The sequence below is a fragment of the Macaca fascicularis genome, chromosome 9, assembly GCF_037993035.2.
Source record: "Macaca fascicularis isolate 582-1 chromosome 9, T2T-MFA8v1.1".
Classification (NCBI taxonomy): Eukaryota; Metazoa; Chordata; class Mammalia; order Primates; family Cercopithecidae; genus Macaca; species Macaca fascicularis.
Genome location: NC_088383.1, coordinates 27,785,703 through 28,074,060, shown reverse-complemented (window position 1 = coordinate 28,074,060; position 288,358 = coordinate 27,785,703). Strand labels below are relative to the sequence as shown.

The 288,358-nt window shown below is 40.8% G+C and overlaps 4 protein-coding genes, 1 non-coding gene and 2 pseudogenes across 28 annotated transcripts; 6 read left to right on the top strand and 1 right to left on the bottom strand.

Annotated features, from left to right (window-relative positions):
• The first annotated feature begins 22,662 nt into the window (after positions 1-22,662).
• On the top strand, positions 22,663-40,738 carry PTCHD3 (patched domain containing 3). The gene is made up of 4 exons (XM_005564850.4): positions 22,663-23,851; positions 25,387-25,508; positions 34,894-35,039; positions 38,601-40,738. Exons 1-4 carry the CDS (start codon positions 22,760-22,762, stop codon positions 40,106-40,108), a joined length of 2,868 nt encoding a protein of 955 aa, XP_005564907.2. The 5' UTR covers positions 22,663-22,759; the 3' UTR covers positions 40,109-40,738.
• A 46,819-nt stretch (positions 40,739-87,557) lies between these two features.
• On the top strand, positions 87,558-88,141 carry LOC107130771 (protein FAM210B, mitochondrial pseudogene; annotated as a pseudogene).
• A 51,783-nt stretch (positions 88,142-139,924) lies between these two features.
• LOC102138203 (leucine-rich repeat-containing protein 37A3-like) lies at positions 139,925-145,871 on the top strand (annotated as a pseudogene).
• A 4,400-nt stretch (positions 145,872-150,271) lies between these two features.
• On the top strand, positions 150,272-198,833 carry ACBD5 (acyl-CoA binding domain containing 5). Of its 17 annotated transcripts, none has more exons than XM_045399745.2 (15): positions 150,272-150,324; positions 150,934-151,018; positions 151,928-152,083; positions 157,487-157,607; positions 160,847-160,919; positions 169,704-169,818; positions 169,918-169,950; positions 173,568-173,702; positions 175,221-175,421; positions 178,355-178,461; positions 183,200-183,467; positions 185,827-186,026; positions 189,008-189,058; positions 189,685-189,794; positions 196,616-198,833. In XM_045399745.2, the coding sequence occupies exons 3-15, from the start codon at positions 152,008-152,010 to the stop codon at positions 196,626-196,628; spliced, it is 1,503 nt and encodes a 500-aa protein (XP_045255680.2). In that variant the 5' UTR covers positions 150,272-150,324; positions 150,934-151,018; positions 151,928-152,007; the 3' UTR covers positions 196,629-198,833. The 17 variants fall into 17 exon arrangements, with proteins under 17 accessions (XP_045255680.2, XP_045255676.2, XP_045255675.2 ...); XM_065520439.2 differs by lacking the exon at positions 150,272-150,324 and adding an exon at positions 150,516-150,555; XM_045399741.2 differs by lacking the exon at positions 150,934-151,018.
• Positions 160,360-160,421, top strand: LOC123566978 (U7 small nuclear RNA). The gene has a single exon (XR_006689691.1). It is a non-coding gene; the product is annotated as a U7 small nuclear RNA (small nuclear RNA).
• Positions 198,834-199,522: 689 nt separating the features above from the next.
• MASTL (microtubule associated serine/threonine kinase like) lies at positions 199,523-233,400 on the bottom strand. 8 transcript variants are annotated; one of them, XM_045399734.2, is made up of 12 exons: positions 233,168-233,400; positions 226,887-227,024; positions 224,705-224,844; positions 223,290-223,378; positions 220,445-220,551; positions 219,773-219,923; positions 218,042-218,214; positions 214,346-215,485; positions 212,884-213,025; positions 205,073-205,186; positions 204,559-204,660; positions 199,523-199,969 (listed from the first exon to the last, which is right to left on the bottom strand). In XM_045399734.2, the coding sequence occupies exons 2-12, from the start codon at positions 227,004-227,006 to the stop codon at positions 199,812-199,814; spliced, it is 2,436 nt and encodes an 811-aa protein (XP_045255669.2). In that variant the 5' UTR covers positions 227,007-227,024; positions 233,168-233,400; the 3' UTR covers positions 199,523-199,811. The 8 variants fall into 8 exon arrangements, with proteins under 8 accessions (XP_045255669.2, XP_073857376.1, XP_065376510.1 ...); XM_074001275.1 differs by having other exon boundaries at positions 212,884-213,022; XM_065520438.1 differs by having other exon boundaries at positions 233,360-233,400.
• A 99-nt stretch (positions 233,401-233,499) lies between these two features.
• Positions 233,500-277,702, top strand: YME1L1 (YME1 like 1 ATPase). Its single transcript, XM_015455442.4, has 19 exons — positions 233,500-233,696; positions 239,438-239,572; positions 245,579-245,741; positions 247,047-247,148; positions 253,426-253,535; positions 254,735-254,885; positions 255,932-256,015; positions 257,806-257,888; positions 263,262-263,352; positions 266,128-266,280; positions 266,857-266,989; positions 268,380-268,442; positions 269,291-269,403; positions 270,402-270,557; positions 272,140-272,291; positions 273,501-273,627; positions 273,708-273,781; positions 275,245-275,331; positions 277,315-277,702. Exons 1-19 carry the CDS (start codon positions 233,664-233,666, stop codon positions 277,456-277,458), a joined length of 2,154 nt encoding a protein of 717 aa, XP_015310928.3. The 5' UTR covers positions 233,500-233,663; the 3' UTR covers positions 277,459-277,702.
• Positions 277,703-288,358: the final 10,656 nt, after the last annotated feature.

The following is a 288,358-nucleotide window of genomic DNA, read 5'->3' as shown; positions in this document are numbered from 1 at the left end:
TACTCATAGTTAATTGCTGGGATAAATGGTGCAAGCAAGTCCTCTAAACATGAATAGATAGATGCCTTTGTTTTATTCATAGATTCCCAATATCATTAAAAGAATGTATATATCAGTCCTCAAAAGTATGCTCTCTTAGCCAAAATTACCAACATGAGTATAGTAATTTACATATATGAATATAAAATACATTAAGATGAAAAAGGAAATACTGTTAACCAATATAGTCCTCTGAAATGAGAAAGAAAATAGCAAAATATATCCTTGTAACACCTGTAGACATATGCATGGCTTGCATGTGGAAGTTGTGGATGAGGACAGAGAATGACTTGGGTATAAGATTTTTCAAATACAATTTGACTAAATCAAACAGACCCAGGTTCTTTAGCTCTTGGACTCTGGGACTTGCCCCCGCGGCTTCTAGGGCAGTGTGGGAGGATGTTCCTCGGGCCTTCGGCCACAGACTGCAGACTGCACTGTTGATTTTCCTGGTTTTGAGGCTTTCAGATTTGGACTGAGCCACTACCAAGCTTTTCTCTGTCCCCAGCTTGCAGACAGCCTATCATAGTACTTCATCTTGCAATTCCATGAGCCAATTCTCCCTAATAAACCCCCTTTTAATTTTTTTGTTAATTTTATTTATTTATTTTTTTGAGACAGAGTCTCACTCTGTCACCCAAGCTGGAGTGCAGTGGCTCACTGCAACCTCCGCCTCCCGGGTTCAAGCGATTCTTCCGCATCAGCCTCCCAAGTAGCTGAGACTACAGGCCAGCACCACTACACCCAGCTAATTTTTGTATTTTTAGCAGAGAAGGGGTTTCACCATGTTGACCAGGCTGATGTCAAACTCCTGACCTCAAGCGATCCACCTGCCTCAGCCTCCCAAAGTGCTGGGATTTACAGGGATGATCCACCGCACCCAGCCCGTTTATCCTATTGTTTCTCTCCCTCTGGAGAACCCTAATAGAATAACCTATCCTTTGATCCAGTAACCTAGACTTACTCTTCTTGCCTCAGTTCAGTTATTACCTCACCTAAATTAGTTGAACATCTTCAGTTCTTGTACTAGGATCACCTTCAAATCTAAAGATAACACATGCAGTACAATCTCCATTGATGACTAAAAGCACTGCAACTCCAGCCAGTTGGTTAACTACTTATCAATAGGATTCCTTTCTCCTCATCGTTCTTTTTTTAATTATTTTTAATTTTAATTTCAATTTTATTTTTTGAGATGGAGTTTCGCCCTTATTGCCCAGGCGGGAGTGCAATGGTCACTGCAACCTCCACCTCCTGGGTTCAAGCGATTTTGCTGCCTCAGCCTCCCGAGTCACTGGGATTAAAGGCACCCGCCACCATGCCCAGCTAAATTTTGTATTTTTAGTAGAGATGGGGTTTCACCATGTTGGCTAGGCTGGTCTCAAACTCCTAATCTTAGGTGATCAGCCCGCCTTGGCCTCCCAAAGTGCTGGAATTACAGGCATGAGCCACTGTGCCCTGCTGAGTAAATTCTATTAATAGGAATTTTCAGAAAGAGGGAGGGAGAGGCTGGATGTGGTGGCTCATTCTGTAATTCCAGCACTTTGGGAACTGAGGTGGACGGATCATTTGAAGTCAGGACCAGCCTGGCCAACATGGCAAAACCCCGTCTCAAAAAAATAATAATAATACAGAAAGAGAGAGGGAGATTATATATATCGAAATAGAATGAGATTCATATCAGGCTTCCCATCAGCAATGCTAGAAGAAAACAATGCAAGAAGACAATAGAGTAGTATCTTTAAAGTTTTGATAGACAAAAATATTGACTCCCCAAATGTGATAACAGACAAATAATCATCCAAATGAACTACAAGATGCTACAGTGAGCTAAGTGATTAGGATATATTTTATTGCTTAAATAGGTTTGGTGTTTTTTTTTCATGGAAAAAACAATTTATAATTTTAAGGAATAATACCAATTTTCTCTTTTTCCCATGTTATTTTTTTATTGATGCATAATAGAAGTCCATAGTTTTGGGGTACATGTGATAATTTAATACATTCATATAATTTGTAAAGATCAAATCAGTATACTTGGGATATTTATCACCTAAAATATTTGTCATTTCTTTCTGCTGGAACCATTGAAATTCTTCTCTTCTAGCTATGTTGAAATATCCAATAGATTACCGTAAACTATAGTCACCCTACTGATCTATCTAATACTAGGTTTTATTTCTTCTTTTCTTTTTTCTTTTTTTCAGACAGAGTCTCACTCTGTCACCCAGGCTGGAGTGCAGTGGCGTAATCTCGGCTCACTGCAACCTAGGCCTCCCAGGTTCAAGCAATTCTCCTGCCTCAGCCTCCCAAGTAGTTGGGACTACAGGTGTGTGCCACCACACCCAACTAATTTTTGTATTTCTAGCAGAGACAGGGTTTCACCATGCTGGCCAGGCTGGTCTCGAACTCCTGACCTCAAGTGATTCACTCGCCTCGGCCTCCCAAAGTGCTGGGATTACAGGCGTGAGCCACCACGCCTGACCTAGGTTTTATTTCTTCTATCAAACCATACATTTGTACTCACTAAGCAACTTCTCTTCATCCCCTCTCCTGCTACCCTTCCCGGCTTTTGGTAACTACCAATCTATGAGAATTTTTTTTTTCTTAGTAGCAAAACTAGGAACACAAATCCCAGATATCATCAATATGGGCAGTAGTTGTAAAGGAAAAGGATGCTGGGGAAATGCAGAGGAGGAGTAAAGAGGTTTTTTGACTGTATTAGATTTCCTATCATATCAACTAGAGCACATACATACATTCCTGACATTGTTTCAAAAAGAGAACCTTAAGAATGTTTATAAAATCTAAGAGTCATAAATAGGCTGGGTGCAATGGTTCATGCCTGTAATCCCAACACTTTGGGAGGCCAAGGCAGGAGGATGGCTTGAGCCCAGGAGTTAGAGACCAGCCTGGTCAACATAGTGAACCCCCACATCTTGACTAAAAATTAAAATTAAAATAATAATAACAAAATAACAGAAAGAGTTACAAGTAGAATAACAAAAGTAGAATTATAATTTACAAACCATTAAAAGAAAACAATTGAACAAAGAAAACTGGCAGTCCCATCCCCTTGCCTTCACCTGGGTCTGGTGCTCCTGAGCCCAGGCATCCTTAGCTTGACTGCTACAAGGGAAGATATTGTTTCCTACTGGAATAGAGGACAAGCAGTCATCTGACTACAGAGGCTGTGGATGAGTAACCTGATGGTCTAATCTTTACACAGACTTTCGACCCATTCAGCGTTTAGGTTTCTACCTGGCACTGTTTTTCAGAGGTACCTGGTGCTTTCATTCCTGAGCCTTACCAGTTTCTGGCAGGATCATAGTTCACTGCAGCCTTGTGGCACAATCATAGCTCACAGCAGCTTTGAACTCCTGGGTTCGAGAGATTCTCTGTCCTCAGCCTCCCAAGTAGCTAGGACTACAGACACATGCCACCATGTTTGGCTAATTAAAAAAAAACGTTTTTTTGTAGAGACAAGGTCTCGCTATGTTGTCCAGGTTTGTCTGGAACTCTTGGCCTCAAGCTATCCTCCTGCCTCTGCCTCCCAAAGTGCTCGGATTATAGACAATATTTCTTATCTTTATCTGCTCTTCTAGGTCAGCTGCTACTGCTGATAGCTCTCATTTTCTGTTGTCTTCTCTTGCATTTCCTTATTCATATGGGTTTACACTTACATAGTTCCTGAAGGGAGATCATGGAGGCATGTATATATCTAACAGCCTTCTCTGTAGCTAGAGAGTATTTGCAGCCAATAATTCCCTGGGCTTATGTTTATCATTCCTAACCTCACTTTTGCTGAGTGAACCCATGCCAAAACGAACCCATGCCAAAAATGTCAACATTCTAGTGAACTTAGAGAAACTTCAAAGTCAGCCTTAAGGAAATATTAAATATAAACTGGAGAAAAGCAAAGATATATAAGTAATTAAAAAGATGATAATAGACACAGAAGATAATGTATGTAATTCAGCATTTCTGTAACTGAGGTTGCTAAAGAAAAGAATCTAATAAACATTTCTTTATCCAAGCCCTCAGAAAACCCTCAGGAAAGAATTCAAAAACAAAATTGGGAAAGAAAAGTTTATTAAATAAATGAAGACTTGAATATTCACATTGAAAAGGAGAAATTGATAAATGCACCATATGCTAATGAAGATACTGATTTTCAAACATAAATAAAGACTACTGTGGACAACCAGCCAATAAAAGGGTAGCGGGGAGTCACCTACAAAGGGAGATGACATCATACAAACAACATTGAAGGCCAGAAGACAGTGAAGCAATGTCTACAAAATTCTCTTAGAAAGTAAAAAAAGACCAGACACATATCTTCAAAGATACAAGATGCAAAGAGATGTAAGTCCTTATTTTTAAAAAACTAAAACTTCTTGGCAATTAAATCAGTTCAGCTAATAAATCAATCAAAATTAAGACCTCAGAAATTGGGAAGTCATGGTAAGGGAGCTTAAAGAAAATATTGAATCCATTAAAAATAGAGCTACAGATGTAAGCAGCTGCAAGAATTTTGGCTACAGAATAGAATGTAAGCTGAATAAATTATAACAATGTAAACAACAACAGCATATTTCACCAAACTCAGTGGTTGGTGGAGAAAGGGACAGAAAAGAAGAAAATTCTCTACTTTCAGGTTAGAAAGTCCAAAGTTGAAAAATCATGAAGTACGTGTTTAAGAATATCATTTAAAATTCATTAATTTTCAACAAATATTTATTGGGTACCTGATATGTCCAAGCTTTTTTTAGGTACTGAAGATACAAAATATAAACCACAATTAGAGACTTAAAACCAAACATAACTGAAATGTCAGTAAATATAAACAGAATAAATTATTAAAAGATAATCATTATTAGATTGAGTAAAAAGTGAATAATCTTCTATTAGTCGGGATAGGCTAGCTAATGGTAATGCTACAGGAAGAATAAAACAACAACATTTCAGCAACCTAACAAAAGTTCAATTCTTGCTCTATATAATATTTAGACTGACTTCTATGCAATGGCTAAGAATTCCAGGCTGCCTCTATCTTATAGCACCTCCACCTCAACATAAAGCATTAGATTAGGACACAGAGAATTAGAACAGTGGCTCTGAAGTGTGTTGGACTGAAAGTAATACACAAAGGTTTTCATTATAACTCATTAGTCAGAACTAATCACATGACACTAGAGATTGGGAAATAATATTTTTCTTGTGTTTAAAAGGGAAAAGACAAGTAGAAATGCTAGTAAGCACTAGTAATATTTATCCCACTCCTGTACGGTGTATACAAAAAGCATATCAGGAAAAAACAGATAAAAAAAGATTAAAGAAAATGTGGTCAAAAATAAACAAAGCAAATGAAAACCTAACGACATATGTATGTCTGTGTTTAAATACTGAATTAATTTCCTTTACAGTTATAGAACTATCAAAGTTTCTAATTTTTATTTGCATTGTTTTGTTAGGTTTTATATTTCCAGGTTGCTATTTCCCCAAAGTTTGGGCTTTTTAATTTAAGTCTTTAACTGATTAGGAATTTATCTGTATATGAAATATGATGTAAACTATTGTTTACCTATGTTAAATTGTTGTTATAATTAATGTTATTAATTTGTTATGTTATAATTAATGTATAATAATTGTTATGTGAACAGTTTAACATAAACAATAGTTTAACATTAGGAAAACTCATACCTATAATGTTAACTGTTGTCTAACATTATGTGCATTCTCAAATTGTTGGCGAAGAGTACTAGAAATGTCTAATAAGTCAAGTTTGTTAACTACATTGTTCAAATCTTTTATACCAGCAAGTATTTTCTGGCAGATATTAGAATTTTCCTATAAGTTGAACTATTTGTCATTATATAGTCATCTCTTTATCTCTAATAATTACTTTTTATTGCCTTTTATATACATTTTTCCTGAGAATAATCTACATACTTCAACTTTCTCTTGGTTAGTATTTATTCGTTAGATATTTTTCTACTTCTCTTCATTTTTTGATAGTTGATTGACAAAATATAGAAACACAATTGATGTTTTTTAATATTGATCTTGAATCCTGCAACACTGTTGAATTCATTTTTTGGTTCTAATTGTGTGTGTGTGTGTGTGTGTGTGTGTGTGTGTGTGTGTGTGTGTAAAATTCCTAGGATTTTCTACATATAAGATCATGTCATCTGCAAATAGAGATGCTTTTACTTTTTCTGTTCCAATCTGGATTCCTTTTGTTTCTTTTGCAATTTCTCTTCTTAATTCTGTCCACTTTTGCATTATGTATTTTTAGTCTCTTTGGTTAGTTACATAAAAGTTCAAAATTGTTCTAACTTTTTGCTATATGAATTTTGCAATATAAATTTTTAAATACTTCTTTTATTCTCATGCTTCTTAAATTATTAACATCTTTTATAATTATCTTTTAGCATACAATTTACTAATATGATATCTTGATTGGTCATAAGATTTTTCTAGCTTTCTTTTTTTACAAATTCATTAGGTCATCAAAATAGATACCTTTAGTAACTTCATTATCAAATGAGGTAATTGAAAGCAACATTTGCCAACATCTTAACAAATGCAATATCATAAACAATTTTAATGATTTTTAATCTTGAGAAAGATCTTAATGATGATATAAGTGTTGCCGGAGTTGCGAGGGGTATTTTATAGGTCATGACAACATTTGGATACATTTATCATAAATTGCTTTGAAATACAAGTTTTACTACAACTAGAACCAATGACTCTTGTAATTTTTCTTAAAATACTTACCTTTTAATACAAATCATTTCCATGTACATCTGAGTTTAATTTTAAATGTATACAATAGAATTTTAATGTTTCCTCTGCAATTTCCTGTAACTTATGGAGTTTTTGTAAAATACTGTCTTTTTGATTTGTATATATTTCAAAATATCTATGTACTCATTCTATCACTGTATCTTCAATTATAAGAAAAAATTAATTTCAATATTGTCCTAATTAATAATTGGTTTATCCAAAACTTCATTCAAAAATGCTGTTATTTCCTGTTGAACACAAAAATCTTCACGTCTAATTTCTGTTTCTAAGCCTGTGGAGATTCGAATTGTAATGTTGCGGCAGTATCAAAACCAGAGGTTCCAACTTAATTGAAGAATTCTACCTCCTTGATATGCTTTATTGAAATGTCTACGTGAGGACTTTTTTTTTTTTTTTTTTTTTTGAGACGGAGATTGGCTCTGACTCCCAGGCTGGAGTGCAGTGGTACAATCTTGGCTCACTGCATCTTCCACCTCCCGGGTTCAAGCGATTCTCCTGCCTCAGCCTCCTGAGTAGCTGGGATTACAAGCGTGCGCCACTAGGCCCAGCTAATTTTTGTGTTTTTAGTGGAGATGGGGTTTTGCCATGTTTGCCAGGCTGGTCTTGAACTCCTGACCTCAAATGATCTGCCTGCCTAGGCGTCCCAAAGTTGTTGGGATTACAGGTGTGAGCCACCGCGCCCGGCCTGAATGCTTGTATTTTGTAATAATTTACTGACAAAGGTTACTGCCTGAGCACCAGCAGTTTCTGCCTCCACACAGATTTGCAAGTAAATATATGCAGCTGTCACAGGAATACACTCCAGGGACACACTGGCAAGTCAGCTTCCTCCACAGTTGCTACTACTTCTACTGCTGTTGCTGCTGCCACCACGAATCTGCCCAGGTCCTGGTCCCAGCTGCTCCCTTGGGACCTTGTGGCATCCCTGACTCCCCTTGGCATGCATGTGTTCACCAGGCTCCCAAGTCTACAGTTTAGTACACATGCTGTTTCATACCAGCCATGCCCATGGAACTGAGCAGCACATGCACACACTGCTGTTGGATACATGTCCTGTGCTTCATTCACTCATTAGACTTCACTTTGAATATATAAGTTCAAAGATAAAAATATTCAGAATTTCAAGTCAGCAACAGCAGAGCATTAAGTAGAGGGTGGAGTCCACCTGAGAATGGGCCACCAAGCCCTCCCAGACCCCCAGAGTTGTCCCACATCGTTGTTTCTATTTGGTATTGCCAGTCTTTTTTATTTTAGCCATCTAGTGAAGGTGGACTGGTAACTCATTGTATTCTTAATTATTTCCCCGATGACTTTTTATGTGCTTTTTGATCATTAATTTATGATCGACTTTCTTTGTGAAGAGCTTTGTCAAAGTCCTTTGCTCATTTTTACTGAGTTGTTGGTAACTTTTTTTTTTTTTTTTTTTTTGAGAGAGAGAGGGTCTTCCTCTGTTGCTAATGCAATGGCACAATCATAGCTTACTGTAACCGGGGACTCCTAGGCTCGAGACCCTCCTGCCTCAGCCTCCAAGTACCAAGGACTACAGGCATGCACCACTATACAAGGAATACAGGCATGCACCACCATATGAGCTAATTTTTAATAATATTTATAGAGATAGGATCTTGCTATGTTGCCCAAACTAGTCTCAAACTCCTACCTTCAAGCAATCCTCCCACCTGGGCCTAACCATGCCTAGTTGTTTGTAATTTTCAAGATCTTTATATAACCTGAATACAAGGCTTTTTTCAAATATATGTATTAAAAATTATTTCTCCCACTCAGGAGCTTTCCTATGCATTTTTCTTAATGGTGCTTTTTGATGAGCAGAAATTTTTACAGTTTATAGAGTCCAATTCATTATTTTTTCCTTTTATGGTTAATGGTTTGTGTGTCCTACCTAAGAAACTGCTGCTTACTCCAAAGTGACCAAAAAACGAATCTATATTTTCATCTCAAAGCTTAAGAGTTTTAATTTTTACATTTGGGTCTATGATCCACCATGAATACATTTTTACATCCCCTGGAAAGTATGGATACAGGTTTATTTTCCTCATGAAATAGTTACTCAGTTGTTCCAGCATCATTTGTGGAAAGACTATCCTCTCGCCATAGGATTAAGTTGGCAACTTTGTCAAAAAATTCCATTGATCATTTATGTGTGCTTTTACTTCTATGCCGCTGACTTTTTTGCCCATTCTAAAGACAATATCACACTGCCTTGATTACTGAAATGTTATGTTAGTTTTCTTAAATTCAGTTGTGTAGATTGGTCAAAAATTACATTTTTTTCTTTTCCAAATTGTCTTGGTTATTCCAGGTCCTTTGTATTTACTTGCTAATTTTAGAATCACTTGTCAATACCTCCAAAGCCAGCTGGGATCTTGACTATGTTGTGATAAATCTACAGATCAATTTGCGGAAAATGGATATCTTAGCAATATTGAGTTTTCAAAACCATTAGCATCATTTGTCTCTCCATTTACTTGGGTGTTCTTTAATTTCTCTGAGATATATTGTGCTCTTCAGTAGACTTATTCTTGAATATTTTATTTTTGCACCATTGCAAATAACATTAATCTTAAATCCCTTTCCAACTTTTTTCTAGTACAAAAAAAAATTGGTTTTGGTATAACTACCTTACGTTGTGTAACCTCATTATTCTCATTTATTAGCTCTTACAAATTTTTATGATTTCTTTAGCACTTTAATTTACACAATTATAATCTTTATCTCTTGTCTTAATCTACTGACTAAAACATTCAATAAACTGTTTAAAAACAAAGAGCAAACATCATTGCCTTGTTCCCACCTTCAGAGGGAACATGTTCAACATTTCATCAGTAAGTAAAATGATTATTTAGAAGTTTTTTATAGAGGTCTCCTATCAGATTGAGGAAGCTCCTTTCTGGTCCTAGTTTGCTCAAATGTTGTATCATGAATGAGTACTGAATTTTGTCAAATGATTTCTGTTCATCTATTAGGATTGTTGTATCATTTTTCTCTTTTAGTTAATGTGGTAATTCAACCTAAATGGTCTTTCAATATTACACCAACCTTAAATTCCTTGAATAATGCACATTGGTAATGGGATATTATTTTCATATACTACTATCTTTCATTTGTTAATATTTTGTAAATTATATTTGTTCCTATGATCACAATGGATATTGGTCTGCAATTCCCTGTTCTTGTAATGTCTTTCTCAGATTTTGATATCAGGGTTATGCTACCCTCAGGAAATGAGCTGGTGCTACTCATCCTGTCTTCTAAAATAAATGATGTATGGTTTATATAATTTCTTCATCGTTTCTTCCTTAAATGCTTGGTAGAATTTAGCAATGAATCAATTTGGATCTGGAGTTTTCATTCTGGAATGATTTTTTTTTTCAAATTCATTTTCTTTAACAAATATGAGACTATTCAGATATTCTATTTCTTCTTGGGTCAGTTTTAGTATGTCTTCTCTCATAAGGAATTTACCAATTTCAGCTACGAGGTCAATTGATTATTTTCTTATTATAATTTTAATGTCTCTAGGTTCTCTGGTGGTATGCCCTCTTTAATTCTTGATGTTGCTAATTTGTATCATATCTCTTTTATTTTTATCAGTGCAGCCAGTGGCTTACAAAGTTTATTAAATTTTTCAAAGGATTAACTTTCAGTTTTATCAATTTTCTCTATTATTTTTCTATTTGCTAATTCACTGATTTCTCCTCTTATATTTATTTCTTCTCATTTTGTACTTAATTTGGGTTTAATTTTCACTTTTTTTTTTCCTTTTAGGATGGTAGCTTAATTGATTTTATATCTTTTTATTTTTCTAACATAATTTTCAAAGCTATGAATTTCCTTCTAAACACTCTTTAGCTTCATCCATAAATTTTGATATAGTCAGCATTCATTATCATTTATGACAAAATATGTTCTTTCCTTTGCTATATCTTTTTTGGCCTACGAGTCAAACAATGTTTATATTCTCTTCACTTTTTAAGGATAAATTTACTAGATATATAATTTCTAGATGGAAAGGTTTTTTTTTCTTTCTTTCAGCATTTTAAGATTTCATTGCAATTGTCTTCTTACTACAATATTTGAATAGAAGTCAGCCTTCATTCTTAGTTTGTTTTATCCAATGTAAAAATGTCTTTTTTTTCTCCTCTCTCTCTCTAGCTTACTTAAGACTTACCTTTTGTTTTCAGTCATTTGACTATGATGTGCCTAAGTATGATCCTCTTTGTATTTAAAATGCTTGGGTTTCTTGCAGCTTCTAGGATCTGTGGCTTGCTTTTTTCCCATCGCATTTGGAAATTTTTCAGCCTTTATTTCTTAAAATGTTTTTATGCCACTTTTCTCTCTTCTCTCTTTCAGGGACTCAACTACAAATATGACCTTGCATTTTTTTAGTTGGTTCATAAAATTATCCACAATTTTATTTAAATTTGTATCATATGGTAATTTGAATCTGTTGACACCTTCAGTGGAATCTTGTTTATGCAGCCTATTTTATTGAGAAAATACTCTCTCTAGAGACACTGAGATTCCTGGTGAACTCAAGAAAAATCTACTATGCGAATTTTGCTCTTTTTTTTAACTGAAATCTTGAAATACTTAAGTCCAGTTATTTTCATTATTCGTTATTTTCATTATTTCAGGGTTTGCCAGAGAAACAGAGCCAAGGTTCACCAGAGGAACAGAACAGTGTGTATACATAAACACACACACACACACACACACACACACACACACACACACACGGAGAGAGGAAGGGAGGGAGAAAAGGAGGAAAGGAAAGAAAGAGAGAGACTTGAAGGTACTGGCTTACACATTTGCAGGGGTTGTAAATCCAAAATGTATGTCAGATTGGCAGGCTGAAAACTCTTGGGCAGGAGCTGATGTTACTTACATGCAGTCTTGAGACAGTATTTTTTTCTTTTTCTGGGAAACATCGGTTTTGTTCTTAAGGCCTTTCAACTTATTTGATGAGGTCTACTTTCATTATAGGGGGTAACTCCTTTACTTAAAGTCAACTGATTGTAGGTGTTAATAACACCTACAAAATATCTTCAAAAATAAAATAAATATATAGAATATCTTCATAGCAACACCTAGATAATTGTTTTATTAAATTACTGGGTACTCCAAATTGACACAACAAACTAACCATCATAGTCCACTCCTTCATCAACTTGGCACCCATATACATTTCCTTAAACCATACATAATCTCCATATAAAAATAATTAAAAAGTTTTAATTCCACCTAACCTGACACAACTATCCTGAATGCAACTGAAAATGCACTCGCATTTTCCCTAGCAAAGTATACAAAGTACTTTGGTGATGTTCATGTTAATTCTTCTTTTTAAATACTGTGATGTAAAATTAACTATTATTAATATATCTTATCTTATAGGGGGATAAGAAAGGAAAAATATAAAAACTCCTAATAATTGCAGTCTTGGTTTCTGCAACTGGTCATATATTTGTAGGTAGTATTTATAACTACCTTCTTCCACTACCCATTCCATAGTTCCTGTGCCCAAAGCAAGCACCTCAGCTTGCTTGTGGTTCTTTGCACAGCAGAAAAACTCAAACCTTTATTGCTGAAGGGTCTAGGCCAGCTGTGTCCAACCCTTTGCACACAAGGACTTTTTTGCTTATCTGTGGTGGTGGATATCACGAAAATTATGCACCGACTTTTTTTTAAATAGCTCATCAGCTATTGTTAGTGTTAGCGTATGGCCCAAGACAATTCTTCTTCTTCCAATGTGGCCCAGGGAAGCCAAAAGGCTGGAGACCCGTGGTCTAAGTCATTAGTAGTCCTGCCTGAATTGGGTTGTTGTAGTTTTCCATTGACTTTAAACACAGGTATTATAATACTAACAGACATACTATAGGATCTTCTGCATTCCATACATACTCTTCCTTACCTCCATTATGTAGCAGCATTCCAATTTCTCCTTGGTAATCAGGATCAGTCCTTCCAGCCAGTACAGTAACTTCCTTGGCTGCCTGTTAATTCAGAAGCATCAGAAGTCTAAAGTGGCCAGGTGGAAGTCTGAACTTCCATCTCAATGAGATCATTGTTGTGCCTCCAGGTGGAAACATACCTTTATAATTGAGACTCTGGACCAGCAGAACATAAAGTTGTGCAGACAAGAAAAAAAAAATAGTGTGTATCAATAAGGGTAATAGTAATGACAAGTGACACTCCTATTTCCACCCTGTGATTCCTGGACCTATGAATCCTGGATATAAGAGAAAAGGTACCATATGTTGGATGCTGATTTAGAGTATATGCGGCATCCTGGAGCGCATTTCCCCAAATCTGCAATGTAGTGTCATCTAGCTGAAACTGAGACTTCACAAGTCGTTCCACTGTTCTATCAATCTACCTGCCTCAAGGTGACAGGAAACAGTTATTATAATTTGATGAGCATGGGGCCATTTCCACGCCTCATTTGCTGTGGAGTTCCTTGAGCAGAAGCAATGCTACGAGTAATATCATGACAGTGAAAAAGGCATTTTGCAAATCCACAGATGGTAGTTTTGCCAGAAGCATGCTGTGTAGGGAAGACAAATCCATATCTACAGTGTCTATTCCAGTAAGAATAAAAGTCCACCCCTTCCGTGATAAAAGCAGTCCAATGCAACCAAACTGACACCAAGCAGATAGTTGATCATCCCAGGGAATGGCTCCATATCAGGAACTCAGTGTTGGTCTCTGCTGCAGGACGACTGGGCACTCAGAAATAGCTGTAGCCATATCAGCCTTGGTAAGTGGAAGGCAGCTCAGCCTTGCTGAGCACATGCACAACCTCCATCTCTGCTACATAGCCACTTTGTTCATGAGCCCATTGGGGGATGATAGGGTGGGCTGAGGAGTAAAGTAAGCCGACTGCTATCCACAGAACAGGCCATCTTATCCACTTGATTTTTAAAATCCCCCTCTGTGCAGTTCACCCTTTGGTGAGCATTCACATGAAACACAAATACCTTCATTTCTTCCCACTCAGAAAGGCCTATCTTTCCACAAGACATGCCTCTTTCCCAGATCTCCTTGTCTCCAATTTTTTCACTTCGTTCCTCACAAGTACCTGACCATCCAGCCAAACCACTGGCCACAGTCCGTGAATCAATATATACTTATACCTCTAGCCATCTCTCCTTCAAGCAAAAGTAACAGCCAAATGCTCTCTGGGAGGACTTCCCTTTGCTGCTGTCCCTCAAGGATGTCCTAGAAAGGGACTGTAGTACTGTAGCTATCCACTTGTGGGTAGTGCTTGCACATAGTGCAGAACCACCTATAAACCAAGCCCTAGTTTTCTCTTCCTCAGTCAACTATCATAGGGAATCCCCCGTGAAATAATAAGGGTGGGCTGGGGCAGAGAAGGTAATGTAGCAGGAGCAAGGACGATGGGCAATTGGGCCACTTCATGTAATTTACTGTGCCTTCAGAGCCTCCTCAAGCCAGATCCTGTATATATCACTGCTGTATGATGATGGAGTATCGCTCTGCACACCCAAGTTTATGGTTTGTTGGCTCAAACAACACTTAGGTTGTAAGAGTCAGCTCAGGTCACATGGTAGCCCATGGTTAAGCATTCAGTTTCTAAGGCCCAGTAGATAGACAACAGCTGTTTCTCAAAAGGAGGATAGTTATCCACTGACTATGGCAGGGCTTACCTCCAGAATTCTAAGGTTCTGCACTGTGATTCACCTATAGAAGCCTTACAAAGGCTACAAATAGCATCTTTATATGCCAATGGTGCTCGGATCTCCTAGATCATATGGCTCAAGTGGCAGAACAGCTTGTATACCTGGACCTGTTGCAGAACCCTTCTCTTAAAACCAGCAGCCAGGCTGGGCTCAGTGGCTCACGCCTGTAATCCCAGCACTTTGGGAGGCCTAGGCAGGTGGATCACCTGAGGTCAGGAGTTCGAGAGCAGCTTGACCAACATGGCGAAACCCCGTCACTACTAAAAATACAAAATTAGCCAGGCATGGCAGTGTATGCCTGTAACCCAAGCTACTCGGGAGGCTGAGGCAGGAGAATCATTTGAACCCAGGAGGCAGAGGTTGCATTGAGCAAGATCGCGCCATTGCACTTCAGCCTGGGCAACAAGAGGGAAACTTCGTCTCAACAACAACAACAACAACAACAAACTAGCAGTTTTTCAGGTCACTTGGCAAATGTGCCAGAGTAGCATATCCAAATGAAGAATATGTTGCTTCCACCAGAGATGGCCAGTAGGCATTGTACCTGATTTTTAGCTATAGGAAGAGACAGATGCAATCATTTATCCACAGAAATTGGATACAGGGGCTGTGAAAGTCCCCTGTATTTTTGTGGGATCTATTTTCCATTCTCGTTGTTGTTGTTGTTGTTGTTGTTGTTGTTGTTGTTGTTGTTGTTTTGAGACGGAGTCTCGCTGTTGTCAGCCCGGGCTGGAGAGCAATGGCGCGATCTCGGCTCACTGCAACATCAGCCTCCCAGGTTCCAGTAATTCTCCTGCCTCAGCCTCCTAAGTAGCTGAGATTACAGGTGCCCACCAGCACACCCAGCTAATTTTTGCATTTTTAGTAGAGATGGGTTTCACCATGTTGGCCAGGCTGGTCTCGAACTCCTGACCTCAGCTGATCCAAATGCCTCGCTTCCCAAAGTGCTGGGATTATAGGTGTGAGCCACTGTGCCCAGCCCTCTTTGTTTTTAGATAGATGGGGTCTCACTATGTGGATCAGGCTGGTATTAAACTCCTCGCCATAAGCAATCCTCCCACCTTGACCTCCCAAATTGTTGGGATCACAGGCATGAGCCACCTTGCCCAGCCTATTTTCCACACTCTGACATACAAATGTCTTACCAATAACTTAAGAGTAGTTATTACTTTTTGCTCACTAAGTCCAGTCAGCATAATATCATCAATGTAATGAACCAGTGTGATGTCTTGTGGAATGGAAAGGCAAGCAAAGTCCACACAGACTCAATAATGATAAAAGGCAGGAAAGTTATATATCTATGAGGTAGGACAGTAAAGGTATACTGCTGGCATTGTCAGCTGAAGCAAAGCAACTTCTGGTGATATTTACTATAAAGTACTTGGGGGGTAAAAGCACTTGTTCAAGCAATAAAGTCACATCTGAAATAACAGCTGCAATTGGAATCACCACTGGCTAAGTTTACATCCTAAGTCCATGCAGTCCTGGTGGCTTCCACTTGGCCTTTCCCACCATAATAGCCCTCACTCCACAGGTCAGGGGACCAATGTGGGAAATCTGCCAGTTGCTGAGTATCTCGTCCAACTGTGCCTTCTGGAACAGGGGAAATAACAATATTGATCCAGAGACATGCTGGACACACTGTGAGATGTCTAAAACTCACCTGACCTCCATAAGACAAAACTCTGACTGGTGGATCACAGTGAAATTTTGGGTCCTGAAAATTTTGGATCCTGTCAGTTCAGAGATAGTGTCCATTACTCCCCACAAAATACAATTTTTTCCTTTTCTCAAATGCACAGTCACCTAGTAAATGGCTTTAGTCTCCTGTGGGAAAGATAAGAGAAAAATTAACAGCACAAATTTTTGGCAGTAAAATCTTTCATCAAGGAGACCCAGCCTCCCCTTCATCCAAAGGGTTCTGGGTCTACAAACTGAATCAAGTCTGGAAATTGATTGAGTGGCTGCAGCTCTCTATTTTGATGACTCAAGTTAAACTTCTGTATACTTGACCTAAAATTCTTCCACATATACAGTAAAATTTAATAAAATTTCATAGTCTGCCCATGTATTTCTCTTTTAGAGACACCATAATCAAGTAGCTAATGCTAGATGGTTGGGTCTCTGCAAGTTAGAATATTCTTATTACTGACTTGATTATGGTAACCACATCCACCCTGTCTCTGGCAATTAAGTGTCACCACTTGACTCCTGTCACCCTAGGACTCAATTATCCCCATTTCAGTGGCAGAAGTATCCACTGTAATTTCCAGCTTACAAAGAAAAGTGAACACAGAGTTCTTCAAGGATGCTGGGCCTTCTCGACAAATTCAATCCTCATAAATTTGGTGAAAGATGTGTCCTCTAGTCCTCTTGCTCTTGATGGATAAGCAAGTTTGACATAATGAATCCACCCTAACATTCCAATCCAGTATATATAACCTCATCTGCAATATATGAAGGCAGTGCTAGAATTTCCATTTCATTTAGTGTGGGCCAGTTTTTGGTTCATGTTTCAGCCAACCAGCCAATCAAACTATTAAAGCCCTTTCTAATACTTTGAGGTGCAACATTGAATCCAGAATCTCTGTTTAGTAAATCCATATCAGTAAATTCAGACTGACCCAACTGTATTTTCTTTCCATCATTATCTTACAGCTTTAATATCCATTGCCACACATATTCCCCAAATTTCTATCAGTATAAATTGGAAAAATCATGTGGTTCTTTTGGTGTGTAACATTACTCTTCATGGGTCACAGTTTGTACCCAACCCATTGGGAACAACTGGGACTTAATTAAGTCTATGTATATGCCTAAAATCAAAAAGGGGTATCTGGGATAAGTTTTGAGAATAATCAGCAGTATCTTGCAAGGAAATTACCTCCAGGAAAACCGTTACAGATTCCTTAGGAAAATCAGGCTTAACTTATTCAGACAGGGGTGGGAGGACTGCTTCTATTGGTGAGAAAGATTCAGCAGAATACAGGAGTTTGAAGACCCCAGCCAGCTTCATCAGCATCTTCCTATATACCCCTATTCGAATTTTCAGGATCCCATTCCTAACCAATCAATGCCCGCAATTTAACAGAAGACACTTTGCAAAGCTGCAAATTCAGTTTGCGTTGTAATTTAGCCACTCGCAAATTCAGTTTGCATTGTAATTTAGCCACTCGCAGAATGAAACTCTGGGTTTAGTTTTCAGAAATCTTAGTCCTACAGATACTGGAGATAAGGGTTTCCTTAAGGACAGACATTAAAACTTTCAGTTCCTTTAGGAAGGGCTTGAGCTGAGAATGTGAAGCTCTGAGATCATCCTTTTCTTTCCCCACTTTCTCCAGTGCAGTTAGGAGCAACTAGTCAACTGTATTATACTAGTTAAACTAATATGTTTTAAGGTATCAAATACATGGTCATGCAGGACATTGCCTTTCATAAGCATGTGTTTAAGAGTAACCAATGATAATATTTTACATATCTACTGCCACATCACAGCATGGTCTATTAGTACCCTCTTTACCACTGGAAATACAGTCATTTGTTCCTTTAAATATAATCAGATTAGAGAACCATTCCAAAAAACTCAAACTCAATTAATAAAACTCAATCTTAAGACTCTATTTCTCTGGAATAACTCTTGCTACCAAAATATATATAGGTCAGAGTCCTACAGGGAAACAGAACCAGTAGGATGGTGCGTTTTCTCTCTAACATCTAACTGTCTATCTGGCATATTTCAAGGAATTGGCTGCTAGAATTGTGGGGGCTGACAAGACCAACATCTGTATGGCAGGCCAGTAAGCTAGAAACTCTCGGGCAGGAGCTCATGTCACAGTTTTGAGATAGAACTTTTTCTTTTGGGGGGAAATCCTGTGTTTGCTGTTAAGGCAATTCAACTGCTTGGATGAGACTCATCCACATTACAAAGGATAACTACTTTATTTAAAGTGAACTGATTGCAAATGTTAATAATCTTCACAAGTTATCTTCACAGCAACATCTAGATGAGCACTTGATTAAATGATTGGGTATTGTAGTCCAGACAAATGGACATGACAAATTAACCATCACACATGGATACTGTCTTCTTTACTTCATTCAGAGTATCATTCTTAAGAAACACTTTATAAAGCAAAACTAATAAAATAAGTAATCTCTAGTTCTAATTATCTTGAATGTTTTGTCAAACCAAATAAGATGCTACAAAATAGGCATTTTCAATATTCCATTCATTACAGAATATAAATTTGTCCAAATAAAAACAGAAGCTCATCAAAATAGATATACATATATTTGAGACAATTTCACTCTTGTTGCCCAGGCTGGAGGACAGTGGTATGATCTCAGCTAGCTGCAACCTCCGCCTCCCAGATTCAAGCAATTTTCCTGCTTCAGCCTCCCAAGTACCTGGGGTTACAGGCATGTGCCACCACGCCCAGCTAATTTTGTATTTTTAATAGAGACCAGGTTTCACCATGTTGGTCAGACTGGTCTCGAACTCCTGACCTTAAGTGATCCACGCACCTCAGCCTCCCAAGGTGCTGGGATTACAGGCATGAGCCACCATGCCCGGCCCAAAAATAATTCTTCTTACAAGTTCACATTTAAAAACACAATTATAAAATTTCTAATTTAAATCTTATACAGTGTTTTATTCTCATAGTATATATTCACTTCCTTCCTCACTTTTGTAGTGACAATTTCAATGGCTTCTAATACAAATTTTGTTTTTAATAATTGAAATTTGTTAAAAGTTTCAAAACTTTAAGTTTGGTTGGAATTCTATCCAATAAACACTTCGATTAAAGATCCACAACTGATTTTGAACAAATTGCAACAAAAATGAATAGAGGACTCATTTACAAACTAGTTTAATACATTGTAAGGCACTAGATTGATTGTCAGTCTTTCTTCAAAGACAAGCATTTGTAAAATGTGACTGACTTTGGACAACAAACTAAAGTGCATACTTTCATGCTTCATCTTTTTTTGTTTTTTGTTTTGTTTTGAGACAAAGTCTCACTCTGTCGCCCAGGTTGCCATGCAGTGGCACGATCTTGGTTCACTGCAACCTCTGCCTCCCGGATTCAAGCAATTCTCCTGTCTCAGCCTCCTGAGTAGCTGGGACTACAAGCATGCACCACCATGTCCAGCTAATTTTTTGTATTTTTAGTAAAGACAGGGTTTCACCATGTTAGCCAGGTTGCTCTCAAACTCCTGACCTCAAGTGATTCACCTGCCTTGGCCTCCCAAAGTGCTGGGATTACAGGTGTGAGCCACCGGGCCTGGCCATGCTTCATCATTTTTTAATTCAACATTGATTTAATCACCAAATATTTGTCCTTCAATTACTTTAGATATTTTATTAGCTCATCTTCCTCCTTCTTCATGCTATTCCTCAGACATAAATTTTGATTATTCACTTATATTAACAAAAAAGGGGTATTTTGCTTAATATGGGTTATTGACAAGATTCCAATGCAATTGTTAACTCTGTCTTCTGCAGCCAAAACTGGCTTCTTCTGTTGTCCTGGCAAACCATCTCATTTAAATTTGTTTTGGATGCCTTATTTCAAATGAAGTATTATTATCGATAGTTGAATTAAAATAAGCATGGACTGGTTTGATGTACTTCTGCTTTTTGCTTTCAGATACTGCCATAGTCAGATCTACCGATGTGGATGACACAAGTGCACTGAATAGAATTTTAACACTGGCTAATCCTGAAGTACACCCACTGACAAACCACCTTTCTTCCAGCTCCTTTTCAAACACTATGTAATTAACACCTCTCTTTCAATGTCAACAGGTAGAGTGCTGACTAAGTAAAATAAAGTGTGCTCAGATATGAGTGTTAGGGACGGCTATGTCTTCATGGGTTATCCAGTAGTAAAGCCAAACTGATCATTTTAATAAATAAGCCACAACATTTTAGTGGCTTATCACAATACAAATATATCGCTCACTCATGTAACAGTCACTACAGATGTTCCTGGTCAGTGACTAGGTATCTTGCCCGGAATGCTTCAGGAACCCAGGTTCCTGCCAGCTTATATACCACAGTTCAAGTAGGTTCCTCTGTCACCTATGTCTAGATGATGGGATGAGACAGAGCAATTATTAAAGGTCTTGGTCTGGAAGTAACACCCATCACTTCCACTTACATTCTGTAGCTGATTACTGGTCACAAGGCCACACAAGGGAACAAAGGGGACTCGAAAATGTAATCCTTGACTGGACAGCCATATTTCAATTACAATTCCATATTATGATGGAAATGGTAGCACAGTTTTTAGTTGACAACAATCCCTTAATGTCATTGATTCTTAACTGCTTACATTAAACTAAAATAAATTTCAGATGGATTAATATTTAAATTTTTAAAAAGCAGATAATTATTGTATTAGTCCATTAGTGCTGTTATAACAAAATATCTGAGATCCTGTTTACAAACAACAGGAATTTATTTCTCACAGTTCTGGATGGGGGAAGTCCAAAATCAAGATGTTGGCAGGTTTGGTGTCTGGAGGGCCCAGTCTTTGCTTCCAAGTTGGTGCCATGTGGCTGCACCCTCTGGAGGAAAGGACGCCTATGTCCTCACCCGGCGAAAGAGAGGAAGGGCAAAAAGGCCTAGCTAGTTATCTCCAGCCCTTTTATAAGGTCACTAATCCCATTCACAAGAGGTCTACCATCATGACTTAATCACCTCTAAAGGCTATCACATTGGGGTTTGGGTTCCAACCTTTGAATTTTGGAGGGACACATTCATTCAAACCACAGCAATTATAATCACAAAAAAAGAAAATTTATTATGACAAAAAACGGGATTCATGAAAGAAAAGTATTCATTAACTAAATTACAAAAATAAGCCATGGCAATAAGAAAAATGAGGGGAGAGGGGAGGCTTGTAACTCTGACCACAAGAAAAGTGGTCATTTCTTTAACATACAAATCAAGAAGAAAATCCTAAAATCCAATAGGAAAACTATTTAATGGAATAGGCATGCAAAAGATATGATAGTTTACTCAAAAAGGAAAGATAAGGATACTAAGCAGTACATTCAAAATTAAACCAAAGTAAGATACCACTGGCACAAACCACTTTGCTGACATTGTAGGATAGGCTATGGCAAATTGGTATATTGCTTAGGAGGGTATAAATCAATACAACTTCTTTGGATTTTAATTTCTCATAGCTCTAAAAATTTAAAAAAACCTATCCTTTGGCCTAGTGAATCCACTCTAAAAAATTATTTCTGACAGATACGGTTCTTATGTACAGGTTTAAAAAATGATATTTATTTACTGAGCACTGTTTATAAAAGCAAATGACTAAACAATGTATGGGTCCATCAATAAGATTCTAGCTAAATTATATTTCATCCATACATTGGAAAAGCATAGAGCAGTTCAAAAAAATAAGATAAATCCACATGCACTGACATGTTCAAATCTTCTGCCACTGTAGATGAAAAATGTAATCTACATAACACGAATAGTGCAGTAGTATTTATGAAAAAGGTATATCTGCTATATCTTTGATATGCATGTATATGCATAGAAAGGGTTGGTAAGGATGCAGACCCACTTTTTAACACTTCTTTCAAGAGGAATGGGAGTGCAAGATTTTGATTTTTTTTCCCACTTTTCATTCTATGCATTTACTTCTTTTTACTAGGAGAATGTATGTATATGTTACACTTGTGGACAGAAAATAAAAATAATAACTAAGTCAAGTGCGTCAGGTTCACAAAAGTCTTACCCGAAACTGCTACTGGGTGAACGCCAAGAAAGGTAAAATCTGTCACTCAGGACACGTGGAATTTCTGTACCATTTGTGTGCGTGGAAGAAACACCCAAATTCTCCCAATAAATTGCGAGTCCCAAAGGATAGGCACACATTTGATGACCTTAAAGAAGCGTTCCTTGTATGTGCAGAACCCCTGAGAAACCAGGGACACCACAAACACATTTCAGATTAGTTGGGCGACGGGGCAAAACACGTGCTCCCAATGCAGCCTCCGCTTCTGGCGCGCGGCTGGAGCCAAACTCCCCTAGAATTCCTCCAGGAAACCGTTGGGTGGGGCCAGGAAAGCGTTGGGTGGGGCCAGGAAACCGTCTGGTGGGATCTCCGCAGCTACTTTTCACCTGCTGTCCCTCCTGCGCTTCCTTAGAGGAAGAATCAATGCCTTGGGTGGAGCCCGAGCCCAGGCCGAGCCCAGAGCAGAAGCCCAAGCTCACCAAGCAGGACTCGGCGACCGGGCCGGAGTGGTACCAGAAATCTGAGGAATCGGAGTCGGAGGGCAACCAGCCACCCCTGGGACCCCTGGCATCCCCGAGACCCCCCGAAACCCCAGGACCCCCGGCGTTGGAGCGGGACGATGCACCCCTGCCAGAGGGGGACGATGCATCCCCCCGGCCGTCGGTGCTGGATGATGCACCCCGCCTGCGGTTGGAGCTGGACGATGCACCCCTTCCAGAGGAGGAAACTCCCGAACCCAGGGCCATCTGCAGGCACCGGCACCGCTGTCACACCGACTGCCTAGAGGCGCCGCTGTCCCGCGCCTTCCAGTGGCTGGGGTGGCAGGTGGGCGCGCACCCCTGGATCTTCCTGCTGGCGCCCTTGATGCTGACAGCGGCGCTGGGCACCGGTTTCCTGTACCTACCCGACGAGGAAGAGGAAGACCTAGAGGAGCAGTACACCCCGGTGGGGGGCCCGGCCAAGGCGGAGCGGCGCTTCGTGCAGGGCCATTTCACCACCAACGACTCCTACCGCTTCTCCGCCTCCAGGAGGAGCACCGAAGCCAATTTCGCCTCGCTTCTGGTGGTCTCCTACAGCGACTCACTGCTGGACCCGGCCACCTTTGCAGAAGTCAGCAAACTGGACGGCGCGGTGCAGGATCTGCGTGTGGCGCAGGAAGACGGAAGCCAGATCCAGTACCAGCAGGTGTGCGCGAGGTACAGGGCGCTCTGCGTGCGCCCCAACCCGCTCCTGCACGCCTGGCAGGTGGACAAAACGCTCAACCTGAGCAGCATCTCCTTCCCCATCTACCACCACGGCGGGCATCCCCTCTACCTGACCGGCTTCTTCGGAGGACGCATCTTGGGGGGCAGCCTAGGAATGGGCCACTTACTCCTGCGGGCCAAAGCCATGCGGCTGCTGTACTACCTGAAGACCGAGGACCCTGAGGACAGTGTGCAGAGCAAGCAGTGGCTCACCCATTTCCTCGACCAATTTACCAACATTACGAACACCTTGGCCTTGAAGAAAATTGAGGTACCTGGTGGTTTGGGTTTACAGGGAGGCCAGGAGAAGGTCAGAGGGACGAGGAAGACTTGCTCCCCAGAACCCTAACAAAAGCACCTCCTGACTACTTTATGGAGCCCTTGCCTCTAGGCTGGGTGTGCTCTACCATATTTGGTACTCAATCCAATTTTCTTAACACCGACGGATGCCAGAAATCGTGAATCCTGAGTAACATTCTAGTCGATAACACAAATCTTTCGTCCACCCAATGGGCCTGTTCGGTACAGACATTGATCTTCATGTTTAATTTTGGGGTTTGGTTTCTAATCAAATTACAGTATTCTGAAATTCTACTTTTAGTTAAATTCTTCACTGGCTTGGGGGAGCCCCTAAAACTTGCTTGGAGCTCATTGGGATTAAAAAACAAACCGTCTTGTAAGTAAAAGTTCTGTAGTGTTAAGAAGATAACTAGCTTAGCATTTTTCAAGTTAGATACATACAAAGCAGCCCCTGGCTTAGTGTGAGGTACATAGTAGCTGTTCAGTTATTGGTGGATCTGCAAGTCTATTAATAAAGATGTATAAATAAGCCCTAGTGAAAGAGACACCTGCTGGAAAGAGCTTTCAAAGGCCAGGCCCTCCTGAAATATCTATGCAATTGAAATAGTAAAAGACACCAACCTAATACAAATTTAGAAAAAGTTGCGGCCGGGCGCGGTGGCTCAAGCCTGTAATCCCAGCACTTTGGGAGGCCGAGACGGGCGGATCACGAGGTCAGGAGATCGAGACCATCCTGGTTAATACGGTGAAACCCCGTCTCTACTAAAAAGTACAAAAAACTAGCCGGGCAAGGTGGCGGGCGCCTGTAGTCCCAGCTACTTGGGAGGCTGAGGCAGGAGAATGGCGTGAACCCGGGAGGTGGAGCTTGCAGTGAGCTGAGATCTGGCCATTGCACTCCAGCCTGGGCGGCAGAGCGAGACTCCCTCTCAAAAAAAAAAAAAGAAAAAGAAAAAGTTGGTAATTTCTGCAGCTATTAATGAGAACAAGATTAACCAGTTTCAGGCTAGGCGTGGCGGCTCACACCTGTAATCCCAGCATTCTGGGACACCAAGGCAGGTAGACCGCTTGAGTCCAGGGGTTCAAGACTAGCTGGGGCAACCTGGCAAAAAAAATACGAAAGTTAGCCAGTCGTGGTGGCACACACCTGTAGTCCCAGCTATTTGTAAGGCCAAGGCAGGAGGATCACTTGAGCCCAGGAGGTTGAGGGCCCTGTCTCAAAAAAAAAAAAAAAGATTTCAAAGTTTTATATAAAATTCAGATTTTGTTTATTCAGGAGTTTTATTTAAACTTTGAATTTGCAAGAAACTTGAGGAATCTATAGATGTGTGGAAAGAAGCAAATTGACATTGTTTTCTCTATTCTGAAGTCATCATCCATGTATTTCTATCTTTTGCTGAATTTTAACATATTGTTTCATCACTAAAATAAAGTGTTTCAATAGTTTTTGTAACTCACACACAAATATTGTAATTAAAAGTTATTTATCTGAGTATATTTTTGTGGCAGGTGGTCCATTTTACATCACTTTCCAGACAACTGGAATTTCAGGCAACTTCTATGACTGTGATCCCTGTGTTTCACCTGGCATACGTTCTCATCATTCTGTTTGCAGTCACGTCATGCTTTAGGTAAAAAGCTTTGATTAGTTTTTAAATCTCTTACTTTATGAAAAATACTTTATTATGGTAAAATATTATAATATATATGACATATGTGCTATTCTAGCCATTCTTATGTGTACAATTCAGTGGCATTAATTACATCCACACTGGCGTGCAACCATCACAACTATCTGTTTTCAAATATTTTACATCATCCCAAACAGGAACTCTGTTACCATTTTGCAATAAATTCCCCATCACCACCACCACCACCCCCACCCAGTGCCAGTTAACCTTTAATCTACTTTGTCTCTGTGAATTTTCCTAAAGGTTTCATATAGTGGAATCATATAATTGTCTTTTTGTGACTGGCTCATTTCACTAGGCATAATATTTTCAAGGTTCATCCTTGTAGCATGTATCAGAACCCCATTGCGTTTTATGGCTGAATAATACTGATTCCTTCAGCTTCGTTCTTCTTCTTCAAGATTACATAGATCATCGAGACTCCTTGCAATTCCATATGAATTTAAGAATCAGCTTCTCTATTTCTTGGGGGGAAATGGCTGTTGGAATTTTGATGGGGATTGTGTTGAATCTGCAGACTGTTTTGAGTAGGACTGGCATTTTAGCAATATTGAGTCTACCAACCCAGGAACTAAGGATCTTTCCATTTATCTAGGTCTTTTTAAGTTTCTTTTACCTTGTTTGGTAGTTTTCAGTGTGCAGATTCTTCACCTCCTTGGTTAAAATTATTCTTAGGTGTTTCATTCATTTAGAGCTATTTAAATGGAATTGCTTTCTTAATTTCCTTTTTGGATTGTTTATTGCATATGTATAGAAGCACAACTAATTTTTTGGTGTTGATCTTGTATCCTGAAGTTGTGCTGAATTTATTAACTCTAGTAGTTTTCTTCTGGATTCTTTGGTATTTTTCAGGTATACAATCATGTGATCTCTGAGGAGGGAGAGTTATATTTCTTCCCTTCTAATTTAGATGCTTTTTATTTATACATTTTTTTATCTAATTGCTCTGGCTACAACTTCCAGTACAACATTGCGTATCAATGGGGAAGTGGGGCATCTTTTCTGTCTTGTTTCTGATCTGATCTGATCTTAGAGGAAAGCTTTCATTGTTTCACCCTTGAGCATGATGTTAGTTTTACTATTTTTATAAATGTCTTTACTATTTGGAGGAATTTTCCTTCATATTCCTAGTTTTTTAGTGTTTTTATTATGCAAGGGTGTTGGATTTTGTCAAGTGCCTTTTAAACATCTAGTGAGATGATCATGTGGTTGTTGTCCTTTGTTCTATAAATATGGTATATTACATTGATTGACTTTCTCCCAATGACCTTTCTGGGATAAATCCCTGCTGACTATGATGTATAATCCTTTTAATATGCTTTGGATTGGACTTACTGGTATTTGTTAATGACTTTTGCACCTATATTCATGAGAGCTATTGGTTTGTAGTTTTCTTTTCTTATGATGTCATTGTCTAGCATTGTATCAGTGTAATGATGGTCTCCCAGAGTGAGTTAAGAAATGTTCCCTCCTCTTCAATTTTTTGGAAGAGTTTGAGAAGGATTCCTGTTACCTCCACTTTAGATGTTTGGTAGAATTCATCAGTGAAATCTGGTCCTGGACTTTTCTTTGTTGGGAGTTTTTTTATTACTGGTTTAATCTTTTGTTACAGGTCTTGAGATTTTCTATTTCACCTTAAGTCAGTTTAGATCATTTGTGTTTTTGTAGGAATTCGTGCATTCCATCTAGGTTATCCAGTTTGTTGACATACAGTTTTTGATAATATTCTCATAAACTTTTCTATTTCTATAAGGTCAGTAGTAACGTCTCCGCTTTCATGTCAACTTTAGTTATTTGTGTCTTCTCTTTTTCTTTGTGACACTAGGTAAAATTTAATCAATTTTGTTGATCTTTTCAAGTAACCAACTTTTGGATTGATTCATTCTATTGTTTTTCTATTCTGTATTCACCTCTGTTCTAATCTTTACTCTTTCCTTCCTTTTTCCTGTGGCCTGAATGTTTGTGTCCTCCCAAAATTCCTATGTGGAAACCTAATTCCTGGTGTGATAGTAATATGAGGTGGGCCTTTGACAGGTGATTAGAATGGGACTGATACTCTTAAAAAGAATTCGGAGGGAGATTATTAGCCCTTTCCACCATGTAAGGACATAGCAAGAAGGCACCATCTATGGAGCAAAGAGCAAACCGTCACTAGACACCAAATCTTTGGCCTTGACCTTGGATTTCGCAGCCTCGAGTACTGTAAGAAGCAATTTTCTGTTGTTTATAAGTTTCTCAGTCTATTTTTGTTACAGTGGGCAGAACAGACTAAGACACCTCTGTTAGCTTTGAGTTTGGTTTTCCCTCCTTTCTCTAGCTCCACAAGGTGTTAATTTATTGATTTGAAATCTTTTTTCTTTTTCATGTAAGTATTTACAGCTATAAATTTCCCTCTGAGCACTATTATCACTGTATCCCATAAGTTATGTTACGTTGTGTGTTCATTTTCATTCTTAACTATTTTCTAATGTCCCTTGATTGTTTAATAGTGTATTGTTACATTTTTGTAGATTTGTTAATATTCCAGTTTTCCTTCTATTGTTGATTTTTAGCTTTATTCTATTGTTGGTTAGAAAAACATACACTGTATAACTTCAATCATTTAAAATTTGTTCAGACTTGTTTTACAGTCAAATGTATGATCTATCCTGGAGAATGTTCCATGGGCACTAAAGAAGAGTGTATATTCTGCTGTCATTGGGTTGAGTCTTCTATATATTTCCATAGGGTCTAATTGGTTTGTAGTGTTGTTCATTTCTCTGTGTCCTTATTGATATTCTGCTCAGATGTTTTATGCATTGATGAAAGTGGTATATTGCATTGTCCAGCTTTTTTTTTCTTTTTTTTTTTTTTTTTTTTGAGATGGAGTCTTACTCTGTCACCCAGGCAGAAGTGCAGGGACACAATCTTGCCTCAACGTAACCTGCACCTCCCAGGTTCAAGCAATTCTTCTGCTTCAGCCTCCCGAGTAGCTAGGATTACAGGTGTGCATCACCATGCTCACCTGATTTTTGTATTTTTAGTAGAGATGGGGTTTCACCATGTTGCCCAGGCTGGTCTCAAACTCCTGACCTCAAGTGATCCACCCACCTCAGCCTCCCAAAGTGCTGAAATTATAGGTGTAAGTCACCACGCCTAGTCCTCTCCAGCTATTATTGTAGAGTGCTCTATCCCCCCCTTCACTTCTGTCAATATTTACTTCATATATTTCGGGTCTCTGTTATGCAGTGCACATATGTTTACAGTTGTTATAGCTTCTTGGGGAATTGACCCTTTTATCAATATATAATGTACTCCTTTGTCTCTAAGTCTTTTTTGCCTGATGTTAGTGTAGCCACTCCTGTTCTATTTTGGTTACTATTTGTGTAGAGTTATCTTTTTATATACTTTCAATCTACTTATATTTTTGGAGATAAAGTAAGTCTGTAAACAGCATATAGTTAGATCATGTTGCTTTATCCATTCTGCCAACCTGTCTTTTGATTGGAGAGTTTAATCTATTTACATTTAAGGTAATTGCTGACAAGAAAGAACTTTTAACTTTTTTATGTTCTATCTGTCTTATCACTTTTTTGTCCTTCATTTCCTCTATTATGCTTTATTTTTTTCACATTTCTTTTTTCTTTTCAGACAGGGTCTTTCCCTGTTGCCCAGGCTGCTGTGGAACGGCACAATCGTAACTTACTGCAGCCTTGAACTCCTAAACTCAAGCAATCCTCCCACCTCAGCCTCCTGAGTAGCTGGGACTACAGGCACATGCCACCACATCTGGCTAATTTTTATTATTTTTTGTAGAGACAGGATCTTGCTGTGTTGCCTAGGCTGGCCTTGAACTCCTGGCCTCAAGTGATCCTCTCACCTCAACCTCCCAAAGTGGTGGGATTACATTGTGAGCCACCCCCACTGGTGGGTGCAGCATGAGCTACTATGCCTAGCCACATTTCCTTTTGTTTTTTTGGAGACAGAGTCTGGCTCTGTCACCCAGGCTGGAGTGCAGTGGCACAATCTCGGCTCACTGCCAGCTCTGCCTCTTGGGTTCATGCCATTCTCCTACCTCAGCCTCCCGAGTAGCTGGGACTACAGGTGTCCGCTACCACGCCCAGCTAATTTTTTGTATTTTTAGTAGAGACAGGGTTTCACCGTGTTAGCCAGGATGGTCTCGATCTCTTGACCTCGTGATCCACCCGCACCGGCCTCCCAAAGTGCTGGGATTACAGGCGTGAGTCACCGTGCCTGGCCGCCACATTGCATTTTTTTTTTTTCTGGTATACAATACACTTGGGAATTATACTGCACCAGGTAAGATTTCTATCACAGTGACATTCCATTATGCTTTCTTTTATGTTTAGTTTATATTTTTCTAGTGAGCTGTTTTTATTCTCTTTTCATCCCCTTTTGTGATATTTTTAGAGATTTTCTTTGTGATTACCATGGGGATTTTATATAACATCCTAAATTTAAAATAGTCTGTACTGAATTGATACCAATTTAATCCAAAACCATATAAGAACCTCTTCTCCTCTTTGTCACAAATTACACCTTAATATATTGTATGCCCTATAACATAGATTTACAGTTTTTTTTTATGCATTTGTCTTTTAACTTCTATAGAAAATAAACTGTGGAGTTACAACCAAAAGTACAATAATACTTGCTTTTATAGTTGTCCATGCATTTCCTTTTACTGGATATTTTTATTTCTTCATACAAGTTAGTTACTGTTTATAGTAACTTTCTAAATTCCCCAGTATGCATAGTTGCTTTTCAATGTCCTAAATTCTCAGAGAAATGCTCCCCATCTTTTGTCTTAGTGTTTTGTACATTTGGGGTGTGATCTCTTGCCCCAGCCATCTGAGGGTTGTTAATTCAGGTTGCAATGTTTGCCACCTTTTTCAACCTGAGTTTTGAGTTAAGCAAAACAGAAAGGAGCACCTTGCATGAGTCCTTTGTGTAGCCAGACATATTATATATGTGTGTGTGTGTGTGTATATATATATATATACTTTTTTTTTTTTTTTGAGATGGAGTCTTGTTCTGTCACCCAGGCTGGAGTGCAGTGGCGCAACCTCCACTCACTGCAACTTCTGCCTCCCAGGTTCAATCCATTCTCCTGCCTCAGCCTCCTGAGTAGCTGTGATTACAGGCATGTGCCACCACACCCAGCTAACTTTCATATACAATATTTCTTGAGTAAAATTCGCTCTTCCCCCTCCAGATCCGGTGAAACACTCTGACACTGGGACTCAGGCTGTCATCACTTTAATACTGCCTCTGCTTTTGAGACTGTGGCCACTTTAACACCCCTGCTACCTTAACACTGCCACCATGCCAGAAAGGGGGGCGACTTTTTCTTTTTCCTTTTTTTTTTTTTTTTTGGTTCATCACTCGCTTGGTTGCTCTCACTTTTTCCAGGGTTCATAAAATTGCTTCTGACAGTTTCTGCTTGTTTTTTGGATAATTCTTTGAGAGGACAAGAGCTTCTTACTCTACCATTTTTCCTGACATCCCGTGCTAAACTCTTATTTTTTAAGCCTGGTGATTTTTAAAAACATTTTTTCCCATCAGCAATAGTGTCTAATCGAATGGAATAGTAAAAGAAATTGTGGCCAGTTTTGTTTGATTTGGCGTATCTTTTTTACCTAACATATTGCATCAGTTACGATTAATTGTTCCATTTGGAAGGCAGATAAGTTGGTGGAACCAGGAAGCACGTCCTATTTCTACTAATTTAAAATAGTACTTTTCACTTCATAAAAAATTAAGTTCGAATTTAATTGACTTAAGTGTCTCCATTGTTCTAATGTGCACTTTACCTTGTTAAGCACTTAAAAATTGTTCTCTAGGCATTAAGGGTAGTTTGTGTTCTTGTTTGAGTTCAAACTAAAATATGAAAGATATCATCAAACAACAGAATTTAGATGTAGGAGGAACCCCATAGATTATATTCTAATTAATTTACATCAGAGTCACCCAGAGAGCCATAAACCAGATATTCTCAGGCACCACCCTACCAAATTAAAATATCTTGGGGTTAAATCTGGAAATCTGTATTTCAGAAATTTCTCTAGCTGATTCTTACATGTAGGTAGGTTTAGGGACAAATAATATAATTTAACTATTTAGATGTATGGAAAAGAAAGATGAAGTCTCAGTAGGTAAAGGGATGTGAAGACATTGGGGACCTCTTTGGGTCAATAAACTACCTCATAATTTTGTTACCCTGGAAAGAAGGACCACATCTCTTAGAAACAAAGAAACTTTAAAAAGAAACAAAAAAATCCCGCAAAATTCAGTCTACTAAACTTAGTAGGATAAAGCATTTTAAAAATTCAGTCTACATGTTACTAATAATTGGTTTGACAAAACTTTTCTACTAGATAGATAGTTGGTTTTGAAAATACAAATTCTAGTCAGTTCTTACATATCTTTACAAATGATTTGGACAATAACGCAGAAAAATATTTAATAAGAGAATTGGAAAATGATTTATAGTTGTCTCTAAAGACTCTTCTATGCTTATGTAACCACCATATTGAACACAAGACTCATAAGGTATAAACATAAAGCAGTTGTGTTTTTGTCTCCCTTTGTTTCCTGTTAGTTTACTAGGTAGAGCAAGTTCTTCCTCTGCCTCACGAAAATTCAGGCAGTCCCTATGTCATGGTAATTCTTAAGCAAGACAAAAAGTCCTCCAGTCAGAATTAAAATGTCCATGTTCATGTTCATGTCATAAACAAAAGTGGTAACTTGATTTGAAGCTAAGGTTTTTCCCCCTCTCCTAGCTGGAGCATGCTACATGGAATAGCCTTTAATAGGGAAAAAGGGATATTCCAGGCATCTCCTGTCACTTCTCCTACTATCCACCTTGCTGAGTGGTTCACAGACTGGAGCATGCTCAAAGAGTAGGAGAAATGGAATTGAAAAATTCTTAAGATATGAATGCTGCCACAACAGTCTAACATATGTCTTCTCTGGTCTTGAATATGAAATTGATCCTCTGGCAAGTGTTTGTTTGGTGTTTTGTGTTTTGTTTTTTGAGATGGAGTCTCACTCTGTCACCCAGCCTGGAGTACAATGGCACAATCTCAGCTCACTGAAACCTCCGCCTCCTGGGTTCAAGCGATTCTCCTGCCTCAGCCTCCTGAGTAGCTGGGATTACAGGCATGCGCCACCACACCCGGCTAATTTTTGTATTTTTAGTAGAGACGGGGTTTCGCCGTGTTGGCCAGGCTGGTCTCAAACTCCTCAGGTGATCCGCCCACCTCCGGCTTTCCAAAGTGCTGGGATTACAGGCGTGAGCCACTGCACCCGGCCACCTACAAGTGCTTTTATAAGTTCCCTGGACACCTCTCGCTCCCCCTCTTCCCTTATCACAGAGGGTCTCTTATGTCTGCTCTGGGTGGAGCTTCCTAGACAGTTCTAGTACTTATCCCCATTTTGCCTGTCTCACACACACTCATATATGAAGGTTATACCTTGCATACACGCATTTAGCTCATTTAAGACACATATTCAAACATATTTCAGGATTCTATATTTATTGTCTTGCAATGAAGTCACTTAAATAAGACTTTTCCAAAAGCCTATGCTCTAAATTGAACTTAATTATAGTTCATGCTATTTCATGTATAGTAATACCCTGCCTTTCCACAGGAATACTATCCAAGACATCCAATGGATGCCTGAAACCACAGATAGTACTGAACTTTATTTATATCTAGCCAAAGTCTCTGTAGTCAATACTATACTTCACTCCCCTATCCTAAGAAAAATTCACAGCTAAGAAAAGGAGGAATGGGCATAACCTTGTCATATATACCTTTTATCCAAAATCTTTCTGATTTTGAAATTCATCTCTTTTACTTTCTTATCTTAAATCCTATCAACCAATATTGTTGTTTTAAAAATGTATTATAATAGGCCGGGCGCAGTGGCTCATGCCTGTAATCCCAGCACTTTGGGAGGCCGAGGCAGGCAGATCGCCTGAGATCAGGAGTTCGAGCCCAGCTGGCCAACATGGTGAAACTCCATCTCTACTAAAAATACAAAATTATCCAGGTGTGGTGGCGCATACCTGTAATCCCAGCTACTTGGGCGGCTGAGACAGGAGAATCACTTGAACCTGGGAGGCAGAGGTTGCAGTGAGCTAAGATCGCACCATTGCACTCCAGCCTGGGCAAAAAGAGCAAAAGTCTGTCTAAAAAAAAAGAATTATAATAAGAGATTTTATTATAACAAAGCAATTTACTTTTGCCCTGGAATTTATATGTGTATGTGTGTTGACTTGGGGCCCTGACCTAAATTCATAGTACCAGGTTGAGAAAAAGTGAAATACAATAACAGTACAGGCATTTTATTAGCAAGAAGAATTTTATCTATTTAAATGTGATCTCCCCTGCAGGTCTTTAGTCATGTTCCTGCTGTTTTGAAACCAGTGGTTCCAGTTCCTCAGCTCCTAGACTTTAATTCCCAAGTTAGTTTCTCTCCCCCACTAGAATATCTGAATGCAGGTATCAGTCATTTGTTCTGAAGCAATTTTTAACAAGTAAAATCTAAAGCCAGAGGTTGTTGCCAATATTTTAAAAGGTAACGTTATGGTTGTTGAGGAGGTAAAGCACTGAATCATACTTTAAAATATTCTGTATATAGTCCCATTCCTGTTGGCTTGCCAAGGAAACAGGCACAGATTGGGTCATTTAAAATATAGCGCATTTTAATTTTTTCCAAATTCGTAGCAACTTTTCCACAGAATCCACTTCACCAGTAGAGAAGAATCCTGAAAGTAACTTGAAAGAAGACTTTCCTACTGTATGTTAACAACAATACACATTGTACTAGCTTTGAAATACAGGAGGCATTTAATGTTGTGTTGTGGCTAGTTAGAGATCAGCAATAGGTGAAAAGATAACTGCTTATATGTTCTTTCTCTAGTGCAGTTTGCTCTTCATTACCTGTTATATTCCATTCACACCCTTCTGAAGATCAGAGTGGAATTAGCCATTAGCAGTGTTTTAGTACTTCTTTGTGGCTCCAAAATGCCAGTCAGTGACTTAGTGCCTGGCTGGCTGCAAAGAATCACATGTAGGAAAGTTGGTAGAAGTACAGATTTACAGATTTCTAACTTTTCTGCTCCCTTTCTTTCCTTTTATTTATTTATTTATTTTTTAATTGGTCTGAGATTGTCCCTGGCAATTAAAGGTCTCCAGAAGATACGTGTGGAAATTATTGCCTTAGAGATTTTTGACTACGTGTCCAAGTCAAAAATGTTATCCATTGATGAAAGCTGCCACCACAGATTCTATGATTTTTCCCTCCAACTTTGCAGGTTGGACTGCATACGAAACAAAATGTGTGTTGCAGCCTTTGGAGTGATTTCTGCTTTCTTGGCAGTGGTGAGCGGCTTTGGCCTGCTGTTGCACATTGGGGTGCCATTTGTCATCATAGTTGCCAATTCGCCATTTCTTATTCTAGGTGAGTAAAACCAAACGGGAGGCTACACACTGTGTATGTGGCAGGGTAGGGGATATAAGGGAAAGAATTGTATTGAGGTGGCTCTACAGTTCACAAATGAGGTGCCAGGAAACAGGGAAATGAAATTGAACTGGATATCTCTAGAGGTGGAAAGATCGAGTATCCTAATGGAAAAACAGACCATGTACGTGAACAGCAGTTCACATGTAAAAAACAAAATACGAATCACTAAAAATACAGTCATGTATCACTTAACATTGAGGGTCTGAGAAATGCTTCCATAGGCAATTTTGTCGTTGTGTAAACTTCCTAGAGTCTACTTACACAAACCTCAATTGTATATGCTACAACGCACCTCGGCTATGCTGGCCTCCTACGCCTAGGCTGCAGTCCTGTGCGGCATGTTACTATGCTGAATACTATAGGTAACTGTCACCCAATGGTAAGTATTTGTATATCTAAATATATCTAAACATAGAAAAGGTACAGTAAAAATATGGTAGAAAATATAAAAAATGGTCCACCTGTACAGGGTACTTATCACGAATGGAGCTTGCAAGAATGAGAGTTGCTCCGGGTAAGTCAGTGAATAAATGTTGAGTGAACATAAGGTATAGGACATTGCTCTACACTACTGCAGACTTTATAAACACTGGACACTTAAGCTATTGCTACCTTTATTTAAAATGTAGTTTTCTTTCTTCGATAATAAGTTAACCTTAGCTTACTGCAACTTCATTATTTTATAAACTTTAAAGATTTTTTACACTTTTTGACTTTTGTGATAACACAGCTTAAAACACAAACACATTGGAGAGCCGTACAATAATATTTTCTTTCCTTATATCTTGGTGTAAACAAACTCTGCCAGTCTTATGAAAGTATAGCACATACAATTATGTACACAACATAATACTTAATAAACAATTGCTACTGCTTTATATATTCACTATGCTAAATTTTATGTCATTATTTTAGAGTGTACTCTAACTTATGAAAAGAATAGTTAACTGTAAAATAGCTTCATGTAGGTTATTCAGGAGATATTTCAGAAGAAGGCATTGTTATCATAGCAGACAACTCCACGTGTCCTGAAGACCTTCCAGTGGGACAGGATGTGGAGATGGAAGACAGTGATAGTGATGATTCTGACCCTATGAAGGCCTAGGCTAATGTGTGTGGGTTTTGGTTTGTTTTTTGTGATGGAGCCTCACCCTGTCACCCGGGCTGAAGTGCAGTGGCTCAATCTCGGCTCCTGGGTTCGAGCAGTTCTCCTACCTCAGCCTCCTGAGTAGCTGGGACTACAGGCACGCACTACTATGCTCATATGTGTTTTTGTATCTTAGTTTTTAATAAAAAGTTTAGAAAGTAAAAAAAAAATAAAAATTTTTAAAAATAGAAAAAGGCTTATAGATTAAAGATATAAGTAAAGAAAATATTTTGTATAGCTGTCCAATGTTTTTGTGTTTTAAGGTGTGTTATAAAAAGCCAAGACATTTTTTAAAAACTTAAAAGTTTATAAAATAATAAAGTTACAGTAAGCTAAGGTCAATTTATTATTGAAGACAGAAAAATATATTTTAAAATAAATGTGGTGTAGCCTAAGTATCCAGTGTTTATAAAGTCTACAGTAGTATACAAGAAAGTCCCAGGCCTTCATGCAAACTCTACAAAATGGCTTACATTAAATCAATTATATACGTCTTAACTATAGTTATTTATGGCTGTGAGGTACACTGGATGATTAGGTGTGAGTGCGTAGGAGGAAGGTATGCCTTGAAAAGCTAGAATAAATAAGCTAATATCCAGTACACAACTCACTATCTCCCCCAGAAAACCAAGCATTAGTTTTTCCAAGATGCTTACTTTCCAAAATATAAACATCTTTATTTTCTCATGCTTACTGTAAAATAAATTCTGAACTTACCAAAAATACAAAGAAAAATGGAAAACAACTGTAATTCCACCCTTCAGGGATAATTCCTGCTAATATCTCTATGTGTATCCATCCAGAATTTGTTCTATGCAAATATACACATGTAGCTATCTCTCCATTTCAAACCTCTTATTTTATAACAAGAAATTTTCGTTTAACATTAAATATCTACCTCTTTTTAAAAAGACTGAATATGATTCCAATCTAACACTATGTTTGATTTGGCCAATCTCATACTGTTATGGGATTATGTTGTTTTCGATATTTTCCTATTATAAATTACACCAAAATGAACACACTTGTTCTACTTTTGAGCATTTGTCCAATTAGGACAAATTCCTAGAAGTAGAATTGACAGTCAAAGGTATTCCCTTTTTAAGTCTTTTGCTTTGTTGCAAACTTGGACTGAAAAATTGTGTGCCAGTTTCCATTTCTCCCTAGTGGACTGAGTGTCTTCATTTGCAGAAAACCCTCCAGAAATCCTCAGTCTTGCTCATATTGATTAATAAGAAAACCAAGTGTCTCACTTGTGGTTTAATTTGCATCCCTTGATTAATTGAAAAGTCAAATATTTTTTTCTTATACTGTTATTCACTACATAACGACGTTTGGGTCAAAGATAGACTGCATATACAAAGCAGACCACATATACAATGGTAGTCCCAGAAGGTTATAATGGAGCTGAAAAATTCCCATCACCTATTGTTATCATAGCCATCCTACTGTCATAACGCAATTCATTACTCACATGTCTGGTAGGAGATTGGAGGGAGGTGAAATTTATCTGCAACACGCTCATGCTGCCCTTTCCAGTTCCTTTTTTTTTTGTAATCCCCTTTCCCAGGCTTCAGTCATGACTTGAAAATTCTCTGATGTTCTCCTATTCCAACCAATCTGAAATATCACTGAGGAAAGGAACTAATTATCTAGTAGGCATTAATATGTAAAGAATTCTTAAGATTTACCTTGATACATATTTCTGATCTCATTACAATGAACTGGGCAAGTGGAATTTGAATACCAACATCCTAGGTATCAGAAACAAACTAGAAGAAAAACTATATCTGTGTATGTGCCTGTGCGTGTCTATAAACTATGTGGTGCCTCTCAAATCATACCACAGAGATAGCCAGATGCTCACTGTAGAACACATTAAGTCCAGCTTATATTTCAAGCAACAGAATGTTGGCTGGATGTGTCTGTACATGAGCATGAAATATCTTACAAGAGAAAATGATCTCTCAAGCAATCTACTGGAATCAAAGACACACATTGCCAATGCTGCTTTGACTGATACCCATCTAGCCAGGTTTCCTGACCTCATCATGGAAACACCCTAAGCAAAGAGTAGAGTATACTGCGCTACGTGCATAATAGGAGTATGTACAAAGCAAAGACTTATTACAAAGGAAGGAGTGATGAGTTCTGTTGTAAAGTCAGAGGCAACCAGGGAAAGCATCACAGAGAAGGTAGTATTTAATCAGAGGGTTGGACAAGATAAATAAAACCTTAAGATATAGAAAAAGAAAATGGTTTGAACCAAGCTGTTTAATTTTTAATGGATAGTAATATGTATGAAGATGAAGATTCTGTTTCTTTTTTTTTTTTTTTTTTTTTTGTTACAGGTGTTGGGGTCGATGACATGTTTATCATGATTTCTGCCTGGCATAAGACCAGACTTGCAGATGACATACCAGAGCGGATGTCCAATGTCTATTCAAAAGTGGCAGTGTCTATTACAATCACCACCATCACTAACATCCTGGCCTTCTATACAGGGGTTATGAGCTCTTTTAGGTCCGTACAATGTTTTTGCATCTATACAGGAACGACCCTGTTATTTTGCTATTTTTATAGCATCACCTGTTTTGGAGCATTTATGGCCTTGGATGGTAAAAGAGAAGTAGTCTGCCTACGCTGGTTGAAAAAGGCTGACCCAAAATGGTCCTCATTTAAAAAGTTCTGCTGTTTCCCATTTGGTTCTGTCCCAGATGAACATGGAACGGATGTCCATCCAATGAATTTGTTTTTTAGAGACTATTTTGGCCCCTTTCTCACAAGCAGTGAGTCCAAGTATTTTGTAGTCTTTATATACGTTTTGTATATCATAAGCAGTATATATGGGTGTTTCCATGTGCAGGAAGGTTTAGACCTTCGAAATCTGGCAAGTGACGATTCCTACATCACACCATATTTTAATGTAGAGGAAGATTATTTTTCAGATTATGGTCCCAGGGTTATGGTTATTGTTACTAAAAAAGTTGACTACTGGAATGAAGATGTTAGGCAAAAACTGGAAAACTGTATTAAAATTTTTGAAAAAAATGTCTATGTAGATAAAAATCTTACAGAGTTTTGGTTAGATGCATATGTGCAATATTTAAAAGGTAACAGCCAAGATCCTAATGATAAGAATACTTTTATGAACAATATTCCTGATTTTTTAAGCAATTTTCCAAATTTTCAGCATGATATTAATATTTCATCATCAAATGAAATCATTTCTTCCCGGGGCTTCATTCAGACAACAGATGTTTCTTCCTCAACCAAAAAGAAAATAATGTTATTCCAATTACGACGCATAGCTGAAGACTGTCAAATTCCCTTAATAGTATATAACCAGGCATTTATATATTTTGATCAGTATGCTGCAATAATAGAAAACACTGTTCGAAATGTATTGGTTGCATCAGCAGCTATGTTCATTGTTTCCTTATTGTTAATCCCTTATCCATTTTGTTCCTTGTGGGTGACTTTTGCTATTGGTTCTGTGATTGTAGGAGTAACGGGTTTCATGGCATTCTGGAAAGTCAATCTTGATTCCATATCCATGATTAATCTTGTCATTTGTATAGGGTTTTCTTTCGATTTTTCTGCACACATTTCCTATGCATTTATTTCTAGTTCTCAGCCCTCAGTAAACCAAAAATCAATTGAGGCATTATATCTTCTAGGCTACCCAGTGTTACAAAGTGCAATTTCAACAATATTAGGGGTGTGTGTTTTAGCTTCAGCGAAAGCATACATCTTCAGAACATTTTTTAAGATTATGTTTCTTGTTATGGTATTCGGGGCAGCTCATGGCCTAATTTTTATTCCAGTATTCTTAACCTTTTTTGGAAGGTTTATTTGAATATCCACTAACAAATCAAAGACCAATTCTATAATTCCTCATTGCCCCAATCCAATCTGATTTTTTTAAATGCACTATTAAGAATAGTCAACAAACTACTGGGAAACCAAGGTGGGTGGATCACCTAAGGTCAAGAGTTCGAGACCAGCCTGGCCAACATGGTGAAACCTTGTCACTACTGAAGATACAAAAATTATCCAGGCATGGTGGCGTGCACCTATAATCCCAGCTACCTGGGAGGCTGAGGCAGGAGAATCGCTTGAACCTGGGGGATAGAAGTTGCAGTGAGCTGAGATCATGCCACAGCACTCCAGCCTGGGTGACAAGAGTGAGACTCCGTCTCAGAAAAAAAAAAAAAAAAAAAAAAATTGGTCAACAAACTAAAAACAAGGGCATGTTTCCTTGACTTGGAAATCCCATTTTAAATTATTATTTAAAATATACTGATAAAAATTAATTAGTCCTATATTAAAATATCTTCGCTAAATTAGGAAGTGTTATCTTTCTTACAGTCTTTACAATCAAGTACAAGGTACAACTTTTCTGTTATTTTTTCCCTTTACTTTATATTTATACCTGAAATTCAACTACTGTATGTATGGTTCATACTATAAATGGAATTTGTTTTCATTGTACTTGCTACATGCATTCATATGTGAAAATATATCTTATCATTTATTTTTCCATTCAAAGGCTTTTCTACACATTTTGTTCATGGTATATTTTGGTAAAAAATTTTTAAAGTTTATAAATCCAATTTATCATATTTTTTCATGGTTAGTGCTTTCTTATCCTAAGAAATACACTGACTACTCCAAGGTTACAAATAAAGTCATCTATGTTTTCTCCTCTAAGCTAATAGTTTTGATTTTACATTTAGGCCTGTGATCCATACACATGTATTTGTTGGGCCGTATGGATAGAGATCCGTTTCCTTCTCATAAAAGCTGCCCATTTGTCTCAGCATCATTTGTGAAAAGACTGTCCTTCAGGATAGGATTAACTTGGCATCTATATAAAAAATAAATCAGTTGACAATTTATGTGTGGTTCTAATTTTGTGCCATTGATCTGTTGGTCTGCTCTAAGCCCAGTACCACCACACTGCCTTCATTATTGAAGCTTTATATTAATTACTGGAATTAGGCTGTGTATGTTGTCCACTTTGATTTTTATTAATCTTTCTGATTTCAAAGTTTATCTTTGTTATGTTCTTTTTTTTTTGAGACAGATTTGCACCCTGTCACTCAAGCTGGAGTGCAGTGGTGCGATCATAGCTCACTGTACCCAAAACTCCCGGGCTCATGTGATCCTCCTGTCTCAGCCTCCGAGTAGCTGGGAATATAGTCATGCCATTACATCTGACTAATTTTTTGTTTTAATTTTTTTTTAAGAGACAGGGTCTTTCTGTGCTGTCCAGGCTGGTCTTGAACTCTTGGCCTCAAGCAATTCTTCTGCCTCAGCCTCCCAAACTGCTGGGATTACAGGTGTAAGCCACCATACCAACACTTTGTTACTTTTTTATGTTAAACTCTATAAACCAATATTGTTTTTTTAAAGAAGGTATTCATCATAATAAAACTATACTGTAACAAAGCAATTCACTTTTACCCTGGAACTTGTTGGTTTTGGGCCTTGAATTTAACTCGTCACACCAATGGGATGGGAAAAGTGAAAAAGAGCAACAGTGTAGAAGTTGTATTAATGATTAGAAATGTTAGCTATTTAAATATGATCTTGCCTAAAGGCTTTAGTCATGTTTTTCCTGTCTTGCAATCAGTGGCTCCCGCTCCTTAGTTCTCTCTCCTAGACGTCAATTACAAATTAGTTTCTTTTCCTCACCAAAAATATTTGGGGTGATGTCAGCATAAACGGGGTAGAATGTAGCTCCGAGAGCCCATTTCACCACAAAAATTTAAAAAAAAAAAAATTGAAAAAAGCAAAAACTGTTAGAAATGATTCTAATTAAACTCTGAAAAATGGTCCAAGGTTTACACCAACCAAGTGGACACTAAATCAGAAAAAAAGCAACTTAAACATGGTGGGAAAATTTTGTGGCATTTTTATTTGCCTTTGTCTCACACCCCCCTCCCTGGCTTGATAGTGATGGTGGTCCTAAGAAGGTAGCCTAGGCCAGGCAGGGTGGCTCAGGTCTGTAATCCCAACACTTTGGGAGGCCAAGGGGGGGGTGGATCACCTGAGGTCAGGAGTTCGAGACCAGCTTGGCCAACATGGTGAAACCCCATCTCTACTAAAAATACAAAAATTAGCCAGGCCTAGTGGCATGCACACCTGTAATTCCAGCTACTTGGAGACTGAAGCAGGAGAATCGCTTAAGACCTGGGAGGCAGAGGTTGCAGTGAGCTGAGATCGCACTACTGCACTCCAGCCTAGGTGACAGAGCAAGACTCCGTCTCAAAAAAAAAAAAAAAAAGGTAGCCTACATTCATTCCTACCAGGTGTGGGACCCAGATTCCTAGTTCCAGAGGGAGAAAAGACCTCATTCAGAGAGTTTGTCTGTTTAAACATGTCTACGAGCTATCAGAAGACTGACACAAAGCACTTATGCTTGTTTTACCTTCCCCAGAACTCACTCATGGTGAAAAGTTAGCAAGAATTTCCTTAAAACATCGTAAGCCAAATGAACAGCCCACAAGCATCAGGGTCAAAACATTACTGTTGAGGTATTTAATAGTGCCCTATAAGCCAGGGAGGATAGGCTGGGCCAAGAGTTTCTTTGTCAAATTAAGGCATTCAAAAGCACCTTTATATACTGGGAATTTTTTTTTTTTTTTTTTTTGGCTTTGAGACAGAGTTTTATTCTGTCACCCAGGCTGGAGTGCAATAGAGTGATCTTGGCGCTCTGCAACCTTTGCCTCGCAGGTTCAAGCGATTCTCCTGCCTCGGCCTCCCGAGTAGCTGGGACTATAGACGGGCGCCACCACGCCCAGCTAAGTTTTATATTTTTAGTAGGGATGGGGTTTTGCCATGTTGGCCAGGTTGGTCTTGAACTCCTGACCTCAGGTGATCCATATACTGGGAATTTTAAAGCCATGCACACGCTCAGGGCAGGACACATACTCAGAAAAGAGCTGCGAAAACTCAAAGCTTTAACCTCTGGCTAATCACTCCAGTCCAGCAGGAAGTGAGGGGGATGCTGTAGCTCCCTTGGGGTATGCTCACCAAGGCGATGCTTCCCTAGGGTACTTCTCCTCTATGGGATTGCACAAGGCTAGGGGACAGGACCAAGAAATACTAGGGTGCTAGATCTCTCTAGTGGCACTAGTAGTCTCCATGAAGAAATGGCTATGTTCCCAGAAGAGACTAAGCTGCTCACAGGGGATGCTGTAGCTCTTCCTGTAGCTACCTAGGGCCCAAGATTCAAACACATGTCTTCCAAAAATATGGCATCATTTAGTGATGGCTCTGTAAAACTAAAAGCAGATAGGGTTCATTGGGCTGCAAAGGTGGATGGCCATCTTTTGACTCAGACCGAATACAGATGTTCCAACCAACCGGCCAAACTACCTGCAGTGGTGATGGCCAAGCAGGCCACCCCTACCACCATATTGCTACATTTTCACGGGCCATTGCCAGCAGCCTAGTTAAATTGTCAGGAGAATGGTGGCTGAGTGACTAGGCTATTAAAGGATCCCCTGTATGAGGACAAGGACTATGCCAACAGCTTCCTGTCTTGAAGGGACAAATACATGTCACCCATGTGGACGCTAGGAATACCATAGCCACCCTTGAGATAACATGTCATGTTTTTTGGATACTCCGTGAGATGTCCCGTTAACCAAACAACATACTTCACTGCCCAAGCAACATGACACAGGTTACACTTTCAGAGGATATGATCAGAGGATATGATGGCCTTTCCATGCAGCCTATTATGCACAAGCCAGTGAAACCATTAAATGATGGAACAGCTGATTCACACAGCAACTGAAGAGAGAACATCAAGACAACCTGCTGGTGGGGTGGTACCCCCACCTGACTAGGGCAATGTAGGCACTAAACACAAGGAAAACACAGCATTGCAACACATGTTGAGAAACACTGAACTAGGTAAGGGTCGCGGTGGACCAGGCAGCTGCCTGATTGGCCTGAGCCTGCAAAATCCTCATGTTTTCAACAATTCTTCTTTTTTCACTTTAGAAAGCATATCCTGTGGGTGGTTTGCAGTTCAGGCTGCCACAGTACCCCCAGACAGGGGGCTCTCTGACTCTAATCTGGAGGCAATGCTTCCTCTTGGTGCCTCCCCTCCCCTCTATGTGATTCCACAAGGGTGGGTGACAAAACCAAGGAATACAAGGGTGCTAGGGTCCCTCTAGGGGCACTAGGGACATCTGATCCTTCCAGTCAAGTGTCATCAGGCATATTAAGTTTTTACAGGACACCCTTTCTCTTCCTACACTGGACAAATGAGGACAAAAGGTCTGGGTTAAGCAGCAAGGGCAAGGGGTGCCCTCAGAGGTGGCAACCTCAGGATAGGGACAGACAGGCTAGGTCACTATACCACCTCAGCCCAATTCTTATCTGATGGGTAGGAAACACCTGGGCCCCCTGGGAGGGGTAGGGATGGGGCACGAACCTGTCAGTCTGCTTTTCCACAAGGATGTGGCAGCAGAAGCCTTGAGTGTGTCTTTGGTGGGCTTTGGTGGGCTCTTTCAAGCTGTGGCCATGGCAGGCAACCTGACAAAGTGTTGGATTTGCCACCCTGGACCTCCTCCTGTCACAGACCACAGCAATTCTCTCCTGCCAGTGGTAAACTAAACCATTAATCTGTTCTCATGCTGCTAATAAAGACATACCCAAGTCTGGGTAATTTATAAAGAAAAAGTGGTTTAATGAATTCCAGTTCCATGGCTGGGGAAGCCTCACAATGATGACAGAAGGTGAAAGAGAAGAAAGGCACGTCTTACATGGCGGCAGGCAAGAGAGAAAACGTGTGCAGGGGAACTCCCCTTTATAAAACCATCAGATCTCATGAGACTCATTCACTATCATGAAAACAGCACAGGAAAAAACCCGCCCTCATGATTCAATTACCTCCCACCAGGTCCTTCCCATGACACTTGGGAATTATGGGAGCTACAGTTCAAGATTTGGGCGGGGACACAACCAAACTGTATCAACCATTATTCTCTGAGTATTGTCACAGTGTAAGGCAATAACACCTGAGCATGGCTTACTGAGCAAGGATCTGGCACCTGCCACATGACAGGGAACCGGAAGTGCCCTATTAACTGACTCTGTGGCAAAATGTCACAACCACAACTAAAAAAACCTTGGTGGGCAGGTACTTTCATGGACACACTCCTTTGATTACATGGACTAGAACTGTCCCAGTAGTGATAATGAAAGCAAAGACTAGACTATCGCTAGCCCTCTGTGTAGGATTCATGAACAATATTGTATGGAAGAAACTGAGCTCATGCAACTATGCCATCAATCGGACTTGGTTGGTGAAAGCCAGTGCATCTATCCCTATGTATGGGCCATTGAACAATAAAATGAGGAAAGGGATGTTATGTACAGCCGAGGGCTACATCTTTCTCTGCAGATGGTCTGGCGGTAACCCACAGGATGGGCATTGTCATGCCTGAAAATCTGTCAGACAGAGGGATCTTGCATATTGCATATGCTGGGGGTACCCCAAGATACCACCCCTGGGAATAATGAGATGCCCCCATTTGGGCCTGCAGCCCAAAGCCATACACCAGACTTACTAGGAACCTTCCAGGAGGTAGAACTGACTCTGGGCTTATGTCCTTTATGAGATCTTTGAGACCATGCATCAGAGTCAGTGCTCTGGAAAAAGTGATAAGAAATCTGTCCCTGACCATGGCAGATATGGCTTCCTCCACTGTCACTGCCTTGACCGCCCAGCAGACATCCCTCAGCTCCCTCAGGAAGGCTGTTTCAGATGACAGAAGTTATCTAGACTTTCTTTTAATCCAACTGGGAGGAGTGCATGCAATTGGCAGTACTGCCTGCCATACCTGGATTAATACCACAGGTATGGTGGAAACACAAGTGAAGAAGATTCAGAAGCAGGTTCACTGGCCACAGACAGTGGAAACACCTGAAGAATTCCTCTTTCACCTCTTTGGCAACTTCTTAGCTAGATTGTTTGGATTCTGGGCTAGGTCACTACTCCAGGAAGGCTTGGTCATTCTTATGGTTGTAGTCCTCCTGAGCCTAGTGAAATGTATTCTGGCTATGGCCCAAAGGTGTTGCACTGAATGAAGATGTGTCAATCAAGATGTTACATGAATCTGATGAGACAAACCTCCACCCCCAGATCTGGGCATATGGTTGGTGAGCATATGATATGGACTGGTTTTGCTAAGGGTAATATCTTGTGGAAGTGAGGTGAGGCGCACTGCAGGACAGTTCTCTAGGTGTCCTTGGACCAACCCCATTCTTCCTCTTCCCTTACTCCTTCATAGTACTCAAGAAGAACTGTAGTATGTGCTGGGAACGCAACACCTTGAGATGTGGGGGAGTTTGCCAGAATAGTTCAGGCTCATTCCAGCCCCATTCTAAAAACAGAATGTCCATCAATGCTTCAGCCCAATGTGGAACAATCAAATGAGGAAAGGGATGTTATATGCAGCCAAGGGCTACAGCTTTTATACCCCAGTGTTGCCCCTGGGATATAAAACCCAGGGTGAGTTGCTTTCTGGAGTCCTTCAGCTGCAGTACAAGTAGGGCACTCACAGTTAAGGCTTCATCCATCCCGGGAAGCTTTCTGAGCCTTGGGAGGACTGACTCACAATGAATCCCAGGCATCTGCTGTCCCTTGTTGCCTATCCACAAGTAATAAATCCACTTAATGTAGCTTGTTGCATATGAGTACGTTCTGTCGCACTGGACTCAGACGACTTGATAAACCAGTACACAGTAAACCTGCTTCACAAAAACATGCAAGAATAAAAGAGTAATGTAAGCAGACATGGAATTCTAAGACATAATCCAAAAGAAATGGAATTGTAACAGAAATGAAGAATGCCCTCAGTAGGCTTATTGACAGACTGGACACAGCTGAGGAAAGAATTTCTACGCTTGAGGATATATCCATAAGACTTCTCAAACTGAAAAGCAAAGAAAAAAAAGACTGGGGGAAAAAAAGAACAGGCTGTCAAAGAACTGTGGGATAACTACAAAAGTTGTAACACATGTATAATGAGAATACCAGAAGGAGAAGAAAGAGAGAAGGGAACGGAAGAAATTGCTGAAGCGATAATGACTTAAAATCTCCCCAAATTGATGTCAGACACCAAACCACAGACCCAGGAAGCTCCGAGAATACCAAACAGGAACAATATCAGTAATTATAATAATAATACTACACCAAGCATCTCATATTCAAACATCAGAAAAACAAAGAGAAAAACATGAAAGAATCTAAAGGAGAAAACTACTTTACCTATTGAGGAGTAAAGATAAGAATTACATTCAACTCATCCTCAGAAACTATCCAAGCAAGAAGAGAGTGGCATGAAATATTTAGTGTTGAGAGTTCAGAACACCAACCTAGCATTTTGTATCCTGCAAAATTATCCTTCAAAAGTGAAAGAGACAAAAATTGAGGGGATTTATTGGCAGTAGACCTGCCTTGCAAGAAATCTTAATGTTCTTTGGAAAGGAGGAAAATGATATAGGTCGGGAATTCATATCTACGTAAAGAAAAGAAGAGCACTGTAGAAGGAATAAGTGAAGGTAAAATGAAAATTTTTATTTTTTATTCTTATCTGATTGAACAGATAACAATTTGTTCAAAATAAAAATAGCAACAATCTATTTGGCAATTATAGCTTATACGTAAGTGAAACAAATAGCAGAAATGATTAAACGAATGAAGGACAGAATTAGGAATATGTTACTCTTACAAGATATTTTCACTACCAGTGAAGCAGAATGATGTTATTTGAAAGTAGACTTGTATTCATTGTAAATGTGTGTTACAAACTCTAGGGCAAGCATTTAAAAGTGTTTTAAAAGAAGTATAATTGGACATTAGTAAGATGGTGGAATAGAAGGTAACGTGCTCCTATCCCCCAATAAAGATTCTATACCTATTCACAGTCAAAAGTCTCTCTGCAGGAGCCTCATTATTCAGGTTGGAGTTTGTGAAACCCCAGCTGATCCCAAGACCTATGAGGGTCATTTTGAGATTGCAGACCAACAGCCAGGTAGCTAATCCACTGAGTGTGCTCCCAAGTTCTAGCACAGAAATGGCCCAGTCCCAGAAGGGCTTTGACTACAGCCCTGTTTGACCTTGAGCCTGCAACCAAAACCGTCTTCCAGAAGTCCAGGAGGAATTGTACATACTAGGATCTTGATGAAAAGGCTCACCTGCCTGCTGACATCAGTTCTGGCAGTGAACCTGAAAGTTGCTCTGTGGCTCAGCTCTAGCCCCGCTCAGCTGAGGCCCAGCTCAGAACTGCCCACGCAAGGACCCAGAGGGACACTCACCCATATCTCACAGCCCAAGAGCCTGAGCTTCCCCGATAGCTTTGCCAACTTCTGTCTCACAGCACATTCCAAGGAGGCCTGGTCTCAGCTCCTGCTGCCGTCAGGTAACTGTCCCGTCTGTGCTGAAACCTGTTGGAAAACAAAGTGCCCCTCTGATTCTTCGATTTGGGCTCTCCAGCCTCCATCCCACAGCAGATCCCAAAGGGGTCCAATCCCAGCTCTGGCCTATCTTCTTGCATAAGATCCTTGTGCAATCTCATTCCTTGGTATTTGGCCAGATGTGCTGAAAACTTGTGCCCACACAAAAACCTGCATACAGGTGTTTATAGCGGCTTTGTTTGTCATTTCTAGAACTTGGAAGCAAGCAAGACATCCTTCAACAGGCAAATGGGTAAACCGTGGTACATATATTATTATTATTATATAATTATATATATATATGTAAAATTCCATGCTAAAAAGAAATAAGCTCTCAAGCCATGAAAGACATGAAGGAACTTAAAAATATCTTATGAAGTGAAAGAAGCCAATCTGAAAAGCCTACATATTGTATGACTCCTACAGTAGGATATTCTGGAAAAGGCAAAACTTTGGAGACAGTGAAAAGATCCATTGTTGCCAGGGGTTTGGGAGAGGGAGGGATAAATAGGCTGAGCACAGAGGAGTTTTAGGACAGTGAAACTGTTCTGTACAATATTATAATGGTAGATACATGTCATTTTGCATTTGTCAAAACCCATAGAATGTACAATACCAAGAGTAAACCCTAATGTAAACTATGGGATTCAGGTGATAATAATGTGTTAATGTAAATTCATCTACTGTAACAAATGGGAAAGTCAGGGGGCAGGGGCTATATGAGAATTCACTGTACTTTCTGCTCAACTTCACCATGAACCTAAAACTGCCCTAAACAAAATTTAGTGTGTATTTTAAAAATTTCTCAAGTCATATTTTTAAAAATACCTTTGTTTGATAAGAATCAAAACAAAGTCCATAGTTAGTGTGTTTCTTAAGACTCTTAGTCTACAAATTCTCCCTCCTCTTTTTATTTCCCCCTCTTGTAGTTTATTTGTTAAAGAAACCAGGTCATTTGTCCTGTAGAGTTAGAATCCTACATTTTGGCTTTTGTTGATTGCATTATGCTGTTTCAGCACATTCCTCTGACCTCTTGACATGGGTAAGACAGGTTTGATCAGATGTGTGCTTGGTTTTGTTTGCTGTTTGTTTTTGCAAGGTGGCATTGTGAGCTTTCAATCCAATATGTCAGGAGGTGCTTAATGACTGACTCTGTCTGTTTAAGATGGTAAAATTCACTAATGTGTTCAGGTATTGTCAGCCTGGTCCAACCATTACAAAATACTTCATCAGTTTTTTTACTTAATTATTTTAACAACTTTGAGAGGCAGAATAATACCCTCCAAATATGTCCACATCTTTTTTTTTTGAAATGGAATGTCACTCTGTCACCACCCAGGCTGGAGTGCAGTGGTGCAATCTCGGCTCACTGCTGCAAACTCCGCCTGCCAGGTTCAAGCGATTCTCCTGCCTCAGCCACCTGAGTAGCTGGGATTACAGGCATGCCCCACCATGTCTGGCTAATTTTTGTATTTTTAGTAGAGATGGGGTTTCACCATGTTGGCCAGACTGGTCTCAAACTCCCAACCTCAGGTGATCAGCCTGCCTCAACCTCCCAAAGAGCTGGGATTACAGACACACACCTCCATGCCTGGCTAATTTTTGTATTTTTAGTAGAGACGGAGTTTCACCATGTTGGCCAGGCTGATCTTGAACTCCTGACCTCAAGTGATCCACCACCTCGGCCTCCCAATGTGCTGGGATTACAGACGTGAGCCACCATGCTCGGCCTTAATGGGTTTTTACTATGTTGAAGTTTCTCATGAGATTTAGTCAGATGTCAGCTGAGAATGCACACATCTGAAGGTTTGACTGGGGCTGGAATCAGATCCATTTTCAAGATGGCTAACTCACATGACTCTCAAGTTGTGCTGGCTATTTGTGGGAGACCCCAGTTCCTCTCCATATGGGCCCCTGACAACTGCTGGATTCCCCTGGACCTAGTGGTCCAAGAGAATGGAAGATGAAATGTCCTTTATGCTCTAGCTTAGGATGCCACACAGAATCATATCTGCTACTCCACTGGTCACACAGACCAGTTCTAATTCAATGTGCAAAGATCAAAGTAATAAATACCAGGAGGTGATAAAAATTGGGGACCATCATAGAGGCTGGCTGCGAGTTTGTATGGATTAATTTCATCCCAGTTATGGTCACATTTTCCTTCTTCACATGTCTGGTGCATTTTTATTGGATACTTCTTATAGAATATATGTTGTTGAGTACTAGCTTTTGTTGCTTTCTCTTAATACTATTGGATATGACAAAGTTATCTGTGTATCAGGTTGGTCTTTTCAAAGCTCATTTTTAGGACTTCTTAGGATGAATCTAGAGTAGTCTTTAGTTCTAGGCTAGCTTTGCCCTACTATTAGGCACAACTCTCTGGGGTTTCTACTGAATCTCCCAGGTTTTCAATGAGGAATCTACATTCTGCCTGGTCAAAACTTAAACATCTCCCAGCCCTGTGAGATTGCTGGAGATTCAGTGTATACCTCTCTGGTTATGCTTTGCCTTGTCTCATAGAGCTTCATCCTCTGCATGTGCCATATGAGGCTAAGTATTTAGTAATAGATTCTCTGGTCAAACTTTGCAAAGCCTGACTTCATGGACATTTACCTTACACAGAGGTGAATAGGTATTTAGAGACAAGCTAAAAGGGGCCCCGTGCAGATTTAGGAAGTGCTTTACCTCCACGGTTCCTTCTACTCTGGCACTTCGACTTACATATTTTAGCCTGCCCAGACCTCCTAAACTCTGCCCTGTAAAGAAAATGCCATGCTCTGCCTAGATTTACCTTGTATTCTGTGGTTTGGAAAATGTCTCCATGAAGAAAATGAGTATGATTATAGGACTCGCTTCATTTGTTTTCTGTCTTTGAGGGTTCATAATTCTTCTCTGTCTGTTGTCTGGTGCCTGAAAATCATTGTTTGACACATTTTGTCCTGTTTTTTCTTTTTCTATCTTTCTTTTTTTTTTTTTTTTTTTTTTTTTTTGAGACAAGGTCTCACTCTGTTGCCCAGGCTTAAGTGCAGCAGCACGATCACTGCTCACTGCAGCCTCAGCCTCCCAGGCTCGAGCAATCTCCCGCCTCAGCCTCCAGCGTAGCTGGGACTCCAGATGCATGCCACCACACTAGGCTAATTTTTGTAGAGATGGGGTTTCTTCATTTTGCCCAGGCTGGTCTTGAACTCCTGGGTTCAAGTGATCCACTCATCTCAGTCTCCCGAAGTGCTAGGATTACAGACATGAGCCACCGCACCCAGCCTTGCCCAGTTGTTAACAATAAGAGAACAAGCTCTCTTCTAATTATCTTATCATGGCTGGAAACAGATATCCCCTATCTTTTTGTTTTCATGTTTGTGTCATTCATTTCCTTGTCTAACTTTACAGTCTGATTTTCTCTAGTCCATCTCCTTGAAGCAAACTTTGAAATAAATATGAAACTTCAAATATCTGGAAATTCCCCTTTTTCTCTTAATAAATTAATAGAAATATAATACTACAAATGTTATTGTGATTTGCTAATAGGCTCTTAAATCTCCTTAAATTTTTTTAAAAGGCTTCCTGAACAAAATAAGTAGGCTTTCAAGACCACTGCAAAAGAGACTGATATATACTATACCAATTGCCCAGAAAATTCAAAGGGAATCTTCCAAGTAACACTTTTGCCCCAAAATTTCAGAATAATTCACCACTGAAAATATTATCCTTTTATGCTGCAAGTGTGCAAGAAAACATGACTCTCCTCCTCCATTCCCTGTACACATACACATTGTTCCCTTCTCTGAAGGAGGATCTTTGATGTGGATGAGCAATTTAAGTATAAATTTGTTGGTTAATATCTGTCAAAGTATATAGTTATGCTTTCTAAAGTTAAAAGATTTGGTGGCCATATAAGAATCAAATTGTAACACAGTCATAAACAACACACGCATTTATAATTATCATTTTGCTTTGATATTAAGTCCATTTATTAGTCCGTTTTCACATTGCTGATAAAGACATGCCTGAGACTGGGCAATTTACAAAAGAAAGGTTTTTTTGAACTCACAGTTCCACGTGCCTAGGGAGGCCTCATAATCAAGGTGGAAGGTGAAAGTTACGTCTCACATGGTGGCAGGCAAGAGAAGAGAGAACTCATTTAGGGGAACTCCTCTTTATAAAACAATCAGATCTCGTGAGATTTATTCACTATCATGAGAACAGCACGGGAAAGACTTCCCCTCATAATTCAATTATCTCCCACCGGGTCCCTCCCATATCACATGGGAATTCAAGATGAGATTTGGGTGGGGACACAGCCAAATCATATCAGTCTGTAACTGACATATGTTATTTTTCACATATATTGTGGCTAAAAAACTTCCTGGCAACTGTCAGCGTAAAATAACTTACTTTTTATTTTTCTAATATCAATAAAGAATTACAGAGTTCATTTTCTCTTTTCATATAGATAATTGAAAAGAAGATATTCCTTTCTTTTAAAAGACAAAGGTTTTGAGAGTTCTAAAGTTCAAAATGTTCTCAAAGGGGATCTGGCCTGAACCCTTGTCACAGACTGGAGGCTACTGCAGGTCTCATCACCCTCGCTCTGCATGGATGATGCCCTGAGGTGCCATCCTTCTGCCTAGACTTTCTTCAGGTCAAGAGGCAGGGCAGGGACTGGCAGATGAAGTCACCAGCCAGGAATGGCTAACATTTCTTGTTAGCTATCTCAGTCCTGCTAGAAAGAATAAATTTAAAGAAACCCCTACATTAGAAAGGGGAGGTCAGAAGCTGAGTGGTTGGTAACACTTCCTTCTTTTTAACCACAGTAGTGGTGGGCTTCCTTCCTAGTGCTAAATGCCTACTGTTAGACACCTAGTGTATGATTCATTCATGCCTTTTACAAATACTTGTCAAGTGTTTGCATTGTGACCGATACTCTTCCAGGCACTGATTACAAAGCAATGAACAAATAAACAGAAGTCAATCCCCACAATGGAAATTACATTCTAGTGCCTAAGGAAGAAAGCACACAAGACACATAAGATACGTAAGTAAATAGGTAGTATGTTAGGAGCTGGTAATTATCATGGAGAAACATACAAACAATTAGCATGAAAGCCAGCAAGCTAACGTAAGTCCTTATCACGAAATAGGCAAGTGTGTGCAAGTACACACGTGTTAGTGTCCATGCATGTGCACAGCGTGTGCTGATGGAAGGGCAGGTCATTGCCACTATATCATAGGACCAAACTGGGGAGAAAGGAAAACTTATTCTTATAAGTCTATTAACATATATTCACCTGGAAAATAAATTAGGGAAAAGGAAGTACACTACTCCTACATATTATCAATCATGGTTATTGTTTTATTCTCTTTTCTAAAACGGCTTGGGTTCAGCATCAACCTTCTGGGTATTAACAAGGACACTGATTTTGAATTATAGAGTATAAACAATTATTTTAACAGAATTCATTATATTTAAGGGTTCACTGTAAGGACTTTAGTTTTGAGTAAGTAGAAAAACAATAGTGAGAACTGATATTCCAAGGGGGATTTTACAATAAAAAGCCCATACCTCATTATTTTGCCATAACAGAAGTCTTCACTCACTGGACACCCCAGTGAAGCCCTCTAGATGTTAGGCCCACTGTGTGCTGGAAGATATTATTGTATGTGCAGAAATCATTAAACTGGCTTTATGGAGAATTATGTTTTTGAAAGGAGAAAGCAGAGAAAACTAAAGGAATTCCGTAATGTGACACCAAAATGTAATCGAAGGGATAGTTTTCCCAATTCCATGTAATATCCGCCCCCTAAGCCACTGCAAAGAATCAGTGTATCAGACACTACAAAGCATATAGAAGTAGACTGACTTTGGGGATATGCAAAATCTAATATCTAGCAGCTGAGAAATACAGTGAAAAGCCTGGGAATATGCTTCAAGGGAAAAATAGGTTCGCAACCAGCCTGGCCAACATGGTGAAACCCCACCTCTACTAAAAATACAAAAATTATGCGGGTGTGGTGGTGGCTGCCTGTAATCCCAGCTACTCGGGGGCTGAGGCAGGAGAATAGTTTGAACCCAGGAGGCGGAGGTTGCAGTGAGCTGAGATTGCACTATTGCACTCCAGCCTGGGCAACAGAGCAAGACGCTGTCTCAAAAAAAAAAAAAAGAAAGAAAGAAAAGAAAAAGAAAAATAGGTGTTTATGTTTTGTCCAGGTATACTAAATACTAAATATCCAGAGGTTTCCTTAAGGGATTCAGAATGGTGCAATTTATTTCTTCCTCTGTTATAACGTTGGTTCAACAAAATGAAACACACTTAAAGCTTGGGTTGGGTAAATACATGTGTTTATCAAGTCATTCAAATAATAACTATCATCAATAACACAATGAGGAAAATCACCAAGGTCATGATTTTTAAAAATCTTGAAAAAAATCAATAAAATGAAATAAATAAGTCTTCTTCCTCCAAAACATAAACTACATTCCAGGTGTTAAACTGCTATGGAAATCATAAAAGAAATGTTAATAGGAAAAACATACAACTCGTCGATAAAAACCTAAAGCCAACTAAAGCTTGAGCCAAGAAACAATTGTGGGCCATGATGAAGCTGTTGAGGATTTTTTAAGAATCATTTATGGAAGAAACAGACATTTGGAATAAAGCAGGTTGAGCCCAAGACACTCTTAGAAGGCTGCATAACTTTTTATAGATGTTACTAGTAAAGGTAGCAGCCATTACTGTCACACACACAAACACATGTGCATGCACGCACACACACAAACACATACACACACACACAGAGACGATTGCAATGGCAAACTACATCCCCCAAATTTATTAATACTTTGAGGTTTTATTTTCCATTTTTCTCTTTATACTGAATTATTTGTCTCATAATGCACTTCTCTATAAATGCTTTATTTCTCTGAACTGGGCAACTAATGAAATGCTACAAATACATACCCACGTAAACAAACACAAGGTTTTGTGCTCTCAGCTTCTGTCTTCTACCTACACTGATTACACCCCAAGAGTAGTCTTCTATAACGTTATTCAAATAACAGGCCACCAGATACTCTTCCCTCTGGAAGTGCACCTGTATCTTTCATCAACTTTAACGGAAATTATGTGCAAGCAAACTCCTACTGCTAGTTCAAGAGTCAAAGAGGGGACAAGGCATTATGAATTTTTCAGATTGCTGACCAAGAAATAACATTCATTTCCTCCATTATCAATATTGTTTAAAATGAAAGTCACAGGATTTCTGAGGCAGAAATATGGGAACTTAAAAGAATAAACAATAGATTATTTTTATTTCACAGCTTTTTCGGGGGCTGGTATTTAAAAGGAAACACTTTACTGAGGCCCACTGCCAACAATTTGTCAATAATAAAATGAATAAAACTAGGGCACTACCGAATTTCTTCACCTGTGAGTAGTGAATAAGTATAATCTATGATTTTAATACCCTTTTCAGTAATATTTGCAAACTTTCCACCCAATTGATGGCTTATTTTATCCTCACACAAATATTTTCAACATGAGCCCTAGCCCAACTGTCCTTTCTTATTTTCTTGCTGAAATGTAATGAAATGCTAAATTTCAGGAATGTTGAGAAATACTCTTTTGTCTGTCCCCGAAGAAATAGCTTCATTGTTTCCCTCCTATGAACTCTGCTCCCAATTAATTGACTTTTGTAATCGTGTTTTGAGACCAGATACTGTTCAGCAGATTTTTTTTTTTTTTACCAGGGTAAAGCTCTATTTATCACATGTCGTGTTTTTCCCACTCTGTCTTCATTGTCACTGGTTAGAAGGAAAGAGTGAATTTTTAAAGTTACTAATCAACAGTGGCTATTTGCCTTAGTTTAGCTAAGTCATCCTCAACTGACCAAAGAAAGAAATCGTCAGATCACTGATGGTTGGCAGCACAAAGGGGTGTGTACGTAAGATCCAAGATCAACATAGGATACATTGTACTGCGTATTGCTTTACCACATTTCTTCTGGGTTTAGCTATGCTGGGAGCAGTTGGGCACATACTCTTACAAATGAAGTTTGGAGGTGCCTGTATTTACATCTCCGTGTTCAGAAGAGCAGAGCCGATAACCCTATCTGTGCCTTTAAAGAAGATCTGAGAGAGTCAACCAATGTAAGGATGGTCATATGGACTTTCCTTGCTTTTGGTCACCTCTCCTGGCCATCTCTAGCCACAGATCTGCACAGACCAATGCCACTTTATACAGAGATGATGTCCACAGATAAAGGAAGAAATGATTGTATCTACTGCTACAATGACTCCATTTTATTTTCTAAAGATCAGGAAACAACCCACATTTAGGATAGTGCAACAAATCTCAAGGACAAAATGGCAAAATACATACATTGCTTATTCACAATTAAGAGACATGGCCTCTGGCCTTTTGTTTTGTTTTTTGGCAGGTGGTACTTATTCTGACAGGTGGGAGTCTCCTCTGCTAAAGCCAGAGTTTATTCTTTTAAACTATAAATATGATATATTATGGGTTTCAAGAGTTGCATTCTTTTTTCCCTCCAATTTACTCTTCCATCCCTCCTTTCCTCATCCTGTGGCCAGCTCCTCCAGAGGCTATGGCAGAGGGAAAAGGGGCACAGTTGGAAATTCCTGCTGTTACCAGAACATGGCTATTGTTTACTTTGTGAAGGCGGGCTTTCTCTGTGGGTCCCAACTGTGGTTGTTTTTTTGGGGGTTTTTTTGTTTGTTTGTTTGTTTACATTCCCCATTGCAGATACTCTCCATGTGACTTCTTTTCTCCCCTCAGCTTTATTGAGATATAATTGGCTTTTTAAAAACTGCACATAGGTACATACACACCATGGACTACTATGCAGCTATAAAAAAGAATGAAATAATGTCCTTCGCAGCAACATGGATGGAGTTGGAGGCCATAATCCTAAGTGAATTAACACAGGAACAGAAAACCAAATACCACATGTTCTCACATATAAGTGGGGGCTAAGCATTGAGCACACACAGACATAAATATATAACAATAGACACTGGACTACTAGAGGGTGGAGGGAGGTGGGCAGGTAGTTGGCAAAACTACCTATCAGGTACTGTGCTCATTACCTGGGTGACAGGATCCGTGCCCTAAACCTCAGCATCACACAATATTCCTGTGTAAGAAACCTGCACACATACCCCTTGTATCAAAAAATAAAAGTTGAAAATTAACAAGCAAAGAACAACCCCATTACAATGCAGGAAAGGATATGAATAGACACTTTTCAAGAGAAGACATATATGTGGCCAAAAAGCACATAAAAAATGTTCAACATCACTAGTCATTAGAGAAATGCAAATCCAAACCACAATGAGATACCATCTCACACCAGTCAGAATGGTTATTATTAAAAAGTCAAAAAATAATGGATGCTGGCAAGGCTGCAGAGAAAAGCTAACACTGACAACAGTGTAAATTAGTTCAGCCACTGCAGAAAACAGTTTGCTGATTTCTCAAAGAACTTAGAACTACCATTTGACCCAGGAATCCCATTATTGGGTATATCCAAAGGAATATAGATTGTTCTAATGTAAAGACACATGCACACATATGTTCATCACAGCACTGTTCAGAATAGCAAAGACACGGAATCAACCTAAATGTTCATCAACAGTAGACTGGATAAAGAAAATGTGGTACATATACACCATGGAATACTACGCAGCCATAAAAAAAGAACAAGGTCATGTTCTTTGCAGCAACATGATGGAGCCAGAGGCCGTTATCCTAAGGGAACTAATGCAGGAACAGAAAACCAGACACCTCATGTTCTCACTTGTAAGTAAGATCTAAACACCGAGTACACATAGACACAAAGAAAGGAATCATAGACACCAGGGCTACTTGAGGGTAAAAATTGAAAAGCTACTTATTGAGTATCATTTATGCTGTGTTTATTACCTGAGTAATGAAATAATCTGCACACCAAACCCCCAGAACATGCAGTTTATCTGTAGAATAAAACTGCATGTGTCCCGCTGAAAAGAAAATAAAAGTTAAAAATAAACAAAAGTTGAGGCTGGGCACGGTGGCTCACACCTGTAATCCCAGCAATTGGGAGGCCAAGATAGGCAGATCACTTCAGGTCAGGAGTTTGAAACCAGCCTGGCCAACATGATGAAACCCTGTCTCTACTAAAAATATAAAAATTAGCTGGGCATGGTGGTGGACGCCTGTAATCCCAGCTACTAGGGAGGCTGAGGCAGGAGAATTGCTTGAGCCCGGGAGGCAGAGGTTGCAGTGAGCAGAGATTGTGCCATTGCACTCCAGCCTGGGTGACAGAGCAAGACTCCATCTCAATAAATAAATAAATAAATAAATAAATAAATAAATAAATGTTGAAATGAAATAAATTTAAAACTGCACAGAATTAATATATACAATGTGATGAGCTTGGACATATGTATACACTCATGTGACCATCACCACAATCAAAGTAATAAGTATATCCATCATCTCCAAAAGTTTCTTTGTGTCCCTTTGTTGTTTTGGTATTGCTGCTTTCATGGTAAGAACACCTAACATGAGACAGTATGCCACCATTGCCACCACCACCACCATCGCCATGAACAACGTCGTACAGACTCTCACACACGGAGCTTCAGTCGTATGATCAATGCTTTAGTTGTTGGTTTGTGGAGAAGCTTCTCAAGGATGATAGCTCTGGGGAGCCGTGCTCCAATCTCTTCAAGCATTACCTGCAGTGTGTTCAGAAAGCAGTAGCAGAGAGAATCCCTGTTGAAGGACTGAGTTCATGGGCCATGGCAAAGAAAAGCTTGAAGAGTCTTCTTGACCTTGACGGTCACCTTGAAAATGGATTCCTCAAATCAAGAAATTGAGGACTCTGGATTTTGTCAACTAAGTCTGTGAAGACAGCCATCAGATTTGATGGGGATTGGCAAGGGGAGTTTTGTTTCCTCCTTCTTGATGTTTTCCTCTCACTTGTAAAAGATGATGATTTTGGCCCGGGCATGGTGGCTCACGCCTGTAATCCCAGCACTTTGAGGGGCCGAGGCGGGCAGATCACGAGGTCAAGAGATCGAGACCATCCTGGCCAACATGGTGAAACCTCGTCTCTACTAAAAATACAAAAATTAGCTGGGCGTGGTGGCGCATGCCTGTAGTCCCAGCTACTTGGGAGGCTGAGGCAGGAGAACCCTTGAACCCGGGAGGCGGAGATTGCAGTGAGCTGAGATCGTGCCACTGCACACTCCAGCCTGGCAACAGAGCGAGACTCCATCTCAACAACAACAACAAAAAGATGATGATTTCTCACTTGCTGTGGTATCTTCTAGGAACCCAGGGTGCTAAAACTGAACAATTTCTGGGGATTATCATTGCAATACTTGGTCTGGCATCAGCTGTAAATATACCTTGTATGAAAATAATGATAAACTAGTCAGGATGATCCAAGTTGCCTGACCTCTTGATTTTTGCTACGAATAACATTATGGACACTTGTACTGGAGTCATCGTTCACGAAAGCAATTGGTTAGGACTTCCTTTTTCTCTCAGGGAACTAATGCTCTGAAAAGGGATCTGGGCACAACAGTTTCAGTCAGTGCTTCGGAACAGAGTCTTTTTTTTTTTTACATGGTAACTAACAGTTAAGATTGCTGGCAGCCTGGATAAGCAAAGAGGAAGACAGCTTTTAACACAACCCCCTGCCTGGAAAAGAGGTGTCAGATTAAGATGTGAAAGCTTCAAGAATGTTGCAGTGAACACCATTTCAGAGCTCACAGTGTAGATCAGGAATAAAGATACTCAGTGGCTATGGAGGAAAAGTCTAAATTGCACAGTTTGCTGTTGGCAGCTTTCAACTCAAGTCAAGAATTAAGTCAACCTTCAGACTCTAAAAAATGCCAAATTGCTGCATCTGGTTAAATGGGGGAAAAGGTGTTTGCTTTATTTGCCTTGTTTACTCACCCCATCCTATAATGTCTGAAATCATGGAGATGGAATAAAGTGTAACATTTCATTTCTATCATTATTTTCCCCTGGAATTCAGTACAGAACAACTATTATCCTGCTACTCCGCATATCTCATATACGCACGAAGGAGAGTTTTATCTTTTACAATTTAAAGGTGAAGAAATAGTAATTTGTCTCAGCTAAGTGGTATGGCATGGCAATTAGAAACCTCGCTGATTTCTAACATTTATTTCCAGAATAGGCTACACAAATATCTTAAAATAAATTTACATTATGGTACCAAAAATGTCACGATCAAGAGAATATTTACATGCTTTAGAGTGTCTTGTGATCCCCAAAATTGCATCTCCTGAGTAACTTGGTTTAATTTATTCGATGCCAAAGAATAATACAAAACTTGATTTACTGGCCAGGCATGGTGGCTCATGCCTGTAGTCACAGCTACTTGGGAAGCTGAGATGGGAGAATCACTTGAGCACAAGGACGTTGAGGCTACAGTGAGCCAAGATTGCACCACTGCACTCCAGCCCCAGTGACAAAGTAAAGACCCTGTTTTTTTTAAAACACACAAGCAAAAAAAAAAACAAAAAACAAAAAAACAAAAAACAAAAAAAACACCACCCTTGATTTATTGAAAACCTAAATTCTATTATCTTGTCTCTACTTTACCAGTTACAATTACTACTTCATATTTAATGTTACCAGTGCTTAATGTCATTTCAAAACATTCTTCATGGATATTTTCTGACTGGTTGGGGTTCATTATTCAAGGATTATAACAGATATATGGAACCCAACTGAAGGAGGCAGGCAGCAAGCTAAAGGACATCTGTCCTAAACTCAGACTGGCCACAAGCAAAATAGCTCCACAGAGATCAGAGGTGCAGGCTGTTATATCACATAATGGCAAAGGTAAAGGGATTCTTTATTCCTTATCGTAAATGGGTGTCCACGTGCCTTACCCTTGCATTACCAGTTGAATGTAATTACTACAAAATACCCTGTAGCCTCTTGAACCTTACCACAAACTGTCCCATGGAGTCTTCAGAAAAATCCAGCTCCAAGCCAACGATATTCTTTTATTATAAGTCATATTAAGAGGTCTGTGTGTGAAAGCTGCATATGCCAGCCCAGAAATTCACTTTTGAACCTGATTTTTGGGGAAAATTGCAGGAAATATCTTGAACAAACCTCCTCAGTTTCAATCGAGGGGGTGAGAAGGATGTTCTAATTCATTAATTGCCAGGACAGATTTTAGGTTCCTGAAGTACAACTAAAAAGCTCAAGCAGTGGGTATCTCACCCTATCCATATTACAGTTAAGTCTTAAAGGCCAGATATTAGTAACTACCTTGCTTTATGAACACATCCTACTGAAAGGAAAAACATCTTACCTTGCTGAGAATAATTCTTTCTGAATGTTCCCTACTCTGTCTTGACTTCATCCTCCCCATAGTGACTCCAACTACCTCAGCTACTTTAAAGGTTTTTAATTTTGATGAGGAATTAATTGCCCTTTCAGAGGGATTTTGTAACTTCTACTACTGTTTCTTCTTTCTAATTCTTATGGTTACAAGATGGTTTTAATTCCAAAAATCAGTAAAGCCAATACTTTAAGGGAAAAAAAAGGAACACTTAGCATGAGACGTACTGTCCTAACAAACGTTTAAGTGCACAATGCCTTATTGCCAACTGTAGATACTAAGGTGCACAGCAGATCTCTGGAATTTACTCATCTTGTATAAATGTAACTTTACATGCGTTGAACAACCACTTCCTGTATCTCCCTAACTCCATTTCTTGGTAACCACCATTCTATTGTCTACTTCTGTATGTTTTCCTATTTTATTTTATTTTATTTTGATGGAGTTCTGCTCTGTCGCCTAGGCTGGAGTACAGTGGCACCATCCCAGCTCACTGCAACCTCCACCTCCTGGGTTCAAGCTATTCTGCTGCCTCAGCCTCCTGAGTAGCTGGGATTACAGGCACCTGCCGCACACCTGGCAAATTTTTGTATTTTTAGTAGAGATGGGGTTACACCATGTTGGCCTGGCTGGTCTCGAACTTCTGACCTTAAGTGATCCTCCCGCCTCGGCCTCCCAAAGTGCTGGATTACAGGTGTGAGCCACTGCGACCAGCTACTTATCCTAATATTCTTTTCCTATCAAATAATATTTTTAAAAAACTGATATTAAGGTATCCCTTATAAGCACCCAGAAAAATATATGAACAATGTTTCTTAACCAGCTTTTGCCCAATATTAACTAAGTCTTAGTGAACGTAAAAATCATCCAGGGTTAGGAAAAATCATGTAAAAATAACTTTTGTTTGCAAATTCAAGAAGCATGCCCACTTCTTGAGGAAACCAGCTGATGAAGAGAAGGTATGGCATACGAGGCAGTTCTCATGACTGTAGCTACAAAATTAGCACTTACAGGCCAGGCATGGTAACTCACACCTGTAATCCCAGCACTTTGGCAGATCAGATGAGGTCGCGAGTTCAGGACCAGCTGGGCCAATATGGTGAAACCCTGTCGCCACTAAAAATATAACAATTAGCCAAGCATGGTGGCATATGCCTGTAATCCTAGCTACTCAGGAGGCTGAGGCAGGAGGATCACTTGAACCTGGGAGATGGAGGTTGCAGTGAGCTGAAATTGTGCTACTGCACTCCAGCCTGGGTGACAAAGTGAGATTCTGTCTCAAAAAAAAAAAAAAAAAAAAAAAAAAAAAAAAAAGATTAACATTTATAACAAGAAGTTAGGTGGTTCCTCGTTGGTTCCCTTCATTCACTTTTTGAAGGCCTGAGGACAGTTTGCCAAGCCAGAATATGTTAGCAGAGTCAGACCACAGCTGAGAAGTAGGTGGAGTTGTCTTGTATGTTTTTGTTTCTGCCTTGGGCATGCTTCTCCGCCCCCTATCCTCTTCTTTCTTCCTCCTCAAACTCCCACAGTACTCCCATCACTTCAAAATACTGTTTCCAAGAGATCCTAACTCTGAGTACAGCTCTTTGACTTCTTTTTTGAGACAGGATCTCACTCTGGTTGCCTGGGCTGGAGGCAGTGGTGCAATCATGGCTCACTACAGCCAGCAGCCTCTCAGACTCAGGTGTTTCTCTGTCAGCCTCCTGAGTAGCTGGGACTACGGGTACATGGCCATGCCTGACTAATTTTTTTTTGTATTTTTAGTAGAGACAGGGTTTCTGCATGTTGCCCAGGCTTGTCTCAAACTCCTGGACTCAGGCAATCCACCTGCCTCAGTCTCCAAAAGTGCTGAGATTACAAGCATGAGCCACCGCACCCTTCTCACGCTGGCTATAGGCTCAGCCAACTCATACCCTTGGACTTAGCTGGGGAACTCCTGGCCAAAATCGCTTTATATTTTCCTATTTTATTTTATTTTATTTTGTTTTGTTTTATTGAGATGGAGTTCTGCTCTGTCGCCTAGGCTGGAGTACTTCTCTTGGCATAAACCCATTTAGATTGCCTACTTGCCTATTTGCTTGCTAAACCCCAAGAGGTACTACTTTCTCTTCCATTGAGAATCCAAGCATTTTGGCCGGGCGCGGTGGCTCAAGCCTGTAATCCCAGCACTTTGGGAGGCCGAGACCGGCGGATCACGAGGTCAGGAGATCGAGACCATCCTGGCTAACACAATGAAACCCCGTCTCTACTAAAAAATACAAAAAACTAGCCGGGCGAGGTGGCGGGCGCCTGTAGTCCCAGCTACTCGGGAGGCTGAGGCAGGAGAATGGCGTGAACCTGGGAGGCGGAGCTTGCAGTGAGCTGAGATCCGGCCACTGCACTCCAGCCTGGGCAACAGACCGAGACTCCGTCTCAAAAAAAAAAAAAAAAAAAAAAAAGAGAATCCAAGCATTTTAATCCCACCCTTGTAACAAAGCACACTTCTACATGCTGTGGCACTTGCCTTTGGAATACACTCCTTCTGCATGAACTCAAGTAGATCAAGCACTCTGAGAGGCCGAGGCGGCCGGATCACTTGAGTTCAGGAGTTTGAGACCAACCTGGTCAACATGGTGAAACCCCGTCTCTACTAAAAATACAAAAATAAGCCGGAAATCGCTTGAACCCAGGAGGCAGACGTTGCAGTGAGCCGAGATCATGCCACTGCACTCCAGCCTGGGTGACACAGTGAGACTCCTTCTAAAAAAAAAAAAAAAAAAAAAAAAAGGCCAGGTGCGGTGGCTTACACCTATAATCCCAGCACTTTGGGAGGCTGAGGAGGGCAGATCACGAGGTCAGGAGATCAAGACCATCCTGGCTAACACGGTGAAACCCCATCTCTACTAAAAATACAAAAATTAGTTGGGCGTGATGGTGCGCACCTGTAGTCCCGGCTACTTGGGGAGCTGAGGCAGGAGAATCGCTTGAACCCGGGAGGCAGAGGTTGCAGTGAGACAAGGTTGTGCCACTGCACTCCAGTCTGATGACAGAGTGAGACTCTGTCTCAAAAAAAAAAAAAAATTGTATCCTAAGGAAAAGATAATAAAAGGAAAATTATGACCCTTGTATACATTTAGGCAACATGTCTCCTACTAAACCCTTTGCATGAAGTATAGATAATATTTGATATTATTTATTATCCTTAATGAGACATGTTCTAAATTAATCCAGACATCTTCTCATTAATTCGCTCATACTTACTTTGGAACCAATCATCCTTCACTTGAATAGCCCTCTGATCTCTTCACCAGGCATGGACCATGAAGTGCCCGCATTTAATAATAATCCCAGGTTACCACATTTCACCTGTGCAATCCCTGCTGTTTACCTGGCACAGGGTATTTATTTTACTCTAATACAGAGAAAAGAAAACTCATAGATGATCACATACTGTTTCATGCCAGCTTATTTTTGAAAATATAGTGAACAGCTAAGATGGTTCCCAGTTACCTCTAAAAATGAATGAAAGAATAAAAAAGGATTAACATGAATCAGAAAAGAAGATACCATTTGATAAGCCCCAAAACAACACTTTCAGTAGTAGCTTTCCCATAGATCCTACAGTATTGGCCTTAACCACCATGTGCAACAATATTTTAAGAGCTATGATCAGGCACACAGGTTAGGAATTCTTTGTCAGCATAAGCAATGCTTACAAGCTCTGAGAAGAACAGACTCCGGTAACATCTGTCTTAAATTTCAGATCTTTTGGTTCATTTTACCAATGTCTATTGAGAGCTAAGCATGAGTCACAGAGATGAATAAAACATATCCCATGCACACAGTAAGTTCATAGCATAATGAGTCATATGGACATGCATCAGATTAATCAATATTATTGGTCATTCTTTGAATTAAAGCATTGAAAGTCCAGTAGGTAATATCAAGCTCCAAAATTACAACAAACACAGAAAGATATTCAGGAAAGATGAGTTTCCAGGGTAGGATGTAAGAAGGTTCTGGAATGTACACAGATGCTGGAGAAGAACTAGAGAACTGGTATCTCAACTGAGAGATACCAGTGAGGATAAATAAAGAAAAGATATGTGAGAGGCCATCAGAGAAAATTCTGCCTACATAATTTAACCAGTGTTTGCCCTAAGAATGCAAGTGATGACCCAGTCACCTCTCTGCTAGCTTTGCCATTTTCCAAAGATTTTTAAATTGTCACTCAAAGAATAATATTTTCAAAGTATGAAGAACCCCTCTGTATTAGTCTGTTTTCATGTTGCTGATAAAGACATACCCCAGACTGGGTAATTTATAAAGAAAAAGAGGTTTAATGGACTCACAGTTCCATGTGCTTGGGGAGGCCTCACAATCATGGCAGAAGGTGGAAGGCACATCTTCCATGGCAGCAGGCAAACAGCAAATGAGAACCAAGAAAAAGGGGAGTCCCCTTACAAAGCCATCAGATCTCGTGAGACTTACTTCCACGAGAAGAATATGAGTGAAACCGACCCCATAATTACATTATCTCCCACTAGGCCCCTCCCACAACATGTAGGAATTATGGGAGCTACAATTCAAGATGAAATTTGGATGGGGAGACAGCCAAACCATATCAACCTCTGAACTCAGTATATTTTATGCTTAGGCTCAGGGCTATACAAAACCTTTCTAGAATTAGATTTTGCCACATCCATTCTGATAACAGCCCTCCTAGCTTAACTTGCAGATTATTCCTTCTTCAATCTAGTTCATATGTGCTAGGTGGTCTCTATTGCTGCCCCAGGGGTGGACCACATGTCTCAGGCACAAGCCAGTAAGCACATCACATTCCCCTGGCCTTGGTGCTTGCAGACACAAGAATAATTCCTAGCCTTGCAAGCAAAAGAGCTCACTGTTTCCTACTGTGCTTAAATCTTGGACTAATCTGAGCCTAGGACTGCCGCAGTCATCTTGACATCAAGCACAGAGAGCCTAGAAGTTCCAGAAGTGATGACGAGGAGGTTGCACATGAAGTCAATCTAGTGGGAGGCAGAGAGGAGAAACACAGAAAAACAAAACAAAACAAACAAACAAACAAAAAACCCAAGCCCTAATGATTCTGTTTGAGCCCAGAATCCAACTATGCCGGCAGCCAGGCTACCTGTGGACTTTTTCGGTTGAGTGAGAAAATAAATTCCATCTTTGCCTCAAGACTTTTGGAGGAGATGTTCTAACCCTTGTAAATTAATACAGAAATAAGTATATAACAGACACGTTTAATCTGATGCCATCTCATTTCCAGGCCCCCTCCCAAACTCATCAGGGGCTAGAGTCTCAGAGCTATAAAACTGACACAGAAGGATTTCACAATTTCAAGTCACTTTAAAACCAACATCACAGGAAATGTGATCACAGAATCTTTAGCCAAATTCTATTTTGTAGGCATTTTCAAAAATGCAAATCCCATTTATGAGATAATCAAGAAAAACTACCAAGAGAGTAATTACATGCAATCTGCTTTGATTATTGGTCTTAGCCATCAAAATTCATAAATGCATTAGAAATCATATAACAAAGACAAGACATATAGCCTGATCCTGAAGCATGCAAATAGATATACAAAGTACTTCCTGCTTTTTATTGGCTGAGTGGTGAACAGGTGTAGTTATACAGTTTTTTCCTTTTCAGGAACAAAGATCTGAGCACTTTGCATGAGAGAAGCCTCATAAAATTGCCAATATGTGGCTTTGGGTTTGAAACTTACTCTGGAACTTAACGTTTGTGAAGAAGTGCACTAAGCATTCCCCCTTATTCATTAGAGTCACTCCCTCCACATTGAAGTCGTGATACACAGAATGCAAATTATAAACCTAACTGCACATATGGATTCTTGTTTAATGCAATGACCCTAGTTTTATAGTCCAGGAGTCCATATTTGAGGGAAGGTGGTAACCAACCTCACCCAACAGCTAACCAACCTCACCCAACAGCTTGTAATCTTGGAAAAAAAAGTAAAAAATGAAAAACACCCATGGGCCAAGTTTCTAAAATGGGAAAATGGTGCCATCTTGTGGTTACAAATATGTAAAAATAAACGTTTTACCTTTTCTCTTTTTTTAGAGATGGTTTCACTCTGTCACCTGGGCTTATGTGCAGTGGCTTGATCATAGCTTTCACTGCAATTCAAATTCCTGGGCTCAAGTGATCCTCCTGCCTCAGCCTCCCAAGCAGCTAGAAATAAAGGTGCACACCACTGTGCCCAGCTAATGTATTTATTTTTCAAGACAGAGTCTCACTATGTTGCCCAATTTGTTCTCAAATTCCTAGCCTCAAGTGATTCTCCTGCCTTGGCCTCCCTGGGACTACAGGGGCACACCACCATGCCTGGCTGAATTATTTTAAAAATTTGTATAAAAGTGGGGTCTCACTATGCTGTCCAGGTTGGTCTCTAGCTCCTGGGCTCAAATGATTCTTCTGCCTTAGCCTCCGAAAGCACTGAGTTTACAGGCATGAGCCACCACACCTGGTCTCACTTTTTTCTCATATTAAAGAAACATTGCCAAAATCAGGCTCACTTTAAGTAATCATTTCCCTCAGTGTTCTGATACACCCCAATAAAGCTTCTTTTTTTCTTCTTTAGAATACTGTTAAAGTGTAGACACCTTTCTTTGACAGTCAATTTCCCTGCTTTTTCAGCCAGGAAACTCCAATTTCCTGTAAAAGTCGTGTCCATGATTACACTTTAATTTTTGGATCAGAAGCAGGCTTTAATTCTGAAAGCTAAGATGATGCATTCATGGAAGAAAAGAAGAAAAAAAAAGCCCAAACCAATTTTTAGACATTAACACAATAATCAGCGAATGTCTTGAGAGATGGCCCGGGACATTAGAAACAGCATTTGAGAGTCCTTGAAAATGCGGATTGACTTCCAGAAAACATAGTGTTCATAGTGAGGAGTCAAACACCTTCTTCTCAGAAATTGTTGGATTGATTTAAAAAAAAAAAAAAAGCCAAGATAGGCATGAGCCAACATGTCATCCGAAATACCTTATATTTTGTGGAACTTTTCCTACGCAAATGCAAGTGGGGCTAGACTGGAGGAAGTGCCAAGGGCTGACTCACTGTGAATGTCAAACGGTGCCACGGAAAAGCCAGCCGGGCGCAGTGGCTCACGCCTGTCATCCCATCACTTTGGGAGGCTGAGGTAGGCGGATCACTTGAGATTAGGAGTATGAGACCAGCCTGGCCAACATGGTGAAACCCCGTCTCTACTAATAATACAAAAATTAGCTGGGCGTAGTGGCGCTCACCTGTAATTGCAGTACTCAATAGGCTGAGGCACAAGAATCACTTGAACTTGGGAGGTGGAGACTGCAGTGAGCAGAGATCGAGCCACTGCACTCCAGCCTGGGTGACAGAGTGAGACTCTCTGTCTAAAAAAAAAAAAAAAATTTAAAAATTAAAAAAATTAAATTATAAATAAAATTTATTTTTAAAAAAGAAAGAAAAGTAGAGAAGGCTTTCCTCTGCATTATGAAGACAGTCTGGTAAACCCGTGGGCAGATCGGATCATGAAAATTAAAGAAATTTCCCCAAAAGCAATAATGTTTGGGTGGCTTGTATTTATACTAGGAGATAGGACTTCAGTCTAAATTGGTATCATAATTTAAATAATTTATATTTAAGTTTAATAACATTCCTCAATATTCAATAGAAAATTCTTCCTTTATAAGAATAAAGCATAAATATAGAAATTACCTGCCTGGTAGAGTTATTGATAGGAAAGATGGGAATCAAAATAGAACACGACTTAGAGCGTGATTGTGGAGCTGGCCACAGCAAAGAGAAAGAGAGAGAAGTGAGGAATGAGAGAGTGGGGTTTGGGGAGAGCAAGTGAAAGAGAAAGAGAGAGTGAGAAGTTCTCATGTAAGCATACGGTAAAAGCATGTGCCCTAGATTACATATGGCTGAGCCGAATAAGAGAAATAGTAAGTCTAGTTACAGTGGCTCACACCTGTAATCCCAGCACTTTGGGAGGCTGAGGTAGGAGGATCGCTTGAGGCCAGGAGTTCAAGACCAGCCTGGACATGATAGTGAAATAATTAGTCTCTACTAACAATACAGGTGGCGGGCACTTGTAATCCCAGTTGTTCAGGAGGCTGAGGCAGAGAATTGCTTGAACCTGAGAAGCAGAGGTTGCAGGGAGCCGAGATCGCACCACTGCACTCCAGCCTAGGTGACAGAGTGAGACTCTGTCTCAAAAAAAAAAAAGTTTTAAAAATCAACCAGGCATGGTGGTGTGCACCTGCAGTCCCAGCTACTTGGAAGGTTGAGGCAGGAGAATCACTTGAAAAAAAGAATCTTTACCCAAAAAAAAGTTTTCTAAAAAATTAGCCTGGTGTGGTGATGCAGAACTGTAGTCCCAGCTACTCAGGAGACTGAGGCAGGAGAATGGCTTGAGCCCCAGAGTTCAAGGATGCAGTGAGATACGATGGTTCCACTGCCCTTCAGCTTAGGCAGCAAAGTGAGACTCTCAAAAATAAAAATAAAAAAGAGGGGGGAGTAATAGCAATAAAAGGCAACATTTTTGGACCCTCACCCCATACCAGGTGGAATAGTAAACTCCAGTTACACAACACTTCATTTAATCCTGTTTGAAAATTTAAAAAAATTTTAAAAAGATGTGATTTTTTCCCAACACTACTAGATTCTGGTAACTAGATGAGACTTTTCATAGAATTTTTTTCCAACTAAAAAAACTACAGATCACTTTAAATATGTATGGCATTCTTCATCAGCACCTGCCATAATGCACCTTCATTGACCAAATGAATATGCCAGATATTTTTCAAAAAGTCTGAAACATTTTTAGAAGTAGAATACTGTTGGATACAATGGCCATGTAATCACAGATTCTTGAAATGTCTCTTCCCTCCAAAGTGAGTTAAGTGAATCTAAAAAGTGAAAACATTAAGAAGTATGTAATTCCATACTGAAGCCAGAAATAGGTCCAACCTTATACCACAAACCTAGCACCAAATTTAGATAAAATAACTGAACTGGAAAAGTGACTCACTTTCAAAAAAGAAGTATGCAAAGAAGCAGCAAACAAAAGACATGTGGGTAAACATGTGGGTAAACCCCACTTAGTATGGGCAGTTCAGGAGGCAGAAAGAACGTAGTTGGTTACTAGCCTATTTCCCAGGGCCCACACTGGAAGAGCTGGCAAATTTATCTTCCACTTTGGTCCAGGGTGAAAACACTGATCACCACTTTTATACACCTGGTAATGGAGGGTGCAAACAAAGATTGTACTACAAGAGAAAAGTTCTTAGGTATTTTTTTCACACTTTAGTATTTTTAAACTCAAGTTGCTTTAAAAATCTACAGCAAAACAAACTTTCCATCTTCCAGATGGAAGAGTAAGTGATAATATAATCATCAATTCCTGTGCTTTTTCTTACCTTTGAATAGAAGAGTTTTCTTGTGTTACATCTTTTAAAATTTTACTCTAAATGTAGATCTCTAATCATTTCTATGGATGTCCTCAAAAGATTGCCCCAGTGAGGCATTCTTAGCATAGAACTATCATGTATATGTTAACCATAATAAAGAAAATATTTGTTCCATACTTTTGTGGATTTTTCTGGGGCCTTCTAGGATCTTTCTTTGTGCTGAAAGAATTAGACTTTGCTCCAGGCTCTGATATGGAACAGGATTGTATATTAATTGAAGTCATTAAGGACATTGATGGCCATTCTGAATTTAAAGTTGAAACTTCACTTCTGTTCTATTTCCTATTTCAAATTGTATCCAGCAATATATTGCCCAATATAGACCTCAAAGTTTATGCAATGAGATTAAATAACAATATTAAAGTATTCCAACAATCATATGTCAGTATATACCGATGTTCCAAAGTTAAATATAATCTCCCTCCCATTAATAATTTCCAAAGATTTGATTAAATTCAAAGATGAAAACCTTTAAAACATTAAAATCCCAAATATCTAATTTAAAGTCTAAAAGGGCAAAAATCTGAAAGAAGAAAAATAACCCTGCTGTGTTTGTTGTGTAGTATGCATCCAAAGAAATGAAAGTCCCAAATCCCAACCTTCAATGCAAAATCATTCTCCCCAACTTGTCATTCTGTTCAATTTCAGTTCTATGAATTCCCCATTTGCATTTTTTCAGGGACTGCAGCCTGACTGTCTTTCTCTGGAGTGGGTTCAGTTCCTTCGGGACCTCAGAAATTGTGTCTGTTTGCTGTTAAGTCCCTCAGGGGCCTCCTTTTTAAGGATCCAAAGCATTCATAGAGCATACAAAATTAGACCTCACTGTGTTCCACATCTACATATTTTAGAAAATAGAGCAATCCCCAATTCCTAGAACATAATCATGTTCCAGAACCCGGCACTCCCTGTTGTCAAGATCATAAAAGAAACTGAAAAGTACCTAAAAATAAAATACTGGTTTCAGCTTTACTCGATTGCTGATCAACCCATGATATTTGCCTGGGATGCGTGATAGTCACCCTAAAAATCAGTTAGGATTGTGCAAGAATGTTCGGAGCAGCATTACGCAAAATAGACAAAAAAAAAAAAAAAAAAAAAAACACAGAAGCAATTCAATGCCTATCAACTGATGAATGGAGAAACAAAAATGTGGTCTGTCCAAAAACTATTCAGCTATAAAAATGAATTTATATTGGTACATGCTACAATATAGATGAGTCTTGAAAACATTGTGCTAAGTGAGAGAAGCCAGGCACAAAAGACCACATATTTTATGATTCCATTTATATGAAATGTCCGTAATAGGCATATTCATAGAGACAAGAAGTAGATTCGTGGTTGCCAGGAGATGAGAGAAAGGGAGAATTGTGACTGACTGCTAATAGGTACAGGGTTTCTTTTGGGGTTGATGGGAATACTCTGGAGTTAGATAGTAGTCAATATGGTTGCACAACATAGTTAATATACTTAAAATCACCGATGTGTACACTTTTAAACAGTGAATTTTATGTTCTTCTAAATTTACAGTAGCATCTAAAATAATGTCAGGAGTTTCACCTTTGACAGGATGAAAAGCTATACTTTGATTCCATAAAAAAGGATTAAAAGTAACCTATTATTAGAATTAACTGCTCTTTTATTTGAAGCATCTCGTGACATCAGTGTGGTAGTGACATTATTTCACAGTGTGAACAATTCTCTTTGGGGTATTCCAGACAACCTCTTACAGCTACCACTTAATTTTTTTCTGAGAAGAATTTACAATCTAAAGTGAACAAAATTAATTTAGAGAAACAGTCGATCTAAATAAACGTGAAACCTTTTTTGCAGTGTAATAGGTACATGTACTTTGCATATCTTCATGTTTTACATTGTTTACAGGCATAGGTTCCTTAAAATAACTATCACATGTTCAAGTTTATGATAACACTTTTTTAGGAGACATATGTCTTCTGTATTTATGTGGTCAGTGATATCACAATAGACCCTTAGTGGATGAGGCTATAAACATTTTACATAGGCTATGTATTTATCATCTGCTTTCTTGAGAATGGAATCCAGTTATGTGTTTATTTTCAAACCGAAATGTACTTTTTTAGATCATTTCTACTGCAAGGATTATCGCAAAAAATGTTACAAACAACAAAATAAATACGTCCAGATTTTTTCTACACAGAGTCACTCTAGCGAGGTCTTCTTTGCCTGCATTTGTTTTCTTGCACTTCACCTGCAATTTCCCAGGTGTCCCTCTGACCATTCCACATGGCCTCGAGCATCTCCCAGGCCCTAGCAAGGACCGTGGCACAAGCAGCCGAGGTGAGCTGAGGTTGAGCTGTGGGAGCACCAGGGACGGCCGCTGACTCTTTCGCCTCCACCCAAGTGCGGAAGGATTCTGCTGTCACAGGCTTCGGTGTCATCGCACAACCTCATTACAGCCACAAGCACCCTGCGTGAGGCCAGTGACACTACGATGCTAGGTAGGTTTGGAAAAGAGGGTTAGAAGCCAGAAGTGAAAAGGGGACAGTATTCAAATCCATCCTAGATTATTCTGAAGGCAGCAGTTAGTTAAATATTCTATTTTATTTTAAATGAGAAAACGTCACTATTCGTGTTAAAGGGACAGGGAGTGGTTCAAGAGCCATAAACCCAGACTGTGCAGGACAAGCAAGTTATGACGTTCTAGGACTTCGACAAAAGGAGGTTGTTGTCTTGTGTTATTTCGAGGTACTGATGGGGCAAATGACGTTTCTGTTGTTACTGGCAACAACAAAGACTGCGTTTTTTGGTATTTGTCCCACAGCCTCTTTTGAAAGAGCCTCTTCCACCCTTTATGCTTTTTAGGAATGAATCCAGGCTTGACTCTCAGGGTTTAAAGCTCATGAGCTTTCTCCTAATCCATGTCCCTGTAGGAAATTTCATCAAGAGCCTCCACTTACCTAGTTACATGGCTTGAAAGATGATCCCAATTCTGAAATGAGATGCCACCCTGAGCAGAGGGCCCAGCCAACATGTGCCCAGATTCCTGACCCAGGGAACTGTGAGATAATTCATTTGTGTTGTTTTCAGCTGGTAAATTTGTGGTACTCAAAAACCAATGCAACTTTAAATAAATATATCAACTCGAATAAACTAATTTTATTTATATATGTGTACTTATTTGTGTATCTGTGTATGTGCACAAATGTCGACAAAGAGGCTGCCCCTAACAAAACTCTAGACAGGCTTCTCTGAGCTCTTTTTTGACTAGGCCTCATCTTTGGTGTGTTCTCCAGAGCCCAGTTTTAGCAAAGGCTCCTGCCGAGTTGGTTTTGCCGGAATCTCTCACCCTTGTTATCTGATCCAAGTCCCTATTCCCCAGCATCCCCCAAGTGATTATCTGATCACCTCAGCTTGCATTCAGCAAGAATATAAAGTCCATTTAGCCAGAAATCCTTCACCAGAAGTAGTTTCCTGTGGTTTGTGCGCGTTTTTAAATATTTAAAAGTGATCCATGCTTTATACGTGGTTCTAAATGCTTCTGTAAGATCTCAGATTTCTTTTAGTTTGAACCCTTCATTTATTGCTTAAGCAAGTGGGTGAGGGAAGTGTGAACCCCGCCTGCCTTCTCTTAGCTCTCCCTCACTGAAGATGGGAACGCAGCCCTCCGCAGTGGCACCTGGGACCCCTGGTGCAGTGCCCAGGTGACATTCCTGTGGAGAAAAGCACTTTAGGACCGGTCTGCAGACACTCTCTCATGAATCTTCTGCTTTACCCTGAAGCCTGGGAGAAAACAAAGGGGAAAAATGTGAGAAGAACTACGCTGCCCTTCCCGAATAGAAACCTGTTGGGCAGAGGCACACGCAGCTGAGGACAGAGCTCAGCATTTTATGTTAAATTTGCACATAGTTTCTGTGACCTCATTTGACAGACTGTTTTTGAGCTCCCTGTTGCAAATGTGTCTATTTTCCTGTTCACTTAAACCTAAGGGAATACTCACATCAGCCGCAAGAGGTGACTCTGTTGCACTATTGCTCCTGTATTCTCTTACGGCTGTCACAATGACACTGATATCACACAGTGACATGAACCTGGACGTAGGGCAGGGTACGTGCAGAAGAAGACTGTGCCATGGTTAGCCCAGCACTCATTCAATCAGCTAAAACTGTGATAAGGGCACGTGTCAAACACTACATTCAAGGTACCCAGAAGTGAAAATGGGAGAATCTTGACCAATTCATGATGGCAAAGCCACATTGCCTGTGTCATTCCCGATCCTTCTCTGTGATCTGTGTTTATGGAGTAGATCTATGTGTAGCCTCTCTTACGTAGAATAAGGTTCAATTGAAGGTGACAGAAAATCCCAAAAATGATAGTCCTTTAGGCAAGTTAGCATACTTCTTGCTCATGTAAAATCAGGCAGAGGCTTGGCCATTCAGGCGTGGCAGCTCTGCTTCATGAGCCATCAGAACTCCGCACTCCCCAGCTGTGCCCAGGGCATAGCTCACTTACTCATAGTCACATACGGCTGCTGGAGCTCCAGGAAACACAACTGCATCCCAAGCTGCAGTCATGAAAAAGGAGTAGGAAAAACAAAAGACCTCCTCCCGTAAGGAAAGTCCCTGGAAGTCACAGGCAAACAGTTCCGCCTCTACCTCACCTTCCCAACTTTAGTTCCATGGCCACACTGACCTGCAAGGGAGGCTAAGAAGTGTAGTATTTACATGGATGTTGATGTTATCAACTGAATATGTGGGGCTTTAGTAACTAACAAAAAAATGAGAATAAATATCAGGAAGAAACTAGGATTTTTAGACACACAAAACACTCATTCCGTAATAGTAATGATTCCTTTTTAAGAAACTATTTTACATTAACAAGAACAGACTTGGGAAATTCAACAGAACACTGAGAAGCATAAGAAAAGGTAATTCAAAGTAGGAAAAACTTTAATAGATTAAAAATATGTGAAGGGAAACTCAGAAAATTTAGTCATGAGATAAATGACACAGGCCGGGCGCGGTGGCTCAAGCCTGTAATCCCAGCACTTTGGGAGGCCGAGGCCGGTGGATCACAAGGTCAGGAGATCGAGACTATCCTGGCTAACATGGTGAAACCCCGTCTCTACTAAAAATACAAAAAACTAGCTGGGCGTGGTGGCGGGCGCCTGTAGTCTCAGCTACTTGGGAGGCTGAGGCGGGAGAATGGCGTGAACCCGGGAGGCGGAGCTTGCAGTGAGCCAAGATCACGCCACTGCACTCCAGCCTGGGAGACACAGCGAGACTCCGTCTCAAAAAAAAAAAAAAAAAAAAAAAAAAAAAAAAAAAATGACACAAAAGAGCACTTTACATCAATTTACTAATTTTCAAAATTTGAATTATGCCAAAATTAGTGGAAATGTATGTGTACGTGTTCATGTTTTATCTCAAGGATTCAGACACACTTGGAGATTTTCTTCATACTTAGTGAAAATAATTATGCATATACTTGTCCCAACCATCAAATCCTGGGCATATTCCCCTGACAAGAAGCCATGGAGGACATTTTCAAAGATCTTATTTGCAACATTTATTGTACTGCAAAGTATACTAAATTTAGATGCCCTTTACCTGGAGATTTTGTGTATAAGACATGGCTGTATTTATTGTATACATTTATATTTATATACTATATATATTTATCTATATATATCATAGCTTTTATAAATAATTTCGTATAAATGTGCAGGTGGCAAGAGGGCCCAATGGTCCCTCGTATAAATGTATTTGCATCTGTTTTTTGTTTGTGTGTGTTTATTTTCTGGCTGTATTTGTTTTATAAATTTATATTTATAGATGTATATATTTTTCTCTATATATTATAGCGATTACACACAACTTCGTCATGCTGTAATATAGCTATATTAACTGTATATTCTATATGAAATAGATATATGTGCACATATATGCATATATACATAAATACATACAAACAAAGCACTATGGGTAGGCCTCAAAAGCAGTGGGTGTTTACCATCTGCAAACGGGCCATATAATGTGGCTTTCTGGCTCCCTGCCAGCAGGTGGGAGTATTGCCCAACAGCCAGGAGTGTAAAAGTACGTGTATCTGTGGGAGGGTGTGTGTCTGTGTGAGATTTTTGGGTTATGTTTAGTTTGTGTGTGTGTGTGTGTGTGTGTGTGTGTGTATCCACATGCTTTGGGGTGTATAATTTATATATGAATATACATACATATCTTTATATATGAATATATGTACATACGTACATCCATATTTATATATAAATCTATGTGATTATATATGTTTACTAAGTGATACATGTTTTTAAGTATTAATTTACATATCTAGGCTTTCTTGTTCCTGCCTGGAGGCACACCACCACAAAGAGAAACAGCTCTAACAAGTTCCATGCATAAATATGTATGTTTTAATTTTTATGTATATGTTGATGCATATATTTATATATGTTCTCTATTTCTTCATATATTAAAAATACAGACATGGATTTGTGTATGTGTTTGTTCGCGTCATGCCTTAGCTGGTGCCGTGTGTGGGAAGCACTCCAGACCGGCAGAGCGCACCGCTCCGTTCTCCAGAGCAGCAGTTTCCACACGCTGAGCCCCACCGATGGTTTATCCCCCGGAGAGTGGAAGGCACAGCTGTTCCATCTGGTTGCTACCTCCCTGAGCTTCAAAAAACAGAAGAGCTAGGACTTTCTTTTGGGTGTAAGGCAATACAGTTTTCAGCCTAGACTTGGCGACCCAAATTCTGTGCAGAAAGCTAGTGCTGCTGCTGTCCCAAAGCCAGATGCCAGGCCGGGAACCTCAGGGCTCCCCAGGGACTCCCCACTTGTGCACGTGCAGTTCAGCCTCTTAGGACGGACCTGCGTCACCCACAAGCTGGACCCGAGTTCTCTGAAAGGCGTCTTCCATCCCCTGTGGATGGCCACATCCAGCATCTGCCTCTGACCTGGTTTTCCTCGTTTGCCACCTACACCGTGGACCAGAAAGTTTTGTCAAGCCAGAACCATTCCATGATTCTCAAAGTTTTGGGTGAAACCTCAAGCCTGCGGGTTCCCAGGTGCCTTTTTTTTTTTAATTATTATTTTAGATGGAGTCTCACTCTGTGGCCCAGGCTGGATGTAGTGGCGCAATTTTGGCTCACTGCAACCTCCGCCTTCCGGGTTCAAGTGATTTTCCTCCCTTAGCCTCCTGAGTAGCTGGAATTACAGGCACCTGCCACCATGTCTGGCTAATTTTTTTGTACTTTTAGTAGAGGCCGGTTTTCCCCATGTTGGCCAGGCTGGTCTTGAACTCCTGACCTCAAGTGATCAGCCCGCCTTGGCCTCCCTCCCAGGTGTCTTCAATCCAAGTGTTCTCCAGGTCTGCCCTGGTTTCTCGAGATGCAGCTGGGGCCTGCCATAACAGGCTCACACAGATCTGTGCAGTCTTCAGTATAAATTGGGGGTCACTTTCCTGGTCCCCAAATGCTCTCAGGAACACTCAGAGCCATCCTGTCCTGGCCTCGATGTCCCTCTGGCCCGAGTCCCCCTTACCCCACCCAGATTCATGCCGCACCCAGTGACTCCTGTGTGTTCAGACCTAGCCTGTTTTCATCCTCCTGGAAAGCCTCCCCTCCCCCCACCCAAACCGGGACGCCTCTCTCTGTCACCACCTCAACTATCAAAAAAGAGTCACTGTCCTGACTGACAGCTTCTGGATAAGTGGGCAGCTTTCCACTAGAAGACGATGGCGCTTGGCTGGATCTGGTCAAAGGGCCATGTTCGGGGTTTGTCATTTGTGGAGGCTCACACAGAACTGGCAGGAAGAGCCTCTGGGCCTTTTGTTTCACTCCACTGCCAGCCTGCGGTAAGGGGGCCCAATGGCTTCTTATATAAATGCAAGTGCATCTGTGTGGATTTGGGGTAACATGTTTGGGTTATGTTTATTTTATACATAGAGACTTGTACATATACACCTATATATATTTGTTCACATACATTTTTCTATATATATAATTACACAAAATATTTACATTCACTTATGTATATAAATATGTCTATATGTGTGTGGATGGATAGACAGATAGATAGACAGATAGATAGATAGATAGATAGATAGATAGATAGATAGATAGACAGACAGACAGACAGACAGACAGACAGACAGATAGGGAGATAAGTTTTCTTCTTGCCTGAATGGAGAAGCACCACTATGGACGGGCAGAAAGCGCTACACAGTTTCCTGTATAAATATATGTATGTGTGTGTATATATGTATATATATATGTGTGTGTGTGTATATATACACGAATATTTACATGCTGATACATATATTCACATGTTACATATGCCCTTCTATCTTTAACAAACACACATTTCTGTGTGTGGATAAATCTATTTCTTGCTGTGTCTTAGCTGGGGCCCTGCATGTGTGAAACACTCCAGACCGACAGGCTGGGCCTCCCTGTTCCTCCAGAGCAGTGATTCCCAAAGCTCAGGCCCCACCCAGTGTTGATTCTCTGGCCCAGTGGGAAGGTGCAGCTGTGCATTTGACTTCGGGCGTCAGGGCCATTGCTTCCCTCGGTGTTTGGGGGAAGTCACGCTGCTGCTCTTCGTCCCCAAATGCTCTCAAGGGCACTCAGTGTAGTCTCACTGTGGCCTGCCTGTCCCTCCACCCTGCGCCATCTTACTGCCCCTGCCTTTCTCTGCTCCCAGTGAATCCTGAGGGCTCAGACTCTTCTTTCTCTCCATGGAAAGCCTCTTCTCTACTCACCAAACTTATCGTATTGCCCCCACCTGCAGTGTTCCAAAGAAGCCCAGCTAACCTGATGCGCAAGTTCTGGGAAACTGGCCATTTTTCCCAATGGAGGGTGATGGCCCTGGGACTGCCTCTTGTTAAAGGGAGATGGCCAGGTGTTTCCCATCCAGGACCGGTGACATGGACATGGCAGGAAAGGACTCTTGCTGGCTTTAGGGTTCCCCAGGCTGCTAGTAGGTGGCTTGAAGGCCCCAGGGGACCAATGGCCTCTAATATACATGCAGGTGCGTCTGTTTGTAGTACGTGTGGGTTTTTCAGTGAGTTTTGGATGTTTATTTTATACATATATGTTTGTATTTATACATTTATTTTAAATATATTGTTTGTATTTATGTTTATTTTAAATATGTGTTTATATATAAATTTATATATATAATTATACCAAATATCCAAATTTATTCCTTCATAAGAATATGTATATTTTATGTTTTCTAATCACCTGCATGGAGAAACACCAAGGTAGACTGGTGGAGAGTGCAGCAAAGATCTACATGGACACATCTATATTTTGATTTATATGTTGATACACATGTTTACATGCTACATACTCCCTTACACCTTTACATGCAAACACATTTATGTGTGTGAATATATTTATTTCTAGTTATATCTTAGGTGGTGCCCTGTCTGTGTGAAACACTCCAGACTAGCAGACTGGGCTGCACTGTTTCTGCAGATCAGTGATTTTAAAACACTGAGATCCACTGAGTGTTGATCATCTGGTCACGTGAGAAGACGCAGCTGCACGTTGGACGTCCAGATCAGAGATATTATTTCCCTTGGTGTCCGGGCCAGCTTGCACTCACAGTTTTGGAGATCGACAGAGAGTGCTGACAGCTGTGTTGGCATGAATGGGAGCGTCCAAAGCCTATGATAGCTGATCGCATTAGGTGTTCTTCCAATCGAGTTCCACCTGGTCACTGTCTCCCTGAGGGTCTAATAACAGAAGGCATCATCCATTTCTTTGGCTTGTGCAGTCATGCATTTTCCAGCCTTGTTCTGGCAAGCATGAGCCAGCCAAGAAGCGAACAGTGTGTGCGACCCGAGGCCTGAGGGTTGTCGGTAGCATCCCCACTTGAGCAAGTGCACTTGAATCCACCACAATGGACCGCCTCAGCCACAAGCTGGGCCCTGGCGTGGGGACGGGCATTATTCCTCCAGCTGGGAAGGTAGTGCCCAGCACTCTGCCACTGAACTGTTCTTCCCTGTCAACCACCTACATCGCAGGCCAGGGGTTTTTGTTAAGCCAGACCCCTGTTTCCCTGCTGTTCACACTAGTGTGAGGTCTCAGGCTCACGGCTCTCCTGCTGCCTTTCATCCAGGGATTCCTCAGGCCCATGAGACCCTGTCCTAACAGGCTTTGTCAGTCTGTGTAGGCTTAGGCATCCAGAAGCTCTCAGGGGCACCCGGCCCAGTCCTCCTCTGGCCTTGTACCACCGTAACACCCCCCCAACTGCCCTTCCCCCAGTGCATTCTGCAAGCTCAGACCCAGCATTTTCTCTTCTCCCGGGAAAGCCTCTTCTTCACCCACCAGATGTGGGACACCATTGGATGCACCCACCTTATGTACTCAAAACACCTTATGTACTCAAAACATGGGCGCCTAGTCTCATTGAGAGGTCCTGGAGGTGTGGGCAGCTTTTCCACTAGAGGGCAATGGCCGCTGGGCTTGCTCTGGTTAAAGGCCAATAGCCAGGTATTTGCCAACTGTAAAACGTCTTATAAAACTGGGTTTTTTGGCTCCCTGTGCTGCCACAAGGTGGCAGAAAAGCAGTGTCTCCCTAGGAACATGGAAGTACATCTCTGTGTGTGTGTTTGTGCATGTGTGTGTGTGTGCGCATGTATGTGTGTTTATGTGAGATGCTCCAGTGAACATGGAAGTGCATGTGTGCGTGTGTGTGTTTATGTGAGATCCTCCAGGGAATGTGGAATTGCATCTGTGGTGGCGGGGGGGACATGTGTGATTATGTGAGATTTGGAGATCACGTTTTTTAATAAATAAATATATTTATATATACAGAGAAATACATGCTCATACATGTAACTACATGTAGTATCTATAGTTATATATACATAAGTTGCCTCTCACCTACATGAAGAAACACCACCTCAGACTATAAGACAGCATCACATACTTTATGTGTAAATATCTCTATTTTAATTCTTGACTTATATGTTTACCATATATTTACATATGGTATATATTTCTTTATATATTTTTAAATATACACATATACACATTAACGTGTGTGTGTATCGGTTTATTTCTAGTTATATTTTGGCTGGCGCCCTCTATGTGTAAAACACTCTGATTGACAGACTGAGTCACACTGTTTCTCCCGATCAGCGATTTTTTTCTTTTTTTTTTTTTAGCAGAGACGGGATTTCATCGTGTTAACCAGGATGGTCTCGATCTCCTGACCTCGTGATCCACCCGCCTTGGCCTCCCAAAGTGCTGGGATTACAGGCGTGAGCCACCACGCCCGGCCCCGATCAGCGATTTTAAAACCCTGGGCTCCCACCGAGTGCTGATCTTCTGGTCCAGTGGGAAGATGCAGCTGCACACCGGACTTCCAGCGCCAGGACCGTTTCCTCCCTTCGTGGCCGGGAGAAGTCAGTCTCCCACCAAAGGACGTCAGAGAGCATTGCCTGGATGTTTTAGGGAAAATGGAGATTTCAAAAGACTGTGAGACCCAGTATAGTTCATTGGTGTTTCATTCCAGTCCCGTCTCGCTGCTACCTGCCTGAGCTTCTGAGAACAGATTGGGATACTATTGGCTAGCGCAGTGAAGTAAATACACGTATTTCATCTCACTTTTAAAGGAACCTCTACCATCTACCCTCTCTGAGGGCTGCTGGCTGTAAAGTATGAGCTCTATAACAAGACCTCATTTGCAAGCCAGGTCTTCTCTTCTCTCTTATAGCCTGCCTTGCCACCATAACCTGATTTTGCCATAACTTGTTTCTGGCCATGCTCTGAGCCCCCATTGTTCATGGCCTCTAGATGGTAGCTATGCTGCTAAGCACTGTTGGAGGTTAGAGTCATCGCTTTGTGGTTCTCCCTTGTGCGCATCAATAACCCTGCATGCCATTTCTCCTATTAATCTGCATTTGGCCAGTCGATTTTTCAGTGAAACTTTAGACCACAAAGGGGAAGCATTCCCTTGTCCTCTATCATTTTGTGGCTGTGAGCAGAATACTAAAGCCTGCTCTTCCAGAAGCTGCAGCCAAAGGAACCCAGGACCAGAGCAGCTGGCAGAAGAGTACGAAATTCTTACCAGCCAGGCTGCTGGCCTCTGTGTGGAATCTGTTTGAGCAGATGGTGAAAATTGTTGCCTTTTCTTTCTCCATAAAATCTTGATGAGTGGAAGAAAAAGATTTGTGTGACTAGTCATACGTGTAGTGACTCTTGTGTAGTCTTTGGCATGAATAATCATGTTGTTTGATCCCTTTTCCTCCTAGAAATAGTCTCTCACTCTCTCGCTGTCTTTCTGGGTTGTGCTGTCATAAAGCAGGGCACCTCAGAATAGAACAGGGGTTCCGAACCCCTAGAAACCCAATTTCGAGCCACTTCTAAGAGTGTTTAGATTTATGGCTCTGATCAGACTGGTGTCTATTCAAGCAAACTTTACTATTTGTTCCACAAATAAAACCACATGAAGCTCCCCTCTGACCTTGTTTCATGTCCTTGAGAGCTTGGCTTTTAACCAAGTGGGAGCACTCTTGGTCGCCACCATCTGAGAAGCGTGATTTTTGGGTCACATCCAGTGGCCAGTCTAAAACTGGCTGGGGACCTCAGACATGTAAGATTTTAGGAAGCACATTTTTTGTTCCAAATGTGTCACGCTCTCAGGAGAGTTTGTCTTAAGAAGTCCTATCCCTATGGGGCTTATGTCACATCAACTCTTGTTGCCTAATTAGTACTGAAACAGTACACTTTCAGGAGGGCCTCCCTAGCATCGCAGATTAAGGTGTCCGTGACTGGCAGTCCCCCACTAACTTGTGGGTTACTGGAGGTACTGTGTGCAAAAACACCATCCTTAACCATCTGTGGCAACAAGAGCTCTTGCCATCTTAAGCCTATTTTTGAGAGTAAATTTTTTGAGGATCATTAGGGCTGCCTCATCTATGCTGTCTCCAGGAATATCTTTTGTTTATATGGTTAAAGTTATTTTAAACTGTAAAATTGCCTTGTGGGCTTTTCATGACCAGGCTTGTTGGACTGAGTCACGATTGAAATAAGTTCACCATTGGAAATTCTAATCATGAGTGGTTAGAAAACCGATCCTTTATGTTAGAAAGACTCCTAAATTTAGAAAAAGAGATCTTTTATTCTAAACAATTGCTTCATTTGTGTTTACGGAAAGATTAATTTAAAATAAATATTCATAGTAGTTTCATGGCTATACTTAGAAATTCTTTTGACAAAATTAAAGGGCGAAAATCTGGCCCAAAGCAAAGTTTAAAGTTGTCGTATGCTCCGAGTGCCTGCTGTGACTCTCCTGCAGAATTTGCAGTGCCGGCCACTCCACCTCGCAGTCCGGTTAAAATTCCAGACTTCCACTGCCATAGCCTGGGTTTGATTCCTGGTGGGGAATTAGTCACTTTGGTTGGATATTTGTGTGATTTTTATCTTTTGGGGGACCATTTGTTACCCATCCTTTTCCTTCCCATGGACATATATATATATATATATATATATATATATATATATATATATATATTTTTTTTTTTTTTTTTTTTTTTTTAACTTTTATTTCAGGTTCAGTGTGTGCATGTGCTGTTTTGCTACACGGGTGAATTGTATGTCACTGGGGTTTGGGGTACAAATGATTTCATCACCCAGGTAGTGAGCATAGGTAGTTTTTTAACCCTCACCATTCTCCTCCATTCCCTTTTCAAGTGGGTCCCAGGCAGTAACAAATGCTGGCGAGGATGTGGAGGACAGGGAACCCTTGGACACTGTTGGTGGGAATGTAGTTTACACTATGGAGAACAGTTTGCAGGTTCCTCAAAAAACAAAAAATTGAGCTAACATGTGATTCAGCAATCCCACTGCTGGGTATACATCTAAAAGAAAGGAAACCAGTATATCAAAAAGATATCTGCACTCCTATGTTTGTTGCAAGACTGTTTACAATAGCTAAGATTTTAAAAGCAACCTAAGTGTCCATCAGCAGATGAATGAATAAAGAAAATGTGGTACTTAAACAAAACAGACTACTATTCAGCCTTAAAAAGAGTAAGAACCTGTCATTTGTAACAACATGGTTGGAACTGGAAATACGTGAAATAAGCCAGGCACAGAAAGACAAACATCACATGTTCTCACTTATTTGTGGGATCTAAAAATCAAAACAACTGAACTCATGAACAGAGAGCATAGAAGGATGGTTACCAGAGACTGGGAACGGCAGTGGAGAGCTTGGGAGGTGGGCATGGTTAATGGGTTAAAAAGAAAAAAAGGGAAAAAAAAGCTCAGAAAAATAAATAGGACTTACTATTTGATAGTGCATCTGGGTGACTATAGTCAACAATAACTTAATCGTACATTTTTAAAAGACTTAAAGAGTGTGACCGAATTGTTTGTAACTCAAAGGATAAATGCTTGAGGGAATGGATACCCCATTCTCCAAGATGTGCTTATTTCACATTGCACATCATCAACACATCTCATGAATCTTATAAATATATACACCTACTGTGCACCCACAAAAGTTTGAAAAATAATCAAATAAAAATAGTCTAATCATAATTTGCAAATACCAGCTGTTTTCTGTCACCACTAAATCAGTCTCCATTAAATACAAAATATACATAAAGTATGTATAAAGCTTATATATATTTGCTATTTCTGAATAAAATAAAATCAATCAATCAGCTACATCTTATACATTCTTACAGGGATGGAGGTATTTAAGAACTACCTCTACTAATCCTAGAAATGTTTCAACTCCTGTAGAAAAGATAGAACAACTATCAGATTAATTTTCAAATTATACTAGAGAAACTACAGAGAACAAATTTTGTGGCATCATACATCAAAATTAAACAATGACATCAGTGAGAATTACATACAATTAACTTAGGGACAGTTATGGATTGGTTTATGGTCTTGGATAGCCATTATTTCCACACAAGTAAAGCTCATGACTCAGTAATTATTTCCTCTTTCCTGAACAGATTTGGCCCTGGTCAGTTCGTGACCCAGAATTTTTTTTTTCCAGGAAACAGCATTTATTGTCTATTGATCCACAGATAATAGACTCTGCTCACAGATTGAAATACAAACTACCCGCCTGATTTCTTTCTGCTGCCAGGACAATGGGCTCAGGTTTATGTTCACAACAGCCAATGAGTGCATAGAGGTCTGAGTATGGGCCTGCGATCCTGTGACTTTACTTCCCCCGAGAACTGCAACTGTCATCTCACCTGTGGATACAAGGACAGTACATATTTGATGACTTAAAGTTATTTTTTAATAACTTTGTCTTAGTTTCCAGTTACCAGAAAAATGACAACTTTCTACCAAGCATCTTCAAAGACATGAAAATGGGAGAGGCTCTGTTTTTCCATGATCCCTGGAGGCAGACAGGGGTTCACATGGAGAGAACAGGACATGCTGAGTCTGAGACATAGGAGACTGACAACAAAGCACATGTGTCTTACCGGATTCCGCGCTTCCCTGAGATCTGCCTCTGCTGAAAATCTGATTTTCAGTTAACCCCCAAATTCCTGAGCCAAACTATTAGTGAATTGTAAATAGATGGGACCACACAAAGACCTTGAGAAGGAGGTGTCAACAGGTTACAGTGCAGAGAACTTAAAGACAAATATTAAAAAGGAAAATAGGGACAAAATAGTGTGCTTCAATGCAAATTAACATTAAACTGTGGCTCATATATAGTCTAGGAAATGTATTTTAAGATCATTTACCCCATAGAGATAGACATGCTAAATTAAATAATATTCATAGAAGAAACAGAACATTTATTAAAGATTTGTTTTCCACACAAGAGAGCACCAAGTTTATATTGTCCAAAAGAAAATTTTACTCATGAACTAATTAATACACCAATACCGCTTAAATGATTTAAAAGTTACAAAGTAACCAATCTTCCCAATAGTTTTTAGGAAGGATATGTAAAAGTGATACGGGCAGCGCCTAGCTGCGCGCCACGGCCGTGTTGCTGGCGGGGCGGGCCCGGCAGGCAGAGTGGGCGCCCGGGTCCGGCCTTTTGCCACCTGGCTCCTGGGCGCGGCCACCCCCTGCGCCCCGCCGCCCCTGACCCTGGTCCTGCTCCCGCCCAGGCCAGATGCCCAGCTGCTCCGCCAGCAGCCGTGACCTCAGCCAGGCCACGGAGACAACAGGCAGTAGGGTCAGCCGCACAGAGGAGAAAAAGCAAAGCAAGTCACAGCAACTGAAGAAGATTTTTCAAGAATATGGCACTGTTGGCATGTCGTTGTACACTGGAATCTCATTAATCTCCTTGGGCATATTTTACATGGTTGTGTCAAGTGGTGTGGACATGTCTGCAGTCCCGCTGAAACTCGGATTTAAAGAGTCCCTGGTACAGTCAAATATGGCAGCAGGTACAAGTACCTTTGTGGTGGGCTATGCAATCCACAAGCTGTTTGTGCCAGTGAGAATCGGCATTACCTTAGTCTCTGTGCCCTTGATAGTCAGATAGTTTTGCAAAGTGGGATTTTTTTAAACCTCCAGCTGCAAAACCTTAATGAACCCTTCAGTCGTAGGCACCGAAACCCTATTTCTTCTAAATTACACAATTTGGATTGGTTTTAGGGTTGTAGGATTTCTTTTGGAGGGGTAGGGGGCTAATTGCTATGTTCTCATGGATACACTTTGCCAGTAAAATTCAGGCTTTTGAACAATTTTAATTTTTTGCTTCATAGATTTTGTGAATGCTATTCATTATAGGACTTGTATATATAATCTAAAATGTCAGGAAGATACCACAGATGGGTTAACATCTCAAGACAAAATAGTCTGCAAATGTGCCTTCTGGGAGATTTTTGGCAAGGGTCTGTCTGTAAAAGTTCCAGGGCGTTAATCTTGGCTCAGGTTCCTAAAAAGCAATGATTAATTTAACTGGCTTTTGAATATCCCCTTCCGCTGATATTTGTTGTCAGCTGCCCACAGTTTAATATGCAGCGTTCTGCAAAACAGCTGCCAGTGCTACAATCAATGAAGCAAAACTTAATATGTATTCACAACCTAAATTAGTATCAATACTTTGACATTCATTACATTTGTTTTGGGGGAGGGAAAGTATTTCTGGTATGTTTCATTGATCCCCAAACACCTTCCAATCTGGACATGATGGGGCTGATTCCAGATGGTTTTTCTGAAATTTTATTAAAGTATGTCAGCGTCATTTGTTTAGGTAAAATATGAAAAGTCTGCCGAGTAGCAGTGGCATCACTTGGTTCCTGATGCCCATGTTCCAGATACCACACATAAAACAGCTAAGGCAATCTTAGCTTTTCTTAGACAACCTTTATCTCAAACTTTCAGACATTCCAGAATTGTCATGATATTTACACTGTCTCATTATTTTGAGTTAAAAATCCTGTTCAAGAAAAGAAAATTTTGTATCACTTCCTCAAAAGGAAAATTCATAGCACTTGTCACAAATGGAAGGCAACGATGAGATAATACAAGCCAGGGAGGGGCTTGTATTACACAGACAGGTGTAGTTAGTCAACCGTGCCAGTTTTACCTAATGAAGGGCAGGTGTGTTAGAGAGATTAGCTAAGAGTAGAAAGTCAAGCACAGAGGCCGGGTGCGGTGGCTTATGTCTGTAATCTTAGCACTTCAGGAGGTTGAGGCAGGTGGATTACTTGAGGCCAGGAGTTTGAGACGAGCCTGGCCAACATGATGAAGCCCCATCTCTACTATAAGTACAAAAATTAGTCAGGCATGGTGGCACACGCTTGTAGTCCCAGCTGCTGGGGAGGCTGAGGCAGGAGAATATCTTGAACCCAGGAGGTGGAGGTTGCAGTGAGCCAAGATCGCACCACTGCACTCCAGCCTGGGTGACAGAGGGAAACTCTGTCTCCAAAGAAAAAGAAGAAAGGAAAGGAAAGGAAAGAAAGCAAGAAAGACAAAGAAAGAAGAAAGAAAAAGAGAAAAAGAAAGAAAAAAGGAAAGGAAAAGAAAGAAAAGAAGAAATAAAGAAAGAAAAGAAAAGAAATCAGAGCATAGAGCCAAACTGAGACACTGGCACCTCCTCCTTGTAGTAGTCAGGAGCAGATGATTGAAGTAATTCTGTCCTGTGGGGTTCAGCGTCATGCAAGCTCCCCCTGGGCCATTCTCTGATGCAGAGCACTTGCTCCACACTCTGGGAGCCCAGATTAACCAGTCTGCCCTGTCACATAGTTGAAGGAGTTGCATTTATCTTTCTGGCTCCCAATTCCTTTAAAATTATATTTGCTGCAGAACCTCCACAAGGCTAAATAAAATAAAATCACATTTGCGACCATCAGAGAACTGAAGGAACTATTAACTGGCTGTCCTGGTTTTGCTGAGATTGGGCTGTTGACAGTAGTTCCTGGTTGGCCCCCAGTTACCCATGTCAGTTACCTCTGTTAACATTTCCAAGAATCTTTGTAGGACAATTCTCCACTTGCAAGGTCTTTAAAGTAGAACTCTTCCCCACCTCTTTTAAGACAATTGGCCCATTGCCAAAAGGTTTTACTGTCTTAAAGCTGGAACTGTCTTTCTGAGATCGAATTCCAAGGACTCCTCCACAGCTAAGTGAGCTGCCTCACACCAGTGTTAGGTGATGCTTTGTGTGGACGAAACTGAGCATTTTCATCTTGTGTTTAAAGCAATTTGTTGGCTTCGGCTCCTCACCACTTTCTATACCAGTCTCCCATTCACATCCCTAGTAATGCTTAGGCAAAAAGAAAAAAGAAAAAAAGAAGAAAGGAAGGAAAGAAGGAAGGAAAGAAGAAAGGAAGGAAGAAAAGAAAAGAAAAGGAAAAGCTGATGGTGAAACCTACAGGTTTAAGGGCTTAAATCTCAAACTTTGTGTTAGGAGTAACGGGAGTGTGCTGAGAGGGCAAGCAATAAAATGAGTCATACCAAAAAGCCACATTGCTCTCTCCTAAGCCCTAAACCCACTCCACTCCTGAGGCCAGTGGTCCAAACAGAAAATAACTGGAGAAGACAAGGAGGTCAAAGGATCAGGGAACTAAGCATTACGTGAATTCACCAGCAAGATGTACAGAACACTTGTGTTTACATTGTCTTTATGGAACTAGCAGAATAAAACTGTTCTATTTTAAAAATGAAAAAAATGTGATAACTTTGTTTGATGCCATATAGACTATGCCAATATAGATAATTAGAGCATATTAATATGAAAGTAAAATTTTTGAATGCTAAAAACCACTGTGCCAACCCATTAAAATATTAGATCATTAGGAAATCCCTTTATACCAGAAACGCAAGTAAGAGTCATCACATTAGGAAACTCATTAGCACAATAAATTACGTTAATTGAATTAATGAGAATGTCTTGTGTTCATGTTCATAGATAGAAAAGAGATAATGCCAAAATTTTAAACAAGATTATTTTAAATGATTCAATTAGTATGGAATTGGTGCAAAATATTTCTTTAAAACATAAAAATAGATTTGTATCAATGAAAATTAAGACATTACATGATTAGGCAGGATAAGCATTGTTAAGACATCAAAAGTACTTTAATTAATAAGTTGATTTTATGGTTGTGTAGTATTCCATGGAGTATATGCACCTTTACAAGGGCGTGGATGGAGGTGGAGACCATTATCCTTAGCAAAGGAAGGCAGAAACAGAAAACCAAATACAGCATGTTCTCACTTGTAAGTGGGAGCTAAATGATGAGAACACATGGACACATAAAGGGAAACACACACACTGGGCCTGTCGGAGGGTGAAAGGTGGGAGGAGAGAGAGGATCAGGAAAAATAACTACTGGACACTAGGCTTAACACCTGGGTGATGAAATAGTCTGTACAACAGCCCCGCCCCGCTGACAGACATTTACCTGTGCAACAAACCTGCACGTCCTGCACGTGTACCCCCGAGATTAAAATAAAAGTTAAAAAAAATAAAGAAAACAAAATAAGTTGATTTTAACTCCGATATAGATTCCATCTGTGTTGAGGATATAGAAATTGTACTGTAAGGAAGAGCAAACAAATTAAAATACCCATGAAAAGTCTCAAAATTAAAAGAGAGCGACTTCCCTTTTAAAATATTGTAAAGACTTGGAAATTAAAATTGTGTTGTGTTGTTTCATCATTAGTCTGAAAGACCAATGGAATACAACATTCAAAAATGGAATAAAACATATATGAAAATGTGCAATGAAAGCAGGAGTGTAGAAAGAAGAGACGAAAGCTTGCTGCGTCTCACTGGGCACTGAAGCTCACAGGCAGCAAGCTTTGTTTCTCACCACATGTGCTTTCTGCAAGTTTGGCATTGCCACATGTGCAGGAAGGACCTTTAACATTTGAGCAAGAACATTTGGGGGCTAATATCTGATTCATGTGACTTTTTCTGCCTCAATATTCATTGTAACCTGTTCTCATAGCTCACAGTATGTTTCCTGCTGAGCTAAGATGTTACCGCCATTAATAGAGCTGTATTACCTGCACCTTTCCCCTTTCTATGTTTGGGAACCTTGAGAACAGTCACACATAATTGTGGTAATTCTTTAGTTGGTCACTTGCCTAGTGAAAGACTATCGGGGGGCTCCTCTCCACACTGGGCCCACAGGGGGAAAAAAAGCTTGTGAAGAGTTCTGGGACAGAACACTGCCTGGGGACAGTGAGGTGGGTCACTTCAAGGTACAATATTCTTAACTTATATCCCAAACTGATGCAAACAGAAAGTTCCACACGCCTTCAGAAAAAGAGAGAGAGAAAAAAAAACATGATTGAAACGTGGAATCATCTTTGGTTGTGAAAAACACTATCTTCGGCCGGGCGCGGAGGCTCACGCCTGTAATCCCAGCACTTTGGGAGGCTGAGGCGGGCGGATCACAAGGTCGGGAGATGGAAACCATCCTGGCTAACACGGTGAAACCCCATCTCTACTAAAAATACAAAAAATTAGCCAGCCGTGGTGGCGGGCGCCTGTAGTCCCAGCTACTCTAAAGGCTGAGGCAGGAGAATGGCGGGAACCCGGGAGGCGGAGCTTGCAGTGAGCTGAGATCCGGCCACTGCACTCCAGCCTGGGCGACAGAGCGAGACTCCGTCTCAAAAAAAAAATAAAAAAAAAGAAAGAAAGAAAAGCAGAGGATGTGCTAAAATCAAAATTAACAGATGATCTATGTCTGGAATAAAAGTGGTTATTTGTTAACAGATGCTGGTGAGGCTGCAAAGGAAACTCCTATTCACTGTCACTGGGAATGTAAATTAGGTCAGCCACTGTGGAAAGCAGTTTGGAGATTTCTCAAAAAATGTAACAGAGCTACTAATTGACCCAGCAATCTCTTTACTGGGAATATACCCAAAAGAAAATACAACATTCTACCAAAAAGACACATGCGAACCTCCACACGCAGCACCTCTATCTAATATAAAAGTTAGCATTATTTCAAAAAGTGTTTATTTGTGAAAAATTTTCACCCATAGTAGGGATGAAGAAGAACATTCTCACTAAGGTCAAGAGGCGCACATCCAAAGGCAGCCCCGGGGAGAGGGCTGGGAAAGCCAGCAGCACCAGCGTCCTGGGCACATGCCAACAGGTGTTGGCTGAAGCAACAGGTGCCCTGGGGAAATGGAAAGGAGTTACTTAGACACAGTTGCTGATTCTTGAATTTCCTATTTTTCCCAGGATGTCTTTATCATTTTCTTACCCTCCTGTCTATGTTTAGACACATGGCCCTAGAGGTGACTTGTTGGCCGCAGAATGAAGAATTCATCACTGTCCTTTGGTCAAGGTAGAGGGAGTTATGTAATTTCATAAACTTTCCATATCTGATGACAGCAATCAAAAAAGAACTGAACAGATGGAGAAGATACATTATATTCATGAACAGGAAAACTCAATATCCTCAGGATGTCAATTCTTCCCAGGGTACAGATTCAATGCACTTCTAATCAAAATGGAAGCAAATTATTTTATGGACATAGAAAAAGTAATTCTAAAACTTACATGGAGAAGAAAAAGACCTTGAATAGATAACACGATATTGAAGGAGAACAAAGCTGAAGGAAAGACAGGCACTACTCAACTTCAAGACTTACTGAAAAGCTACGGTAATCAAAGCAGTATCATATTGATGAAAGAATAGACAGGTTAATGAAACAAGACAGAGAGTTTAGAAATAGAGACACATCAATATATGTAATTAATCTTTGATGAAAAAGTAAATGCAACATGGTGAAACAAAGATTGGTTTCTTCAGAAAGTGGAACTGGAACAACTGAATATCCACATGTAAAAAAAATGAATCAGATCTTACCCCCTCATCAAAATTAAGTCAAAATGAATCACAGACCTAAATGTCAAATACAAAACTCTAAAACATCTGGAAAATAACAGGAGAAAATCTAGACTCTCTTGGGTTTGATGATCTCTAGAAAAAAAACACCAAAGTTACAATGTATAAAAGAAATAAGTTCCTGATGGAATATAGATTAAAAATTTTTAATTTTGTATAAAATGAGAAAAATACCAGAAGAAAACATAAATGCCTATTTACACAGATACATTTTTATGTTGACAAAACCTTTCTAAGATGCTCAGAAACGAGCACTGTGAAGGTTAATTTAGCAAAACAAAAAAAAAAAATCACCCTGCATATGAGAAAAAATAAAAGGCAGCATACTGGTAAAATATTTACTATACATGTATGTGCGTGTGTGTATACATATTAGATTTAAACATCTTCATTTTATACAGAATTCACTCAAATCAACAAAAAACCCTCTAATTTAAAATTGGGCAATTTAAATCAGAGATCTAAATTGCAGATCTAAAAAAAGTACTTTGCTTCTAATTTAAAATTGGGCAAAGTCCTTTTTTAAGATCTGCAAGTGACCTATGCACACAGGAAACAGTATTTAGTGTTCCTGGTTAGAGAAGGCATTTAAGTTAAAAGAGGAATCAAATGCTGTTTTCTATCCACAAAGTTTGTGAGGATAAAGAGCAGTGATATTTATATTGCTGCTTAAAGTTTAAGTTGCAGATGACTTTCGAATAGACAATTTGGTGGTAAGTACCATATTAAAAAAAATGTATATGCCCATTAGTGATCAATTCTATTACACTAAAATATTTTTAGAAAATAAGGAAACATACATGCAATTTCTTTTCTGAGCACTGCTTAAAATATCAATGTATTAAGAAGAATCCATATAATGGCTTTTATAAATACATTTCTGTGAATTTATAGCATGCGGTAATATGTGACCACTGAAGGTAGAAATATATGCAGAAGTATGTTGACATTTGAAAATGTATTTTGGTGTACCAAGTGAGCGTAAAGTTCAGTTTGTTTATACATACAGACGATAGTCTTGTGTTATCTGAAATTATGTACAAAATGGGATAAAATTTGTTATTTGAGGGCATTTGTTGTAACTTAAAATGTTTTTCCTATTTGTTCTCTTTGATTTCTGCATCGGGCATGTACAATGTTATTAGTAAAAGTTTATTATTAATGAGATAATTTTTGGGAAGAGCAGGACTATGAATTTTGCCCTGATAAAAACAATTTTTCACTTTCTATATTTTAATTTTTATTTTTTTGTGGATTAGTATATTCTGTGAACTTTTAGCATCTTCAGAAGAAAATCATTTTATCTGTGCTTGTTGATTTACATATACATTTTATTAGAAATGTATTTTATTATATCTAGATTTATTATACATATGTCAGTAATTACAGATTAATCCTTTTAGTGTAGTTTTATTATTAGGAAAATAAAGTAGCAAATATAAGTGCTTTATTTATAGCAGTTTTTTAAGATATTGAACTTCCCAACTGTATTTATCCATTCTTTGAATCCATTTATCACATGTAAGTTGAATGCCTATTATGTAGAAGACACATTCTATTAACTCTCAAGACCCTTTCATCCTTAAAAATTTCACATTTACCTGCTAAGCCTGAGCAATGTGAGAGACTTAAAATTGGAGTAATAGGACTGAATCTCAGTTGCAGCTTTTCCTCTCATCTTTCAAACAAAAACACTTCCGAAGTCAGAAACTAGTAAGAGATAACTACCAACCACAATTTTGGAAATTTATAACAGCTTTAAATAGTAATATTAATCATTGGAAATACCTAATTTACAAGTATTCCCTCCATATATCTAAATATGAATTAATATACATTCTGTAAATCTAAATACAAAGTAAAATGAGCCATACCTGTTCATTTGAATCCCAAGTTTTCTTTGGCTTGAAGTTTTTAAAATATTAAAGGAGTACTTTGTTTTAACTTTTTTTTTTTTTTTTTTTTTTTTTTTTTTAGACAGAATCTCGCTCTGCGGCCCAGGCTGGAGTGCGGTGGCGCGATCTCCACTCACTACAAGCTCCGCCTCCCGGGTTTATGCCATTCTCCTGCGTCAGCCTCCCGTGTAGCTGGGACTACAGGCGCCCCCCACCGCGACCGGCTAATTTTTGTATTTTTAGTAGAGACGGGGTTTCACCGTGTTAGCCAGGATGGTCTGGATCTCCTGACCTCGTGATCCGCCCGTCTCAGCCTCCCAAAGTGCTGGGATTACAGGGGTGAGCCACCGCACCTGGCCAACAATTTGTTGTTTTTATTTCAACTCTCCTTTTGCGTAGTACTCTTAAAAGCTAAAATTTCTTTAAGTGTTAATCCTGTGACTAGGACTGCCATCGACCTGTTTGTTGTATATACCATATTCCACTTCATGGAAGGCACCGTGAATTGTGTGATGCCTCCTTACTTTATGTACCAATAAAAGATTGTTTAAATTTTTGCCAAATACAGTTCTAATAAATAATGAATTGTAAGTGGCATTTCAATGCCACAGATGTTAAAATATGAGAAATTGAGCATCCTAGAACCGTTAAAATACAGTGTTATCTCTAACCTTTAAAACACACCACAAAGTAGGCATAATTGTATTATATTACTTAAAATGTTGTCTTTGTTAAGAAGAAGTAATAATTATAATATCTAACAATTACTGAGCTGTTACATGTGCTAAAAACTCTTCAAAATACTTTGCATAGATTGTTGAGGCATTCTCAACAATCTCATTGAGGCATCACAGTGATGTTCTGTGAGATAACTGCTGTATTCATCTTCACTTTATTGATGAGAAAATTGAGGCACAGAGAGGTTAAGTGATAGCTAGTAAGTGAAAGACCTTAAAGTAATACTCGAGTCCAAGTTGAACTGAATCCAAAGGCCAAGCTCTTTCTATTCAAATAGGCCACTCTTTCATTAATGTCGTGAGTAATAAGAGTGAATGAATGTTGTACTTTCTTCAGGAGATTATTAAATATTTGTTTTGAAGGCAGATAAAGAGCATGGTATTTAATGTTTACAATTACATAAATCATTGTATGTTTTGAGACAGTGGACGAAACTTTCCTAAAACGTCCTCTCACTCTCGTAGGACTACTCTACACTGGGCCTGTGCCAAGGGCCATGCGGAATTAGTAACACTTCTGCCAGACAGAAATTGTCGACTTGACATCCATGACAATGAAAACAGGACACCTCCTGTGAAGGTAAGTTGTAGACAGTTCTTTCAGCAGGAGATGGATTTGGTTTAAATACATGGAATAAAATGAATTTGTCTCATTGAAATACAACTAGTTTGTGAAACCTGTGGAATATTTATTTTGATTTCCTAAAATTTATAATTTACTACTTGCTTTAATACTGACAGGCTCTACAATGCTGGAGAGAGGCTTGTGCAAATATTCTGGTAGATTCTGGTCCCAATGCGAATATTGTAGATGTGTATGGCAACACGGCTCTCCATCATGCTGTTTATAGTGAGAATTTGTCAGTGGTGGCAAAACTGCTGTCCCATGGTGCAGACATCGAAGTGAAAAACAAGGTAGACATTAACCAATGTTATTTTCAAAATATTTGAAATCCATTTGTTTTAACATTAACATATGTAAGTTTTTTTATATTTGGAAGCTCAAACATTCCTTGAATGAAAACAGTTTGAAAGAACTTAATTGTCTAAGATTTTACTTGAAATATTAATATTTTTACAAGAATTATTAGAGTATGGTTTTCTGTTCATTTATGATAAATATTTGAATTTGTTAAAGGTAAAACTTTTTCAAATATTCTTTCCCCCCGCCAAGTTTTTTTTTCTTTCCAATTTGTGTAAAACTACAAGACCGCAAAATTTGCCTCCATAAATTGAGTCACCGTGTAAAATTTAGGAGACATGCAGAAATCTGGATTTCCTCTTAAAGGATAAAACCTGGTGTCTCTTGAGCCCATATGACTATTTGGTATGTTCTGAAGAGGCTCTAGTTTTACACAAAGCATGTGTTTCCAGTTTGCTACTGTGCCTACCTAAGCACATCACTCACTCAACGTACCTCTTTTGCCTCTGTCAACATTTCAGTTATCAACTCCTCTCTCATAGTATATTTTGGTAAAGATTTCAAGGTATTCAAGACAGTTGATAAGTGTTTATAATATATAGTTTATATTTTACATTAATTCATTAATAATGGGGTTGATTTCTAGAATTTATAAGATTTTTTAAACGATTTTTCTTTAAATAAACCATAAATTGAGGCAATAATTAATAGCCTACCAACCAAAAAAAGTCCAGGACCAGACGGATTCACAGCCGAATTCTACCAGAGGTACAAGGAAGAGTTGGTACCATTCCTTCTGAAACTATTCCAATCAATAGAAAAAGAGGGAATCCTCCCTAACTCATTTTATGAGGCCAGCATCATCCTGATACCAAAGCCTGGCAGTGACACAACAAGAAAAAAGAGTTTTAGACCAATATCCCTGATGAACATCGATGCAAAAATCCTCAATAAAATACTGGCAAACAGAATCCAGCAGCACATCAAAAAGCTTATCCACCATGATCAAGCGGGCTTCATCCCTGGGATGAAAGGCTGGTTCAACATACGCAAATCAATAAACGTAATCCAGCATATAAACAGAACCAAAGACAAAAACCATATGATTATCTCAATAGATGCAGAAAAGGCCTTTGACAAAATTCAACAGCCCTTCTTGCTAAAAACTCTCAATAAATTCGGTATTGATGGAACGTACCTCAAAATAATAAGAGCTATTTATGACAAACCCACAGCCAATATCATACTGAATGGGCAAAAACTGGAAGCATTCCCTTTGAAAACTGGCACAAGACAGGGATGCCCTCTCTTACCACTCCTATTCAACATAATGTTGGAAGCTCTGGCTAGGGCAATCAGGCAAGAGAAAGAAATAAAGGGTATTCAGTTAGGAAAAGAAGAAGTCAAATTGTCCCTGTTTTCAGATGACATGATTGTATATTTAGAAAACCCCATTGTCTCAGCCCAAAATCTCCTTAAGCTGATAAGCAACTCCAGCAAAGTATCAGGATACAAAATCAATGTGCAAAAATCACAAGCATTCTTATACACCAGTAACAGACAAACAGAGAACCAAATCATGAATGAACTTCCATTCACAATTGCTTCAAAGAGAATAAAATACCTAGGAATCCAACTCACAAGGGATGTAAAGGACCTCTTCAAGGAGAACTACAAACCACTGCTTAGTGAAATAAAAGAGAACACGAACAAATGGAAGAACACACCATGCTCATGGATAGGAAGAATCAATATCGTGAAAATGGCCATACTGCCCAAGGTAATTTATAGATTCAATGCCATCCCCATCAAGCTACCAATGACTTTCTTCACAGAAGTGGAAAAAACTGCTTTAAAGTTCATATGGAACCAAAAAAGAGTCCGTATTGCCAAGACAATCCTAAGTCAAAAGAACAAAGCTGGAGGCATCACACTACCTGACTTCAAACTATACTACAAGGCTACAGTAACCAAAACAGCATGGTACTGGTACCAAAACAGAGATATAGACCAATGGAACAGAACAGAGCCCTCAGAAATAATACCACACATCTACAGCCATCTGATCTTTGACAAACCTGAGAAAAACAAGAAATGGGGAAAGGATTCCCTATTTAATAAATGGTGCTGGGAAAATTGGCTAGCCATAAGTAGAAAGCTGAAACTGGATCCTTTCCTTACTCCTTATACGAAAATTAATTCAAGATGGATTAGAGACTTAAATGTTAGACCTAATACCATAAAAACCCTAGAAGAAAACCTAGGTAATACCATTCAGGACATAGGCATGGGCAAGGACTTCATGTCTAAAACACCAAAAGCAATGGCAACAAAAGCCAAACTTGACAAATGGGATCTAATTAAACTAAAGAGCTTCTGCACAGCAAAAGAAACTACCACCAGAGTGAACAGGTAACCTACAGAATGGGAGAAAATTTTTGCAATCTACTCATCTGACAAAGGGCGAATATCCAGAACCTACAAAGAACTCAAACAAATTTACAAGAAAAAAAACAAACAACCCCATCAAAAAGTGGGCAAAGGACATAAACAGACATTTCTCAAAAGAAGACATGCATGCAGCCAATAGACACATGAAAAAATGCTTATCATCACTGGCCATCAGAGAAATGTAAATCAAAACCACAATGAGATACCATCTCATGCCAGTCAGAATGGCAATCATTAAAAAGTCAGGAAATAACAGGTGCTGGAGAGAATGTGGAGAAATAGGAACACTTTTACACTGTTGGTGGGATTGTAAACTAGTTCAACCATTGTGGAAAACAGTATGGCAATTCCTCAAGGATCTAGAACTAGCAATACCATATGACCCAGCCATCCCATTACTGGGTATATACCCAAAGGATTATAAATCATGCTGCTATAAAGACACATGCACAAGTATGTTTATTGCAGCACTATTCACAATAGCAAAGACTTGGAATCAACCCAAATGTCCATCAGTGACAGACTGGATTAAGAAAACGCAGCACATATATACCATGGAATACTATCCAGCCATAAAAAAGGATAAGTTTGTGTCCTTCGTAGGGACATGGATGCAGCTGGAAACTATCATTCTCAGCAAACTACGGCAAGAACAGAAAACCAAACACCGCATGTTCTCACTCATAGGTGGGAATTGAACAATGAGATCACTTGGACTTGGGAAGGGGAACATCACACACTGGGGCCTATTATGGGGAGCGGGGAGAGGGGAGGGATTCCATTGGGAGTCATACCTGACGCAAATGACGAGTTGATGGGTGCTGACGAGTTGATGGGTGCAACACACCAACATGGCACAAGTATACATATGTAACAAACGTGCACATTGTGCACATGTACCCTAGAACTTAAAGTATAATAAAAATAAATAAATAAATAAATTTAAAAAAAAAAACTAAAAAGAAAGAAAAATAAAAAAATAAAAAATAAATAAACCATAAATAATCATCTTCTATTAGAATGCCTTTAAGCCTTTTTAGATTAATCATGGTTATATTTGAACAGGTTATGCCTATTGCAGAAAGTATATCTTTCTCCTCAGAACTGTCCCTTAAAATTCAAGTGATTTTTGTGGCTTCTATTATGCTAATCCATATAGATGAGTTAGAACTTTTGTTAATAAGCCATTTTATTCGTATTTCTTATATTTTGCCAAAAATTAAGTAGCAATTACAATGGAAACCAGAATCAAAATGGATTATTGCATTTTAAGAAGTAGAGATGCATTAGGGTCTTAGTATTATCGTTATAATTGAGAATAAGCTTTTATACTGAATTTCTAATAGTTGAGATAAAATTCTATTGTCTTATAATAAGAGAAACCCCATGGACCACTTATAATAAGCAATCAAATTCATTTGAGGCCAATCTCTTTAAATTAAAGCTCACTTCCTTAGTGACCCACATAGAGCAGGAGTGCCTGACATTGGCGTCTGGGATCTTGGGATTGTTGATAGAAGAGAATCAGCGAGTTTGTATCACCCAGAGGAAACCTCCATTTTTCTTGGGAAATTTTCAAAACTGTATCCCTGAAATTCTAATGTGTCAAATATTAATGTCTGCCACAAAAATACATTGTCAAATAAGGATTAGGCAAAGTTCAAGTCATTTCTTGGATAGTGGACTTTTGATTCACAGTTTTATAATATTTCTTGAACATAGGTAATGGTGGAATCTGTTGGGATACAGTGCTTCTGGTAAGGTAATTACTCTTTGGAATATAGTTTAAGAAACACTACTCTAGAGGTGATACTTTAGATTACAAATTTACTAAAAAAACAAAGTATTTACTACTATGTCTTAGGGTTTAAGGATATAGAGATAAAAGATACAGCCCCTGCCCTCAAGAAGCTCTTGCTTTAGATGGGAAACAATAAAACTATTACAATATAAAGATTTTTGGAGATAACCAGAGTTAACGTGGTGATGCAGAGGCTGAATGTTTCCAAGGGAAGGTGCAGTGCATGGGAAAGCACAGAAAAGGGAGAAAGAAGGGGCTGCTATTGATTTACTTTCTATTTGATGTGTTTAAGTTCACAGGATATTATACAAGGGATTCAGTTCAGTTGAAAAATATGTAATTTCATGAATTATAAATTGTTTTTGCTGTTTTACAGGCTGGCCTCACACCACTTTTACTGGCCATAACAAAAAGAAGTGAGGAAATTGTGGAATTTTTAGTGACAAAAAATGCAAATGCAAATGCAGTTGATAAGTGTAAATGGTATAGGAGTTCTTTGTTTATTAAAAAACACTTGAGTAGTGTTCTAGAGTAATAGCACTCAAGTCAGAAATATTAATAACCTTTACTTAAAATTATTAGATTATAGTGAAAACTATCAACACAAATTATCAGAAAGAAACGCAATTATTGGGACTGGTCAACATAAAGAACAGTATATAGTAGGATTTATCTTCTCTTATGATACTGACTGATTCTTATTTGTAATCTGATGTTTTTGGTTGCATTATCTTCTATTAGCTAAAGTGGTTCTGTATTAGTTTTAAGAAGTATGAACTTTTTTAGTTTACTTTATAATTCAGTATTGAATGATTAACACATTTATAGTATTTTTCTAACTTCTGTTTTTTATACACTTTTTTAAAATGCAATATGTGCTGGTCATGGTACCTCTCGCCTGTTATCCCCGCACTTTGGGAGGCCAAGGTGATTGGAACACTTGAGGCCGGGAGTTCAAGACCAGCCTAGTCAACATGATAAAACCCCATCTCTACTAAAAATACAAAAATTAGCCAGGCATGGTGCTACATGCCTGTAGTTCTAGCTACTTGGGAGGCTGAGGCACAAAAATCACTAGAAGCAGGGAGGCAGATGTTGAAGTGAGCTAAGATTGTGCCATCACACTCCAGCCTGGGTAACAGAGCAAGACTCTGTCCGACAAAAAAAAAAAAAAAAAAAAGCAATATTAATCAGAAATAGGAATTTAAAATCATTTTGTCTTTAGGATGACAGTTTGCTTTAAGTTGTTTTCTTTGAAGAATATTAATTTTAGGTTATCCCTACGTGACTATTAATTGCTATCATCAGATACTGTGAATTTATCATGTTTTTCCTTTTTTATTCATAGTGTATTATTATTTCTAATTTGTATAGGTAGAGGGAAGAAAGACATCTTTAATTTATTGAACGTTTTAGTTAATTAAGATAATCCAGCCAGGTGCGGTGGCTCACGCCTGTAATCCCAGCAGTTTGGGAGGCCAAGGCAGGTGGATCACCTGAGGTCAGGAGTTCAAGAGCAGCCTGGCTAACATGGTGAAACCCGTTGCTACTAAAAATACAAAAAATTAGCCAGGTGTGGTGGCGGGTGCCTGGAATCCCAGCTACTCAGGAGGCTGAGGCAGGAGAATAGCTCAAACCTGGAAGGTGGAGGTTGCAGCGAGCTGAGATTGTGCCACTGCACTCCAGCTTGTGCAATAAGAGCAAAACTCCATTTCAAAAAAAAAAGACAAGCCATAGGTGAGTGATAAAAACAGAGAGGCTTCTGATTCACACAAGACTGGGTTTCATTTCCAGCTTCCTCACTTTATATGTGTGACTTTACAAACAGTACTGAATACCAAGTATGATTTTCTATATGAAAAGGAGAATAATAATATGCCCTTTAAGGACAGTTGTGTGGAAGTAACATTATGAATATCAACAGCATTTAATTCAGTGTCTCATACGTTCTTATCAGCATCATTAACTGAACTTATTATGACTACCACTGCTATCATTACTCCTAATATTGTTTTAAGCCTTCAGATTGCTCTTGTTTGACTTCTAGCTGATTTTGAAGTACAAAATATTATATCAGACTAAGGAAGAAATAGAGAATTCTTCACTTAAATCTTTGCCTCTTTAAGATTCGTGAACAAAGTGTATTTTCTTGCCCCTCAAAGGAGCTTATGTTAGCCACTTCTAGTACGCCACATGCCAGTGGGACATGAGTCTTTTTGCCCCTTCCTTTAGCCTTAGTGGTGATTTACAAGGATAAACACTTGAGCACTCAATATACTTATGTTTGTTAGTACATGTAAATGGTTAATTCTACACTGACAGGCACATATTAAATTGGTTCTGTTCCTAATAATGAAGTTGTCTCTCTGTTATTTTGGCACAGCCCTCATGCTCGCTGTATGTCATGGATCAGTCAGGAGGCAGAGGGAACTGGGGGAAAACATGGGAAAGGATCTTTATTGCAGTTCCATGGGAAGGAACAAGCAAGTCAAGGCAATCAGGCTTAGCATTGGCTAGTTTGAATAATTTCATTGGCTTCTCTAAAGAAGAGGCTGCTATCTGGCCCTGAGGAAATTAGGGAAGCAGAATAGTGGCCAGAAATGTGAGAGTGATAAGGAACATTAAAGACTGTAAAAGAGATAAACAGAGATAAAGAAGAGTAAAGAGTGATGAAGAGACGAGAAAGAAGGGGGTATAAACTCTGGGTTGGTTGGATATATAGGAAAGGCATACAGGCAGGCAAGCGGTTTTTTACATCCAGCAATTAGCTTATCCTGAGAGGCGCAGTCCCTCCAGGGTCAACAAGGCCCAGATATCAAAGCATCAAATTCAGGAAATAAGAGACATGACTAATACACCGTTAAAGTCAGTATTATAATTAATATTATTCAACATTATCCTGGAGTCTCTAGCCAGTGCACACAACAGCAAAACCAATAAGATAACAAATATCTGAATGGAAAAGACAGACTTTTAAATTCTCAGATGATGTATCTACTTAAAATTTAAAAACAAAGTCAAGTAATCCATTAAAAGCTATTAAATATAGACACTAAAAACCGTCCTGTATACTATATACCGGTGAAGCTCATTTATAAAATGTAGTGTAAAGCGTGATTCAGAAGAGCAACAAGAACTAAAATAGTTTTAGAACTGATGGAAAATTTCAAAGTCTATGTAAGGAAAAGTGTAAATGCTTATTGCAGATATAAAAGAAAGCATCAGGAGAAAAAGAGGTACAGGTCATCACTGCTCCACCTAGTTCCAGTAACCATGATTTAATTAAATAACATGAGTTCCCCAACATGGTTCCAATTTCAGTTACCGTGGTATTTCACCTGTAATTACATAAAGTACAAACTTTGTGTGAGCTTTTCAGTCCACAAATCACAGTATAAATAACAGATGTAATCATGATCAGTGACGCATCACTTCTTTCAAAGTATGCTGTTGCCAATCACTGCATATTTGTTACTGAGTTTATACAGAGAGCAAAGCATGTCACTGTCTTGCCTCCTTGTCTCCCAGTGAGAAGCCCATGTGACATTTTACAAAAAATGAATAATTAAAAGAGGAAAGTGGTCAACAAACATGAAACTGCAAAAAAAAAAAAAAAAAAAAAGAAAAAGAAAAGAAAAGGGATAACACACAGTGAAATTCAAATGGCACATAAATGTAGTTGTAGAAGAAATAGTGGCCATTCACTGAGGCAGATGTTTGCTCGGTATTTCAATTAGTTTTGACAAATAAATCAATTCTGAGTCTGACTGAAGCTCTGTATTTACAGAAACACAGGGGGCACAGACACATGCTGTGTTAGGGGGTTTTTCTGTTGCTGTAAAGAAATACCTGAGGCTGGGTCATTTATACAGAAAAAGTTTAATTGGCTCACAGGTCCACAGGTTTACGGGAAGCATGGTGCAGGCAACTGCTCACCTTTTGGGGAGGCCTCAGGAGGCTTCCATTCATGGCAGAAGGCAAAGTGGGAGCAGGCTTCTCACATGGAGAGACTGGGTGCAAGAGAGCAAGCGGGGGAGGTGCCACACACTTTTAAACAACAGATCTCCTGAGAACTCACTCACTATCAGTGGGACAGCACCAGGTTATGAGGAATCTGTCCCAGTGACCCAAACACCTCCCACAAGGCCCCACCTCCAACACTGGGGATTATATTGATGAAAGAAGGTAAACACCAGTAACATGTGGAAAGAACTGCATCTGGAAATCTGCTCTATCAACGAAATCATTAGAAAAATGTGATGTACTTAGTGTACGAATTTTAGGAAATTTCCCTATTACACTTGCTAGTTTGAATGAATACATGTGTTATTTCCAAAAACATATATATTGAATATTTAATTATTGAATGCATGTATATATCTCATATATATGTATATATCTCATATATATGTATATATCTCATATATATATTATATATATATATGCTGACATCCCAGGGTAGACTTAACTCATGGCAATTTTTTTCCTGAAGCACCTGCAGAAATCTGTCCTCTTTTCAGTTTTGAAAACCCTCACAAGCCATGGGGGAAAGAGGATCCTTTAGATGCCAGATAGTTCATGGGGCACATTGGGTTACAGTAATTTTAACATAGATCAAATTCATAATTCACAGTGAGGAAATCTGAGAGTTACTCCCAGCTATCATTGAATCAAAGGTGGGGCGGGGCCTTGTGAGCCAGTGCCTGGACTCCCACATCACAAATGGAAGGGCGGCGCGTGGAGGGAACTCAAGGCCTGATTGGTTCCTCCTAAGCAGGATTCGACCTGGTTGGCAGGGCAACCGGCCTTCGGTTAGTGCCTTCAGTGGGTGCCTTCAGTTGGTGGCATTTGGCTGCTTTTCCTGGGGAGAGGTGGCAGGTGCTCAGCTCTGCAGGCGTGGGGCAAGCGAAGGCCCCAGCTGCCCGAGAAGAACAGAGTTGCCCCATGGGGACTAAGTCCGCCCCATGCAGGGCCTGCGCAGGGCTTCTGCAGAGCCGTCGTGCAGCTCTGACATCTATGAGTGGGCAGTCAGCAAAGGCGCAGTCCTCAGCAGAGAGGAGCAGAGGCGCCCAGAACACGCTGTCCCCTAATGCCAGCCCTAAGCGGGACTGGCTCAGGGTGCGGTGGGCGGAGCCGTTCTGCAGCCCTGAGGTCCACGATGTGGCCGTGGGAGTAGCGCCAGACTCCACTGCTTTGGAGCCTGCCTAGTCTGATTTGGAAGCCGTGACTTGCAGCACATTGGCGACCAGAAGACGCCAAAAGGTAGGGAGACTGCAGATACCGCTTGGCCTTAGGAGCTCCTTTGGCAGTTGCTCACCCAAGGTTCCCCTCAGAGGCTTCCACAGCCTAGGGCTCCTCCTCCTGCCCCTAGTTCGCGTTCCTAGGCCCGGGTCCCAAGAAGGAGGACTGGCTCTGCCTTGCCTCCCCACCCTTTCTTTTTTCCCTGCTGTTTCCAGCCAGTTTCTTTCCTCCTACATAATCCAATGCTCACTTCTGGGCCCTCTTCTTCTTCCCCAGGCTGGCCAAAAACTACATTTTTAGAATACAAAATGTATGCTACAGATTTCATTGCTGTAGAGGAAATGCCTGACAGCTCTTGTATTTAAACTTAAGTAGCCACACCGGGACTCACAATTTCATATCTTGAGTTCTAGACCACAGCCCTCTCTCCTAAGGCAATGTCAGAGGGTCAGAGGTACTCTTCTTGATTCTAATAAAGAAAATGATTTTTTGTAGAGACAGGGTCTCACTGTGTTGCCCAGGCTGGTCTCAAACTCCTGGCCTCAAGTGATCCACCCACCTTGGCCTCCCCCATTGCTGGCATGATAGGCAGGAACCACCACATCCCGCCTTTGGAGGTGCTCTAGATCTGTGTGTTTTGGCTGATGTTCCTGCACAGCTGTCAGTAAGATGCTCTTGCAGTATAGTTCCAAACCTTCCTGCACAAATTCAGTGGATCCTGTGATTTTTTTTTTTTTTACATGGAATAGAATAGCCCTTTTGTTATTGCAGAGAAGCTAGACAATTCACAGTTAGTAACCTACCGCCTAGAAAATTTTATTTCTTGATCAAAACACCTGTTTATAGATGCTTGTGGTCCAAAGACGCAGATTCCTAATCATGCCCAAGAAGAAGTGATGTCCACTACAGACAACCAGGGAGGGAGTTTAGGATTGTTCTGAGGTGGTGCAAGCTGTTGAAATTCACCCATAAGAGGATAGAGAAAGGGAATCCACATGTTTTGATCCCTCCATGTGCGGGGTATAACTGGGTCTTCATTAAGTTGCACCACCTTTGCTCTCAGAGAGAACTGGATTTGAATCCCAGTTCCAACACTCATTACAACGTGATGGTGAATGAGCTTTTAAATCCTCTGAGCCTCAGTTTGCTCATCTATAAAAGACTGGATTCCTATGAGGCTTGCCTAAGATTAGTGTGTAAAAATCTGGGAATAATGCCTGCAATTTGAAAGACAGGGTTGTTATGAGGCTTCAGTTAGGTAAGTGTGTGCAAATCTGGACAAAATGCCTTTAATTTGGTATTTGTTCAATATATAGAGAAGGAGTATTATTTTTCTCTCCTTAATTTTTAGAATAAGTTTATACAATTGGCATTATTGAGATAGCCAAAGGACCAGTAAGTTTAAATGTGGCTATGATTAGTCACAAAGCAGTTCACCATATATTTACTTGGTAATTGCTACTTAAAAGTAGCAATGATGCTCACACTGAAAATCTTGTATTACCTAGCGGTTTTCTCTTCCATAAGCCTCTTCATTTGTGGAAACCATAGATTCTAAGTTGCTCTATCAAAGTGATCATTAGAAAAATGTGATGTACTTAGTATATAAATTTTAGAAAATTTCCTGTTAGTCTTGTTAATTTGATTGAATATATGTTTTGGATTATGAATATGAATATGTATTGATATAAGAAATATGACTTGACATCATAGAGTAATCTTAGCTCATAGCAATGTTTTGTTCTGAAAGCACTTGCGGAAATTTGCCTTTGTTCTAGTTTCGAAGAAAATCAGAAGTGAGGGGGCAAGGGGGTGGTCTTTGAATGTCAGATAGTGCATGAGGTACATTAGTATACAGTAATTTTAGTATAATTCATATTCGTAATTCACAGTGAGGAAACCTGAAAGTTGCTACCAGCTACTAATAAATGAAAGGTGGGGCGGGGCCTTGTGAGCCAGTGCCTGGACTCCTGCGTCACAAATGGAAGGGTGGCGCGTGGAGGGAACTCAAGGCCTGATTGGTTTCTCCTAAGTAGGACGCGATCTGGTTGGCAGGGCAACTGACCTTCAGTTAGAGCCTTCAGTGGGTGCCTTCAGTTGGTGGCATTTGACTGCCTTTCCCAGTGAGGGGTGGCAGGTGCTCAGTTCTGCAGGCGTGGGGGCAAGCGAAGGCCCAAGCTGTCCGAGAAGAGCACAGGTGCCCCATGGGGACCACGCTGACCTGTCACATGTGCCCCAAAGCCCGCCCCAGGCAGGGCCAGTGCCGGGCTTCTGCGGAAAGGTGCTGCAGCTCTGACGTCTATGAGTGGGCGGCCAGGAAAGGTGCAGGCCCCAGCACAGAGGAGCAGAGGCGCCCACAACGCGTTGATACCCAAAGCCAGCCCCAGTCAGGGCCAGCGCAAGGGTTCTGCAGAGCCAGCCTATGGCTCTGACCTCTACCAGTAAGCAGAGAGCGGGCGCAGGCCGCGCTGTAGAGGAGCAGAGGCGCCGGGAACACGCTGTCTCCCAATGCCAGCCACAAGCAGGGCTAGCTCAGGGTGCGGTGGGTGAAGCCGTCCTGCAGCTCTGGGATCCACGAGGTTGTGGAGGCACTAGTGCCCGACTCCACTGCTTTGGAGCCTGCCCATTTGAATTTGGGAGCCAGCGAGGGTCCTGACTGCAGCATATTGGCCATCAGAAGACGCCCAAAAGTAGAAAGGCAACGAATACTGCTTAAGTTCAGGAGCTGCTCTGGCCGCTGCTGGCCCAAGGTTCCCTCAGATGCATCCAAAGCCTCAGTTTTGTCATCTATAAAAGATGTGATTGTTATGAGGCTTCCATGAGGTAAGTGTGTAAAAATCATGGCAAATTCTTGTAATTTAAAAGAGAGAGTTTCTATGTAAGTGGCTTCTATAAGGTAAGTGGGTAAAAATCTGGACACAATACCTGTAATTTTTTAAGTGTTCAGTATATGGAGAAGGAGGATTATTTTTTCTCATCTAATTTTTAGAGCAAGTTTATAAAATTGGTGATACTCATATTTATTAGACAAACCAATGATCAGAAAGAATAAATAGATCACCAAAGTCACAAAGCAGTTCACAATGCATTTACTGGGTAATTTCTAGTTAAAAGTAGCAATGATGATCACATTGAAAATTGCGTATTATGTGGTCATTTTGTCTTACATAATCCTCTTGGTGTTTTGAAACCATAGATTCTAAGTTGCTCTATCAAAGTGATCATAAGAAAAATGTGATGTACTTAGTGTGTAAATTTTAGAAAATGTCTTCTGTTAGTCTTGTTAATTTGGTTGAACATGTATGTTATTTTCAAAAATGTAAATTGAATATATGTGTATTAGATATATATGTGTATCTATGAAATATGACTTGACATTATAGAGTAGACTTAGCTCAAGACAGTATTTTTTTCTGAAAGCACCTGCAGAAATCTCTTTTCTAGTTTGTAAGAATCTCAGAGGTCATGGTTGAAAGGGGGTTCTATGAATCCCAGATAGTGCATGAGGCAGATTTGGAAATTTTCAGCAATTTTAGTATCATTCATTGTAAGGTGATGATGCCTTGGAGCTTCGTCACAGTGAGAAACCTGAAAAATCATAGCAATCAGCAATGAGTGAAAGGTGGGGCAGGCCTGCTGGCAGGGCGGTGTCTTGTGAGCCATGTGCCTGTGCCCTCAATTCCATGTTGTGGAGATGCATGCAGGGGATTCTGGACCTGATTGTTTCCTCTGAACCAGGATTCGCTCTGGTTGACTTGGTAGTCGGCCTTCACCTGCTGGCGTTCATTGGTTACCCTCAGTTTGTGTTCTCAGTTGGTACCCTCAGCTGGTGACCTTCTGTTGGTGACCTTCAGTTGGTGGGCATCGGCTGAAGGAGAAGGAGGAGCTCCACCTATCTTCTCTCCTCCCGCAGTCACAGCTCTCATGCTTGTTGCATCCAAGCCATTTCTGAATAAACCAGGCAGGGTGATGGCTGCTGCAGACACGTCAGCACAGGATAGGCAGGTGAGGCAGGGTGGAGGCTGCTAGTGGGGTGCAGCCCCATGGCCTGGTGCTGCCTGTGTTAGCTGTGCCTTTGCTGGGAAGAGGCGGCAGGTGCTGAGCTTTGCAGACTTGGGGGCAAGCAAAGGCCCAAACTGCCTGAGATCTGCTTAGTTGTCCCTTGTGAATCATGCTGACCTGTTCCACGTGCACCAAAGCCAGTCCCAGGCACAGCCGGCACAGGGCTTATGCGGAGCCTCCTGCAACTCTGACATCTTTGAGTGGGCCACGGACAAAGGCACAGGCCCCAGCAGAGAGGAGAAGAGGCAACTGGAACATGCTGGACCCCAATGCCAGCCCTAAGCAGGGCCAGCTCAGGGCAGGGCTGTGAGCAGAGCCATCCTGATGGTCTGAGATCCACGAGGTGGAGGTGGGAGTAGCGTCAGACCCCACTGATTTGGAACTTGCCCAATTGGATTTGGGAGACAGCCAGGGTCCTGACTGGCAGCACACTGGCGACCAGAAGACGCCAAAAGGTAGGGAGGCGACAGATATCACTTGGCCTCAGGAGCTTCTCTGGCCACTGCTGACCCAAAGTTCTCCCCTACAGGCATCCACAGCCTGGGGCTCCTCCTTCCTGCCCCCAGTTAGCTTTCCTAGGCCCAGGTCCCAAGCAGGAAGACTGGCTCTGCCTTGCCTCCCACCCCCTTTTACTTTCCCTGCTGCGTCTGGCTGGTTTCTTTCCTCCTTCCTACCCCAATGCCGAGTTCTAGGCCCTCTTCTTCTCCCCTAGGCTGGCCAAAAACTAAGTTTTCAGAATACAAAATGGATGATGCAGATTTCATTGTTGTAAAGGAAATGTCTGACAGCTCTTGTATTTAAACTTAAGTAGCCACACTGGGACTCCCAATTTCATATCTTGATTTCTGGACCAGAGCCCTCTATTTTAAAACAATGTCAGACGTGTCAGAAGTATTCTTCTTGATTCTAATCACAAAAAATAATTTTTTTGTGGAAACAGGGTCTCACTGCATTGCCCAGTCTGGTCTCAAGCCCCTGGCCTCATGTGATCCCCCCGACTTGGCTTCCCACATTGCTGGGCTGACAGGCAAGAACCACCACACCTGCCCTTCGGAGGTGCTCCTGCTTTGTGTGTTTCGGCTGGTCTTCCAGCCCAGCTCTGAGTAGGTTGCTCCTGCAGCATCGTTCCAAATCTTTCTGTACAAAATCAGTGGATGCTATGATATTTTACATGTAATAGTCTCTTTGTTTATTGCAGGTAAGCTAGACAATTCGCAGTTAGTAACCTAGGGTCTAGAAATTTTCATATATTTTATTTTATTTACTTATTTTTGAGAGGAAATTTCACTCTTGTTGCCTAGGCTGGAGTGCAATGATGTGAACTAAGGTCACTGTAACCTCCACCTGCTGGGTTCAAGCGATTTTCCTGCCTTAGCCTCCCGAGTACCTGGGATTAGAGGCATGCACCACCAAGCCCGAATAGTTTTGTCTTTTTTAGTAGAGATGGGATTTCACCATGTTGGTGAGGCTGGTCTCGAACTCCTGACCTCCGGTGATCTGCTCACCTTGGCTTCCTAAAGTACTGGAATTACAGGTGTGAGACACCATCCCTGGCCAAAAATTTCATTTCTTGATCAACAAACCTGTTTCTAAGGAGATGCTTGTGGTCTAAATATGCAGATTCCTAGTCATTTCTAAGAAGGGAAGGACTGCAAGGCAACCTGGGAGGGAGTTTAGGATTGTTCTGAGGCTGTGAAAGCCATTGAACTTCACACATAAGAGGGTAGAGACAGGGAATCCACATGTTTTGATCCCTCCATGTGCGGGGTATAACTGGGTCTTCATTAAGTTGCACCACCTTTGCTCTCAGAGAGAACTGGATTTAAATCCCAGTTCCAACACTCATTAGGACGTGATCTGTGAATGTGTTTTTAACTCCTCTGAGCCTCACTTTGCTTATCTGTAAAAGGGGATTCTTATGAAGCTTCCATAAGGTAAGTGTGTAAAAATTTGGGTGGGCAAAATGCCTGTAATTTAAAAGATAGGGTTGTTGTGAGGCTTCGATAAGGTAAGTGTGTAAAAACCTGGACACGATACCTGTAATTTTGTAAGTGTTCAATACATAGAGAAGGATTATTTTTCCCTCATTTAATTTTTAGAGCAAGTTTATAAAATGGTGTTACTCACATTTTTGAGATAATCAAACCAAGGATCACAAAGATTAAATGAGTCACCATAGTCACAAAGCAGTTCACAATACATTTACTGGGTAATTGCCAGTTAAAAGTAGCAATGATGGGAGGCTGAGGCCGGCGGATCACGAGGTCAGGAGATTGAGACCATCCTACCTAACACGGTGAAATCCCATCTCTACTAAAAATACGAAAAAAATTAGCTGGGCGTGGTGGCGGGTGCCTGTAGTCCCAGCTACTCAGGAGGCTGAGGCAGGAGAATAGCATGAACCTGGGAGGCAGAGCTTGCAGTGAGCCAAGATCCTGCCACTACACTCCAGCCTGGGCAACAGAGTGAGATTCCATCTGAAAAAAAAAAAAAAAAAGTGCAACGATGATAACATTTAAAATCTTATATTATGTGGTACTTTTCTCTTACATACGCCTCATTGTTGAAGCTGTAGATTCTCAGTTGCTGTATCAAAGTGATCACTAGAAAACTGTGATATACTTAGTGTATAAATTTTAGAAAATGTCCTCTATTAGTCTTGTTAATTTGATTGAATATGTGTGTTATTTTCAAAAATTTAAAATGGAGTACGTGTGGATTGAATATATTTGTGTGTGTATATATATGAAATATGATTTGACATTATAGTGTAGGCGCAGCTCAAGGCAATGTGTTTTTCTGAAAGCACCTGCAGAAATCTGTCATTTTCTAGTTTGTAAAAATCTCAGAGGTTGGCCGGGCGCGGTGGCTCAAGCCTGTAATCCCAGCACTTTGGGAGGCCGAGGCGGGCGGATCACGAGGTCAGGAGATCGAGACCATCCTGGCTAACACAATGAAACCCCGTCTCCACTAAAAATACAAAAAAATTAGCCGGGCGTGGTGGCGGCGCCTGTAGTCCCAGCTACTCGGGAGGCTGAGGCAGGAGAATGGCGGGAACCCGGGAGGCGGAGCTTGCAGTGAGCCGAGATCGCACCACTGCACTCCAGCCTGGGCAACAGAGCGAGACTCCGCCTCAAAAAAAAAAAAAAAAAAAAAAAAAAAAATCTCAGAGGTTATGGGGGAAAGGGGATTCTGTGAATCCCAGATAGTACATGAGGCAGATTTGGTTTCAGTGATTTTAGCATCATTTATTGTCTCAAAAAAGAAAGAAAGAAAGAAAACCCCATCATCTCAGCCAAAGATCTCCTTAAGCTGATAAGCTACTTCAGCGAAGTCTCAGGCTACAAAATCAGTGTGCCAAAATCACAAGCATTCCTCTACACCAATAATAGACAAACAGAGAGCCAAACCATGAGTGAACTCCCATTCACAATTACTACAAAGAGAATAAAATACCTAGGAAAAAGGGATGTGAAGGACTTCTTCAAGGAGAACTACAAACTACTGCTCAAGGAAGTAAGACAGGACACAAACAAATAGGAAAACATTCCATGCTCATGAATACTAAGACACAATATCATGAAAATGGCCATATTGCCCAAAGTAATTTATAGATTCAATGCTATCTTCATCCAGCTACCATTGAAGAATTAGAAAAAAACTACTTTAAATTTTGAGAAGTGACAATGTGCCAGCAGCCCTCGCTCGCTCTGGGCGCTTCCTCTGCCTCGACCTCCGCTCTGGTGGTGCTTGAGGAGCCCTTCAGCCTGCCATTGCACTGTGGGAGCCCCTCTCTGGGCTGGCAGAGACTGAAGCCAGCTCCTTCTGCTTATGGAGAGGTGTAGAGGGAGAGGGGCAGGGTGGGAACCCGGGCTGCCTGCAGGGCTCGTGGGGCAGTGCAAGTTCCCGTTGGCCATGGGCTCGGCAGACTCTGCACTTGGAAAGGCAGGCCAATGCCGCCGGTCCCTGGCAGTCAGGAGCTTAGCACCCGGGCCAGCAGCTGAAGTCCCCCAGCACTGCTGGCCCACCCAGGCCATGCTCGAATTCCCTCCCGGTCTCAGCTGCTTCTGTGCAGGGCAGGGCTCCAGACCTGCAGCCCACCATGCCCAATCCCCCCCACTGGTGGGCTCCCGTAAGGCCATAGCCTCCCCAGTGGATGCCACCCCCTTCTCTGTGGTGCCCAGTCCCATTGACCACCCAAGGGCTGAGGAGTGCAGGCCTGAGGCAGGCAGGACTGACAGGCAGCTCCGCCTGTGGCCCCAGCAGCGTGGGTTCCACTAGGTGAAGCCAGCTGGGCTCCTGAGTCAAGTGGGAACTTGGAGAACTTTTATGTCTAGCTAAAGGATTGTAAACACCAATCAGCACCCTGTGTCTAGCTCAAGGTTTGTAAATGCACCAATCAGTGCTCTGTGTCTAGTTAATCTAGTGGGGACTCAGAGAACTTTTGTGTCTAGCTAAAGGATTGTAAAGGCACCAGTCAGCACTCTGTGTCTAGCTCAGGGATAAACGCACCAATCAGCACCCTGTAAAATGGACCAATCAGCAGGATGTGGGTGGGGTTAGATAAGGTAATAAAAGCAGGCTGCTGGAGCCAGCAGTGGCAACCTGCTCAGGTCCCCTTCCACACTGTGGAAGCTTTGTTCTTTTGCTCTTTACAATAAATCTTGCTGCTGCTCACTCTTTGGGTCCATGCCGCCTTTATGAGTTGTAACACTCACGGCGAAGGTCTGCAGTGTCACTCCTGAAGTCAGTGAGACCACAAACCCAACAGAAGGAAGAAACTCCAAACACATCTGAACATCAGAAGGAACAAACTCCGGACACACCATCTTTAAAAACGGTAACACTCACCGTGAGGGTCCACGGCTTCATTCTTGAAGTCAGTGAGACCAAGAACCCACCAATTCCGGACACAATTTCACATGGAACAAAAAAAGAGCCCATATAGCCAAGACAATCCTAAGCCAAAAGAACAAAGCTGGAAGCACCATGCTACCTGACTTCAAACTGTACTACAAGAAGCATAAATTTAAAAATATGAAGCACAATAATTTTTTGTCCTTTAAAAAATAAGTATATTTTTCATTCCTGTAATCCCAGCAATTTGGGAGGCTGAGGTGGGTGGATCACGAGATCAGGAGATCAAGACCATCCTGGCTAACATGGTGAAACCCCATCTCTACTAAAAATACAAAAAAAATTAGCCGGGCATGGTGGCAGGTGCTTGTAGTCCCAGCTACTTGGGAGGCTGAGGCAGGAGAATGGCATGAACCTGGGAGTTCATTTTAAAGGTAATTTATACCTGATGAAAATGTTGTAATTTAAAAATGAAACTCTAGGCTTAAATTCCAAGAGTATACAAACAAATCAGTTGTAAAAGCCATGAAGCTTGCGGTGAGCCGAGATTGCACCACTGCACTCCAGCTTGGGCAAGACATCGAGACTCCATCTCAAAAAAAACAAAAACAAAAAAAGTATATTTTTAATTTGAAAGGTACACTGTTAGATAGTTTTACTAAAATGACATAATTATTTGCACACTCTCTCATCTAATTACTCTGTTTTAGTTCCTATGAACCTGATTATAAACTAGCAATATTTCTTTTGGCCTATTTATAAGCTTTTATTTTTATATTTGAATAAATATATTTAATTAAAAATTGTGTAGTTTTAAATTATAGACTGTACATTTGCTCAAATAAAAATTTCTTCTCTTTTCTAATTGATAAACCTAGTTCTAATTAGCATTTCTCCAGTTTATATATGATCACAGCTGTTTCCTATACTAATGTAGTATTTTCTGCATATATACTGAGGGTGTCTTATTTACATTATAACATATAAAATATTTTAACAACCTAAGAGTTATTGTTTTCTAGTTGTGGAGGATATTTTTATTATTTTTATTGCTGAAGATGCTTATTCTCTCTTTCATAATTTACTATACTTTCATTTTTTGCTTTCTTTCTTTTTTTTTTTTTTTTGAGACAGAGTTTTTGCACTATTGCCCAGGCTGGAGTGCAATGGCTCGATCTCGGCTCACTGCAACCTCCGCCTGCTGGGTTCAAGCGATTCTTCTGCCTCAGCCTCTCCTGTAGCCGGGACTACAGGCGCCCTCCACTGCACCTGGCTAATTTTTGTATTTTTAGTAGAGACCAGGTTTCGCCATGTTATCCAGGCTGGTCTTGAACTCTTGACCTCAGGTGATCCACCCGCCTTAGCCTCCCCAAGTCGCTAGAATTACAGGCATGAGCCACCGCGCTCATCCTGTTGATGAGTTTTTAACAAAGACACCTAACCCTAACATTTGAAGTCAAAATTTTATTAAAAAATGGTTTTAATCAATGCCAAGAATAAGATTAGATATATTAATGACCACTGTGGAAGACTAGAAGTCATCAGTTACTTCTTTCCAACACTGTGTTTTCTACAACTGATTTGTTTGTATACTCTTGGAATTTAAGCCTAGAGTTTCATTTTTAAATTACAACATTTTCATCAGGTATAAATTACCTTTAAAATAATTTATTTTGATAATTCCCAAATTCACAGATCAAAAGTCATCACCCTGTAGCACACAGGATTATTGCTGTGTATGGGAAACTGCAGTCCTTGTATTTTTAAGGTTTCATTGTGTATTTTCTTTGGGAAAATATTTCAACATTTTATAACTGCAACTAGCTGAAGTTACAAAATTATCTCTGGATTTGAGAAGCTTATGCCTGAGCATGGCGAAGAATTAGAAATAATAGCTAACTTTTTCTATCTGCCAGGCACTGTGCTAAATACTTTGCATGAAGATGATAATTTCAAAACTAAACACAGAAAAGCAACTGTAAAAGAAATAATTTCTTTAAATAAATCCGATCTCCAATCACTCTAGAGTGAATTTTTACTGTAAATGTAAACTGTTTTCCTATGTCATTACTTTTCTGAATATAATTATAATGTGTGAATTTAATGTGTGAATTTTACAAAAAAAAAAACAGATTTTTACCTCTGGCAGATCTCCTTCTAATGCAAGCATTTTACTAAATGGTCTTCTTGAAATTCAAGTGTTTAATAAATGTTGTATACATTTATTTAATTTGGCTTAGGGTATTTGTTTATTAGTAGCACTTTCGCATCTATGGGATTGTTGCATAAATAAATGGTTTAAATATGTAGGATATTTAAAAGCTGTTCTTTCTGCATTTGAGATTTTGAAACTTTAAAGAAGGCATTATAAAATGTCTCATGGAAAACATATTATTTTAAGAATTATTAAATTAAATAAAAATCTGTGACTCATAAAGATACACTCCATTTTTGTCCTCTATGATTTTTTTAATGGGACTTGAATATTTTAAGCTAGTGTTTTTAGAAGATCACGTAATTTTAACAGGAAATTTCAAAAAAATGGAAGCCTAAATCCAATTCCAATTTCAATTACTTGAAAATTCTCACTGATATAAATTTATATAAATGTGATATTTATAATCAATAAATAAATACAATAGAATCATTGTTAAGTTGGGTAAAAAAATATTTTAAAAAACAATGAAGGCCGGGTGTGGTGGCTCATGCCTGTAATCCCAGCACTTTGGGAGGTCGAGGCAGGCAGATCATGAGGTCAGGAGATCAAGACCATCCTGGCTAACACAGTGAAACTCCGTCTCTACTAAAAATACAAAAAAATTAGCCAAAATTAGCCAGGTGTGGTGGCGGGCACCTGTAGTCCCAGTTACTTGGGAGGCAGGAGAATGGCGTGAACCTGGGAGGTGGAGATTGCAGTGAGCTGAGATCGCACCACTGCACTCCAGCCTGGGTGACAGAGCGAGACTCCATCTCAAAAAAAAAAAAAAAAAAATGAAAACTTCTATTACCTCTATATGTATGTATGTACACATGTACGCACACAATGAATATTTATATTTACATACACACACCATATATACCTGTGTATAAATGAATAACAATAGACTATCAGTTGACCTCTACTATATCATTTGAAGGCTCATTGCACAATGACCGCAACAGAGAGGACAGCAGAATACAACCTCAAATTTCCAAGATGGCTTGAACTGTATCTGAATTTCTTACAGGGTACAGAGATATTAAAATCTTGTTTAATTATGCTTCTTTGTTTATTACTGGGAGAGCCTCACATGCAAAGCAGATCAGGATATTCTCTTACAAAATGTGATAATTAACAGTCAATTCATAATGTAAGGGTAATTCAAACGGCAGTTTCAACAGCAAACAGGAGGGGCTTTTGTAGCCCATTCTATTTTCAATCAGCCACAAACCACCCACATCTGCTGAAATAAAAACTAAAAAGGCAGGTGGAGGAAAAGATGTTCTAGATCAAGCAGCAGGTACCAGGTCTGCTGAAGACATAGCGTGCCACCCACAAACACACAAGTTCAACAAACGTGGCTTAATCCTTCAGAAAATTAAGTTCTAACTTTCTAATCATTAGGTATCTTCTTTATAAAAGACATAGCAAATATAAATACAAAATATACCCCTCTAAGTTTACTGGGAAGTTAAAAAAAGTGTCTTGTAACTTTTAATAAATAACTAGGGAGGTAAGCTTGTTCATTTCTGAGATTTACAACTTTTATAAGGAAAGCCAGTAAAGGAGCTGTATTAATATTTGAATTGTGCCATGTTCAATAGAAGCAATGAGCCATAATACATACTGAGAGAAGAAAAGCAAGAGAAAGATTTAACAAGAAAATCTAACTATGGCGTTTAGTTTCTCTAAATATTTATTAAATTCTGAATGCTATATGATTGCTTTCATGTTAATTTTTCAGTAAAGAAATTGAATACAATTGAATACAATTTCTCAGTTGAGAAATTGAATACAATGGATTTTAGTTTGATGTGACACTTGATAGGATAATTTTAAAATCATTATTTTAATTAGATATAATACTTCTAGGTAGAATAATAAAAATAAAGCTGATTTTCTTTAAATTCCATCAATTATTTCTTTCTCACAATAATCAATATTATTTACCAATGACATAGTAGATTAATACCAAATAATTATAAAATCAGGGAGTCAAGCCTCGCCTATCTGACTGTGAATAAAATGTCTCAGGCTGCTTTTGCATTTAATATACATGCTCTTGCCTTTACCAGTCACACCCACATCTTCCTTCTGGTTTTGTAAAACACTGGGTAAAGAAGAAGACAATGTTTCCGAGTTTTGCATTATCAGCCCAATAGAGAACTCCTCTCTTCCCTGAACTGAGGGCCACGTCTCAGGGGTTGAAACAGGGCCAGTTACATTCTATGTTCCCAACATAATTGTCCATGCATAGATCCAATCAAGTTAAATGAGCAATAGGATATTTATTCTAAAAACACCTTATTGCTGCAATAATAATATAGTAATATTATTCTAATAATGATACTAGAATAACTGGTTTTTAGAATACTAAATAGTTGAAAATAATCTAAATGCCTCACAAGGTAACATGTCAACTACAGCAAGTATGTAAGATTTAGTATTATTCACACACTAAAATAATATTCCAAAAAGTAATGGCATAGGAAAAGTGTATTGATACAGAGATAATAAATATAACTAAACCATGCTAAAATGCATTTTAAAATAAAATATGCCAAAATGTTATTGATGATGATTTGAGATGATAGTATTGCTAAGTAAGGTTTCAAATTTAATTTGCTGCTTTTGTGGTACTTTTATAAATGTTTAAATAATTAGTGTGTTAAAAATATCAAAGTCTAGAAATCAGAAAAAGGTATATTGCCAAAGGAAGACTGAGTTAGTAGATTTGGGGATCCATTAAGTTCTGTTTATGCTCAAAAAACAAACAAAAACCAAGTAACAGCAGCAAAAAATATCTCACTCATTTCCTGGAAAAATAAATGAAACTACAAAGAATTTCCAAACTGAAAAACTATACATTTCCCTTCTGCCAGGTCTGTCCCAGCAGGTGTCACTAAAAGGCAGCCCTTGTGCTTCTGTCACTGTGACAGCTGTGAGAAGGAAGGTGGAAGGGAAAAGAGACCCAGTGCTGAACTCCAAGTAGAGATGGGGCTTTTCTCTCTGCTTTTCCCTCCCCTCCCAGCCAATAACAGATTGATTTGTATTTGTATTATGAGACAAAAATGGTTGTCGGCAGCTATTCTTTCCTTTTATACACAATGTAAGCTCATATTTACATTCCTAGCTGAACAATATCTAAGAGGTACTTAAACTGACATAAAACGCAGATGATCTTAGTCTGACCAACTGCTTAATGCAAGAAAAAAACTTCAAATTGGAAGAGGAGTCCCTCCAAATATAGAAAGGACCAGTATTTTAAGAGGCATGTTAACTAAAAATGTGGCAATGCAAGGAGCAGAGCAGGAAGAACCTTTAAGTCTGAAACACAACAGGTCAATTTCATAGTCAGTTTCCATGGTGCTTCCACAACAAACTCTGGCATCTGTTTTCTCTACAATGGAGGTTAACAATAGTAGCTATTTCAGAGCAGGAAAAGGCTTAGAAGAGTCCTAGAATATGGTCGTGGCTATATAAAGTTTAGATATTTGTATATTGTAACAAACCTACAACGCATTTTTTTCTTGGGTAGTCAATAATAGATTTCTTTTGGAAAAGTTGCAGCCTCCTGTCCAGGGAACACCTGCAGTTCCCACTAAGTGAACATTGGTGTCTGCTGTTGCCTCTATTTCTCTCAATAATACACTGTCAAGCTATTCCTTGATTTAGCAATTTTATTTACTTTTTTTGTTTCGTTTTGTCTCGCTCTGTCGCCTAGGCTGGAGTACAGTGGTGTGATCTCAGCTCACTGCAACCTCTGCCTCCCAGGTTCAAGCGATTCTCCTGCCTCAGGCTCTTGAGGAGCTGGGATTACAGGCGCCTGCCACCACGCCCAGCTAATTTTTGTATTTTTAGTAGAGACGGGGTTTTGTTTGCCATGTTGGTCAGAGTGGTCTTGATCTCCTAACCTGGTGATCTGCCTGCCTCAGCCTCCCAAAGTGCTGGAATTACAGGTGTGAGCCACTGCACCCAGCTACATTCTTTTTTTTTTTTTTTTTTTTTTTTTTTAGACTGAGTCTCGCTCTGTTACCAAGTCTGGAGTGCAGCAGTGTCACTGAGAGGTGACAATGTGCTAGCAATGTGCTAGCAGCCCTCACAGCACCTCCTCAACCTCGGGTCCACTCTGGTGGCGCTTGAGGAGCCCTTCAGCCTGCCACTGCACTGTGGGAGCCCCTCTCTGGGCTGGCTGAGGCCAGAACCGGCTCCCTCAGCTTGCAGGGAGGTGTGGAGAGGCGCGGGCGGGAACCGGGGTTGCGCAGCAGCACTCACAGTCTGGCACCAGTTTTGAGGGGCACGGGCGTGGGCTCGGCAGGCCCCCTGCTATGAGCGGCCAGCCTGCACCAACCCAGGCCAGCGGCTGCGGTGGGTGAGCTGGGTCCCCCAGCAGTGCCTGCCTGCCGGAGCTGGGCTCCAGTTCTTGCGTGGTCTCAGCTGCCTCCTGGCAGGGCAAGGCTCAGGACCTGCAGCCTGCCATGCCCAAACTCCCCACCATCATGGGCTCCTGTGCAGCTGGAGCCTCCCCAATGAGCACCACACCTTGCTCCGCATCCCTGGGTCCCATCAACCGCTCAGGGCCTGAAGAGTATGGGTGCACAGTGCGGGACTGGCAGGCAGCTCCGCTTGCGGCCCTAGGGTGGGATACACTAGGTGAAGTCAACTGGGCTCCTGGGTCTAGTGGGGCCTTGGAGAAATTTTATGTCTAGCTAAGGGATCATAAAGGCACCAATCAGCACTCTGTGTCTAGCTCGGGGTTTGTAAATACACCAATCAGCACTCCGTCTAGCTCAGGGTTTGTAAATACACCAATCAGCACTCTGTGTCTAGCTCAGGGTTTGTAAATACACCAATCAGTAGTCTGTATCTAGTTAACATAGTGCAGACTTGGAGAACTTTTATGTCTAGCTAGAGGATTGTAAATGCACCAATCAGCACTCTGTGTCTAGCTCAGGGATTGTAAACGCACCAATCAGCTCTCTGTAAAATGGACCAATCAGCAGGATGTGGGTGGGGTCAGATAAGGGAATAAAAGCAGGCTGCCCTAGCCAGCCTGCCACAACCCGCTGGGGTCCCCTTCCACCCTGTGGAAGTTTTGTTGTTTTGCTCTGCAACAACTCTTGCTGCCCTCACTCTTTGGGTCCATGCTGCCTTTATGAACTGTAACATTCAGTGCGAAGGTCTGCAACTTCACTCCTGAAGCCAGCGAGACCACGAACCCACCAGGAAGAATGAACAACTCCAGATGCACCACATTTAAGAGCTGTAACACTCCCCATGAAGAGCTGCAGCTTCACTCCTTAAGTCAGTGAGACCACAAAACCACCAGAAGGAAGAAACTGCTGACACACCATCTTTAAGAACTGTAACACTCACCGCAAGGGTCTGCAGCTTCATTCTTGAAGGCAGTGAAAGTCAGTGAGACCAAGAAGCCATCAATTTGGGACACATCATCATAGCTCACTGCCACCTCGACCTCCTGGGATCAAGCAAGCCTCCTACCTCAGCCTTCAGAGAAGCTGGAACTCCTAGGCTCAAGTGATCCACCTCACTCGGCCTTCCAAAGTCTGGGATTACAGTGTGAGCCACTGAGCCAGGCCAATTTATTCCTTTCTGATTAATAAATTGGGCCGGGCGCCATGGCTCATGCCTGTAATCCCAGCACTTTGGATGGCCGAGTGAGGCCAATCACTTGAGCCTAGGAGGTCCAGACTGGCATGGGCAACATGGTGAAAACCCGTCTCTACTAAAATTCAAAAAAATTAGCCGGGCATGGCGGCGGGAGCCTGTAGCAGCTACTCAGGAGACTGAGGCAGGAGAATCACTTGAACCCGAGCGGCAGAGCTTGCAGTGAGCCGAGATTGCACTGCTGCACTCCAGCCTGGGCAACGGAGCAAGACTCCACCTCAAAATAAATAAACTGACCGGGTGCCAATTGATTATTAGAAACTATGGATTACCTCATTAAACCACTTCTCAAGCCTCTCCTTTCAGTCTCCTGCGTTAGTAACTCTGTAATTTTTGCTTTTTTGTTTTGTTTTGTTTTTTTGAGATGGAGTCTCGTTCTGTCGCCAGGCTGGAGTGCAGTGGCACCATCTCGGCTCATTGCAAGCTCAGCCTGCTGGGTTCAAGCAATTCTCCCGGGTAACTGAGACTACAGGCGCCCGCCACCACGCCCGGCTAATTTTTTTGCATTTTAGTAGAGACGGGGTTTCACCATGTTGGCCAGGATGGTCTCGATTTCTTGACCTTGTGATCCGCCCGCCTCAGCCTCCCAAAGTGCTAGGATTATAGGCGTGAGCCACCGTGCCCGGCCATCCTGTATATTTTTAATCTACGTGTGTTATTTTACTTTTGGCTTCATTTGTAAAACACATGTTTTCTAAAGCCTAATCTGAGAGTCTTTTTCATTTAATTGACTAACATATTTATTTACACGTCAAGTCAAAAAATTGGTTTCACGTTTATCATAATGTATATATTCTTTGTTTCTAAAATTCTTATTCTTTGTTATTTCTTTTTTCTTATAATATTGCATATATTTTGTTGGTTTTTATGTTCTCCAGATGTTTGAAAGGTATGTATATGTTCATCCTACTATACTGGTGATTTTAACTTTTCAAATCTTAAATTTCGGTTTTCCAGTTCCTTAAATCCATCATTTTTACCTACTTGTCCTTTATCTTCACAGTCTGGGAGGTCTTCTCAAAGCTACCCTCTTTATATCTCTTTTTTTATTTTTGAGACAGAGCTTTGCTCTGTCTCCAAGCTGGAGTGCAGTTGTGTGATCTCACCTCACTGCGACTTAGTAATTCTCACAGGCAACTATGTGAAAACTTAAGGCGCAAGCTGTTCCTTGGAAATACCACTTTATGAATGGTTGTCTCTGATCACCTTTCAGCATTTTAAAAGGTTTCATTTTCATTTGAGTTCTGGTTTTCAATTTTAATTTTGTATTACTAAAATATTCCTCTCTAAATTGCTATTGTAAAAAATGTTATCTTTAAATGAAAACTGATCAAAGGCAAAACTGTGTGTGTGTGTGTGTGTAATAGGACCAAAAAGTGAACACAGTGTGTAGAAGATGTACATCTTCATCACTGTATCAAAGATACTCAAAAGCACTGAAGTCAGTGAGCAAGAAGCAGTTTTTACGCCTATCTGCAGTCCACCAATTTGGGAAGACGTGGAAAAAAAGCGCTTAAGAGAATCATGGCCCGCTGCTAAGGAGTTGCCCGAATCCGTGAGACAGTTAAGTCTAAACTTCAATTTTGCTTTTCCTAGGTGCCTGACCTGAGCAAATGCTAAAAGTGAATTTCACGCTGCAGTACCTCCTATTGGGCTTGGAAAAACAGTTACTGACTCACTTTGGGGAAGACTCCAAACTGTTGAAAGTAGAGAGTGGTGTTGCTGCTTCAAACTGAGACTAATATATCTCCCTAAAGCCACTTTCCAACTTGGTTGTTATGTCTCTAATTATTTCTGGCCACTTCCTGGTGATAACTTCAGTGTCTCCAGTGTTAGGTACAAGGCGGAGGGGAGATGCCACTGATGGTCTTCAAAAGCGACCTTGTTTTTCCAACTATGTTCAATTTCTATTACTACTCATGCTACTGCTACTGCTACTACTACTACTACACACACACACACACACCACAGAAACCTTTGGCCACCAATATTAACTGTGTGGGATCTTCTGCAAACCATTTCTATTTCCATCAAAGATGATCCCTAGGTACTATATGGCTATTACAGCCGACAATTTATAATATCAACTTGTGGAAAAACCTTTCCACTCTAGCTATTAAAACAGAGAAACTTTCAGAAATGCACACACACCTACTCCAAGTTCTCAAAAGTTCAACACTAATGATTTAAGTATTTTTTAAAGTCGTTTAAGTACCTGAAGGTGCCAAAACCCGTTAGACTTACTGTACCAAGGATCAGGATCACATCTCCCAGCAACAGAGCAACCCATAGCCAAAAGTGAATATTTTCAGGGCCTTGTACAGAGGCTAAAGCAATTTCCTAACATGAGAAATAAGGGATTGATCTGGAAGATCCTTTAAAAGCTGATTGCTGGATTTACAAAAATCCCTGACTACTTCTTTAGTACAATGAAACAGAGAAATTGGGTAACGATGCCGTCAAAGAGGAAACAGAGAAAAGGTTCATTACGCAGCTGTTGTTTAAACACACCACCCTACATTTAAACTGAAAACTGAGAAAAGTATTCAAATTTTGTGAAGGAAATTGGGCAAAGTGAACATGTTTATTATATTTTTTCACTCCCTCAAAACTCACAATTATAAATTATATCATTTATAATGGAAAACAAGAAATCAATCTTCCAAAGTTAAAAGTATCAAAACTCTGGACTGGAAGAAAGCACATATTTACCCTGTGTAAAAATTCTGTTACATCAACAAGACAAATTTTAACACAGAAAAATACCTGCTTAATTTTAGAAACAAGGTAGGGAGGCAGAAGGGAAAAAACCAACTGCAACTAATAACAACAAAAAAAGATGAAGGAAAAGAAACCACTTCTATATTCATTAAATAGAATGTCTTGTTATTTTTGAAGACAGTAAAAACTTTTTGACATTCTTTTTAATCGTAGGCCACGGAAGCATCATTGGATCTCATTTGGTCTAGTCAGTGTGTAAAGCGTTTACAAACCTAACTAAATATAGAATTAATGGGAGTTGGCCGGGCGCGGTGGCTCAAGCCTGTAATTCCAGCACTTTGGGAGGCCGAGACAGGCGGATCACGAGGTCAGGAGATCGAGACCATCCTGGCTAACACAATGAAACCCCGTCTCTACTAAAAAATACAAAAAACTAGCCGGGCGGGTGTGGTGGAGGGCGCCTGCAGTCCCAGCTACTCGGGAGGCTGAGGCAGGAGAATGGCTTAAACCCGGGAGGCGGAGCTTGCAGTGAGCTGAGATCCGGCCCCTGCACTCCAGCCCGGGTGACAGAGCAAGACTCCGTCTCAAAAAATAATTAATTAATTAATTAATGGGAGTTATGTGCTTATATTCCTTATACACAGGAGAAAAAGAAAAGGACCTCTTTATGCCAGCTTTGAGTTTGGCTTGATTTTTTATGACTTATTTAAAAGTGCTACTGAATGAGAAAGTCTCTTAATGGAAATACTGACACGGTCTTTTTTTTTTTTTTTTTTTTTTACACGGAGTCTCGCTTTGTCGCCCAGGCTGGAGTGCAGTGGCATGATCTCGGCTCACTGCAAGCTCTGCCTCCTGGGTTCACGCCATTCTCCTACCTCAGCCTCCCGAGGAGCTGGGACTACAAGTGCCCACCACCATGCCCAGCTAATTTTTTGTATTTTTAGTAGAGACAGAGTTTCACCGTGTTAGCCAGGATGGTCTTAATCTCCTGACCTCATGATCCGCCTGCCTCGGCCTCCCAAAGTGTTGGGATTACAGGTGTGAGCCACCACGCCTGGCCCTACACAGTCTTAAATATAGTGACGTGAACAAGCACTTCTGTGAAGCTGCCCCAGGATGTGACTGACCACTGAAGCAAGTCTGAAATGCACTGAGTATCAGAAAGTCAAATATGATCGATTTGCTGATAAATATCAGTAGAATGGTAACGCCAAAATACAGAGAATGCCTTTGCAAGATCAAAATTTCGTGTTGATAACTTGTTCTTAACAGGAAAATATGAAAAATGTATGGGATCTTCGCTCTTACACATGGAGGAGAGAGAAAATGTAAAATTTCTGTATGGACTTTCTCCCATTCTCATATGCAGCTAAAAATAGTCATTCTTAAAAAGTCACAACTTGGACTTAGGGTTCTTATCAACCCTGACAGTCAAGGTGGCAGCAGGGTTTAAATGAGTGGGTTTAGAGCTGTGCTTTATTTCTTAAGTCTCACCTCCAAGGCTATGGTACTAGGTAAACAATAAATCCCTACATAGTGAAGTCAAATTTGTAAAAGCTCCATTTGTTTTTATTTGTCTATCAGCTGTGCTTTTTGTTCTTTGGTGGATTTTCTTTAAACTAGCTAAATTTTTCCATTTTTCATCCTTGCATCTCCCTGGAAGTCACTCTTTTACTTGAAAATCGATTTAGTTTCATTTTACTCTTTCTGTGTTTTTATTTTGACTCTCTTAAACATTTCATTGTTTTCAGCTTCATTGTTTAATTTTCTTTTTACTTTACATTTTTCTTCTTTTTAAAACTTTTTAAACACCAATTTAAACTTATTCAGGATCTTTCTTTTGTTCTGTTCACAGACACAGATCAACATATACTTAAGTAAATTAAAATGTATTTTATGATTTAAGGAGCAGATATACTAAATCATGAAAACATGAATGCATTCACTTAAGAAACATTTGTAGAGTAAATACATGAAAGACACGGTAGTAAGCACTAGGGGAATTATAAAAATTAATACAACACCATTTCAGGGTCTCCAGGAGCTTTTAATACAAGGCAGTGAGAGCTAGTACCAAAGGAAAGAGATAGGATGTGGCTGCATTTTGGAAAACAATTTGCCCACATTCAGCCAAATATGAAATCAGCGTTGCTATCTTTTTTAGGTACCGCAATGTAAAAAGACAAAAATGTCAGAAGCTAACACAACCCTAAAATATCTGTACAGTTTCCAGGCTAAACTGCCTCATACTTTCGATTTGTTTGTAAGCCTAGTAGGAAAGTGCGAGTCTCAGCATCTATCTACATGTAGGATTTTTCGGGCTCTCATGTGACACCAAATAACAAAGAAAAGGGAATGGAAAGCCACCCCTGAAGGAACCAGCACATAGCTCATGTTGCCAATATTTCTTCTTTTTTTCTCTTCTTGTCTGCCATTAATCTCTCAGTTCTTCACAATGGGTGAAACCCTGGTACAATTGCATTTGGATTTTTGCAAGTGAAGCCGGAAAGAAATATGATTTTCAAACATCAAATTAATTTGAACTTCAGAAAGAATCCACGTCAATGTGTTTTGTTTCTACCATGACTCATAAACGTTTACTGAGAATTATGGTATTCCGAATAGTGCTTAAGTTTTTATAATTCTGTAGTAAGCCCATGCATATTCAAAGGGTCAGCATTTATATAAATCTCATTTTAAAAGATTCTGCTTAGAAATAAGTAATTAGAAAAGTTCCCTTTTAAAAAGGCTGTCAGGAAGACAAGGCTCGTTATTCAAAGGAGTGAGGGGCAAGTTTCCGATTGTGATTAACCCTCAGGTTACTGACTTGAAAGGGTGGAACAATATAAGAAATACAAGGAAGAGGAAGTTTAGAGAATAGAAAGATTATTAAAGTACCTCTCCAAAGCTGTGCTGAATAGTGTAAGTTTAGAAGAGAAGAAAATTCTCTATTTTTTAAATTGGTCCGTAAATTTCTGCTATCTGGAAATTGGACTTATGTGAAATACCTCATTCCCAGATGGCCTTTGTTAGGTAAGGTACAAGACAAGGAATTGGACAACCTTTCAAGTATCCTTTAAATGTCACTCGCTGGACTGTTGATAGAGGCTTTTATTATTCTCTGCTGGAGTACATCAACAGTCATTTGCATGCCAGGAAAAGAATGTCTGGAATAATCCAAAAAGGCAAAGCTTAATTCTTTCACTAAAACCAAGAAAGTGACAGCACAGAATGGGAAATAAAATAAGAAAATAAGTGTCCGAGGTAGACTTACTGGTAACAAAAGCCCAAAAGAGAAACCGTGCGTGTGCACCGAGGCACTCGACGCAGGGCCCTTAACACAGATGGCTCTTGATGCCGCCGTAAGACTTTTTTTAAGCTACCCCCCAAAACAAAAGCTGAAATGAATGAAACAGATATTGTCGGGCGAATATTCACTGCTCAAAAAGATCTGCCAAGGCATCTTTTTAAACCTTTCTTCTGGTTCATTTAAATATGGTTTCATGGATAGAGTGGCCAGCACCAAACACAGGCCTCCAGTGAGTCTAAGCCAGAGCCTTCATGGAGTGGCTCTTAATTATCATTTTTGCACGTGGAATGAGTGCACATAGGAGCAGCACCTCATATACCAATGGATTCTGTCCCAGAAGGGTCCTTGTTACATTGGTTGTTTAGAACGGAGAGTACATTTTTCCAAAGAAACTATGCCATAAATTAAGCTTGAAGCCCAGGCAGATCCAATGGTTTATTGAACTCATGAGCATATCTAGATTTTACTACTGATACCAGTTTAAATTCTAAAGTACACAGTGTGCAGAAAGAGAGAGAAAAAAAGAATAAAGAACGTTTTCTCCCCTGAGGGTCATTATGAGCCAAGAAAAAAGGTTTAGAGATGGCAGTTGGACTTGTTATCCTCCAACACTTTCTATGTCCTTGTTCCTCTTTCCCCAGTAACCAAAATGCTTTGTTCTCTTGTTTCGTTTCCACGTCTCCAACCACAGCAGGGCATCCAAATGGATCCTACCTCCCAGTGTCTCATGCACCAATAAATGACTTCTTTTTTCTCTCAGTCAAAATTTTTGTTTCTTCTCAGGGATATTCACCTCCATCAAGCACATGGGAAGTTAGCCCTATTAATTCGTACTAACATAAAAAAGACTCCTATCTGCCTAGATGCTTTGGCTTATACCAGATATGTCTAATTAAGAGGGATTTTAGAGAGTTCAACAAGATTAAGTTTAACATTCAGCTTCTTGGGAGCAAGATAAGTTTATGAATTATATACTGACAGCCATGGAGCTCATACAGCAACCTTTCCAATGCACTAGGCCTTTTTTTTTTGAGACAGAGCCTTACTCTGTTGCCCAGGCTGGAGTGCAGTGGCACAATCTCAGCTCAGTGCAACCTCCACCTCCCAGGTTCAAGCGATCCTCCTGCCTCAGCCCCCCTAGTATCTGGGATTACATGCACGTGCCACCATACTGGGCTAATTTTTTTGTATTTTTAGTAGAGACGGGGTTTCGTCATGTTGGCCAGGCTGGTCTCAAACTCCCGACCTGAGGTGATCCACTGGCCTTAGCCTCCAAAAGTGCTGAGATTACAGGCGTGAGCCACCGTGCCTGGCCGGCACTAGGCCTTTATAAACTAATCATCTGTGATCTGTGAAAGGGAAAAATGCGACAGGGACTTGTCTTCAAGTCAAGCAAAACAAGAGGGGAACTCCACAGGTTTTATTTCAAGACTTGCCTGATTTACTCCTTCTTAGAAACCTCTTTCCTCTTCAGTAGAGAAAGAAATTCCATAGGCTTGGTTCTGAGGGTAAAGTCAAACTCTAATTCAAGTTAGGAAAGGTTCCAGTGAGAACCCACTCTGTAAGGCGGCAAAGATGGTTCCATCTGGAGAATTTGAACCCTGGCTCAACAGGAATGGAGGTAGATATTACACTGGGGGTCCTTATCCTGGCACCTCCCAGAGCAGATGATCTGGGGGCTAGAGGCTTGGAGGTCAGTTTGTAAGGAAATTCACTCAGTCAAACTTCTGAAAATTACCATTCGCTAAGCTCACATGATAAAAACAAATATAATTTTAATTTAGATGACTTAATTCAATGGATGACACTGAGTGACTAAATTTCCTTTAAGTATTATTTAATTACATTTAGATGCAATCTTAATAACTCTGATCAATTACAATGGTATAACAACTGCTGTCAAAAATGTTTCAACCCATTTGCACTGAGAGCGTGCTATGCCCCTGGAATGAAGTCAAAGACTGTGGATTACAGAGAAATAATGTCTACGTAAAATCAATAAAAATATGTTTGCATTTGCTTTGATGTTTCTAGCAATATCTTCAATTAGGATTACTACTTTATAATCTATAAGACTCCTGCCCCCTAGAATTTAATAAAAATAAGTGAAATAAAATTCAGTGATACATTATCCTTTCTCACACCAACTCTGAACTGGCTTTTTTTTTCTTTTTTTTTTTTGAGACAGTTTAACTCTGTCGTCCAGGCTGGAGTGCAGTGGCGCGATCTCGGCTCACTGCAACCTCTGTCTCCTGGGTTCAAGCAATTCTCGTACCTCAGCCTCCCGATTAGCTGGGATTACAGGCGCCTGCCACCAAGCTCGGCTAACTTTTGTATTATTAGTGGAGATGGGGTTTCACCATGTTGGCCAGACTGGTCTCGAACTCCTGATCTCAGGTGATCTGCCCGCCTTGGGCTCCCAAAGTGCAGGGATTACAGGTGTGAGCTACCGTGCCCAGCCTCAACTGGCTTTTTGATTTTATGTATTTAATAAAACACATCACAAGACAGTCACTCTAACAAAAATGAAGAAATGAAGTTCCTTAACAATAAATTGTAAGAAAAACAAATTAATTGTAAAGTGTTCTTTTAAAAAATTTGAAAGTTGAAAATCTTTTTTCTGCTGTAGCACTCAGGGAGGGGGTGTCAATACAGACTTAGAAAATTTCTATTTGGGTGAGGAAAGAAAGATATAACCAGATGGAATTGAAAGAATTCAGAAGAAGGTTGTATGCCAGAGAAAACCACAGCAGTTGCTCAGAAAGTATTTCTTGAAATCCCCGGTTTTACTATTTATACATGCCTGGTAACCCAGCTACAACTGCAGCAACGCTGTCACTCAATTCCCACAGAAGACAGCCATTGATTGTTTTGATCTGAAACCTAGCAGATCAGTCTTAGGCCACCAGTCTTTCTCAATTCTCCAACCATAAACACAAATCATTTAGTCTGCCCTTTTTAAGTTGATGCACATGAGTGTAAAACCAGAAGTTTACATGTCTAGGTTGCTTTCTCATTGCTTCCATAACTCCAAAAAATAGGCTTTTATTTAAAAATAGAACTTGTAAAATGAGGCCAGGCGCGGTGGCTCATGCCTGTAATTCCAGCACTTTGGGAGGCGGAGGCGGGCGGATCATGAGGTCAGGAGATCGAGACCATCCTGGCCAACACGGTGAAACCCCGTCTCTACTAAAAATACAAAAACTTAGCCGGACGTCGTGGCAGGTGCCTGTAGTCCCAGCTACTCGGGAGGCTGAGGCAGGAGAATGGCGCCAACCCGGGAGGCAGAGCTTGCAGTGAGCTGAGATCACGCCACTGTACTCCAGCCTGGGCGACAGAGCAAGACTCTGTCTCCAAAAAAAAAAAAAAAATTTAGAACTTGGCAAATGAACAGTCCACACGATGGACCATGTGCCTTTGGAATGCTTTTTTTTTTTTTTTTTTTTTTTTGAGACGGAGTCTTGCTCTGTCGCCCAGGCTGGAGTGCAGGGGCCGGATCTCAGTTCACTGAAAGCTCCGCTTCCTGGGTTCACGCCATTCTCCTGCCTCAGCCTCCCGAGTAGCTGGGACTACAGGCGCCCATCACGTCGCCCGGCTAGTTTTTTGTATTTTTTAGTAGAGACAGGGTTTCACCGTGTTAGCCAGGATGGTCTCGATCTCCTGACCTCGTGATCCGCCCGTCTCGGCCTCCCAAAGTGCTGGAATTACAGGCTTGAGCCACCGCACCCGGCCTGGAATGCTTTAATAAAAATAAGCCACTGAGATATTTAACTTTGAAAAGAATCAACTATACAGGCATGCTATTCATTCTGGCTTCATTTTCTGTCACTTTTGAAAAGAGCATGCATTTTCAGAAGACTCACCACACCGGGCAAATTGCATAGGCATCTAACCTATATTTTTACTAGACAATGGTAAACATTGTATAAGAAGAATATTTTTGCCTGTTTTCAGCCGAAGCGGGCGGATCACGAGGGTAGGAGATGGAGATCATCCTGGCTAACACGGTGAAACTCCGTCTCTACTAAAAATACAAAAAATTAGCGGGGGGTGGTGGCGGGCACCTGTAGTCCCAGCTACTCAGGAGGATGAGGCAGGAGAATGGCGTGAATCCAGGAGGCGGAGCTTGCAGTGAGCTGAGATCACACCACTGTACTCCAGCCTGGGCAAAAGAGCAAGACTCCGTCTCAAAAAAAAAAAAGAAAGAAAAATATGTTTAAATAAAAGATTACCAGTTACCAATTACTCTGTCTCATTAAAATTTATGTATTTGTCATTTTTTTGTATTTGCCTATGCACATTTGTACTGTCACAACTGTGTTCAGTGTTTCCACAATTTTGAATTGTTTTTCAATTAATATTACACTATATATATTTCTCAGGTATTTTCATAGTATCAGTATTATAAATAAAGACTGACTTTTATGTAATCTTAATCTGGTTTGGGGTTAGGATAAAATTTATATTTTTTTAAAATTGAGATTTTTTTTATATGTTCCAGAAAAATGTGTAAAGCACGGGCATTAATTACTACTTCAAAGTTTGAAAAAAAAAAAATGGATGTATTGAGTAACGTATTTTGGGAATTGAATTGACTAAAAGAATCTCAATTTTTCCTGAGTTATTGGTCATTTAAAACTTTTCTCGTTTATGAACTTTTGTGTGGAAAATGCCAATTTATTTAAATACACCTTCATATATAGTATATTGCTAAACGATTGTGCATAGTATTTCATCTTAATTTTTTTAAAACCTTTTTTGTTTAATAAATATTTATTCCTGTATCCTGCCTTTGTAATTTCCAACTTCAATTTGTATTGACTTTTGCTTGTTTAATTTATTATTGCTTTAAACGAGTCAACTCATTTACTTTTCAACTTTTCTTTTGACCTTTTTTTGTTTTATTTTTATTATTTTTTTCAATTATCTGTATTTGAACAACGTGATTTCTTTTCCTTTCTCTAAAAATAAACATTCACAAAGCTCTGAATTACTTTCAAGTTCTGCTCTGGTCACAATAGTTAGATGTTAATATGTAGTTTCTTCATTTTCTTTTTTTTCTTTTGCAACAGGTGCTCCCCACTGTTGCCCAGGCTGGGTGCAGTGGCACGATCATGGCTCACTGCAGCCTCCATCTCCTGGGCTCAAGCAGTCCTTCCACCTGAGCTCCCCAAGTAGCTCTTTTCAAAATGGCTTTTACTTTTGTCCATTAAGATGGTTTTGACCCCACCTCTAGACACCCTACCAGCAAGAGTCCCAACTGGAAAACCAGTGAGGGATAAGGGAGTGGGAATATTGAGGCGGGGGTGGGTAGGGAAGAAAGCACTATCTTGGCGTGGGGGGACACGGTGCTTAGGGACCAGTGCCGGAACATTTAGGATGATGGGATGTTTCGGAATTAAAACTGGATTCTTTTCCGGATGCCAAAGAGGCATATGTGGAATGTCAGGATATCACCTGTCATTATACGGATACTGTTCAAAGCAGAACCTTCCTGCAAACATGTAGGGATATGAGGCATAGATATTTGTGCTTTATTTTCGGTTTTTTGGAGGTTGGGGAATGGAGTCTGGCTCTGTACCTAGGCTGAAGTGCAGTGGCGCTATCTCCGCTCACTGCAACCTCCGCCGCCCAGCTCACTGCAACCTTTGCCTCCCGGGTTCAAGAGATCCTCCCGCCTTCAAGACATCCTCCCGCCTCCGCTTCCTGAGTAGCTGGGATTACTAGCATGCGCCACCATGCCCAGCTCATTTTTGTACTTTCAGTAGAGACGGGGTTTCACCATACTGGTGAGGCTAGTCTGGAAATCCTGACCTCAAGTGATCTGCCCACTTAGGCCTCCCAAAGTGCTGGGATTACAGGTGTGAGCCACAGCGCCTGGCCTGTTTTGGGTTCTTTTCTTCTCTTTTTGAAAGTGCAAAAGTTGTTAGGAATTGAAGAGTTTCGCCTAAAGGAGCCTCTACCTGCAGAGAAGCTTAGGCTTGCAACCAGTGAGAAAGGGGTTTATGCTAATAGGTATATAGCCTGGGCAACAGCACAAAAACTCTGTCTCAAAAAAAAAAAAAAAAAAAAGAAAGTATCGTAAATTATGAAAGACAGAATAAGCATCTTCAACAATAAAAAATGAAAAATAATAAAAACTATACTCCATAATTAGAAAACAATAACTCTTAAGTTGTTAAAATATTATGTTGTAAATAAGATACCCTCAGTATATATGCAGAAAAGATTATATTAGTATAGGAAACAGCTGTGATTGTAGATATATAAACTAGAGAAATGCTAATCAGAAATAGGTTTATCAATTAGAAGAGAGAAGAAATTTTTGAGTAAATGCAGTCTATAATTTAAAAATATACAATTTTTAAATTAAATACATTTATTCAAATATAAAAATAAAAGTTTATAAATATGCCAAAAGAAATATTGCTGGTTTATAATCAGGTTCATAGGAACTAACAGAGTAATTAGATGAGACAGTGTGCAAATAATTATGTTATTTTAGTAAAAATATCTAACACTGTACCTTCCAAATTAAAAATATGCTTCTTTTTTAAAGGTCAACAAAAAATTATTGTGCTTCAGATTTTTAAAATTTATCCTTCTTGTAGTATAGTTTGAAGTCAGGTAGTGTGATGCCTCCAGCTTTGTTCTTTCTGCTCGGGATTGTCTTAGCTATACGGGCTCTTTTTTGGTTCCATAAGAAATTTAAAGTAGTTTTTTCTAACTCTGTGAAGAAAGTCAATGGTAGCTTGATGGGGATAGCACTGAATCTGTAAATTACTTTGGGCAGTATGGCCATTTTCACGATATTGATTCTTCCTATTCATGAGCATGGAATGTTTTTCCATTTGTTTGTGTCCTCTCTTATTTCCTTGAGCAGTGGTTTGTAGTTCTCCTTGAAGAGGTCTTTCACTTCCCTTGTAAGTTGTATTCCTAGGTATTTTATTCTCTTTGTAGCAATTGTGAATGGGAGTTCACTCATGATTTGGATCGCTATTTTTGGTGTATAAGAATGCCTGAGGTTTTTTGCATACTGATTTTGTATCCTGAGACTTTGCTGAAGTTGCTTATCAGCTTAAGGAGATTTTGGGCTGAGACGATGGGGTTTTCTAAATATACAATCATGTCATCTGCAAACAGAGATGATTTAACTTCCTCTCTTCCTATTTGAATATGCTTTATTTCTTTCTCTTGCCTGATTGCCTTGGCCAGAACTTCCAATACTATGTTGAATAGGCATGGTGAGAGAGGGCATCCTTGTCTTGTGTCACTTTTCAAATGGAATGCTCCCAGCTTTTGCCCATTCAGTATGATATTGGCTGTGGGTTGGTCATAAATAGCTTTTATTATTTTGAGATACATCACTCATAAGTGGGAGCTGAACAATGAGAACACACGAACACGAAGTGGAACACCACATACTGGGGCCTGTCTGGGGGTGGGGGAGTACAGGAGGGATAACATTAGGAGAAATACCTAACATAGATGATGGGTTCATGTGTGCACCAAACCACCATGGCACGTGTATACCTATGTAACAAACCTGTATGTTCTGCACATGTATCCCAGAACTTAAAGCATAATAAAAATAAATAAAATAAAATAAAATAAAATTTATCCTCCAAGTGAAATTACTATAAGAAGATACATCTAACCTATAAGTAAATAATCTACTGTTTGGAAAAGTTAACAAACTTCTCAACACACAATAGAATTAAGGAAGACAGGGTGGGCTCGGTGGCTCATGTCTGTAATCCCAGCACTTTGGGAGGCCAAGGCTGGCAGATCACAAGCTCAAGAGATTGAGACTATCCTGGCCAACATGGTGAAACCCCGTCTCTACTGAGTATACAAAAATTAGTCGGGTGTGGTGGCATTCGCCTATAGTCCCAGCTACTCCGGAGGCTGAGGCAGGAGAAACGCTTGAACCCAGGAGGCGGAGGTTGCCATGAGCCAAAATCCTGCCACTGCACTGCAGCAGGAAATTAATAACAAGAGAGAGAGAGAGTATGGGGGTGGGGAGAGTGTGTGTGTGTGTGTGTGTGAGTGTGTGTGTGTGAGTGTGTGTGTGTATGTGAGTGAGAGAGAGAGAAAGAGAGATTATCTCTGCTGCTTCTGTGGAAAAGCAGTCCCACCTCCTCCTGCTGATGAGGGTATATTAATCCTGCCCCATCGTCTTTTGGTTACTGGACCCAAGGAATCTAAAGCCCCCCGGCAGATAATCTTCTTTAGAGAGCAGGACTTGCCTGCCTTCCAGATCCCAGAGCGGCAGGGATGAGAATCACAGAAAACCTTAGAAGATTATTGGGGGCATCTGTAACTGGGGACACTACTGTTGCTACCTCTTATTTTCCTGTAGATTCTTCCTACGGAGTAAGAACTACTATATAAAGATCTGTGACTGAATATGTATAAAAGATGATGCCTCCTGCTTTCAGAATGTCTCCTTTGGCATAGTGCCGCCCTTGCATCTTGAGAATGTTTCCCCAGGGCTTCATCATGAGTCCAACTGCTTCTTTTTTTTTATTTTTAAGACAGAGTCTCGCTCCACGGCCAGGCTGGAGTGCAGTGCCTCATCTACAACCTCCGCCTCCTGGGTTCAAGTGATCCTTCTGCCTCAGCCTCTGGAGTAGCTGGGACTGCTGGTGGCCACAACCATACCCGGCTAATTTTTGTATTTTTAGTAGAGACGGGGTTTCACCTTGTTGGCCAGGATGGTCTTGATCTCTTGACCTCGTGATCCACCCGCATCGGCCTCCCAAAGTACTGGGATTACAGGCGTGAGCCACCGGGCCCGGTCAAATTAAGACTATATATATATATATATATATATATATATATATATATTTTTTTTTTTTTTTTTTTTTTTCTTGAAACCTACAGGGATTTAAGAATCAGTATATTGGGCGGGAAGAAACAAAATGGTGGCTGAAGGTGATCCAGAGTGGGGCCCCAGCGATTCGGATTGAGCCTTCTCCCTCCACCCGCCCGGCCCCTAGGGCCTCCCTACCCGGCCCACCGCCCCCACTGCGCCCGCCCCTCCCCGCCCGCTTTCCCTTCTCCCCGTGCCTCGGCTCCAACCTGTGGAGCCGGCGGGCCTGGCCAACCAGGTAGCCCGCGGCTCCCGCTGAGGAGCGCTGCGCCCTGGCCCCGCAGCCGCCGCCCGCGTCCGAACCCATCCGGGGGCTCCGCTCGCTGCAACGCGGTAGCAGCCGGGGCAGGTGGGCCGCCACCAGGTTGAGGTGGCGCCCAAGACGCGGCTGAGCTCGCCCGGAGTGGGCAGCAGTAGCAGGAAGAAGCCGCCGCCGCCAGCACCCCCAAGCCCCAGCGTCCCTGGCCGGCGGGGGGCGGGGCGGGGCGAGGAGGCGGGGACAGCCACCTGGCCCGGAGGGCTGTCGACAAAGTGGTATACGATGATGGAGGAGCGAGGACGGTGACGCCGAGGAGACCCAGGAGTGTGAGGACAACTAGGAGGATGAGACGGAGGACGACGACGATGACTCCGATTACCCAGAGGAGTTGGAAGACGACGACGAGGACGCCAGTTGCTACACGGAAAGCAGCTTCAGGAGCCATAGTACCTACAGCAGCACTCCAGGCTGGAATGCAATGTTGCGATCTCGGCTCACTGCAGCCTCTGCCTCTCTCAGGTTCAAGAGATTCTCCTGCTTTAGCCTCCTGAGTAGCTGGGATTACAGGTCAGTTGCTCTCCCTGGAAGGAAGAGTACTCTCGATTTCACCTTGAAGGAGGAAGAGTTCAGGCTGCCAGAACTGGACTAGCGCTTCTGAATATCCCCAGGAGAGGTCCCGTGACTTCCTCAGGAAGCTCTGCCGTGCCCCCACCCAACCCTACCCCACCACAGCAGGCCGCTGGAGTCCTGGGACCACCCGGGTCTGCGGCCCAAATCCTCCCTCACGAAGGGGAGGGGAGGGGTATTCCGGCGAGGAGGCATGGGAAGGGGTGCTTGGGCGGGATTGTGACATCAGATTGCCATGGTGACATGGAGCAGATCTAGACCCGAGCCTAATAAAGGCATAAATAAAGGTGTCATAAAGACAGGGCGCGGCGCACGCTTATAAGGGGCATGAGGGTCTTGGGGCTGCCAGAATGGCTGCAGCTTAGTGTGCGGCGCCAGCATGTGTCATGTTCAGCTGCGTTTCTGGGGCCCATGGCCCCTCCTCACGTGGCAACTATTGTGGCTACTAGTCAAGGAGGCTCAGCCTCTGGAGTGGGTCAAGGACCCGCTCAAGCTGACCTCTAACTCCCCTGCCACCCCTGGGGCCGCCTGAGCCCTGGTCTTCCCGCTCCTCCCATCTCCAATGGGAATCTCCCCATGCGCCTACTCCCCCGGCAGACCCGGGGGACTTTGATTACCTGGGGCCCTCTGCTTCCTGGCAGATGTCAGCCCCACCCCAGGAATCGACTGAAAATGTGGTGCCATACCTGGACATGGATTCAGCTGGAGAGCTGCTCCTGGGGTCAGAGCAGTTCTGGGCTGCACACCAGGATTTAAATGACAAGCTGACTCTGCAAGAAAGGCTCCCAGAGGTGGTTCCAATGCTGAACGGGGATCAGAACCAGACCCCAGTTCAGCCTCCTCGCCTCAAAACTAAGTTTCAAACTGCAGATTTCGATCGGGCTGCAGGTCATCAGGCAGATGAAATACTTGTTCCACTAGACAGTAAGGTTTCAAAACCAACCGAATTTATTGTTTCGCCCAAGAACCTGAAGAAAGATCTAGCTCAGCGTTGGAGCCTTGCTAAGATTGTTGGAATTCCACACCAATTATCCAAACTTCAGCATCAGAAACAGACTTTGCAGGCTGAATATTGGAGTATAGACACACTGTATCCCGGCAGCTGCCTCCAGAACTCCGGGTTAACTTGGATGAGCCCCTAGGGCTCCCTGAGCAAGTTGGACTTTTTCAATTCCATCTAGAGCCTGAAACTCAAAATCCAGAGACCCTTGAAGACATCCAGTCCTCTTCACTCCAGCAAGAAGCCCCAGCGCAGCTTCCACAGCTCCCTGAGGAGGAAGAACCTTCTTCAACCCAGCAGGGGGTCCCAGCTGGGCCTCCAGAGTACTCTATGGAGAGTTAAGCTCAAACTCTACTGAACCATGAGGTGACAGTTCAACCTCCAGGTGAGGATCAAGCTCATTATAACTTGCCCAACATTACAGTTGAACCTGCAGATACGGAGGTTACCATAACTTCGGAGCCTACCAATGAGACAGAATCTTCCCAAGCCCAGCAGGAGGCCCCAATTCAGTTTCCAGAGGAGGTGGAACGTTCTGCGACCCAACAGGAGGCCCCAACTGAGCCTCCAGGTTCTCCTATGGAGCGTGAACTTTCCATCAGTGAGCAGGAGCAGCCAGCTCAGCCTTCTGAGTCTTCTGGGGAGGTTGAATCTTCTCAGACCCAGCAGGAGACCTCAGCTTAGCCTCCAGAAGGGATGGAACCTTCTGCAAACCAAGAGGAAGCCCCAACTGAACCTCCAGGTCCTCCTATAGAGCCTGCACTTTCCCCCAGTGAGCAGGAGCAGCCAGCTCAGCCTTCTGAGTCTTCTGGGTAGGTTGAATCTTCTCAGACCCAGCAGGAGACCCAGCTCAGCCTCCAGAACATCATGAAGTCACAGTTTCGATTCCAGGTCACCATCAAACTCAGCATTCAGATTTGCCCAATGTCTCTGTTAAGCCTCCAGACATGCAGCTCACCATAGGAACACAGCCTAGTGCAGAGGTGGGAACTTCTGCAGTCCACCAGGAGGCTACAGCTCAGCTCTCAGGGCCAGGTAATGATGTAGAACCTCCTGCTATCCAGCATGGGGGCCCACCTCTGCCTCCAGAGTCATTGGAAGAGGCTTTACCTTTAGCAATTCAACAAGAGACTTCAGTTCAATTTCCGGAACCTATTAATAATGCAAATCCCGGCCGGGCGCGGTGGCTCAAGCCTGTAATCCCAGCACTTTGGGAGGCCGAGACGGGCGGATCACGAGGTCAGGAGATCGAGACCATCCTGGCTAACACAATGAAACCCCGTCTCCACTAAAAATACAAAAAAAATAATAATAATAATGCAAATCCCTCTCCAACCCAGCAGGAGGCTGCAGCTGAGCATCCACAGACCGCTGAGGAGGGTCCAGCTCAGACTCCAGAGCTCCCTAATGTAGTTGTAGCCCAACCTCCAGAGCATTCAAACCTGACTCAAGCCACAGTTCAACCTTTGGACCTGGGGCTTACCATCACTCCAGAATCCACAACAGAGGTTGAACTTTCTCCTACCATGCAGGAGACCCCAACTCAGCCTCCTAAAAAAGCTGTACCCCAACTTCCAGTATATCAAGAGGTAACAATTCCAACACCAGGTCAGGATCAAGCTCAGCATCCAATGTCACCCAGCGTTACAGTTCAACCTTTGGACCTGGGACTTACCATCACTCCAGAACCCACTACGGAGGTTGGACATTCTACACCCCTGAAGAAGACTCTAGTTCCTCCCAAGCACCCTAAAGTGACACTTCCATATCCAGACCAGGTTCAGACTCAGCATTCAAACCTGACTCAAGCCACAGTTCAACCTTTGGATCTGGGGCTTACCAGCACTCCAGAATCCACGACAGACTTTGAACCTTCTACAGCCCTGACGACTACAGCTCCTCCTCCAGAACTGAGGACACTTCCACCTTCAGACAAGGGTCAGGCTCAGCATTCACACCTGACTTAAGTCACAGTCCCACCTCTGGACCTGGAGCTTATCATAACTACAGAACCTACTGCAGAGGTTAAACTGCCTCCAACCATGGAGAAGACCTCAACTCAGCCTCCAGACCTGGGGCTTGCCATCACTCCAGAGCCCACTACAGAGATTGGACATTCTATAGCCCTGGAGAAGACTACAGTTCCTCGTCCAGACCAGGTTCAGACTCTGCATCGAAAACTGACTGAAGTCACCAGTCCGCCTACTGAACTAGAACCTACTCAGGATTCATTGGTTCAGTCTGAAAGTTATGCCCAAAATAAGGCTTTAACTGCACCAGAGGAACAGAAGGCCTCCACAAGCACCAACATATGTGAGCTCTGTACCTGTGGAATGAGACGCTGTCATGTATTGATCTCAGCCTGAAACAGAGGCTCCGCCAAATACCTGTGCCAGAGCCCAACACCCACAATGGCACCTTCAGCATCTTAAATTTCCAAGGAAACTATATTTCTTACATTGATGGAAATGTATGGAAAGCATACAAGAAATTAATTGTCAATGAAAATTATTTGACTGAATTACATAAGGATTCATTGAAGGCCTGCTATCCCTCCAGTATTTAGATTTATCCTGCAATAAAATACAGTCTATTGAAAGACATACATTTGAACCACTACCATTTTTGCAGTTTATAAATCTTGGTTGCAATTTACTTACAGAACTGAGCTTTGGAACATTTCAGGCCTGGCACGGAATGCAGTTTTTACACAAGTTAATTCTCAATCGCAATCCTCTGACAACTGTTGAAGATCCATATCTCTTTAAACTGCCAGCATTAAAATATCTAAACATGGGAACAACGCATGTCCCATTTACAACAATTAAGAACATTCTCATGATGACTGTTGAACTGGAGAAACTGATCTTACGTAGCCATGTGGTCTGCTGCCTCTGCCAATTTAAAAATAGCATTAAGGCTCTCTGCAAGACAGTCAAGCTGCACTGCAACAGTGCATGTCTGACAAACACCATACATTGTCCTGAAGAAGCATCTGTAGGGAATCCAGAAGGAGCGTTCATGAAGGTGTTACAAGCTCCGAAGAAGCACATGAGCACTGAGCTGACTTTTGAGCCGGAGGCGGCCTCAGACAGCAATGGCATCAACTTGTCAGTCTTTGGGAGTGGACAGCTAGACACCAATGATGTGAGGGATGTTATCAGTGCACTAAGTTACATCTTGCCTTATTTCTGAGCGGTAAATCTAGATGTGAAATCAATGTTGTTACCGTTCATTAAACTGCTTTCTTCAAATGTGCAAGATGGAGATAGGCCCCTGGGTATTTTGAAAAACAATACAAAGAGCCCCTTTCTTCAACCTGTATCCAACAACTCAACTTATGAAAATAAATTAAGAAAGCTGTATTTGCTGGAAAATATGTTAGATGCAGAAATACAAGAAAAAATCGATGAAGTTAAAAGGGAAGAAAAAACTGCCATGCTTTTGCAGTCCAGCTTTCTAGGACAATTTTAAATGCCAAATATTTGAAAAGAAATTAGAAACTATCCAGCTACAGGAAAACAGCCTGGCAAAGATTCAAAGCATAGGGAAAAACCTGCTGAACAGACTCCTCATGGGCCCAAAGAGCATCCAGAAAAGGCACTTCGAAGAGGTGGGAAAGCAGAGCATCAGGAGGGAAGATGGGCCCAGACATTTGCAGAGAACACTGCCAAAGAAATAAGGCTCGGGAGTCCAACCCAAGGGAGCTGAAACAGCCTCACATAGAGCAGGGGTCTGAGAAGTCAGTGGGAAACACCGACTACACCAAGCCTTCGTTCACCCAAGAGCAGTCTCTTTATGTTGAAACTGTTCTCCATGGGCGTGCCTTCTGCCTCCACCTCTGCAAAAGCCCTACCTCAGGTCAGAGACAGATCGAAAGACTTAATCTACACCATTTTCATTTTAGAAAATGCAAAGGCTAGAGTTAAAAATATGAAGACTGCTAAACCAATCGTACATTCCAGAAAAAAGTACCGCTTTCATAAAACTCGCTCCCGCATGGCTCACAGAACACCCAAGGCCAAAAAAGAGTCCAAACTTCAGAAAGAAAAGTTACCTCGATAGACCGATGCTCGCAAAGAGGCCTCCGTTCTCTGCAGCGAAGAGCCTATGAATTCCCCTTCACAGGGGGCTTTTTCATCTTTAGGAGACCCGAGCCCTCAGGAAAATCCTCTTCCAGAAGCATTTGCTCCTTCAGAACGTTTTATAGAAAACACTAATGTAAAAAACACAACTGCAAGAAATGCCTTTGAAGAAAACATTTTTATGGAAAACACTACTATGCCAGAAGGCACCATCTCTGAAAACACAAACTACAATCCTCTTCCTGAGGCAGATTCTGCTGGGACTGCGTTCAACTTAGGGCCAACTATTACACAAACTGAGACAAAATGGGAATACAACAACGTGGGCACCGACCTGTCCCCCGAGCCCCAAAGCTTCAATTACTCATTGCTCTCATCTCCAGGTGATCAGTTTGAAATTCAGCTAACCCAGCAGCTGCGGTCCCTCATCCCCAACAACAATGTGCGCAGGCTCATTTCTCATGTTATCCGGACCTTGAAGATGGACTGCTCTGAGACCCACGTGCAATTGACCTGTGCCAAGCTCATCTCCAGGACAGGCCTCCTGATGAAGCTTCTCAGTGAGCAGCAAGAAGTAAAGGTGTCCAAGGCATAATGGATACGGACCAGTGGAAAACTGAGAACTGTATCAACGAGAGCACGGAAGCCCAGAATGAACAGAAACAGCAAAAGTCGAGTAAGCTCACAATAGAAGTTCCAGGATATGGCTATAACAACAAACTGATCTCGGCAATATTTGTGACTGAAATACTAACGACTTTAATTCTAGTTTTCTGCCTCATTGAGATTTATTCTCACCGAAGGTCATCACAAGAAGATGAAGGATTCTCAAGGGGCATTTTCAGATTTCTGCCATAGAGGAGATGCTCTTCGCGAAGTGAGACTCAGGTTGAATCTTTCTCAGACAGCCGCTCTGGCTTAAAGATATGTACAAACCTCTCAATGCCACAAGAGTAAATACCAGGCATGGAAGCTGCACAAGAAGTCATCTAATGAGGATGAGATCCTCAACAGGGACCCTGGGGACAGCGAAGCCCCAACATAGAAGGGGGAGGAGAGTGAAGCCCTGCCATAGGAGGAGAACACAGAGTGACCCCAGCCCGCCTCAGGCCTCCTGCAAAAATACTTAGCATAAGCAACAAGGGCCATCAGAAAGAAAAGCGGGACTGAAGCCAGCAGCCCACGCGTCCACAGAGGCAGCGGGCAGAGGAAGCACAGGGCCATCATTCCCTCCCTTGTTTCCCAGTATAATTAGTCACCCAGACCTGAAAACATATCCTCAGGGGGTGGAGATTTTACAATACCATTGTTCTTGGTGGAAAACAAAATCATTAGTTTATTATATATTGTGCACTGACAGTGATACAGTAGACTTCTTGATCATCTTGAGAAGTCTACAAGACACTAGAAGAATAATCTACTTGTTCAGTTATCTTAACTTTCAATATATCTGTTTTGTCTGTCTTAATTTTATGCATAGAACTGCAGTGATTCTAACTAAAGTGAGTAATAATTCAAGAAGCTTAGGCTCTATTAAAAACACACAGTCATGAATTCTCTATTTAACATGCCTCAATATAGGAATTTAGTCAAAAGTAAATATTTTCCACCTTTGCAGTGGTTCTGCCATTTCCAAATTCTTCCTCCTAAGTGCTCTCAATTTTGTTGTGTTGCTTTTTTTAGAAAAAATTATCACCACAGCCCTGTTTAAATTTAGGTAATAGCTCCCTAAAGCCCCCATGTTAACGTCTGAATTTCTGACATGATGCTTCCAATTTTACTCCAAATTCTTTTTTTTTTTTTTTGAGACGGAGTCTCGCTCTGTCACCCAGGCTAGAGTGCAGTGGCGAGATCTCGGCTCACTGCAAACTCCGCCTCCCGGGTTCACGCCATTCTCCTGCCTCAGCCTCCCAAGTAGCTGGACTACAGGCACCCACCACTAAGCCCAGCTAATTTCTTTTTGTATTTTTAGTAGAGATGGGGTTTCACCGTGTTAGCCAGGATGGTCTCGATCTCCTGACCTCGTGATCCGTTGGCCTCGGCCTCCCAAAGTGCTGGGATTACAGGCATGAGCCACCGCGCCCGGCCCAAATTCTTATCTCACTAATATTTGTCATACCCTCTATGTTCCTTCCAAATCCTCTTTATCTCCCAAAACTCAGTTCCTCCTCTGCCTTTGCATGTCGTCTATATGGAATGCCCAACTTTTTTTTGGATAGTGATAGGCCTTGCTCTACTGGCCAGGCTGGAGTGCAGTGGTGTGATCATAACTCACTGTAACCTCAAACTCCTGGCAAGCGATCCTCCTGCCTTGGCCTCCCAAAGTGCTCAGATCACAGATGTGAGACACTGCGCCCAGCCCACCTCTTTCCCACAGAATGTATCCTCCTTGTTCCTCAAGGTCAGTAAATATGCTTCCTCCTCTCTAGTCTTTTCTGGTTTTCTCCAGAAGCCAGGATCAGGAGTCACTATACCTCCTCTGTTTTCCCCAAGCATTTTATTAATAGATCTTTCATAGAACTCATTGCACTGTATGATATGCACTGGATTATATTGCATTATAATGTTATATTACTGCATCTTTTTCTCCACATTGTAAATTTCTTAAGGATAATTTCCTTTATTCATTTTATGTCCAACATTGTATTTCTTGTCATGGAATAAGCAATAAAATTTTGGTGACTTGAATGATGTGAGAAAACAAGAAGAAAAAAACAGACTTGAGGAATACACAGGTGTATGCCTTATTTTTCATTCTGCATAACTTCTGCCTGTATTTTATTGATAACCTTGGCCTTGAATATGTCTCATATTTTGGAGTAGGGTGTAGCAAATTAATCATCGAATTGCTTATTTATACCATTCAATTTGATCATCACAATTTAGGTCTCTAGCAAGAAGAAAAAGAAGACTTTCACATAGGTGACAAATAAATAGGATACAAGTAGGATTTGTTAATAATAGGAATCTGTTAAAAACAAGATAATTTTTATTGTTTTGTGATAATAACAAAGTAAAAGAAATTGTGTTCCTAGGGTTTACTTATAAATTAAACACACTATTACCACTTTATTTTCCAATTTCATCTCTTTAAGAAAAAAAATGTATTACTTTAAAATGATCTATGAGTACAATTTTATATGGAAAGGGCAATAACTACTTTCAATGCAAATAGAAGTTTATCATTGCAAGGGCAGCTGTAAAAAAGACTTTTAATTCACAACAGGGTGTGTGACATAGGCCTGTAATACGGGGCCAATGTCTCTGAGAAGTTGAAAATACAGTATTACAAAATCAGAAAACAAGCAACAAAACAAAAGTGTCTGTCTTCTCTTCTTTGTCCAATATGTTTGGGTGTTAGTATTGAAGGAGTTCTATAACAAGTGCAAATGATGTGTGAAATGAATCAGCTCTGCCCAGCATATACACAGAGACTATAAAGCTACTTATGTAAATATAGCTCTGCAGTGTTAATTGCTGCAGGACTTGGACAGGTATGGCAGAAAGGGCCTGATTTAGATGACCTAGACACTGATGTCACACTAAACTCTCGGAATTGGCTTCTTGGCTTTCCTCCCTGACAAGTGACTGAAATGGGGGTAGGGTTGAATTTTATGAAGATGTGACACCCCACCACACACACACAATTATTGTATTTTCTTCTTCCTGCCTGTGTTATGGCCTGCTAATGATATACTTTACTTGAATGAACTCATGTGCTCCAAATTTCCTATGGGATAGGGATTGATAATATTCACCATTTTAAGGAAACTATGGCTTGAAAAAACTAAATAATGTGGCAAGAAAGCTAGTAAGTTGCGAAGTCAGGGAAGGTCCCAGGATTCTGTCTCTGGAGACTGTCCCTTCCACCCCATCACACATGGCCGCTGATCATCGAGACAGGTTTCCATGATGCACAGGATGGTGGGTGCAGTGGGGAGACAAGACATGTTTACCACACTCACATCTGTCATTTACCAGCAAATCAACCATGGAAAGCACCAGGGTTCTTAAATAAATGACCCCTGCTGGGACTCACCTTAGATAGCGGATATGTTCGAAGCAGCCTTGGCTCACACCCAGGCTTGGGGCCTCTGTGGAGACGGCGCATCTGCCCATTTGATGTAGCAGAGCCTCCCAGCACACGCAGTGGGCATGGCCTGCAGAGCGCATTTTTCTCATTCCACAGAGCGTCGATTTTAAGACAGATCACCCTGAATTGCCCTTAAAGCTGAGGACAATCTGTCCATCCACTCACACATCACGTAAGAGACAGAAACTTCATTCTCTCTTTCTTTCTGTGGGTGTGTGAAGACATTTCCGTTCCCTCTCTCCCTCGCCAAGGCACCTGCTCAGCACACTTTCCTGTTTGCTTTTTCCTCCTGGGCAGTGCCCGTCCTCCTTGCCTGATTCAGATCCTTCCCTCGTACTGCTGTCCAATATTTATTGCTCAGCTAAGTATCAAAAAAGAGGAAATACAAAAATATTGAAGGCTACTACGTGCTAGGTAATTTCACATTCTTTATCGGAGAAAACCAAATTTTTCAGAGCTTGTTTCTTGACGGTGTCACACCGTGAACTAACGGCAAATCCAAACTGGACTTTGGGCCAAGATAACCCCAAACCCGCTCATTTTCCTCAATCCCATCAGAGATCACCCTAAAGAAGGCGATTTATGCCGGGCGCGGTGGCTCACGCCTGTAATCCCAGCGCTTTGGGAGGCCGAGGCGGGCGGATCACAAGGTCAGGAGATCGAGACCACGGTGAAACCCCGTCTCTACTAAAAATACAAAAAATTAGCCGGGCGCGGTTGTGGGCGCCTGTAGTCCCAGCTACTCGGGAGGCTGAGGCAGGAGAATGGCGTGAACCCGGGAGGCGGAGCTTGCAGTGAGCCGAGATCGCGCCACTGCACTCCAGCCTGGGCGACAGAGCGAGACTCCGTCTCAAAAAAAAAAAAAAAAAAAAAAAAAAGAAGGCGATTTATTTTTAAACAACTGAAACATCTATAGGTCACATTTATTATTTCCCATTAAAAATGAAAAGGATTCTATTAAATCCAATAAGGGGGAAATGAATATTTCTTCAATTTAGGTTTGTTCCTTTTATGGAATAAAATAATACGCGTTAGATGTCACTGCTTTTTAGCCACTCATACATTACCATTTGGAATTATTTAGTATTTACAACCCCAAGTTGGTTCTCTAATCTATTCCTCATCTTTGTGTGGTAATTTTACAAAATGTCCTCTTCATTTTTGAAGACAAAGAAACGTGAAACGTTCACGATCAAATGATTCCCCCTGTGTTGTATTAGACGAACCCGAAGCAAAGCCTCCGGAGGGCGCTGGAGAAGCCGCAATTCCAGACACCGCCGCAGTCTCAAGACACCACTGAGCGACTGTCCGCTAAGCTGGAAGAAGCGGATGTGGCATTTCGAAGTAGCACGAAATGCAACCGGCTAGGAAGGAGGGCTTTCCGTCGCACGGCGGCTGCGTCGCCAGGACAGAGACGCCGAACCGGAAGATCTAGCAGGAATACCGCCCGCCGCTGGGAGGTATCCGGAAGCGCGGCAGAGCGGAGGACTACATTTCCCATAAGCCCGCGGGGCAGGGCGAGGGGCGGGCGTCGGGGACATTACCGGACAGGCCTTGCCCGGCAATACCAAGGTAAATGCCGGCGCCGCGGCTCCGAGGGAAGAGTAACTTACGATCTGCGCCTAGATTTTTACTAGTAACCCTCCTAACCCATCCCCGAACTGACAAAAACGACTCTTCCATCCGGGAGACTTTGGGATTTCCGGGCCCCAGGACTCCACCCCTCACAACCTAGTCAGTCCCCCCACCAACGCTGGGCCTGCGGCACTTCCCAAATGCCTAAGGACGCTGGGGGTTGCGCTAGTAAGTTGAAGGCCCAGGGTACCCCCTATCTAGGATTGACGACCCATACTGTTATTGGCCCCTCCCTCCACGCCCAGTATCCTATTTTTAATTTTTTTTTTTTTTAAATTATTGGTTTCTTAAATAGAGCCAGGGTCTCGCCATATTGCCCAGGCTCGTCTTGAACTCCTGGCTTCAAGCGATCCTCCCCACTCGGCCTCTCAAAGTGTCGAGATTACAGGCGTGAGCCACTGTGCCCGGCCGTCCCCAAGCCCAGTCTCCTATAAAATCCGGCGGGAGGTGCCTGGCTCCCTGGGGCTGGGTGGAAAAGGTAGTAGAGGGGAAAGTTGCCCTCCGTCCCAGCCCAGTTTAGGAGCCGACGACCTCCCCTCTCCTTAGGCTGCTCCTCGGACGTTCTTGGCTCAGGGCGGCGAAAACTGTCGAAGACCTGCGGGCCAAGGACTGCTGAGCACCTCCATCCAAGGTCCCCAATGCTTTTCTCCATCTACCCTTTAGAGTGGTGTCACGATTGCCACTGGAGAGGCTAAGTGACTTGCCCTAGGTCACATAATTTAAATGGCAGTACTGGAGTTTCGCACAGAACCTGCCCCGACTTAAAGCCCTTTGCTTAGGCCCCATTACCTTCCTCAAACCTTAACTTAGGAGAGTGCAGGCGCTGGGGACCGCAGAGTCATTTTTGTTGCCCAGCGGTGCCGTCGAGTGCAGCTTTGGGCCCAGGCGCAGAACCCAACCGCGCATCCCCAGCGCGCACTTTGTCCACCCGGCTGCCAGAGCGGACACATAGGTCCGGCCTCGGTTTCCCCCTTCTGAACAAAAGTGCGCACAGGGTGCTCCCCGCACCGAGCCGGGACTGTGGCCCCCTGGAAGGTTCTCTCTCCTCCTTTCCTCGCTTCCCGGACCCTCCTCTGGGGACAGACGGACCGCGCGCGTCCTCGCCGCGGCGGCGGGTCGAGTGGGTGGGGTTTGCGCACTGCCGCTGCGGCGGCGACGCCAGTGGATCCTCCGGTGACTCTGGGGCGGGGCTGTGGGGAGGGCACGGACTGACAGACGGACTCCAGCGGAATGGGGGGTGTGGCTGCTCCGCCAGGGTCCCCAGGGTGGGAGAGCGGCTCCGCGGCCACCGGTGCCCGGACCCCCTCTGTCTTCTGCTAGACATGCTCTTCCTCTCGGTGAGTTGTTTTGCTGTCGTCGCGGGCCGGATTTGTGGCCTTAGTCACGCCCCGGGGGAGGAGGAAGGAGCCTGGCCGCTTCGATCCGTGTGGCCTGGATAGGGCAGGGCAAAGGGGAACAAACTGACCCGCTTCGCTCCCGGGCCTCCTCCCTTTGGGGCATGTTGATCCGCGGCTGCGCTCCATGTTCCAGTTTCATGCAGGCTCTTGGGAAAGCTGGTGCTGCTGCTGCCTGATTCCCGCCGACAGACCTTGGGACCGGGGCCGACGCTGGCAGCTGGAGATGGCGGACACGAGATCCGTGCACGAGACCAGGTTTGAGGCGGCAGTGAAGGTGATCCAGAGTTTGCCGAAGAATGGTACGTGCGCTGGGCCCCGGCTGGAGACGTCTGCTGCAGAGAGCCCCGAAGCCCCGGCTTACCTCTTTTCACTTTTTGGTTCTAGTGTTGTTTATTTAGCCTACTTTTTTTTTCCGTGTAGGAGCCATGTAGTGGAAGGGGAGCTATTGAATATGAATTAATTAACGTTTGATCTTCCAAACCGGAGAAAAATATAATATCCAGATTTTAAGTAGTTCATATTGTTGAAAACAGAAGTCTTGTCACTTAATGACTGCGGATTTGGGTATACTAAAAAAAAAAAAAAAATCCGGGCCAGGCGGGGTGGCTCACGCCTGTAATTCCAGCACTTTGGGAGGCCGAGGTGGGTGGATCACCTGAGGTCAGGAGTTCAGGACCAGCCTGACCAATATGGTGAAACCCCATCTCTACTAAAAAATACAAAAATTAGCCGGGCATGGTGGTGTGCGCCTGTAGTCCCAGCTACTTGGGAGGCTGAGACAGGAGAATTGCTTGAACTCAGGAGGCAGAGGCTGCAGTGACCCGATATCGTGCCACTGCACTCCAGCCTGGGCCAGAGAGCCAGACTCCGTATCAAAAAAAAAAAAAGCCAAAAAAACAAAAACAAAATTCTAGGCTGGGGTGCCTAATGCCACACACTCATAGGGTCTACCAGCTGAAGCCTTTTGAAAACTTTTGATATGAAGGGACAGAAAGGAAAGAATATAGTCAGTTGTGAAATAATTTCTCTTTATTTTAATAAATATATATTTTCTACCTTTTTATTTGCTATTCCATTCTATCAGGTTCTCTTTTTTATATTCATATTGGACCTTCTTTCCAGCTTGTGAGAAAAAAGTCATTCCAGTTGCTGAACTCTTTCTTGTATTTAATGTGTTATTTCTCTGGCTGCTTTTTAGATTTCTTTTCTATCTTCGGTTTTCAGCAATTTGACTAGTGGGTGTGGTTTTTCTTCATATTAACCCTGTTAACGATTTGCAGAGCTTTTTGAATTTGTAATTTTATGTCATAGACCAATGCGAAGTTTTTGGCTACTAGTTAAATATTTTTCTCTGTTCTAAATGCAGAGTCTTAGAGAGGAAGGCGTACTTTTCAATTCATATCTTTCTACATTATATGAATTATATTTCACAATAAACATATTTACTTATTTAGAGATGGAGTTTCGCTCTTGTTGCCCAGGCTGGAGTGCAATGGTGCAATCTCAGCTCGCGGCAACCCCCACCTCCCGGGTTCAAACGATTCTTCTGCCTCAGCCTCCCGAGTAGCTGGGATTACACACACGCGTCACCATGCCCGGCTAATTTTGTATTTTTAGTAGAGACGGGGTTTCTCCATGTTGGTCAGGCTGGTCTTGAACCCCCAAGCTCAGGTGATCCGCCCGCCTAGGCCTCCCAAAGTGCTGGGATTACAGGCGTGAGCCACCGCGCCTGGCCCAATAAACATACTTAGAAAGTAATGTTAGGTACTACTACTGTGCCACAATTGTAAAGCTAGGAATACAACTATAGTATTTAATATCATGGTTTCTGTTTTCATTAATTATCATCTGGCTAGGTAATGAATATTCACAAATCATTCAGTAAAAATTAAATACAAATTCAGGAAGTTTTTAAAACAAATACACACAAAATAGTGTTGCATTTGTAATTTCTTTCCTTCTACGGTGTTGTCTGAAGCTTTTGTAATTTCAGACATTCTATTGCAGGAGGACATACGGGGGACTGAAAGATAAGAAAGAATAAACAAAATATAAAGAAATAACATAAATTTATTTAGGTATTGATTTTTTAAGTCCCTGATTATTAGAGTTCATAGAAAGGTATGATTCTAAGAGCTTGATGTAAGTAGTATGTTTACACTTTCTCCTAAAGCACACGTTTTTATAGTTTTTTGAAAACTGGTAAAGCTAGACTGATGTCTCTAGGCCACTATCCCTGTTGACATTCCTTATTAGGAAACCCGTATAAAGTACATTTTGTATTTACATAACATTTAAGAAGGTATTGCAAAGTTTTAAGATACCCTATCTGCCGGCGCGGTGGCTCACACCTGTAATCCCAGCACTTTGGGAGGCCGAGGCGGGCTGATCACGAGGCGGGCGGATCACAAGGTCAGGAGATCAAGACCATCCTGGCTAATACGGTGAAACCTCGTCTCTACTAAAAATACAAAAAATTGGTTGGGCGTGGTGGCGGGCGCCTGTAGTCCCAGCTACTGGGGAGGCTGAGGCAGGAGAATGGCATGAACCGGGGAGGCAGAGCTTGCAGTGAGCTGAGATCCTACCACTGCACTCCAGCCTGGGTGACAGAGACTATGTCTCCAAAAAAAAAAAAAAAAAAAGATAACATATCAGGCCAGACATGGTGGCTCACACCTGTAGTCCCAACACTTTGGGAGGCTGAGACAGGCCCTGAGGTCAGGAGTTCAAGACCACCCTGGCCAACATGGTGAAACCCCACCTCTACTAAAAATACAAAAATTAGCTGGGTGTAGTGACCGGCTCCTGTAATCCCAGCTACTTGGGAGGCTGAGGCAGGAAAATCGCTTGAACTTGGGAGGTGAAGGTTGCAGTCAGCTGAGACTGCACCATTGCACTCCAGCCTGGGTGACAAGAGCCAGACTCCAACTCAAAAAAAAAAAAAAGATACCCTATCAAGTGGTAACTGTGTTGGACAACATCCAGTATACTGTTACCCCTTGAAACTAAGTTGATATTAATTGAAGCAGAAGTTTGTTATAATGAATTATAAATATTTTTGTAATACTACTTTTAAACCATTTGATTTGCTTTGAATCATTATACGAAGAGCAAGATCTTGGAGTTTTTTGTTCCTTGTTGCTCAATCCTTATTTAAGGCCTGAAATAGTAATGAATCCTATGGCATCTATGTTTGGTATGACCTTAACCTTTTAAAATTTAAATTCTTAGCTAATATTTCAAATACATATTAAATACATCATGTATGAGCACCTTGAGAACAGAAATCTTACTTGAGTGTCTTACACACAGACTACACTCGATAAATGATCTCGGTTTTGGGGTCTTTTTAATATCATTCACCTAAGCCAATAAACTTATTTGGTTGACTTACTGAAGATATTTTGAGATTAAACTTTTGATCTTTTTTTCTTTTTCTTTTTTTTTTTTGAGACGGAGTCTCGCTCTGTCGCCCAGGCTGGAGTGCAGTGGCCGGATCTCCGCTCACTGCAAGCTCCGCCTCCCAGGTTCACGCCATTCTCCTGCCTCAGCCTCCGGAGTAGCTGGGACTACAGGCGCTCGCCAGCTCGCCTGGCTAGTTTTTTGTTTTTGTTTTTTTTTTTTTTAGTAGAGACAGGGTTTCACCACATTAGCCAGGATGGTCTCGATCTCCTGACCTCGTGATCCGCCCGTCTCAGCCTCCCAAAGTGCTGGGATTATAGGCTTGAGCCACCGCGCCTGGGAACTTTTGATCTTTTAAATTTAGATTTGTGTTATTTAAATAAGCGACCGTTTTAAACTGTGGTTTCTCCTTTTTTTCCCCTCTGCTTTATAAAGGTTTATGTCATTAAAACACTGTATCTATTAGGTACTCCTAAATGTGCATATATTATACAGATAATTGTTATAGTGATTTGAGAATTAATTATGCACTCTCGGCCAAACCTGAAACACCAGCTCTCAGTTTATCTGTGTGGTAATTTCCACAGCTTTTTTTTTTGAGACCAAGTCTTGCTCAGCTGCCCAGGCTGTAGTGCAGTGGTGTGATCTTGGCTCACTGCAAACACCGTCTTCTGAGTTCAAGCAATTCTCCTGTCTCAGCCTCCTGAGTAGCTGGGATTACATGCACCCGCCATCATGCCCAGCTAATTTTTGTGTTTTAGTAGAGACGGGGTTTCACCATGTTGGCCAGGCTGGTCTTAAACTCCTGACCTCAGGTGATACGCCCGCCTCGGCTTCCCAAAGTGCTAGGATTACAGGTTTGAGCCACTGTGCCCAGCCCACACAGGTCTTATAAACTGCTAGCTTATGCAATTTACAAACTTTAAAAAAATCTTGTTACAATTTTTATTTTTATTTTTATAATTTTGTTATAAAGGTAATATACACTGATGTTTAAAACTTTTTTAAAAACAGATAAGTGAAAAGGAAAAGAATCTGTATACTTACTATTCAGAGATAGTCTTTAAACATTTTATATTTATCTTTCTACTGTACTTTTTATGTATATAAATATTTGCCAAAATGTATCATATTATATATGTTTTTAAACTTATTTTTCTAAATTTATAGTAGATCGTGGAACTTATACCATTATTTATATTTTTCTACAATATAACTTTTTAGGGCTACAGTTATATATTGTCCTGTTACATTTATATATCATAATTATTTAAACATTTATTATAAAACAATAATTTAACAATAATATAAAAACATTCCAATTTTTCAGTTATTGAGAATACTACAACTTAAGGCACTTGCTTATACAATTTGAATTTTTTTTTTTTTTTTTGAGACAGGGTCTTTCTCTGTCGCCTAGGCTGTAGTGCAGTGGTATGATCACAGCTCACTGCATCCTTGACCTCCCTAGGCTCAGGAGATCCTCTCTGCTTAGCCTCCTGAGTAGCTGGGACTACAGGGTGTGCCATCACACCCAGCTAATTTTTGTTTTTATTTGTAGAGACAGGGTTTTGCTATGTTGCTCAGGCTGGCCTTGAACTCCTGAGGGTCAGGCGATCTGCCTACCTCAGCTTCACAAAGTGCTGGGATTACAGGCGTGAGCCACCACAACTGGCCAATTTAAAAGTTTTAAACATGAGAAAAGTTATAGATATGCTAGAAACATATATGAAGAATTATCATCAAATTGATGTCTCCAAAATTACAGAGATAGGAAGTGAGATATCTGTTTTGTCTTAGATTAATTCTTTTTCTACCATAGTGTATACTCTTTGGCTTTAGCCCCAAATTCCTTATCTACTGAGAATTTGAAATTTGGCAGAATGTACATGTAACTTTTTCACTTACGCTAGTCAGTTTTGATTTGTCATAATCTTTGAATAAAAATACCTTATTACAATTGATTAATAATAGTTATTCTATATTTTAGTATGTTTTTAAAGAGACATTTGCTGGTTATTTTGGTTGTATCTACTGCATGTCTATTCATGTATTGTTTTATTTATTGAACCATCTTAGGCGTTGCTATTAAAGTTTAAAATCTCAGAGTGTTTTGAAATCAAAGAAGCAAACAACTGACAGAACCATAACTTTTGTTTCTATAAGATAGAAATAAATCATTATCTAAAGTATTAATGCAATATAAAATCACTATTAGTATAGCTAAGCTAATTATAACCTTAGATTATCTATCAGTTGTATTCCCCAGGTGATCTGTATTTAATGTGTGTTTCCAACAGGTTCATTCCAGCCAACAAATGAAATGATGCTTAAATTTTATAGCTTCTATAAGCAGGCAACTGAAGGACCCTGTAAACTTTCAAGGCCTGGATTTTGGGATCCTATTGGAAGATATAAATGGTAATTTTTTGTGTAGAGCTATGCAAGAATTTAAATTTTAATGACATAATTATCATATGGCTGTTACTTAAGTGGTTATACATTATTCTGTGCAGGAAGTGTCCTAGGTATCTAGGTATTGAGTACAATTTTTATTCTCCAGGTTTTTTTTTTTTTTTTTTTTTGAGACAGAATCTCATTCTATCGCCCAGGCTGGAGTGCAGTGGCAGGATCTCGGCTCACTGCAGCCTCTGCCTCCTGAGTTCAAGTGATTCTCCTGCCTCAGCAACCTGAGTAGCTGGAATTACAGGCATGTGCCACCACGCCCAACTAATTTTTGTATTTTTAGTAGAAACGGGGTTTCACTATGTTGGCCAGGCTGGTCTCAAACTCCTGGCCTCAGGTGATCCACCCACCTCGGCCTCCCAAAGTGCTGGGATTACAGGCGTGAGCCACCATGCCCAGCCTTTCCAGGTGCTCTTAGTACAATTTTACACAAATAGGAAAATCTTGGGGAGGAGAGAAAAATAGTAAAACCAAAAGGGATAGGTACATCAAAGATAAAGAAGCATTTTCAGTTAATCTTTACTTTTATGGAGTTTTTCTCTTTTTTTTTTTAAGGCAAGAGCAACTCCCTACCTAAGTTAAAGAAACAAACTTTAACTGCCTCTTTTGCCTCCAAGAAAAATAATGGCTTTTCCTTGTTTGTGTTGAGCCTTGAAGATAATAAGTAACTAGGAATATGACTCAGGTACTGCCACGCTAACTTTTTCTCTAAGCCGTCACTTCTGACCTACTGTAATTGAATAGAAATTTGATTTTTTGTATACTTAAAAGAATTCTAAACTAAAAAAGTATACTTAAAAGAATTATAAACTATAAATTAAAAGAATTATAGACACAGATACCCGTACCTGTCCGTGCTGTTTTCCCAGTTGAGTAACAGTTGATATTCTTAATACAATTGAAACCTTCACAAATGTCTGAGAAAAGTCCATTTTAGACTGTACATTATGAACAGAATATGCTAATTGGTGAAACATGTTTTATTTATTTATTTATTTTTGAGATGGAGTTTCGCTGTTATTGCCCAGGCTGGAGTGCAATGGGGTGATCTCAACTCACCACAACCTCTGCCTCCCAGGTTCAAGCGATTCTCCTGCCTCAGCCTCCTGAGTAGCTGGGATTACAGGCATGTGCCTCTACGCCTGGCTATTTTGTATTTTTAGTAGCGATGGGGTTTCTCCATGTTGGTCAGGCTGGTCTTGAACTCCTGACCTCAGGTGATCCGCCTGCCTCGGCCTCCCAAAGTGCTGGGATTATAGGTGTGAGCCACTGCGCCCGGCGGTGAAGCATGTTTTAAAACCCACACTTTTTTTGGACACAGGGTCTCACTCCCATCACTCAGGCTGGAGTGCAGTGGCACGATCACGGCTCACTGCAACCTCTGCCTCCTGGGCTGAAACAATTCTCCCACCTCAGCCTCCCTAGTAGCCGGGACCACATGCTTGTGCCATCACACCTGGCTAATTTTTAAAATTTTTTCCTTGACGGGGTTTGCCTGTGTTGCCCAGGCTGGTCTCAAATTTCTGGTCTCAAGTGATCCACCTGCCTTGGCTGGGATTACAGGTGTGAACCACCATGCCACACCAGTTTTTTTTTTTTTTTTTTCTCTTGAGACGGAGTCTTGCTCTGTCGCCCAGGCTGGAGTGCAATGGCGCGATCTTGGCTCACTGCAATCTCTGCCTCCCGGGTTCAAGCAGTTCTCCTGCCTCAGCCTCACGAGTAGCTGGGATTCCAGGCACGTGCCACCACGCCTGGCTAATTTTTGTGTCTTTAGTAAAGACAGAGTTTTACCATGTTGTCCAGGCTGGTCTCAAACTCCTTACCTCAAGTGATCTGCCCACCTTGGCCTCTCAAAGTGCTGGGATTACAGGCGTGAGCCACTGCACCCAGCCCGTTTTTGTTTGTTTTTTGTCCACACATTGTGATGTTCAGTTTCTTCACCCTGAATTGGAAGTGCCTAAGCTTGTTTTAAGATTTCTTAGTATTCTACTTTCCTTTAAGATCTTTATGAATTGTCATAAAATAACAGGTTAAATGAAATAGTAATATGTTATTTAATATAACTTAATTTTAGTAGTATTAAATATTATTTAATATGATTTGATTTACCCATTTTAAGAAGATTTAATTATTTGCTTCATGTTTCCCCCTAGAATTGACCTTTGGTGGAGTTAAACACCTTCGGGGAAAAACATATAAAAAGGAGGGTTTACACGTCGGGCAAAAATTTGAAAGAACTATTATTATTTAGGGGTTTAAAAATTTCCTGTCTCTCACATTTTTAGTATCCTAGAAGTGAGAAACCATTTCCTTTTTCAGTTCAAATGTACAAGTTAGGCTCTTATTTAAATTAATAGAACCTTTTAACCAAAATGTCTATTCATTTAAAACATGGCTGGCTGGGCGCAGTGGCTCATCCCTCTAATCCCAGCACTTTGGGAGGTCAAGGCGGTGGATCACTTGAGGTTAGGAGTTCGAGACCAGCCTGGCCAACATGGTGAAACTCCATCTCTACTAAAATACAAAAATTATCTGGGTGTGGGGGCGCATGCCTGTAATCCCAGCTACTCAGGAGGCTGAGGCAGGAGAATCTCTTGAATCCAGGAAGTGGAGGTTGCAGTGAGCCAGGATCACACCACTGCACTCCAGCCTGGACAACACAGCGAGACTCCATCTCAAAAAAAAAAAAAAAAAAAAAACCATGCCTGAGTGTTACAGCTCTTTTAGAATTTTTCTAGCAGGCTTTCTGGTCTTTACCGGAAAGCCTATTGAGAAATTTATATTAAAAAGAAAAAGAAAATATGCCTGTGACAATTAATGTAGTCTTGTACACTTGATCTTAGCGAAAGCCTGAGAAGCAATAATGTAGTCTTCTAAAATGTTTATTTCTGTTACTGTTCTTTGTAATAATATAAAAACTGAAGAGTTCTTATCAAATATTTATGAATAGTCTGTAGTCTCTGGTATATTACTATATAGATGGGTTATATGCTTATTTGTTTAAATACTATTTAATTTGCTAGTTTATTTGCTGTGATAATTTTCTTCATGGTGGCACATTTAAGACAATCCTCTTATGGCTTTAAGTAGAGCCTGTTTTAATTAGTAACCCTATAGCATCAACTATAAATTGTATTCTGAGCAGTGAAAAATCAGATGTCTCTTTGTCATTATGTGGATATTTTCATTTCTAGGGATGCTTGGAGTTCATTGGGTGATATGACCAAAGAGGAAGCCATGATTGCATATGTTGAAGAAATGAAAAAGGTAGGGAAAATAATTCACAGTTAAAATGAAAATTCAGAGCAGCTCTAATTTAATTTGGTTATCAGACAAATTAGTTGCTTTGCTTTAAGGAGACTGTAGTATGTTATACAATAGAATCTAGATTATTGGGTTTATTAGGACTCTTCTGCTTCATTAAAGTTCATCTTAAGATAAGTGTTTTTTCCTTAAGATATATAACACTGTGATGATGTGATGTTTTATTTTGTTTTTGTTTTGAGACGGAGTCTTGCTCTGTAGCCCCGGCTGGAGTGCAGTGGCGCGACCTTGGCTCGCTGCAACCTCCACCTTTCAGATTCAAGTGATTCTCCTGCCACAGCCTCCAAGTAGCTGGGACTACAGGTGCACACCACTACGCCCAGCTAATTTTTGTATTTTTAGTAGAAATGTGATTTTTCCATGTTGGTCAGGCTGGTGATCACGTGCCTCAGCATCCCAAAGTGCTGGGATTACAGGCATGAGCCACTGCGCCTAGCCCGTTTTTTGATTTTTAATCTCCCCTATCTTTCTCTATAGTCAACTTCTTAAGAAGTGTAGAAATAGTAATCTTTGAAAATATTGAAGTCTCTTACTCAGGAGTCTAGGAAGTAGCTGGACTCTCTTGAAAGTATTTCTGCTTTGGAGCTTTTTACTTAGTTCAATAATGTTCTCATGCCAGTTTTCACTCATAAATTGAGGTAGGTATTCTCATCACTGGAATTCTGTAAGAAGTCACATTTTTCTGTGAGTACATAGATCCTTCAGAAGCATAATAAGATAAGTTTTTTTCTGTGAGTACATAGATCTTCAGAAGCATAAGTTTTCAGGTTCTCTGCTAACTAGTAAGCAGGGAAGTTCATTTTAACTAGCTCTTTTAAGTGTGTCAAAGGCATTCTTTTGAGGAGCAAGTATATGAAGAAATCATGACTTTTAAAGATGATCATAGAGACTTTTGTTTTTGTTTTTGTTTTTTGTGTTTTTTTTTTTGAGATGGAGTCTCGCTCTGTTGCCTGGGCTAGAGTGCAGTGGCATGATCTTGGCTGACTGCAACCTCCGCCTCCTGGGTTCAAGAGATTCTCTTGCCTTAGCCTCCCAAGTAGCTGGGATTACAGGTGCACGCCACCACACCAGGCTAATTTTTGTTTTGTTAGTACAGGTGGGATTTCACCACGTTGGCCAGGCTGGTCTCAAACTCCAGACCTCAGGTGATCCACCTGCTTGGCCTCCCAAAGTGCTGGGATTATAGGTGTTAGCCACCATGCCCGGCTGAGACTTTAACCATTTTTATGTTAGACATGGATCAGAGGTTGTGAAATCTAAGTTTGATAATTTTAAACAAATTATCTTTGAACATAAAGAAAATCTGTAAAAAAGAATAGTTTTTTGCCGTATGATTTGATGGTATTAATCTTGGTAGTAATTTTTATTTGTTATTACTAGATTTAGACTAGTTTTTTTATTGTTTTTTTTTTAAATTTCTTCTACACTGCTTATAGTCATGCCCTTTGTTACCTTCTTGCAGTTTTTATTTGGCAGACTTTGTAACAAAGGGCAGAGTTTAGTTCTTTTGGCTATTAACTATGTCAATAACACAACAACAGATAGGCCTTTCAAAAGCAGAGAAAGAAAGATAATCGAAAGCCTTTTGGTTTCATAACTATTTCTCTCTCTTTTTTTTTAACCTTAAATTTCTTTATAATTTTTAGGATATGCTTCTATAATGTAAAGTTGAATTGACACATTAAGTAAAATTTACCCATTTTTCCTATTCAATTGTGTTAATTAATGGTATAGCCACATTTTAAAGTTGGAGGACGATGAAGCAATGTGTCTTCTGCCTTTTTCCCTAAGAAAGATTAAAACTATATTGCTGCTAAAATACCTGTAACTCCTTCTTTAATTAAAATAATTTATTTCTTTTCATTCAGACTTTAAAAATTTCATTGCATATTGTGAATATGGCAAAGTTTACAGTGCAGTTTTAGAGGTAAACCTAAAAATATCAAGATACGCATAAATTGAAAATTTGATTACTCTTTTGAATTATTTTTAGAGTTTAGCTTTATGACTATCAGTCAATAAAATTGCATGTTTCTAAATAATCTTGTGGGATAGTACATTATCCCAAAGATTTGATTATTGAATTTGGGACTTATTCTAATTTCAATAATTTACTAATTGAAGCACTTGTTAAATTATCTCCTTAAATATAGTCTTTGTCATTTTTTTTTTTTTTTTTTGAGACAGGGTCTGGTTCGGTTGCCCAGGTTGGAGTGCAATGGTGCATGCCTCAACCTCCCAAGTAACTGGGATTACAGGGACATGCCATCACGCCCAGCTAATTTTTAGTATTTTTAGTAGAGATGGGGTTTCACTGTGTTGGCCAGGCTGGTCTCAAACTCCAGACCTCAGGTGATAAACTCACCTCAGCCTCCCAAAGTGCTGGGATTACAGGCATGAGCCACTGTGCGCCTGGCCTGTCACTGTCATTATTCTTTAGAGTATAAATCTCATTTTATGTCTTTGCAGTCAGAGGTTTCAGCAATCTTACTAATTTAACTTATATTTTATAATGAATGCTGTTTTGTAGAAAGTGACTTTTCATAATTTTTAAGTTGCCCCATAAAATATCACTGAGAAAGTTGATTGAATAAAAAATTCTTTTAACGCCAGGCATGGTGGCTCATGCCTGCAATCCCAGAACTTTGGGAAGCTGAGGCGGGCAGATCACCTGAGGTCGGGAGTTTGAGACCAGCCTGGCCAATATGGCAAAACCCCGTCTCTACTAAAGATACAAAAAAATTAGCCTGGTGTGGTGGCATGCACCTGTAGTCCCAGCTACTCGGGAGACTGAGGCAGGAGAATCACTTGAACCAGGGAGGCAGAGGTTGCAGTGAGCCGAGATTACACCACTGCACTGCAGCCTGGGCAACAGAGCAAGAATCTCTTTAAAAAAAAAAAAAACTATTTTAGCATAATAGAATTATGTTTTGTAGAAAATTGCTTTTCATAATTGATAAAGTGTCCCATAAAATGTCACTGAAAAACTTGATAGAATAAAACATTATTTTAATATAACGTAATAGGATTTTAGCTTTGAGGGAAATAATGTGGCTTGAGGGGTAAGAGAAATGCATGTTTAATTCAATAAGGTTTATTTATAGACGTATAAAATTATCTTTTTTTGAGGCAGCATCTCGCATTGTTGCCTGGGCTAGAGTGTAATGGCACCATCTTGGCTCACTGCAACCTCTGCCTCCTCGGTTCACGCCATTCTCCTGCCTCAGCCTCCCGAGTAGCTGGGATTACAGGTGCAAACCACCACACCTGGCTAATCTTTTGTATTTTTAGTAGAGATGGGATTTCACTGTGTTGGCCAGACTGATCTCAAACTCCTGACTCCGTGATCTTCCCACTTCGGCCTCCCAAAGTGCTGGGATTATAGACGTGAGCCACCATGCCTGGCCAAAATTCTATTTTTTTGGTACAAATTTAGGCTATCTTCTGGGGATTTCCAGAGTATTCAGCTAACATTTGAATCATGTGCCTTATGTCTGTTGAATTTAAAAAGAGATAGGTGTACTCAACCCTGGCTCCACATTAGAATCACTAGGGGATCTTGTGAAAAAATACAAATGCCCCAGGATGACCCCAGACTAATTATTTCAGGATTTCTAAGAGATTGGGATAATCGCTGTAATACAGGGAGGATTAGAGAATGGTCCCATTAAAGATGGAATCTCGGCCGGGCGTGGTGGCTCATGCCTGTAATCCCAGCACTTTGGGAGGCTGAGACAGGCAGATCACCTGAGGTCAGGAGTTAGAGACCAGCCTGGCCAACATGGTGAAACTCCATCTCTACTAAAATACAAAAATTTAGCTGGGTGTGATGGGAGGCGCTTGTAATCTCAGCTACTAGAGAGGCTGAGACGGAAGAATCACTTGAATCAAGGAGGTGGAGGTTGCAGTGAGCCAAGATCACACCATTGCACTCCAGCCTGAGCAACAGAGTGACACTCTTGTCTCAGAAAAGAAAGAGAGAAAGAGAGAGAAAAAGAGAAAGGAAAGAAAGAAAGGAAAGGAAAGAAAGGGAAGGGAAGGGAAAAAGGAAAAGGGGAGGAAAGGAAGGAAACAAGGAACCTGAAAGTTGTCATGGCTTGAGGGTCTAGTCCAAGGGAGGAAGAGAGGAAGGGAGGAAGGGAGGGAAGGAAGGGAAGGGATGGAAAGGAGGGAAGGGAGGGAAGGGAAGGAAGGAAACAAGGAACCTGAAAGTTACTATGGCCGAGGGTCTAGTCCATAGCTCAACAACTGTAGAACACCAAGAACACCAACTTTCTCTGAGTACTGAGGGTTGGCTTTTGTTTTAAGGTTTCACTCATAGTAAACATCTTTTGCATATTGAGGGGGAAAACGAATGCTAGTTTCTTTTTTTTTTTTTTGAGACGGAGTCTCGCTCTGTCGCCCAGGCTGGAGTGCAGTGGCGCGATCTCGGCTCACTGCAAGCTCCGCCTCCCGGGTTCACGCCATTCTCCTGCCTCAGCCTCCCGAGTAGCTGGGACTACAGGCGCCCACAACCGCGCCCGGCTAATTTTTTGTATTTTTAGTAGAGACGGGGTTTCACCGTGGTCTCGATCTCCTGACCTTGTGATCCGCCCGCCTCGGCCTCCCAAAGTGCTGGGATTACAGGCGTGAGCCACCGCGCCCGGCCACGAATGCTAGTTTCTTAGAGTGAGTGATAGGCTTCTAGTGATCAGCATATTCAGGACTGATATCTAGGTCACTCTTCAAAAGGTTAGAAGCGCTTGGGAGACTGAATTAGTGATTCTGTTGTACAGAGAGTAGAGCGTTGGGATTTGGATGGCTTTAAGAGATGTGGTCATTTTGGACCAAAAAAGCCTGAGAAATTTAGTCTTCGCTTTCTTAGAGTATATCTACACCTTTCCAGTATATTTTCATCATCTAAAAATGATGTCTGTCACTGAGGAAAAGTGCTGGATAGACCTAGAAGAATTATTGTGCTTTGGATGCTGCTTTTCTGGTGTCCATGCAGCTTACCAGATATTTCTGTCAAAACATTCTTCATTTGCTTGGGTTATAATATATTAAGTTAGCATAGTTAACTTGTAACTTTGGACCAGGGATGTCCAATCTTTTGGCTTCCGTGAGCCACACTGGAAGAAGAATTGTTTTAGGCCACACATAAAATACATGGATACTAACAATAGCTGGTGAACTAAAAAAAAAAAAAAAAAAAAAAAAAAAAATTGCAAAAAAAATCATAATGTTTTAAGAAAGTTTATGAATTTGGGCCAGGCGCAGTGGCTCACGCTTGTAATCCCAGCTAGTAATCCCAGCACTTTGGGAGGCCGAGGTGGGTGGATCTCTTGAGGTCAGGAGTTCAGACCAGCCTGGGTAACATGGTGAAACCCTGTCTCTACTAAAAATACAAAAAGTTAGCCAATCATGATGGTGTTTGCCTGTAGTCTCAGCTACTCGGGCAGCTGAGATAGAAGAATTGCTTGAACCCCAGAGGCAGACGCTGCAGTGAGCCAAGATTGTGCCACTGCACTCCAGCCTGTGCAACAGAGTGAGATGCTGTCTCTATAGAAGAAAAAAAGAAAAAGAAAAAGTTTACGAATTTGTGTTGGGTATTTAAAGCCATCTTGGGCCACATGCGGCCTGAGGACTGCAGATTGGACAAGGGTGGTTTAGATAACACCTTCTCTGAGGGTAGGTAGTAGTTACCTAGACTGAGATTTGTCTGTGTCTGCTTGTGTGTGTGTGTGTGTTTGTGGTCTATATCTCATGTGCGTACATGTACACCATTTCGTGTTTTTCAACATTGGTGTAAGGGAGATAATTTTGCAAATGGCTGAGATCATTCTTGGTTTGTGTATGTTTAAAGTTTCTTCCTCAGAGAATAACCTCTTCAAAAGGGTGGAGGCAAGGGCTGAGAAACTTCCTATTGGGTACTGGGTGACTGGATCAATAGAAGCCCAAACTTCAGCATCACACAGTATACCCTTATAACAAACCTGCACATATACCCTCTGAATCTAAAAGAAAAAGAAAAACCAAAGAGAGTAACCTCATCAATTTTGGATGTGTCTTGCTTTGGTTACTGTGTCTTCACTATATTAACTACTGACATTCTGGTTTGTTGACAGAATGATTACTCAGTTGATACTTCCTTAGTGCCAATGGATACTCCTTTTATTTCATGCTGACATTTCAAGTCCACAGTTTACTCTTTTACCCTGTGGGGCATGAGAAATCCAGATGCTGAATTTAGTAGCCTTAAAAACAAGGACGAAGTTAAGAAAGAGATCTTTTAATAAGCCTTGAGAAATAGAGATGTTGCTTGCTTGTCAGGATGTGGTATGTGACTGGCTTACTAGATTCTGCTAACTGAAGTCTTGATATTACAGCGGCGTGGGATAGTGTAAAGGGTGCTGATTTATGTTCGAATTGTTTCTCTGCCGTTTGTTAGTTGTGACTTGGTCACAACTTTCTCCTGGTTTGAATCTGATTCTCAGAATTATTATTATAATTCAAATATGTTACAGCTCAGATATTTATAATAAATAATAAAACATTCCTTCACATAGCCGTAGCCTCATAACAAATGTTTCCTTTAGCAAAAAGAAATTTTGTGATTAAAGCATTCCTTTCACAGTACATTCAGAGGAGCAACAATCAGATAATTTACTCCAAGCTGTAAAATTAAATTATAATCACTAGAACCAGTTATTGTTAACATAGTTCATTCTGTGTAATCTCTCTCAACAACCTCCTCCTACGCATACAACACGGTGGGGAATGGTGTTGATGAGCATGTCTCAGATCAAAATCCTATCAGAGTTGCTGACTACTATAGACCACTGATGATCCATCTTATATCTGGTTTAGAAATAAAAGCATGTTGTTTGAACAATAATTTTAGGGTTTTGGCTGGGCGCAGTGGCTAACACCTATAACCCCAGCACTTTGGGAGGCCGAGGTAGGTGAATCACTTATGAAGGTGTCTGAAATTGCTTGAAGGTGAGAATTGCTTGAACCCGGAAGGTGGAAGTTGCAGTGAGCTGAGATCGTACTGCTGCACTACAGCCTGGGTGATGATGGAGTGAGACTCTGTCTCCAAAAAAAAAAGAAAGAAAGAAAGGGAGGGAGGGAGCGAAGGAGCCAGTTCTGGTATCTTTTTTTTTTTTTTTTTTTTTTGGGAGACAGAGTCTCACTCTGTTGCCCAGACTGGAATGCAGTGGTGCGATCTTGGCTCACTGCAACCTCCACCTCCTGGGTTCAAGCAATTCTCCTGCCTCATCCTCCCAAGTAGCTGGGATCACAGGTGCATGCCACCAAACATGGCTAATATTTGTATTTTTAGTAGAGATGGAGCTTCACCATGTTGGCCAGGGTGGTCTCGAACTCCTGACCTCAGGTGATCCTCCTGCCTCAGCCTCCCAAAGTGCTGAGATTACTGGCATGAGCCCGGCCCCTGGTAACATATTAAACATACTGTGATTAGCACACACAGAGCTGACTTTATTCTTTTTAATATCTGCAAAATATTTCAAATCTAGAAGTACTTTAGTTTCTTTGATCAGTCACCAATTGATGGCTGTTTAAATACCTTTTCAGTTAATTTACCTTGCTCTTTAAATTTGATGATTCTAAACTGGCCCATATTTATGAAGGTGTCTGAAAGTGATTGCCATTTCCTACTTTACTTTTGTGCCCTGTTAGAAATTCTATGCTACCTTATTGTTAAAGAACAGACATCATAATTTTATTCTAACTTCAGTTTTCTATTTCATTTAATGAAAGCCCCTAGTTTGTTTGTTTGTTTCCTTTATTGTTTTGGAGACAAGATCTCGCTCTGTTGCCTAGGCTGGCGTGCAGTGTGGTGTGATCATGGCTCACTGCAGCCTCAATTTCCTGGGCTCAAGAGATCCTTCCATCTCAGCCTGCTGAGTACCTGGGACTACAGGCGTGCACCACCATGTCTGGATAATTAAACAAATTTTTTTTTGTAGAGATGGGCTCTTACTATGTTGCCCAGGCAAGTCTCGAACTCCTGGGCTCAAGCCATCCTCCTCCTGCTTTGGCCTCCCAAAGTGCTAGGATTACAGGTGTGAGCCATTGTACCCTGCCCCCTAGTTTTTAATACACAATTTATAGGTTATTGTATAAAATTTTACATGAAGCTCATGTAAAATAGTCTTCAAAATGAGAACGCTTTTAGATCTTTAATATACTTGAAGCTTTTCTAGGAGTGTATATACATTTTTTAAAAGGATTCCTTTTATTTTATTTTTTAATTTTTGGAGATGGTATCTCACTCTGTCACCAAGCCTGGAGTGCAGTGGTGCCATAATGGCTCACTGTAGCCTTGATCTCACAGGCTCATGTAATCCTCCCATCTCAGCCTCTGGAGTAGCTGGGACCACAGGCACACACCACCATGCCTGGTTAATTAAAAAAAATTTTTTTTTGGAGAGACAGGGTCTCACTATGTTGCCAAGGCTGGTCTCAAACTCCTGGGTTCAAGCCATCCTCCTACCTTGGCCTCCCAAAGTGCTGGGATTACAGGCATAAGCCACCACCTCACCTGGCCACAGTGTGTATACATTAATAAAAGTATGTAATTAATGTAGATCCTTCAGAGAGTGTATTATGAATGTCAAATCTTAAAATTATTGACAAATTGGAAATAGGAAATTATCTGATACTAGTGGAGATCAAATTAAGAGTTTGTGATTTCACAGTATTTGTTTCTTTTGATTACAGATTATTGAAACTATGCCAATGACTGAGAAAGTTGAAGAATTGCTGCGTGTCATAGGTCCATTTTATGAAATTGTCGAGGACAAAAAGAGTGGCAAGAGTTCTGATGTAACCTCAGGTTGGACTATTTTACCTATTTTAAAATTCATCAACTGATATATTATGCACATATTAATATTTGTATGTCTGATTTTTTTTTCTTACTTTCACATGCCAGTCCGATTGGAGAAAATCTCTAAATGTTTAGAAGGTAGGAATCATGAAATCATGTAAAAGTTTTGTTTAAAATTTACATGTCAAAAGAATTCTGCACAAACTTATAGAACTTACAGTCTTGTCATCCAGGAGTTTTCATTCCAAGCAAACACATTGTATGAAGTTCCAAAACATTATAAACCCTTAACATTTTAACCCTAAAGTTGTAAGCTATTAAAATACACCAGGTAATTTACTTAGTATGTTCAAAATTATAGCAGAATTCATGGTTTTATTTTGATAGATCATGTTTTCTATTTTGCTTTGAGAATTAAATTAATAGTACATTGAATTCAATGATTTACTAGCTAATTTTAAAATGGATATGTTGGCCAGGTGTGGTGGCTCATGTCTGTAATCCCAGCACTTTGGGAGGCCAAAGCGGGCAGATCACCTGAGGTCAGGAGTTCAAGACCAGACTTAACAACATGGTGAAACCCCGTCTCTACAAAAAACACAAAAATTGGCCGGGCGCGGTGGCTCAAGCCTGTAATCCCAGCACTTTGGGAGGCCGAGACGGGCGGATCACAAGGTCAGGAGATCGAGACCATCCTGGCTAACATGGTGAAACCCCGTCTCTACTAAAAATACAAAAAACTAGCCGGGCGAGGTGGCGGGCGCCTGTAGTCCCAGCTACTCCGGAGGCTGAGGCAGGAGAATGGCGTGAACCCGGGAGGCGGAGCTTGCAGTGAGCTGAGACCCGGCCACTGCACTCCAGCCTGGGCGACAGAGCGAGACTCCGTCTCAAAAAAAAAAAAAAAAAAACAAAAAACACAAAAATTAGCCAGGCATGGTGGCACACACCTGTGATCCCAGCTACTTGGCAGGCTGAGGCACAAGAGTCACTTGAACCCAGGAGGTGGAGGTTGCAGTGAGCCCAGATCACTCTGCTGCACTCCGGCCTGAGCAACGGAGTGAGATGCTGTCTCTAAAAATGGATGTGTTTAGAGTATGGTTTAACTGTAGTATAGTAAGCTAATGCAAGACAGTTCATTTAGCTTGTTTTTTTTTTTTTTTTTTTCTTCTTTCAGTTCAAGCATCTCTGCACGGATTGCAGTTTTCTTTTTTTTTTTTTTCTTGTAGAATTTTGTCTTCATGTACACAAAGGATTTAAAGGATTATGTTTTGCATATTTGTAGGAGTTGAATAAAATGCAAGATTTGTTAGTATTAACTAAACATTTGATCTTGAAATTTTTTTAGAAAGCAGGGTGAAATGAGACCACAAGAGTCAATTTATGAGAAAATTGTATACCCTTTAAATAAAAATTACCTGGCATCCCCTTTTTTTCCTTGTCATCCCTATTTATAAGACATCTTTTAATAATTGACAGTAATGGCAGCATTTCAGAATAGTAATCTTCCTGTGCTGAAATCAGTCCTTGAACCTGTCACGGTAATAAACTATGTGCAAGTAGTACTGACTGCTTACTGGGCATAACTCTGTCACATCATTCTACATCTGATTTGCTTACAGAAGTCAAATATTAACAAGTAGTCCTTTTTACAAGGCATGCTTATTCAATTCAGAAAAAACTAAATGTTATTTGAGATGGAGTCTTCCTCTGTCACACTGACTGGAGTGCAGTGGTCCCATCTCGGCTCACTGCAACCTCTACCTCTTGGGTTCCAGCAATTCTCCTGACTTAGCCTCCCAGGTAGCTGGGATTGCAAGTGTGCACCACCATGCCTGGCTAATTTTTGTATTTTTAGTAGAGCCGGGGTTTCGCCATGTTGGCCAGGCTGATCTCGAACTCCTGACCTCAGGTAATCCTCCCAACTCAGTTTCCCAAAGCGCTGGAATTAAAGGTATGAGCCACTGTGCCCTGCCAGAAAAAAAAAATTAAATGTTTTCTGTATGTCAGGCATGTTAGGATGCAGAGGGAAATAAATCTGGATCTGCTGCAGTGGTGTCCAGCCACTGGCCAGAGGCAGATATTTAAACAGCTAATTATAAAACAAAGAAGAGTAAATAATAGTAATAAAGGTGCAGGCTCACAGCTTCCTAGCTATAACTTAAAATTTTTTAAATCTTTGAAGACCAGAAGATTTTTGGTAAACTCATTTGGCAGCAAAACATGTCTGATATGAACTAAAAATCTGGGGAGCAAAATCTGACCTAAAGTAAAACGAGGGTATTTTGAGTCTCTGTCCTCTTTAGTGTAACTATTTATATGTTTTGCTGCAAAAATCATATTTTCTCTTTTTAGTGAGAGCTGCCTTAGACTCTATTGGATGTGTTACATAATATACCAAATGGCATATGTACCATATAGCCTTTGCAAAATTAGAAAACTTGAGATTTCAAAACATATCTGGATCCAAGGGTTATAAGTAAGGGATTGTGGACCCTCACCATAATTTTTTTAACCTGAGCCATTCTGGTGGACATTTAGGTTATTTACTCCTTCAGATCTTCAGAAAATACTGCTGAGAATGACCATGTACATCTGTCATTTCATATATGTGAAAGCATATCTGTAAGAAATATTAGAAATGGAATTAGAAATGTTTGATGTTTGTAATTTTGTAAGATATTACCAAATTGCAAGACAGTTTGCAATCTTGCCTTTTTTTTTCCTAAACAAAGCATTTTCTTAAAAGTAGCCATTTAGGTCCAATAGAACAGATGTATCAGTTTTACATGGCCATTTTCAGAATATACATATACAGTAAGTTTTGAAATCAGAATGATGAGTCCTCCAATTTTGTTCTTTTTCAAGATTGCTTTGGCTAATCTTGATCCTTCACATTTTCATATGAATTTTAGAATCTGCATGTCAATTTTTGCAAAAATGCCAGCTTGGATTTTGATAGAGATTGCAGTGAATTTGCAGATCATTTTGGGGAGTATTGTCACTTCAAAAATATTGTCTTTCAATTCATGTTCTCAAAACAGTGTCCAGTAACCAACAGCATTAGCAACAAATGTGATCTTTATAGAAATTCGGAATCTTAGATCACCATAGACCTACGAATTCAGAATCTGCATCTTAAATAGCTCTCAGGAGGTTCGTATGCACATTAAAGTTGAGAAGCTCTGATGTTACTCTCAGGATATAGCTTTGGCCACTTGGACAATTTGCTTTTGTACGTGATTGATCACATCAATGGATACTTTAAGAAAAAACTTAAATATCACAAAGACATGATAATTTGAGTTGTGCACCTGAAGCCCTAAAGGTAATACTGGAATAAAATTTTTAAAGTGGACTCCAACTGTAATATTGATGAGATTATTGGTAGAACCAAAAATGTACTTTTGTTGTCAGCATGCTAGCATATAGGAAGTATCTCTTCATTTGCCATGTATGAAGATCCATTGATCTCTGAACTTTATTTTTACTGATATTAACTTAAAAATAATTTACTTTCTGCCTGATTCAGAAAGGACTTAAGATAGCTTGATCATAAGGTGATAATTGAAGGAATTTGTCTATGTAATATATGTATGTTTATGGTCAAAGAAAATAATACTATTATATATATATAACTAACATTTTAATTCACAATTATTTTATTAGTTATTTGTAAATTGTATTAGTATTACTTGGAAATTATGGTATAATTGTATGTTACCACATTGTGACTAAGTGGTCATTTCATGTTTTAGATCTTGGTAATGTTCTCACTTCCACTCCAAACACCAAAACTGTTAATGGTAAAGCTGAAAGCAGTGACAGTGGAGCTGAGTCTGAGGAAGAAGAGGCCCGAGAAGAAGTGAAAGGAGCAGAACAAAGTGATAATGGTAATGTTTGGATAATCAGTTAGTAATTTTACAATAAATAAACGAAGAGGGTATGAAGACATTTGGGCTGATTTGGTATTGTAGAAGATTGGAGCAGGTGGTGGGATATAAGCTGTTGACCTTATAACCAGGTTTGCTGTGGACTGAAAGGCTCTGCTACAGAGAAAGGAACAACCAACCTTATGCATAAATGGAGTAGGTGTTAACTGAAGATTGACAAGAATAGGCCACTCCTCCAAATGGACGGCCTGAAATGCTGCATTAGACATGTGCTATTTTAAGGTGTTGTTTCCAACATGAATCTGCATAAGTTACTAAGGACAGGAGACAAGTTACTCTCTCAATATCTTACCAAAAATAGAATGGAATCCAGAGAATAGGATACAGGCATAAGTTTTTTTTGTTTTTTGGTTTTTTTTGAGATGGAGTCTCGCTCTGTCGCTCAGGCTGGAGTGCAGTGGTATGATCTTGATTCACTGCAACCTCTGCCACCCTCTGCAACCTCAAGCCGTCTTCCTGCCTCAGCCTCCCAATTAGCTGAGATTGTAGGCATGCACCACCATACCCGCTAATTTTTGTATTTTTAGTAGAGACAGGATTTCACCATATTGACCAGGCTGATCTTGAACTCCTGACCTCAAGTGATCTGCCCACCTCGGCCTCCCAAAGTGCTGGGCCTATAGGCATGAGCCATCGCACCCGGCCTACAGGCATAAGTTTTCATAAGGAAGGAACATTGGAATTATGGCTTAGAGCATTGAGGGCTCTGTTAGAATACCAATGACATGTGGGAAGACTGTTTTCAAAAGGGGAGGCAGAAAGACACTACAACAAACTGCGGCCAGGCACGGTGGCTCATGCCTGTAATCCCAGCACTTTGGGAGGTCGAGGTGGGCAGATCACCTGAGGTTGGGGGTTCGAGACCAGCCTGACCAACATGGTGAAACCCCATCTCTATTAAAAATACAAAAATTAGCCAGGCATGGTAGCAGGCGCCGGTAATCCCAGGTACTTGGGAAGCTGAGGCAGGAGAATCACTTGAACCCGGGAGGTGGAAGTTTCAGCGAGCCAAGATCGTGCCATTGCACTCTAGTCTGGGTGACAGAGTGAGACGCCGTTTCAAAAAAAGAAAACCAAAAACTGCGTAACTTAGTTTTGCCTTCCCTTTCCAGTAAGGTATGACAAGGAGCGCCTTCTTTAAAGGTCCTTTTTATCAGATATGTGGAAGAGCAATTTGCTTATGTCTAAAGGAGTAAAAAGACTTTGAGAGATTACTTTTTAAAAGAAACTCTAGAAGATTGACAGGGAACTGAAACAGTTTTGAAGCCAACATAGCTTGGGTGAGCTCTCAGCCTATAGTAAACCGCATTTCAAGAAGCATGCCTTCTCTTTGATCCAAGTAGGAAACCCTTCAAAGGGATTGTGAGGTTAGGGAAATGACATCTGGGTATTAAAACATGGTATGCAGAAGGTAACCTACTGTGAACTTTTATGAATCTCTCCATTTTCTCATAAAAGATAAGAAAATGATGAAGTCAGCAGACCATAAGAATTTGGAAGTCATTGTCACTAATGGCTATGATAAAGATGGCTTTGTTCAGGATATACAGAATGACATTCATGCCAGTTCTTCCCTGAATGGCAGAAGCACTGAAGAAGTAAAGCCTGTTGATGAAAACTTGGGGCAAACTGGAAAATCTGCTGTTTGTATTCACCAAGGTATTGTCCCCAAATAATTCTGTGTCCAGCCTCTTTCCTATGAATAGTCTTTTAGTAATTACAGGATCTTTAGGATTAGTTTTGAATTTAAAAATCTCTTCTTTAGTAATATCTTAGGGCTTATTAATATTATAAGGGTTTATGGTTTTGAAAGAGCATAAATTAGGGCCAGGGTTATATATGTATCTCTTTCTGTTGCCCAGGCTGGAGTGCAGTGGCATAGTCAAGGCGCACTGCAACCTTGAACTCCTGGGCAATTCTGCCTCAGCCTCCTGAGTAGCTGGGATTACAGAGACAGGGTTTTGCCAGGTTGCCCAGGCTGGTCTGCAACTCCTGAGTTCAAGTGATCTGCCTGCCTTGGCCTCCCAAAATGCTAGGATTACACGTTTGAGCCACGCACTGGCTTATTTTTTAATTTTTAGGGATACATAATAGTACATATGAGAAACATCATTTCTTTTTGTGTGTGTGTGTGTGTGTGTGTGAGATGGTGTCTCACTCTGTTGCCCAGGCTGGAGTGCAGTGGCGCAATCTCGGCTCACTGCAACCTCCACCTCCCAGGTTCAAGTGATTCACCTGCCTCAGCCTCCCAAGTAGCTGGGATTACAGGCACATGCCACCACGCCCGGCTAATTTTTTATATTTTTAGGAGATACGGGGTTTCACCATGTTGCCAGGGTGGTCTCGAACTCCTGAATTCAAGTGATCCGCCTGCCTTGGCCTCCCAAAGTGCTGGAATTACAGGTGTGAGGCAACATGCTTGGCCGAGAAACATCATTTCTTTTTTTTTTTTTTCTTTTTGTGTGTGTGTGTGTGTGAGATGGTGTCTCGCTCTGTCGCCCAGGCTGGAGTGCAGTGGCGCGATCTTGGCCCACTGCAAGCTCCGCCTCCCGGGTTCATGCCATTCTCCTGCCTCAGCCTCCCGAGTAGCTAGAACTACAGGCGCCCGCTACCACACCAGGCTAATTTTTTGTATTTTTAGTAGAGACAGGGTTGCACCGTTTTAGCCAGGATGGTCTCGATCTCCTGACCTCGTGATCTTCCTACCTCGGCCTCCCAAAGTGCTGGGATTACAGGCGTGAGCACTGTGCCTGGATGTTTTTTGTTTTTGTTTTTGTTTTTTGAGACAGAGTCTTGCTTCTTTGCCCAGGCTAGAGCACAATGGCCCGATCTCAGCTCTCTGCAACCTCTGCCCCCTGGGTTCAAACAATTCTCCTGCCTCAGCCTCCCCAGTAGCTGGGATTATAGGCACGTGCCACCACGCCCAGCTAATTTTTGTATTTTTAGTAGAGATGGGGTTTTACCCTGTTGGCCAGGGTGTTCTCAAACTCCTGATCTCAAGTGATCTGCCTGCCTCAGCCTCCCAAAGTGCTGAAATTACAGGTGTGAGGCAATGTGCCCGGCCGAGAAACATCATTTCTTTTTTATTTTGAACGAAGTCTCACTCTGTCATCCAGGCTGGAGTGCAGTGGCCCGACCTCGGCTCACTGCAAGCTCCGCCTCCCGGGTTCACGCCATTCTCCTGCCTCAGCCTCCCGAGTAGCTGGGGCTACAGGTGCCCGCCACCACGCCCAGCTAATTTTTTTGTATTTTTTAGTAGAGATGGGGTTTCACTGTGTTAGCCAGGATGGTCTCAATCTCCTAACCTCGTAATCCGCCCTATTCTGCCTCCCAAAGTGCTGGGATTACAGGCGTGAGCCACTACGCCCGGCTGACAAATATCATTTCTTAATATGAGAACCAAACTTACCTAGTTGGATCTTACATTTAGGCATCCTGCTTGGTAGGTAATTTTCTCTTAAAGGGTTATTAGGTTTTATAAGATTTCATCTAGGTTGTCTTTATGGAATTCAATGAAAAAATATTTTGTAATATTTTCAAATAAAAATTATCAACTAAATTTAAAGTTTTGGTAAATTTTAAACAGTGTGGCTTGATAAATCAAATTTGTCTCTCAGTATAAAAATAATATAAGGCTGATGAATTTTGAAAATGGAATAAAGGTCAGACACGGTGGCTCACGCCTGTAATCCTAGCACTTTGGGAGGTCGAGGCAGGTGGATCATCTGAGGTCAGGAGTTCGAGACCAGCCTGACCAACATGGTCAAACTCCGTCTCTACTGAAAATACAAAAGTTGTCTGGGTGTGGTGGTTCATGCCTGTAATCCCAGCACTATTGCAGGCTGAGGCAGGTGGATCACCTGAGGTCAGAAGTTCAAGACCAGCCTAGCTAACATGGAGAAACCCCATCTCAAGTGAAAATACAAAAAATTAGCTGGGCATGGTGGCATGCGCCTGTAATCCCAGCTACTTGGAGGCTGAGGCATGAGAATCACTTGAACCCAGGAGGCAAAGGTTGCAGTGAGCCAAAATCATGCCACAGCACTCCAGCCTGGGCGACAGAACGAGACTCTGTCTCAAAAAACAAAAATAAACAGTACTTTGGGAGGCCAAGGCGGGTGGATCATCTGAGCTCAGGAGTTTGAGATCAGTCTCACCAACATGGAGAAACCCTGTCTCTACTAAAAAAATCAAAATTAGCCAGCTGTGGTGGCCCATACCTGTAATCCCAGCTACTCGGGAGGCTGAGGCGGGAGAATCACTTGAACCTGGGAGGCAGAGGTTGTGGTGAGCCGAGATCACGCCATTGCACTCCAGCCTAGGCCACAAGAGCAAAACTCTGTCTCAAAAACAAAACAAAACAAAAATTAGCTGGGCATGGTGGTGGGCACCTGTAATCCCAGCTACTTGGGAGGCTGAGGCAAGAGAATCGCTTGAACCCAAGAGGTAGAAGTTGCAGTGAGCCAAGATCACACCACTGCACTCCAGCCTGGGTGACAGAGCAAGACTCCATCTCAAAAAAACAAAGGAATAAATTTGTTTTTCTTTAATTAGAGTGTAATTACCCTATCTGCACTTTTGTTCATATTTAGATATAATTGATGATCATGTTGAAGATGTTACAGGAATTCAGCATTTGACAAGTGATTCAGACAGTGAAGTTTACTGTGATTCTATGGAACAATTTGGACAAGAAGAGGTAAAAATGACATTTTCTGATTGGTGTATTTTCAAAGTGGTGTATTAGAATTCAATGCATAACTTCCGTTAGTGGCAAATATACATGCTATTTTTCATTTTGAAAATATACCCCTAAAATGTTTAAACATTTGTATTTTAAACTATTTTTTTCTGAATTGAAAAATATGTAAAATTCTGTAAAAGTCAAAAAAAGAAAAATTAATAATAACTATTCCAATATAACTATTAATGTACATATATTTATAAATATTCTAGGAGATGTGGGATGGGGATGCAGAGGAAACACTTTTTATGCTAGTCCCTATGTTTGAAACATGTATTAATGTTCAGGAAAATTGAATGATCTTCTTTGTTGTTGTTTTTGTGTTTTAGAGATGGGGTCTCCGTCTGTTGCCCAGGCTGGAGTACAGTGGCGCAATCTCAGGTCACTGCAACCTCTGCCTCCTAGGTTCAAGCAATTCTCCTGCCTCAGCCTCCCAAGTAGCTGGGATTACAGACATGTGCCACCACACCTGGCTAATTTTTATATTTTTATTAGAGACAGAGTTTCACCATGTTGGCCAGGTTGGTCTCAAACTCCTGGCCTCAAGTGATTTGCCCGCCTCTGTCTCTCAAAGTGCTGGGATTACGGACGTGAGCCACTGTGCCCAGCCTAAAAATGGGTGCTTGATATGTTGCCTAGGCTGGTCTCAAACTCTTGGCCTCAATCAGTGCTCCCACCTCGGCCTCCCAAAATGCTGGGATTACAGGTGTGAGCCACCGAGCCCGGCCTGAATAATGTTCAGACAAATAAGTCTGTTCTTCACGTTGACTGTAATTCACTGGATTGAAATTTTTAGTGGAAATAATTTTTAAGTTTCAGTTAAGATCCAGTATTGGAATCAAAAAAAAAAAATTATAAAACATCCATGAATTCTTTTTCTCAACTTTTCCTGATAATGATGACAGCGGTATTTTAATTTTTAATTTTTAAATTTTTAATTTTAATGGGCACATAGTAGGTGTATATATTTATGGGTTAGACTGGGCATGGTGGCTCACACATGTAATCCCAGGAGGCTGAGGCAGGAACTTTGCTTGAAGTCAGGAGTTTGAGACCAGCCTGGGCAAGATGGCGAGACCCCCATCTCTACTTTATTTTTGTAAAATATAAAAAATATAATAAATATATATTTATGGGGTATGTGAGATAATTTGGTGCAGGCATATGATGTGTAATAATCACATCAGGGTAAATGGAGTATCCATTATTTCAGGCACTCATCATTTCTTTGTGTTCCAAACATTTCAATTGTACTTCCTCAGTTATTCTAAAATGTACAACAAAGTATTGCCGACTATAGCCACTCTGCTGTGCTATCAGGTACTAGATCTCATTCATTGTATCTCTATCTCCATGAGTTTAATTGTTTTAATTTTTAGCTCTCAGAAGTAAGTGAGAACATTTGAAGTTTTTCTTTCTGTGCCTGGCTTATTTCACTAAACATAATATCTTCCAATTCCATCCATATTGCAAATGACAGGGTCTCATTCTTTTTATGGTAGAATAGTACTCCATCGTGTATATGTACCATGTTTTCTTTATCCATTCATCTGTTGATGGTCACTTAGGTTGCTTCCAAATCTTGGCTATTGTGAACAGTGCTGCAGTAACCATGGGAGTGCTGATATCTCTTCAGGATATTGATTTCCTTTCTTTTGGGTATACAGTCAGCATTGGAATTGCTGGTCATATGGTAACTCTATTTTTAGTGTTGTTGGTTTTTTTTTCCCTTTGAGACGGAGTTTCGCTCTTGTTGCCCAGGCTGGAGGGCAATGGGGCGATCTTGGCTCACTGCAACCTCCGCCTCCCAGGTTCAAGTGATTCTCCTGCCTCAGCCTCCCAAGTAGCTGGGATTACAGGCATGCGCCACCACGCCCGGCTAATTTTGTATTTTTCGTAGAGACGGGGTTTCTCCCTGTTGGCCAGGCTAATCTCAAACTCCCTCAGGTGATCACCTCAGGTGATCTGCCCACCTTGGCCTCTCAAAGTGCTGGGATTACAGGCATGAGCCACCACACCCGGCCTGTTTGTTTTTTGAGGAACTTCCATACTGTTCTCCATAGGGGCTGTACTAATTTTACATTCTCACCAACAATGTACAAGGGCTTCCTTTTCTCCACATCCTCGCCAGCATTTGTTATTGCTTGTCTTTGGGATAAAAGCCATTTTAACTGGGGCAAGATACTATCTCGTTGTAGTTTTGATTTGCATTTCTCTGATGATCAGTGATGTTGAGCACCTTTCATATACCTGTTTGCCACTTGTCTTTTGAGAAATGCCTTTTCCGATCTTTTGCCCATTTTTAATCAGGTTATTAGTTTTTTTCCTATTGAGTTGTTTACGCTCCTTATGTATTCTAGTTGCTAATCTGATAAGGGTGGTTTGACAGCTATATTTCTGTTTGGCCTTTTTATATCCTCTCCCCATTCTGTCTCCTACCTCCCTACCCTGTTCTAATACAGTTCAGTATGTCTTACAGAAAATCATGTATCTTTTGCCTCCCTGAAATGACTTTAACTTTTTGTGTTTTTCTCCTTTTCTCATTTCATAATGCAATTAAATCTACCTCTTAGTTTTCTCAAATTTTAAAAACACATGAATAAATTATCTTTTACTTAAGGTCAAACACAAATGAGTAGCGTAGGCCAGTCATGGTGGCTCACGCCTACAATCCCAACACTGTGGGAGGCCAAGGCAGGTGGATCACTTGAGCTCATGAGTTTCAGAGCCGCGTGGGGAACATGGCAAAAACCACGTCTTTATAAAAAATAAAAAAAGTAGCCAGGCGTGGTAGCTACTCAGGGAGGGCGGCTTGAGCCTGGGAGGCAGAGGATGCAGTGAACCAAGATGGCGCTGCACTCCAGCCTGGGCTATAGAGCCAGAACTTGTCTCCAAAACAAAAAAGGGCAGCATAGATTGGAAAAATAATGATAAGGAGCCCAAACTGAGAATGAGTGAAATTAGTAAAAAATGAAAATTATGAAAAACCCAGATTCTCTTTTATTTTTTCTTTTTAAAAAAGATGTTTGGGGAAGATTGATGAAAGAGACCAGATAGAGATTGATTTCAGTAAATATCCGGCTGCTAAATTATAGGTTTGTTCCTGTTTTCTCTCTCAATCAGTTAATGGACTAAAGCTCAGGGGGCTGTCTGACCTGGCTTCTGGAGTGCAGTGGCACAGTCTGGGCTCACTACAACTTCTATCTCCTGGGTTCAGGTGATTCTTGTGCCTCAGCCTTCCAAGTAGCTGGGACTACAGGCATGTGCTACCCTGCCTGGCTAATATTTGTATTTTTAGTAACGACAGGGTCTCGCCATGTTGGCCAGGCTGGTCCTATACTCCTGGCCTCAAGTGATCTGCCTGCCTCGGCCTCCCAAAGTGCTGAGATTACGGGTATGAGCCACTGTGCCTGGCCCCTTGCTGGCCTCTGTTAACACCACTCTCCTATTTGGTCATTGCTCACCACCCACCCTGGCCATCTCACTGTTTCTCTAATGTGTCAAGTCCCTTCCCACCCCCACCCCTACTTGTACATCCTCCCTCTTCACTGAGGACTCATATACCTTTTGTATCCTAACTCAGATGTCCCTTCCTGAAGGAAACCTTAGATAAGATACCCACCTCATCACCACCTTCACCAAGTCCAGTTAATTATAGGTTGTCATCCACCAAAGTCTTAGGTGGGTTCTACACAGTAGTCATTCTTTATTCCTTTAGTTTCTTAATAAACTTGCTTTGACTTAAAAAAAATATTTAGGACTGGGTGTGGTGGCTCAAGCCTGTAATCCCAGCACTTTGGGAGGATGAGGCGGGCGGATCACGAGGTCAGGAGATCAAGACCATCCTGGCTAACACGGTGAGACCCCGTCTCTACTAAAAATACAAAAAAGAAAAAAAGTAGTCAGGCATGTTGGCGGGCGCCTGTAGTCCCATCTACTCGGGAGGCTGAGGCAGGAGAATGGCGTGAACCCGGGAGGCGGGGCTTGCAGTGAGCCAAGATCGCTCCCCTGCACTCCAGCCTGGGAGACAGTGCAAGACTGCATTTCAAAAAAAAAAAAAAAAAATTTAGGCAGTAATCTCTAAGCATAAGGTAAGCATAGAAATTTAGATGTTTCTTTAATAACTGACTCACAAAAACAATTCACTGGCCAGGCATGGTGTCTCACGCCTGTAATCCCAGCACTTTGGGAGGCCAAGGTGGATGGATCATGAGGTCAGGAGATTGAGACCATTCTGGCCAACATGGTGAAACCCCATCTTTACGAAAAATATAAAAATTAACCGGGCGTGGCAGCGCGTGCCTGTAATCCCAGCTACTTGGGAGGCTGAAGCAGGAGAATCGCTTGAACCTGGGAGGTGGAGGTTGCAGTGAGCCGAGATCGTGCCATTGAACTCCAGCCTGGTAACAGAGTGAGACTCTGTCTCAAAAACAAACAAACAAACAAAAACAAAAAAACAATTCACTGCCCAGTCTTCTTGACTCTGTTCGTGGACAAATCATTCTTATCCCATTTCTTCCCTTCAGGTAGGAAGCAACATATGAATTAAAGACATTTTTTAGTTAAAGAATATTTCCAATAATGACATGAAAGAACGTTTTAGGAAAACAGTATTTCTCCTATTGCTGTAAAAACTTTGTGGTGTATAATTCATGTTTCTAGCTTTTAACTAAGTGTCATTTTAAATTTGTAGTCTTTAGACAGCTTTACGTCCAACAATGGACCATTTCAGTATTACTTGGGTGGTCATTCCAGTCAACCTGTGGAAAATTCTGGATTTCATGAAGATGTTCAAGTACCTCCTGGAAATGGCAACATTGGGAATATGCAGGTGGTTGCAGTTGAAGGGAAAGGTGAAGTCAAGCATGGAGGAGAAGATGGCAGGAATAACAGCGGGGCGCCACACCGGGAGAAGCGAGGAGGAGAAAGTGACGAATTCTCTAATGTCAGAAGAGGAAGAGGTGTGGATTACCTTTTTTCTTCCCTCACTATCTTTACTGATTTTCTTATTTATTTTTGAGATGGAATCTCGTGCTCTGTCACCAAGGCTGGAGTGCAGTGGCGCAATCTTGGCTCACTGCAATCTCTGCCTCCCGGGTTCAAGTGATTCTCAGCCTCCCGAGTAGCTGGGATTATAGGCACCTGCCACCACGCCTGGCTAATTTTTGTATTTTTAGTAGAGATGGGGTTTCACCATATTGGCCACGCTGGTCTCAAACTGATCTCGGGTGATCCATCCACCTCAGCCTCCCAAAGTGCTGGGATTACTGGCATGAGCTATGCCTGGCCGCCTGACTAATTGAAAAAGTTTTTTTTGTAGCGATGAGCATCTCACTATGTTGCCCAGACTGATCTCAAAATTTACCTCCTTGATAGATTTTTCAAGATAGAAGTCTTGAAAACAGCATCAGGCACCTCAGGGCCCATTTTGGGGTTTAACTTGGCAAATAGCTATAATTCAGTTTCCCTTTTAATCCCCGACAATGCTTGATGCAGGTTCAGCTATGGGAATTCTGCTGCAGTGGAGGTCCAGGATGCTACAGGGCAGTGAGCTAGACAATTTCCTGTTTATTATTCAAAACAAAACTTGCTCATTATATTAGCAAATGTAAAATTTTGTAATATTCCATTCCTGCAAGGGTAGGGTAACGCAATAGTACCTTTTATAGTCTGCACTGTAACACTGTTTCAGCCTTCTGAAAAATAGCTTGGGAAACTTGACCCAGTTGTTATCCTTTAATCCAGTAATGATTTTTTTGGAATCTGTCCTAAAGAGATCAGGGGAAATTTGGACGAGGATTTACGTATATAAAACCATTCATTGCAATTTTATTTGTAACAGAAAAAATTTGAACTCATCCTACCTATCCAAAAGTGGAGAATGGTTGAGTGAATTATTTCATAACCTAACTAGGGAATTTATGTAACCATTTAAGTGTTTTTGGAATAAAATTTAATGATGCAGATAAGTGTTCATAATATGATTTTAAAACTAGGACATAAAAATCAATGTATAAGGGGGTAGTGCCAATTTTGCAAATATATGTCCAGAGAAAAGAATGGATGGCTATATAACAAAATCTTAATAGTAGTGAGATTTCTATAAGGAACACACAATTTAGAATAAGAACAACACATTTAAAATCCTTTGGATGTCTGGGCATGGTGGCTCACTTCTGTAATCCCAGCACTTTGGGAGGCCGAGGCAGGCAGATCACTTGAGGTCAGGAGTTCGAGACTAGCCTGGCCAACAAAGTGAAACTCCGTCTCTACTAAAAATACAAAAATTAACCGGGCATAGGTGGCATGTGCCTATAATTCCAGTTGCTTGGGAGGCTGAGGCAGGAGAATTGGCTGAACCTGGGAGGCGGAGGTTGCAGTGAGCCATTGCACTCCAGCCTGGGCAACAGGGTGAGACTCTGTCTCAAAAACAAATACCTTTGGAGATTTATAATGTAATGAAACAAATAAAAAAGACCCAAAAGGCAAAAGTAGCTCTTTATTGTAACTTTTAATACTCTAAAGTAGGAGTCTTCAGGGCCAGGAGTGGTGGCTCATGCCTGTAATCCCAGCAGTTTGGGAGGCCGGGGCATGTGAATTGCTTGAACCCAAGCGTTCGAGACCAATTTGGGTAACATGGGGAGACCTCGTCTCTATTTAAAAAAAAAAAAAGTCTTTAGATTTTTTCAGTCTGGTTACCTTATTAGTAAAGAATGTTTGAGCGTGCACTCCAAATGTGTGTATTATTTCTGAATTATTTGCATAATGTATTAGTATATTGTGTATATTACAGAACCTTACCAAAAAATTTTAGAATATATCAATATGAATAGAACTTTACAAATCAATTCCTTTGATCTCAGCAGTTTATTTTATGTACTTCTTGATTGCTTCTACTCCACTTTGGAAGGTTATTTTTTTATTTTTTTGAGATGGAGTATCGCTCTGTTGCCCAGGCTGGAGTGCAGTGGCGTGATCTCGGCTCACTACAACCACCGCCTCCAGGGTTTGAACGATTCTCCTGCCTCAGCCTCCCAAGTAGCTGGGATTACAGTCGCATGCCACCACACCTGGCTAATTTTTATATTTTTGGTAGAGACAGGGTTTCAGCATGTTGGCCAGGCTGGTCTTGAACTCCTGACCTCAGGTAATCCACCTGCCTCAGCCTCCCAAAGTGCTGGGATTACAGGTGTGAGCCACTGCTCCCGGCCACACTTTGGAGATTTACATCTAAAAGAAATAACAGGAAAATGAATAAAACACAGTTTCTACTTGTATAAGAATTATTTAAAACAAGCTTATTTTTGCCTCTTAAAATAGGACATAGGATGCAACACCTGAGCGAAGGAACCAAGGGCCGGCAGGTGGGAAGTGGAGGTGATGGGGAGCGCTGGGGCTCTGACAGAGGGTCCCGAGGCAGCCTCAATGAGCAGATCGCCCTCGTGCTGATGAGACTGCAGGAGGACATGCAGAATGTCCTTCAGAGACTGCAGAAACTGGAAACGCTGACTGCTTTGCAGGTAAACTTCCAAATGTGTCATATCTTCTTCTGCTTATTGATTCTGGAAAGCAATGTGGAATCTCTGTTGATCATATTTACATAAATTAATGTATTTTACTGATTTTTTTAGAAAATAGAAAGAACTTAGTTTTGAAAATATTGTTTAAGAAAAGACTGACCAAGAAACTAATTACTGCTTAAAATAATAGAAAAATGGCTGGGCATGGTGGCTCACGCTTATAATCCCAACACTTTGGGAGGATCACCTGAGTTCAGGAGTTCGAGACCAGACTGGTCAACATGGTGAAATTCTGTCTCTACCAAAAATACAAAAGTTAGCCAGGTATGGTGTTGGCATGCCTGTGATCCCAGGTACTTAGGAGGCTGAGGCAGGAGCGTGCCGTGAACCCAGGAAGCAGAGGTTGCGTGAGCCGAGATCACGCCACTGCACTCCAGCCTGGGTGAGAGAGTGAGACTCTGTCTCAAAAAAAAATAAATAAGTAAATAAATAAAAGAAGGGAAAAGGGTTCATAGGAAGAGACACTACAGCTTGATTTATAGTTTCAACTGTGGCCTATGATAATCCCTGAACTCAGCTGCCCTTTCTTGAGTAACATTTGTTGGAAAGAATAGAGAAGTAATTAGCGTTGGCTCTCTGACCTAGCTGCAAACATTATACAACATTGAAGCATCATGCTGTAACAGATGTTAAGAAGTATTTGTAAGGATTAATCAAAGAAGATGTGCTTCCGTTGCAAGATAAATACATTAAATGTAGGCTTATGTAAAGAAACTGATACCGCAGGCTTTCCTAAACAACCACCATGAATATCTTTCTCTTTACCTAATCAGTAAGTTACTCAAGCTATCACATTTTTTAAAATTATATGTATCTCCAGGATTCTCAGTTACTTGTTGTTATTGTTGTTGTTGTTGTTATTATTATTATTATTATTTTGGGGTTTTTTTGAGATGGAGTCTCATTCTGTCACCAGGCTGGAATGCAGTGGCAGGATCTTGACTTACTGCAATCTCCACCTCCCGGGTTCAAGCGATTCTTCTACCTCAGCCTCCTGAGTAGCTGGGACTATAGGCGCACGCCACCATGCCCGACTAATTTTTGTATTTTTAGTAGAGACAGGTCTTCACCATGTTGGCCAGGGTGCTCTCAATCTCTTGACCTCGTGATCCACCCGCCTCAGCCTCCCAAAGTGCTGGGATTACAGGCGTGAGCCACTGCACCCGGCCTCTCAGTTACATATTATTATTAATCAGACTGCAAATTCCTAGACTTCCAGGAGTCTATGAACGCCCTAAAATGCTATGCACATTTGTCTTTGATCTTGCATTTTTGATGGGAGAGGACTTGTTGTCTTCATCAGATCCTCAAGAAGGTGTATAAGGAAAAAGAGTTTAAAAATAGTGCCTTATGACCAGGTGTGGTGACTCACACCTGTAATTTCAGCACTTTGGGAGGCCGAGGCGAGTGGATTGCTTGAGGCCAGGAGTTCGAGACCAGCCTGGCCAGCATGGTGAAACCCCATCGCTACTAAAAATACAAAAATTAGCTGGGCGTGGTGGTGCGTCCCTGTAATCCCAGCTACTCAGGAGGCTGAGGCATGAGAATCACCTGAACCCCGTTGGCAGAGGTTGCAGTGAGCCTAGATCATGCCACTGCACTTGGCTCACTGTAACCTCCACCTCCTGGGCTCAAGTCATCCTCCCACCTCAGCTTCCCAGGTAGCTGGAACCATAGGTGCACACAACCACGTCTGGCTAATTTTTGTATTTTTTGTAGAAACAGAGTTATGCCATGTTGCCTAGGCTGTTCTCAAACTCCTGAGCTCAAGTGATCAGCCCACCTCGGCCTCCCAAAGTGCTTGGGATTACAGGCGTGAGCCACTGAGCCTGGCAGGCTCTATTTTTTTTTTTTTTTAAAGAATATTTTACATATATTCAATATCTTTAGTGGTATTGAAATTCTGCTAAAATTCTTTTGATGTACTTTCTTAGACATTTACTTTTTCACTGTTATAGAAAACTTTAGGCTAGGCCCATGGCTCACACTTGTAATCTCAGCACTTTGGGAGGTCAAGGCGGGAGGATAACTTGAGGCTAGGAGTTCAAGACCAGCCTGGGCAACATGGCAAGACCCTGTGTCTACCAAAAAAGTAAAATTAAGACAGCTAGGCTTGGTGGTCGGCCCAGCTAATCAGAAAGCTGAGGCAGGATGATAGCTTGAACCTAGGAGTGCAAGGCTGCAGTGAGCCATGATCTCACCAGCCTGGGCAACAGAGCAAGACCTCATCTCTACAAAAATACAATACAATAATAAAGTTGAAAAGATTTTGATTTAAGGACTTTTTTTCCTTAAAATTTGAATAATTCACTTGGATGACTCATAGAAAAAATAAATTGGGCCAGGCATGGTGTCTCATGCCTATAATACCAACACTTTTGGAGGCTGAGGTGGGTGGATCACCTGAGGTCGGGAGTTCGAGACCAGCCTGGCCAACATAGTGAAACCCCATCTCTACTACTAAAAATACAAAAATTAGCTGGGTGTGGTGGTGCATGTCTCCCAGCTACTTGTGAGGCAGAGGTTGCAGTGAGCCAAGATCGTGTCTCTAAAAGAAAAGTCAAGTAGGTAATGTAATAAGACTGTAAACATAATAGTTTAGATTTATTTGAGGTTTTATTTTGATAATTTTATGCAATTTGAGCTAAAAACTTAAAGCATCAAAGTATTGTTTGGATTGCCATTTTAGGGAACTTGTCCTTTGGTAAGTATTAGTTTCAGGATAATCTAAGTATAGTTAGCAGAAAAATACTGAATAAACTAATATTTCTATGTTCCAACCGTTCTATACATAAAGAAAACAAAAGCAACCAAAAAAAAAAACCCTCAATATTTCTGCCTTTTAAAAAAAGATGGGAAATAGAAAAATTATTGTGTCTTTCATTTTTTCAAGGCTAAGTCACTTTCATTTGCATTTACAGGCAAAATCGTCAACATCAACATTGCAGACTACTCCTCAGCCCACCTCACAGGTAAGACGGTTTTTTAAAAATTTAAATGCCAGGGTTTCATATGTTTTGTTTTGTTTTATTTTGAGATGGAGTCTCACTCTCGTCTAGGCTGGAGTGCAGTGGCGCGATCTCGGCTCACTGCAAACTCCACCTCCTGGGTTCATGCCATTCTCCTGCCTCAGCTTCCTGAGTAGCTGGGACTACAGGTGCCTGCCACCATGCCCGGCTAATTTTTTGTATTTTTAGTAGCGACGGGGTTTCACCATGTTAGCCAGGATGGTCTCGATCTCCTGACTTCGCGATCCACCTGCCTCAGCCTCCCAGACTGCTGGGATTATAGGCATGAGCCACCGCGCCCGGCCCAGGGTTTCATATGTTACAATACATTTAGAATATACAAAATCTTTAAATCATTCCAAATGAAATCTACCTTTGCAGTTAAAAAATACTTGTTTTGTGTTTATTTAAGCCTGAACTACTCCTGAAAGCCTGCTTCCTAAATTATACTCTGAAATGCAAATATCTTCCTCCTTTTCAGCAGGAGTGAGATTTGTTACTAATTTTCTTTTCCACTTTCAAAATTGTGAATTAGGTATGTTTGTAAGTTGATACATGCAGTTGGTGACAAGCTCATTGTATTTTCTCAGAGACCATCTTGGTGGCCCTTCGAGATGTCTCCTGGTGTGCTAACTTTTGCCATCATATGGCCTTTTATTGCACAGTGGTTGGTGTATTTATACTATCAAAGAAGGAGAAGGTAAGACCAGTTTTATCATTTGAAATGGTGTATAACTCTCATAACCTATAGTAGACAGAGTTTTAAGCAGCAATTAAGGGATGCTAGGTCCCTTTTATAGATACATCCATCGTCATAGTGAACATTCTATATTTATCCTGAGACTGAAACTACCTTGGAAATGTTATCTTGTGGATTCCTAGGTACTTGTTAGACTTAAAAACATTTTCACTTGAGAGCATCTGATGGATTTACACACCTTTGATTTAGGCAACAACACAAAAATGACTACACGCTGCTTTTTTTCTTCTTTTTTTCTTTTTTTGAGACCAGGTCTCGTTTTGTTGCCCAGACTGGAGGGCAGTGGCTATTCACAGGCATGATCGTGTGCACTGAAGCCTCAGACTCCTTGGCTCAAGTGCTCCTTTCCGCCTCAGCCTCCTGAGTGGCTGGGACTACAGGCATGTACCACTGGGCGCAGTTTATATGTAGTTTAAATGTTATGGTTTGTGAGGAAACAATGTTCTTAAAGGCACAGTGGCTCACACCTGTTATCCCAGCACTTTGGGGAGGGCGAGGCAGGAGGATTGCTTGAGCAAAGGAGTTTGAAACAGGCCTGGGCAACATGGGGAGATGCTGTCTCTATTTTAAACAATTAATTAAACAGGAATTTGGAGGTACCTTTATTTTTAAAATTTATTTTATTTTATTAATTTGTGTTTTTGAGATGAAGTTTTGCTCTTATTGCCCAGGCTGGAGTGCAGTGGCGCCATCTCAGCTCACTGCAACCTCTGCCTCCCGGGTTCAAGCGATTCTCCTGCCTCAGCCTCCCAAGCAGCTGGGATTACAGGCATGTGGCACCACGCCCAGCTAATTTTTGTATTTTTAGTAGAGATGGAGTTTCACCATGTTGGCCAGATTGGTCTCAAACTCCTGACCTCAGGTGATTTGCCCACCTCGGCTTCCCAAAGAGCTGGAATTACAGGCACGAGCCACCGTGCCTGGCCGGACGTTACTTTAATTTGAGGGTCGGAATTTCAGTTTGGGATGACAAGATACCTCAAATAGGTCAGAAAATAATAGATTGGAATCCCTGAAAGTAACTCTGAGTCTGTCCATGTTAGGAATAACCTGAGGCCAAACCCTTGGGTTCAAGAAAATCCTTAAATCTTAAAAGTTGCCAGGTGCGATGGCTCATGTCTATAATCCCAGGACTTTGGGAAGCTGAGTTGGGTGGATTGCTTGAGCCCAGGAATTCAAGAACAGCCTGGGTGAGAAAGTGAGACTGTCTCTACAAAAAGTTTAAAAAATTAAATAAAAAATTAGCCGGGTTGGTTGTGCATGTCTCTAGTCCCAGATACTCGGGAAGCTGAGGCGGGAGGATCAACTTGAGCCCAGGAGGTTGAGGTTGCCATGAATCATGATCATGCCACTGCACTCCAGCCTGGGTGATGGAGTGAGACTGTCTCAAAAAATCAAAAAGAAAGATATAGACCTGAATTTAAATCCTTTCTTTTCTTCTTTTACACATTTTCAATTCCTCCTGTGATGGTTGGGTTTAGTGCTATACAGTGTTTTACATTAAAATATCCCTGGTAATAGGAAAGAAGAACCAAGCGTTTGTTAGATATGTAGTAATGCTGGATATAAGCAGCAGAGCTCCGTGCCACTATGGGTAGATGTTTACATATTTTTAATGCATCTCAAAGTTCCTTTTCATGTTTCCGTTGTGGAAAGTTGGGAGTTAGAGAGTAGAGGAATTTGCCTGGGAAAAAAAAAAAAACCTAAAGCTTACTTTGGTTAATAATTTATTTTATGTTTAAGATGGAAGCAGCTTATCAATTCATTAAAGACTGAAAAAACAAACCACACTCAGCTTCAACAGTCACATAAAATTAGAGTTTTTCTAAAAATTTTTAAAATGTTCCTTACTAGTAGAAGTTTTGTAAAAGGTTGTTCACTATTTCTCCTAAATATCCCTTTTAGCTGTTCATAGATGTCCCTGAATGTAGAAACTCTTTCCTATTTTTAATTTTCTACTTGTTTATTATTGAACCTTTATAAGTTTTTTACTGTACGTTAACTGTTTGATCCTTCCAAATTGCAAATTCTGCAGCACTGTGCAACTTCATTTTGATGAGGTGTAGTATTTTTACATATTGTTTGCTTATATATGTAATAGATTAACTGTGGTTGGTGGTAGGGTCATATTTGATATGGTGGAAATAAGTTTTAGTCTTGAGGGGATTTAGACATCTTTTCATCTAGCATTGTTCAGCAATTTTTAATCTGCTGGTTAAAGGAATGAAGACCAGAGAGCAGTTGTATGGTTTGGAAGAGATAGGTTCTATGTTAGAGATTAAGAGAAAGGTCTAGAAATCTGATTAGGATGGGGAAAGTGTGGGCAAATAGAGGGTGTGCCCTACTCATAATAGGGATCATCCTGTAGCTCATCCCCCAAAACAGTGTCTGGCATGTAGTAGGTGCTCAATAAATGTGTGTTGAGTCTATGACTGAATCCCTCTTTGGGCAAGATGGCAAACAGAAGTACCATAAGACATGGAAAAGCTTTCATTTTATTGAATAAATATGCATGTGGACACAGACATACTAGGATGTGTCCAATAGAGATAGGATAGTCTTATATGTATATAAAACATATAGGACTGGAGGCTGGAGTGCAGTGGCGTGATCTCGGCTCACTGCAACCTCTGCCTTCTGGGTTCAAGTGATTTTCTTGCCTCAGCCTCCTGAGTAGCTGGGACTACAGGCATGCGCCACCACGCCCAACTAATTTTTGTATTTTTAGTAGAGATGGGGTGTCACCATGTTGACCAGACTGGTCTCGAACTCCTGATCTCAGGTGATCCAGCCTCCTCGGCTTCTCAAAGTGTTGGGATTACAGGCGTGAGCCAGCACACTGAACCTGTGATAAGCTTTTGAAAATAAATATCTTTTCCTTCAACATTAAAAGTAATACATAAAGTCTGCTGTTTTTTTTTCCTAGTGTGGAATAATATAAATTTAAAAGTAAAAGAAATTTCTTACGCTATCACTCTGCAATGAATCAGAAGAAAATTCTGTATGTGATAGGAAGAACAAAGCCTGCAGACTTCTTGTTCAGAAATAGGCCCTGAACGGTCTCCTGTGGTAACACCTGTCCCTGGTTGTCTAGCCTGACAACTCTGCTATTAAAATTATCCTTGAGTTAAATACTGAAAGCAGACCTGTTAAGTCTAAGAACTACTCTTAAACTATTACTTTATTTATTTATTTATCTGAGACAGGGTCTCACTCTCTTGCCTGGGTTGCAGTGTAATGGCACAATCATTGGTCATTGCAGCCTCAAACTCCTGGGCTCAAGCAATCGTCCTGCCTCAGCCTCCTGAGAAGCTGGGACTACAGGCAGGTGTCAGCTAATTTTCTTAGTTTTTGTTGAGATGGGGTCTCACTATATTGCCAAGGCTAGTCTTGAACTCCTGCCCTCAAGAGATCCTCCCACCTCAGTCTCTCTCATACTGGGATTACAGGACTGAACCACCATGCCCAGCCTAAATATTACTGTTACAAGAAAGGGGCCCCAATCCAGACCCCAAGAGAGAGTTCTTGGATCTTGTGCAAGAAAAAATTCAGGGCAAGTCTGTAAGAGTAAAGTGAAAGCAAGTTTAAGAAGTTAGAGGAATAGGCCATGCGTGGTGGCTCACGCCTGTAATCCCAGCACTTTGGGAGGCTGAGGTGGGCCCATCATCTGAGGTCAGGAGTTCGAGACCAGCCTGACCAACATGGTAAAACCCCATCTCTACTAAAAATGCACAAATTAGCTGGTTGTGGTCTGGTGCCCATAATCCCAGCTACTAGGGAGGCTGAGGCAGGGGAATTGCTTGAACCCAGAGGTGGAGGTTGCAGTGAGCTGAGATCATGCCACTGTACTCCAGCCTAGGTGACACAGTGAGACTCCATCTCAAAAAAAAAAAGAAAAAAGAAAGTACAGGGATAGAATAATGGCTGCTCGTTGCCCATTTTTGTGGTTATTTCTTGATGATATGCTAAACAAGGGGTGGATTATTCGTGCTTCCCCTTTTTAGACCATATAGGGTAACTTCCTGATGTTGCCATGGCATTTGTAAATTGTCATGGCACTGGTGGTAGCAGTGAGGAAGACCAAAGGTCACTCTCATCACTATCTTGGTTTTGGTGGGTTTTAGCCAGCTTTTTTATTGCAACCTGTTTTATCAGCAAGGTCTTTATGACCTGTATCTTGTGCCGACCTGCTGTCTCATCCTGTAACTTAGAATGGCTTAACCGTCTGGGAATGCAGCCCAGTAGATCTCAGCCTCATTTTACCCAGATCCTATTTAAGATGGAGTTACTCTGGTTCACATGCCTCTGACATTACTTTGAAGGAAAGGATGTTTCTAACCAGTTTTCTTTTTTGAGATAGAGTCTCGCTCTATCGCCCAGGCTGGATTGCAGTGGCATTATCTCGGTTTACTGCAAGCTTCCCATCCCGGGTTCACGCCATTGTCCCGCAGTCTCCCGAGTAGTCGAGTAGCTGGGACTACAGGCGCCCGCCACCACGCCCGGCTAATTGTGTTTTTGTATTTTCAGTAGAGATGGGGTTTCACTGTGTTAGCCAGGATAGTCTTGACTAACCAGTTTTCTTAAGCAGCCTGCCCAGATTCCTAAATGTGCTATCATGGAATCTTGGGGACATGCAGCCTTCTGTAGAGAGGTAATAAATACAAACTTGTTGGGAGTGGGGAGGGTCTCAGGAAGAATATTCTCCAAATGGAGCCTAGGGCAGAAGGCACTGACACAGAAAGTCAGGCGCGGGCTTCTAAGGAGAAGGAACCGCAGCAGTGCAGCTAGAGCAGCATTCACCGCGGTGAGGGGTAAGGCAGAATTTATTCCTGTTCCCTTATCTGTTGTTTCCTGTGACTTTTCTTCTATCACACTATACCCTCCATTTTGCAAGTTGATTTAGAACAAAACAAAACAGAAAGATCTCACTAAGAGCCTGAAAACAAGTCTAAAGTTCTGAAGACAGTGATTTATGTTTACTCTATTACCTTAGAAGATTGGGGGTTCAGACTGGGCACAGTGGCTCACACCTGTAATCCCAGCATTTCGGGAGGCTGAGGCAGGAGAATAGCTTGAACCCAGGAGGTGGAGGTTGCGGTGAGCTGAGATCGTGCACCACTGCACTCCAGCCTGGGTGACAGAGTGAGACTCTGTCTCAAAAAAAAAAAAAAAGATTGGGGGTTCAGAGACCAAGTTGTCTGCCCTTTTTTATTGTTTTAATTTAATTTTATTTTTTGAGACACGCCCGGCTAATTTTTTGTATTTTTAGTAGAGACGGAGTTTCACCGTGTTAGCAGGATGGTCTTGATCTCCCGACCTCGTGATCCGCCCGCCTCGGCCTCCCAAAATGCTGGAATTACAGGCGTGAGCTACTGTTCCAGCTTTGTCTGCCCTTTTATAAATCTGCAAAGGATTGTGTGTAGTAATCTACATCACGCAGATTCTTGATAAGTGTGGCTAATTGTGCAGGCACCCTGCGGCTAACATTTTTGCTCAAACCTCACTCAGGCAGTTTGTCTTTACAAGGATCCACATCTCTCTTGTCTTTGTCAACCATTTCAGTTCTCTTCCTCCAGGGGCCTGTTTTCTTCCTGCAGCTGGGATCTCCTTCTGTTATGTGAAAGTTGATCTGACTATTTAAAATGTCACTCCTGCCAAGGAGATGTACATAAGAGGATTTCTGTAGAGGATAAGGAATGATCTGATTATTTAAAATATCACTCCTGCCAAAGGAGTTGCATAAGAGTATTTCTACAGAGAGGAATCAATCTGTTATGAGAGTTTCAGGCATTTTGGCATCTTGAGTGCTGGGCAGGGTTTGTAGATTTTGGAGAACTCAGATCATATGTGATTGTGTGTCTTGTGCTAATGAGCTCAGCCTTTTTTGATAGTTCATTCACTCTTCTGTCTTTGAAACCATCACATTGTATATATCCAAGTTTGGGGTTTATATGCCTCTTCCTCCTCCACCACCTAAACTGAGAGCTGTCTTGAGGCCTGAGAGCCTGCCTTGTTTATCTCTGAAAGCCCAGGGCGTGGCACAGAGCCTGGAAACCAATAGAAACATAACTCATGTTGATTAAATGAATAGTCCAGGTCGTACATCTATTATCCTCTTACAGTTTTGTCAAGGATTTGTTTCACAACTTTTCCATTTTGATAAAATTATGAAGTCATTTCCACAAATCTTAATTGTGTCATAGCCAATTAGAAAAGCGTAAGAATCTAGAAGGTAAGAGAGGATGAATGTGCATTTAAATTATTTATTAAAAACTGGCCGGGATGGCCAGGCGCCATGGCTAACGCCTGTAATCCCAACACTTTGGGAGGCCGAGGTGGGTAGATCACCTGAGGTCAGGAGTTCAAGATGGCGAAACCTTGTCTCTACTAGAAATACAGAAATTACCCGGGTGTGGTGGCGGGCACCTGTAATGCCAGCTACTTTCGAGGCTGAGGCAGGAGAATTGCTTGAACCTGGGAGGCGGAGGTTGCAGTGAGCCAAGATGGCGCCATTGCACTCCAGCCTGGACGACAGAGCAAGACTTTGCCTCAAACAATAAATAATTTAAAATTGTTTGGTAATGTCAGCACTTGTAATTGGATCTTTCCTATCGGGCTGCAAGTCATATGAAGTAGTTTTATAAAGACTGTTGGTAATGTTATGGTTTTATTTTGAATTTGAATGGTATTATTTTATTACCATCCAGAGAATTATTTGCATTCATACTCACAGAAAATTGGTTTTTATTTTCTTTTTAAAGAAAACTGAACTGAGGAAAATGGCATTTTCCTCAAGAAGACTACTGGAACTGGATGACCTCAGAATGAACTGGATTGTGCTGTTGACAAGAAAATCTTAGGTTGTGATGATTACATTGCTTTTTTTGTCCAGTAGTTTGGTTTGTGTACATATATACACATATATATTTTGCACTACACAAGCGATAACATTTTAAGGACTAATATTGCTGATACTTGAATAATCAATCTCTGCTAGGTTATAAGTAGTATACACAGATTTACCCTGCCCTTGAACTTGAAGGACATTAAATTATTAATGATCATTTGGTAACAAGTTTACCTGATTATCTTCCATAGAGTAACATAAGCTGCTTTTCAAAGGTACCATTGTGATAATGAGATCAAATTTATAAGTTATTATTTTTAATTTTCTAAATTAAATAAAAGAAAGAATGCAAACTAGGAGTGAATTTCAAATGAGATGTAATCAACTTCATATCTTAGTCACGGAGTCGCCATGCCACGTAGTAGAAAACCACAGGAAGAAACGTCATATTCACTTTGTGGGCTGCGCATATTCTTTCTTGGGTGTTCACAACTCTTGAGTTTGGTGTTCAGGCATCATTATTAAAAAGCAGAGTCCTATGTACCAGACTGAGTTTTTATAAATGATTTGCAGACTAGACATAACGCGCCGATGGAAATGGTGAAGAATGAGCTTCATGTAGGTTTAAAAGTGTATTCTGAGCCTGTAGATGATTAATGAGGTTTTTATTCAACCATACAAATGTATTCCTTTGTAATCATTTTTCTTTAACTGAGGATATCTAGTGTCTGCTTCATAGGGTGCTTTGAAATATAAAATGAAAACTTATTTTTACTGTTTTTACAGCAGTCAAAAAGGAACCACATGAAAATCACTTTTGTGCAACTGATGAACTATACAGACTGGACTCTTAACCTCTTAGTGCCTCAGTTTTTCCTTCGGGGTATACTATTTTAGATACACCTACTTCACAGGAGTACTGGAGGGATTTGCAAGCTAACGGGCCAAATGCTTCCGTAGGAATAAGGCATGCCTAACTAACAGAAATTTAAGTCCCTCTTCCCCGCCTCTCTCATCTAGACCAAAAAGAAGACTATAATTTAGATCCTTGGAGACTTCTCCTGTATGCCTTCCAAAACTTCCTGCTCACTTAGATGTACCTTGTGCTTTGAAGATTTCTTTGATTCACTCTTTATAGCAAATAATTTTTTTTTTTTTTTAAACGGAGTTTCTCTCTTGTTGCCCAGGCTGGAGGGCAATGGCGCGATCTCGGCTCACTGCAACCTCCATCTCCTGCTTCAGCCTCCCAGGTAGCTGGGATTACAGGCATGCACCACCATGCCTGGTTAATTTTGTATTTTTAGTAGAGACGGGGTTTCTCCATGTTGATGAGGCTGATCTCAAACTCCCAACCTCAGGTGATCGGCCTGCCTCAGCCTCCCAAAGGGCTGGGATTACAGGTGTGAGCCATTGCGCCTGGCCTGTAGCAAATAATTCTTAAGCATTTTCAAGATGTATGATGTTGGGTTTAGCATCGTATGTTCAGAGTATTTTAAATAAGAAAGAATTAATCTGTCTTTAGTATACATGATGGTTCTTTGTTTGCCTGAAAAGTATAAGAATACAATTTACCTTTCCCAAACCCTTTTTTCCTTATTTTTTTCTTTCAGATAACTTTAATTATTTAATCCCACACTGATTAAAATATGTCTATCTAAAGGGATCTACTACTATTTGCTTTTTAAAAAGTGTTCCCTATTTATTTAGGAAAAAGTGAAGCAAGCAACTGAATTTATATGTAAAAATCACATTTAGACCCGTGGATCAAAGATTATTTTAAAAAATTAGATATTAATTTGGTATCAGTAAAAAGTGGCTTTTCTCTTAGTATATACATAAATAAAATGAAAATTAAGAGTATAAGCAGTTGTGAATCATTACAAGCAGTCTGGAATAACTAACTCCTAGGGATAACCATTTCTATCCTGTTCCAAAGTCTTATTTTATAGTTTGAAAAGCACTTTGCACACAGTTCTTGTATATAAAAGTAAAGATGTAATTATAGGATATAGTGTTCTTGCTTTGTTTAATAAGAACCTCATTTAAACTTGACAGCTATGGTATTTTTTTAATGATCAAGTTCTTTTCTGTTTATTGTAAAACTAAGTTAAAAATAAAAGGTTAATGAGAAATGATATGGCTTTTATTACTTGTTACTGTTAGTCCATTGATTAGGTAAGAATTCAATGAGAGTAAGTAGCAGTCACACATAAAGTAATTATGATTCTCAAAATAACGCCGTGCTATTCCATACAATTTGATAAAAATCAGAAACTGGGATGAAATTTAACTTATTTAGTCATCTAGTTGAGAATATTAGCAATTCAGTCAGATTCTTGGTTTTACTTTTTTTTTTGAGACAGTCTCGCTTTGTCGCCAGGCTAGAGTACAGTGGCATAATCTCAGCTCACTGCAACCTCCGCCTCTCAGGTTCAAGTGGTTCTCCTGCCTCAGCCTCCTGAGTAGCTGGGACTACGGGTGCATGCCACTATGCCCGGCTAATTTTTGTATTTTTAGTAGAGACGGGGTTTCATTATGTTGGCCAGGATGGTCTCGAACTCCTGACCTCAAGATCAGCCCGCCTCGGCCTCCCATAGTGCTGGGATTACATGCGTGAGCCACTGCGCCCGGCCTTCCAGCTGCATTTCTGAGGTCACAAGTATGGCTTAAATGATTGCCCTCAAGAACACAGCTTTTGAAGGTAATATGCAAGTAAATTACAATCAAATGAAACTGTATGATTATTTTGTTATTTTAATACTAAACTGAACAGTGAACTGAAATCAGGAGAAAGAAAATCAAGCTAGTGGCTCACTCTCGATAGTGTCTTCTAATTTTATTGATGCTTCAGTTTTCATAAAGTGCAATAAACAAAATAAATAGATGAAAAAAGCTTTGAAGATTTATATACAGTTTTGAGATTAAGATAAATTACTGACTATATGCCTTTCATTACGTTAACTCTGTGAAAGCTGTAACGTACATTAAAAGCGCACTAAATTAGGTTAAATAATGATCTTTCCCCCTTAGATCAATCTAGTATTAAGGAGTATATAATTATGCAAGCTTATTCTATAACACAAGGCTAGACTAAAAGGAAAATGTTTGTGCTACAGACTAAATCCAGATACGGTCAGGTGCTGAGCAGTATTCCTGGCTTCAAAATAGGAGGTATCTGTTTCGTCATCTGGCTGGGGGATGAAAGGCATAGTTTGATGCTGCAAATTTTCCCAGTCCACATCACTGAAGAGAGGATGACGTTTTAGTTCTTAGGAAAAATATAAAACAAAACAGTATGGTCTCATTACCTAAGTAAGTACTGCTTTACAAGAATTATAAAAAGAGAATGTCTCACATATAACTTACCTTACTTTATTACGCCAGTTTCACAGATGTTTGTTTAACGTCTGTTAGGCCACATACTTCACAAAGGTCTACATGGGCCATTTTGAATACCACTTGGCATATGACAGGTCCCTGGTTTGTATTTGTTTAATGACAGAATGAATGATTTGCCTTAACTCAGAAGCCTATCTTTCTCACATCTTTTTTTTTTTTTTGAGACAGAGTCTTGCTCTGTCGCCCAGGCTGAAGTGCAGTGGCGCAATCTGCTCACTGTAACCTCCGCCTCCCGGGTTCAAGCGATTCTCTTGCCCCAGCCTCCCGAGTAGCTAGGATTACAGGTGCACACCACCATGCCAGGCTAATTTTGTATTTTTAGTAGAGATGGGGTTGGCCAGGTTGGTCTCGAACTCCTGACCTCAGGTGATCTGCCCACTTTGGCCTTCCAAAGCCCGGCCCTCACATCTTTTTTTTTTTTTTTTTTTTTAAATGGAGTTTCTCTTCGTTGCCCAATCTGGAGTGTAGTGGTGCAATCTTGGCTCGCTGCAACCTCCATCTCCCAGGTTCAGTGATTCTCCTGCCTCAGCCTCCCAAGTAGCTGGGACTACAGGTGAGTGGCCCCATGCCTGGCTCATTTTTTTTGTCTGTCACCTAGGCTGGAGTGTAGTGGCACAATCTCGGCTCACTGCAAACTCTGCCTCCCGGGTTCAAGCAATTCTCCCACCTCATCCTCCTGAGTAGTTGGGATTACAGATGTGAACCACCACGCCTGGCTAATTTTTGTATTTTTAGTAGCGATGGGGTTTTACCATGTTGGCCAGGCTGGTCTCGAACTCCTGACCTCAAGGGATCCACCCGCCTCAGCCTCCCAAAGTGCTGGGATTATAGGTGTGAGCCACCGCACCCACCTTGCATCTTCTTACAGAATCCCTGACTCAAGGGAAGAGAGCATGGCCTACTTTCTGCTCCTTGATAAACCTTCCACGTCATTGATCTTCCATGATGAATGCTCCAATTCTTACTCTAAAACCTTGCCACCAGTTTCTGTCACCACATTCCTTAGCAGTATCTATTGCCCTAGACAGCTTTAGCATGAAGCTCACCCTCCTCTCCCTTTCTTCCCTGCACTCCGTCCTTATCCCTCATGGTGATTTCAAGATATACACTGATGACACTTCTGACACGTTCTCTTCATGGTTCTTTGACTTCCTTGATTTCACTGACTTGCATCTCTACAACATACTGACTTCTAGCATATGGCTACATTGGAAGCTCTGTATCACAGAGCTGCTCTGCTTACAAGATTTCAAAGCCTTCCTCACCTCTTTACTGCCATTTCATTACCTGTCATTTTTCCTATTTCCTTCTACCTAGTAAAATAAAAGTATGCTCTTCTGGGCCAGGCGTGGTGGCTCATGCCTATAATCCCAGCACTTTGGGAGGCTGAGGTGGGCAGATCACTTGAGGTCAGGAGTTCGAGACCAGCCTGGCCAACATGGTGAAACCCCATCTCTACTAAAAATACAAAAATTAGCCAGGTGTGGTGGGGCACACCTGCAGTCCCAGCTACTTGGGAGGCTGAGGCGGGAGAATCACTTGAACCTGGGAGGCAGAGGCTGCAGTGATCTGAGATCATGCCACTGCACTCCAGCATTGGCAACAGAACGAGATTCCATCTCAAAAAAAATAAAAAATAAAAAAAATCTTTCTTATGAGTGATAGTGTTTTTTATAATAGCAATCTGACCAATATGTTGCCTTTGGACACTCATATCTATTGTGAAATAACACTACAAGGACTCAATATGTCCAAATCCAATGTACAGCATCGGAAGTTGAAATGTGTGTGTTTATGTGTTTTAAGTAGCATAATCTAAATCTGAAGTGCCTTGAAAAAGGTAGAGCTGGGTTTCCAAATGTCTGCTCCCTTGCTTTACACAGGTTTCTGCTCAAATGCCTCTCTTCACAGAGGTCTTCCTGACCACACTGTCTAAAAAGAAGTCTCGTGCCATCACTTCACGTCCTCTCACCCTGCTTTATTTTTCTTCCTAGTATTTACCACTACATGACATTATGTTGTATCTGTAACTGTTCACTGTCTCTCTTTCCACCAGAATGTAAGTTCCACAAGGACAGGAGTCTGAGTCTAGATCATCCTTAGGGTATTCCCAGGGCCTGAAGCAGTATCACCTGGCTCCTAGAAGGCACTCTATAGGGTTGGTTAAATCAGTGAGTAAACAAACTGGGCCAGGCGTGGTGGCTTATGCCTGTAATCCCAGTACTTAGGGAGGCCAAGGTGGGCGGATGGCTTGAGCCCAGGAGTTCGAGACCAGCCTGGGCAACACGGGGAAACCCCATCTCTACTAAAAATACAAAAATTAGCTGGGTGTGGTGGTGTGCACTTGTAGTACCAGCTACTTGGGAGGCTGAAGTGGAAGAATTGCTTGAGCCCAGAAGGTTGCAGTGAGCCGAGATTGTGCCACTGCATTCCAGCCTGGGCGACAGACCCAGAACCTGTCTCAAAAAAACCCCAAAACCAAAAAAAAAACCCAACTATTGATCTTATTACAGGAACACCTAGAAGCTGATGGCAAATGACATATTTCTGAAGCTCATTTTCCTGAATAAATCCTACTTGACATAGAAATGCATTTTGGGACATAATTTTAAAAAGGATTTTAAAATCCCAGCACTTTGGGAGGCCAAGGCAGGAGGATCACGTTCCAGGAGAGATCGAGACCATCCTGGCCAACTTGGTGAAACCCCGTCTCTACTAAAAAATACAAAAATTAGCTGGGCGTGGTGGCACATGCCTGTAGTCCCAGCTACTTGGGAGGCTGAGGCAGGAGAATCGCTTGAACCTGGGAGGCGGAGGTTGCAGTGAGCCGAGATCGCGCCACTTCACTCCAGCCTGGCGACAGAGCAAGACTCCGTCTCAACAACAACAACAACAAAAGCATTTTAAGGCAGCTGCTAATGAGATTTACTAGTTTCCAAATTAGGGTTTAAAATACTCCTGCATTGAGAAAACTATTGAGTGGTTTATAATATACCAAGTTTGTCATGAGCCAACCTGGGATCCAGTACATTTATCAATAAATAATAGTATAAAAAATGAAGCAATAAGAAATTACAGAACATCCCTCTAGCAAGATTAGGGAAAATAAATTTGTTTTAAAAAATTACAGAACAGAGGTTTTCATAAAAAAAGATTTCCTGTACTTCCTTAACTTTATCAGGCTTTGAAAAACCCAAGACACTAACAAGATTGTTTTAGGACAGGCATGGGTGGCTCACACCTGTAATTCCAGCATTTTGGGAGGCTGAGGTAGGAGGATCCTTTGAGCCCAGGAGTTCAAGACCAGCCTGAGCAACATACTGAGACCCTGTCTCTCAATAAATAAATAGCAATAATAATGTATGTTAAAAAAAAAAAAAAGAGGTAAGATTGTTTTAGATACTTGAGATTAATAATTTTTTTTTGAGACAGTCTCACTCTGTTTCCCAGGCTGGAATGCAGTGGCATGAACATGGCTCACTGTAGCCTTGACTTCCTGGGCTCAAGCAGTCTTCCTGCCTAAGCCCCCAAGTACCTGGAACTATAGGTGCGCACTGCCTTGCTTGGCTATTTTTTGTATTTTTTTGTAGAGACAGAGTTTCACCGTGTTGCCCAGGCTGGTCACAAACTCCTGAGCTCAAACGATTGCCAGCTGCAGCCTCCCAAAGTGCTAGGACTACAGTCATGAGCCACCACACCCACCGATTACTAAAATTTAATGCATGAATACAGTATTGCTATTTGACCACACTAAATTTTTTTTTTGCCTCTTCTACCATGTGACACATTGAATTTTCATGTAGAATAAGGACCATATCAATGCATACCTAGAGGGCAGAAATAAATTGAATTATCTTTGTACCAATTTAGCAGTCAGATTATCTGTAGTCTTATACTGGAACTTGATTTTTTTTTTTTTTTTTTTTGAGACAGAGTCTCACTCTGTCGCCCAGGCTGGAGTACAGTGGCACGATCTCTGCTCACTGCAATGTCTGCCTCCTGGGTTGAAGTGATTCTCCTGCCTCAGCCTCCCGAGTAGCTGGGACTACAGGTGCGCGCCACCACGCCTGGCCTGATTTTTGTTTTTGTTTTTTTTTTTTTAGACGGAGTCTTGCTCCGTTGCCTGGGCTGGAGTGCAGTGGTGCAATCTTGGCTCATTGCAAGCTCCGCCTCCTGGATTCACACCATTCTCCTGCCTCAGCCTCCAGAGTAACTGGGACCACAAGCACCTGCCACCACGCCTGGCTAATGTTTTTTATTTTTAGTAGAAACGGGGTTTCCCCATGTTAGCCAGGATGGTCTCGATCTCCTGACCTCGTGATCTGCCTGCCTCAGCCTCCCAAAGTGCTGGGATTACAGGTGTGAGCCACCGCGCCCAGCCGGAACTTGCTATTTTTATAAATATTCACCATCTGGAACAAATCAATGGTAAAACAGTGTATTAACACAAAACTGTACCTTTCATTCCAGCTCTCTTTGTATCATCAATGGTTAAAAGTATTTCTACTGCACTTTGAGCGTTATCAGATAACTTTTCTTCACCTTCTGGCCAAGGGATATCTAAAATTACACATATACAAATAAACTTGTTAATCACTGCTCAAAATAATAATACCCAGAGATAAATAACTACTTTTTTTTTTTTTTTCCTGAGATGGAATTTCACTCTTGTCACCCAGGCTGGAGTGCAATAGCGCGATCTCGGCTTACTGCAACCTCCACCTCCCAGGTTCAAGTGATTCTCCTGCTTCAGCCTTCCGAGTAGCTGGGATTACGGTACCCGCCAACACGCCCAGCTAATTTTCTGTATTTTTTTAGTAGAGATGGGGTTTTACCATGTTGGCCAGGCTTGTCTTGAACTCCTGACCTCAGGAGATCCACCCGCCTTGGCCTCCCAAAGTGCTGGGATTACAGGCATGAGCCACTATGCCCAGCCAGTAAATGACTATCTTAATAGGAGAAAAAGAATCACCTCTTTTCAGAATATTCTGAAATACTTGTTGCGGTGTTTCATCATTGAAAGGGGGAATTCCTGTTAGAAATTCAAACAAGCAAACTCCAAGTGCCCACCAGTCTACCGCAGGACCTGTAATTGAAGAGGAAACAGCTAAAGTGGCAAGCATTCTCTACAAATATGTGATGAACAGAAATATTAATTGTGGAGTCCTAATTAGGGAAAAGGAGTTAGGCTGGTCGGACTGGAGGAAGCAAAAAGAAAAAGCCGATAAGCTGCAAGTCTGCCTTTCTTCATGGTCCAAGATGTACAGCCCTCCTATACAAATAACTCACAATTGTCCTGTGTCCAGCTATCACCAGACCCTTGACTGATAGAAAAATGCAAGGTAGAGCTGGGTGCGGTGGCTCATGCCTGTAATCCCAGCACTTTGGGTGGCCGGGGAGGGTGGATCACCTGAGGTCAGGAATCCAAGACCAGCCCAGCCAACATGGTGGCTGTGTGTACTAAAAATAGAAAAATTAGCCAGGTGTGGTGGCACATGCCTGTAATCCCAGCTACTAAGGAGACTGAGGCAGGAGAATTGCCTGAACCTGGGAGGCAGAGGTTGCGAGCCTCGATCATGCCACGCCACTGCACTCCAGCCTGGGCGACAGAGTAAGACTGTCTCAAAAAAAAAAAAAAAAGAAAAGAAAAGAAAAGAAAAATGTGAGTTAGCTTACTGCAACCTTGGCATTATCAGTATAGCACACAGCCTTCTCTAGCACAAGCACCATCCTATAACATCTCTAGCAAGCCTTTGTCTCCTTGGAATCAGCTCCCCTCTCGGTGACTTGCTCGTTGCATCCTTACAATGTGTTTTCCTACTTCCTCTACTTGCTCGTTGCATCCTTACAATGTGTTTTCCTACTTCCTCTAATAAACCTGCCTTTCTTTACCTACGACTGTCTTGGTCAATTCCTTTATTGCCCACACCGTCAGCCCCAGATAGTCACTATCTGCAACATTAATATGTGCACATTTTGGCATTATCAAAAGTGCAAAAACCCACATTGCTTTCACTTGGGCAATGTGATAACTGCTTTCCTCTTTATTTTCCAAGAAGTTTAGATTACCAATTACCACAGCTGATTAAAGAAAAGATAAAGCCATTTTTTTCATTTATTAATAATTTCTGACATTCTGGATATGTTATGTATCCTAAATCCTAAAATTATTCTCTAAAATAGGCAGACTACTACTCAATTTCATATCAGGAAATGTAAACATTTACATGATTATTCTGTATCCTGCACAAGGTATGAGATAAGGCAGCAACATTTATAGTAATTGAAAGAAAGCCTGGTAACTAGGGAAGGCCTTACTTACAGAGTAGTTTAATGGGGCTTTATTCCTTTTAGGAACACAGAGGGACAAATTAGTTTAGCAAAGAGTATTCACTTAAACTATGGTTTCAAGATATAAGTAGGAGATGTCTTAAGAAATAGGTAAAATTGATTTCTAAATAAAATATTCATTGGATGCAACATTTACATACAAAGTTTTTTGTTGTTGTTTGTTTTTTGAGAAGGAGTCTCACTCTGTCGCACAGGCTGCAGTGCAGCGGTGCGATCTCAGCTCACTGCAAGTTCTGCCTCCTGGGTTCACGCCATTCTCCTGCCTCAGCCTCCCGAGTCGCTGGGACTACAGGCGCCCACCGCCACACCCAGCTAATTCTTTTCTGTTTTTTTAGTAGAGACGAGGTTTCACCATGTTAGCCAGGATGGTCTCAATCTCCTGACCTCGTGATCTGTCTGCCTCAGTCTCCCAAAGTGCTGGGATTACAGGCGTGAGCCACCGCGCCCGGCCACAGAGAGGTTTTTAACAGTCATTTAAAATATGATCTTATAAACCATAAACTAGTTTATACTTTAGTTCTATGAATAAAGTGTTTCCTAAGAAAAGGTTAATTTTAGTTGAAAAATGGATAACTTCAATATAAATTAAGAATAGGGATCCTTGTCTAGTGCTAAATTTGCCTGAAAGTTACTCTTTAAAGACAACTTCACAAAATTCTTTACTGTGGTTAAAAAACTGCCACCATTCCATTTGAAGACAACTAGGAAAGCATTGTGGAATCTGATCTTAGGAAAAATAGCTGCATGCATTTAGAGTGCCATTTTACCTGCAAGCCATATAATCCCATCTTCCCTTAAAGGAACACAAAATGCAAATATTCTATAGGCTTCTATTTCTATAATACTATAAAAACATACAAACCACCTCAGTTAGTAGGCCTTTCAAGCAGCGCTGAGAAAGGATTATCCCAACAGATTAGATAATGTAACCAAATAACAGAAAAGTAGGGGGAATTAGGAAAAAAAAAAGTACTTATTTTACTTATTAGGTTAGAAATTAGGCCCCTTTTACCAGCTCAGCTAAAATATACTTGTGTTAAAAAAAAAAAAAAAAATACATGATTTCTGCATGGATATGCCACACATACCCATATACTTAAGTCAAAGTCTAAGAAGATCACATAGTGGAATAAAACTTTGCAATTATACGTTATTAGCCACAGAAAAAGAACAGACTTGTTTTACATTGCTGGCTTTCTAATTCAAAACTCACTCCTTTAGTTTATAGGATATGTTGATATTGTTACACTTTTTTATTTTCTAATGATAATAAAAGATTTGGAAAATTAGAGCCCTTCTGTAATTGTTAATTTTTTTTTTTTGAGATGGAGTCTCGCTCTGTCACCCAGGCTGGAGCGCAGTGGTGCAGTCTCAGCTCACTGCAACCTCCGCCACCCGGGTGCAAGTGATTCTCCTGCCTCAGCCTCTTGAGTAGCTAGGATTACAGGCATGAGCCACCACATCCAGCTAATTTTTGTCTTTTTTTAAGTGGAGACAGGGTTTCGCCATGTTGGGCAGGCTGGTCTCGAACTCCTAACCTCAGGTGACCTACCTGACTCAGCCTCCCAAAGTGTTAGCATTATAGATGTAAGCCACAGTGCCAGCCATTTTTAATATTTGTATCAATACTATTTCTTCTGTTGTAATAAAAAAGACTTTATCTTCACTCTGTGCTACCTTTAGAAGTTAATGAAAAATGCGTCAGGCCTACATTTCTTTTCACAGAGAAGAACGACCTCTCTGGATGTCTTGCTGCTGAGAAGACAGAAGACAGTTCATTTTTGTATTTCACAAGTGAGCTAAAAGGAAAAATAATTTTTTATGCAATGTGATCTAGTTATACTTTGACTGTTCAGTTTAATGTGCTTTGCCACATTACTTTATAGAGAAGCTCACTCACCAGAAGTCAGAAATCCTGCATGTAAGAAAACAGTAGTTAGGTACATTGCATTAAAATTATTAGAGTCCCTTCCCTCTTCATTCACTGAACTGGGCACCAGGTATTGTGCCAGATATAAAAGATACAAAGAGGATTAAGGAAAATCTCTTTTCCCAAAGAGAAACCAGCCTACTCTGGGAGAGACAATACAGAGAATGTTAACACACTAAGCTGAAACAAAAAGGTGCACATAAAGTTATGGAAAACTCAGGACAGAGTCCCTGGCTCATCTCTGCTGAGAGGCAAGATGGAGGGCATCAGGAAGGTCATGGCTGGGTCTCAGCATGTTGTCAGCATGTTGTTTAGCTGAGGGAGCTAGATGTCTCACTAAAACAGTGGCAAGATGCTATAAAATACATCTTTATGTTTGAAGCTTACTTTCACATTCTGTCCTTAGAGATAATGCAAATTATAATACAGAAAATGGGCTAGCAAATCTGTGACAGAGCAAAAGAGGCACTATATAAAAATCAGTGCTCACAGGAATTTATTTGCTTTGGCTAAGAGAGAAAGAGGAACATTAAATGTGTCTATTTCCAATATTATAGAGATTAGTAATATCAGTTACTGAGTGCTTCCAAGGAATTCAGGAGTGCTGTGCAGACGGTAGAAAACTCACACTCTTGGCTGGGTGCAGTGGCTCATGCCTATAATCCCAGCACTTTGGGAGGCTGAGCACTTTGGGTGGATCATGAGGTAAGGAGTTCAAGACCAGCCTGGCCATGATGGTGAAACCCTGTCTCTACTAAAAATACAAAAATTAGCCAAGCATTGGGGCGGGTGCCTGTAAGCTACTTGGGAGGCTGAGGCAGACAATTGCTTGAACCCAGGAGGCGGGAGTTGCAGTGAGCCGAGACTGCGCCACTGCACTCTAGCCTGGGCGACAAAGTAAGACTCTGTCTCAAAAAAAAAAAAAAAAAGGAAAGAAAGAAAACTCACAGTCTCCTCAAGTTTTCTTAAGCTTTTGTAGTGGAGATAAATTAACAATTAATTACAACACAGGAAGAATGTCATATTTTAAACAGTTTCTCATAAGGTAACAGAAGTGAATAATTCCCAGTAGTTGATCAAGGGATGCTTTATGGAAGAGGTAACATTTGAAATGATGAAATGAGAAGAATTTGACTGGAAGATACTAGGAAACTGGCTTTGCTCAAATAAGCTTAAATACACAAGCAAAATAAGGAAGACCTGAAAATTAAATGTATTTAAGAAATGGAATGGGAACATAAGGCATATAAAGAGACTCTTTGAGAGACAAGGCTGGTATGAGAGCTATAACCTGAAATGCCATGATCAATTTGGATTTTACTTAGCAGCTAAGAGGCAGCCACTGTAGTTTTCTGAGAAGGGAAATAGAATGAGCCATGTGATGGTTTGGGAAGAAAAATCTGGTGGCAATGATTATTGATAATAAGATGAAGTTGAAGAGACCAGATAGAAGGGCACTAAAATAATAAAAGAGAAAGATGAGTTCTTAAAGAGAACAGTGGCAGAGAAGAAAATGAGAGGTGAAACGCTGCAGAGATCTAATTGGCTGGATTTAAATGCTGGAATGTAGGAACAAAGATTGTGTCACCATGAAGCTGATGAAACTGAGGTAGGGAACAGAGGAAGAGCTAGCTGGATAATAAGCCCAGTTTTTTCTTTTTCTTTCTTTTTTTTGAGATGGAGTCTTGCTCTGTCACCCAGTCTGGAGTGCAGTGGCATGGTCTTGGCTCACTGCAACCTCCGCCTCCCAGGTTCAAGCGATTTTCCTGTCTCAGCCTCCTGAGTAGCTGGCATTACAGACGCACACCACCATGCCTGGCTAATTTTTGTATTTTCAGTAGAGATGGGGTTTTACCATGTTGGCCAGGCTGGTCTTGAACTCCTGACCTGAAGTGATCCACCCACCTTGGCCTCCCAAAGTGCTGTGGGGCCACAGCACCAGGCCCCACAAGTCCACTTTTGATATCCAACATATGAAAGACCAGTAGAATACTAAATAGCCAGATTGGCTGTGTGTCTGCTGCCTAAAGAAGGTCAGGATTAGAGACAGAGATTTGGGAATCATCAACATGGAGGTGACAATTGAAGTCATGGGAGTGATGAGATGAACAGGGAGCACGTGTAGGGCAAAAAGCGTAAGGGCAGAATCTCGAACTAAATTTAGAAGAGGTAAGGAAGGAACTGAAGAGCAGGAACAGAGGTCAGGGGAATGAGAAGAGACGACTGGATTTGACAATAAGGAAATCGCTGGTGCCCATTAAGAAGTTTCAGTTAGGCAGGGCACGGTGGCTCACGCCTGTAATCCCAGCACTTTGGAAGGCTGAGGCAGGCGGATCACCTGAGGTCAGGAGTTCAAGACCAGCCTGACCAACATGGAGAAACCCCATCTCTACTAAAAATACAAAATTAGCCGGGCATGGTGGTGGCACATGCCTATAATCCCAGCTACTCGGGAGGCTGAGGCAGGAGAATCATTTGAACCTGGGAGACGGAGGTTGTGGTGAGCTGAGATTGTGCCACTGCACTCCAGCGTGGGCAACAAGAGCTAAACTCCATCTCTAAATAAATAAATAATAAATAAAATAATTTTCAGTTAAATAGTGAGATGATGATCAAATTGCCAGAGCAAAATAATCAAAGAAAGAGGAAACCTTTGAGAAGTTAGGCAGTGAGGGGAAGACAAGAGTGGAAATTTATTTTCAGGCTGAGGATAAAAGTCGGCAAGGAAATAAAAACAGAAGAAAGGGTGTGAGAGGTGGGGTGGGGAGGATGAAACAGATGATCATGAAAAGAGCTCAAAGAAAAGGGAATTAAGTAACATCAACATGTAGAAGGGTTTCATGTAATGGGCTGAACTGTGTCCCTCCCAAAAAAGGTATGTTGAAGTCCTAACCCCCAGCACCTAAGAATGACCTTATTTGGAAATGGGTTTTTGCAAATATGATTAACTAGGTTAAGATGAAGTCATACTGGAGTAAGATGGGCTCCTAATGACTGGCGTCCTTCTAAGAAGCCAGCCCTGTGATGATAGAGACACAGGGAGAACACCATCACAGAAAGAGGGAGAACTGCAATGAGGCATCTTCAAGTCAAGGAATACCAGTGAGGATTGCCAGCGAACCACCAGAAGCCAGGAAGAGGCAAAGAAGGATTTCCCTACAGGTTTCAGGGGGAGAATAGCCCTGTGGACACCTGATTTTGGACCTCTAGCTTCTAGAACTGTGAAACAGTGAAGTTTTATTGGTTTGAGACACCCAGTTTGTGCTACAGCGTCCCTAGGAAAATGAATACAGTTCATTTCAGAATGTAAGAAGGGAACCATTTTCAAAGAGAGAAAGGGAAGAAAAGAATATAGGTGAAAATGTCATCTTTTTATTCTTTTTTTTTTATTTGAGACAGAGTCTTGCTTTGTCGCCCAGGCTGGAGTGTAGTGGCGCGATCTTGGCTTATTGCAACGTTGGCCTCCCAGGTTCAAGCAATTCTTATGCCTCAGCCTCCCAAATAGCTGGGATTACAGGCATGCACCACCATGCCCAGCTAGTTGTTGTGTTTTTAGTAGAGGTGAGGTTTCACCATGTTGGCCAGCTTGGTCTTGAACTCCTGGCCTCAAGGGATCCACCCGCCTCAGACTCCCAATGTGCTAGGATTGAAGGTGTGAGCCACCGTGCCCGGCCCTATCTTTTTATTCTTATGTTCTGTTTTGAAGGATGATGGTTCATTTCTGGTTTGACTCTTCTGGTAAGGATATAAGTGAGAGTAAGTTCTAAACAGGAATAGGCTTCTGCAGAAGCCTATTTAGAACAGAAATTTAGACCCAACATTGTAGTACCGAGCCCAAACTCCATCCAACCTGAAGAAACATTAAGAGGTAAGACAGGCAGGGTGCGGTGGCTCATGCCTGTAATCCCAGCACTTTGGGAGGCCAAGGCAGGCGGATCACCTGAGGTCAGGAGTTCAAGATTAGTCTGGCCAACATGGCGAAACTGTCTCTACTAAAAATACAAAAATTAGCCGGGCATGGTGGTGGACAACTATAATCCTACCTACTCAGGAGGCTGAGGACAGAGAATCACCTGAACTTGGGAGGCAGAGATTGCAGTGAGCCGAGTTCGCGCCATTGCACTCCAGCCTGGGTGACAAAAGAGAAACTCTGTCTCAAAAATAAAAAATAAAAAACAAAAAAACAAAAAAAAAGAGGTAAGATAATATCAAGGGTGGCAGGTGTGGCTTTTCTGGAACATTGAGACTGAACCAGAAGGCAAAGGACAAATGACTGCATGTACTCTAGCGTCTGGTCTTTTACATTCAGAGAGTGGGATAGCCATGGCCACTGTTATTTTATTTTCCTATGATAAATGCCATATAAATATGAGAGTACTGGATGAGCTCATTTTCTTTTACTTTAGGTAATGTAAGTACTGAAGAAATTTTTAAAAATTTAACCTTGAAAGATAACGTAGTGACAGATAACACTTCAAAAACTCAAGACATGCAAGCCTTACCATGGGCCCTGCCTAGTAACAGCTCGGGTGCAAGGTAGTCTGGGGTTCCTAGAATTCGCCCATCATCAACGGGGGCTGCCCCTCTTCTCACACTCTTCGGAGTTCGGTACGGAGTTCCCGACTTGATCTGATTTGGGGTCTGCTAATTCAAAAAGTGTTTAAGAGATAACAAATATCTTAATTCCTTTTACACTGAATAGGAAGCGGTAAAACACACAAGCCAAATAACTAGCTTATAGGCTACTAAGCATAAGAGATGTAGTCAAATTTTTGATGTTTTGAAAATGAATGCATTAGTTATAATTATTAAAACGTCCTTTTATCTAGTGAAGTTCAAAAGCTTAGATGACATTGATTATTCCAATAAGATCTGGATAAGAAACAGTAAAAAAGTCTGCAAGAAAAACATTCAATGAAAAAATATGCAAGAAGACTGATAGCATGGATAATACAAGCTTAAGAAGAGCCACTGAGGCCGGGCGCGGTGGCTCACGCCTGTAATTCCAGCACTTTGGGAGGTCGAGGCAGGTGGATCATGACGTCAGGAGTTCAAGACCAGCCTGGCCAAGATGGTGAAACCCTGTCTCTACTAAAAATACAAAAAATTAGCTGAGCATGGTGGCGGGCACCTGTAATCCCAGCTACTTAGGAGGCTGAGGCAGACAACTGCTTAAACCTGGAGGGGCAGAGGTTGCAGTGAGCCGAGATCATGCCACTGCACTCCAGCCTGGGTGACAGAGCGAGACTCCGTCTCACAAAAAAAAAAAAAAAAGAAACGTATATTTTTCAACTTTTATTCTGTTAAGAGATCATCTAAGTATGTCCTTGGAAGGCAGTAAGGTAGAGTGGACTTTAATTTTGTATCTCTGGCCGGGTGCGGTGGCTCACACATGTAATCCCAGCACTTTAGGAGGCCGAGGTGGGCGGATTGCTTGAGGTCAGGAGTTTGAGATCAGCCTGGGCAACATGGTGAAATGCCGTCTCTATTCTAAATACAAAAATTAGCCAGGTGTGGTGGTAGGCCCCTGTAATTCCAGCTACTCGGGATTAGGCTGAGGCAGGAGAATCGCTTGAACCTGGGGAGTGAAGTCTGCAATGAGCCAGGATCACACTACTGCACTCCAGCCTGGGCAAAAGAACGAGACTCTGTCTCAAAAATGATAATAATAATAGTAATTTTGCATCTCATAGTACTGTAGGGATCAAGTGAAAATATGTGATTGTATTTTCTTAGAAAAGTACATAAAACTACACAAATGGAAGGAGGCATTACAACTAAAAATAATAAACATGATTTCTACCAGCTTTACCTTTCTGGGTAAAAACTTACAACAGCCCATAGATTCTCAATAAGAACAAAACTATGTGATTAATACCGCACAGTCTAGCTTAGAGGCAAATGTCTGTCTTCATAGTTTTTCTAAAATCCAAAAAACAAAGTGTTAGAAAGTTATAAATATACCTGATACGGCATACAGGATCTTCTTTTTTGAGTAGGGGTTACAGCCATGGGATATGAACCACTGTAGGCACACGAAATATCCATTGCATCTAAAGAAGTCATGTTCATTTTGGATGGTTCTGAGTTATTGGATGCATTAATATGACTGTTAAAACTTCGAAAAGCTACAGCATTTCTTTTAGAGGCTAACGTTTTCAGCACCTCCAAAGGAGGAGCTAACATTTTTTGGTTACTCTCTTGTACAGCGGGGTTCTCGTCACCTTTTGGTGAGGTCTTTTCTTGGCAATTTGGTGATACAATAAGTGGATCTTCAATATTTGATTCTTCAAAAGAGGATTCTTTCATGCTTCTATCTGGATCTAAGGGCTGACTTTCTAATGGACTTTCCATTATAGAAATTCCAGGAAAAGATGAATCAGAGTTCATAGAAATATTTTTGGAAGCTCTATCATCATCAGAACATAGAAAACTAGAACTTAAGTAGTCCCTCTTACTATTCTTTTCACAATCTTCATCCAGTTCACACATAAGGTTTTTTGCTATCATTGGTATTGGTAATTTTTCTGGTGTTTGTTGTTTATCAGTAAAAGAATTGACAATGTTCTCCTTATTAGCACAGTCATTTTGTTGACTTTTGTGCACTGATAGCTTCAGGTCCTGAACTTCAACTGTTAAGCCTGTATTTTGATTTGTATAACAATCTATCATTTCGTTATGCTTATACTCTACACAAGTTTTTTTATTCTGTATGATTTTTTTACAAGGACTGGAGTCAACCAAATCAAAGTTTCTTTTTAAACTTCTTTTCCCAAGGTGCTCTTCAGATATCCCACCAGAATCCACAGCCCACTGACGTGACTGATGGAAACCTGACTGTCTTGTGTCAGTGTCCATATTTATATTATTTACATCCAGTTCTACTGCTTCCCAAGAAACTTCCCCAGATAAGCAATTTTTAGCAAGGTTTACACAAGAGCGTCCAGTGGTGGGAAGGGCACTGCTGTTATGAATGGGAGAAAGAGCTAACTCAAGATCCTTTTTATTGAAACCCTTTGTCTCAATGGCATTTGGAGATTTTGCGCATAACTTTTCAACTGTATTCCAACTCATCATTGTTGGGCCCAATGCTGCGTCATTTTCCTAAGAGGGAAAAAAATATTCGTTTTAGTTATATAAAGCTGATATTCTTTGACCTTTTAACTGTGGTCCACTAAGGTAGGATAAACGACCCCATAAACTATTATGCTACCTGTTCCCACTTTTGAATGGAAAAAATAAACAACAGAGAATTAAAAAGCAATATAAACAATTATAAGCTTATATACATTATTCTGAATGAAATGGTCTAAAATTTAAATAAATTATTCTATAATACTTATTTTGATAGTATATCACAGGTTACTTAAACAGGACAAATTAACAGGCAACATATTCAGGCATACTTGGGGGTAAGGCTGCATTATGTACATATCTATTTTGCAATAGGTATATGGATGATTCTGGGTTTTTTTTTGTTTGTTTGTTTTTGAAACAGTGTCTTGCTCTGTCACCCAGGCTGAAGTGCAGTGGTGCGATCTCAGCTCACTGCAGCCTCCACCTCCTGGGTTCAAGTAATTCTCCCACCTCAGCCTCCCAAGTAGCTGGGATTACAGGGGTACACCACCATGCCCGGCTAATTTTTGCATTTTTTTTTTTTAATGGAGATGGGGTTTCAGTATGTTGGCCAGGCTAGTCTCAAACTCCTGACCTCAGGTGATCCACCTGCCTAGGCCTCCCAAAGTGCTGAGATTATAGGCCTAAGCTACCACACCTGGTCTGGATGATTCTGTTTCAAACTGCAAAATACACAGGGCTTGAAATTTAGTCAATGAAAAATTATAGACCTAAAATATTGTTAATGTAACTATATATCACTTCATATAAGTATTAAAAACCAAGCTAAGGATGAAGTGACATTAATGGTAATTAATAATTACAAACCCCAAAGAGCAGAAATTAAAATCCATTGTCAAGATGAACTGATAATGCATTAATAATGATATGTTTTTTTCTGAATTCCAACTATCTATCTGTGGGTACTCAGCTTTATACATAATATTGCAAATTGGTGCTTGGTGATCAAGATTTTTACAAGATTAGTCAAGTAGAGTGAGTCTTAAGTAAACTCTAATAGTGCTTATTTTTGATGTATAAATAGTAAACTTTATTAACTATCATTAACTTAGTAATAATAATGAGCACTTGGTCACAAGCAAAAAGGATTTTTTTTTTTTTTGAAGATGGAGTCTTGCTCTTGTTGCCCAGTCTGGAGTCATGATCTCCGCTCACTGCAACCTCTGCCTCCCGGGTTCAAGCAATTCTCCTGCCTCAGCCTCCTGAGTAGCTGGGATTACAGCCACCTGCCACCACGCCCAGCTGATATTTGTATTTTTAGTAGAGACAGGGTTTTGCCATGTTGGCCAGGCTGGTCGCAAACTCCTGACCTAGGTGATATACACGACTTGGCCTCCCAGAGTGCTGGGATTACAGGCATGAGCCACCACGTCTGGCCTAAAAAAGGATATTCTTGAATTATATCTCACTGATCTGCAAGCACAGAAAATGATGCATGTGGGGATCAGTATAAGGTTTTTCAGAGGGTGCCTTATCATTCCTCTAATCATAACTTGAGAAGCACCACTATAATCCCACCGTTGCATCCCTCAGGAATGCAGAAGTGGGAGGAAGATGGTAAAGCCGCATGTAATTTGAAATAGTGAACAATATGTTTTCTTCAATAGGAAAGGAGTGCAATAATAGTACTAGGAATGGAAATCTGTTTATCTTGCAGAATATACTACCTTACTTTATAACGAGAGAAGGAAAAAAGATTAAGAAATTCTGGCTTAGTTAAAAGTTAATTTGATCTTGCTTATAAAATACAAATATCCAATAATAATAAAATTCTATTGCTGAGAATAAGCAGCAAATAGAATCAACATTATCTTAACAAATGTAAGGTTTATTCTTTGGATATTAGTGTTATCCTAATCTATCATTATTTTATCAGTACTCTATGAAGGAAACCTTATTATGATTTTAAATTTTAGTTCCTATCACCTTTAATATCTATTAGCTCTAATAACTGTTTAAAAAGGCAAAAACAATACGTAAGTTAAGTAAGGTAACTTTAAGTAAATCCATTCATTTGGCAAGCAATATCCTCAGAATAGATACTTTAAGGGCACACCCACATTACCTTTCTGGTCTAAAAGTTATTTCTGATCCAGAAGAGTTACCATTCCATTAAACAAGAAACTGGCAGGAAATAGTATAGAAGGAGGTAGTATGAGTTTTAAAATGATATAGGTTAAAAACAAAATAAAACAAAACCAACAAGCCAATGTCTGTATCATGGGAAGGACTTTTAAAAACAAGTGAGGTCCACCTAGACATACAGAAGCCAAGCATTTACTATCAATTTACTGCAGGGATCTCATTATATAATCAAGCAAGAACAATGTCACAATTGAATGAGAAATGAAGTATTTCAAAAGAATTTGACAGAGTGTGCAGGAAAATGAATTTCTGATTAATACCATGACTGCCATTCATGTAACAATTTCGTTTCTTTATGGAATTTATATGAAAAGGTATGTTTCTATCATTCATTTGACATATATAATTGGTTTTCATTAAGATAAATGTCCCTCAAACCTGGCAATCTTTTTCCCATTTGGGACTGCTGTGGCATTCTGATTCCACACTGGATATGAAGGTGTGGGATTGACTACTGGCACTGGATGTGGCCAGCCTTTTCCTAGACTGGAGTAGATTAGAAGTCAGACACTTCACAGGCATTCCTGGGTTGGAGGCAACTGTTTCAAGACCTACAGAGAAGAGACAATACTGAATTCTATGTTACAGCTTTCTTAGTTCCTTACTGAACCTGAATCTTTACAGATAATTAAGCAAAGTATTAAGAATTACATAGTAAGAATTACATATCAGAACTATTTCTTTGTAAACACTATCTAGTCCAAAAGAACAGCTGGCATGCTTCCCATTATGTTTAGATACACATACTATTAATATATCTAAACATATCCCACTATGTTTAGATATAAGTACTGCTGTGAAAGTTAGAACCAAACAAAATCCCCTTAACATTCATACAGTAAAGAATAAGAACAAGGGAATGGTGGATTTATTGACTGATTCACGGCAGGATCTCCCTCTGTCATCCAGGCTAGAGTGCAGTGGTATGACTACCCTCACTGCAGCCTTGACCTCCTGGGCTCAAGCAATAGTCTCATCTCAGCCTCCTGAGTGGTGAGGACCACCAAATCTGGCTAATGCTTTAAATTTTTTTTAGAGATGGCGGTCTCACTATATTGCCCAGGCTGGTCTCAAACTCCTGGGTTCAAGTGATCCTCTCGCCTCAGCCTCCCAAAGTGCTGTGATTACAGATGTGAGCCACCAAATTAATGTATAACTAGGAGCAAATCAATTTGGAGTATCTATCATCCAATTTGAACCCATTCCTGACAAAGGAACATTATTGATGTGGTATATCCAGATGTGCTATAAGGTTAGAATATGACTAAATTTACTCAGTTCAACTTGTATTTAACACTTGTATTTAATTCAACTTGTATTTATTGTAACACTGAGGTTTATGCACTTACAAATGTGAATTATACACACTTATAAGGGATTTTTAAAAAATACTACTGGATAAAGCAAACAAATAATGGTAAATTGCTTGTTTGTTTGTTGGTTTTGAGATAGTCTCACTGTCACCCAGGCTGGGGTACAATGGCACGATCTCAGCTCACTGCAACCTCTGCCTTCTGTGTTTAAGCGATTCTCCTGCCTCAGCCTCCTGAGTAGCTGGGATTACAGGTGCCCACCACCATGACCAGCTAATTTTTGTATTTTTAGTAAAGACAGGGTTTTACCATGTTGGCCAGGCGGGTCTCGAACTCCTGACCTTAAGTGATCTGCCCGCCTTGGTCTCCCAAAATGCTGGGTGTCATGTTGGTACTCAAAATGTTTTGAATTTTGGAGCAGTTTTTTGTTTTTTTAAGGTAGGGTATCATGCTGTCACCAAGGGTGGAGTGCAATGGTGCTATTATGGCTCACTGCAGCCTCAACCTCCTGGGCTCAAGTGATCCTCCTGCCTCAGCCTCCAATGTAGCTGGGACCACAAGTGTGCGCCAACATGCCCGGCTAATTTTTGTAGAGATGAAGTCTCACTTTGTTGCTCAGGCTGGTCTTGAACTCTTGGCTTGCAGTGAGCTGCTGAGATCACGCCACTACACTCCAGCCTGGGCAACAGAGTGAGACTCCATCTCAAAAAGAAAGAAATCCTGCCTCAGCCTCCCAATGTGGTAGCATTATAGGTGTAAGCCTCCATGGCTGGCCTACTTTTTATTTTATACTCACATGATTTTAGTAACTTGCTAGAATAAGAAGTAGTGTCCTTTTGATCTATAGACATAGGGCATACGAGTCCTTCAGAAAGCTGTGATGTTTCAGATAGACAGGCTGAAAGGATGTTTGCAGAGTCGTGATTTTTTTCTGCAATTGGTGTGTTCTATTAAAAAGAGAAAAATAAAAACAGGTTTACCTTCCCCAAAACACCACCTAAGTATATAGACTGTTATACCACGTATGCAGACAAACTGCTAAAGTAAATCCAATTGCTTGATATTTAAATCTATTTTGATCTTTTTTTTTTTTTTGAGACGGAGTCTCACACTCTCGCCCAGGCTGGAGTGCAGTAGCCCCATCTTGGCTCACTGAAAGCTCCACCTCCTGGGTTCACGCCATTCTCCTGCCTCAGCCTCCCGACTTAGCTTGGGACTACAGGTGCCCGCAACCACGCCCGGCTAATTTTTTTTGTATTTTTAGTAGAGATGGGGTTTCACCGTGTTAGCCAGGATGGTCTCAATCTCCTGACCTTGTGATCTGCCCACCTCGGCCTCCCAAAGTGCTGGGATTTTAGGCATGAGCCACCACGCCCGGCCTTGATATATTTTTTAAAGGTAATTTTAAATTTTAAGTGGTGATCATGAAAGGGCACGTCATGTTCAAATTTTCTTTTCAAGTACGTACAAATCCCAACGAGCTGATGAGCGATAACACTTGTCCTGGGGTTCTTGAATAATCTTGTCTAGGTTTCGCCATTGATGGTGTTGTAAGGATATCCATCATATTAATATCTATATATGCAAAGAAAAATACATAAATTAATTAAAAACCTTTACCTCCTATTGACTAAAAATGAATGTTATATATATGGCAACAATAAATTTTTTGTAAACCAAGTGTTAAAAAAGGAGACGGTGGCCGGGCGCGGTGGCTCACGCCTGTTATGCCAGCACCTTGGGAGGCTGAGGCAGATGGATCACTTGAGGTCAGGCGTTCGAGACCAGCCTGGCCAACATGGTAAAACCCTGTCTCTACTAAAAATACAAAAATTAGCTGGTCGTAGTAGTAGGCACCTGTAATCTCAGCTACTCAGGAAGCTGAGGCAGGAGAATCACTTAAACCCGGGAGGCGGAGGTTGCAGTGAGCTGAAATTGCGCTTCTGCACTCCAACCAGGGCGACAGAGCAAAACTCTATCTCAAAAACTAAATAAATAAATAAGGAGATGGTATGGAATCAATATTAATTTTGGGCCCCTCATGTTAGCTAATATGTTTAAGCCTAGGTCAAGATAGAAACTGACCCAGATTGTTAGCATGTTTCAGTGCATAGTATTTTAAAAGAATTCAACAATGACACATAATACTATACTATTCCACTTAGATATAAAAAATGGTAAGAGAAGTCTAATGTTCTTATCCAGGCGTGGTGGCTCACACCTGTAATCCTAGCACTTTGGGAAGCCAAATGGAGAGGATCCCATGAGCCCAGGAGTTTGAAACCAGCTTGGGCAACAAGATAGAGTGATAGAGTGAGACCTATCTCTACAATTTAAAAACTAGCTGGGTATTACAGCAAGCACCTGTGTAGCCCCAGCTACTGGGGAGGCCGAGGTGGAAGAACTGCTTTTCCCAGGAGTTCGAGGCTATAGTGAGCTATGATCACATCACTGCACTCTAGCCTGGGTAATACAGTGAGACCCTGTCTCTTAAACAAACAAACAAAAAATAATCCAAGAACTCTAAATGTACTTATATGATACATGACTTTTTAAAATTAGCTGGGTGTGGTGGCTCATGCCTGCAGTCCTAACTACTCGGAAGGCTGAGGCAAGAGAATCACTTGAGCCCGGGAGGCAAAGGTTGTAGTGAGCCGAGATCACGCCACTGTCCTCCAGCCTGGGTGATAGAGCAAGACTCTGTCTCAAAATAAATAAATTAACGAATGAATAGGCCAGGCGCGGTGGCTCACGCCTGTAATCCCAACACTTTGGGAGGCTGGGGTGGGTGGATTATGAGGTCAGGAGATCGAGACCATCCTGGCTAACACGGTGAAACCCCATCTCTACTAAAAATAAAAAAATTAGCCAGGCATGGTGGCGGGTCCCTGTTGTCCCAGCTACTCGGAGCCTGAGGCAGGAGAATGGCGTGATCTCAGGAGGGAGAGCTTGCAGTAAGCCGAGATCGTGCCACTGTACTCTAGCATTCCAGCCCGGGCAACAGAGCACGACTCCATCTCAAAAAATAATAATAATAATAATAAAATAAATAAATGAAAGTATACTGAAAGTTTTAACAACAAATTTCATTTATGCCTCACATTGATGAAGTGATAAGAATAATAATAATACACATATACGATATTTTACAAAAAAAGTTTTATTAAAATTAGACCCTTATGATATACAAAGTGACTTAAATTTATCAACAATTTTATCTTAATGCAAATTTTTTGTCCTTTGTGATATTTTCCAATAGCTTATCTGAAATCCTTAGAATCAGATTTCAAAATAAGATTTCAAAGTCAGATTTCTTTGAAATCACAATTAAAAAATGTTGATTTTAGAAAAGTAATGCGGTAAATATACTGCATATTATGAAATATCCCTAGTGGCAAATCATATGACTAATCACATGAACTGGGATCAACAGACTATAAATACCCCTGGCCAGGCACGGTGGTTCATGCCTGTAATCCTAGCACTTTGGGAGGCTGAGGCAGGTGAACCATCTGAGGTCAGGAGTTTGAGACCAGCCTGCCCAATGTGGTGAAACTTCGTCTCTACTAAAAGAAAAAAATTAGCTGGGCGTGGTGGTGGGTGCCTATAATCCCAGCTGCTCAGAAGGCTGAGGCAGGAGAACTGCTTGAACCTGGGAGGTAGATGTTGCAGTGAGCCGAGATCACGCCATTGAACTCCAGCCTGGGAAACAGCAAAAACCCCATCTCAAAACAAACAAACGAAAGACCATAAATACCCCTACATCAGCACAGATCAGATTTTATTAAACTTAGTAAAAAGTTTTAGGTGTTCATAACTGTTGAACTTTGTACTTCCACATGAAAAACTGTAGATCTGCATATATTTTCAAATACTAATAGTTATAATTCCAGAGTTTGTAAGTCCCATTTCTGGTTATTTTCATTATTAATACTTTCCCATCCATGTACCCTTTCTAATAGAGAATACAGTATGTTTTTTTTTTTTGAGATGGAGTCTCACTCTGTCCCCCCAGGCTAGAGTGCAGTGTCACGATCTTGGCTCACTGCAAGCTCCGCCTCCCAGTTTCAAGCAATTCTCCTGCCTCAGCCTACTAAGTAGCTGGGACTACAGGCGCGTGCCACCACGCCAAGCTAATTTTTGTACTTGTAGTAGAGATGGGGTTTTGCCACGTTGGCTAGGCTGGTCTCCAACTCCTGACCTCAGGTGATCTGCCTGCCTCGGCCTCCCAAAGTGCTGAGATTACAGGCATAAGCCACCATGCCTGGCCTGTTGGATGTTTTAAAAAGGTACTTACTCGATATTTTTCTTACCTCTATTCAAAGTAACTTTTGAAAGGCCGAAATCCGTCAGTTTAATATGACCCTCATTAGAAATAAGCATATTGTCCGGTTTCAAGTCCCTGCACACATAAAAGGCAAATAGTAGATAACCAAAAAAGGGCTAGTTTTAATGTTAGAATTTCCAGAAAGAAAGTTACAAAGGAGGCAAGCCCTATTTATTTCCTCCAAAATGAAGATGTCACTGATGGCTTTGAAGAGTACAGAAAACATCTCTTAAAAGCAAAACATCTTTTGTACCGTTTATCAGAATCGACAAAAAAGATAAATTAATACTAGATTATTTTTGGTATCATTGGTTAGATATTCCATTAAAATAAAGAAACCTTATTAGATAAAATCAATCTCAAGCCAGTTCAAATTTATATTTACCATTTACCTTCTTTTTTTTTTTTTTTTTTTTTTGATGGAGTTTCACTCTTGTCACCCAGGCTGGAGTGCAATGGCACAATCTCAGCTCACTGCAACCTCCGCCTCCCGGATTCAAGCAATTCTCCTGTCTCAGGCTCCCAAGTAGCTGGGATTACAGGCATCCACCACCACACTTGGCTAATTTTTGTATTTTTAGTAGAGAAAAGGTTTCACCATGTTGTCCAGGCCGGTCTCGAACTCCCGACCTCAGGTGATCCACCCACCTCAGCCTCCCAAAGTGCTGGGATTATAGGCATGAGCCACTGCACCTGGCCTACATTTACCTTCTTAAAGGAAGGTACGATTGAGATTTAATAAGTCACTTAATCTGACTTTCTTTGCATAGAGAAAAACATTGTAAATCAGTTGGACTACAAAATACAGCACTTCTGTATAATGCAGAGCAGCAGAAAGGATTCAATACTCTTCACATAAAATGCCGTACTTAGTGGGGCGTGGTAGCTCATGCCTGTAATTGTAGCATTTTGGGAGGCTGAGGTGGGAGGATCCCTTGAGCCCAGGAGTTAAACAGCAGCCTGGGAACCTTGTCTCTAAACACACACACACAAAGTCAGGAGTAATGGCACATGCCTCTGGTCCCAGACACTTGGGAGGCTAAGGCAGGGGGATTGCTTGAGCCCCAGAGGTCGAGGCTGTAGTGAGCCAAGATCAAGCCACTGCACTCCACAACCTGGGTGACAAAGTGAGACCCTGTCTCAACAAAGAAAAAGATAAATAAAAATGTAAATAAATACAAAAATAAATAAATACATGCTATACTCATGTTCAAAGCAATATATTTTTAAAAACACAGGGAGATGAAAGAAGAGTTAATTTCTAAACGAATACAAGTCACTAGTAAACTTTAGATAACCTGGAAGTAAGTGCAAGTGGTTACCGTGAATATTTGAGACTCAAATATATAATTTGATTACTTGAATTTTTAAGTAATAATTTGGAGAAAAGTTGGTCTTTACCTGTGGATGATTGCATGTCTGTGAAGGTAGTCTAGAGCCAGTGCTACTTCAGAAATATATTTCACAGCCATCTCTTCATCAAAATAACCATATATATGTAGGAGAGACTTGACATCTCCCCCAATGAGATATTCCATTACCTATCAAAAAAGAATTTAACATTGTGAAATAAAAACAATATGATTACTTTAAAAATCTAGTATTTGGGCATTACAGTTACAATATTTGGCATGGCTCTGTAACAAAACTACCTTTTCTTGCTATTACTTGTAATACATTAATACTAGGTTTATTCATGTTGCCATATAGTTTTTAATTAAAAATTAAATTGTTTAGGCTGGGCACAATGGCTCACGCCTATAATCTCAGCACTTCTGGGAGGCCAAGATGGGCAGATCACTTGAGGCCAGGAGTTCGAGAATAGCCTGGCTATTCTCGAAATAGCGAAACCCCGTCTCTACTAAAATATAAAAAATTAAGCTGGGCCTGGTGACACATGCCTTTAATCTCAGCTACTTGGGAGGTTGAGGCACGAGAATTGCTTGAACCCATGAGGCACAGGGTGGCCAAGATTGCGCCACTGCAGTCCAGCCTGGGCAACAGAGGGAGACTCTATCTCAGGTTGGGGTGCAGTTATGTGCAATGGTATCTCTATTAGCTAGCTGCACACCACCATGCCCAGCTAATTTTTATTTTAATTTTTTTGTAGAGATGGAGTCTCATCCCCAAGTTGGTCTTGAACTCTTGGCTTCAAGTGATCCTCCCGTCTCAGCATCTCGAAGTGCTGGAATTACAGGTGTGAGCCACGGCCCCTGGCCTGTGTCTCTGTGTATATATACGTACACATACACACACACTGTATGTATCGGGAGAACCCGCTCACCATGTTTACCATGGGTTCTTTTCTATTTCCTAAGTGTCTCGGCTGGGTTGAGAAATAAAGGGAAAGAGCACAAGAGAGAGAAATTTAAAACTGGGTGTCCAGGGGAGATATCACATGTCGGCAGGATCCAGCAAGTTTTTATTAGCGATTTTCAAAAGGGGAGGGAGTGCAGGAATAGGGTGTGGGTCACAGAGATCACATACTTCACAAGGTAATAAAATATCACAAAGCAAATGGAGGCAGGGCGAGATCACAGGACCACCAGATGAGGTGAAATTAAAATTGCTAATGAAGTTTCGGGCACGCCTTGTCATTGATAACATCTTATCAGGAAACAGGGTTTGAGAGCAGATAATCTGTCTGACCACAATTTATTAGGTGGGAATTTTCTCATCCTAATAAGCCTAGGAGCACTATAGGAGACCTGGGCTTATTTCATCCCCTCGGCCCTTTGACCATAAAAGACGGGATGCCTTAGAAAGGGGCGATGCCTTAAAAAGGGGCCGTCTATAGGCCTACCTTCAGGGCGCATTCTCTTTCTCAGGGATGTTCCTTGCTGAGAAAAAGAAATCAGAGATATTTCTCCTATTTGCTTATGAAAGAGGAGGAATGTAGCTCTGTTCCGTCCGCTCACCGGCGGCCAGTTCAAAGTTACCACTCTTGTTCCCAGTTCAAAGTTACCTCTCTTGTTCCCAGTTCAAAGTTACCTCTCTTGTTCCCCGAACATGGCTGTTATCCTGTTCTTTTTTTAAGATGCCCAGATTTCATACTCAAACACACACGCTCTACAAACAATTTGTGCAGTTGACACAATCACAGGGTACTGAGGCGACATTCATCCTCCTTAACTTACAAAGAAGATGACGAGATTAAGAGATTAAAGTAAAGACAGGCATAGGAAATTACAAGGATATTCATTGGGGAAGTGATAAGTGTCCATGAAATCTTCACAATTTATGTTCAGAGATTACAGTAAAGACAGGTATAAGAAATTATAAAAGTATTAATTTGGGGAACTAATAAATGTCCATGAAAACTTCAAAATTTATGTTCTTCTGCTGCGACTTTAGCGGGTGCCTCCGTTCGGGGTCCCTGACTTCCCGCAACACATATGCATATATCCTATTGGTTCTTTTTCTTTGGAGAACTCTAACTAATATAACAGGTAAATTTGCCAAGGTAGTGAGTGCAGCCAGAATTCAAATGCAAGTACTCTGAATCTAGACATGGTTCTCTTAAATCACTGGGTCCACTGACTGCTGAATGGATAAAGAAACAAAGTAAAAATTATTTACTCACCAAGTAGACATTGTTTGCAGACTGCAGTGAATAATACAAATGGACAATGAATGGGCTTTTGCTTAGTGCCAGTGCATCTCTCTCAGCTTGGACCTGATGAGTCATATTTTTGTTGATCATGTCTGCTTTTTTAACAACCTGTAATAGATAAAATAAAAATGATATGTTATTTTATTCTGAGACAGAGTCTCCATCTCTTACCCAGACTGAGTGCAGTGGCATGATCAAGGCTTACTGCAGCCTTGATTTCCCAGGCTCAAGTTATCCTCCCACCTCAGCCTCCCAAGTAGCTGGGACTACAGGCACGCATCACTACATCTGGCTACTTTATGTTTTTGTAGAGACAAGGTCTCACTATGTTGCCCAGGTCGGCCTAAAATGAGCCTCAAGCAATACCCTTGTCAAAGTGCTGGGATTACAGGTATGAGTCACAGCTCCCTGACTTTTTTTTAAAATTACAGAGTGATCTCTGCCGGGTGGGGTGGCTCATGCCTGTAATCCTAGCACTTTGGGAGGCTGAGGCAGGTGGATCACGAGGTCAGGAGATCAAGACCATCCTGGCTAACATGGTGAAACCGTCTCTACTGAAAATACAAAAAAAAATTAGCCAGGCATGGTGGCGGGTGCCTGTGGTCCGTTACTCGGGAGTCTGAGGCAGGAGAATGGCGTGAACCTGGGAGGCGGGGATTGCAGTGAGCCGAGATCGTGCCATTGCACTCCAGCCTGGGCGACAGAGTGAGACTCTGTCTCAAAAAAAAAAAAAAATACAGAGTGATCTCAGGTTTCAAAGTTACCATCATAAAAATACGAACAGAGAGAACACATATAGATGTCATGTGGACTTGCACTGCTATCAGGAAACCATGTACAAAAAATAGTTAAGACAGTTTTAAAAAAAATCTTCAAGATAGAATTGCTTATCTTGGTATTAAATGGCAGAAGTATCACAATCTCTTTAGAGAAGGAAAAAAAATTAAACAAATGCTCCCAGACTGCCCTGCATATTAATAGAAAAAAAATTCTGTTCCACTGTTCTGATAACAAAGTCAAAAGATAGTTACATTCTTCATAAGCCCACAGATAAGTAGGACCTGGGCATGGAGTAACTACCTAATTTTTTTTTTTTAACTTCTGATTCTTTGATAGATGGGAATAGAATCAGAAAGAGGAATAATGTCAGAAGTTTGCCTATGAAAAAAAATCTTAAGCTGGAATGGTTAGAACTTCAAGTTTCAAGGTAATCTGTACAGAAACAGAACTATTAAAGTTGGAACACTAAAAAAAATTAAAGGCCAGGTGCGGTGGCTCACGCCTGTAATCCCACACTTTAGGAGGTCGAGGCGGACAGATTACAAGGTCAGGAGATCGAGACCACGGTGAAACCCGGTCTCTACTAAAAATACAAAAAATTAGCCTGGCATGGTGGCAGGTGCCTGTAGTCCCAGCTACTCGGGAGGCTGAGGCTGGAGAATGGCGTGAACCCAGGACGTGGAGCTTGCAGTAAGCCGAGATCGCGCCACTGCACTCCAGCCTGGGGCGACAGAGCAAGACTTCTGTCTCCAAAAAAATAAAAAATAAAAATAAATAAATAAACAAACAAACAAATAAATAAATAATACATAAATAAATAAAAATAAAGTTGGAACACTAAACTGAATAGTCAGTAACACTGGGATCAATTCTCAGAACTGCTACAAGAAAAAAAAGGCATATTTCTTTCAAAGATTACTTAATAAAATCATTAATACATTATAAATTCCTGCCTTAACTGCTTTCTTTAAGAAAACTGAGGGAAATTGACAAAGCAAGTCGGTAACATGATTTTTCCCATCATTTCACTGGCTATGAGGGCATGTTTGTTTTGTTCTCCATTGTTGTCCAGTTCTTAGACACGAAGAGGGTGGGTGCTAAGCAAATACTGATTAAATACATGGATTGGTGTTTTCGTTTCAACAACTGATCATGACTGAGTACTGTAGAAGGAAAAGCAAAAATCTCAGGAACATATAAAGTAACCAATTCAATGAGATGGGTCTGAAAGATTAGGGAAGGTCTGAAGGGGAGCTAAGATGAATCGTAATACATGAATAAGACAGGTGGAGAATAGCAGAAAAGGGTGGAAGAAAAGCACTTAAAAAGGAGCCAGCATAAGGCCAGGCACAGTGGCTCACACCTGTAATCCCAGCACTTTGGGAGGCCGAGCCAGGTGGACCACTTGAGGTCAGGAGTTTGAGACCGGCCTAACCAGCATGGAGAAACCCTGTCTCTAATAAAAATACAAAATTAGTCAGGTGTGGTGGTGCATGCCTGTAATCTCAGCTACTCAGGAGGCTGAGTCAGGAGAATCGCTGGAACCTGGGAGGTGGAGGTTGCGGTGAGCTGAGATCACACCATTGCACTCTAGCCTGGGCAACGAGAGCGAAACTCTGTCTCCCCCCAAAAAAAAAAAGAACTAGCATAAACATAAGCAGAGAAGCAAGAAAATACACAGCATTTAGAGACTAGCCAATTGTCTGCTGAGGCCAAAACACAGGGTATGAGGAAGATACAGTGGAAATACGGAGCCAGAACTGGGAAAACGACTGCTTTTCTAAAGAGTCTGAACTTGAGTTTACATGTCACAGTGTAAGGAATGAATGAAAAAACGAAGATAATGATTCTAGCTAGGAGGCTATTCCAACAGACTATGTATGGAAATGAAGGCATGATGAACCTCAAAAATGTCATGTCGAGTGAAAAAAACCAGATGCAGACCACATATTGTATGATTCCATTTATATGAAATGTCCAGAAATGGCAAACCTATGGAGACAGAAAGTAGATCAGTGGTTATCTGGGGCTGGGGGTGTTAATGGGGTAGGCACTGCAGATGAGCAGAAGAGGTTTTCCGGCAATGGAAATATTCTAAAACTAGATTGTGGCGATGGTTATACAACTATCTTAATTTACTAAAACCACTGAATTGTACCTTTTTTTTTTTTTTTTGAGATGGAGTATCACCCTGTCTCCCAGGCTGGAGTACAGTGGCGCGATCTTGGCTCACCGCAACTTCTACCTCCCAAGTTCAAGTGATTCTCCTGCCTCAGCCTCCCAAGCACCTGGGATTACAGGTGCACACCACTATCCAGCTAATTTTTGTATTTTTAGTAGAGACAGGGTTTCACCATGTTGGCCAGGCTGGTCTCGAACTCCTGAACTCAGGTGATCCGCCCGCCTCAGCCTCCCAACGTGCTGGGATTACAGGCGTGGGCCACAGTGCCTGCCCTTTTTTTTTTTTTTTTTTGACACTTAGTCCTGCTCTGTCAACCAGGCTGGAATATATTGGTGTAATCTCAGCTCGCTGCAACCTCTGCTTCCCGAGTTCAAGTGATTCTCCTGCCTTAGCCTACTGAATAGCTGGCGTGCCAGCATGCCCGGCTAATTTTTTGTATTTTTAGTAGAGACAGGGTTTCACCATGTTGGTCAGCTGGTCTCAAACTCCTGACCTCAGGTAATCCCACCTGTCTTGGCCTCTCAAAGTGCTGGGATTACAGGAGTGAGCCACTGCACCCAGCCTGTACCTTTATAACCAAATAAACAGGGGGAAAAGTGAAAGCCTGTACTTGGGCAGGGACTTGGGAATGGAAACGGATAAAAAGCATGACTAACAGAGAAGGAACTGACAGGAACGCTGAGAGAGATACAGAGATGAAATAAAGTGATTCAGGTTTCTAGTCTGAAGGACAGGGGTGAAGGTGTTATCAAACGGAGAGAAGGAATATAGGCGGATCAGAATGTAGGCAGTTAGGTGGAAAGGATTAGTTAAGGTTAGGCAAGTACAATTTGGAGGTGTGTGCCGGATATTCACTTGACAATGTCCAATAGGAAGCTGAAATCCCACTAACAAGTTGCGGGTTTCTCATTTCCTTTACCACCTTCACTCAGTGCCACAATGTGAGTAATGTGAAACCACTGCAATGGACGAGTACCAAGAATGGACAGAATAGCTGTCAAGATACATGTTGAATGTTTTTAGAATGATACACATGGCTGCATGGACAAAGGATCGGCTTAGGACATATTTCAACCTACTCTTTAAATAAAAGTGCATTCTAGATTTCACAATGGAAGATTTGAAGAGAAAACAATGGGCTCATTCAATGAGAACTTTTGGTTATACAACAGGTCAGAAATTAATCAACATCAAACTGCAAAGCTAGAATATAACTTGGAAGTGACAGTTACTAATTTAATGAATATTCCCAACTTAATCCTGGCAAAGGCCAAATGAGTAAAAAGGATCCAGAAGATACATCAAACAAATAGGTAATGCTAACACTTAAAAATTTCATAATGCCACGCACGGTGGCTGACGCCTGTAATCCCAGCGTTTTGGGAGGCTGAGGCGGGCAGATCACCTGAGGTCAGGAGTTCGAGACCAGCCTGCCCAAAATGGTGAAACCCCGTCTCTACTAAAAATACAAAAAATTAGCCCGAGTTGGTGGCGTGCACATTTAATCCCAACTACTCGGGAGGCTGAGGCAGGAGAATTGCTTGAACCTGGGAGGTGGAGGTTGCAGTGAGCTGAGATCACTTCACTGTGAAACTCCGTCTCAAAAAAAAAAAAAAAAAAATTCGTAACAGGGCCGGGCGCGGTGGCTCACACCTGTAATCCCAGCACTCTGGGAGGCCGTGGTGGGCGGATCACATGAGGTCAGGAGCTCCAGACCAGTCTGGTCAACATAGCGAAAACAACATGGCGAAACTCAATCTCTACCCAAAAAAATACAAAAATCAGCCAGGTGTGGTGGCGCGCGCCTGTAATCCCGGTTACTCGGGAGGCTGAGACAGGAGAATCGCTTGAATCCAGGAGGCAGAGAAAAGAGTACATCTTTCTCCTGGTTAAGAGTCAAAAAGTTATCAGTGCCTACAAACTAATCACTCTTCTGCGGTAGAAAAATTTCAGCGATTCTGCACGTCAAAGCAAACAAACAAGGTAAACAAAACCACTAATTACTAAAAACCTTTTGGATTTAGAAACCTAACCGAAGCACGGGTGAGACTACGAATCACGGCTTTGGCTTTAAGTCCCTGTTGTACTAAGGCCGATGTAATCACTTCGGTCAAGTCCCTTTGCCTTTGGCCTCAGTTTCCTCATTTGCTAACGCTGGGAAGGGAGAAGAGGGTCAAACTACTGGGCATCCGAGATATGGAGGGAAGGGCGGAACAGAGGTGAGACACCCGACCCGATCGCGGATGTTGCAGGGCTCTGAAGGCTTCAGCAAGCCAGGCAAGCAAGGCCACCCAGACTCCTTGCTCCAGCGGCCCCGGGGCCTGCCCAAGCCGGGGGGCAGGAAGGAGGGCCGAAGGGCCTGACCCCTTCCTTTGCTCCTCCTTGACTTCCTACCTTTACTGCATACAATTTGCCGCCTTTCTGCCCCAGATACACTTTCCCGAAGGCGCCCCGGCTAATGGGCTTCACGATGCTGAATTCCTCAATGGAGGGCGGTTTTGGCACCGAGATTCTATTCACGCCCTCCTCGGTCGCCGCGCCTCCTCCAGCCTCCTTCTTGCTTCCCGCGGTGGGCTCCATCGCTAGCCAGCCTACAGCGGTCCCGCGGCCGCGGTCCCCCGCCCAGCAGCCACTCCCGCCAACTGGGTTCAAAGTGAGGCTCCGCCCACGCCGCGCGCGGCCGTGACGTCACAGCGCCGCCGTGCCCCGCCCCCGTCACCTCCCCTACGCAGACGTGGAGGGAGGGGGCGTCGGGAAAGCCCAGAGTCCCCGGCAGTACACTAGTCGTGGGCGCGACTGCGGCACTACTGACGTCATTCCTCATGAGGGAGGAGGCATAGACGGTTCTGGGCCGACAGTAAAGGGACGACTGGGGCTTCACTGAATCGCAGGATTTGAAAACATTTCTCCCGGCTTCCCACCGAGGCTGGTGGGAAGCGGTCCTCCTCGCATACACGACCTCCCCACCCCCGCGAGGCGTAGAAACCAGTTCGGACTGTACAGTAAAGCGAAAGCCAGGGCTGAGGTCTGGAAGCTAGTGAAGGCACAGAATGTGGAGAAACGATGAGCAGGAAGCGGGTGGCCGCCCCTGTAATCTGACGTTTTCCCAGGATATAATTTGCCTGACTGAAACAGATCAGAACCAACAGGGAGAGTTTTCGATTTAGTGTGAGGAAAAGAGCACGAAATTGTAGTGAAAGACCTTATTGCTCAAGGCCCAGTCAGAAGATTTCATAAGGAAGCTGTAGAGAGTCTTAAGAGGAGATTAGCCGAGCGTGGTGGCGGGCACCTGTGATCCCAGCTACTCGGGAGGCTGAGGCAGGAGAATCGCTTGAACCCGGGGGTCGGAGGTTGCAGTGAGCCGAGATCGCGCCACTGCACTCCAGCCTGAGCGAAAGAACGAAACTCCGTCTCCAAAAAAAAAAAAGAAAAAGTCTAAAGAGGGTAAAGGCTGTTCTCTCGTTAAAAAACAGCTAAAGACCTTTGGGGACGCTGTGCCTTGTAAATGTCAACTACTTCCGCGGGAAAGAACGCGCAGGCACTTGGCCGTGTGGGAACTCACTTGCCCCGGAAGTAGTGTTGCGTTTGCGCCTCACCTTCCGGGGCGGATTGTCTGTCGTTGCAGTAGCTGTAGGAAGGGGAGGCCATTTTCCGTTTCTGGGAGGAGTGCGGGGCAACGGGTCGGAGAAAAAGGTAAAAAGAAGGGCTCGGCGCCTCCCCGCCGGGCCGTCGACAGAGGGGCACAGTTTCGGCAGGCGGGTGAGGTCGCTGAGGGCCCGCAGGAGATGTTTTCCTTGTCGAGCACGGTGCAACCCCAGGTAAGCGCGGCATTCACCCCATTTTTTTCCCTCCCGTCCTGCCCGTGGCTGTTTGCAAATTGCGCTCTTGGAAGCGATTTCTCAGAAAGGACTCTAGGAAAGAAGTGATGAACTCAGTGCGCGTCCCAGGATTGAGGAGTGGATCAGGGGACGTCGCTGAGAGTGGGCCCGAGACTTCAGGGCTGACGATGAAGCTGTTGGGGGCAGAGGCGGGATGTGAGCGTGATGGAGAGAGACCCTGGCTTACCGAACTGATGGCGTGGAATTTCTGCTAGAGAATCCGTCCGGCATTGTTCAATGTCTGGCGTTCTGGGGTGGGGGCTGGGGAAATGTCTCTACCATACATGTAAAGGGAGCAGGTAATGTTCCCGTTTCTTCCGACTTTCTAGTGGCTTTAGTGTTCACAGCCCCTGTCCCGTGCTCTTTCTTTCTTTTTAAATGGAATTTAAATTTAACCCAAACATGGTATAATAATTCGAATGGCCAGCCTTGCAAGTTTTCTCTTTTTGACCAGAAGTAACTAATAACGTGTATTTTCGAGTCGTAAACTGTTTGCAGTTAAAATTTTGATTCAGCCTCATCCTCATCGTTTTGTAAAACAAAAGGTAGTGAAGAGAAAAATGATTTCAAGGGTTTTCAGTATGCTCTTTGATGGGCAGTCACTTATGACAATGTTTTATTCTTGCTTCATTCCAGTCTCTTTTTTTGATGGTAACATTTTAATAGATTTTTTGAGAGTTCCTACAGTTTTGCAAAGAAATAGTTTTTAAAACGTTGAGTTTTTTTTTTTTTTTTAATTTTTAAGAAAATCGACACTCAGGTTCTTGGTTTAAGCATATGATTGTGTTCCTTTGTGTAACTTTTACTCCCCCTCATTTTAAGAATTTTTAATTTTTTTGTGCTAGTATTGGCTAACGAACTGAAGCAGCTGCTTGTTTATTGGGCATCAGTTATGTACCAGGTGAGCAAAGCAAATGTGGAATCTTCTCTTAATATTGATATGAAGTAAATATGACTAGGACTTAACCAGGTGAAGAGTGAACAGGTATCACGGGCATACAGAAAAATACCTGGAGGTCCTGAGTTAGGAAACGATTTAGCAGGTTGGAGGAACCAAAATAAGGCTAGTGTGGCTAGAACATAGTAATTAAAGGGGGTAGTGACAGAAGAGGTTGGAGAAAAGACTTGAGGCAGATCATACAGGGAGTAAAGCATTTGTTATGGCTGATTTCATGTTAAGTGCCCTGGCAACCACTGAAAGTTGTTTTTTTGTTTTTTTTTTTTTATTGAGACGGAGTCTCGCTCTGTCGCCCAGGCCGGAGTGCAGTGGCGCAATCTCGACTCACTGCAAGCTCCTCCTCCCGGGTTCACGCCATTCTCCTGCCTCAGCCTCCCGAGTAGCTGGGACTACAGGCGCCCTCCACCATGCCCGGCTAATTTTTTTTTGTATTTTTAGTAGAGACGGGGTTTCACCGTGTTAGCCAAGATGATCTCGATCTCCTGACCTCGTGATCCGCCCGTCTCGGCCTCCCAAAGTGCTGGGATTACAGGCGTGAGCCACTCGCGCCCGGCCACACTGAAACTTTTATTTTTTATTTATTTTTTTTTTTGAGACGGAGTCTCGGTCTGTCTCCCGGGCTGGAGTGCAGTGGCCGGATCTCGGCTCACTGCAAGCTCTGCCTCCCGGGTTCCCGCCATTCTCCTGCCTCATCCTCCCGAGTAGCTGGGACTACAAGCGCCGCCACCTCGCCCGGCTAGTTTTTTGTATTTTTTAGTAGAGACGGGGTTTCACCATGTTCGCCAGGATGGTCTCGATCTCCTGACCTCGTGATCCACCCGTCTCGGCCTCCCAAAGTGCTGGGATTACAGGCTTGAGCCACCGCGCCCGGCCACACTGAAACTTTTGAAACATAATTAGATTTTTGTTTTTAAAAGATGACTGGCTTTTGCTGTATGGAGAATAGGAGAGGGCAAGAGTGGAAGGTGTTACCAGTTAAAAATACCGCCCCTGCCCCCCCATTTATGCGGTTGCAGTGGTTATGGAAAGAAGGGAATGAGATATATTTTGAAGAAAGTGGAATTGCATGAGAGATCAGATAAAAGAGATGATGGGGAGAGGTGTTTCTGGGTTTGATCAGATGAATGCATTGAAGGTGCTATTTACCAAGATGACAGTGTCTGGAGAAGTCCTAGTAATTGAAAAAGAAGTCTGACATGGCCTATTGAATATGGTATTAAAGTTTTTGGAACAACTCTTTGTCTTAGTTAACATCAAGAGGCCTGATTTTAGGAGAATTTACCATCAACTGGATGGACAGTTAGTAGTATGTGATGTTGGTAGAGATGATAAAGGGATTTTTATGTACCCTAGGCAGTCTTAACAGGGCTCAAATATATTGAAAACACTCAGGCATTACTTGCTTTGAAAGATGGTAACACATTTGGAATTCCTGGTTGCTTAATTGGCTGAATACACTTGAAATTAAATGGTAGAAAGGAAGCCACAGAAAACGAACTGTTTCATTGAGAAGAGCTCAATCCTAAATCCTTTTGTGAAAGAAAAGAGTTAAAACTAATTCAAATAAATCTTTTCAAAGAAATAGGTAGAAAATATGTATCTTGAAATGATCTGATTATTTTTACAGTTTCAAAAGAAGTTACTGTTTATTTTTTTCTTTTTACTGCCCCCAGGCTGTAAGGAACTTACTGTTTCTTTCTGACTCTAAAAATGATACATTGCTTCACTTGACTAGCCTTAAAACAAATACATTTATTTTGCTAAAAATGCTGAAAATATAATTAAATCACCCATAATCTCATTACTGAGGGATACGTGTCTTAGAATAAATTCTTTCAGACAGTTTTTTCTATAGACAAACGTGAATATGCATACTTTCTTTTTTGTTTTTATTTTTTGAGATGGAGTCTCACTCTGTCGCCCAGGCTGGAGTGCAGTGACACGATCTCAGCTTACTGCAAGCTGCGCCTCCCAGGTTCACGCCTTTCTCCTGCCTCAGCCTCCCAAGTACCTGGGACTCCAGGCGCCCGCTACTGCTTTTTAGTAGAGACGGGGTTTTCACTGTGTTAGCCAGGATGGTCTCGATCTCCTGATCTGGTGATCCATCCACCTCAGCCTCCCGAAGTGCTGGGATTACAGGCGTGAGCCACCGCGCCCGGCCACAGATATGCATACTTAAGGTAGTTTTACAGTCTGCTTTATTCCCTAGTATGTCACGAATTTGTGTATCAATACCCATGGGATGAGAAGTCTGGAATTTTGAGTCAGATTCTAAATCTCTGTTGTCTTCATCTGTTAAATGGTCTGTACCCCACGGTAATGGCATTAGTCATTGATGAGGGCAGAGCCCTCCTGAACTAAATGCCTCTAAAAGGTCCCACCTCTTAACAGGATTACAGTGGCAACAAAGTTTGCCATTCTTCTCAACTCAGACTTGAGTTTTGGAGGAGATGAACAGTGAAATTTTTACTGGAAGTGGGCCCTGTTCCAGACCCCAACAGAGGGTTCTTGGATCCCGCACAAGAATTTGAGAGAGTCGCCGGGTGCGTGGTGCTCACACATGTGAGCTCACACATCCCAGCACTTTGGGAGGCAGAGGCGAGCGGATCACGAGGTCAGGAGATAGAAATCCTGGCTAACATTGTGAAATTCCGTCTCTACTAAAAATACAAAAAATTAGCTGGGCGTGGTGGCCTGTGCCTGTAGTCCCAACTCCTTGGGAGACTGAGGCAGAAGAATCGCTTGAACCCAGGAGGCGGAGGTTGCAGTGAGCCGAGATCGCATCACTGTGCTCCCAGCCTGGGCGACAAAGCGAGACTCCATCTCAAAAACAAACAAACAAACAAAAAAACACGAGAGAGTCTATAAAGTGAAAGCAAGTTTATTAAGATATAAGAAGGTAAAGTAAAAAATGGGGTACTCCATAGGCAGAGGAGCGGAGCTGCTTGGGCTTCTCCGCTAAGGATACCTACGGTTAGTTATTTCTTGGTTTTATGCTAAACAATGTGTGATTATTCATAAGTTTTCAGGGAAAGGGGGACCTTCGAGATTCCTCCCCTTTTTGGACCACACAGGGTAACTTCTTGACGTTGCCATGGCATTTATAAACTGTCATGATCTGGTGGGAGTGTCTTTTAGCGTGCTAATGCATTATGATTAGCACATAATGAACATTGAGGATTAGCAGAGGCCACTCTATTCATCTTGGTTTTGGTGGGATTTGGCTGGCTTCCTTACTACAGCTTGTTTTATCAGCAAAGTCTTTATGACCTGTATCTTATGCCCACATCCTATCTCATCCTGTGACTTAGAATGCCTAACCTCCTGGGAATGCAGCCCAGTAGGTCTCAGCCTCATTTACTGTCATTTTGCCCCTGCTCCAGATGGAGTCGCTGTGGTTCAAACATCTCTGACAGAACTGTAACAAGAAGTATAATTGTTACTCATTATTATAGCTATTTGAGGATTAAATGGGATGATGTAAGTAAAGCATGTAATACTAAACCTGGTATATAATAAGAAGCCATTTAGTTTGTTTATTCAACAAATATTTATTAAGTAAATTTTTTTTTTTTTTCTTGAGACAGGGTCTTGCCGTGTCACTTAGGCTGGAGTGCAGTGGCGTGATAGCTCACTGCAGCCTCAAACCTCCTGGGCTCAAGTGTTTTTTTGTTTTTATTTTATTTTTTTTGTTTGTTTTTATTTTTTGAGGTGGAGTTTTGCTCTTGTCACCTAGGCTGGAGTGCAGTGGCACGATCTTGGCTCACTGCAACCTCCGCCTCCCAGGTTCGAATGATTCTCCTGCCTCTGCCTCCCAAGTATCTGGGATTACAGGTGCCCATCACCATTCCTGGCCAATTTTTTGTATTTTTAGTGGAGACGGGATTTTACCACATTGGCCAGGCTGGTCTTAAACTCCTGACCTCAGGTATCTGCCTGCATTGGTCTCCCAAAGTACTGGGATTACAGGTGTGAGCCTCTGTTCCTGGCCTACTTACTATTTTTTTTAATGTTGGATGTATTTCATTATGTGGTAGTTTCTTTTTTTTTTGAGACAGGTCTTACCCTGTTGCCCTGGCTAGAGTGCAGTGGTGTGATCACAGCTCACTGCAACCTCCGCTTCCTGGGATCAAGCAATTCTCCTACCTCAGCCTCCCAAGTAGCTGAGACTACAGGTGCACACCATCACACCCGTGTAATTGTTGTATTTTTTGGTAGAGATGGGGTTTCACTGTGTTGGTCAGGCTGGTCTTGAACTCCTGACCTCAAGTGATCTGCCTGCCTCGGCCTCCCAAAGTGCTGGGATTACAGGCATGAGCAACTGCACCTGACCAGTGGTGTCATTTATTTTGCCGCTCCTCTAATGGTGGATGTTTCCAGCTTTCTACTATTTTTGAAATGTTTTTGATGAGAGTTATTCTCTATGCATGTGCGAGTACTTGTCAGATTCCTCAGAATAAATTCCTAGAAGGTGGATTGCTACAAACAAGAAATGTATGTATTTTTGATACTTTTGATTTACATATTCAGAATAATATCCTGAAAGAATATACCAATTTTCTTCTCACCAGCAGTAAATCCGAGTACTTACAGTTTTTAGTATACTGGGTTGACGTATGATGTATATTTAAATACTTAACAAATCCTGACAAGAAAAAGGAGATTGTTCTGTTTATTCAAAAAAAAAAAAACTACTTAATTTTTAACTTTTATCTTTTTCTAGGTTACAGTTCCTCTGAGTCATCTCATCAATGCCTTCCATACACCAAAAAACACTTCTGTTTCTCTCAGTGGAGTGTCAGTTTCTCAAAAACAGCATCGAGATGTAGTTCCTGAGCATGAGGCTCCCAGCAGTGAGGTAAGTCTTTATCCTGGTTGTGTGAGAAAGCCTTTTTGATATATAGTTAACCGTGAACAAATGAGGGATTAAGGATATTGACCCTCCCCCATAGTCAAAAATTTGAGTATAATTTTTGACTCCTGAGAAACTTAACTACTAATACCCTACTATTGACCGGGAAGTCTTGCCAATAAAATAAAGAGTCCATTAACGTGTATTTTGTATATTTTATGTATTATGTACTGTATTCTTACAATAAAGTAAGATAGAGAAAATAAAATGTTATTAAGAAAATCATAAGGAAGAGAAAATATACTTACTATTCATTAAGTAGAAGTGGACCATCGTAAAGATCTTCATTATCTTCAAGTTGAGTGGGCTGAGGAGGAAGAGGAGGGGTTGGTCTTGCTGTCTCTGGTGGCAGAGTAATTTGAGTAATTTATCTAGTGGTCTGTTAAACATTTTCCTTGGATAGGCTCCAGGGACCTCAAATTTAATATGCCCAAAACTGAGAAAGTCCATGTATCTGTGGATGTGCACAGCTCTAATCTGTTGTTCAAGGATCAACTGTACTATTAATCATGTTGAATGAAGTATCTTTCTCTAGGCACTTGTGGCAGGTGATTTCTGCCTTCAGCTTAATCTTCTTTGCAATTGAAGATATTTCTGGCTTTTATTATACATATTGCAAATATATTTAGACTTTTTTTTTCTTAATTTTCATTTGGCATTGTACTTCGTATTAGCCCCTCCTACATTGTGCGATACCAGTCGGCTACTCTGTTGTGTTCCCTCAGCAGTAGCGGTGAACCCACAGGTAACTGACCATAATTACCTCCCAAGTTTCAAGGAAGATAAAATAGTATGAGGTTACCATCTACTGCCTTATAGGAGCCTTCAGTGTAACTGAACAATTAAAATATAGGTACTGGAAAGTGAAATATATAAGCCAGGACACTGTACTTTCAGTATTTGTATAATTATAAAATCAGTGTTTCCTAGGATATTGAGAATTATGAACCTAAGAACTGATGTATTTACAAGGCTTATTAGTAAGATAGTTGCTTACAAGCTCAGGATACATTTTTCATGGAAAAATGTTATAATCTGGCATTAAGTTCCCAAAGCCCCTTCAACACATAAATAGGTTATGTTCTTAATCTGGTATCAGGAGCTAATGGCAAAGGACAGTAGTGGAGGAGTTGAAAAGAGCTTGCTTTTGAGAGGGTTGTAGAGTCAGCCTTGGGATAAAATTTTAATTTAATGAAAAGTTTGTCATCTTGTACTTCCTTTTGAACTATTTGCCTAGTTCTTACTGCCTTTTCCTATACACAGTCCATTATTGTCTTTCTACTCTACTACTGACACTCTTCTCCAAAATTATAGTCCAAGAGAGCCTTACTACTGAAGATGGTATCAACACTGGTACATGCAACAAAATTATGTTCATTTTACAAGTTTTAGAAAATATTAGTGTAGGTAGAAGAAACGGAATTCATCCGTGGACTCTTTTCCAGATATAAGGCTGTTAACATTTTGTATTTTCGTATGTCTTTTTCTCTTGCACTTTCCGTATTTTATAATAATTAGATACTATTGCACATGTTGGTTTAGATTCTGCTTTGCTTATTTAGTAGTCTTATGAATTTATGCTGTATGTTTTCTGCATGTGTATTCACACTACATTCTATTGAAATTTGGCTACTACTTTTACTATTTTTCAGACTTCTTTCGCTGAAGTTAGTGCTGATTTCCTTAGTGTTAAATATAGGCCTTTTACCAAAAAAAACCCTGCATCTCTCAACTTGTCATTTGCATTTGACCTTTCTTACTTTGCAAATACTCCCTTAAATTGAGTGATACTACTTTGATGGGTTTTTTTTTGTTGTTTATTTGTTTGTTTTTTGAGACAGAGTCTCCCTCTGTCGCCCAGGCTGTAATGCAGTGGTGTGATCTTGGCTCATTGCAACCTCCACCTCCTGGGATCAAACGATTCTCATGCCTCAGCCTTCCGAGTAGCTGGAATTACAGGCATACCCCACCACACCTGGCTAATTTTTTGTATTTTTAGTAGAGATGGAGTTCACCGTGTTGGCCAAGCTGGTCTCAGACTCCGGACCTCAAATGATCTGCCAGCCTCAGCCTTTCAAAGTGCTGGGATTACAGGCGTGAGCCACCATGCCTGTCCTAATTTTCAGTCTTTACTTTCTCCCAGGTTACATTCCCACTTACATATTTTCTTTCTTTTTTTTTTTTTCTTTAGTTTTAAGATGGAGTTTCGCTCTCGTTGCCCACGCTGGAGTGCAATGGTGCAATCTTGGCTCACTGCAACCTCCGCCTCCCCGGTTCAAGCAATTCTTCTGCCTCAGTCTCCCTAGTAGCTGAGATTACAGGCGTGAGCCACCACGTGTGGCTAATTTTTTGTATTTTTAGTAGAGACGGGGTTTCACCGTGTTGGCCAGGCTGGTCTTAAACTTCTGACATCAGGTGATCCGCCTGCCTCTGCCTCCCAAAGTGCTGGGATTATAGGCATAAGCCACTGTGCCCGGCTGCCACTTGCATATTTTCAGTTAACATCTCTCTATATGTTACTCCCAAATATATCTTCAATGGTAAAGTCACTTTCAAGTTTTGAGTAATTTATCTAGTGGTCTGTTAGACATTTTCCTTGGATAGGTTCTAGGGACCTCAAATTTAATATGCCCAAAACTGAGTTATTGGTCTTACAGTGGCTTTAGTCCTACTTTTTCAGTCTGAGTCCAACTAGAAAAGAGAAACCACATAGTCATTTGAACAGTAAAAGTTTAGTATAAAAATGTAATGTCTGCTGGGCACAGTGGCTCATGCCTGTAGTCCCAGCACTTTGGAAGGCTGAGGAGGGTGGATCACCTGAGGTGAGGAGTTCAAGACTAGCCTGACCAATATGAGAAAATTCCATCTCTACTAAAAATACAAAAATTAGCCGGGTGTGGTGGCATGTGCCTGTAGTCCCAGCTACTCGGGAGGCTGAGACAGGAGAATCGCTTGAGCCCAGGAGGCAGACGTTGCTGTGAGCCGAGATTGCACCACTGCACTCCAGCCTGGGTGACAGCAAGACTCTGTCTCAAAAATAAATAAATAAATATAAAAATGTAATCTCATTTTTTTGTTTAATCTTAAAAAAAACCCTGTTTTTACAGGGAAGTGGAATAGGTAGGGATTTAAGAAGTAAAGAAAGGCCGGGCGCGGTGGCTCAAGCCTGTAATCCCAGCACTTTGGGAGGCTGAGGCGGGTGGATCACGAGGTCAGGAGATCGAGACTATCCTGGCTAACATGGTGAAACCCCGTCTCTACTAAAAATACAAAAAACTAGCCGGGCGTGGTGGCGGGTGCCTGTAGTCTCAGCTACTTGGGAGGCTGAGGCGGGAGAATGGCGTGAACCCGGGAGGCGGAGCTTGCAGTGAGCCGAGATCACGCCACTGCACTCTAGCCTGGGAGACACAGCGAGACTCCGTCTCAAAAAAAAAAAAAAAAAAAAAAGAAGTAAAGAAAACACTTAAAAAATATAAAAAATAAAAAAGGACCAGCAGATTTAGGGAGCAGCTCATACTTCTAGGGCTGAGATAGAATCAGGAAGAGTTCTCCACCCTCAGGGCTGAGATCCTGATGTTGGCGAAGGCATGGCCTTGGCTTACTGAATGGTAGAGAAGTTGCTGTGATGTCATGCCAGGAGAACTTGCTGGATACTGGGGAAAGCTGTTCCTGGGGATGTGTCCTACTAGAGAAGCTGCTATATGAGTGGTGCCAGGGGAAGCTGCTAGGTATTGCTGGCCATTGTGCACTCCAGGAGCCAGGGTTTGGTGAAACTGCACAATTGACAGGAGCCAGATGCTATAGAAACCATGGGTGTTACAGACAGGAATCTGCTAAATGAGCATACCAGAACTAGGAATCAAAACCTCTCTTCCTACAGTGTGCATTCAGTGACTTCCTGACGAAGCTTAACATTGTTTCAATTGGCAAAGGAAAAATATTCAAAGGGTACAGATCCATGTTCATGGAGCCAGCAAAAAGGATGAAAGCGCGCTTGGACACAACCAGCTGATAACTGGCACGTCCGTCCAGAACCCTTCTCCCTCTCAATCCCTATACTGTGGGTTTCTCCAAATGCCTATTGCCTATGATTTACTGTGTCCATCCTTCTTAGTCACGGCTTAGTTCAGGTTCTTGCCATCTTTCACTTGTTCCATCAGCCTTCTCTCTCATCCAGTCTAGCTTGTTTGTTTGTTTTATCATTTTAAAATTTTTTGTAAAGACAGGGTCTTGCTTTGTTGACCAGGCTGATCTCGAACTCCTGGCCTGAAACAGTCCTCCCACCTCAGCCTCTCAAAGTGTTGGGATTACAGGCTTGAGCCATCATGCTAGGCCAGTTTATCTTCCTTAGTTCTGTATTTTCTTCCGTAAGACAGAACTAATCATATTACTTAGAGAATTAAATTCAAATATGGCTCTTCACAGTTTGGCCATAGCATATCTCTTTACTTTTTTCTTTCCTTGAATTTTTTGAGATGTTCCAGACCCTTGGATAGCTTTTTGTTTGCCCCTCTCCCTAAGTCTTCTTCATCCATCATTTTTAATAGCTTAAAATACTTAAAATACTCTTAAGTATTTTATTTCACCATGCCTTTAACTGTCTTTTACTATGGCCGTCATGCTGTATGCTAGGCTGTGTAGATGAGTAAGACATGATCTTTGCCTTTGATCTTTACTATTATGAAATAAGGTGTATTTTAGTTATGTTAGTATTGAGAAAATGAATTCTAGGAATATGAGTTATATCTAGTAAAAAAAAAAGTACTATACTCCCAGACATCAATCTAAAGCTATATAATCCATGTCCATGCCTCTTTTAAGAAAATTTTTAGTTTTAGAGATGGGGTCTCCCCTCTGTATCCCAGGCTGAAGTGCAGTGATGCTATCATAGCTCACTGCAACCTCCAGCTCCTGGGCTCAAACATTTCTCCTGAATAGCTGGTACTGCGGGCGAATACCACCACACCCAGCTAATTTTTTAATTTTTCGTCGAGATGATGTCTTACCATGTCACCTAAGCTGGCCTCAAACGCTCCTCCCACCTTAGCCGTTTTGGGTTTGAGTAACATATAATTGTTACTTGTCTTTAAGTGCCTCCTTTTCAGCTCATGTGGACAAGAAAATAACTAATCCCTGTCCTGTTGTTTAAAAGTGGGTATATATACACACATATTTGTGATTTTTTAGACTTTTTTGCCTGATTTTCACAGTTTTGACTTTAATTTTCTTCCTTATTAGAAGATAATGGGTAACTTTAGAACCTCTGAGTTCAAGGAAGGATCTCAGCAGTGAGGCCAGAGGAGTGAGATGTCCTGTGGTAACCAAGCATACCATTTCCTTGTCAAGTGGGCTTTTGTTTATGGCCGCCTAGGGGCTTAAAACTCCATGGACTGGTGAGGATTATCATTTGAATAGAATTTCTCCAATTCAAAAACCTTACTATTATCCTCCAATCAGTTTTACACTGTTGGGGAAAATCCCCCTGACCTTATATAACATACTTTGTAACCCTGCAGGTAGTTACTCTTATACTCTTGTCATTATAAATGCTTGATCAATGGTTGATAGACTAGCTCTTGATCAGAGTACCCTTGTATGGAGAGAAGGAAAAAATATACATTTCACTTGATTCTGTGAACCATAGTACTTAGGACAGTAGTGGTTTGGGTTTGATTTAAAAACAAATGTTTTTCTCATTCATGCTGAAATGTTATCTCTTTATTTAAGGATACCATTGGGAATATAATTTTTTAACCTATGTCAAACCTTATATGACTGATCTCAGTGAAACGAACTGTAAAAATATTTGCATCAATTTATTTTTAAATATTAAAAAAAGAAATATATGTATTAGACTTTTAAAATCTAATTGTTTTAACTGATAATATGTACTTCTTAGGTTAAATATCTTGGTAATATTAATGCATACCTGGTTGACCCAATCTTTTACAGCCTTCACTTAACTTAAGAGACCTTGGATTATCTGAATTAAAAATTGGACAGATTGATCAGCTGGTAGAAAATCTACTTCCTGGATTTTGTAAAGGCAAAAACATTTCTTCCCATTGGCATACGTCCCATGTCTCTGCACAGTCCTTCTTTGAAAATAAATATGGTATGTTAATGTATTTTTTGTTCTAATTAAATATTTTAGCACTATTAATAAATACCATTTATTAGCTTTTACGGTAGCATTTACTGTGGGCTGGGTTCCTTCCTGAAGGGTTTTTTTTTTTTTTTGGACAGAGTCTCCCTCTGTCACCCAGGCTGCAGTGCAGTGGTGCAATCTCTGCTCACTGCAAGCTCCACCTCCTGGGTTCATGCCATTCTCTTGCCTCAGCCTCCCGAGTAGCTGGGACTACAGGTGCCCACCGCCACAGCCAGCTGATTTTTGTATTTTTAGTAGAGACGGGGTTTCACCGTGTTAGCCAGGATGGTCTCGACCTCCTGACCTTGTGATCCACCTACCTCAGCCTCCCAAAGTGCTGGAATTACAGGCGTGAGCCACTGCGCCCAGCCTTAAACACAGTACATCTTTTATCACTGGTTTTGTTTTGTTTTGTTTTGTTTTTGAGATGGAGTTTCACTCTTCTTGCCCAGGTGGGAGTGCAATGGCTCACTCTCAGCTCACCACAACCTTCACCTCCTGGTTTCAAGCGATTCTCCTGCCTCAGCCTCCCAAGTAGCTGAGATTACAGGCATGTGCCACCATGCCTGGCTAATTTTTGTTTTTAGTAGAGACGGGGTTTCTTCATGTTGGCAAGGCTGATCTCAAACTCCCAACCTCAGGTGATCCACCCACTTCTGCCTCCCAAAGTGCTGGAATTACAGGCGTGAGCCAGCGTGGCCGGCCATGTTTTATCACTGTTAATTTGAATTTAGTTTCATTAGCAGCTACATTTGTATGCCAGATAAAAAAGACAATGTAAGCCAGGCGCGGTGGCTCACGTCTGTAATCCCAGAACTTTGGGAGGCTGAGGCAGGCGGATCACAAGGTCAGGAGATCAAGACCATCCTGACTAACAGGGTGAAACACCATCTCTACTAAAAATACAAAAAATTAGCCGGGCGTGATGGTGGACACCTGTGGTCCCAGCTGCTCGGGAGGCCAAGGCAGGAGAATAGAGTGAGCCTGGGAGGCGGAGCTTACAGTGAGCCGAGATCATGCCACTGCATTCCAGCCTGGTGGACAGAGCGAGATTTTGTCTCAAAAAAAAAGATAATGTAACCAACAAGTGATAGTAAACTAAAGGATTGTGAGATGTAAAGTAGTTAAATTAGCAATGCTTTAGATATTTTCATAAAAGTTGAAACTCATATTGTGATTTCCCTAATATTTGATAGAATTATTTATGTTTCATAGGATATTTGTTTTTTGTTTTGGAAATTAGAAAATTTACTTTTTGCAATTTCCTTCCAGGTAACTTAGATATATTTAGTACGTTACGTTCCTCTTGCTTGTATCGAAAACAACATTCAAGAGCTCTTCAAAGCATTTGTTCAGATCTTCAGTACTGGCCAGGTATGAAGCAACAACCATAGCTATTTTGGAAAAATAATATGCTTATTTACTGTAGTCTGATTTGTCTTTCTTAATGGTATTAATGATTATAAACATTCATTTGCAATTCACACGGCCTAAAGAGTATTTGGAATTGATTAGTTTGGGTTCTTCTGTATAATTTTTAATCTGGGATATAATTATATATATAGGAGTATAATATATAGGAGCTAAATTTTGAGTGTGATAGTGCCACAATAAATCAAACGCCAGGGAATTTATCTAACTTGTTTTAAGATAAATGACTAAGCACATTTGCTTACTCATCCTCACTTTCAAAAGCCCATTGAAATTAATTTTATATATATATATATATATATATATATATATGAAAAAAGCAATGACAGAAGGGTTTTGTTAATGGACCAGAAATTTGAGGACTTTCAGTAAGTTGTAATATAGGTGACATCAAATTGACAGTAAAATCAAATTTGCATTTATTCGTGTAATTTTTGAATACAAGGCACTAGTGATAGATGTCAGGTGATAGCGATCATTGTAAATGAAAAAGACATGTTTTCTACCTTCATGGGACTAAGGGTCTCGTGAAAGAGGTAAGTACTTCTGCTTCCAAGAGAACTCAGGAAAAACCCCACTTCCAGAGCCAGTAAAATTGGACTCTGGGATGGAATGGAATAAACAGTTGAGGATTGCCAGAAATGGGCCAATCACAGAACAGATATGGCCTTTAACCTTTAGGTAAATTAGCAAAAAACACCTTTCTAATAAGACTTCTGTGTGTGTGTTTGTGTATCGAGGGACATCTGTCTGTGGAGACTCCTGGTTTGAGCATTGATGCCAAGGAAAGAAACAAGATAGTACCCCAGATTACTTTGGTTTTGAATTATACATTCACTAAAGGTATTCTGCTCATAGTCCAAGTTTTATATTCTGAATATATTTACTTTTGCTAGTGTTGAGGATACCCATTTGTAGTCAATACCGATGACTGTATTTGTTTTGTTTTGTTTTTGAGATGGAGTTTTCCTCTTGTCACCCAGGCTGGAGTGCAATGGCACCTCCTGGGTTCAAGCAATTCTCCCGCCTCAGCCTCCCGAGGAGGTGGGATTACAGGTTCCCCTACCAGGCCCAGCTAAGTTTTGTATTTTTAGTAGAGATGGGGTTTCACCATGTTGGCCAGGCTGGTCTCGGAACTCCTGACCTTAGGTGATCCGCCTGCCTTGGCCTCCCAAAGTGTTGGGATTACAACATGAGCCACGGTGCCAGAACCTGATCACTGTATTCTTATTTATAATTACAAATGGATTACCAAGAATCTACGTATTTGAGGAAAACTTAAAGCATAAAAGAGAGGCGCCAAGTTCAGCAAAGAGACCAATAACCCTCCGAAGAAATGATTAATGCAGAAGACAGAAGAAGACAGCTGATACGTTTTTAGATACTGTTGGAAGATGTTTAAAAACTGAGCATGTGTTACCTAGGGTATGAAAACTATCTTAATAAATTTTCATAGTGTTGTAACTCTGAGATCAGATTCTCTCAACATCAGAAAATAAAGCTAAAAATCCAGTAACAGAAAAGACAGCTTAAAAAAATACCTAAATACTTGAAAATTTAAAAACCCTTTTCTAAATGTCTCATGACTGAATGGAAATCAAAACTGAGATTACAGACACTCAGTAATTAACCACAGTGAAAATCTGTTTATCAGACTCTTTTGGTGAGGACAAAATGACGTTGAGGGCATTATATAATTTATTAAGAAATCAGGCCAGGCACGGTGGCTCACGCCTATAATCCCAGCACTTTGGGAGGCCGAGGCGGGCAGATCACCTGAATTCGGGAGTTCAAGACCAGCCTGGCCAACATGATGAAACCCCGTTCTCTACTAAAAAGGAAATACAAAATTAGCTGGGCGTGGTGGTGCATGCCTGTAATCTCAGCTACTCGGGAGCCTGAGGTAGGAGAATCACTTGAACCCAGGAGGCGGAGGTTGCAGTGAGCCGAGAGCACGCCATTGCCCTCCAGCCTGGGCAACAAGAGCGAAACTCCGTCTCAAGAAAAAAAGAAAAGAAACCGAGATGGGCTGGACACAGTGGCTCACGCCTATAATTCCAGCACTTTGGGAGGCTGAGGCTGAGGCTGAGGCTGAGGTGGGCGGATCACTTGAGGTCAGGAGTTTGAGACCAGCCTGGCCAACATGGCAAAACCCTGTCTCTACCACGATATACAAAAATTAGCTGGGTGTGGTGGCAAATGCCTCTAGTCCTAGCTACTCAGGAGGCTGAGGCAGGATAATTTCTTGAACGTGGGAGATGAAAGTTGCAGTGAGCCAAGACTGCGCCTCCATCCTGGGTGACAGAGCAAGACTTTGTCTCAAAAAAAAAAAAAAAATTAAGATATAAAACATGGAAAATAAATTGAATTTCTGAAAAATAATAGAAGAAATTAATACAAAGCAAATATTTTAAAATAATAGGTGGAAATAGTTTTACTTAATTAAACCAAAAAAAATTTAATATAAAAAAATGGAACAACATAACAGTTCTGATTAAGAAACAACAGAAAAATACAAACAGTATTAGAAGTATGAGTGGGAATTGCCATGGATATGTGAAGGTTTTAAAATTGCAAGGTGGTATGTGTAACTTTATGTCATAAAAATACGTTGAAATGGACAGTTATCTAAGCAATAAATTGACAAAGTTGGCCCAAGAAGAGATAGGATAATAACCATAAAGTTTAAAAGATACTATTTTAAAAATATTGTTCCTTTGCCCCAGAGGCACTAGGTTCAGATAGTTTTTATGGCTGCATTCTTCTAGAATATTGAGTTTCTTGTTAATTTAAAACCATATTAAAAAGAAAAAGGTCTAGAATACACTTCCCTGTTTATTCCATGAGATTGCTGTTAGTAGAACTTGCTAGTATTGGTGTAAGGCCAGGCACTGTGGATCACACCTGTAATCCCAACACTTTGGGATGATCACTTGAGGCCAGGAGTTCCAGACAAGCCTGGACAACATCTCAACAGCAACAAAAGTTAGCCCATCGTGGTATCATGCCCTTGTAGTTCTGGATACTTGGGAGGCTGAGGTGAGAGGTTTGCTTGAGCCCAAAGTTCAAGGTTACAGTGAGCTATGATGATGCTGCTATACTTCAACTTTAGTGACAGAGCAAGATCCTGTCTAAAAAAAATATATATATATATGTATGTATGTATGTATGTATATACACACACAAGCACGACAGAGGAACAAAATCGATGAGTTTCAATTAACAGAAATCCTAAATAAAATCCAAAGAAAGCAAATCTAAAAATGTGCTAAAAATATTATATCATGACTAAGGAATACAAAAGTGATTTAACGTTAAGTCAATTAATATATCATATTAATTGATTAGAAAAGAAAAATAATGTCATTATTTCAATGTATGATACAAAGACATAATATACTTTAATTGCTGTGCTTCCTGAAAACTCTTAGAAAGCTAGAAATGGAAGGAAACTTTTAAAATTTCTTAACATCTATTATGTTCCTGTTAATTTGAGAAACATGGAGTATCCTGGTTTTTTTCAGCATTAATTTGGAGATTCTGAACAATATGATTTAAAAGAAAACGAAATGAGCCATATGTAAGTTAAAGGAAGGGGTAAAATTATAATTTGCAGGTGATACAATTGTTTACCAGAAAATTCAAGAAAATCATCCAAAAGGCTGTTCAAGTAGAGTTCACTCCTTTGTCCATACCAGATAAATGCATAAAAATCAATAGTTTTCTTATAATCTAGCAGCAGGTTTTATTTACAGTTTCTTTAAAACCCAGTAAATGTTTTATCCTGACAAGAAATATACAGCATACATATATACACACGTACACACGTGTGTATATGAAGCTTTACTGAAGGAAAAAGAGGAACTGAGTGAAATAAAATGAGAGAAGGCCATAATCCTATTTGGAAGAACTAGGTATTATAACAGTATCAATTTACACCCAAATTTATAAAGTCAGTACAACCCCAATCAAAACTCTCATGACCCATTTGGGAAATTGAGAAGTTGATTTTAAACTTAATTTGGAGTAACTGAGAACATGTTAAAAGAATACTAATGAAGGGGATTTCACCCTACTTAAGTATATGAAAATATAGATATTTAGCCGTGGAAATCAGCAGTGTAGTATTATAAATAACTAAAATTAAAAAATTTAACCTAGTGCTGGCATACATCAGTGCAACAAAATTAAGAATTTTAAATCAATAAGCAAATGATGGATAATGAAATGTTATCAGCCTAAGTGACTGTTTTGGAAAAATCAAGTTCTTTTCTTACATCATACCAAAAAAAAAGTTCCAAATATGTTAAAGGGCTGAAAACAAAAATATAAAACTGAAAATATTACAGGTAAGTAGACTTCCTTTCAAATCTTAGTTTGGCGATGAAACTCTAATCAAGTTAAAATGCAGAAAACACAACAAAGGTATGGCTACACTGACCTAATAAATTTCTGTATCATGTGATTGAAAGACAAAGACACATTAATAATAAATATTTACAATATATATAAAGATTACTATCTGTAACATCCATATTCTCTAAATAAAAATGGAAAAATGTGCAAAGGACATGCATGGTCAGTTTACCAATGAAATAAAAATAAAAATAGTGAATAAAAATACAGAGGAATCTTTTCAAAATTTTCCCACATTTGTAATCTGGGAAATGCAAAGTAAAACAAGGTACTGGTATTTTTGCCCATCAGACTTGTACAAATTTAAAAGATTCATATTGTTTAGTATTGGCAAGGATATGAAGAAAAGGAAACTTATAAGCATTGGTGGGCACATAAATTGATAACAGCCTTTTTTAGAAAGTAGTCTTGGCCAGGCGCAATGGCGTACACCTGTAATCCCAGCACTTTGGGAGGCCGAGGTAGGCGGATCACGAGGTCAGGAGTTTGAGATCAGCCTGGTCAACATGGTGAAACCCCACCTCTACTAAAAATACAAAAATTAGCTGGGCATGGTGGCGGGTGCTTATAATCGCAGCTACTCAGGAGGCTGAGGCAGGTGAATCCGTTGAACCCAGGAGGCGTAGTGAGCGGAGATCATGCCACTGCACTCTCGCCTGGATGATAGAGTGAGACTCTACCTCAAAAAAAAGTAGTAGTTTCTTAGTGTCAAACAAAATTTAAACCTTAACAGTGTTTCTTTTAGGAATTCAATCTACATCTGCTGACATACATGTACAAGAATGTTCACCACAGTTTGTTTCCAGCAATAAAAACCAGAAAACAAATAATGTTCATGGTAGGGAAATGGTTGAATGAATTGCACTCTGATACATTGGAAAAGTGTAAACAGCCATTAAACTGAATGCACTGTCCTGTTCTGAAAAATAATGCGTGAAAAATGAAAATTGCAAAAAATTAGGTACTATTTCTAGAGTAGTTTTTATAGAAAGAGCATGTATGTGCAGGCATAGAAGGGTAGTCAGAATTGTTAACAGGTTATACTTCTGGGAAGTGGGATTGGGGCTTGAGAAATTAGAAGACACTAATTTGATACACTCACCTTTTTTTCAAAAACATGTAAAAATCAGTTGTGTAGATTCAACCTATTTTAATTACTTGGCTGGTTTTTTTTTTTTGGAAAAAAATCACAGTTTATCAGAGTTGATACTCAGTTTTTAAAATTATACTGTACAACCCTCTGACTTCTCTATTTACTTTTATCCCCTATCAACATAAAAATAGGGCAGGCGCGGTGGCTCGTGCCTGTAATCCCAGCACTTTGGGAGGCCAAGGCAGGTGGATCACCTGAGGTCGGGAGGCTGAGGCAGGATAATTGCTTGAACCCAGGAGGTGGAGGTTGCAGTGAGCAGAGACTGCGCATTGCACTCCAGCCTAGGCAACAAGAAAACAAAACTCCATCTTAAATTAATTAATTAATTAATTAATTAATTTCCTTTTGAAACAAGGACAATAGAAAAAACTGTAGGCTGGACATGGTAGATTTAAGTGCTCAGACCTAATCCCAGCACTTTGGGAGGCTGAGGTAAGAGGATTGCTTGAGCCCAGGAGTTCAAGGCCAGCCTGGGCATAAAAGGAGACCCCGTCTCTACAAAAAAGAAAGAAACAAAGGAACACATATTTAAGTGTCAGGCAAATTAGATAGACTAGGATATAGAGGTAGAGTGTCAGACTTTAGAATCTCAGGCGTTTTTCTTTTCCTGTAACAATTTACAGTGACAGTGAATGGTATTGTTTTATTTAGTTTTCATACAGTCTCGGGGTTTTAAAACTTTGAAATCAAGGACACGACGTCTCCAGTCCACCTCCGAAAGATTAGCTGAAACACAGAATATAGCGCCATCATTCGTGAAGGTAATTAGACCTTTTTATGATCCAAAAAGCAAATATTTTCAAGTTGTTAAAAAAAATGAGGAGCTTCAATATCTGATTTCTTTTGTTGGCTGATAGATTTTCTTCCTTCTTTCCACTAATAAGGGATTAGTAACCTGTGTAATCATTATACCTGTAACTCTTCTGGGCCCCAGACTTGCCTCTCCACTTACTAGATTTTTTCCCCACAAACCTACACCTGTTAAGGTGTTCTCTGTATTAATGAGCAGCATCCACCCAAGCTAAAAACCTGGCTGTGAACCTATGTTTGTCCATGTTGCCTCACCTCCACATCCATTAACCACTAAAGTTCTGTTGATCCAGCCTCCTAAATATTTGTTAAATCTGTTCCACTGGCATAGATAGGCTATAACTATTTGTTGCCTAAATTACTCTAATGAATATTTGTTTAATCTCCTTGCCTCTAGTCTTGCTATGTTCAGTCCAGCCTCCAGATTGCCACCCATCAATCTTTCTAAAATTTTGATCTAGTTATATTACTCTGCTTTATTGCTTACCTCCACCTGATACACTGGGAATTTCATCATTTGGTCTTTACCTGCTATGTTTCTCTTCTCACCATTCAATATGCCCCTCTGTTTCCCTGCTCCTCTTTGGCACTGAAGTCTTATATAAGATTGCTAGGGCCGGGCGTGGTGGCTCACACCTGTGATCCCAGCACTTTGGGAGGCCGAGGTGGGTGGGTCACCTGAGGTCAGGAGTTTGAGACCAGCCTCGACATGGTGAAACCCCGTCTCTACTAAAAATACAAAATTAGTTGGGCGTGGTAGTGCATGCCTGTAATCCCAGCTACTCGGGAGGCTGAGTGTATGAACGGTGCTCAGTAGATATTTAGTAAATTAATGAGATTTTTCCTCTAGTAAAGATAAAGGGATATGAATATTAAGTCAATCAAACCCTAAGCTAATATGTGACCTGTTTTCAGTATAGTGTTCATGCAGAGAATAATGCCACTTTCTTTGTATTATTACTTGATTGATGCAGGAATAGGATCTAGTATTAGTTTCCTAGTTATTAATTCATTGCTGAGTCTTAATCTGTTTCTTCACATTGACAGTAAAAGTTACAGAATTTTAGTGAATTTTTTTGAGTGGTCACAATATTGTTAGGGAGTGTCACTCTGTCGTTAACCAGTACTGATGTGTTGTTTGTGTATTCAGGGGTTTCTTTTGCGGGACAGAGGATCAGATGTTGAGAGTTTGGACAAACTCATGAAAACCAAAAACATACCTGAAGCTCACCAAGATGCATTTAAAACTGGTTTTGCGGAAGGTTTTCTGAAAGCTCAAGCACTCACACAAAAAACCAATGGTAAGTTGATTTGAAACTGTCCATGTTTGAGAAGAGTAACTGAAAGGAAGTCATAGTCCTACATTTAAGTTTTAAGTAACTTTTCTAAGACCATCTGTCTTTCTATTGATTAAATTCTACTACATTTGTAACTTGATCTATGTAGAAATAGAGATACTGCTGATGGTTTCCCTTTCTCAAGAGAGAAAACGAATTGGAGAAAAGGAAGTGTGAATGGTTTAAAGGTTTTTGTTTCTTTGTTTTTTGTTTGTGTTTGTTTTTGAGACACGGTCTTGCTTCATTGCCTAAGCCAGAGTGCAGTGGTGCAATCACGGCTCATTGCAGCCTTAACTTCCTGGGCTCAAGTGATCCTCTCACCTCAGCCTCCTGAGTAGCTAGGACCACAGGCATGTGCCACCATGCCCAGCTAATTTTTGTAGAGATGGAATTTTGCCATGTTGTCCAGGCTGGTCTTGAACTCCCGGGATCAAGTGATCCTCCTGCCTTGACTTGTTAAAGTGTGGGGATTACAGGCATAAGCCCACCTTGCTTGGCCTTAATGAAGTTTTTGATAATAGGGTACTTACAGGAAATCATAGCAGTTGTGAAAAAGAATGCCAGATTCCAAAATTGGATGTGATGAAATGTGATTATCAACAATAACCTGATGTTTACATTTCATTGAGCTGTCTTTTTTTTTTTTTTTTTTTTTTTTTTTTTTTTTTTTTTGAGACGGAGTCTCGCTCTGTCGCCCGAGCTGGAGTGCAGTGGCCGGATCTCAGCTCACTGCAAGCTCCGCCTCCCGGGTTCTCGCCATTCTCCTGCCTCAGCCTCCTGAGTAGCTGGGACTACAGGCGCCCGCCACTTTGCCCGGCTAGTTTTTTGTATTTTCTAGTAGAGATGGGGTTTCACCTTGTTAGCCAGGATGGTCTTGATCTCCTGACCTCGTGATCCGCCCGTCTCGGCCTCCCAAAGTGCTGGGATTACAGGCTTGAGCCACCGCGCCCGGCCGAGCTGTCATATTTAATTAATGTCATTTGATGTAAAGCTTTTTCTTTCTACCCTAGATTCCCTAAGGCGAACCCGTCTGATTCTCTTCATTCTGCTGCTATTCGGCATTTATGGACTTTTAAAAAATCCATTTTTATCTGGTAAAAGCTTTTTTTATTTATCTAACTTGTTAGTTTCTTATTCCTTTAAATACATGATTCCTTTTAATGCCTAATCTAACCCTTAAAAGAAAGAACACATTAATGTTTATAGTTCTAGAATTAGGCTTTCATTCCTAGTAGTGGTTAGTTTCCCAAATTTTAGAAAATGATACCTGTCCAATTATAAAATTTAAAAATTATCCTGGTCAACAGGGTGAAAGGAAAGTAAATTAATTAATTGAAAAATTATGTAGAAGAATTTTATAATAGTGCAAACTGAAATAGTTTTCTGTTTCAAAGATAAACTAATAAATTCAATTTATTAATAATATCATATTAAATGTTCCCCTTTTTTTTAGTTTGCTTATCTGAAATTAAGCAATAGTGTCAGACTTAAGTGGTTCCAATTACCTTTTCCACTACTATGTAGTTTTCACCCTGTGTTCTCTATTCTCTTTAATATCAAGGATATGTACAGATTCTTAAAAAATACTTTGTGGGCTAAAACTGTTAGTGTTCATTCTAGAATTACTATTTTAAATTTGTTTTCTCAGTTTCTGTGTTCTTGATTTATTAAGCATTTCTTCTTAACCCTGTATTTTGCCAGCTCATTTTTCAGCCTATCTTAACAGTATTTTGGGCTTCTTTTGAGGAAATTAGAAATTGCTCAGTTTACTCATTTATAACTGTTCTAGTTTGGAAGTTTCTACCTGAGTGGGAAAGACTTAAGAAATTCTTGTAATAGTTCTCCAAAATTGATCTCTAGTATTTTACTGTCCTATCAGACTTTTTCTGTCTTGCTTGTCAGACTTAATGATGTCATAATTGATAGGTCATTTGAGGGCAAGTAGTAACAGTTGTCAGAAGACGAGGACTACATGAAAAATATCATAATGTGTTAAGCCCATGTGTGTCAGTGTTTTTTGCTAACTGTAAGGCAATGTATTTCAAAGTGTAGACCTGCGACCAGTTATATCAGAATAATCAAAGTGTTTGTTAAAAATGCAAATTCTCCTGGGCCCTGTGCTGTGGCCTGAGAACCTGCATTTTAACATATTTCTCAAGTGAATTTTATTCACACCAGAGTTTGAGAAACTTTGTTCTATCATTAGATACTACAATGAGAAGTGGAAAATAATTCTTGATTTTATTAACTGAAAAGTACAAATGTCTTTTTATTTTATGTTATTTTATTTATTTATTTATTTTCAGTTGGAGTCTTGCTGTGTTGCCCAGGCTGGAGTCCAGTGGCACGATCTCGGCCCACTGCAATCTCCGCCTCCCGGGGTTCAAGTGATTCCCCTGCCTCAGCCTCCTGAGTAGCTGGGACTACAGGCCTGTGCCACCATGCCCAGCTAATTTTTTGTATGTTTAGTGGAGACGGGGTTTCATCATGTTAGCCAGGATGGTCATGATCTCCTGACCTCGTGATCTGTCTGCCTCAGCCTCTCAAAGTGCTGGGATTACAGGTGTGAGCCACTGTGCCCGGTCTTTATTATTTTTTAATTTTTATTTTTTCAAATTGATTAAGAAAGTAAAGTAATAAAAGAATGGCTACTCCATAGGCAGAGCAGCCAAAATATGTCTTTTTAATGTGAATCACTTACTCTTTGAAGATGGTTTAGAAATCCAGAAGACCTAGTTTCTGTTCCTCACTCTGATTTGATATGTGAATTTAGGTCTCTTAGACATTTAATTTTTCTAGGCTTTGCTTTCTTGCATCTAAAAAAATCAGGTGATTGGAATGTTATTAATCTATCAAATATAAACATTTCTTTTCTTCCCTTTAGTCCGCTTCCGGACGACAACAGGGCTTGATTCTGCAGTAGATCCTGTCCAGATGAAAAATGTCACCTTTGAACATGTTAAAGGTGTAAGTTAAGAAGATTGCCTTGCCTTCTTCATACACTCTCTAATTGATACTCTATATAAGGTGGATATTTGATTCTATAGCGTATGCTAGAACAGGTAAAATTGTATCCAAAAGTATTAGAAACAATATTTTGGGATAAATATTAATAGTCAAGGATCCAATCTTGCTTTATGACAGGGGATAGTATAATTTATGAAGGAGCAACCTGGTGTAGTGGAGTGAATGTGGACTTCAGAGTCAAGCTGACTAACATTTGGAATTCATTTTTATACTTATTAGCTATGAGACCTTGAAGAAATTACTTTAGATCCTGACAGATAATGTATGTGCTTGACACATAGTAGATAGTTAATAAATGGTCCTTCTTTACCTGTTCCTCTTATTGATCTTTGTAACTCCAGTATCTAAAACATATTAATGTATATTTCTTGAATGAATAGAATGGATAAATGCTAGTTTACAGTCAATTAATTTGTTAAATATTTAATAGTATCTATTTAGTGCTAGGTCCTGTTTTAGCTGCTGGGATAGAATAAATAATCTTTGCGTTCTTAGAGTTTAAACTCTAAAAGCAGTAATTGGACACTGATATGTCATATAAGAAAAAGTAGAGTATGTTAAAAGGTAATAAAAGTGTATGGAGGAAAAAGTAGAGCAGGGTAAAGAGGATTGGGAGTTTTGGGAGAAGGCTTAAGTTTTAAATGGAGTGTTCAAGGTGCGATTGATGGAGAAGGTGACATTTGAGAGAAAATCTGAAGGAGAAGATGGAATAAACTGCATTTATCTGAGAAAAGAACATTTCTGACCAAAGGAACAGTTTGAGCAAAGGCTCTGAATTATTAGGGTGTCTGACTTGTTCATTTTTGAAAGTAGAACCAATAGGATTTCTCATTGGAACATAAGGTGTAAGAGAAAAGAGAAGTCAAAAAGGACCACAAGATTTTTGGTCTCAACAATTATGGAAGGATAGAATTGACATTTACTGAGATTTTTGTTTTTGTTTTTGAGACGGAGTTTTGCTTTTGTTGCCCAAGCTGGAGTGCAATGGCGTGACCTCGGCTCAGTGCAACCTCCGCCTCCCAGTTCAAGCGATTCTCCTGCCTCAGCCTCCAGAGTAGCTGGGATTACAGGCACAAGCCACCACGCCCAGCTAATTTTTTGTATTTTTAGTAGAAACAGGGTTTCACCGTGTTAGCCAGGCTAGTCTCGAACTCCTGACCTCAGGTGATCCGCCTGCCTCAGCCTCCCAAAGTGGTGGGATTATAGGCGTGAGCCACTGCACCCGACCTTTAGTGAGGTTTTCAAAGGCTGTGAGTGGAGCAGATTTGGGGGACAAAGGTTAGAAATTTAGTCTTAGGTATGTTAAGTGTGAGAGATACAAATGAAAGTGTTGAGTAACTTGGATATACCACTTTGGAGGTATGGGAGAGGTCTGAGCTAGAATTAAAAATAGGAGATTATATGTATGTTAAGTCTACATATTTGGATGAGATCACCCAGGAAGTGAGTGTAACCAGAAGAGAGATCACTGAGTTATAGAGCACTTGAAGGTTCACAAGACAGAGAAGAGAAGCCAGGAACCCAGGTGAAAAGGAGCTGCCAGTGAGTTAGGTGAGAATGGTGTCCTGGAAGAAAATATTTCTGATGAGGGGAGTGATCAGCGACGTGAAATGCTATTGATGGGCCAAGTGACAGCTATCCATTTGATTTAGCAGTAAGTCATTGGTTTACCTGATAAAGAGCAATTTTAGTGGAGTAGCAGGGGTTAAATTCCGATTGCAGTGGGTTTACAAGAGATGGAAAGAAATGAGATGGAATAGAGGATTACAGACAATTCTTGGATTTTGTCTGACAGAATAGTGCAGATAATTTATCTTATAATATAAAATAAAGTTGGAATGTTGGTAAACTGTTGAGTGGGGGGTTGTGGAAATTGATAGTATCAAGGTCACCAGCAGAGAGAATATGGATGGGAGAGGAGGAATGAGTGGTTAATGGAGGAAGTAAATTGTGCAGGAATAGGAGAATGAATGGAAACGGGAAATAAAACTGTTGGGCTCACTTGAAATTTTGGATCATGAATTTATATTAAGACAAGTCAAAATGAGTCATTTTTCTACTGATTTTCTATTTGTTTTATCTCTTCCAAATGTGAATTCTGCAACTTTAGTACCACACTGTGCTCTTCTCTGTGTTTTGCCATTATATTTGCTCTATTATATTTGATTTCTGAGAACTGTAGTGGCTGGGTAATTATCTTTCAGGAATGTTTTAGAAGAAATTCTTCCTGCAGGAGGGATTTGAAGTACATGATCTGAGGACTCTTCCAACTCTGAAGAGATTGGTTATGTTATTTCTGCTTTTCCTCTTTACATATTCATGTCTCTGTTTATACATAACCATGTTTTTTCAACCTCGACTATTTGGGGAATAAGGCATTGGGAATCATTATGATAGTTTTACACCAAGCAGTTCTTTCCTTTCCTTTCCAGTTTAAATGGCTATGAACCCTGTTGGAAATGTATAAAGGGAACAATTGAGGAAGAGGTTGGTGCAGTGATTATTTGAAAACTTCAATCATCAGTGTGGAGGGCCCTTCTCATTGTGTTTGAGGTCTGCATGCCTTTTCTAAATTGAGCCTGTATTAAGGCTGAGGTCAGATAGAGCATTGTTATTTTCTGCCTGCAATGTACGTACATACTTACTGAATATACCACACTTCCACCTCTTTTGAGAGAATTTTTTTTGTTTTGTTTTGTTTGAGACAGGGTCTCGCTCTCTTGCCCAGGCTGGAGTGCAATGGCATGATCTTGGCTCACTGCAGCTTTGACCTTCTGGGCTCAAGTGATCCTCCTGCCTTAACCTCCCTTGTAGTTGAGACCACAGGCATGCACCACCACACTTGACTAATTTTTTAGTTTAATTTTTTTATTCTTTCTAGACAGGGTCTGGCTCTATCACCCAGACTGAAGTGCAGTGGTGTGATCTTAGCTCACAACAACCTCCTCCTCCTGGGCTCAAGCCATCCTCCTGTCTCAGCCTCCCAGGTAGCTAGGACTACAGGCGTATGACCCTACGCCTGGCTAATTTTTGTATTTTTTTTGTAGAGTCGGGATTTAGCTGTGTTGCCCAGGCTGGTCTTGATCTCCTGGGCTCAAGTGATCCACGCATCTTTGCCTCCCAAAGTGCTGGGATTACAGGCATGAGTCACCGAGCCCAGCTGATTTATCCTTCTCCTTCTTCCTTCTCTTCTGCTTCCTCTTGTTCTTCCTCCTCTTCTTCCTCTTCTTCTTTCTCCTCTTCTTTCTCCTCTTCTTCCTTTTCTTCCTCTTCCTCTTCTTCCTCCTCTTCTTCTTTCCTCTTCCTTTTCCTCCTCCTCCTCTTCCTCCTCTTCCCTCTTCTTCTTTCTTCCTCCTCTTCTTTCTTCTCCTTCTCCTCCTCCTCCTCCTTCTTCCTCCTTCTTCTCCTCCTCCTCCTTCTTCTCCTCCTTCTCCTTCCTTCTCCTCCTCCTCCTCCTCCCTTCTTCTCCTCCTCCTCCTCTTCCTTCTCCCCCTCCTCCTCCTCCTCTTTTTGGGTGCAGGGGGTAGAGACAGAGCTTCACTTTGTTCTCCAGTCTGGTCTCAAACTCCTGAGCTCAGGTAGTCCTCCCATCTCAGCCTCACAAAGTGCTTGGGTAGTAGACATGAGCCATCATGCCTGTCCTGGAATGTGGGGATTTCTGAGTACTAAACTAAAGCCATGCTGATGACTAAGCATAATGAAAGTAGACATCACAATTAAGGTAGATCCTTACCAAGTTTTCCATGCTAAAATGAATCAATTTTATAATTGCTGTAAGACCTAAATTTATATAGAGCAAAGTAATTCAGTAGCATTTACCAGAACAGATTTACCATTAGGTAGTTCCTGTGATCAAATTTTTACCAAATCTCAAAGAGCTTGTGTGGGAATGTCATTTCCTTACCTAGAATTTCTGGATATATGGGCATACTTATATATATAGTCTTAAAAATGTTAATACAGGCATTTAATAACTTGATTCATTACCTTGATCCCATTAACTATTTTCCTTGATAGATCTTAGGTTCCTGAAGTGGGAATTCTCTTGCCACAGAATTTGGGGAGAGAATATAGTTTATTTGAGTAGCAAATTACGTTTAATCTCTTCTCCTTTATTCCTACAAGTTAAAATTGGAATTATATCTGTTATTTTGACCAAATACAATTTAGTCATCTTTTAGTACATGGATATTATCTTTCAAGTTCTCTTTTAATAAACCAGCCAGGTCTTTTTTTAACCATAAATTTCATTGAAGTTTAACAAATTCACACAGAAGTGCACAAATCCATAAATTTTCACAAAGTGTCTGTGTTATAAGTACCCAGCTCAAGGAACAGAACGTTATCAGAAGCCTAGAACCTCCTTGATGCCTCCTTCTGGTTACTGGCCTAGGGACAATTTCCTATCTAATACCATATATGAATTTTCCCTATTTTTGAATTTTAGATAAATGTAATCCATATAGAATATCCTTTTTTGTATGAGGCTTGTTTTATTCAACATGTTTGTGAGATCCATCTATGTTATTTGGAGTTGAGGTTTATTTATCCTTACTGCATAGTATCCCATTATACGAATACCACAACACAGTGCAGTTATACTACTTTAGAGTGGACATTTGAATTATTTCTAGTTTTTGGTTCAAATACAGCTGGTGTGAATATTCTTGTACAAGTCTCTTGGTGAAAATCTGTACACACTTCTCCTGGACCTAGGAGTGGACAAAGCTTTGTTTTCTATTTTTTTAAATACTCTGTGAAAAGAAAATGCTATGTTTTTAACCATTAACTTCATTAAAACATTAGTAAATTTTTAATTATTTAATCAGAATAACTTTCAAAGATCATTCCAAGTCTAACAAAAAAACATAACTTTGCTCTTTAATAAGTATAATATTTCCTGGAAATATATCTGGGAAGTTTTTTTGAAATAGTAAGTGAATCTTGACATTAATTGGACATTTTCAGAACGCCGTTTGGCATAAAACTATGTTTCCTGTTTTAGTATGCTCCTCTCTAGGTACTTTCTTTTTAACCCTGTCCAATGTACTTGACTTTTGTTTTCTCACTGAGAAAATGAAAGTTCAGAATGATTTTTTAGGGATAGTAAGGAGACTTTGCATAATTGGAAATAATGGTCAGGGGAAAACCCTTTGTGTGTTTTATAAGGGGCCATTTTTGTATGCTGCTTTTACTGAAACAAAGAAGGCCAGGTTAATTCCATATCCAAATTAAATTTATGATTTTCAAAAGGGCTAATCTCACCAAATGTGTCCATAATCTAAAGTTATTTGGAAAATTGTGTCACTTTAGGTGGAGGAAGCTAAACAAGAATTACAGGAAGTTGTTGAATTCTTGAAAAACCCACAAAAATTTACTATTCTTGGAGGTAAACTTCCAAAAGGTAAGATAATCTTTTTTTTACCATGATTTGATGGAAAAAACAAAAACAAACAAAATCTATATTACTTATTTAATGTTAACTGATTAAAGTTTAAGTCTTAATTGCTGTTTTACAAAATAGATGTTCATTCTGAACATACAATTCCACAACCTTTTTTGGTAACTGCAAATTTTTATATACTTTCAAATTTTAAGTAAAGTTATAAGAATAGTACATAGAATGTTCCTCATATCCTTAACTTAGACTCACAAATTTTTAATATATAACTTCCTTTTTTTAGACCCAGGCTTGACTGCAGTGGTGCAATCATGGCTTACTGTATCTACAACCTCTTGTGTTCAGGCGGCACTCCCAGGTAGCTGAGACCACAGGCACACACTACCATGCCACCTAATTTTTGTATTTTTTGTAGAGATGAGGCCATGTTGCCCAGGCTGCTCTTGAACTCCTGGGCTCAAGCGATCCACTCACTTTGGCCTCCTAAAGTACTAGGACTGCAGGCATGAGCCAGCGCACTCAACCTAGCTCCATTTAAAAAATCATTCACTTTGTCTCTTTACGTATATATAAATACAAAAATTATTTGTAAATAAATAATTTTTTAATTATTTGAGAGTAAAATGTAAACATAATCACCCCTAAGAGTGTATTTTCTAAGAATAAGGATATTCTTCTACATAACTCCAGAATTATATTAAAATTAGGACATTAGTTAGGTGTGGTGGCTCACACCTTTAATCCTAGCATTTTAGGAGGTGGAGGCGGGTGGATTACTTGAGGTCAGGAGTTCGAGACCAGTCTGGTCTTGAAGCAGGGGCCATTGGAGTTCCAGCCAGCCTGGCCAACATGGTGAAACCCTGTCTCTACTAAAAATACAAAAAAAAAAATTAGCCGGGCTTGGTAGCAGGCGCCTGTAATCCCACCTGCTCGGCAGGCTGAGGCAGGAGAATCGCTTGAACCTAGGAGGTGGAGGTTGCAGTGAGCCAAGATTGTGCCCACTGCACTCCAGTCTGGGAGACAAAGCAAGACTCTGTCTCCAAAAAAAAAAAAAAAAAAAAAAAAAGGACATTTAACGTACATACAAAACCATTCTCAAATTTAGAGTCTATATTCAAATTTCAGCATTTGTTCCAATAGTATCCTTTGTAGGATACCCTCTTCCCCAGTTCAGGACCCAATCCAGGATCACAGATAACATTTAGGCTTTTATTTTATTTTGTTTGTTTGTTTGTTTGTTTTTTAATGAAACAATTCCTTAGCCTTTTTGTGAGGGAGTGGGGAGAAGAGGATCTTTCATGATTTTTACAGTTGTAAAGAGTACTTGCCTAATTATTTATAGAATGTTCTCAGTTTAGCTTTGTCTGATGTTTTCTCGTGGTTAACATGACTTTTGATGACTTAATAGTATCCTTCTAATTTATGGTTGTATCACAGTTTAACCATTTACATTGAATTTTTTTATGGCTTCCGGTTTTTTATTAAGAATAGTACTGTGGTTCATCTTAATTCAAGGCTTTGCCTGCATGCTTAATTATTTCCTTAGAATAAATTTCTAGAAATGGAATTGCTGAGTTAAAGGATGACACTCCTTTTTAATGCTTGTTTTTATACTGTCACCTATCTCTACTGAGAATACAGCAGTGTATGAAATTATTTGAAGTAACCTTTGCTAATTTAGGGTACATTTATTAAATCAGTGCTAATCACATCACAGAGTGAATGTTTAAAACCATAGAAGTATTAATAGTTAGCCTCTTCCTCTTTCTAATCACAAGGAGTATTTTAAATTTATAGAAAATTTGAGTAGTATAAATTTATAGAAAAATCTTCAGATACCAAGATGTAATCCACAGAAATTAATATGATTTACACCAGTTAAGTATAACTAAAACATGACAATACTAGGATAGTCTTAAAGCTATTTTTGAGCTTGAGCTTTCTTTAAAATTTTTATGTTAAAATGCAGCAAACATGTATGTAAAGAAGTTTTGTTGCTTTTTAAATGTAATATGTATATTTATAAAAACATATAAATCAGGCAATTCTGTTTTTTCTAACATGTGAAAATCTTTGATATTATGAAAATTTTCAAACATATGGAAAACCTTGAAAGAACAGTACAATTAACATCCATATCCTATCCACTTAGACTCAACAATTAACATTCTGTCATATTTGCTTTCTGTGTATGTGTGTATTTTTCCTCCTGAACATTTGAAAGAAAACTGTAAACATCACCTACTTGACATCTAAAGACTGTTGTACATCATCTAAGAATAAGGACAGTGTCCTAAATAAACATAATAACCTTATCCCACCAAAGAAAATTAACACTATTTCCTTAATATTATGTACTCTCCAATCTTGTTTAAACGTTTTCACCAAATGTCTCTAGAATATTTTGTTCTTTATGAAAAAGCATCAAATCAAGATTAATTAATTACATTTGGTTGTTTAGTCTTTTAATCTATTTCTACATGAATTTTAATCTTTTTTAGTGATAAATGGGTTTATATTTTTTTACCTCAAGATTCTTCCTGTCATGTCTGTTGTTGATATGTAATATTTATATGATACAGGAACATTAATTTTGGACAAGATTCTGAAGTGAACCATTAGCAGAGACAAGTACGGTTTGCTGTGTTTCAAAATACTGGTTTTTGGTGTGACCTCAGCCTGAAAATTATATAAATGAATAATTATTTGTTTTATAGGTTCATATCGAGGAATTTTTAAAAAATACTTTGAATTATTCTTGTTTTCATTTTCTTTTAGGAATTCTTTTAGTTGGACCCCCAGGGACTGGAAAGACACTGCTTGCCCGAGCTGTGGCAGGAGAAGCTGACGTTCCTTTTTATTATGCTTCTGGATCCGAATTTGATGAGATGTTTGTGGGTGTGGGAGCCAGCCGTATCAGAAATCTTTTTAGTACGTTTTGATGTATCTTTCATACAGTGCTAAATTTTGTTAAGGGAAGTGTGTATCTTACCCTTCTTTGCTAATTACTTTTTTTCTTCCTTTTTTTAATTTCTATTTTTTCGGGCCTCCAGCTTTGCATGCTAATTAGTTTTGATAGCTAAAATAGCCATTGTGGGATCTTGGTTTGGGTAACTTTTACTATATGAATTAGCTAGTAGAAGTGCAAGGATGAGGTTGAAGGCTACCAAAAAAAAATTTTTTTTTTTTTTTTTCATTTTATTCATCAGTTTTATAGTATGGAATTAAGAAGTAATTAGCTTCAAACCTGATTGTATATGGTATTTGTATAGCTAGGAAGAATGAATGCCCAACTGTTTTTATTTTATATCATTTTCTTTGGTATAGTTTTTTCCCCCTGAAGCTACTATTCTTAAATCAGTAAAAAATGACCTCCTTTTGTGTATTTTCTTCCAATGAATATTTTTTGTTGGCTTTTGACAGTTTTATAGGATTTTAATATTTATCTCGTTTTGTTCAAAAGTGTTGACTTCTTTCAGCTTATTTGAATGTTTTTTGTTTTCTTAGGGGAAGCAAAAGCGAATGCTCCTTGTGTTATATTTATTGATGAATTAGATTCTGTTGGTGGGAAGAGAATTGAATCTCCAATGCATCCATATTCAAGGCAGACTATAAATCAACTTCTTGCTGAAATGGATGGGTAATTGAATCTTCTTTTGTCTTAGAATATGGTGATGCCTCCCAGCATTTGATATATGTAGAATTGATCTTATGCAAATTATTTCCGTAAGGCATTTCATATCTAGAGATACGAAAAATGTGATGTGTATAGGAAACAGAGTAGTCCCTCATGCAAGAACACAAGACAAGCTTTTTCTGTCAGTATTGTATTGTTTTCATTACTAATTGGATATTTGAATATCAACTCATCTTATTTAATTGATGGTATTTATATTCTTTTTCATTTATTGTTATACTTATGACAGAAAAACAGTGATTCATGCTGAGACTAGTAGTCTATTTGAAGAAATACACTCATTTCTACACAGTTTATGACTAGCTTTGAATGTGGCAGCTTTAAAGCTTACATCAATGTTCATAATATAAAAAGCAAGAGGTGATGTTGCTTTGAAAGAAGTATCTTAAAGATAATATATAAGACATTTTGAAACCACATAGGAAGCCCAGGAGTGAATAACTTGAATTGGTATACTTGAATTTCTTCAAAAATTAACCAGGTACCTAAGCTTTTTATATCAGGTTATCTTTTCCTACATAGACCAGACAATTGTGAAGGTATGTAGTCACAGATGACTGGTGGTTTATTATCAGTCTCTTTTCTTAGCTGTTATTTAATTAATGAAGCCGGGCATGGTGGCTCACGCCTTTAATCCCAGGACTTTTGGAAGCCAGGGTGGGAGAATTGCTTGAGGCCAGGAGTTCAAAACCAGCCTGGTCAATATAGCAAGACCCTATCTCTACTAAAAATAAAAATAAAAATAGTCGCCGGGCACGGTGACTCAAGCCTATAATCCTAGCACTTGGGAGGCTGAGGCAGGTGGATCACTTGAGGTCAGGAGTTCAAGACCAAACTGGCCAACATGGTGAAACCCCATCTCTACTAAAAATATAAGAATTAGCTGGGCATGGTGGCAGCCGCCTGTAATCCTGGCTACTCAGGAGGCTGAGACATGAGAATTGCTTGAACCTGGGAGATGGAGGTTGCAGTGAGCACCGTTGCACTCCATCCTGGGTGACAGTGAGACTCTGTCTCAAAAAAAAAAAAAAAAAAAAAAATAGTGGCTTGTACCTAGAAATTGGGTAGAAAAAATACAAAAATAAATAAATTAGGTATGTTGGCATGCACCTGTCATTCCAGCTACTTGAGAGGTTGAGGCAGAAGTTTCACTTCAACCCAGGAGTTTGAGGCAGCAGTGAGCTATGATCATACTGGTGTGTTCCAGCCTAGGCCACAAAGCGAGTGCTAATCTAAAAAAAGGAAAACAAACCAGTTTTGTGTAGAGCATTTCTACATGTGTGCTGTGCTTCAATGTTAGTGAAAATATACTGTTTTTTTTTTTCCTATATAGTTTTAAACCCAATGAAGGAGTTATTATAATAGGAGCCACAAACTTCCCAGAGGCATTAGATAAGTAAGTATTAAAAGAAGATTTTTGTGAAGTACTATTACCTGCTATAAAATTATGCTAAAAGAAGTCAATTGCAAAAGATCACATTGTATGATTGCATTTATATGCAATACCCAGAATAAGCAAATTCACAGAGACAAATTGGGTTAGCAGTTACCAGAGGTTAGGGAGAATAGGAGATGGCTGTCATTGGATATGGGATTTCTTTGCCGGGGATGGGAATATTCTAAAATTAGATTGTGGTGATGGTTGTACAATTCTGAATATATTAAAAATCACTGAGGTATCCACTTTAAATTCTGTTATGTGAATTACATCTCAATAAAACTTAAAATTTATTTGTTAGATGTCACAAAAGTTTTATGTAGAAAGGATTTTAAAAATAAATTCACTGTAGTATAACTAGGTTTAAAGTTACTATGAAAAAAAATTGTATTGTAGAAGTTATTCATATTTTCATTTGCTCGGTAGTTTGTCACTGCCTAAGACTCTAGTCTAACATACATTCTGTGCTTAGCAGTTGAGATGGATGTGTGGTTCTTATCCACAATAATAGTTTATTGTAGAATTATTTGTTCCTGGACTGAGTTACTTGCATGCTTTTGTTTCTGAGGGGTAGGCTACCTAGGTACACACATGTATCTGAATGAACCTTTGTTCTACCCTCTGGTTATTGACACTGTTACTTGAGCCATGTTTTAAAAGGAACTATCTGAATATTTATGTACAAAATTCCATCTGCACTCTGGCTGCCATTGGCTTCCCAGTCATGTCATTAGGGTGTCAGTCCTGCTGACTTTGAGCTTAAATTGTTTATTAATTTATATTTTCCTTTTGCATTCTTCCTGTAGTGCCTTAATACGTCCTGGTCGTTTTGACATGCAAGTTACAGTTCCAAGGCCAGATGTAAAAGGTCGAACAGAAATTTTGAAATGGTATCTCAATAAAATAAAGTTTGATCAATGTAAGTCTAATTCTATCAAAATAAACATTTGTCATTTATGTAAAGTGGTAATATACCACTCACCCTGTTTGTGGTCTTTTCATGATAAATGTATTAATATTAAAAGACCAGTCCATTTTTGTCTTTTTTTTTTTTCTGTTACTATGTTCACTTAAAAGTCCATTCCTTAGTGTATATCCAGGAGATTATATTGTTTTGAACCCTGATTCTAAAGAAAGGTTTTTTTAGAGTATTCAGACAGATATTTGAGGACATATATATATATACACACACACACACACACACACTTTTTAAGATGAATGTAAAATGCAAAATAATAGAAAAAGCTGCAGAAACAGTAACTCATGATATAGTCAGTATGGGGCCAAAAGAGAAGAAAGCAAATTATAAAACAAAACACATGGAAATTTATTACCCACTTGAGTAATAAATGAAATTATTAAAGCTGCAGTAGTTTCAGAGATAGCTGTATCAATTCATTAAACTATATGTGTTTCCTATAATAAGGGCAACTGTTATGTCCAAAGTTTCCAGATGAAATTCAAGAAAAAAGTGTCTAAACTATAGCTCAGAATAGCTAGCTATTTTCTTTTTTCCCTCAGAATGTAGTTTTTGTTTGTTTGTTTGTTTGTTTGTTTTGAGACAGAGTTTCGCCCTTTTTGCCCAGGCTGGAGTGCAGTGTCACAATCTCGGCTCACTGCAACCTCTACCTTCCGGGTTCAAGTGATTCTCCTGCCTCAGCCTCCTGAGTAGTTGGGATTACAGGTGCATGCCACCATGCCCAGCTAATTTTTGTATTTTTAGTAGAGATGGGGTTTCACCATGTTGGCCAGGCTGGTCTCGAACTCCTGACCTCCAGTGATCTACCTGCCTCAGCCTCCCAAAGTGCTGGGATTAAAGGCGTGAGCCATCACACCCGGCCCGAATGTGAGTTGTGTGTGAAGAGTTTTCTTTTACCTGTTTTCGACTTTTAATGTTGTGTTCTCCTTTTACATTAGCCGTTGATCCAGAAATTATAGCTCGAGGTACTGTTGGCTTTTCTGGAGCAGAGTTGGAGAATCTTGTGAACCAGGCTGCATTAAAAGCAGCTGTTGATGGAAAAGAAATGGTTACCATGAAGGAGCTGGAGTTTTCCAAAGACAAAATTCTAATGGGTAGGTTTCCTTTGTTTTTTTTTTTTCTGTCTTTACTTTCCATTGTGTTAGATAATTCATTTGGGGCAAATACCCTATTCAAACAGCTAAAGCCATGGCTATGTTGAATCTAATCTTACTCTAAAACTTCAGTGTCTGGGTTTTCAAGATTTGTAATAAATGATTTTACAAAATTACCAATTTAACAGTCAAATGCCATTAAACAGTAACATTTTCTTGACAGTACTCTTGTCAGTGATACAGAACTGATTTTATAGTGTACCACATTTATTTTGTCTCTTTCTTAGAAAACCTTTTTTTCTGACTGGAAAGTTTCAAAAAGTGATGGGAACATGAAAATATATACTTGACAACACCACAATTTGGCCTTTTATAAAACAAATATATTCTAGTGGCTTATATAATTGTATAGTTCAACTGTTGGTGGGGAGATGAGGCACATATACATTTCCTCTTGTCGGACATTGCTGCTAAAAAGGATAGTTAACTTTATTCTGTGCTTGATTTCGATTTTAAATCTTGGATTGACTTAAAAGCACATTAGTTATGATATTCTTGTTAAATTGGAAGTTTATTTTATAGAAATAGAAATAAGTTTTCCCTTTTGATGTAAGAATTAAGATGATAGTTTTGACAGTTTTGGTTTGCAGATAAATTGTTAAAGTTTGTATGTGTTATGGAATGAATTCTGCCCATTTTAAAAAACTTTTACTCTGTAGACTGGGCGTGGCGGCTCACACCTGTAATCCCAGCACTTTGGGAGGCCGAGGCAGGAGGACCACGTGAGCCCAGAATCGTTGGAGTTCAAGATCAGCTGGGCAACATAGCAAGACTCCATCTCTACCAAAAATTTTAAAAATTAGCTGGGTGGGGTAGCACGCGTCTGTGGTCCCATCTACTCGGGAGTCTGAGGTGGGAGAATTGCTAAAAAGTCCAAGAAGTTAAAGCTACAGTGAGCTGTGATTATGCCACTGCACTCCAGCCTGGGTTACAGACCCTGTTTAAAAGTTTAAAAAATTGCTATTGCTAAAAAATTATTAAAGCTAGGCACAGTGGCACATGCCTGTAATCCCAGCACTTTGGGAAGCTGAGGTGGGTGGCTTACTTGAGGCTAAGAGTTGGAGTGAGCTATGACAAAAATGACTTTAAGGAGAATGAGTTTTTTGTTTTTTAATATTAATCCAGTATCAGATACATTCATCCCTCAGTATCCACGGAGGGGGTGGGGATTGGTTCCAGGTCCCATGTGGATACCAAAATTCAAGGATGCTCATGTGTCTTTTATAAAATGGTGTACTATTTGTGTATAACATACATAATTCTCCTGTATACTTGAAATCATCTCTAGATTACTAATACAATGGAAATGCTCTGTAAATAGTTGTTATACTGTATTTTTCATTTGTATTTTTTTTATTGTTCCTCTTCCCCATACTTTTAATCCTTATTTGGTTGAATCTATGGATGCAGAATCTGCTGATAGGAAGGGTGGAGCGTATTTGATTTGCAGACAAGAATGTGTTTTGTTGATTTAAATATACCTTTCTAGTGGAGTATTTACGCAATTAAATTTTTATCTTAGGGCCTGAAAGAAGAAGTGTGGAAATTGATAACAAAAACAAAACCATCACAGCATATCATGAATCTGGTCATGCCATTATTGCATATTACACAAAAGATGCAATGCCTATCAACAAAGCTACAATCATGCCCCGGGGACCAACACTTGGACATGTAAGTTTTTTGTAGCATCTCGCCCTGTCGCCCAGGCTGGAGTGCAATGGCACAGTCTCAGCTCACTGCAACTTCTGCCTTCCGGGTTCAAATGATTCTCTCACCTCAGCCTCCCAAGTAGCTGGGATTACAGGCGCCCACCACCATGCCCAGCTAATTTTTGTGTTTTTAGTAGAGATGGGGTTTCACCATGTTGGCCAGGCTGGTCTTGAACTCCTGACCTCAGGTGATCCAGCCGCCTCAGCCTCCCAAAGTGCTGGGATTACAGGCATGAACCACCATGGCCTGCCTAATTCTTAAATATCTAATTACTGTGCTGTCCCAAAAGGGAAAACATTATGTTTTGCAGCAACTGATTCAGTAGTTTTTCTAAGATTTTTCTCCTTTAGTACAAGTTTATCAGATTTTCAAAATTGTAGACATTTTAAAAATTTCTGTGCACCTGGGGAGAAAACAGTCCTATTGCAGCATTATCCACCTATTGTTGTTGCTTTATAAAGGATTTTTTATTCTCTTAATTGCTGGTTTTTCATCAGTCCCCTGATGACCAGCTTTCAGCATGGTATAAGAGAGCTAAATGATAATTCTGGTTTGTATTTTTTTATTTTGCCCAGTCTTATGGTGCTGAAATTCTGGTTTTTAAAGTAACGATCTCAGAACTGTATCTGAATTTCTTTTTTTTAAATCTTCATTTTATTTTATATTGATGGGGTCTCACTATGTTGCCCAGGCTAGTCTCAAACTCCTGGACTCAAGTGATCCTCCCACCTCAGCCTCCCAAAGTGCTGAGACTACAGGTATGAGCCACTGCGCCCACCCTGTATCTGAATTCCTTCCTTACATTTTATATTATTTTATTTATTTATTTATTATTTTATTTTATTTTTGAGATGGAGTTTCATTCTTGTTGCCCAGGCTGGAGTGCAATGGCGTGATCTCAGCTCACCGCAACCTCCATCTCCCAGCTTCAAGCAACTCTCCTGCCTCAGCCTCCCGAGTAGTTGGGATTACAGGCATGCGCCACCATGCCCAGCTAATTTTGTATTTTCAGTAGAGACAGGGTTTCTCCATGTTGGTCAGGCTGGTCTCGAACTCCCAACCTCAGGTGATCCACCCGCCTCAGCCTCCCAAAGTGCTGGGATTCAGGCGTAAGCCTCCACGCCTGGCCTCTTTTTTTACTTTTTATCTGATTGATTTTTAATCGTCTAGGTGTCCCTGTTACCTGAGAATGACAGATGGAATGAAACTAGAGCCCAGCTGCTTGCACAAATGGATGTTAGTATGGGAGGAAGAGTGGCAGAGGAGCTTATATTTGGAACTGACCATATTACAACAGGTTAGCGTTAAAGAATGGCTTTAGTTCAAATTGTATGTGGTCTTAAAGATATTTTTTAAAATTGTATGTTTTTATTTTAGGTGCTTCCAGTGATTTTGATAATGCCACTAAAATAGCAAAGCGGATGGTTACCAAATTTGGAATGAGTGAAAAGGTAATAGATTATTTTAATCCTTTTCATGTATCAAATTACATGTCAAGTGTTGATTTGAGAGATGGTTCTGATATATAAATTGGTAATATTCACTTTTGCTCTGTCTCACTCCAAATGGATTTGAGGCTGCTTATTCTGAACATTGTTACTCTCTGAATAAAGAAAATGGAGCCTTCTCTTAGCTGCTCAGAATGAGCTGCCCAGATAGTAACTATTACTTCATGAGTTAACTAAGTGGTAAAGCAAGGTGAATTCCTTAGCTTTTCCATGTGGCATAAAAGAGCCTACTTTCTGAGTTTGGTTACTTTACTGTTTCCGTATATTTCATATTTTCATCTTACTGTTCCTTGAAGCACTACTATACTCTGAATTATGGATTTCTATATTTGAAGTAGCTGCTAAGGTTTTTCAAGAAAGTACTGAGAACCAGACTTAAAATTATTTTAGGCTGGGCAGTGTGGCTCACACCTATAATCCCAGCACTTTTGGGAGGCTGAAGAGACTGGATTGCTTGAGCCTAGGAGTGAGTTCTGGACCAGCCTGGGCAACATAGCACAACCCCATCTCTTAAAAAAAATACAAAAATTAGCCACGTGTGGTGGTGTGTGCCTGTAGTCCCAGCTGCTTGGGAGTCTGAGGTGGGAGGATTCCCTGAACCCAGGAGGTCTAGGCTACAGTGAGTCCTGGTTGTGCCACCGCACTCTACCCTGGGTGACAGACCAAGACCCTGTCTCCAAAAAAATAAAAGATTTAAAATGTTCTCTCTTGCTCATATTTTTACTATTTTGATATTAGTGGTTTTTTATTTGTTTGTTTTTGAGATGGAGTCTTGCTCTGTTTCCCAGGCTGGAGTGCAGTGGCGTGATGTTGGCTCACTGAAGCCACTGCCTCCCAGGTACAAGCCATACTCCTGCCTCTGCCTCCCAAGTAGTTGGGATTACAGTCACCTGCCACCATGCCTGGCTAAACGTTACTCTTTATACTTTCAGAAGAATGTGGAAATTTCTTTACCCTCAAATGCAGTTTTTATTTTTTATTTTTTGGAGATGGAATCTCACTCTGTCACTTAGGCTGGAGTGCAGTGGCGTAATCTCAGCTTACTGCAACCACCGACCCCTGGTTTCAACCAATTCTCCTGCCTCAGCCTCCTGAGTAGCTGTGATTACAGACACGTGCCACCATGCCCAGCTATTTTTTGTGTTTTTAGAAGAAATGGGGTTTCGCCATGTTTCCAGGCTGGTCTCAAACTGCTCACCTCAGGTGATCCACCTGCCTCGGCCTCCCAAAGTCCTAGGATTACAGGTGTGAGCCACCGCGCCCTGCCTCAAATGCAATTTTATATTGTACTTCTTTCTTGTTCCTCCGTATATTTGTTTCCTTATATATAGGCTAGTACTTTCTCTTTTAAATTTATTGGTATTTGGGGGTTTTCTGTTAAATTGCTTTCTTCCTTTTGGTTTTAGCTTGGAGTTATGACCTACAGTGATACAGGGAAACTAAGTCCAGAAACCCAATCTGCCATTGAACAAGAAATAAGAATCCTTCTAAGGGTAATGATAATATTTTTTCCTGCATATTTATTTTCTTAGGAACAATGTGCTTAAATAGTTAGGTTCTTAAAAAAATAACAACTGAAGGCCCTCTGTTCACTAGAAACATCATTTTATAAAACAAAGATAATAGTCACTGTGGTGTCTGGGGAAAAAATTAGAAAATAAAGATAATAGGTGCACCATTTCAGCAATGATTTAAATGTTATTAAGGCACCTCTCTCTGTTCATGAACTGGGACTTATTTTCTCCTGGACATGGGCTAAGAACAGTTATATATTGCATGGTTGTAAAAATTCAATTCTCAGGGTAAGGGACAAAATAACTACATATTAGGTACAGTGTATACTATGTAGGTATGGATACACTAATATCCCAGACTTCACTTATACACAGTTCATCCATGGAACCAAAAACCACTTGTACCCCATAAGCTGTTGAAATAAAATATGTCTACATATAAAATTATATATATATATATATATAAAATTCAATTGTACTTTAGCTGCAAAACTGTAAGAGGTAATAGAATGGGAAGAGTATTGTTTATTGAATCTTTGACATGTATTCAACAAATACATTTTTTTTTTTTTGATATGGAGTCTCGCTCTGTTGCCCAGGCTGGAGTGCAGTGGCATGATCTCGGCTCACTGCAACCTAAGAAATAAGTTTAGTAGATTTTTTGTTGTTGGTTTTTTTGCAAGTTTTATCTTTTTTTTTTTTCTTTTTTAAGGGGATGGGTCTTGCTATATTGCCCAGGCTGGACTTGATCTCCTGGGCTCAAGTGAGCTTCCTGCCTCAACCTCCCAAGTAGCTGGGGCTACAGGCACACACCACTGTGCCTAGCTCCATGATTTCAGTTTTTTTTTTTTTTTTTTTTGAGACAGCATCTTGCCCTGTCACTCAGGCTGGAGTGCAGTGCTGTGATCTCGGCTCATTGCAATCTCTGTCTCCCAAGCTCAAGTGATCCTCCCACCTCAGCCTCCTGAGTAGCTGGGACTGGGACTATAAGCACACACTGCCATGCCTAGCTAATTTTGTTATTTTTTGTAGAGAGCATTTCACTATGTTACCCAGGCTGGTCTCGAACTCCTGGGCTCAAACGATTCACCTGCCTTGGCCTCCCAAAGTGCTGGGATTACAGGTGTGAGCCACCGCACCCAACCAGGCAGGTTTTAAGAGTAAGACTGACCAGCCTGGGCAACATGGCAAAACCCCATCTCTACAAAAAATAGAAAAATTAGCTGAGCGTGGTGGTGGTTCATACCTGTAGTCACAGCTACTTGGGATGAGGTGGGAGGATCACTTGAGCCCAGGGAGGTTGAGGCTGTAGTGAGCTGTGATTGCCTCACTTCACTCCAGCCTGAGCAACAGAGACTGAAAAAAAAAAAAAAAAAAAAGAGTGACTTGAGCTGAGTGCCAGAGTCTTTAGTGAATAAGGAGTATGTTTGTTAGATGGCACAATGAAGACAGTTGGATAGCTCCATAGTCAAATGGCCTGGACTTCAACAAAATAGGAAGAGTGCATTATATAAGAGGGTAGGTTAGTAATGGTCTGAAAGAGGTGACTAGAACAAAGAGCTCAGCTCTCTACTTTGAAGTATCTAGGGTAAACGTGAACACATAGCTTGAGAGGGCTTAAGGAATGTAGTCTCCACAGGAGGGACCATGGCTTTGATTATTTCAAGGAGGTGGAGGGAATGCTTTAGAGTACTTAAGGATACAGAAAGTTTGTATGATGGAAAGGTTTAGAGAGTGTTATAGAAGAGGTGGTCTCTGCCTTCTCAGGTGTTTATTCTCTTTTCCTTACTATTTATGTTATAATGCACAAATTATCTCTACAGTAGAATCAAGATTCTACATGATTTTATAAATATAAACAGATTTCATATTTTTTAGGGTACATAAAGTTTTTCTTTTCCTATTGACTGGTTTTTGCATCCCTACATTTACTGCTACTTACGTATCTCCTTTTCTATTTAGGACTCATATGAACGAGCAAAACATATCTTGAAAACTCATGCAAAGGAGCATAAGAATCTTGCAGAAGCTTTATTGACCTATGAGACTTTGGATGCCAAAGAGATTCAAATTGTTCTTGAGGGGAAAAAGTTGGAAGTGAGATGATAACTCTCTTGATATGGATGCTTGCTGGTTTTATTGCAAGAATATAAGTAGCATTGCAGTAGTCTACTTTTGCAACACTTTCCCCTCATTCTTGACGTGGTGTAATTGAAGGGTGTGAAATGCTTTGTCAATCATTTGTCACATTTATCCAGTTTTGGTTATTCTCATTATGACACCTAATGCAAATTAGCATCCCATGGCAAATATATTTTGAAAAAATAAAGAACTATCAGGATTTAAAACAGCTCGTTTGAGGAATGTCAATGAGTTATTAAGTTGAAAGTAACTAATGATTTTATGTTTGGTTACTCTACTAGATGTGATAAAAATTGTGCCTTTAGCCTTCTATATACATCAGTGGAAACTTAAGATGCAGTAATTATGTTCCAGATTGACCATGAATAAAATGTTTTTTAATCTAAATGTAGAGAAGTTGGGATCAAAAGCAGTCTTGGAAACACAGAGCCGGGCATGTAGCCTTTTGGCATGGTGCAGTGGCTCACACCTGTGTAATCCCAGCACTTTGGGAGGCTGAGGTGGGTGAATCACTTCAGGCCAGGAGTTCGAGACCAGCCTGGCCAACGTGGTGAAACACTGTCTCTACCAGAATACAAAAAAAAAAAAGGCTGGGCGCAGTTGCTCATGCCTGTAATCCCAGCACTTTCGGAGGCCAAGGCGGGCAAATCACCTGAGGTCGAGAGTTTGAGACCAGCCTGGCCAACATGGTGAAACCCCATCTCTACTAAAAAAAATGCAAAAATTAGCTGGGCACGGTGGCAGGTGCTTATAATCCCGGCTACTTTGGGGGCTGAGGCAGGAGAATTGCTTGAGCCTGGGAGGTGGAGGTTGCAGTGAGCCGAGATTGTGCCACTGCACTCCAGCCTGGGCAACAGAGGAAGACTCTGTCTCAAAAAAAAAAAAAAAAAAATTTAAATAACTTTAAATATTAAAAAAGTAGCCAGGTGTGGTGGTGCATGCCTGGAATCCCAGCTACTTGAGAGGCTGAGGCATGAGAATTGCTTGAACCCGGGAGGTGGAGGTTGCAGTGAGCCAAGATCACAAGAGCCACTGCACTCCAGCCTGGGTGACAGAGTGAGACTCCCTCTCAAAAAATAAATAGATAAATGATTATAACCTTTTAGAAATGCAGTGTACATTTTCATGTTCCTTTTGTAAGCATTACTGTCACTCTCCCTAATGAAATGTACTTCAGAGAAGCAGTATTTTGTTAAATAAATACATAACAAACCTCATTCTGAATAATGTCCCTCATTTTGACTATAATTATGCTTGGTTTCAAAAGCAAAATTAAATCTGTCCCCTCTGAAGCGAACTTTGTGTTATACCCTGTGCCCTGCGTCAGAAATGCCAAGTCGTGTTTACTTTTCATCCAAATTTTGTGAATATGAACATGTTGTTACAGGATTTACAGATGAATATTTAACTCAATAGAAAAATTATTTTAGAGCACATTGTATTGGTATTACAACCAGATTATATTCTTGACGATGACTTTATTAAAATTACCTACAATTTCCTAATAACTTAAGCTGCATATGGTCTTCATTGAAAAAAGATGGATATTGTTTCAGGAAGCTTGTTACATTATATTCTTGACCTTTTGGTTGATGATCTATGTAATTTCAAACTGACAGAAATGTTGTCAGCATAATACATGGATCTCTCATATACGCTGCATCCAGATTTACCAGTTGTTTTCATTTTGCCCGTTTTTTATTGCCCCAAACCTGTTCTGTCTCCCTCTCTGTATGTACATACATACACGTATAAAATATTGTTAAAGTCTTATCTGTCTTAAATTTTTTTACATATTTGTTGAGGTATAATTTACATATGATAAAATTCATTGTAAATGTACAGTTGAAAGATGTGTGTGTAATCACCACCACAATCAGGTTTTAGAACATTTCCATCACCCAAAAACATTGTCATACAAGTGTGTGGGTTAATTTTTTAAGAAACTTATGAATCATTTTCAAAGTGACTATAGTTTTATGTTCTAACTAGCAATGTAGGAGGGTTATAGTTTCTCCACATCTTTTTCACTGCTTATAGTCTGCCTTTATTATTATGGCCATTCTAGTGGACCACTCACATCCAAATTAATCTCATCCAAGTTAGATCATTTCTCTAGTGACATAAGATGCTGAGCATCTTCTGTGCTTATTGGCCATTTGTATATCTTCTTTGGAGAACTGTCTATTCAGATCTTTTACTTCCTCCTTTTAATTGGGTTGCCTTGTTTTTATGAGTTATAAAAGATGTTCTGAATGCAAGTCCTTTATCAGATGGATCTTGCTTTTTTATCCCGTTTCACAATCTCTGCCATTTTGGTGGAGTGTTCAATTCATTTATACTTAATATTATTGATACATTTGAATTTATACCTGTCTTTTGGTATTTTTTTCCTCATAATTAAAGAGATCCCTCTGTTCTTCCTTTTCTACGTTCTTTTGCTTTAAATAATTGGAACTACTGGCTGGGAGCAGTGACTCACCTGTAATCCCAGCAGTTTAGGAGGCTGAGGTGGGCAGACCACTTGAGGCCAGGAGTTTGAGACAAGCCTGGCCAACATGATGAAACACCGTCTCTACCAAAAATACAAAAATTAGTTGTGCGTGGTGGTGCATGCCTGTAATTCCAGCTATTTGAGTAGCTGAGGCAGGAGAATCACTTGAACTTGGGAGGCAGAGGTTGCAGTGAGCTGGGATCATGCCAGTATACTCCAGCCTGGGTGACAGAGCAAGACACTGTCTCCAATAATAGTAATAATAATAATAATGGTTGGAACTACTGCTTTATACGATCTTAATGTCCTCAATCTTTATCTGGGAATGTCTGGTCTTGCCTTGATTCTCTTCTTTTTTTAAGGATAGTTTGCTGGATATAGAATTTGTGCCTGACAATTTTTTCTTTGACTCTCTTTTAATGTCATCCCAGTGCACCCTGATTTCCATTACTTTTGGTGTTAAGTCAGCTGTTAATTATTGTTGGTCTCCTTTGTGTAATTGTTTTCCTCACTGCTTTTGGGCTTTTTTCTCTGGGCCTTGTCTTTTAAACAGTTTGACTAAGATGTTTTTAGGTGTGGATCTCATAGTGTTTATCCTACTTGGGTTTGTTGTTGGTGGTTTTTGTTTGTTTTAGCTTCTTGGATATATAATGTTTTTTATAAAATTTGAGAGATTTTTGGACATTATTTCTTCGTTACATTTTTCTGCCCTTTGCTCTTTCTTCTGTGGTTCGCCTTATGCAATTGTTGGTACATTTCCTGTTACCCTGGTCTCAGGCTCTGTTAATTTTTTTCAGTCTTTTTCTCCCTCTATTTGTCAGGTTGCGTAATGTTGATTTTTCTTCAAGCTCACCGATGCATCTGCCATCTCAAATCTACTTGCATTTTTTTGTTTCGTAAGTTGAATTTTTCAGCTCCCAGGTTTCCATTTGGTTCTTTCATAACTTTGTACCTCTTTATCGAGATTCTTTGTTCATTGAGTATGTTTTCTTTAACATGATAAACAGATTTCCATTTATTTTTGAACATGTTTATGAAGTCTTTGCTAAATCCAATACCTAAGGATATTCGGGCAGTTTCTCTTGAATACTTTCTTCCTTAGTGACTTATTTTGTAACCACAGTCCCGATAAAGCAATTTATTATTAAGAGTGAACCTAGGCCGGGCGCGGTGGCTCAAGCCTGTAATCCCAGCACTTTGGGAGGCCGAGACGGGCAGATCATGAGGTCAGGAGATCGAGACCATCCTGGCTAACACGGTGAAACCCTGTCTCTACTAAAAAATACAAAAAACTAGCCGGGCGAAGTGGCGGGCGCCTGTAGTCCCAGCTACTTGGGAGGCTGAGGCAGGAGAATGGCGTGTACCCGGGAGGCGGAGCTTGCAGTGAGCTGAGATCCGGCCACTGCACTCCAGCCTGGGCGACAGAGCATGACTCCGTCTCAAAAAAAAAAAAAAAAAAAGAGTGAACCTAAAGAAGACTTAAACGTTTCATAGCTATTCACTCAAAACTATCAGAATGCCAGAATTTCACCTATTATCTATATCATTATTACTTTTAGTAATTGATACATATTTTATTGCTAGATACTCTCTAGTATTTGTTCATATTCATTTTAAAGGCAATTCTGCATTGTTTCAAGCCAGCTAGTTATAAGCATATTTCTTAATATAAGTGTGTAATATTTTAATAAAACGTGGTAGAATATAGATCTTTGGATTGGAAACATAACAGTACTGGATGTGAAGATTTGCAGAGCTGTTTTTTTTTTTTTTTTTTTTGAGATGAAGTCTTGCTCTGTCGCCCAGGCTGGAGTGCATTGGCATGATCTCGACTCACTGTAACCTTCTTCCAGGTTCAAGCAATTCTCATGCCTCAGCCTCCCAAACAGCTGGGATTCCAGGCACCCGCCACCATGCCTGGCTAATTTTTTTGTATTTTTAGTAGAGATGGGGTTTCACCATGTTTGCCAGGTTGGTCTTGAACTCCTGACCTCAGGTGATCTGTCTGCCTCAGCCTCCCAAAGTGCTGGGATTACAGCCATGAGCCACTGCACCTGGCCAGAGTTGGTATCTTTGAAGTGAGGATTTTACTTATATGCAAATTCTTTTCTGTCAGAGGTGAATCCCTGTTTTAGTCAGGAATATGATATTTATTCCTCTTTCACAACAGGAACTTCATATATATGAGTGCCGTGTGGTGTTCTGAACTATTTCAGTCTTGAATTAGCATGGTAATACATAATGTAGCTAATCTGCTATGAATTTGAGAATGCATTTTATGACAAATTTACAAAGCTGTCAGGGAGGATGGAAAGGTGCTTATTTCTCATATAAAACTGTCTTCAGAGAGCTCGATGTGAATCTTCTGCACACCTGCTTCAGGTATGTAACTCATCCCCAGGAAATCAAGCCTGACAAATTCTGATGAGCTGCTTGGCTACTGTGTTGAGACCGGTCTGCTCTCTTAGCATTTGTTTTGGCAAAGAATGTTTGAATGTTTACAGAGGACAGATGTTGGTCAAGTATGAGAGCTGTTGGTGGGAGGGAGAATCCATTTGGGATCCCATATGAAAAGGCCTGTTAAGAGTGCGAGCAGGCCTTAGAAGAGGGTAATCTAAAGTGAATCTGTGGATTCCTTAGGAGCTAAGAGGAAAGGCCAGAGTGGAGTGCATTCATTCAGGTCAAGGCAATTGCAGGTGAAAACAGCTGTGGGAACAGAAGTGTCCCTGTGAGAGTCAGCGTTCAAAGAAAGGCCACATCAAATACTCAAAAGCATCTCACAACAGTATCAGCCAGATAAGAACCACCCTCTGCAGTTTTTGTTTTGTTTTGAGATGGAGTCTCACTCTTTCGTCCAGGCTGAAGTGCTGTGATGCGATCTCAGCTCACTGCAACCTCTGCCTCCCAAGTAACTGAGATTACAGGTGCACACCACCATGCCTGGCTAATTTTTTTGTATTTTTAGTAGAGATGGGGTTTCACCATGTTGACCAGGCTGGTCTCAAACTCCTGACCTCAAGTGGTCTACCCACCTTGGCCTCCCGAAGTGCTGGGATTACAGCAGAAGCCTGTAGAGGAGTCCTGTGCCGGACAGAAATGGCTTGGCTTTGTATCCTCTTTGTGCTCAGTCATTGGCTGGAAGCAGCCTGACAGAAGCAAGGTCCTGGTGAAAGCACCAGCTGGAGGCTACAGTTCAACTGTGCACTCCACAATAGGGTCTCCCGAAGACAGATCTGAACAGTGCAACTCCACGGCCTTTGTATCAATCTGGGTCCAATGACAGCGTAGAAACCACACAACAATTTAGTTTAATATAAAGAATTACTAAGCTGTGAGATGAGAATAATTATAAAGATGGAAAGAGAAGTCTAAAGGGTACCTTAGGGCTGAAGGAGAGTACTCAAGAAGGGGTTAATTTGGGAGGGGGGTTCAAACATTGGTGAACGAGATGGGATTGCAGCCTGCTAGGTGGCAGAGAAGTTTGACTCTATTTGCATGTCTGAGTTTCCCTTGCATCTGACTACCCACCTCATTTAATCTGCATCCCAGCAGGTTGTTTCTGCTTGCCTAGAGACCGAGGGGTGGCCCTGGCCTAGGTTCTGGTGTGCTGCTGGGTTGCGTCTTCGTGTTCCTTCTACACCAATGCCAGTAGTGGGTGCTCTGCCCAGGCTGTGCCTTCCCAGAGCATGCAGTGCGTTGACTACCCTGAGCTCTGGCCCCAGCCAGTAACCCTTTTAACATGGACACCATTGGTCTTTGTGAGCAGGCTTGTAACAACTTCCTACCCCCAAGCCTTGTACTGCTGTGTGGGGAAGTGGGCTTCCTGCCTCCTCACAACCATCTATGCACCTATCAGATTGGGCCCCTGATACTCCAGAAGGGTGTTTTATGTTTGCTCAATGACTGTGGACAACTCCCGCCTTGGCAACCACACCTTCTCCAAGGACATCTGAATCCCCAGCCTTGTGAAGCCATTTAAGTTGTTCATACTTTCGGTATAATCTCACTCTAAGGGATTCTTTAGATTTTTCTTTTCACTTTTATACTACTGTTACAGTTAATAGTTCTTTTTTGGGGGAAGGGTTTTTTTTGGTTTTTTTTTTTAGATGGAGTCTCACTCTGTCGCCAGACTGGAGTACAATGGCGCAATCTTGGCTCACTGCAACCGCTTACTCCCTGGTTCAAGCAATTCTCCTGCCTCAGCCTCCCAAGTAGCTGGGATTATAGGCACGCACCACCACACCCAGCTAATTTTTGTATTTGTAGTAGAGATGGGATTTCACCGTGTTGGCCAGGCTGGTCTCGAACTCCTGACCTCGTGATCCACCCACCTCGGCCTCCCAAAGTGCTGGGATTACAGGCGTGAGCCACAGCACCCAGCCTGAGATGGGTCTTGCTATATTCCCCAGGCTGGTCTCAAACTCCTATGCTCAAATGATCCTCCTGCCTTAACCTCCCAAGAAGCTGGAACTACAGGTATGTGCCACCGAGCCTGGCTAATTTTTTTTTTTTTTTTTTTTTGAGATGGAGTCTTGCTATTTTCCCAGGCTGGAGTGCAGAGGTGCCATCTCAGCTCCCTGCAGCCTCTGCCTCCTGGGTTCAAATGATCCTCCTACCTCAGCCTCCTGAGTAGCTGGAATTACAGGCATGCACCACCATGCCTGGCTAATTTTTTTTTGTATTTTTAGTAGAGACAGGGTTTCATCACGTTGGCCAGGCTGCTGTTGAACTCCTAACTTCAAGTGATCTGCCCACCTCAGCCTCCCGAAGTGCTGGGATTACAGGCATGAGCCACCATGTCTGGACATGGCTGTTTTGTTTTTGTTTTTGTTTTTTTTGAGACAGAGTCTTGCTCTGTCACTCAGGCTGGAGTGCAGTGGCACAATTTTGGCTCACTGCAACCTCCACCTCTCGGGTTCAAGTGATTCTCCTGCCTCAGCCACTGAATAGCTGGGATTATAGGTGCCTGCCACCACACCTGGCTAAATTTTATATTTTTAGTGGAGATGGGGTTTCACCATGTCGGCCAAGCTGCTCTCTGACCCTAAGTGAGCCACCCACCTCCGTCTCCCAAGGTATGTAATCCCTGCTGGGATTACAGGTGTGAGACACGGTGCCCAGCACTGGCCATGGGTAATTTAAAAAAACTTTTTGGAGACATGTTCTGGCTATATTGCCTAGGCTGGTTGTTGGGAACAAGCCCCCCAAAATCTGGCCATAAACTGGCCCCAAAAGGGGCCATAAAAAAATCTCTGCAGCACTGTAACATGTTCATGATGGCCATAACGCCAGCGCCGGAAGTTTGTGGGTTTACCGGAATGCAGGGCGGAAAACTGCTTAAAGGCATTCTTAAGCCACAAACAATAGCATGAACGATCTGTGCCTTAAGGACATGCTCCTGCTGCAGTTAACTAGCCCATTCCTTTGTTTCCCATAAGGGATACTTTTAGTTAATTTAGTATCTATAGAAACAATGCTAATGACTGGCCTGCTGTTAATAAATACGTGGGTAAATCTCTGTCCTCTGTTCGGGGCTCTCAGCTCTGAAGGCTGTGAGGCCCCTGATTTCCCACTTCACACCTTTATATTTCTGTGTGTGTGTCTTTAATTCCTCTAGCGCCGCTGGGTTAGGGTCTCCCCGACCGAGCTGGTCTTGGCGCTGGTCTTAAACCCCTGACTTCAAGCAATCTTCATGCCTTAGCCTCCCAAGTAATTGGGATTACAGGCACAAGCTAACATGCAAAACTTCTATAGTAAATAATAATTTGTATTAAAATTTTCTTGTTCAGGTTACTAGGTGGTTTCTCTCCTGATTGAAACCTGGCTGACACATTATTTCTTTCTAGGATGTACTTTTTTCCCCCATCTTCCCCCCTCTGACAAACTCCTGTTTATTCTTTAAGTTTCAGCTTTTAAAATTTAATTTAATTTAATTTTAGAGACAAGGTATTGCTATGTTGCCCTGGGTGATCTCGAACTCTTGAGCTCAAGTGATCCGCCAGCCTCAGCCTTTCAAAGTGCTGGGATTACAGGCCTGCAACACCATGCCCAGCCCTAAATCTCAGCTTTGACATCACTTCTGCATGTGCCTCTCTCCCTGACCTACCACCCTTCTCTTGACATGATGCTGTAGGCCCTCTGTGCTCCCCCTTAATGTGGCACTAAACATGAAATTTGCCTCCCTCCCTGAACTGAAGAATGACACATCTGTTGTTTCCTCACTGACTCTCACAATACCTAGAATAAAGAAGGTTCCCGGCCGGGCGCGGTGGCTCAAGCCTGTAATCCCAGCACTTTGGGAGGCCGAGGCGGGCGGATCACAAGGTCAGGAGATCGAGACCATCCTGGCTAACACGGTGAAACCCCGTCTCTACTAAAAAGTACAAAAAACTAGCCGGGCGAGGTGGTGGGCGCCTGTAGTCCCAGCTACTCGGGAGGCTGAGCCAGGAGAATGGCGTGAACCCGGGAGGCGGAGCTTGCAGTGAGCCGAGATCGCGCCACTGCACTCCAGCCTGGGGGACAGAGCAAGACTCCGTCTCAAAAAAAAAAAAAAAAAAAAAAGAAGGTTCCCAGAACATGTTTCTGTTTAGTGTTGTGGCCTCCTTACTGTGATCATCCCAGGTCTTGGATCTCCAGGAGATACAGGCAGATGGGCCTCAATACCCTTGAGCCCTTATGTTCTAATCATGGTTTAATTATAGTCTCATTATTCCTCAACAGATACAGCAGAATGCATGGGAAGACACATTTCAAAGAATGAACCAGTTTTGGAAAAGGGTTTGATGAATTTCTTGGTAACTCTTAAAAGGAGAAGACGTGTGACAGCCTTGAACTGGAATTAAAGAGCTTTATCTGGCCGGGCACGGTGGCTCATGCCTGTAATCCCAGCACTTTGGGAGGCCAAGGCGGGCGGATCACGAAGTCAGGAGATTGAGACCATCCTGGTTAACAAGGTGAAACCCCGTCTCTACTAAACAAAATACAAAAATTAGCTGGGGGTGGTGGCGGGCGCCTGTAGTCCCAGCTACTCTGGACTTTTTGGGGATCCAGCATTTGGCTGACGAATTCAACACCTTAGAGCTGGCCTAACATAGTCCTTGAGTATCTCTGGTCTATACAAAAACACTATAGTCAACCAAATCTCTACAACTTACCTGGAGGGTGGTGTGTGATTCCTATATCTGTCCAGACTGGTAATGTCTTTGGCTCTCATTTCAGGATGCATTAGGAAACGTCAGAGTCTTCTGTTCAGAGTCAGTCTTCTCCACATTTGAGTATTTTTTGTTTGTTTGTTTTTGGTTTTTGAGATGGAGTCTTGGTCTGTTACCCAGGCTACAGTGCAGTGGTGTGATCTCTGCTCACTGCCACCTCTGCCTCCCAGGTTCAAGCGTTTCTCCTGCCTCAGCCTCCCGAGTAGCTGGGACTACAGGCATGCGCCACCACGCCCAGCTAATTTTTGTATTTTTAGTACAGACGGGGTTTCACCACGTTGGCCAGGCTGGTCTCAAACTCCTGACCTTAGGTAATCCACCTGCCTCGGCCTCCCAAAGTGCTGGGACTTGACTAGCTTCATAGATCACCCTGGGGAATGTCGAGGAGACAACATAACTTTCTAGCTGGGCTAGTATAGGAGGAAAATTCTTGGTGATGATAGTGGAAACCACTCTCCCACATCAAAACCATTCGATCTAGCTAAGCTGGAGAGGCCTGAGAAGTGTTGTTTTGTTTTTGCTCATTTCTCTCTTGCCAATAAAGACTCCTGTTCTGGGGCCAGCCATCTCCTCCACAGGGACCCTATAGCTGTCCAGAGCTATGGAGGTGCATTCCAGCAGCAATTTCTGCTGAGACTCCAGACGCTTGGCATCTGCGTTGCTAATTCCAATTTGTTGTCAAATTATTCAATCTAGGCTGGGCGCGGTGGCTCACACCTGTAATCCCAGCACTTTGGGAGGCTGAGATGGGAGCATCATTTGAGCCCTGGAGTCGGAGACCAGCCTGGGCAACATGACGAGACCCTGTCTCTACAAAAAATGCAAAAATAGCCGGGCGTGGTAGCGTGCGTCTGTAGTCTCAGCTACTCACACGGGAGACTGAGGTGGGAGGATCGTTGAGCCCAGGAGGTGGAGGCTGCAGTAAGCCGTGATTGCACCACTGCACTACAGTCTGGGCGACAGAGTGAGATTCTGTTGGGGGGGGGGGGGAAAGAGAGATGTAACCTTGGAAAATTAAAAGCAAAAAATAGAACGTAAGACGGGGCCAAAGGCAGAGGGGTGGGGGAAGAAGGCATGCAGAAATGCGTTTTCATTTCTTCTGAGAATGTGCATCGGTTTCTCCTCGTAAGTTTGCACTTAACACATATTGCCACGATCT

Coding starts and splice junctions, on each gene's coding strand:
- PTCHD3 (XM_005564850.4), top strand. CDS start 22,760: ATGCCTTGGGTGGAGCCCGAGCCCAGGCCGAGCCCAGAGCAGAAGCCC. Junction 25,509..34,893: donor GCAGTCACGTCATGCTTTAG/GTAAAAAGCTTT, acceptor CCAACTTTGCAG/GTTGGACTGCATACGAAACA. Junction 35,040..38,600: donor TTCGCCATTTCTTATTCTAG/GTGAGTAAAACC, acceptor TTTTTGTTACAG/GTGTTGGGGTCGATGACATG.
- ACBD5 (XM_045399737.2), top strand. Junction 186,027..189,007: donor AAACGCTGACTGCTTTGCAG/GTAAACTTCCAA, acceptor TTGCATTTACAG/GCAAAATCGTCAACATCAAC. Junction 189,059..189,684: donor CTCCTCAGCCCACCTCACAG/GTAAGACGGTTT, acceptor GTATTTTCTCAG/AGACCATCTTGGTGGCCCTT.
- MASTL (XM_005564840.4), bottom strand. CDS start 232,458: ATGGAGCCCACCGCGGGAAGCAAGAAGGAGGCTGGAGGAGGCGCGGCG. Junction 220,552..223,289: donor AAAAGTTACTTTGAATAGAG/GTAAGAAAAATA, acceptor TTGCATATATAG/ATATTAATATGATGGATATC. Junction 215,486..218,041: donor AATGGGAAAAAGATTGCCAG/GTTTGAGGGACA, acceptor TTTCCCTCTTAG/GAAAATGACGCAGCATTGGG.
- YME1L1 (XM_015455442.4), top strand. CDS start 233,664: ATGTTTTCCTTGTCGAGCACGGTGCAACCCCAG. Junction 272,292..273,500: donor GGGGACCAACACTTGGACAT/GTAAGTTTTTTG, acceptor TTAATCGTCTAG/GTGTCCCTGTTACCTGAGAA. Junction 275,332..277,314: donor AAATAAGAATCCTTCTAAGG/GTAATGATAATA, acceptor TTTTCTATTTAG/GACTCATATGAACGAGCAAA.